We start from the raw sequence: 288,358 nt of genomic DNA, 5'->3' as shown, positions 1-288,358 counted from the left end.
GCCAGAAGGATTGTCCGTGGAAGCCAGGTCGGTAACCAGAAGCAGCAGCACAATCTCAGGAGCATGTGTATACAAGAGGACCAAGCAGGGAAATGAAGCAACAGACCTCCTATATATATGCAAGGCATCCAGCTCCTCCCAGTGGGAAGGAGGAGCCGCAGGGTGTGGTAAGTTATAAGAAGCCCAGAAACCAATATGGCCGCCAGCACATGTCAGAAGAAAGAAGCCAGCAAGAGGTAAGACCATGACATTGGGCTCACATTACTGCCTTCCTCTAGCTGTGTACCATCATCGGAGCCTTCAAAACACTGCGCATCCTCCTGCAGCATGTACCCAACACTGTGGTCAAACAGTTCGGGGGACTCCTCAGGAGGACATGGTAGGGCTAGGGAAGGAGTGACTGATACCATTAGGCAGAGGGAAGAGGCCGCAATGGCAGCTGCTTTGCCAGACAAAGTACCCTGAGCCTGGGTGAGAGAGGATGAGGATGAGGACGGCTTGGTCATCCACCCTACCAAGTCTTCGGCATGTTGCGGCTCAACGCGGCCAGCTGCCAAAAAAAAGAGCGAGCGTGTCCCACGGCCACGTGCTGATGAGGATGCACCGTGTCCATGACCAGCAGCACTGTTGCCTCTAGATGCAGAGCCTGCTTGCCCTCTTTTATCGGCTTGTGATTCTCTGCCTATCCTTGTTGTCCTTCCAGACATACTAATGGCCTGCAGGGAGATGTAGCTGCACAAATACTGACAATACCTGCTGATCCCTGCCTGTGGTATTAATATGAGCAGATCCCTGCCTCTAATATGAGAAATACTAGCTTTACGTAGCTTTAGGTGCACACTGTACAGAGGACACAGACAGTACACCACGTGAAAGTACTTGCAGAATGATCCCCTGCCTGTGGTATTAATATGAGCAGATCCCTGCCACTAATATGAGAAACACCAGCTTTACATAGCTTTAGGTGCACACTGTGCCAGTACACCACGTGAAAGTACTTGCAGAATGATCCCCTGCTTGCCTGTCAGTAATACAGTATATTAGGAAGAGCGGATCTAGCTAAACTCAATACAGTGTATAAATATATATACACCTGGGATGCATATATATCCTCTCAGGTCACCTGTGGCCAGGTGACAAGTGAATGAATGAATGAATGAAAAACTTATAGAGCGCGGCGCATGCGAACTGAATCGCTTATGGGCGCTAGTTGTTTGTGTCTCATGACATCAAAAGAGCAGAGTTTTGATCTGTCTTCTGAAAGTCAGGTGGTTTTCCTCCAACCGAATGCTGGTTGGTAAAGCGTTCCATAGTCTAGGACCCTGAAAAGCAAACCTTCTTTCTCCTTTGGACTTGTATTTGGTTTTTGGTACCCTGACCAGATTTTACCCTGACCCATTAGGGTCAGGGATGCACCACAGGGTAGTGAATCCTATATCCGACTCCTACGAACAGAGAGGAAGCGTGAGCCCAAGATTCCCCAGGGCGTGGAGTCTAAGACCCAGCTTGGTGTTCACCAAAAACCTCTGGTGTTGAGGATGGTCTTCGCTGCAGCTGGATCCAGGTCATGACCCCTGGCGTCCCCTAGGTCACGCTCCGTAGGGAGAGAGGGGAAGCAGCCACTGAGAAGACAAGGGATAGTGATGGGTAAGCCAAGGTCAGGGCAACAGGCAGACTAGGGTAACCAAGGGACAGGCCAAAAGGTCAGAGTCACAGGCAAACAAGAGTAGTCAGGGACAAGCCAAAAACGGTACACAGAAAGGTAAACGTATCACACGGCAGACAGAAACTCAAGCTACAAACAAAGGTTAAACAGCAAAGCAGACTAGCAGTGCAGTGGTTAATATATGCTTCCTGGGATGGCCTGGGGTGGAGCCATACAGGGAGAAAGGTGATAAAAAACAGCCAGGAAGAGAGTCAGGCCTCTAATGAACACATGGAGACAGGTAAGCTGCCTGACTTTATTGCATATCCATGACATGTCCTCTACACACTGACTAGCCTGCCCGCTCTATCTAACTGCAAAAAACTACACTCTCTCTCTCTCTGGTCTCTGTAAACCACCGCAACACACTACACAAGGCAGCCAGGGAGGCGGCCTTATATAGTGTGGGGCGTGTACTAAACCCCCTGAGCCGTAATTGGCCAATTATGGCTCTCCGTTTTTTGCAAGCTGTGATTAGCCAAGCATGCGGGTCATAGTGCATGCTTGGCCAATCATCAACCAGCAATGCACTGCGATGCCGCAGTGAATTATGGGCCATGACACGCCACTCGAATTTGGAGCGAACGGCCCATAACGTTCGTTATTCGACGAACGGTCGAACATACGATGTTCAAGTTGAACATGGGTTCAACTCGAACACGAAGCTCATCCCTATTCAGGAGGTAGGCCTCACCTCTTTACCTGTCATATTTTCTCTGTCCCCTTGGGACCTCAATCTGGTACAATCGGCTATGTAGAAGCTGTTCTTAGAAACATTTAGGGCTATCCCCTTTTTGACCTTACCTAAAAGGTGGCCTTTCTTGTTGCAATCACATCTGTGAGGAGAATCTCTGAATTAGCGGCCTTGTCCTGCAAGGCACCCTTCTGAGTGCTGCAAGGGATAAATATGTCTTCTGGCCTAAGGCCTCTTTTCTCCCTATGTAGTCTTTGCTTTTCACCTTAATTAGGATATTGTACTGTGTTCCTTAAATCCTGGCCAAAGCATCCTAGAGAAATTTCCCTGCATGCACTGTCTGGACATAGTGCATGCTGTGAGTTTACCTCACAGCTAAAGCCCCCATCTCTCTCTCTAGTTATATAAAATTTGGCTCTAGGGTCCCCGAAACCAAAGAGCCAAATGGGGGGAGTAATTGGGCCATTGTTGGACTATCACGGTACTGGTAATAAATGTAGGTAGTGTACAAAAGAAGAGATAAAAGATAATGGAAAACAATTTTATTATATAAAATGTCGATAGCGACACAAGGGGGATACATGGTTCAAAAAACAACACAAAATATATGACCAACAAATCGCCAGTATAGTAGTCCCCAGGAGGAGGAAAAGCATAGTGGGTAGAAGGTCATATCACGACATCTTAACTAGTTTCGTGGCTGTACGCCACTTCATCAGAAGAGTCTAAAGTTAAAAATAACAAAAGTCAGACAATAACATATGTAGCAACAAGACAGTAAATATGCATAGGGGAAGGGTAGACTCTGCTGCTCACCTAAAAACCCCCCCACATAGACCAGCGGGGAGGGCGGTCGCCACCTCAGAGGGTCCCATGTAATGACCATGGGGTACGTGCATGGGCGAATGGACCTACTTCTCATGTACGAAAGATAAAGGATATGGTAAATATCGAAGCCCGGATTGAAAATACGAAGGTAAGTGGATCACACGTGATAGAAATCGGTGGTGCAGTCTCTAGTTAGGCCTTTTTTTAGGGCACAGCTTTTTATCTCTTCTCTTGTCCCGTTAGAATCTCAATCGCAATCTGGTCTGCGAGTGCACACAGGTCTGTGGGTCTGCGAGTGCACGCGGGTCTGTGAGTGCACGCGGGTCTGCGAGTGCACACTGGGCTGTGGGTCTGCGAGTGCACGCGGGTCTGTGGGTCTGCGTGTGCACGCTGGTCTGCAAGTGCACGCCGGTCTGCGAGTGCATGCCGGTCTGTGGGTCTGCGAGTGCACGTGGGTCCACTGGTCTGCAAGTGCACGTAGGTCTGCGAGTACCTGTGTATTGTCTTGTTGAGTACCTGTGTATTGTCTTGTTGAGTAGTAGTGTCAGGAAGCTAGTTGTTAGGTAATTTGGACAGGGTATAATCTCTAATCCTCATTAAATGAATAGGTTCGATGCCTGGCGGGTGTGGCGAGGCGACTTGGTGTACATCTTGTGCAGTGCCGATCCTGACCTCCCTGGGGCCCTAAGCAAGGGGGGGGGCTGCCGACAGTGACATGTCACATTAAAGATGAAATTTGAGAAGTGGGGGGGGGTGTTCCGCTGTCGTAAATGACATCTTACATTAAAGCAGTGTTTCTCAATTCCAGTCCTCAGGCCCCCCCAACAGGTCAGGTTTTCAGGATTTCCCTCAGATGAAAAGGCTGTGGTGATTACTAAGGCAGTGAAACTGATCAAATCACCTGTGCAAAATAATGGAAATCCTGAAAACCTGACCTGTTGGGGGGGCCTGAGGACTGGAATTGAGAAACACTGCATTAAAGTGAGAAGCGGGGGGTGCTGCCTTCTTATTCTTACCTCTTCTCCCATGCAGCCAGCGAGTTGAGAAGGGGGGTGGGGGCCAAAAATTACTTCTCACCAGGCGGGGCCTCTAGTAATTTGGGGGGCCCTCCGCAGCTTTGCGGGGCCCTAAGCGGCTTGCATAGTGAGCCTATAGGGCGGATCGGCCCTGATCTTGCGGCATGTATGCGTTCCTTGATCATCTGATCGAGGGAGATTACTGCTGTGCAAAATGTAAGCACATTGTTTCCCTGGAAGCCCAGGTTCTGAATCTGGGGAAGCAACTGTCATCACTGGGAAGACCCTCCACACTAAAGGAGAGCTGGAAATGTACCCAGCAGATGATGGCAGGGGCCAGCACAGAGGTGGGTGGAGATAAAGAGGTGCAGGCACTAGAAAATAGTAGATGGGTGACAGTCAGGAAGGGTAGAGGGGCAAGTGCCAGGGAGGCCGATCCAGGGCTAGAGCATCCCAATAAGTATGCACCATTGAGTGACATTGGTGAAACCAGTCAGGGACCGGTCCTGCTGGAGCTGAGGGACTCTCCTAGCTGCCAGGGAAGAACTCCTCCAGTGAGAGTTGGGGGGAAGCGAAGGGAAAAGAAAGGCAGATTCTGGTGGTAGGGGACTCAATTCTTAGAAGGACAGAAAGGGCAATCTGTAACAAAGACCTGAAGCACCGAACTATATGTTGTCTACCAGGCGCTCACGGATCTGGTGGACAGATTACTGGGAGGGCCTGGGGAAGACCCAGCTGTCATGATGCACATTGGCACCAATGACAAAGTCAGAGGCAGATGGAGTCTCCTAAAGAACGATTTTAGGGACTTTGAGGACATGGACCTCCAAAGTAGTATTCTCAGGAATACTACCAGTACATCGAGCCACACCAGAAAGGCAGAGGGAGATTAGGGAAGTAAACAAGTGGCTGATGAGCTGGTGTAGTAAAGAGGGGTTTGGGTTCCTGGATGACTAGGCCGACTTCTCAGTCGATAACCAGTACTATAGAAGGGTTGGACTGCACCTAAATGGAGGTGAGTGCAGATCAGCTGGGAATAAAGTATTAGGGGCATTAGTGGTAGGGTAACCAAAGCACATAAACCCAAGGTAAGTAGAGTAGCATGTCCTAATTGCAATCTCGGGACACCCAAGAGGATAGTATGTGACCGGTCAAAATATATTGATGCCGTAAAGTGTTTGTTCACCAATGCCAGAAGTCCGCCAAGCAAAATAGATAAGTTGGAAGTTCTGGTGCATCAGGAGAGCTTTGGTGTAATCGGTATTGCTGAAATTTCGCTTCATTCCTCACATGACTGGGTGATAATAATGGGGCATTTTAACTACTGTGACAGGAAGTCAGGTAAATCTGTGGGTGTTGTCACAGACGGGAGATACATTTCTGCCTTGTTTAAACAATACACCAATTGTTATTAGGCGTCGGCTGCAGAAGTAGCCAGAAAAGGTTTAAGGGCGTTGGAAGACTTCCGCTGTTCAGAATGAGGCAAATAAGGCCTCTATAAGTAATCCAGAGGATTACCACTGATTTGCGGCATCCTGAGGCTTTCTGAGTGAAGGAGAGCAGTAGCTGAAAGTCTTCTGAGGAGGTGAGGTGGTCATTGATTTTTCTGTGTGATAAAAATCAAAAAGAGACTATTGTTTTACTGCTGTATGACCAGCAGTGTCTGCCCAGCACTAGGCTGTGCCAGACTCCATAGATAGGTCCCTGTGTGGAAGGTAGACGCCCAAAGTGGCCAGGGTTTATTTCATGTTTGATTTTGTTTATGCTGTTTGGATGCTTGCACTTGTTTCCAGCAAGATGGAAGAATAAACCAAAATCTTTGTTTTCAACCGTCTTCGACTGCCTGTCTGTATAAAATCAGTGTGTAGTGAACCCATCCAGGGGGTCACACACCCCGCTACCGAGCTAACTCCTTACACTACCCAGAAATTAACTGGAGTACTGGCACTGCTGGGTCAGTTTAAGGGCAACAATTTATAAACCTATTGCAGGACAATTTTATGGTCCAGCTTATTGAGGCCCCAACTAGAAATGATGCTCTGTTGGACCTGGTAATCTCAAACCATGCAGAGCGTATTACTAATGTTCAGATAAAAGAACACCTGGGTAGCAGTGACCATAACATAATTTCATTTGATGTTAGCTGTAAGCAAAAACTACATATGGGAAAGATAAAAACACTTAATTTGAAGAGAGCAAATTTTCCAAGGATGAGGGCTGCTCCCCAGGACTTAGACTGGGAGAGAATATTGGCATCAATGGGCACAGAGCAGAAATGGGAATTCCTCAAAAAGACGGTTTGTGAATTCACAGCAAAGTATATTCCCATGGGCAATAACTTTAAAAGGCTAAAAATAAAACCTTTGTGGCTCACGGCCAAAGTAAAAAAAGCTATAAACTATAAGAAAGAGTGTTTAAAAATATATAATGAAGGAACACTATTGTCGTTTAAATGTTACAAAGAATATAACAGGATATGTAAAAAGAAAATCAAGGATGCAAAAACTCAAAATGAATGACATATGGCAAAAAATAGTAGGACAAACCCCAAGAAATTCTTTAAATATATTAATAGTAAAAAGGTCAAGTCTGAGCATGTAGGCCCATTACAAAATAATCTAGAGTGGGTGACTGGGGACAAAGAGAAGGCTAATTTATTAAATGCTTTCTTCAGCTCTGTGTATACAAAGGAGCATGGGGGAGCTCATGTGCCATAATGGGGGTCGTAGTGCCAAAGCTCCAAGTGATACACAATGGCTCAAAAGTGATATGGTCCAGAAATATTTAGACAGAATAAAGGTGGATAAAGCACCTGGGCCTGATGGCATCCAACCACGGATCCTAAAAGAATTGAGCTCTGTAATTTCAAAGCCATTGTATCTAATTTTTAGGGACTCATTAATGACAGGAATAGTACCACTGGATTGGCGCAGGTCCGATGCAGTGCCCATATTTAAAAAGGGAACAAAGTCTTTACCAAGTAATTATAGACCTGTTAGTTTAACTTCTATAGCTGGGAAGATACTGGAGAGATTAATAAAAGACCACATAGAGGAGTTCTTGCTGGAAAAAAACTATTTAAGCAACAGACAGCATGGATTCATGAAAGACAGAAGTTGTCAGACAAACCTGATTTATTTTTATGAAGAGGTAAGTATAACTTTGGACAGAAGCATGGCTGTGGACGTGGTATACCTGTATTTTGCAAAAGCATTCGATACAGTTCCCCACACACGGCTCATGTGTAAGGTAAAGTCTACAGGATTGGAAATGTCAGTTTGTAAATGGATAGAAAACTGGCTAAAAGACAGAATTCAGAGAGTAGTGGTTAATAATTCATACTCTGAATGTTCTAAGGTTATCAGTGGTGTACCCCAAGGTTCAGTGCTGGGACCCTTACTTTTTAGTATCTTTATAAATGATATTGGGTCTGAGATCAAAAGTAACATTTCTGTCTTTGCAGATGACACCAAGTTTTGCAGTGGAATAACGTCTTTACAGGATGTCGCCAATTTACAAGCCAACCTCAATGCAATGTCTAATTGGGCGACTAAGTGGCAGATGAGGTTTAATGTTGATAAATGTTAAGTTATGCACTTGGGGGCTAAGAATATGCATGCATCATACATACTAGGGGGAGTACAACTGGGGGATCCGTAGTGGAGAAGGACCTGGGGATTGTGGTAAATCATAAGCTCAAAAATAACATGCAATGCCAAGCTGCGGTTTCCAAAGCAAGCAAAATCTTTTCTTGTCGGGCAAAGTGAATCTGATCAAAATTATTCTTATGCCCCAGTTGCTTTACATGCTCCACAACTTCCCGTTGGTGATCCCTCTAAAGACCTTCAGGATAATTAATAAAATTTTTCGAGAGTTGATCTGGAAAAATCGCCCGCCCAGGATAAAATTAGAACATCTGCAGCGCCCCAAGGATGAGGGGGGTCTTGCCTTGCCGAAACCGTGGCTGTACTAGTTGGCATCACAATTGCAGCACCTGATAGGTACCATGGTCTCTGAGGGGGAACAAGCGGGCAGAACCCCCAGCGCCTCTGAGCATATTATGCTCCGGACGGTGGGGGGAGAGTCAATTCCGACAGCGCTTGAGTCCCTGGCTTTTGAAAGGTCCCATAAAAGCTTCCCCACGTATAGCTTAATGCAGAAGATATGGAATAAAATTAAATATTTACAAGGGGCCTCGGGTATCACGAGTTCATCCCCATTTGGGCAAACGACTCCTATCCCGAGCTAGCCAAATTGCAACAGGGGGAGAGATGGAAAAGGTATGGGATCCGCTACTTGACACAGATTCTGGGGAGTGATGTTATATTGCCTTTTGAGACTCTGAGGGAAGTGTATCAATTACCAGCGAGCATGCTCTTCTACTATATGCAGCTTAGACACGCATTTGTTGCCCAATCCAGGGCCTCGGAATGGCATGAGGATTCCCTTCCAATCCTTTAGCAGCTTAAGAGTGCAGAGACTTCTCAGGCCTTGTACACACGACCAGACATGTCCGATGAAAACGGTCCGCGGACCGTTTTCATCGGACATGTCTGCTGGGAGGTTTTGGTCTGATGTGTGTACACACCATCAGACCAAAATCCCCGCGGACAGAGAACGCGGTGACGTATACGACACCGACGTTCTCTGACACGGAAGTACAATGCTTCCACGCATGCGCGGGATTTCGGAATCAATTTGACGCATGCGCGGGATTTCGGGCCGCTGGTTATACGTCATAACCAGCGGACATGTCCGATGAGTCATACTAACCATCGGACATGTCTGACGGACAGCTTTCCAGCGGACAAGTTTCTTAGCATGCTAAGAAAGTTTTGTCTGCTGGAAACTTGTCCGCACGGCCGGAAAACTGTCCGCTAGGCCCTACACACAGTCGGACATGTCCGCGGAAACTGGTCCGCGGACCAGTTTCAGCGGACATGTTCGGTCGTGTGTACGAGGCCTAAGGGTTTTATTTCCCAGAGCTATAGTACACTGCTTCGTAAATATCTCAGGAAACACCCCGACAGTTAGAAGGAAGTGGGAGGTTTATGTAGGGCCCCTGGACGAGGAGCAGTGGGAGGAGGCCCTGCAGTCGGTTACCATTTGTTCCCTGAATGTGACACAGCGCCTGACGCAACTATAAACACTCCTAAGAGTATACTACACGCCCCACAGATTGTTTGTTATGGGATTGCGGCCTACACCGACTTGTGCGAGATGTAAAAGGGACCATGGGGATCTGATACATATGGTCTGGCGCTGCCCTAAGTTGCATGCCTATTGGAAGGGGATGACAGACACACTAAACGCAGTATTCCAGGTTTCGATCCCACTAGATCCTAAACAGTGTCTCCTGAATCTTCTGGATGAGCTGGAATGGGAACCCATGATCAATAAACTTGCTTTTTTGGACAAAAAAAAAAAAGTCCTTTTTTGTATTAAGAGAGGTGTTGACTCCAGAGAGAGAGAGATATAATTTTGCCCCTGTACTATTCATTAGTAAGACCTCATCTGGAATATGCAGTTCAGTTTTGGGCTCCAGTTCTCAAGACGGATATTCGGGAACTGGAGAAAGTGCAGGGAAGGGCAACCAAACTGATAAGAGGCATGGAGGAGCTCAGCTATGAGGAAAGATTAGAGGAACTGAATTTATTCACTCTTGAGAAGAGGAGAATTAGGGGGGATATAATCAACATGTACAAATACATAAGGCATCAATATAGTGAACTTGGTGTCGAATTATTCACTTTACGGTCAACACTGAGGACAAGGGGGCACTCTTTACGTCTAGAGGAAAAGAGATTTCATCTCCAAAGACGCAAAGGTTTCTTCACAGTAACAGCTGTGAAAATGTGGAACAGACTCCCTCCAGAGGTGGTTCTGGCCAGCTCAGTAAAGTGTTTTAAAGCGGATGTGCCATGAAAAAAAAATATTAAAAGTCAGCAGCTACAAATACTGCAGCGCCATCCGCAGCAGAGGACGAGCGATCGCGCGTCACTCTGCTGCTCCCCCCGCCATCAGTGAGGGAAGCAGGAAGTGAAGCACTCCGGCTTCACTTCCCGGTTCCCTACGGCGCATGCGCGAGTTGCGCTGCGCCGCTGATAGCTCCCAGAGCACAGCGGGAGCCAAAGTGTTCCCAGAGCACAACGGGGGGAGGACGGGAGGTGACGTTCTGCCCGCAGTTTACCCGAAACTGTGTGGCTGGAAGTGGGTGCAAATACCTGTCAAATGTGACACCGGAGGGGGGGGGGGGTTCCGATCAACATGAGTTCCACTTTAGGGTAGAGCTCCGCTTTAAGAAAGGCCTGGATACTTTCCTAAATGTTCTAATATAACTGGGTACTAACATTTATAGGTAAAGTTGAGCCGGGGAATATCCGATTGCCTCATGGGGGATCAGGAAGGAATTTTTTCCCATGCTGTAGCAAATTGGATCATGCTTTGCTGGGGGTTTTTGCCTTCCTCTGAATCAACTGTGGGTATAGAATTGGGTATATGTGATTGTATATTATTATTTTATTTCTTATGGTTGAACGTAATGGTCTTTTTTCAACCTTACTAACTATGTAACTATGGTGATCTTGGGGCTGCAGAAGACATACAAATTATATTAGGAATATTCCCTTGCCTGACTTTACTGATAAGGTGTCCTTTCTTTGCCATTATTACAGCCTGTGAATTTGCAACCTTATCCTGGAAGGGATGCTTCTTAGCGCTACTAAGCCTAAGGCCTCCTTTCTCCCTATTTCTCCCTGCTTTACCCCTCAAACAGAATATTGCCCTTTGTTCCTTAAGCGTTGCTCTAAAGCACAGGTGTCAAACACAAGGCCCATGGGCCGAATTCGGCTCTCCAGGCCATTTCAGGTGGCCTCACACCTCTCCTGCAGCTGCAGGAGAGCTCCAGCCCTCCTCCAGACACTTACTTTCTGCTTTCAAGCAATGCATCCAGCTTCTTCCCAGCATCAGCACAAGGAAAGGGGGTGCACTGTGATGTAAGGGAGGGTGGGGAGGTTCTTGACATCTAATGTAAGGGGAGGGGATACGTTGGACATCTAATCTTACAGATACAACCGGCCCTTTTGAGGGCAATCAGAATGCTGATGTAGCCCATGATGAAATTGAGTTTGACACCCCTGCTCTAAAGCATCCTAGAGAAATATCCCCTCACTGTCTAGATGTAGTGCATGCTATGAGAGCTTACCTCTCAGCTATGGCTTCTTTCGAAAATCATAGTTCCTTTTTGAGCCTCTTGAGGGCTCCCCAAAAAAATCTCCACTATGCTATTGGATCAAACTTTTAAATCCTATAGTCGCTAGGATAAGTTTCCTTCCTTTGCTGTTAAGTCACATTCTACCAGAGGTGATCGTGCATCTTGGGCTTTACATCAGACATCTGTATCTCAGCTTTGCTCCTATCTGTGTTTAATTTTACCTACAGGCATAACGTTTTACAAGCTGCTTTCATTGCCGTGCAATTAGAGAAAACTAAAGTTAGAATTACTGGTAACCATTTCTAATAGTTTTAAAGGTCAGCCTATGAAACATAGATCTCCTCCCACCAGGGCAGGGAACATTTTGCCAGGTCAAATGTTAAAGGAAGTCCCCCAGGCCAGCCTTTTTCAACCAGGATGACTCTGCAAAATGTCTAAAAAGTGATCAAAAATTGGATACAAGCCAAGCAGGGTGAAATCAAGCCTGCCTTTTAGTTTCACAAAGCCACATGTTTTCATTAGACACCATTATGACTTTCTAGACACTGGCATCCTAACAACCAATGACATTACCAGTTAATAAGGAGGATGTCTGTTGTCTGCACACCATCCTTGTTTGACCCTCCTGTGCCCCTCTCCCTCAACACTGGGGTGACATTAACTGTCTGATGCGAGATATTGAGGGAGAAGAGAAACATTGGAATACTAGTCAAAACCAGTGTGCAAAAGTGTATTTGCTTTGGAAGAAGAAATGGCATCTAATGTTGATTGTGTAAAGCTATTAGAAAAGATTTTTACATTTTAGCAGGGGGTGCCTCGAGACTGTCTTATAATTTCAAAGGGTATCTCGACTGATAAAAGGTTGAGAAACACTGCTCCAGGCACTCTCCTTAGAGAGTACTGAAGGACAGAACTACAAAAAGAACGAAACATGAAAAACAGAAGGTGGGAACGATGCGGTTTATGAAGACTATTGGAAATGGTTACCAGTAAATCTAACTCCAGTTTTTCCCAGTTGTCTTTCTGACCAGCCTGAGAAAATGGAGTAAGAACTTAAAAGCCTGGGAGAGACCACTGCCTGGATGAAAATAATAAAAGTTTGCAGTGCCACACAATACCTTTCACAGTATATGTGACCTTATATTGTAGAAAATCCATACATAAAAAAAGTTAAAAATATGCCGTTCATGGAAGTAAACTCGATTCATGAAATTTGAGCTGGGCACATATCTGCAGTTTTTTTTTTTTATCTCTGGTCAAAGCACTATATCCCATAGCTGTCTCTTGCTCCATAGCTGTTATCAGCTTGATAACTTCCCACACGTTCTCTGAGATAGAAGTATGTGTCAGGGGAGATTGCTATAAATAGATTAGCAGCCAGTTTGCCTCTAAGAGCAGACCTCTGCACATTTTTTTCTTCCTTTGCTTTTGAGAAGGGGTGTATGCCTCTCTTCCAATCAGCTTTCCTGGCTGTATGCCAATAATCCACTCACAGTGCTAACCAGGAAGGAGAATAACTTTACCAGGACATGCACTTTCTAAAGGATATACAGTAAAACCTTGGTTTGAAAGTAGCTTGGTTTGACAGCATTTTGCAAGACAAGCAACATGTTGCTGGATTATAGTCAGCTGCCATGTGTTCTCTATACGCCTGATTTCTGGATTCCCTGTTACTGACCCGGCTTGGCTTGAACCTGATATCCTGGTATTGACTTCTAACTTTGCTCCTGCTTATCTCCTAGTGTTGACCCCGGCTTGGCTCACCAACTCCACTCTCCAGTGTTTGACCCCAACTTGTTCCAGTACCACTGCCTGACTGATCCACCGTGTATGATCCTTTGGCTTGGTTTTGGTTTCCTTTTAACCCGGCACATCAGAATACCTTCCCTTCTATTGCTTCCAGCCTGCTACAGCCATCTCCTGGTGAGCCACTCATTGGACTACAGCAGCACCTGGCAAACCGTACTTCTTTGAAAACTACACTCCCAGTTCAATCTCCAGGGGTGTGTTGCACTTAGGCATAAGGGGGGTAACTCTCAGAACCTCAGCCTCCAACTTGTACGTAACAAAGTGAGCCAGGGTGCTGGGCTCCTATCAAATTTCTGGCTCAGGCGCCTTCTCTTTAATATTATACAATGTCTTATTTCACTCTGAGTACGTCTTCAGTCCTAGGCGTTTTAAGTTTTTTATTATTATAGGAGATGATCAACAGCATTGTAATTGTCCTTTGCTACCACGCAATGTTAATTATATTTTCTTTTTGTCTTGGAAAATCTTAATAAACACTACTAAAAGAAAAGTCAGCATCTACAACAATTAAATAAAAGGGCATTTAGCTGTTCAGTGCTGTCCTCACCTAGCCTGGTTGTTTGCTGGTCTTCAGGTCCCGGGCGCGGTCTTGTCTACTGTGACAAGTCAGCCTTACAGCTGGCTTCCTGCTGCGCTGCGCTTTGTGAATGGTCCTACAGCATTCTGGGACCTGTGACATGTCCAAGAACGATACAGCCAAGATCAGATTAGACGACCAGCAGAACACTGCAGTTGGTAAGCTGTATTAACTACACTATGAAGTTGAAAGTACTAGATTATGTTACTCATAGACAAATCATTAATTAATTTCACTACATTTAATGAATACACCACTGCTATTAAAAAAAAAAAAAAAAATCCCTGTAATTGAGCAAAAAAAACAGCCAAAAAAAAACACACTACACAGCGCCTCTATAGTGCCACCACCTTGAATTAATTTGTTTTCTAGGTCTACACCAGTGGATCTCAAACCTGTCCTCAAGTTCCCACAACAGGCCATGGTTTGTGAATTTCTCTTAGATAAAATAGCTGTCCAAAATGCCAAGCCATTGACTCTGATTAAAAGCACCTGTGCAAGATAAAGGAAAACCTACAAACATGGCCTGTTGGGGGTACTTGAGGACAGAATTGAGAACCACTGGTCTACAGGACCTGCCAAAACCTTGCAGTGTGTCTGTGCATGCACCAGATAACTTTCACATGCACAGACATGTCATGGACCCTGCCTGTAAACTGGCAAGCATCCTGTTCTCTTTCTGGGTATGCACAAGATCCTGTGATCTGCTTCATGGGGTGAGTGACATAGAAATCCTAGGTGGCAGTGCACAGGACCATGTGGATGAGCAGGAACACGGGAACAGATGCCAAAGTGACCTATGGCATTCCTGAGCATGTGCTGAATTAGGGTGCATCCTTCTCACCCAAGCAAAAATGACAGCCTGGGAAATAAATAAATAAAAATTCATATTTATTTGTGCAACTCTGCTATAGGGCAGAGGAAAGGCGAGTAGATATAAAAAAAAAAAAAAACCCAGATGGCCCGCTTTAAGCAACACTTTAATTTTCTAAAAATAGATTACAAATAAAACAGCTGAAGCACAGTTACATATAAAATGTTTGATTTATAAGGTACTGTTTCCATATTCCACTAGCAATCAAATTTACAAATGATGGCAAATTAAATTGCTAAAGTTTAATCTCATTCCAGTGTGGAGTAAACAAAGACACAGTGGTACACTTCGGGTGGAGAATGTTTTCTAAATACCAAAAAGATTTCTTATCTTATTCAATCAGAATCTGATGCACAGGTTATCTATATGCAGGAATATACAAATGTTTGTCTGGTTTTGTATGCAGCAAAGTAAAAAAAAAAAAAATAATAAAAATAAAAAAAAAATAAAAATAGATTACAGATGTGTGTGTAATATATATATAGAAAAAAATAATCAGGTGTCTCAGCACTTGACTAGTACTTGGAAGTCACTAGTAAGCAGGCATCTTCAACCATTATCACCCACTGATTCCCATGAACTTTGCACATTTCCAGTATGTTAACTCTCCACCGATGGCCTAGAATGAAATACATGTGGACCTACTAAGGCATCTTGTATTGCAAAAACACTTGTAAACAACTGGAATCTCTGTGGGACTGTACTACAATTGTGCTTTGATGAAATGGGATCAATACTTCTTTCTATTCACAATGACTATTTTTTTGGTGGCAACTTTAGATCATGACTACTCTACAAAAGAATTTGTGGGGTTTGTGCAATTGTTGATGTCAGAGAGTCACTCGTGTCTTCTTGCGGTATTAATGGGAATTCTAACTTTTCATAAATTGCTTCCATCACAGGTAAATACTGAGAAATATCATTGGGCTCTGTGAAAAAAGGAGGGGGCACATGACTAAGGTTGCTGATCTTGCTCTCCTTGGATGTGTATTCTCTCAGCATGTACGGTTTGTCACTTTCGTAATAAAGTCGTGTGTCATTCATTCGGATAAGGACACCATCTACTCTCAGGAAGAATCTAAGAAGAAGGAAAAAACTGGAAGGCATGACTCTAATTTTAACACTTAAGCCAGATACACCATGATCATGGAGCTCATCTTCAAACAACAAAACCTCCTCGAAAAACGTGATTTGTTCTCTTGTCTTCAGCTTTTCTGTGTCAATTCGTTCGGTAGTTGTGACAACATTGAATTTCAGGTCATTACCTAGTAATGTTCCTTTATAGTCAGTTGTGTAGGTCCAGTCGTAGGGCTTTACAATTTCTTTGCTATGATCGTTTTCTGACCTGCTCTCTTGCCACTCTTCAGCACAAGCTACCTTTAAAACTCCTTGCTTCTTATTGACTCTTATAAGAGCATCTTTAGCATTAAATTCTATACCAAAGCCAGAGGAGTGTTGAATTCTTAGGACATTGTCTCCAAACATCATCTCAGGAAGACAGGGCATGTGCATTTCTTCAGCCATTTTTTCCACATCAGCTGACTTCATAATATGAGTCTTGATAGCAGTGAGCTTCCATGGTCCAAAGCTAAAGTCTTGATTACTGCTTTTAAAGCCGTGAATCATCATAGCTAGCACCAATACAATTCTGAAAACAAAACAAAAATAAATAAGTCAGTAGTCTACATTTTCAATACAATAAAGTAGATTTAAGAAATATCCAAATATAATTTAATGTCTGTTAATAAAATATACTTTGGGGTGAATTTACTAAAACTGGAGAGTGCAAAATCTGTTGCAGCAGTGCATTAGCTTTTAACTTCAGCTTGTTCAATTAAGCTTTGACAAACAACTGGAAGATTATTGGATTATTGGCAGCGCCAGATTTCGCGCTCTTCAAGTCTAATAAAATTAAAGGGGTTGTAAAGGTTAAACATTTTTCTTTCCCTAAATAGCTTCCTTTACCTTAGTGCAGTCCTCCTTCACTTACCTCATCCTTCGATTTTGCTTTTAAATGTCCTTATTTCTTCTGAGAAATCCTCACTTCCTGTTCTTCTGTCTGTAACTCCACACAGTAATGCAAGGCTTTCTCCCTGGTGTGGAGTGTCATGCTCGACCCATCCCTTAGACAACAGGAGAGTCAGGACACTTTCTATGTTGCAGATAGAGAAATGAGCTGTGTGTTAGTGGGCGTCCTGACTCTCCTGTTGTCCAAGGGAGGGTGCGAGCACGACACTCCACAGCAGGGAGAAAGCCTTGCATTACTCTGTGTTGTTACAGACAGAAGAACAGGAAGTGAGGATTTCTCAGAAGAAATAAGGACATTTAAAAGCAAAATCGAAGGATGAGCTAAGTGAAGGAGGACAGGTAAAGCTATTTAGGAAAAACAAAATTGTACCTTTACAACCCCTTTAACCCATGTCCATAATCGCAAGGTGCACAATAAAAAAAAAAAAAAAAAAGGGCATGACCAAAACATACAATAAAAATTAAATTTCTACTGCTCAAATGTAAGAGTGTTAAACATGTAGTAGAAAGTTTAACTTTGTGTTTATGCTCTCGTTCTCATACTGCAATACACAGAGATTAAACAGAGACAAAAAGGAGAAAATTTAATTTTCCCAAACCCCTCTCTCATCCTAGCTTACAGATCTCATTCTCTCCACCCACATTACACAGAAGTTCTAGGGAGCGCACGCACGCGCACACACACACACACACACACACACACACACACACACACACACCCTGGTGGTTTTTTTTTCGCCCCTGCAAAGTAAAGGCATAATGTATATTTAACTAAAATGTTGTGCAACTTATAAAACATAGCACTACTTGATTCTCCAAGGTGTTGGCTTTCAAAACATTTATAATGTTTGGGGTTTAGGCCTAAAACTATGTTAAACATGGAAGAAACAAAAAAAAAAAAAAAAAAACACAACACACACCACACAAATAAACATGGCTGTGCCAGTGAAAGTGTTGGGCGCCTTTCACACGGGCAGCTGTTTTGCCGCAGATAAAAGCATGTTTATGTTTTGCTGGAATCCAAGACTCCAGGCACAGCGATTAGCTGCATTTGTACACTGCTTTTAGCTGCGGTTGCGTTTAGCCGCAGCACGATATTGAACGGGGATCCGACTTGGATCTCTGCCAATACCAAGCACTGCGTTTGGCATGAATCTTGAGGGGGAACTCCACGCCAAATTTCAAATAAAAAAACGGCATGGGTTCCCCCTACAAGAGCATACCAGGCCATTGGGTCTGCTATAGATTTTAAGGAGACACCCCGTACGCCGAAAAAACGCCCCCCCCCCCCACTCCAAAGCACCTGTCCTCATGTTGATGAGGACAGGGCCTCTTATGACGGGAGGAAGCGACGTGTCAACATCGAAGAAGAAGGCGACAGAAGCCCGGGCACCCACCGCCGAAGATGTCGAAGAAGAAGCCCGGGAGGGGGCCGCTGTAGAAGAGCTAAAGAAGAAAGCGCCCCACCGGCGGAAGAGAACCAGGCGGCGGTGAAGACGGCACATCCCCCGCCAAAAACGTCAAAGAAGCCCAGGAGGGAGGGGGCCGCTGTATAAGAGCTAAAGAAGAAAGCGCCCCCCCGGCGGGAAGAGAACCAGACGGCATGAAGACCCCATACTTATTCATCCTAGGGCGGGGGGCCAGCATCTGGGGGCCCCCTTCTTAAAGGAGGCTCCCGGATTCCGATAAGCTCCCCTCCCGCAGACCCCGACAACCAACGGCCAGGGTTGTCGGAAAGAGGCCCTGTCCTCATCAACATGGGGACAGGTGCTTTGGGGTGGGGGGCCACAGGGCGCCCCCCTGCCCCAAAGCACCTACCTCCCCATGTTGAGGGCATGCGGCCTGGCACGGTTAAGGAGGGGGGGGGGGGCTCGCTCGTGTCCCCCCTTTCCTGACCGGCCGGGCTGCTGCTCGGATACGGGTCTGGTATGGATTTTGGGGGGAACCCCCACGCCGTTTTTTCGGCGTACGGGGTGTCTCCTTTAAATCCATAGCAGACCCAAGGGCCTGGTATGCTCTTGTAAGGGGAACCCATGCCGGTTTTTTATTTGAAATTTGGCGTGGACTTCCCCCTCAAGATTCATACCAAACGCAGATGACACAGTGCACTGCGGTTACATGCCGATAGCTGCGGGATTTCGCAGCTGGACGCATTGAGATCTATTTTTTCTATCCGCACAAAACCGCGGGGAACAAAACCGCAGGTAACCGTAGTGTGCGAATGATGTCATAGGAAATCATTGTGTGCTTCTAGCTGCGCTAAAAGCACCATTCTATCCATCTGTGTGAAAGAGGCCTTAGGGAGTATGGTAATAATAAGGTCCTGAGGGTGCATGGATGGGGCCCACGACCCGGGGTGCATCGATGGAGCCCACGACCCGGGGTGCACCGATGCGGCCGACGACCCGGGGTGCACCAATGTGGCCCACGACCCGGGGGGTGCACAGAACTGGGCTCTGAATCACACCCACATATGGTAACACAGGGAGGGGGGGCAGCTCAAGCCCCCAGCTGTGTACCCCGATATGTACCATCTAGCACAGCAATAACTAACTACAACCAATACAAGTCCTTCCTGCGTACAGTTCTCCGCATTGCCTGCCAATACAATGCATTCTATCCCCTTTTGTCTACCTCAAGGCCTGCACAGCCCCAGCACCATACTCACCAAGCAAGGCGCCGTCCTCCAGTCCTGATACATTATCCACGCCAGACGCAAACCAGCCAAACGCTGGGCTGCGTCGGATGATTGGCTCCTACCTGGTCCAATCACGGAGCAGACGTGATTCCCGTTGCCCCGAGCGTCATCATTTCCTACGCTGAATGAAGAGGTCAAGTCGGGGGGGCTAAGCATTGGCAGCGAATCAGAGTGCGAGAACTTAGGTTGTCCGCCAATCGTAGCCAGCGTTACATAGGAACGCGTGGAGGTGGAAGCTGATCAGGAAGTAAGGTGAAGTAAACAGAGCAGGTAGAGATGAACTCTCTGGAGCAGGCTGAAGGTGCGCTATAGGGGAAGGGGAGGGGTGTTATTATGTGTGGGGGTATCAGCTGTGTTACAATATGATAGTTGTACGGGAGGACATTGTGTACTTTGTTCTGAATAGTCCAGGCTTCCCATTGACTCTGACCTCACGTGTGCGCGCTGAGTATGTGCTCACTGCTCATGGTTGGTCACACTTCTCTTCTTTTACAAGCAGAACTTGGTTTTGTTATTGCTATTATTTTTTGGCTTGAGAAGTTTGTATTGTGAAGAGAGCACACAGGTGTCTTGGTTAGCCAAATAATATTATATTTAAAAAATAACAGAATCAACCAATTGTATTCCATTATTGTTCTAGATTCGAAAACCAAAACTTTTTCTGTTAGCAAAGTCAACAAATAATTCTAAACTGGCAAGTGATGTTGTCTTGTTTTAAAGCATAACTTTACCCATAACAATGCGATGATAATGTTCTTAAAGGGTCACCAAAGGCAAACTTTTTTTTTTTTTTTTTAAACAAACATGTTAAACTTACCTCCACTGTGCAGCTCGTTTTGCAGAGTGTCCCCGAACCCTGTCTTCTGGGGTCCCTCGGCGGCTGTCTCGGCTCCTCCTCGCAAAAGCTTTCTACCTTCATGCGAGCTAGCATGGTGGAAAGCTTTTGCGAGCACGCTCCCGTGATACAGTCGGCGGGCATAGCCGCCGACTGTATCACTCGTCCCCGCCCCCACGGTGCGCTGCATCATCCGTTGTGATTGACAGCAGCGCCAGCCAATGGCTGCGCTGCTATCACTCCGTCCAGCCTAGCCAATCAACGGCCAGGCTGGGAACCGAAAAAGGATCACGTGGACGCGCAGGACTTTCGAGGGGTCAGGTAAGTTAAACGGGGGTTCGGGGGGGGCCGTACCGTTGGGCCCCCTTTAACCACTTGCTTACTGGGCACATAAACCCCCTTTGTGCCCAGGCGAAATTTCAGCTTCCGGCGCTGCGTCGTTTTAACTGACAATTGCGCGGTCGTGCGACGTGGCTCCCAAACAAAATTGACATCCTTTTTTCCCCACAAATAGAGCTTTATTTTGGTGGTATTTGATCACCTCTGCAGTTTTTATTTTTTGCGCTATAAACAAAAAAATAGCGACAATTTAAAAATATATATGTTTTTTACTTGTTGCTATAATAAATATCCCAATTTTTTTTCTCAGTTAAGGCCGATACGTATTTTTCCACATCCTGTCAGGGAGAGGAGACCAATGGTACATAGGGACAACCATTGGTCACCTCCCCCAGTCAGTCCCCTCCCCCACAGTAAGAATCACTCCCAGGGTACATATTTAACATCTTGATGCCCTCTAGTGTTAACCCCTTCCCTGCCAGTCACATTTATACAGTAACTAGTGCATTTTTATACCACTGTTCGCTATATAAATGTGAATGGTCCCTAAAATGTGTCCGCCGTAATATCGCAGTCGTGACAAAAATCGCAGATCGCCGCCATTACTAGTAAAAAATAAAAATAAAAAAAGTAATAATTTGTTTATAGCGCAAAAAATAAAAACCGCAGAGGTGATCAAATACCACCAAAAGAAAGCTCTATTTGTGGGAAAAAAAAGGACGTCAATTTTGTTTGGGAGCCACGGGGCTCAACTGACTGCGCAGTTGTTATTCAAAGCGTGACAGTGCTGAAAGCTGAAATTTCGCCTAGGCAGGAAGGGGGTATATGTGCCCAGTAAGCAAGTGGTTAAATACCACAGAAAGAAAGCTCTATTTGAGTTAAAAAAAATGATAAAAATGTTATTTGGGTACAGTGTTTTGTATGACTGTGACAGCGCTGAAAGTGGAAAATTGGCCTGGGCAGTAAGGGGGTAAAAGTGCCAGGAATTGAAGGGGCTAACTAAAGTGCATTTTGTAGGAAGGTTCTGGACATCTGCTGTGTAGCAGGACTATAAAGATTGTTTTCAGTTAAAACAGTTCAGAAACGTTTAGGACGGATTCACACCTATGCAAATTGGTTGTGGCATAAACCGCATCCAATTCGCATAACATTATAAAATACATTGTTTTCAATGAGGCTGGTTCACATATGTGCGATGCATTCGCACTGCGCATTGCCGAAAAAACGTGTGCCTTTTCTAGGCATTGCGGTGCGGCTCAGGTGTGAATTCAGGCCCATTATCTTCTATGGGAACGCATCTAATTCGCAGATGTGTTCATTTCTCTTCAGGATTTGTCTCATTCACCTCAATACACTTCCCCCTCCCCCTCCCCTCTCCCAGGTCTCCAAATTCGCATTTTAAAACGGAGCTGATCTGCTGAACAGCTCTCATATCTCTGCAGAGATAACAGAGCTGAAATTCGCATTGCACTAGTGTGAACCCGGCCTTATACAGACTTAACAGACTTAAAATTTAGCAAACAACCATATTTTTTTTTTTTTTTTTTTCCCATTAGTTCTTAAAGATTTGTGTAACATAACAGGTTGTGTGCTTCCCTATTTAAGGGGTTAATGTAATATTTATTTTTTTCAGATCTGAAAGCTTTTGAGAGAAGACTTACTGAATATGTTTCATGTTTACAGCCAGCAACTGGACGCTGGAGAAGTAAGCTGCTTTATTTGTTTTTAACCACTTTGTCTACAGGGGCAATTAAAAAAAAAAAAAATTCCCACACACATTAAAATCCTGCATAATTTGCTAGAAATTACTTTAACCACTTGCCCACCGGGTCTATTTTGGCACTTCTCTCCTTCATGTAAAAATCAAAATTTTTTTTTTCCTAGAAAATTAATCAGAACCCCCAAACATTATATATATATATATATATATATATATATATATATATATATATATATATATAATTTTAGCAGTCACCCTAGTGAATAAAATGGCGGTCATTGCAACTTTTTTTCTCACACGGTATTTGCGCAATAATTTTTTCAAACGCCTTTTTTTGGGGGAAAAAATGGTTTCATGAATTAAAAAAATTACAAAACAGTAAAGTTAGCCCAATTTTTTTGTATAATGTGAAAGATGATGTTACACCGGGTAAATAGATACCCAACATGTCACGCTTTAAAATTGTGCACACTCATGGAATGGCGCCAAACTTCGGTACTTAAAAATCTCCATAGGCGATGCTTTAAGTTATCTTTTACAGGTTACTATTTTCGAGTTGCAGAGGAAGTCTAGTGCTAGAATTGTTGCTCTAACGCACGCGACGATACCTCACATGTGGGGTTTGAGCGGCGTTTACATATGTGGGCGGGACTTACATGGGTGTTCGCTTCTGAGCGCGAGATACCAGGACAGGGACGTTTAAAAAAATAAAAAATTGTATTTAATTTTTATTTTACTTTTTACACTTTTTATTTTACATATTTTTTTTTCTTTTGATCACTTTTATGTAAATGTAAACATCCCTTGTAATAGGAATCACTGTGACACGTCCTCTTTATGGAGAGATGTGGGGTCAATAAGACCCCACATCTCTCCTCCAGGCTTACAAGCATGAGATTGTGAAAAATTCACCGATCTCATGACGACAGCCGCGATTGCGGCTTTTTTTTTCTTCCGGTGGTCACCAGTAATTTCTATGCTTCCCAGCCAGCGCCGGCCGATTCATTCTCCGGGCCCCCGATGGCACGGGAGAGCCCAGAGAGGGGGGACGTCCCCTTCCCCTGCCTATTAGAATGATCAAGCGGCGGAACTGCAGATTTGATCATTCTTATCGTGCAGAGAATCGCCGGCTGAAGACGGTGATATCTGAATGATGCTTATAGCTGCAGGTATCATTCAGATATCACTGCACAAATTCAAGGACATCGTATGACGTCCTTGGTTGTCAAGTGGTTAAACCCCCAAACACTCATCTATTTTCTGAAAGCAGAGACCTTGGAGAATAAAATAGTGGCGGTTGCAAATTTTTATATTGCACAATACTTGCGCAACAATTTATTAAACACATATTTTCAGATCAGACTTTTGCTGACACGCCCCCTCTGCACAGCCATTCACTGGGAAATTCAATGTACTGTGTTTTCTCCTCCCCCAGCTCCCTGTTTATCAGCTGCATAAGGAGCTTAGAGGGTATGTGATCATTTAACAAAACAGGGAACAAATATATCTATAATGTGTGTGTGTGTGTGTGTGTGTGTGTGTATGTATATATGGAGGGGAGTGCTCTGGCAGAGGTGCCTCCATGGTTGATCCTTCCGCGGCCTCCAGTCCTTTTTTACAGGCTAGGGCAGCAGGCTATACAGGACATGGGGCGTTCTCTGGCAGAGGTCATGAAACTGCGTTCCAGTGCTTTCTGTCAGAAAAATAGCCCTGTGTGTGTGTGTTTTTTTTTATATAATATAACGTTTGTAAGATATCAGGGTGATTAGGTTCAAGTGGTGCATGCGATTTTTAGGAACACACGTCAGTCCAGACTGAATGTAACAGCACCCCAAATACGAAAGGGGTTAAAGCTGTTAAGGATATTCCCTATCCGAACACAAGGCAACTACCGACACACCGCAGTCAGGCGAGCAAGACCCATAAGAATAATTCTCCCCCAGATATGAGACAACGCTCTGTATGAAGTTCAAGCAGGAATGACCCTTTATTGAGAAATGCAGGCTCTTATATACCATTTAGGATATTGCAGTAACCACAGGAGATATGACCCGGATCCACCCACAACATCACACAATGGTTACATAACGAGCCCCCAATACACACTATTCTGAGTGTCAATACATGACTCCGAGACCTGACCTTTGAGTTCCCTAGACTGGCCGACTACTAACTTACAATACACATTATCATAAATACACCTTCACACAATTGCAGGGTCAATTGGCCCAATCTACAAAGAGAAGATCTTTAGAAGTTAGTCTGGATTCAATTTGCATTACATAGGCAGCCAGGTTGAGTTCAGAATCAACAAACAGTAATTAGTCCTTTACAGATATCCTGGAATATATTGTGGATAATTTCATCCTATGCCCCTAGTGGACATAGGATAATTTTAGACATAAGAGGGTCCAGGGAAGCTGAAGCAAGGGTTTCTCATACTTTCCAAGAGCTTCTGGGTTCCACGGGCCCTCCCGTTACACTGCACTTTAAGATACAAATATAAAGGTCACAAGTCACCTCAGATTCCTTGAGGCTGTCTCCACCTTGCATCCCAGAAAAGCGTGTCTCAGAGACATAGACCCCTGTCACATTGGGGCGTTGGGGGCGCCAGCGGTAAATTGCCACTATTTTTAGCAGCGCTTTACCGTCGTTTTCGTGACACTATACGGCCGCTAGCAGGGGGCTTTTTTTTTTTACCCATGCTAGCAGCCAAGAAAGGGTTAAAAGCTTGTTCGGCGGCACTGCCCATTGATTTCAATAGGCAGGGGTACTTTCGGGAGCGGCATATTCACCACTCCTACCGTGCCTCAAAGATGCTGCTAGCACCTTTTTTACCATCCTGCTAGTGCACCACTCCATTTTGAAAGCCCTCGTGCTTTCACACTGGAGTGAATAGAGACACTTTTTCAGGGCACTTTGCAGGCGCTATTTTTTGCGTTCTAGCGCCTGCAAAGCACCTCAGTGTGAAAGGGGTCTTCGTGAGAATAACTTGGGTAAGGGGATAAATAAGCCCATATGCTCTAATCCAAAAACGCCTCACCTTAGGACACTGCCACCATTTATGATATGCCGTCCCCTCTCGACCACAGCCCTGTAAACACAGTGAACACCCCTGGAACATAGGTAGCTAATTTGGCCAGTACCGTATACCATCTCAATAGCACTTTATATTTTGCCTCAATAATGGAAGTATTAACGACACATGAAAGATTTAAGCGCTATCGAGTGCCTTTCATCTAGCTCAAGAGTTTCCTGGAGATCCTGCTCCCCTTTTTGTTTTGTTAATTTTGGTTTTAGGGTTTTTGTTTGCGTTTGGATGCTGTAGTTTGACAAGGGAATGGCATTGCACCAGTGATTTTTGATGCTTACTAATGTTATGTTGGTTTATATACTATTCTATATACTTTAACGTTCATCTACTTGCCTATTCAGATGGCATAGACATCGCAGATCTGTACTGTCGTGTCTGTTTCGGGAATGGATATTTTGGTATGAATAACTTTTAAACTTTTTTCCCTTTTTTTAGTGATTCTTATTGTGGTTTCCGTTTGTACTGCAACCGGCGCATGGAATTGGTTAATAGACCCAGAAACACAGAAGGTATTTCTGTTTTTTTCTTTTCAAATGCTATTTATATTTCTTTGTACTGGAAATTTACTTTCAAAAATAAAAAATCAGCAGCTACAAACAGGTACTTACCAGGCAATGGAATCCAGACGCTGTCTTCACGCAAGCTGATTCTTCACCAGGCTTTGGACCCCCGGTGAGGCCATTTTGAATGTGAGAGCCAGCTGTGACTTCCTGATGTCTCTCAGCCTACTGCGCATGTGCGAGATTGCGTGGTGCTTTGAGACTGTTCCTGCAACCTTCTGTGACGTGTCCCAGGAGGCTAAAGGCTCAGGGGAGGGAGGGCTAAACTGATGTCATCCTCGCCTAGGCCAGAATTGAGGAAGTGGAAGCAGGTACTTGTTAAACAAAAAATCAAAAATGTGTAATCTTAATCTTTGGCAATCTTATGTTAATGCAAATTTCGCATTTGGGTCACAGGAGTTCACTTATTTTTCCACTACTATGACCCAGAATCAGTCAACAGTGGGCTAAAGCCCACTGGCGGTTGACTTCACATAGCTGATCCAGGGTTTGCAGGCAGCTGGTTCAACCTCTCAGCACACCGCTGAGAGCCTGAGCCAGCTGCTCCCATACCCTCCACAGTTCCCTGTTTAATTCAGCACAATATTAAATACCAGGATTCTAATCTGCAGTTCTGACAGACCAGAAAGTGTTTTCTTAGAGCTTTCGTCCAACACAGTACATTAGTGCAAATAGACATGAGAGCTGTCCCTGCTAACGTCTAGACTTCAGATACTTTAGGAAACGTATTGGAGGACAACATGCCTAATCTCCTATATCCGTCACCCAAACCCCCAATGCATATATATACAAAAGTATACAGTACCTTGACATTAAGTTAAGATGTCTTGTTAAAGCATGTGGGAAGCTTGATATGACTCCATATTCTGACTTTACCAATAGCTTCATACCAGTTGTTTGAATTATATATTATTGTTTCAATATACCAAACATGGTTTTAAATGCCCCATATTTTTACTTGATGTGAGGATTTTTTTTTTTTTTGTATTTTAATATAAATTTCGGTAACTTTTTTTCCCACTAGAATCGATATGTATTCTCTAACTCCTGTCTCTATCTATCTGGCCCAGATTGTTGGCTGTAGTCTATTCAGAAAGCTTATTTGTAGAAATGCACCCCTGGGCAAACCACTATATAATCAACATAGGAGGAGAAATGTCATTGTCTGGAATGTAGTCAAATTTTAGAGTTCTGATACATTTTTAAAAGCATTATTCATAACATTATTTGTAATCTTTCTTATACTGCTGTGTCCTTTTGTTTAACAGGTGTCATTCTTCACATCGCTGTGGAACCACCCCTTCTTTACAATTAGCTGCATAACTTTAATAGGACTCTTTTTTGCTGGGATCCACAAGAGAGTTGTGGCACCGTCAATGTATCCTTTTATTCTGTTTGCCACTGCCATCAAAATATTTTGCTTGGCAAACTGCTATTGCAAGTAATGAAGGTAAATTAAATTCACTAGCATTCTTAAAGAACGACTAAACCCAAACTGACGTTTTCCCATTCTTGGATGTGGTGGATGTGTTAGTTTATATTTTTAGGCTAAGAGCATGTACAGAAAAATACCTGTTAATCTTGCCAGAAATGCAGTGTCTTTTTTATGTCCAGTGAGCTAAGCAGACAGCAAAAATAATATTATTTTTCTTTTCATTATTACGAAGTGAAAATAAAGGGGAGAGGCCTGCAAAAAATATGCCACCTCATTTGAGAACTGCCAGGTTACAATATATTTCATTTGGGGGGGGGGGGGGTTAGATATACGTTAAATTACAGAGGCATGTGTATAGTGATAATTTTTGTGAAACGGCAGCAAAATATACTGCAAGTAATTATTTGACTTGATTTTTCTGTTAAAGGGTCACTAAAGGAAAAAAAATGTTTTTGCTGAAATGACTGTTTACAGGGTATAGAGACATAAAAGTTAACTGCTTCCTTTTAAAAATGATTACAAATAGATAAAAAATCAATCATATAATGTGCCTGTAGGTTAGTTTCACTTTTAAACTGTTTTCATGTTCCTGTGAATTATTGAGACACACAGAACAAAAACAAACAAATCCAGGGCATTGTTTTGTTTTTAAAATGAATCTGATTGGTTCTGTTAAGTTTTAGACACACAGTAATGACCGCTTAGACCTACAGTGAAAAGCTCCCAGTACGATGGTTATAAGGAAAAAGACAACCAGGAAGTGTGGAGATCACAGCAGAATTACAGCTACTTCAGAGCAAAAACGAACAATAAGGACATGAAACCAGTACTGCAGTAAGGTAAAGGAAGCTATTTAGCTAAAAAAAAAAATTCCTTTAGTGACCCTTTAATGGTAAGTAAGCATGTGATGCAACGTTCAAATTTTTTTCGGGGGCTGTGCAAAGCATTTTTTAGGATTCTTTTCACTACATGGAATAAAAATATAAAATCAGAACTTTAAAGAACAGGTGGCCACAGCGTGAACCCCCAACGCAAACTGCTGCAGGATGAAGGAGTAAATAGCAACCATATTGTACGCTGAGCTAGTTTCCAGCTTGTAGTAATTCACACATTCATCAAATTATTTTGTGGTTCATACTTCAGTTATAAAGTTTCTGATAAATTGGTATGCTGGTAATTGTTTGCCTGTTGCATAATGGCTGCCATTCTGGTTTAGCATTGTAACAGGGTTACATCCCTCTCAATATAGGTAAGGATGGTCTCTCCTCTCCTGGCAGGTCATTAGAAAAGTGATCTGTGTATAATAGCGCTGAGCCACTGCCTCTTTTTTTCTTTTTAAGCTATCGATTATTGACCTATGCTAGAAGCAGCCAGGCAATCAAGTTATCAGCAGTTTGCTAACCTCCTTCAGTGCTACCTCCTGAGTTAAAGTGTATGTACAGCATAACAGTAAAGGTTTCTTGCTCCTTTTTGGCCTATTAACCACTTAAGGACCTTGGCTGTTTTTCAGATTTGGCATTTACAAGACTAAAACATTTTTTTTGCTAGAAAATTACTTAAAACCCCCAAACATTATATATATTTTTTTCTAACACCCTAGAGAATAAAATGGCTGTCATTGCAATACTTTTTGTCACACCGTATTTGCGCAGCGGTCTTACAAGCGCACTTTTTTTTGGAAAAAATTCACCTTTTTGAATAAAAAAATAAGACAACAGTAAAGTTAGCCCAATTTTTTTATATAGTGTGAAAGATAATTTTACGCCGAGTAAAATGATACCCAACATGTCACACTTCAAAATTGCGCCCGCTCGTGGAATGGCTTCAAACTTTTACCCTTAAAAATCTCCATAGGCGACGTTTAAAAAATTCTATAGGTTGCATCTTTTAAACTACAGAGGAGGTCTATGGCTAGAATTATTGCTCTCGTTCTTCTTTTTTATTTTTTTTTTTTTTTTTACCACCTCAGCTTTCTTTTACCAAATTCCAGAGACCAGCTCATGATTTGATGCTTCTTACGTCTCAAGTTGTGGTTTGCATCATATGTGGTATTTATTCTGCATTCTTTTTTTTTTTTTTTTTTTTTTTTTTTTTTTTTTTTATTCCTTAATCATAAGTATTACGGTTTCTATATCGGCCATCCAGTAGGGCAGAAAGGCATTAACCCTGCACCCTGCTGGTCGAAGCCCAATGACATTTAACAGAAAAAAGAAATTTTTTACAATTATTAACGCCCCCCCCTCCCCCCCCCCCCCCCCCATGGCTCCCAGGGATCTCGTCCTATTCTCCTCTGAGATATCCCCTAACAAGTTCAGCAAAGGAAACTATTTTTGTATGTCCCTCTGATAATAGTCAATAAAAGAGCGAACAGGAAGTGCATGTGGGTTAATGTCCACCTGCACATTTCCTGTTCCTAACAGACCCTGATTCTTTCAGCGTAGCTCCATGTTTGTTTATATTCCTTCCATTTTGCCCATTTCTCCCGATATTCCCCATTCCTTTCCAGATGACTATCCCTTAGTTCTTCTGCCCTGTACGTTTCCTCTACTTCGTCTATCCAGTTCCAGACATGGGGGCTTTCCTTCTCCTGCCACTTTTTGGGTATGAGTCTCTTCGCTGCATTTAAGAGATGGGGTAGTAAAGACTGCTTATATTTTTTTACCCCTTCAAGACTACCGTGGAAGAGCACGACCCAAGGATCTTTCTTTATCTCCTCCCCCGTTATAACCTTTATTTGGGTCAATATTGTGTCCCAATAGCTTTGAATTTTTGGGCATAGCCACCATAAATGGGCCATCGTGCCTATTTCTGCGCAACCCCGCCAGCACTCAGCGGACTGACTTGCTTTAAATTTATTAGCTTTATCAGGAGTGATGTACCACCCTGAGAGGCACTTGTAATTTGCTTCGGCTGTGCGAACATCTACAGCAGATGAGTGAGTTAGTTGAATGATCCTCTGAAAAGTGTTTGTCCCTCTCGTGATACCTAACTCTCTTTCCCATTTATCTATAAAGGGTGCTTCTCCCCGAGTCCCTATCTTGACCAATATCCCGTAGAGTTTAGTGATAGTGCCCTTTGAATTCTTGGATTTACAAATCCTCTCAAGTGGAGTCAGCTCCGCCTCCGTCCGTAGTGGGCGGGGGAGGTGCCGCACAAAGTGATGCAGCTGGGAGTAATGCCACCTATCGAGATTCCAATAGTCCGTTTTGGATTTCAAATCTCCGTAGGTCATTATCTCTCCGTCATTTATGATATCTCCTAAGTGCACTGTGTCTTTCCTAATCCAGTTCCCTCCAATTTTGTTTTCCCCAGGTGCAAAACATAGTTTATTTTATACATCTTCTGTACTGTATTTGCAAGTTTAATACCTAAGTACTTTAGTTTTTTAGTCCAGGGGAAGGCACAGACTTCTTTTACTAATCCTACCTCACTTTTATTTAAATTAATATTCAAAATTTCTGATTTATTTATATTTATTTTAAAGTTAGAAATATTCCCGTATTGTTTCAATACTTTGGTGAGCTTTAAAATGGATTTGATCGGGTTGGTTACATAAAATAAAATATCATCGGCGAAGGCCGATAATTTATGTTCCTCCCCGTCTACTCCTACTCCATTGATATCGGGGTCCTTACGGATAGTAGCCAACAGTGGCTCCAATGATAGTATGAAGAGAAGGGGTGACAGGGGGCACCCCTGCCTTGTTCCATTTTTCATTTCGAATGGTTCCGATAGCGTTCCGTTTATTTTAATTTTTGCGGTAGGATGGAGGTACAGTGTTTTAATCCAACGGGTCATCCTATATCCTATTCCCATGGTAGTAAGGGTCTCCATCATGAGCCCCCAGTCTACCCTGTCAAAAGCTTTCTCAGCATCAACTGACAGGAGTAGACCGGGGGATTTATTCTGCCTAATGGTCTGAAGCAGGAGAATTGCCCTTAGGCTATTGTCTTTGCCCTCTCTGTTGGGTACAAATCCTACCTGGTCGGGGTGCACCAAGAAGTGCATAACCCCCTTCAGGCGACCTGCGAGGATTTTGGCAAACAGCTTGATGTCTGCATTTAACAGCGAAATAGGCCTGTATCCCGAACAGAGAGTGCTGTCTTTCCCTTCTTTCAAAATTAGCGCGATCACGGCCGCTGTTGCTTCACTGCTGGCTTCGAATTCGGAGCCTAGCCCATTAAAGTATTTGCACAGCCTTGGAATCAGTATATTGCTAAATCTCTTATAGTACATGGTTGAGAACCCGTCCGGGCCCGGGCTTTTTCCGCCCGTAGTGGTATTTAATGCTATTTTAATTTCTACCTCGGTTATGGGGCGATCCATATCCAAACTCTCCATCTCCTCCAATCTAGGAAGTCCTGCCTTTACAAGAAAGTCTCTAGTCTTTTCTTCCCTTTCCCCTTCCTGCAAACCTGGGTGTTTTATTGTGTATAATTCCTCATAATAGTTTTTGAAACTGTCTGCGATTTCGGGAGTTGCATGAACCAAGTTCCCATTTTTCCCCTTAATTTTTTCAATGTAGTTCCTAGTTTTCTTTTTTTGGGCCATTTTGGCTAACAGCTTACTTGGTTTATTACCCCATATGTACCTCTCCTTGGAGATGCAGTTTAGTTTGTGCCTTGCTTCCTGTTCCATGATTTCCTTAAGTGCATCTCTTTTCAGGGTTAGATTAAGGTAGGTCTCTTTTAATCTTTGATCTTTGTGTTTACTTTCTAGGGATTCTATCTCTTTCCTCAGGGAGTTGGCTTTATTTGTCCTTTCTTTTTTTTTTTTTAGCGGCCTCGGCAATTAAAATTCCTCTAATATACGCTTTGTGCGTCTCCCAAAGGGTTGCGCTGGAAATCCCCGCTGTTTCGTTGATATGAAAGAATTGTTTTAATTCGGCCTCCACTCTTCTAGCCCCTCCTTCATCTCGGATCAGGCTATCATCTAGGCGCCACACCGGCCGCTGCCTCATTTGTGTAGATAATACAATTTTCATTGTTATTGGAGCATGGTCTGACACCGTCATGATTCCAATTTCAGTCTCTGTGATAGAGTCCAGCAGCCCGTGATCCGCCAAGATGTAGTCTATTCTAGAGTACGTTCCGTGAGGAGGGGAGAAAAATGTGTAGTCATGTTTTTTTGGATGAAAAATCCGCCAAACGTCCACTAATTGGCGTTCGTGTAACTTATGTTTGATTCTCTGCAAATGCTCATTTTTTGTCGCCTTCCCTCGGAACGTACTATCTTCTGTCGGATTAAATACAAAGTTTAAATCCCCCATCAGTATTATGTATCCCTCAGCAAAATTGTTCAGTTTGCCCAAAATTTTACCTAAGTATTGGATTGGGTGTACATTTGGTGCATATATATTTGCTAGAGTATAGATTACATTTTCGAACTTTATTTTGAGAAATAAAAATCTCCCTTCGGGGTCCGTCAGCCTCGCCTCAAGCGTGAAACCAAAGCCTCTTGTGAACCCGATAGCCACGCCCCTTGCTCGTTTGGAGATGGAGTCACCATAAAACCAAACGGGATACGCCGGGGAGTATAATTTAATGTTTGCGTCAATGGTCAAGTGAGATTCTTGAATAAATACCACATCCGCTCTGAGTTGCTCAAGCTCGGCCAGAACTTTTAATCTTTTGACAGCTGAATTTAGACCCTTTACATTGTAGGATAAAAATTTCACTTCTGTCATTTCCTATTACTGGATCGTTTCCTTATACGTGCTGAACTTTCTAAGAGATCCCTTGAGAGCCATAACCCCTTTTCCCTCCCTATTTTGGAGGGGGGGAATGTTCTCTCCCCCTCCAAACCCTCCCCTCCATCTCCCCCCCCCCCCCCCCTTGCCTAGGCCAGTACATCGCCTCTGAACCGTGGGGATCCTCGGTAGCCCCTACCCGTCGGTTCTTTTGGATGAGGTGTGGCCCCCAGCGCCCCTCCCACACATTGTCCCTCGGAATTCCCCGGGGGATCGATCTTGTATGTGTGGGGATACAGATCCGCACCACCTTGTTCCCCTCTCTAGTCGCCCGCCCTACATCCCTCCCGCCTCTCCCGCCCCTCAATACCCATCCCTAAAGGCCACCCCTGGGGGCAGCTATTTTCTAATCGCTATTCAACCCATTCGGGTAACTCAATTACCGGGATATCCAGTTTACGGCAAAACCCCCCCAGGTCCTCCGGAAATGTTAGTTTAGCTGACACTCCCTCTTTATAGCCTATCAGACAGGCCGGGAAACCCCATTGGTAGTTTATGTTAGATTTCCGCATCTGTTCCAATAAGGGTTTTAAATGTCTTCTTCTAGACAGGGTTTCCCAGGCCAAATCCGTGTAGATCTGGATCTCCATCCCCTCATATGATAAGGGAGGCTTTCTTCTCAGTTTCTGCCAGATTTCCTCTTTGTCTTCGAAGTGCCTGAACCTGACTATTATGTCCCTGTACCAATTGCCTCTTCCCTCCCTAGACTTTCCCACTCGGTGTACTCGTTCTATTTTTAGGGGACCTTCCATCCCGTTGTCTAGGAGGGGGAGGAACAGATCGTTGAGAATTTTCCTAAGGTCTTCCCCCTTCTCCTCCTTGACCGATCTTAGCCTTAGGTTTTGCCTTCTGTTACGGTTCTCGTAATCTTCCAATCGGTATTGCAGCAGCCTCTGATTTTGTTTCATATTTAGATGTTGGGTGTTTAATTCCTTTATTTCAAGATCCTGCTTTTCTATCTTTTTCTCAGCTTCCTCAACCCGTTCTAGCGTGTGAAATAAGTCCGTTCTTAGTGTGCTGATTTCCTGTCTTATTACATCCTCCAATCTCCTTAGCATAGTGTCCATTTCCCCCTTAGTGGGAATATGAGAATCCGAGCTGTGGTCTTCCATTTGGCTGACCACATGTTCGAGTTCAGCTGACGTATCCGCACTTGGGGTTGCCGCCCCCCCTATTCCCTTTTTATTTGTCCCAGTTTTTTCTGTTTTTTTTGCCAGTCCTGGGCTCTTGGCACTGCCTTCAGGCGTCATGTAGTGTCTAATCGTACTGGTGGTGGCGATATCTTTAGGGATTTTAGGGGCAGCCCCCCTTGTTGATCTATTCATGTTGTGTTTCTTTATCGCTCTAGTGCGTTTACCCAGTTTGAACGGAGGATGGAGAGCTGGGCTCCCCCCCCCTCCTTTTTAAGGGGGTTTTTAAACCTCCCTAGGGGGCACTTTAATGAAATTTCGGGGGTATTAATTATTTCTTGCGAAGAATTTAACACCAGATATGTCCAGGTATGTCCCGAGGTTGAGGAAGGATCTGAGGATTCATCCGTTTGTACTCTGATTGGTTTATACCCAATGGGTTGCTCGCCCACTGGTAAAAGGGTGAAACAGCCCCTGAGTGGATTAGAGGCTTTTCTAAAGATTTTACCGTTGCAGAGAGTCTTGCGTCCTACGGGAAGCAGCGAACCTATGGGGCGGGCCGTATTTAAAACCCCCCACTTATTATTTTTTTTTTTTTTTTTGTAGATTGGTCTATGCTTTAAGTATAGTGGGGCTTTGTTAAAGACTAACCGCTAGTGCTGTACTCCCAGCCCCCCCGAAAATTTGCTGAGATACGCTGCGTTTGCTGAGGTTTTTTTATAGATGCCGGATCTAAAGTCTTTCAGGTCACAGACACCGCCCCTCTAAATTTGCAGAATGTGTAGGCTGAGGACTTGGGGTCCTGCTAAAATTGGGTCGTTATTTAGGAAAATAAAATATTATCCTATTTTGGGTTCGTATCCCACCTAACTTAAAAAAAAAAATGGGATAAGTTGCCTGCCGTCCCCTCTGGTAACCCCCAGGGCTTTGGGGCTTTTCCCTTCTTGGGTTTAGCTATGGTTTGTAGGGTCAGGAGCAGAATCTGGTACTTTTCTACTTGTCCGCCAAGGTAAGTGTCCGCAGTATGTAAAACTGTCAACTCATGGGTGCATTAATTCCATTGCAGGTAAGTGTACATAAAGTTGTATAAAGCAGGTGCGGACAGCATTAAAAACAGGTGCCCCTCCGATGTTTCACGAGATTACCAGGTAGCACAAAGTCTCCTTTTAAATAGTTCCCTCCATACACTTATTGAAACCATCCCAAGGGGATCTGAGAATACATCCCATGCAGCAGTTCTCCTACCCTGTCTCCACTAATGGGAGGCAGGTCACAGGTTTACTCCCCTTGCTATAATACCGTTCATATGAAAGGGAGCCAAAAAAGAGAAGGAGAGAGACAATAAAAAAAAAAAAAAGGAAGGCTAGGTATTACCAGTTTGCCGTGTGCTGTTGATTTCACTCCTTCATTTCCTGAGCAGGTAAATTGTGGTCGCTGTGTGCAGGGGAGCGGGGGGGACTGCCCACCACCACGCCACGAGGGGGGGCTTCCCTGCTCTTCCTCCGTGCCTTACCTTGCCTCCAGTCTCATGGGGAAGTGCGGGGTGCGACGGAAGGTGAGTGACTACCGGAGAGCGGCGGTCGCAGATGTAATCCGCGGGATGGGTGGACTATCCGCTCGGTGGGCTCCCTCTATGCGGCGTGTCCATTGCCGCAGGGCCACCTCCGGGTCTCTGTCCTCCCATCTCCCGTTGCTCTGTCGGATCCGTAGCGCGGGCGGCTCGTCCCTCAGACGTGCGTGTGTCACGTACACCACGTCATCATGCAGGGGGAGCCTCTATGACTCTGTTATCACATGCTCCTATTGCTCTCGTTCTAACGATCGCGGTGATATCTCACTTGTGTGGTTTGAACACCGTTCTCATATACGGGCGCTACTCACGTATGCGTTCGCTTCTGCACGCGAGCTTGTCGGGATGGGGCGCTTTAAAAAATATATTTTTTTTGTTTATTTTTATAAATTTTTACACTGGAAAAAAAAAATGTATCACTTTTATTCCTATTACAAGGAATGTAAACATCCCTTAATAGAAAAAAAAGCATGACAGGGCCTCTTAAATATGAGATTTGGGGTCAAAAAGACCTCAGATCTCATATTTAGACTTAAATGCAAAAAACTAAAAAAAAATTGACATTTGAAAAAATGACAACTAGAAAATATTGCTTTAAGAAGCATGGGCGGAAGTGACGTTTTGACGTCACTTACGCTATGCTATGGGGACGGTTGGGGGCCATCTTGCCCTCACTCGTTACCCAGGGGACAGGACCCGATCGCTACCGACGGCTCCGGTAAGCGGCGGAGGGCGCGGGAGGGGGCCCTCTCCCGCCGCCGATAACGGTGATCTTGCGTCGAATCCGCCGCAAAGACCACCGTTCTCGTTTTACAGGACCGCTCACAGTAAAGATGGATATGTCGGTTGTGGCAGCAGCTGCTGCCGTTACTGAGATATCCATCTTTAAAAACAGGACGTATATAGTCGTGAGCAGGTCCTTAAGTGGTTAAATAGACCTGAAAGTGTTATGTTACATCTGTTTGATAGTTTCAAAAAATAACTGTTGGTCCTGCCAAAAATCAAGTGCTGTCCTGGGCATTCTGTAGTGCCCTCTCAAGCAATGTTGTCGTCCTTCCCAGTTTACCGCTGTTCACTACAAAACATTAAAAGAAGGGGAGGTATTCTGTTGGGCAAACACTACCTGTGCTAGGGTGACAATGCCGCTCCCCCTTGGGTGCAGTTCAGTGAGTAAGCATTGTCACTCCAGGAAACTAAATGTGCTACTGGCTGGATTTTCTCAGGTTGAACGGCCATCTGAAATGAGACCCTCACACTGTTCTTTTTTTCCCCCCAAAAAATGCAGCTATGATAAGCTATGTAAATAGATTATTTTTTTTCTTTCCCATGAGAAAAGCTTGGGTTGTGTATGGCCATTATCTAATGATAAGGAAGCCTAAGATTCATACAAGTCACAGTCTAGGCTTTGAGAGATCCCAAAATGCCATATTAAAAAGTTTTATTTTTTATTTTTTTATTTACATTTCAATTTTCGATTTTGTTCTTTAACCTAGTGGTTCAGAATAGCAGCAAGATGTCGTACTGTGCTAGCAGAGTATAACATGTCATGTGATGATGTAAGTATTACATGCTCTGCCTATTATTTTAGTTGGTGGTATTTTATTTACCCTTGAAGTGTTTTGTCTCTACAAGAAACTGTTGCCTTTTAGATGCTTGTACTTTATACCGGCATGTTTAACCACTTCAGCCTCGGGAAGGATTTACCCCCTTAATAACCAGAGCACTTTTTACAATTTGGCAATTGCGCAGTCATGCAATGATGTACCCAAGAAAAATGTGTGTGCTTTTTTCCCCGCAAATAGAGCTTTCTTTTGGTGGTTTTTGATTTTAATTTTTTGCTACATAAACAAAACAAGACAGAAAAAAATATTAAAATAAAATGGCAGGGCAGTACAAAACCCATCCAAACCCCTTTTTAAAAATTAGACACCTCAAGGAATTTGCTGAGAGGGATGTTGAGTCCATTGAAAACATTACAAAATAAAAAGCCTCGTACAGGACCCCCAAAACCAATCGCTGCCTTCAGGATTTCTAAGGGTGTAAATTTTTGATTTCACTCCTCCACTACCTATCACAGTTTTAGAGGCCATGAAATGCCAAGATGGCACAACTCACCCCCCCCCCCAAAATGACCCCATTTTGAAGAGTAGTCACCCCAAGCTATTTGCCTCTCGTGCAGCCAGCTTCACTGTATTTGCATTGGGTAGTTGGGCCACAGCACTGTCTGGAAACAGATAGGCTGTGATGATCTCCGAACGCTTTGTGCTCAACCTGTGGCTCTCCAGCTGTTGCGGAACTACAATTCCCATGAGGCATTGCAAGCCGCTGACAGGTACAAGCATGTCTCCCAAAGGCTGAGGCATTATGGGAATTGTAGTTTTGCAACAGCTGGAGAGCCACAGGTTGAGCACCCATGGACTATAGCACATAGGCGTTCATTGGAGCCAATTGGAATAAGTATACAGACACTTTTTTTATACCAGTGTCTGGCCTTACAGGCAAATACGTATGATGCCATCATCTGGTCGTTGAAGTCCACCCCTCCCATGTTAAAAAGGGGGGTTCTCCCTCTTTTTTTTTTTCCTAGAGTTTGAATGCACAAGCACTTTAGATTGGGGCACAGTGGTGTGTATGGGGCGGTAAACCCAGCCCCTCTAAATTAAAGCCCCATAGTGGGCAGTCTAATACTCCCTTTTAACAATGTTTTTTTTTTCCTATCACACACGGGTATATATAGCATACACGGTATATTTGGAGAGGTGTAAAACTTGGCACTATACTAATTACACATTAATCACATGAAATAATTTGGGGATATAAATACGGGATGGGGTTAACATAAAAAGTACTTTTTACAATTTTTTTTTTCCTTTTATAGGCATTATTTAGCACCTTAGAGACAGGGACACGGCAGGGGGTACGGAGTTGTAGGTTCAGCCCCATCCTAATGGGGGCCCTAAATTGGGCTAATTTATAAGACACCCTTTGAATACCAGGGAATTTCCCACCTTTTTTTTTCTCTTTTTTTTTTTTTTTTTCTTCTTCCCCTCCTATTCCCCTAGGGGTCCTCCTTTCCAACTTTGCATATTAAGTTAACCCTGAGGTCGAGATAAAAGAACAAAAATGGTCAAACTATAAGCCAAGAAAGGAGGATAGCGGGATAAAAGCAAAATAGAGCAGGATAGGAGCTTGGGAAAAGGGGGCCTCTTACACACTTTCAATTATAAGTGGATAAAGGAAATATGTTGAGACTGGATCTTAATTGGGGTAGGGAGATTAAATGTATGTAATAGAAGGGATATAATATATGTATTTAAGAAGAATATTATGTAACAGATTGAAAACAAATTAATAAAGAGAATTTGAAAAAAAAAAAAAATGCATGAACCGCAAGATTTGCTTGAATGGATTTCTGGTCATGAAAACAGAACACGGCATATGGTGAATTGGGTCAGTGGACCAAAATATGACCGCAACTCAACCTTTTTAGTAATGCTCATGAGGAGGGATAGGCCCAGAAAGGTTTTAAATTCGGGAACCGTGATAGGTTTCCAGGCAAATTCTCTGGCAAGGGTCAAATTTGGATTTGTGGTGACAAATTGACCAGTGTATAAATAGTTTTGGTCCACAATAGATCTGTACAGATCTTCCGTGAAAAATAGCTCATAATAGTCAAAGGTACTAAAATTCACTGTTTCCACCTGATTTCTGGGTTGGCCAGTGAATGGTGGAAGTACGGGCGCTGCAGAAGTGGGGAGCTGCCAATCGGAATTTGCAAACTCATCAGGAAGGGCACTAGGGCCTTTATGTGCCTGTCTTTGCATTCTTGGTGGCTGTGGGGTACTACCATGCGGCGGTTACACCTCGGCAACAGAAGAACGGGGTCGGGTGTGCCTGACCTTAGCAGGGACCACTACTCCATCGTCAGAGCTGTCAGGGTGCCGCTGCTTTCCGGGTTTGTATACTGAGCCTGAATATGATGGTGAGGTATTCCCTTTGCTCTTATGTGTCATGCTCAGCAATGTGTAGACCTCTTCACTAGTGTACCTCTGTTTGGATATTTTGGCCACTAAATTTATAGGTGCAGCTAGTGCTGATCAGAGGTAAAGGTGCACCTGGTTGTCAGCGACTGCTTGAATCGCTACAAAAAAAATAACTGTTAGTGCTAGCAGGGATCAGTTCAATGACTCTGCTAATGCTGCAGTTTTGTGTGCTGTGTTTTGTAAGTGACAGTGATCTATTGATACTGCACTTGGGTGGGCTGGGCTGGGCAGAGGGGCTAAAGGCAGGTTTCTGGGCTGATCCTTCTAACTCCGCGTAAGAGGGGAATTGATGAAATTGATGAATTGGGAGCGCTGTGCATGGCTTCTGTCTTTCAACCAGCCAACTAACTGCCTTCTATCTTTTGCTTGTTCAGTTATGAAAGCTAGAAGGGCTCTGATCCTTCAGCTTTTCTCAGCTATATCTTGTATACAAGTAAGTGATGTGAGAACCCCCTCTGACTGTGCTGCTTTCAACTCCTCCATATAAAATAGTAAAACAGAAGACAATTTCCATTGATACAGACAGTGTGGCTCCCCCCTCCTACTACTACCCTACATTCACTATATCTGGTCTCCCATAGTACACAAAACATGGAAATGCAATTATTTTAATAAATATAAACTGCTAAATATCTTTTCTCATCATCGGTATTATGACTTATATCAGTGTCCAGCAAAGGTACTGGTAAAAGCTGACCCTCTGTCTTGACAGTGCTGAGATTACATGCACCCTCCCAAATAAAAATAATACACACCAAACTGAGCATGTGCGGAGTGCCCTCCAAGGCCCTGTTCTATAAGCAGATGGCTTGGGGACAGTAAAATAAGAGGAGAATCAGAGAAGATAGGATAAAACAGCCTTTTTACACAATGTGGATTAAACCCTTAGGTTCCACACAAGCATGCTCTACTGCACATTAGAGCTGCGCGATTCTGGGAAAATATGAGAATCGCAATTCTTTTGCATAAAATGAAGATCATGATTCTCAAAAAAAAAATGTATTTAAAGTTATTTTCAACACAAAACGGAGCTTATATGCTTGGATACAGTATATGTAAATCTGACTGACTGTTTACATGTTAAATTTTAAAAGCCGCAGCAAACCTGCTGACCTTGCATGGTTGCCAATGTGAAAGCACAGCTCTGATTTTCACATAACTAAATGTGAAAATCTGAGGAGTTCTGTCACATTAGCAAGCATGTAAGGTTTGCTACTTTTAAAATGTAACATGTAAACAGTCGGTCAGATTTACATATACTGTATTTAACCACTTAAGATCTGGACCATTATGCAGGTTAAGGACCTTGCCCCTTTTTGCGATTCGGCACTGCGTCGCTTTAACTGACAATTGTGCGATGTGGCTCCCAAACAAAATTGTCGTCTTTTTTTTTTTTTTTTTCACAAATAGAGCTTTCTTTTGGTGGTATTTGATCACCTCTGCAGTTTTTATTTTTTGCGCTATAAACAAAAATAGAGCCACAATTTTGAAAAAAAATCGATATTTTTTGCTTTAATAAATATCCCCCAAAAATATATATAAAAAAGTTTTCCTCAGTTTAGGCCGATACGTATTCTTCTACCTATTTTTGGTAAAAAAAATCGCAATAAGCCTTTATCGATTGGTTTGCGCAAAATTCATAGCTTTACAAAATAGAAGATAGTTTTATTGTATTTTTATTAATATTTTTTTTTTTTTTTGCTACTGATGGGGGCGATCAGCGATTTACACACACCTGTCCCCGTTCTTCAGCTCCTGTGACCGATCGCGGGACACTGGCGGCGATCGGGTCCACGGTCACGGAGCTTCGGGTTGCGAGCGTGCCGGCGGCGCGCTCGCGACCCCACAGCTGGACTTAAAGAGACACGTACAGGTACGTGATTGTGCCCAGCCGTGCCATTCTGCTGACGTATATCGTGTGAATGGGTCCTTAAGTGGTTAAGCACATAAGCTCCGTTTTTTGTGTTGAAAATAACTGTGAAATTTAAAACTCTGTTGGGTGTAACAAGATGTCTGCTTGCCCCTTCTCACTAACATTACTGTGCAGGAGTGTGGGGTGGAGCAAGATGGCGGCGACAAAACGTCACTTCCTGACAAGACAGCCGCCGCCGGGTGTACCAAGATGGCCGGAGCTAGGCCGAAGCCAGGGACTTTACTATGGCCACACCCGAAAATCGCGGGTCATCCAGCCTGGAGATTGCGGGGGAGGGTGAATTGAGATTGCGATCTTTTCGTGATTAATCGTGCAGCTCTACTGCACATACAGACTGATTTTTACTGTTGTGGGTTTAGTAACACTTTAATGCATAGAATGAGGCTTTAGAACCACTTTAACACATTTCACACTTGTACTAATATTTTATTTTTGTTTTGTCTTTGCAGACGGGGAAATTAATTCTTAAACCAAGACCGCATGTCCAGTGACCTTTTTCTTGCATTATCTGAAGGTAGTAGTGGATTGGACAATATCTTCAGTTTCTCTTTAATCAGGTCTTGTGTAAGACGCGTTACTGCCAAAAAGGAACATCGAGACATGAAAACAGAAACCCTTGAAAAATTTACCGCGAAGATGTTGAATGTTTTTTTACTTAAAGACTGCAATTAGAGTTCATAATTTTCACGTAATCATTTCACTTTTTTTTTTTACAACGTCCTAAAACGAAGCAAAAAAGGATTCATTCATATACAGTATTGTACAAAGTAGCTTTTTCAGGGCCATTTTTTTTTCTTTTTATTACACTTTAACCAAATAGAGCATATGGCAAAAAGTGCTGAAAATAAATAAGTTAAATGAAGCCTATGCTATTTTATTTTCTCTGGTTATTTTGCAACAGGGAAAATGGTTGCATGTTACTAGATCAATAAATAGGGGTTGGTGCCTTTTAATGCTGCGTACACACGATCGGATTTCCGATGGAATAAAATCCGATGGAATTTTTCATTGGAACTCAGATGAAGCTGACTTTCCTCAGTCTTGCATACACACTATCAGACTAAATTCAGATCGTACAAAACGTGGTGATGTAAAACACTACGACGAGCCAAGAGCGTGGATTTTTCTCCGATGGAATTCCACACAGATGATCGGAACTTCCTATCGTTTTTTTTTCCATTAGAAAAATGTAAAACCTGTTGTATTTTTTTACACTGATGGGGAAAAAAGTCAGATGGAGCCCACACAGGATCGTTTTTTCCGATGAAAAAAGTCCGTCTGAAAAAACGATCCTGTGTACACGGCATTAGTGTCTGCAGTTCACCTTTTCCTCTTCAGTTTTTGCCTGTGTTTTATTCTGGATCTGGTCTGAGCATCTAATCTAATCGATTTCATTGAACCATGCCAGAGGCTTTGCCATGGTATACAATTGCACTGCCCAAACTTATCCTTCAAACAGTGTAAGAGGAATTGTTTTTGAAGGATATAGAATATAGTAAGCTTTCTGCAGCTATTTTCTTACCAGGTCACTGTTTTTAGCTAATCTGCTTCAGAAAGGTTTATGTTTACCCTTTGACAAATATACCCATGATTCATTTGTTAGAATTCCAAAGAAACCTTAATTTATTTAACCAATAAGCTAAATACTGTACATTACAGATGCTTAATAATGAAGAGTGTTCAAAACCTTAGTTAATTTTCTTTCTAAAGGCCTGTCACCAGCAGCAGCAGAGATGGGCCCTCGTTCTCTGTGGAAGCAACAATCTTATTGCAGAGGTCTGATATGAACTCTGTTGAGTCAGAACCAGAGCTCTTCAGTCGGTTTAGAGTATGAGCATTGTTGATTGGATAGCCATAGGTTTGACTCTGTAGGGGGGGCATGTTGGGCCTCTGCAGGTAGAACAATGCTTTCACGCAGAGTCACAATCTGCAGCTGCTGGCAGGACACAAGCTTTTCTACATGGTTGAAGCTGCTTTAGAGATAAAGCTAGCTGTAAAGCTGGCCATAGATGGATCAAAATGTAGCTAGTTCTGCAGTGACTGACTTCTATCAAGCGAGAGTCCATAGATGGATAAAAATTTCTTCAAATGGTGTAACAGGAATTGTCCAATGGGAATGTTGGAAAACTTTCATTTGATCAGCTGCTGCAGCACTAATCAGTGTTTCTGACAGTGGAAGAGTCCCTGCTGTCAGAATACAAAATAAACAGCAGGAAGGTGTCCGCCATCCGCCTCTCCTGCGTGGATCGGGAATCTGTTTATATTTGGGGTTTTTTCAGTCCGCTAGCTGATCCAAAAAAAATCGCCCATCTATAGACAGCCTAAGACACTGATTTTTTTTTTTTTTCATGTACCTGGTTTTTATTTAGCTGAAGGCTTCATTAGAATTTTTAAGATTTTGCAGTTGGCACTCCTATCTATGTGTCGTGGTAAGCTGGAGAGGATGTGTGACATCTTCACAAGGAAAATGGATGTCAGCTGAATTAATGATAAACTTTTGGTAGTGAAAGGTAAGGTAGAGCTCTTGAAAACACTAACTTTGTATAGTTGGTTAAAGAACTCCTCCTATTCTTTAAAGAGAACATTTAGCATTTTTCTTACCATGCCATTAGTCATTCTTACTCCCAGTTTTAAAATGACCCTGTCTGTAGGCAAAAACAACTATAAACACCCTGAAGATCAGTAATATCTACCAGTCTGGCTCACATGTTTGCTTTCTTGCAGAGCTATGGTGGCTGAAGAATTTTACACCTACAATATGACAATCCTGTGCTTTGTGATTCTACCCACCAGACACTATGTCCATGTCCTGTAGTGAGTTTAGAAACACGGTGTACAGCAGAGGAAAGCGTTGGCTGTCAGCAGCAGCTGGAGATTTGGAGTACCCATCCACCAGACTGGTATTTATTACTAAATGTCTTGTGTAGGGTTCTTTAGTAATTTACAAGGTTAGTTTATTAACCAATAACATAATGTATTCATAGCTGTACATAAATGTGTGTGTTTACATTATTCTTAGGTCTGTTGCAATGTGACTTTTTTTTAATTCTCACTATTACCATATTATACTGTCAACTGTACTAGGCTTCATACACCTCACACGAATACAGTATGTCCAGACAGTCAGATATGTTTGTAGTTCATTTTGTTGTAAGATAGTTTTTTTTATCATTTTATTTTTTCATACATTTTACTTTTAATGGACCTTTTTAAATACAAATAAAAGTATATTTCTGCTCAGCAGGTTTCATATTTTTATGAATTGGTTATGTATTTGTCCTTGCAAACATTTACTGCCAGAATATTTTAATAGCGTTGTCAGATTCTTGAGCCTAAATAAACCGTTTTATTTATCTCCAGTCCTCAAATACAAAATGTTCAATTCTATTTAGAATTTTAATTTTTTTTTTTGTGTGTTTTTTTTTGTGTTTTTTTTTTTTCCTTGTTAAAGTAACTTATAGTAATTGAGTAAAAGGTGTGAGAAACATCAGATTATTTAAAGCCAAAAATGAAACATGATTTTTGTACTTCTTAGACAAAAAACAAATAGTATATTGAAAACCTAAAGCATTTGTATACTTTCTCAGTGGAACCGATATGAACTGCTGGTTCTCCATATACTGACACATACTTGTGACGTTTTTGTGAGAGTAACTACCTTCTTAACCAAAGACATATTGTTATTTTGATTACAAGGCTAATGCAGATATATCAACAGCAAATTTCTGTTCACTTGTTCACGCTTTTTACATGTTCGAATAATTAAAGTGAATATTCACAGAATTTCTTGGGTGACAAATTTTATCTCCTTTTTGAAGATCAGCCCAGTGATCTAAGGCTGCATTCGCACATGATTGCGGGCTGAATCGCCCCACTATTTCAAATGGCTGAAAAACGTGGACACAATCACTCCACGATTTTCGTATAATCGTGCTGCAATCACAACAAAAAGGCACATGAGCTTCTTTTGTGCAACCACGGTGCGATTTTCTGCGATTGAAACACGACAAAATCGCAGTGCGATTGGGGTGCTATTAGAAGTAATAGCATTGCAAAACGTGCCTCGCATTTTGCAACCATTTGAAATTGCAGCGATTCCGCCTGCGATCGTGTGTGAAGTAAAATTTGAGAACTAAAATCAAAAAATACATTTCTCTTCATTTATTGATGGACACAGCTCTCTGTATTCGTAATGACTGCAGGAGTCCTGTATGTAGCAATCGTAAAATACTACAGAGTTTTGTATAGCAATCAGCTCTGAGAGAAGGATCTTGTTGTGGGTACAAAATTTGTGTTTGTTTTTTTGTTGCTGTTTGTTTTATTTTTTCTAATCTTCCAAATAAATGTGCATGTGTTTTTTTTGTTGTTTTTTTATGTCACAAAATGTGCACTGATTCACGCATAATCGCAGTATTACAGTGACATATTTTCCAATAAGGAAAAAGGAAAATGATTGGAAATACAATGACAGACTTGGTGTAGGCAAAAAGATCGACACCATAGTTTGTGAGATGTAAAATAAAGATAAAGCATTTTATGTGTTTTATCTGATTTCATTACAACCTAGAAAGAAAGGTTGGCCATAGATGGATCAAAATGTGCCTTGTTCAGAAGGGACCAGCTGAATTTCGATCCATCTATGGCCAGTCCTGTTCAAAAGTATTAATTTTATTGATCGACTGCTGAAGAACAGGCTTGCTCAAAATCTTAAGTTTGATCAGCGCTGCAGCGCTGATGAGTGTATTCTGATAGCGGAGAAGAAAGCTGGACGCCTGCTATCGGGATACAGTGACACAGCGAGAATGGTTCCTGCATCCACCTCGAATGTCAGTTTAGTGCTGTGATATTGTCCTAATTTGTTAGATGGCCTGAATACATTGACGTGTATATATTTTGTTTTTGTAAAAAAAAAATATCCTCCAATTTCATTTTATTTTTTCCCATTTTGTAATATCAAATCAAATTGTGGCAAGAAAGTGCTATAGACCTGCATAAACTTCATGTGATTTTTATTCATTAAATTAACCTGGGGATAATTTAAATGTGCTAAACCAACAACAGCTATTGAAATTGCTTGAATATTTAATGTAACTTATTCAACAGCCTAGAAGGCCTGAAAATTGGAGTACTGTGTTAAACAAATCTCAACCAGTTCCTATGATCAAGTGCACAGGGCCTGAGTTATCAAGAACAGGAACTTATTAATATTGCATAACAGATTTGGGGTGCTATACGAGGTATGTAAACATTCATGCAGTTAAAAGTTTTTTGTTTATTTTTCCAATCAAGGCCTTCTCTAATTTTGGGGGGTAATTGAAAGAAGCAAGGAATAATTTTAGTCATATTTATTGGTATTACATGCATATGGTTTTTCGATTTTGCTCAAAGGTGAAGTGCATGAATGTAAAAAAAATAAACACATATACTGTACTTAGAGAACCTACTTGCTGCAACATTGTGCCAATGCTGCAAACTGTCTCCTGCCAGCTTCAAGCTTTAGAACCGAGTGATCATGTGACTGCTGATGGCTCTGTTCTCAGTCTTCACTTAACAGAGAGCAGTGACTGTTAGTCACTGGCTCTCTGCGCTGCCTCTCCAGTTCCCACTGCAGCGTTGGGCAGAAGTGGTTGGCTTGGTCCGCTGAGAGGCTGAGACATTATTGTCTTGATATCCCCCCCCCCCCAGAATCTGGAGTGGCTCTGTGACATCAGCCCACAGCAGGCTTTAGTCTGCTGTGGGCTGATTCTGGGTCACAGGAGAGCACACGTAAATGCACTCCTGTGACTCCCATGAAAATTATGGCCAAAAGAGCTTGGGCCATACTCCTACTGTAAAGTAGGCTAGTGATGCTGGAGCTGACAGTGGTGACATGTAGCCAGGTAAATGTTTAGGGACAGGAGGGTAAGACAGGCAGTGTGGTGTTATTTTACATTAATGCAGGGAAGGCATTAAGGTAAAAAAAAAAAATGAATTTGAATTTAGTACTACCCTAATGTGCTCATTGGATATAAGCGATATCTAGAGAATAAAAGATCATTTTAAATATGTGTTTTTATATATACACACATACTGGGCAGGTAAATCCCTACCCCCCCCCCTCCCATAATGGTCCGGGTCTTAAGTGGTTAATGTAAAAAAAAAAAATACTGAAAATTATCTTTAATTTGCAGAACATGGCAGTTAATATACTCTGCTCCAGTGACACCATGGACAGCCAAAATCTTTTTTCAGCTTCTGTACTGTAGAACTCTGTTAAAGAAACTATGGAAATGTGAATGCCTAAATCCAATGCATTTATTTCTTTCCTTCTGAGCCAAGAGAATTGATTTCCACAATTCTCCAGAGTGAACTGTTCTATATGGGATTGGCACCTCAATTGTCAAAGCATTCGCTAAAGCTTCCTCTGGCTCACACCTCAATGAAATGTGGTAGAACCTTCGACCATGTGTATCCCACAATAAAACACACGGTCAAACGAGAAGGGAGCCTGAATTATCTTGGGAAAGAACTAGTGTCAGCTGTTTACTCAGTGGAGCTGGAAGAATTCACAAAAGTGATAGGCCGTGAGAATTGAATACTGACTACAGTTGCAAGTTTATGGAAATTGTCTGAAGTGCCTCGATTTTGCTCATCTGTGTTTTAATAACATAATGTCTTTATAATTATTTTGTTCTTTATTATATTTAGATGAATAAGTATTCATACAGGAACAATAGATTAACAATAAACATCTGCAAGTTCAGGCTATAAGACAATAGGCTGCACTAAGTATTTATAGCAAGTTTTATTGCAGTTTCAAATATTATATGCAATGAGCCTACATTTTGCAAACTTATTCATTAACTAGTGCAAGGAAAAAACTGTGGTAACCCATAACTACTAATCAAATTGCACTCCCCTGATGCCAGACTTTCACCTACGATAGTATTATTGCAGTTTATTATTACATGCTACTTACATATTTACTTATATTATTTTAATAAATAAGACGGAATTATCTGTAAAAGACAAAGGTAAAGAAGGTAGTAATTTTTTAACTGCCATCTTCCTGTTAAAATAAAACCAACTGTAGTATGTGTAGGCAACTTAGCTATAGGCGGGTTGCCTACACAGCGAATGTTTTCTTATAGCAAGTGTCTCTGCAGTTCCTGGTCTTTTTGAGCCCTGCCCTCTCCTCTGTGCTGTAAATAAAAGGGGCAAGGCCTCTGCACACAGAGAGCTGCCTGCATGGAAAGAACAGAGAGGCCAAGATACAGCATGTAATCTCCAGCTCGTTCACACCACCCCATTCTGGCTCTTGGTTGGTTCATTTTGAGCTCTCGGCTCATGGTACTGGAACTGCTGCACCTTGCAGTCCGTCAAAGGCACCAAGGTTTCTGGAGGACATGGAGAATACCAAGTTGAACTATCACCTCATGAAGGTATGCTTGGTCAGCCACACAATTGTAGTTAGAATAGGGATTAGGCCATTCATATTGAACTGTATGCTGCAATTTGTTTAGTTACATTAATTATTCCAAGCCCGGTTTGAAGTTATTCAAAGGGGTTCATGTGGGTTCTGGTTTATCTAAAAGAACCAGTATCTGAAAGGCACAACAGAGTATTAAGCTCAGCTACTACAGAAGGTTTATCTTGGCAACACAAGAAGAATGTAGTTGGTTTTGGTAACCAAATGAAGGAACAAGCTACAAGAAACCGGTCATTAGGTGGGGTACCTAGTAAAGGTGACAGGTCCTCCGGGAGTGAGGGGGTCGATGTTTGGCTCCCTCCCAAGCGGCCAAATTCAAAAATGGCTGGATGTGAACCCATGTTACGGAGATCTATGGCCTGGTCATAGGAAGGAAGGAGTTAATGAGCATGCATGAGGTACACGCTACTGTATGTGCTCAGTGGTACCCCATGTTACTGGCAGTGAAGTAACAGAGTTACGCTGAACTGGTGGAGTGGGCACAGATTCAGCACATCCCTCCTAATGCAACATCTACCAAGTTACAATGTGTACTGACGTAGGATAGCACTTTTCAGAAGAACTCTAACATTTTCTGCACACTAAGAAGGCTCATCTCTAAGTCGAGGAACTGCCTTAAAGTTAGATTTTTCATATGACCACAGTCTCTGCCTGGTCCCGGGCATTGATAAGCGCATGCACAGCAAAAGGTAAACCCACGTGCGGGGCAAAGATGACCCTGCCAACGTGCCAAAGTATGGCATACACCCTCGTCATCAGTCAGTCTCAGTATGGCACAAGGAACTTCCTATGGATGAACAGACAATGACAACGTATGCAACCAAAACAACTTCTAGCATTCTTCCAAATCATTATCTCCAAAATCCAGAACTTCATTGTCACGTACCTGGTGGAGATCAAGCTGTAGAGAGGGCTTCTCTTGCACCACCTGTCCAACGCCCCTGATAGAGATGACAGGGAGTGTAGGACATAGAGTTGGGCAAGGGCCGGTATAGCAGGTGGCATCAGCTAAAGGTTGACAGGAACCCGATGGCCATAGATCACCGGACAGACACTGGGAACTGGAACCCTGTGTCGCTGGCTCAGGAGGCAGAGATGTAGCCGGAACATAAGCCAGGGGGTCATCAACAGCCGGGCATAGCAGGTATAGGAATGTGAGACTGGAGCCAAGACATGATACAAGCCAGGTTTGGTACACAATCGGGCAGCAAGGTACAGGAGCATATGACAGGAGCAGAGTCAAACACAGGCCAAGGTCACAAGTAGGCAGGCGGAACTCCAGAGGAAGGTACAGGTGAAGCCGGGTCAAACACAGGAAAACTGAAACAGATCAAGGCACAGGTTAACGGGAACAAGCTGAAAGACCACTCAGCAATGTGTATGTGTCATTGCCCAGTTTAAATCGGCTATCTGGTGCCAGTATGTGTGCACCTGCTTGCGCATGCGCCAATAAGTGTCTTTCTTTGTGCACACGCTGGTGTGCCTGCACGCCAATGTGCATTTGTTGACCGGACTTCTCTTACATTGATACACTTTGTAAAAGATACAATACCACTCCTGTGTAACCAATGAACACGCACATAGCTTTATCCCTAATCACTCCATTCTCTTACAATTCTCTATTAAAGATAAGCTTGGACACTCTGGCCCGGATTCACGTAGAAGCGCGTATCTTTGTGCGGGCGTAACGTATCCTATTTATGTTACGCCTCTGCAACTTTGACAGGCAAGTGCAGTATTCTCAAACCAAAGTTGCGGCGGCGTAGCGTAAATAGGCCAGCGTAAGCCCGCCTAATTCAAATGTGGAACATGTGGGCGTGTGTTATGTAAATTTAATGTGACCCCACGTAAATGACGCTTTTTACGAACGGCGTATGCGCCGTCCGTGAAAGTATCCCAGTGCGCATGCTCCAAATTAACCCGCAAGAAGCCAATGCTTTCAACGTGAACGTAAATGACACACAGACCTATTCGTGAACGACTTACGCAAACGACGTAAAACGTGAAAAATTCTACGCTGTTCCGACGTCCATACTTAACATTGGTACGCCTCATATAGCAGGGGTAACTTTACGCTGGGAAAAGCCTAACGTAAACCACGTATCTGTAATGCGATGGCCGGGCGTACGTTCGTGAATTGGCGTATCTAACTGATTTACATATTTCTAGGCGTAAATCAGCGTACACGCCCCTAGCGGCCAGCGTAAATATGCAGTTAAGATACGACGGCGTAGGAGACATACGCTGGTCGTATCTTATACAAATTCTGGCGTATCTGATTCTTTGAATCAGGCACCAAGATACGACGGCTCAGACTCACAGATACTATGGCGTATCTGGAGATATGCCGTCGTATCTCCTACGAGAATCTGGGCCTTTCTCTCTAACTTGAGCTCTGAGCTTCAATCAGCTTCCGCCTGCATCATTTCTCTCACATTTTAAAAAACACAGGACTTCAGAGTTCGAATAAGAGATGAGTTTGGAGGACATCTAAGCTCATCTCTCTCAGCAAAAACTCTGTTTCTAAAAACAAACAAGCTTTTAAGGCTTTATTGGTTATACTTATTTTCTGGGTAACAAGAGTCCACTTACTTTTGCTCTCCTGTGACCCAGAGTCAGCCGACAGCAGGCTAAAGGGGTGGACCTTTCAATCATTCTTATGCCCTCCATTCATAGGTCCTGTTTATTCATAGAAAATGTAATACTGCTTCTACGAATGGACTACATAGGCGGCATATTCGGACAAGAGAGCCTGTGACAGTCTGTTAGTTCGATTAATCCCTCCACCAGAAGATTACAGTGGTGGATGTGGGGCATGGATGGAGGTGGAACAGAAAAGGTATCAGCACAAGGGACACATTGTCAGGTCACCTGTGGCCAGATGACAAGTGCACCCCGTTGGAGTCAGAGGTGCACCACAAGGTAGTGAACCCTATAGCAGACTGCTGCGGATGGACCACAGAGTGGATATGGAGGAGAGGTTCACTGAGGCACAAACAGGGACCCTACAGGAAGCTTGAGCCCAAGATTCCCCAGGGCGCGGAGTCCAAGATCCAGCTGGTATTCACCAGAGCCTCTAGTGGTGAGGATGGCTATCGCTGCAACTGGATCCAGGTCGCGGCCCCCGGAATCCCCTAGGTGAAGCTCCATAGGAAGAGAGGGGAAGCAGCCACTCAGGACACAAGAGAAGGGAAATATCTCAGAATGATTAAACATAAACTGTATCAGATGCAATTAGTGGAGGCATGGAGAATTTTCCACCCAAGATATAAGGATTTCACATATTTTTCATCGGTACATGGGTCATATTCAAGAATTGACCATGTCCTGCTGGATCATCGGCTGCTCGAGGGACGGAAAAGGATAGAAATAAAATCAATAACGTTGTCTGACCATGCCCCAGTGGTGATGTCCCTGGATTCAGGGTAGATCCCGGCTGGACAGACATTATGGAGATTAGATGAGTCCCATAAACAACATTAAGACAGCCGATGATCTAGAGAAGGATATGGGCATATTCTTATTCGTTTTTAAAGAAAACGATATTGAAAATATCGCCCCATCTACGCTCTGGGAAACGCACAAGGCATATATGAGAGGGAGGCTGATAGCAGAAAAAGCTAAGAGGAAGAAGATCAGGCAGGTACGGAAACAAACATTATTAGATGAAATCCAGACCCTTGAACGGAAACATAAAGAATTACAGGGAGAGCAGGTCCTCAGGGTACTAACTAGAAAGAGAGAAGATCTTTGTGACCTACTGGAACAGGAAACGAAATGGATATTCAATAACATGAACAACAAATTGTATGCCTTGGGTAATAAACCGGGAAGACTTTTAGCAAGGACCATAAAACCGAGAAACACACAGAACTCTATCTTGAAACTAAAAGACAAAAATGGAGATATGAGACACTCCACTAGTGAGATAACCAAAATATTTCAGGAATATTATCAAAACTTATATAATGTTAACAAAGGGCAAGGGGCAATAGAAGCTCAGAATAAAAGGGAGAAAATTAAACAATACCTAGAAAAGGTTAAGACTCCGGACTTGGCAGAGGAAGTAATAAGTAATTTAGAGAAAGAAATAACAAAAGAAGAAAAAAGTCAAACGATCAGGAACATCAAAATGGGAAAGAGTCCTGGCCCTGATGGGTATACGTCACTATATTATAAAATATTTGGGGAGATATTAATACCATTTTTCCAGAAATATATGAATTCCATAGGGGGGGGGGCCTTGGCAATGCGTAAAGAGGCCCTGAATGCCCACATAACTCTGATAGGGAAGGAGGACAAGGATTCCTCCCTGTGTGCCAGCTATAGGCCCATATCTTTGATAAACGTGGACATAAAAATTTACTGCAAAATCCTTGCTGAGAGAATAAGACTGCTCCTGGCAGATTTGATAGAAAACGACCAGGCTGGGTTCATACCCGGGAGAGAAACAAGAGAAAATATCCTAAGAGTTTTATTCTTGATACAGAAGGCTAAAAAGAATAAAGAACCCGTGTTATTCCTGTCCTTAGATGCCGAAAAGGCGTTTGACAGGATGGACTGGGAATTTATGTTAGCAGATCTGTCCCATATAGCAGTGGTCATCAACCTTGTCCTCAGGACCCACTAACAGGCCAGGTTTGCAAGATAACTGAAATAAATCACAGGTGATCTCATTTGCTTTTCAGTGATTGCAGTATTCTAGTCTGTATCTCTCCAAGGTAATACATAAAACCTGGCCTGTTGGTGGGCCCTGAGGACAGGGTTGATGACCACTGCCATATAGGATTAGGCCCGAGTATGCTTAGGTGGATAGGGGCACTGTATTCAAATCCCTCGGCCCAGGTGAGGGTAAATGGCACCATGTCGGACAGTTTTCCACTCTTTAACGGAACCCGGCAAGGTTTCCCGTTATCTCCCCTCTTATTCGTCCTCTCATTAGAGCCGTTATTGGAAACAATACGGATGAATCAGGAAATAGAAGGGATAAAACTGGATAGTAGGGAGCATAAGATATCTGCGTTCGCGGAGGACATGATGCTCTTTGTATCTAATCCTAGGTTGACATTGCCAAAGATAATGTCTGAATATGAACAATATGGTGAGATCTCGAATCTTAAAATTAACAAAGAAAAAACTGAGAAACTGAGCATGTCATTTAGTCCACAGGAACGCAGGGACCTTGAGACCCTATATCCATTTAAATGGAAGCAGAGGAGGATGAAATATCTTGGTATATTTCTTTCCAGTACAGAAAGATATCTTTATGAAGATAACTATATATTATTATTGAATAAAGTAAAATCAGAACTAAAAGGATATAGTATAGATAGAGTCTCATGGTGGGGAATGATTAATACCATAAAGATGATGATATTGCCCAAAGTTTTATACATATTCCAAACACTCCCGATAAAAATTCCAGAAGTCTATTTTAAAATTCTAGAAAGGATAATAAGAAGTTTTATATGGAAGGGGAAAAAACCTTGCATAGCGTTAGAGACCCTGACTAGATCTAAAGAGGAAGGAGGAATACAGTTGCCGGACTTTAAAAGGTACTATGAGGCGGCGGTATTAGGGAGGATTATAGACTGGGCCCAGGATGAGGATGGAAGGAAAAAAAAGTGGGTGGAAGTTGAAGAAAGCTTAAGTAAAAAAGGGTTGGGAAACGTAATATGGGTACAGACTTCTTCTTCTTCCCACCGGGCAAGGGAGGAGGGATGTACCTGAAGTGGGCAACCTCGGACACTCTGAAATTGAGGGATTTAATAAGGGGTAATGAACTATGCTCTGTGTTAGAAATCCAAGGAAAATATGGATCGTCCCCAGGGGACAGATGGAGGCATAGACAAGTCCAACATTTTGTAAGCACTTTGCCAAAACCTTTGCGAGCTATGAATTAATTAAATCAATGGGAAAAATACATGTACCAAGGAGGAATAAGAAGACAGGGAATATCAAGTGTCTATAAAATGTTGACAACCACGATAGAACCTGCAGGGGTGAAAATAGTAGAAAATTGGGAAATAGAACTGAATCAAACAATATCTAATGAAAAAAAGAGACAGGTATTAGAGTATGTCCACTCTACATCGATGGATGCAAAAATAAAAGAAACCAACTATAAGCTACTTACTAAATGGTATTACGTCCCGATGAAATTGCATAGAATGAATAGTGAGGTTTCACCCCTATGTTGGAGAGAGTGTGGGATGGAGGGTACCCATGCCCATATATGGTGGCAATGCCCCAGGATACAGGCTTACTGGAGAGAGATATTGGAGTTAGTAAAAAAAATAAGTGGACATGAGATAAAATATGACCCTTGGAGTGCCTGTTTCACACTACGAGTGTATCCAGGAAAAAGTATAGAGGTTCCGTGGTCCCGTTCCTATTGAATGGAGCCAAGGAACTTTTGATGCGATCTGGAGGGGATGGAGGGAGTATAGGGATCTAGGGGTCCACAGGGGGGTGAGATGGGAGGGAATGGAGGGGAATAGAGGGGGTGGGGGACGTTTGGCTGCCCAGCCCTTTCCCCTCCCCTTCCTCCTTTATTTCATTTTTTTTTCTCACTATCAGAGTGTGTATGTTTTTTATATATTTTTATAATAGGGGAAACATTTCCCCCTTAAAATAGAGTGTTTTTTTTTTTTCTTCTTCTTCTTTTTATTATTGTGTTTTTGCCTTTTATATATTTTCATAATAGGGGAAAATTATCCCCCCCTAAAATAGAGTGGGTTTTCCTCTTTTTTTTTTCTTCACATTTTATCACAATATAGGGGAACTATCTTTTTTTTTCACTTACCACAATATAGGGGAACTCGAACTTGATTCCCCTTCTAAATATGTCTTTTTATTTTTATTTTTTTTGCACCTTTGGAAATACACAATATGGGGAAATTATTCCCCCGATTTAATAAATTTTCTTTTTTCACACTTTATCATAATATTGGGGAACTAGATCCTCCTTCTAATATTTTCTTAAAATTTTTTTTTTTATAGTTGTTAGGTTTTTTTTTTTCTCTTCTTTACACCTTAGGATATACACAAAATGGGGAAACTATCCCCCCGATAAATACATTTTCTCTTCTCACACTTTTCCAAAATATATATTTTTTTTTTCTCTCTCATCTCCCTTCTCTCCCCCTCTTCCCCCCCCCCCCTATTACGGGTATCTCTGCCGTGTGCTGGGATCCCCCCCTTGAGAATAAGTGGGAAGACTAGGCCTGGGGTAGAAACAGGAGTAAGAAAATTTAGAAGTAATAATAGTAGAAGATGTCTCCCTCTTATTCGTATTTTTGTAAGGGATACCTTTCGAGACCATAAATGTTGTATGTTTTGTTTGTATGGGTTTATGTATGCTGTTTTTTTATTGTACTGTTGTAAAAAAATTATAAAAGAATTTACAATAGGACACAAGAGATAATGATGGGTAAGCCGAGGTCGGGGCAACAAGCAGATGAGGATAACCAAGGGACAGGCCAAGGGTCAGGGTCACAGGCAAACAGGAGTAGTCGGGGACAAGCCAAAATCAGTACACAGAGATTAACGTAGCACACGGCATGCAGAAAACTGGGCATCTAGCACAGGAACATCAGACTGGGCAGAGGACAGTGGAACCCTGAGGTCAGGTTGGTTAGAAGGTGACAAGTGACAGGAGTCAAGCTGGATAGCTGAAAGACAAGCAGAATGAGGATGGATTGAACCCCCTAGAGAGGTTTGAATGGACGTAACAGTATTAGGGTGAGATGAGGTTGCCGAAGGTCCTGAATAAGAAAAAGTAGGAGGCTCACTGGGCATGGGCTGGAATGGCATAACTAGTTCAGAGACCGAGTGAATAGCAAGGTCAGGTGTAGCGACTACCTGAATCGCATTGCAAGGCGTAGCGACTGCAGAAGTTGCAGACAAGCTAGCCTGGCTGTGCGTCCAAGGGTATTTAGGGACAGACAAAGGTAAATGGTTATGCAAACTGGAGGGAATGATCGAATCAGGTTCACAGATGGGCTACTCATCCAGAGTGACTTAGAGCGTACATCAGCCTGACTATTGCAGGACGCATCCCAGAAACCACTATATGCAGTAGGAAGAGCAAAAGATACTGGGATGGTGGCAGCAGGAAGTTTCTCTTTTGGGGCAAGCTTGGGTAGGCAGGACGAGGAACAGGAGGAACCCCAAGCCAGGATCTGTCCAGTAGTCCAGTCAACGTGTGGAGAATGGAGCCGTAACCAATGGAGTCCCAAAACGATAGGAGTTGAGGCCTTAGGTAAGATAAGGAAGGATATCCACTCCTGGTGAAGTGTCCCTACTGACATCTTAACAGGGAGTGTCTGGAAGTGGATAGGACCCCCTGGGAGAACAGTGCCGTCAATCGCCAAGACCACCAATGGCGTGGTGAGGGGCAAAAGGGTAAGTCTCATGAACAATGCGATTTCCCAGTCCATGAAATTGCCAGCAGCTCCGGAATCCAGATATGCCGAGACCAAATGAGAAGAAGCACCTACATGAAGGAACACAGAAAGAAGAAGACGCAGCTAGGGGTTCGGATCCCGGTTTCGGCTACATGTGAATTGAGTTTGGTGGTCTCAGCCCGGCTCCCGGTGGGTGTGCTATGCGAGGTAAGCCTGCGTTTAGTACGCCCACCCCCCTCTCACAAAAACCACCACACTTACACGCACTCAAAATTGGGTTAACATGCACGCACTTTGACCATGCGGTCTCTAAAAAGAGAGGCGAAGGACTAACGGGGCTGGTTGAGCGGGCTAGATCCTCTCACTCCCTTATAGGGAGTCCCTCTGCCCCGTTGGGCTTCAAAGCGGAGCAGGTAGGGTGGGCTGTGTGGGAGGACCCCCTCACACACCCGCCATTGCCACCCGGGGCATGGAGAAAGGTGGCAGATTGCCTCTGGGGGAGGCCTGCCTACTCCCAACTCCTGCAGTCCGGCTCCTCTCTCGAGTACACGCACAAAAATACGTCCGAAAGAAGAAGACGAGAAGGTGAAGGTGATATTTCTGGGTCCAATACTCCATTTTCCAGATGTATTGGACCTGAACGTTTTTCTGGGCAAAGAGAGCAAGTGTCACGAAAATGATCTTTGCCCCCACAGTAAAGACACAGGCCTAGATTTCTGCGCCTAGCACGTTCCTCGGGGGATAGCCTGGTCCGAGCCAGCTGCATGGGTTCCTCAGCTGGCAGGGGATGCTCCATGGTCGAAAAGAGGGGAGCACAGGCTGACTAAGAACAAAGGAATGCTGGCATCTCTTTTCTAGGGTCCTTTCTAGGGTCCTTTCCTGAAAGCGAATATCAATCTGGTTACACAAGGAGATAACTTCGTCCAGATCAGTGGGGATTCATCCTTCACTCAAAAAGGCCATGCAAAAAGGTTGCGACTAAGGCCTCATTGTTCCAGCTCAATTCACCTGAGAAGAATACGGAACTGAAGAGCATATTGTGCCACAGAACGAGATTCTTGGCAAAGACGTAAAAGAGCACTAGCCGCTGAAGAAACCCGCGCCAGCTCCTCGAAGATATTACGAAAGAGCTTCAGGAAGTCGGACAGGCTGGAAACCACCGGATCATTCTTCTCCCACAGGGGGGAAGCCCAGGCTAAAGCTTCACCAGAAAGAAGGGAAATGATATCGGTTACCTTTGCCCGATCAGACAGGACGTTTTGAGGCTGAAGCTCAAAATGAATGGTGAATTGGCTAAGAAACCCCCTGCAGGCCTTGGAGTCCCCAGAAAAACGGAATGGGGGTGGTAGTTTTAGTGAATGCGACTCTGCGATAGGCACAGCCGCTGGTTGTACTTGAGTTTGCTGATTGGGGGTTCCCAAAAAGGTCTGGAGATGCTTGAAGCGGGAAGCCAGATCCTAAAGGAATCGCATCACTTGAGTCTGATTTGATTCTTGAGTCTCAAGTCTGCGGACTATGCCCTGCAATGGATCGTCCGGGGGAAGCGGCACGTCGGCCAGGTTCATAGCTGATCAAACTGTCTCTCCATAGGGAGAGAGGGGAAGCAGCTACTCAGGACACAAGAGATAGTGATGGGTAAGCCGAGGTAGGGGAAACAAGCAGACGATGATAACCAAGGGACAGGCCAAGGGTCAGGGTGACAGGCAAACAGGAGTAGTCGGGGACAAGCCAAAATCAGTACACAGAGATTAACGTAGCACACGGCAAGCAGAAACACAAATCTAACAAACCACATTGATCAGCAAAGCAGACCAGCAGTGCAGTGGTTAATATAGAGTTCCTGGGATGGCCTGGGTGGAGCCATACAGGGAGGAGAGATGATAAAGGCAGCCAGATAAGAGAGTCTGGCCTCTAATGAACACATGGAGAGACAGGTAAGCTGCCAGACATTATTGCATATCCATGACACACATCCTACCGACTATAAGTAAAATCCATTGTGAAGATTTTTCTGTCTTTTATTTTGGTGGCACTTAGGCATAGCCTCACCTCATTACAGCTGCCTTGCGCAGGAAGAGACTAGGTCCAGAGCTTCCGGGTACATATGTGAGCGCTAACCCATATTAGACTCTGAAGAGAACTGCTTACACAATGGGGGTTATTTACTAAAGGTAAATCCATTTGCACTGCCAGTGCACTTGGAAGTGCAATCACTGTAGATCTGAAGGAGACATGCAAGGAAAATAAAAAACAGCATTTTAGCCTGCACATGATTGAATGATAAAATCGGCAGAGCTTCCCCTCATTTCAGATCTTCCCCTCAGATCTACAGCGACTGCACTTCCAAGTGCACTTGTAATGCATTATGTAAATGACCCCCAATGACTTGCAGGACATGGCTGTTATGCAAGATTGCGAATCACTGCTATCAGGCTGCAATAGGGAACATCTTAAACAATATTAACAGATATACAGGAGCCTGTCTAAGTAGATTTCTGTAAAAGAGTACCTCTAAACCACCAATAAATAATAGAAGAACAATTTCTATAATTCCTTGCATTTACCCACCTCAGCTCCGGAAGGTTTTACCCCCTTCATGACCAGGGCATTTTTGCTATTCAGCACTTCACTACTTTAACTGGCAATTGCGCGGTCAAATGCAATACTGAACGCAAATTACATTTTTATAATTTTTTTCACACAAATAGAGCTTTCTTTTGGTGGTATACCACATCCACTGGGCTTTTATTTTTTTGCAATTTAAACGAAAAAGACTGAATATTTAGAAAAGAAAATTGTTTCTACTCTGTTATAAACCATATCCAATAAAATCTAATTTCTTCAATACATTTGGGCCAAAATGTATTCTGCTATGTGTCTTTAATAAAAAAAAAAATGTATACCGTATTTATCGGGGTATTGCGCGCTCCGGCGTATAGCGCGCATCCCTAAAGTGGACCCGACATTCCTGTAAAAAAACATTTTAGTACATACAGTTTTGGTGTCTTGCGTGGCGTCCATCGGCGGCCTCGTCGGGTCCGGCGCCCGTCTGCGGCTTCGGGTGTCCTCTTCGTCGGGTCCGGCGCCCGTCTGCGGCTTCAGGTGTCCTCTTCGTCGGGTCCGGCGTCCGTCTGCGGCTTCGGGTGTCCTCTTCGTCGGGTCCGGCGTCCTCCCCGCTCCGAGTTTGAATACTGCGCCGCCATATACCGAGCGCAGTACACTCGTGTATAGTCCTGCAGGCTTGGCTACTCTCACACTCACGTTCTGTCCAGGACGTGAGCGCGAGAGGAGTCGAGCCTGCCCGACTATACACGAGTGTACTGCGCTCGGTATATGCCGGCACAGTATTCAAACTCGGTGCGGGAAAGCGGGTATCGGCGTATATCGCGCACCCACGATTTTGCCCTGATTTTCAGGGCAAAAAAGTGCGCGGTATACGCCGATAAATACGGTAAGTGTATATTAATTGGTTTGTGTGAAATGTGTGGTATATATATTTTTGAAAATTTATCAATTCTGATTTACTGACGGCCTCATCTCATTTCTTGAGGCTCTAAAATGCCAGGACAGTACAAATATCCCCAAAATTACCCATTTTTGTAGTCTGAGGCATTTAGTAAAAGCTTTTTTAAGTTAATTTAAGTAATTTTTAGCACAATTTTTTTAAAATTAAGAATTTTAAGAAAATGTGTTTTGATTTACAATTTTTTTTTTTTTACATACTGTCACCAATACAGTACAGTGTCATCATATGATCGCGGTGATCAGGGATACTGACTGGTGACAGTATATTAAAATAAATAAATATTTTTTCAAAACCTTCTCTTTTTAAAGTGGTTGTAAACCCTCCTGGGGAAAAAAGAAAAAAACACCCTGCAAGATAAAGGCACAATGAGCTAGTATGCTTAGCATACTAGCTCATTATGAATTACTTTGCCAAGAATGAAGCCCCCCCCCGCTGCCGTCCTCGTCTCCCCCTCTGGCGGCGACATCTATCTCGGAGGTTATTTCAGGGTATTGCGGCTCCAGCTCTGTGATTGGCCAGAGCCGCGATGATGTCAGAGCCGCCGGGAACAGCACAGTACAACTGAAGAAACGGCACATACATGCCATTGCTTCAGTTGGCTTAAGTGCGCATGTGCCACATGACGTCGGCACATGCAAATACAGGGATATCTCTTAAACCGTGCAGGTTTAGGAGATATCCAGTGCAGCTAATTATAGACTTGCCTGTAGTTTAAAGTGGTTGTAAAGGGTTTACAGCCACTTTAAGTCCAAACAGAGCTCCTCTCTCTCAGATTCCTTTCTGAGTCCCAGGCCAGAGCATCTGGCCTGTGCTCTCTTCCTGCTCATTTAAAGTCCACCTGAGGATGGACTCAAGTGGACCACAACCTTCAGACCACAACCAAGCCTGCCACAGAGGCTGGAAAAACCCGGGCCGGATTCCGGTCCAGTTTCTTTTTTTTTTTTAACAGAAAGGACCGGTCCAGTTTCTTACTACAGAACGTATGCGAGGTGAAATATACCGATTATCCACTACCTTACCTCGCATACCGTCACATAACACTTTTTTAATTTTTGACTATATATATATATATATATATATATATATATATACACACACAGTTGAACCTCGGATTGCAAGCATAATCTGTTCCAGGAGTATGCTCGTAATCCAAAGTACTTGCATATCAAAGCGAGTTTGCCCATTGAAGTCAATGGAAAGGAAAATTATTTGTTCCGCATTGACTTCAATGGGATGCAATACCGAATGCGGCCAGAGGTGGGGGGGCGACAGAGAGCGCCAAAAACGGACGAACAGGCCCAAGGACACTTTGGCTTGTTTCATGCGCCCCTGTACCTCAGGCCAAATTAGGTACTGCAGGCCAATCTTCGGCTTTTCTCAGCTCCTGTGCCCCCGTATCACAGGCCAAATTAGGTACTGCAGGCCTATTTTCGGTTCTGCTCAGCTTCGGCACCCACATACCTCAGGCCAAATGAGGTACTGCAGGCCTTTTTAGCTTGAATTCTGCTTGTCTTGCGAGTCAACACTCGCAAACCAAGTCAGAATTTAAAAAAAAAAGTTGCTGGCAAATCAAAACGCTCTCAAACCAAGTTACTCTTAAACCGAGGTTCCACTGTATATAATTTATTTTTTACATACTTTCATCGGAGTAGTTCAGTATCACCATATTAACACTTTACTACTCTGGGAGGGTGATCAGGGATTTTTTTTTTACACTTTGTTTGCAGTTACAGTGAAGATCATAGTAACAGAAAAGTTTTCAACTGTCATGAATGGGTTATATTCATGACAGATGTACATAATACAGGGTGCTGTGATTGGCCAGGTACCATGTGATAGCTGTGGGCCAATCACACAATTTGAAACATAGCTGTCATGAATGAATTAATTCATAACAGCGTTGTTGACATTGTAATCATGATCACTGGGCCCCGAGAACCCCTAAGCCCCTAAACCGGATTAGGCAAAATTATGTACATGTATGTGATTTTGCCTGCACGTGCCACCCCGCTGCAGTATTAGTACTGTGGCGAGTTGGCAAGTGGTTAAAGTAAAATTTGCATTCCTAATCCAAAAAAGTACCTTCTACATACCTCCCAACTTTTTGAGATGGAAACAAAGGGCAGCTATTAGCAAAAGTATGTAGGCATAGGACACACCCCTACCATGCCCCCTTAAAGGAGAATTATACAAAAAAAATGTTAAACCCACAAGTGCTTTCTTTTACCACTACTATTCCTTTATACTGGCTTTAGAAATGTATAGATGCAGTAATTTAGTTTGGATAAAAGGTTTAGCGTTGTGAAACATTTAAAAAAATATATATAAATAGTGCATTTTATATACACCTATATACAGCAGGTCAGACCAAAATGAGGAAAAATGAGGAAGAAAGAGGGACTTTGTTACATATTAGGGACAGTCCCTGGAAATCAGGGACAGTTGGGAGCTATGCCTTCTATTGCTTTCAGCCTCCTCCGGGGTCCTTTTTTTATTTGCTGCTGTGATCTGTCTTGTTGTTAAGACCCCTTTCACACTGAGGAGTTTTTCAGACGGTACAGTGCTAAAAATAGCACTGCTATACCGCCTGAAAAACGCCTGTCCAGCAACCTCAATGTGAAAGCCGGAGGGCTTTCACACTGAGGTGATGCGCTGGCAGGAGAGAAAAACATTTCCTGCTAGCAGCATCTTTGGAGCAATGAGAGGAGCGGTATGTATAACGCTCCTTCACCGCTCCTTCCCATTCAAAGCAATGGGAAACCACGGCAATACCGGGCGGTATTAACCCTTTATCGGCCGCTAGCGGGGGTTAATACCACACCGCTAGCGGTCGAATCCCGCGGCAAATCAGACGGTATAGCGCCGCTATACCGCCACCGCGGCTCCCGCCCCAGTGTGAAAAGGGGCCTAAAGGGTGGCTACATTCCTTCTTCATGGTCCCACTGTATGGAGCAACCTATTCACCCTTCCTTGCTCACTCCCAAGATGGACTAGGGACGATGAACCATGGGATTTGTAGTGTGCATAGAGCAGTGTACATAACCGCAACTACTGTGCTCTGCCCATTTAAAATAAAATGAAAAAAGGGGAAAAGGAGAGGTACAGGAGCTCACAGGAGCTCACAGAGGACATTACAAGAGGCCAGAAAAACACAGTAAGAAACTATTTTCTGAAAAGTAAATTACAAAGACATTACAGTGTTAATAAACAGTACAATCAGTATGCATATGCAGTAAAGCATGCTTGTTATACTCACTGTGGAACCTAAGGGGTTAATCTTTTGCATTGTGTACAAAAAACTGTTTAAACCCGTTTTCTCTGATTCCTCTTCTTCTTCCATTGCCCACCCCCCCCCCCCCCCCATCCATATCCTAATTAAGGGGGAAAGCAAGGAGATTGGGACTTTAATTGAAGCACATGTTTGCAAGAACGTAGATTGGGTGAACCATAAGAGTTTTATTAAAATATATTGCACATATCTATAGTAGTAATATCAAATTACATGGTAATAATTATAACAGCAGTAGACATAGTAGCACAAAGTAACCACTGCTGAGAAGATAGACAATAAACACGTTTGTAACAATAATACATGATGATATGATGACATGATTGTCAAAAAATAGAACATGAACAAATTCCAATGGATCACCACGGATAGGAGAGTATAAAATCATAATAGAGAATAAAGCCTGTGAGACCTATGGCCTGTAAAGATTAGGGTAACTTCGTAGCAGAAATTCGGAGTATGTAATTGGAGGACACGGCATCGGATAGCTCAACGCGTTTAGCGGCTTCAAGGCCGCTCATCAGGAGCATGCGTGTGATAGCTCTAAAATAAGAATGGAAAATAAAGAATAAGTACAATGGTAGAAGTATTAGATGACGTCACTCTTGTGCATGCGTGAAAACACGGCATTAACCCAGTATATGCCATTCACAAAAACTGCACCACTCAGTGCACCTGGGCCGCCTGTTTCTGTGAAAATATCTCCTTAACCGTGTAGGTTAAGGAGATATTTCTTGCACCTACAGGTAAGCCTTAATCTAGTCTTACCTGTAGGTGCAAGTTGCAAGAGTGGGTTTACAACCACTTTCAGCGGCTATGTATTGGGAACTGTCTGACCTTCTTCTGTGATTGTTTGAGACTCCTGAGGGGGCGTGGCCAGCTGAGAAGTGAGATCACGCCAGCCCAGTCAGTTGCAGGAGGAGGCTGAATTGATTACTATAGAGCAGACCCAACAGGACACACAGCAGTGGCAGGGGCACAGGAGGGCACAGTCCAGTGAGCGGACCTGACCAAAGGACTTAGGAGGAGGTGTGGACAACCCAATCAGAGGAGTCAGCCAGGTAATTGCTGACTGACTGTGTCACGTACCTGGACGGAGTCTGAAGTGATAAGGTCAGCTTCTCTTGTATCTCCGGCCCTGGTCCCGCTGAGAGTGGAGACAGGAGAAACCAAGGGACCGGAGGCACACGAGTGCCTGCAGATGAAGCTCTGGAAGCCTGAAGCAGATGATGCGATTCTTGGAAGGCAGCAAGTCACAGTAAGTCGCAGGCTAGCCAGGTTCAGTAACAGACGGGCAGCAAGGTGCAAAGGCAGGAACAAGGTCAGAGTAGGGAGCCGAGTTCAGGAACCGATAATCAGAAGTGTAGCGAAATCCAGCAGCAGGGTCAGGGAAAGCCAAAGGTTCAGTAACAGGTGACAGGCAGGTAAACACAGGATGCAGGTACCGGAACAGCTGAGATCCATCAGCACTAGACTGGGATCAGTGCACCCCTTAAATAGGCCGTCTGGCGCCAAGGAAACGTGTGGACAAGCTCGGCGGGCGTGCACACTCCTCCGCGCATGCGCATTGGCGCATCTTCGGTCCACTGAGTTCCTTGTACGCATACGCATGTGTGTGCGCGAGTAAGCCGGAGCACGCTGACAGTTCTCTTACAGACTGGCTGCATTGTTTAGAAACTTCTAGTTATGACTTCCTCACTTAGCTCAGTACCAGTATCTTCAATTCCATTGCACAGCCAGTTTAGTGTTGAACTGTTGTGTTCCCAGATCTACAGATGACTTGCTTTTTGACTGATATCCTATTTAACAATTTCCTGTAGGACTTCTCTTGTGCTCAGTGGGAAGCTATTTTCCCCTGTATCAAACTGTCCAATAATACTGAATACAGGCATCGCTCCCTAAAAACACACTGGCCTATCATATTTCTCAGTCATCCTGCACACAAACAGTCATCTCCATCCTGCACACACACACAGTCATCTGCATCCTCCCTCGTTCTGCACTGTACATTCCCTATGTAACAATACCACTTTCTGCACTATGCATGTCATCTCAAACTCTAACCACACCCTCTTTAAGCCGCATACAATATTTAGCGTAATTCAAACTACGCCCACTTTTCACCGCAGCGCCCTTGCCGCATTTTTGTTTGTCTTCCATCTTCTTGAGCCACCCTCATAATGCTCCACTAATGTATCTCTCTCCAAAAAGGTGTCCCTAAAAACTTTTTGGAAATGTTGGCAACTATGCATACTCACTTGTCTTGCTTCATTAAAATTGGGGATGACATAATTTTCTTGGAAATCCACACCATAGGGGTATTTCTCCCACACATGTGCTTAAAACTGATATTGTCACCACTATCAGATTCTCTATTGTCATTCTTGTTGTTAACTATTATTGGTAGCATTATTGTCAATACCTCATATTGTCACAATTTCCCATTTATTGTCAGCATATCATTGTGATTGGCCATTTGTTGATCTCATTATGCCGCCCCAATGGGGCATAGAATTTGTTATATAGATTGTTTCTCTGAACTATTTTCTAGGGACGTTATGTTTAGTTCACATGCTGTCATCTAGTGACCTTTTGTGGTAATGCACCTATTTTCCATGTTTCTTTCTCCGATCTATGACACGTTTCCTTTGTGTGTAATGCTCTGCCCTTCTTCCTGAGTTTTGTACTTCCTCTGTCATAGCTGAAGCTACAGGCCACATGTAGCGGGGCACATGTATTCTGCATAAGTAAGCTACAGACAGTATCATCTTAAGTACCACAACCTATTCATCTGTTGTAACCCTGATGTTTCGGATTAAAGCACCTCTGCAAATTGAATCGGTACTTGGTGAGTTCAACCCAGAGCTGCATGATTCTGGTCAAAATGAGAATCACGATTCTTTTGCTTAGACTAAAGATCACGATTCTCAAAAACTGAATGCCAGGAACCCCCCCCCCCCCCAAATAAATAAATAAATAAATAAACCTGTAATTTATCTGAAAATATGAATATATAAAAAACAGACCAGTGATATGTCTATAATGATAAAGACCATATAACTCCTATGAAAAAAGCAGAATGAAACTTTGATTCTGCTTTTTTCATAGGAGTTATATGGTCTTTAACATTATAGACATATCACTGGTCTCTTTTTTATACATCAGAAGCAGTACCGCCAGCAACCATTGGGTGGCGCATGGATACACACAGTTGTACAGAACTGTGAGAAAGATTAATACATCAGAAGCAGTAGCGCCGTCATCCACTGGGTGGCGCATGGATACACACTACAGTTGTACAGATCTGCAAGAGAAGCCCAGGCATCCATCCAGCGGCGCAGGTTGCTGACGTCGGTTCCGATATCGGCGCCATTTGGAACCGGCCGTGAAACAGAAGAATCGCGGGTCATTCAGCAGGGAGATCGCGGGCGGGGAGAATGGAGATCGCGATTCTCTCCGCGATTAATCATGCAGCTCTAGTTCAAGCTATCTAATGAGAATTGTCCTCAGTGATATCTGCTTATACAGGCCAGGCATAGAGGTCTCACAAGGGATAGATCGCTTTACAATAATCGGAGTCAGAATACTCATATTCTCACAATTGTAACTCTGTTGCTCTCATATTGTCATGGCTGCCTGTTTGATGCTCACATACTGTAATCACTGACAATTTTTTGCCCATGTATTGTCATGATTGCCTGTTTGTGGCCCACATATATCATGATTCCTTGTTTGTTGCAGGCAAATTATATGATTGCCCCTTTATTGCTTTTATGTTGACCCAATTGCTTTTATTTTGGCACTATTGTAATTTTCTTGCTCTCATATTGTCACAATTGCCTATTTGTTGTCTGCATATTGTCACCACTGCCAATTTGTTGTCATGATTGCCCATGTGTTGCCCTTGTATTTGAAAATTGTTTGTTTGTAGCTCATGTATAATCAGCAATACTATTTTTTTTGCTTCCATATTCCCAAGTCAACACTGTTTAGAGGATTGTATTACTAGATAATTGAAATTATTATATATTCCTGTGTAACTGAATCCCCTGCAGGCACTGGTAGCCCCATATTTGGCTGTGGCGTACTGTCACAACTCTTAAAGATTAATTCCAACATTTTTTACATAGTTATATTGGTCCAGCTTGGACCAATGTAACTATGAATATACCATACCTCTAGAAACTGGAAATCACTGTTGTAGATACCGCTACTCCAGCAAACTCCACTAGCCTCCAGGTCTTGTGCAAAGTGGCTGCCCTGCTGCACTGTGAACACAGGAGGTTGGCTGCTGGACAGAGGCACCATTCAGAGAATGCTTTACTTCTTCGGAAAAAATGCAAAGCATTCTCTGATTGGTACAGGTGGAGAGTATCACATTACTTACACCCCAGATTCTCTTCCTCATCCAATCAGAAAACACTTTACAGTCACTGAGACAAAGCATTCTCTAAATGGTGCCTGTGCCCTCCTGTGTTCACAATGCAGCAGGGCAGCCGCTTGACACAAGACCTGGAGGCTAGTGGAAATTGCTGGAGTAGCGGTGTCAACTACAGTGATTTCCAGTTGGCACGGGACACAGAAGCTAATGGAGATCAGTGGAGTAGTGGTGTCAATTACATGAATGTCTAGCTTCCAGAAGGATTCCACAAGTATGGTATTTTCGTAGTTTTGGGAAAAGAGAAGAACGAGTGCCACACTCATAGTATAAAATCCTCAGGGGTATTTTATTCAAGTTAAAAATGCCAGTATAGCAGTGCACATCAATTGGTAACAGGCAACTACAATACCCAGAATGCTGTTCAACTTGCACGCATGCGTGGTGACTTCTGGTCACGCCCTACATGTTTCATAAGATATGACATAATAGGGGGCTCTTCTTCAGAGCTCCCAATGACAACATATCTGACGAAATATGTAGGACGTGACTGGAAGTCCAAAATAAATAAAAAGAATACTGCGCAGATCTCTAATAGTAAATATATAAATTGTGTGAATCACGCTGCTGCAACTAAAAAATATCAGTGCCCCTGGAAGAAGTCAGATTTGTGACGAAACGGCGTAGGGAGGAGTGGCGTGCTGACGCCACCATTGTTTACCTGCTGCTATTCGGAAGGAATGAGTGGATAGTAAGAGCCGGCCGGCTGCAGCTAACATACACGCAATTTTTTACCTAACAGCATGTGAGTGCAATGTTTTGTTTTTACAATAAATGCTTGTAGTGACGATATCACACTAAATGCTATATTTCCTTAATTTGGGTCACTACCACTGGGAGCCTTTGATTGAGAGAACTTAGGAGGATCGCTTAGAGAGACAACATACAGGAGATTCCAGGAACCGTTATTGGGCTGTTTAGTCACATGCATTTACGATCTCTTTTAGGGATCCATTACAGCTGGTAAGCAGATGTGAGATTAGAGGTGGAGGTTTCATCTATCTTTCCCCTTGGCGCGGTCTTCTCCTGGATCTATCTGTCACTGCTGTTTAAAGCAGGAGTTCCCCCAAATTTTTTTTTTTAACATTAGATTGATGCTCATTTTGTCAAGGGGAATCGGGTAGTTTTTTAAAAAACGAAGCAGTACTTACCGTTTTAGAGAGCGATCTTCTCCGCCGCTTCCGGGTATGGTCTTCGGGACTGGGCGTTCCTATTTGATTGACAGTCTTCCGACAGGCTTCCGACGGTCGCATACATCGCGTCACGAGTAGCCGAAAGAAGCCGAACGTCGGTGCGGCTCTATACGGCGCCTGCGCACCGACGTTTGGCTACTTTCGGAAAATCGTGACGCGATAGATGCGACCGTCGGAAGCCTGTCGGAAGACTGTCAATCAAATAGGAACGCCCAGCCCTGCAGCCCATACCCGGAAGCGGCGGAGAAGATGTATCTCTAAAACGGTAAGTACGGCTTTGATTTTTAAAAAACGACCCGATTCCCCTTGACAAAATGAGCATCAATCTAATGTTAAAAATTAACATTTCCGGGTGAACCTCCACTTTAAGACTTTTTGGAATTTCACCGAACTGGACTTTATGGACTAATTTGTATATTTAATTTATTTATGATTATCCACAGTCAGTCTTTTTTGTTGCATGGTGCACTATATGCACATTTTATATGCACCAATTTCTATGTGTACAAAGATTATGTCACATAATCATATAATTAATCACGCAGCGCAGCTTAATTTTTATTTTTGTGACTGGAAGTCGTGACAGTTTCTTATCTTTTCCCTGAGCATCTGAACATGATGGGCAATCATGACAAGATGCTGGCAAAAAAAGGGCAATCATTACAGTTTGGAGCAGTATGAGCTACTATTGGGCCCCCACTGCCCCAATCTCATTGACTTTGGAAACGTCTGTAGGCGTGACATGTTTTACAATTGTTGATAAAGTTCTTTGAAAAAAAAAAAAAAAGCGTCAGGCTGCCATGACGTTGTACGGTGTTGTAGGAGCCGCCCCTTTTTCAGTGATCATGGGGAAGAGCCGGGCTCGTAGGTTTAAGGCAGCGGGCTATGCTCCCACTCCCACTGTCAAAGAAGAAGCAGAGCCCGAGGATCCGGTGGAGGGGGAGTCCATGCATACTGAGGATCTTCTACAGAAAGTGAGTGATCCGTATACATCGCATGCCTGGGTGTTATGTCCGCGCTCTACTGAGTCCATGTGTGTGGGGGAGGGGCATTGTCCGGGAGGGGGTGCTATGTCTGTCCGAGTCAGGATCACTTACATGTTGTGGATGACGTACTACAGATCGCTACATTAACGACTCGGAACAACAACACATGTGATTGCTCTGTTATCGCTGAATAACCAATAAAGCTTGATTTTATAGAAAAAAAGTGGGCGGAGCTCTACGTTAACTGTGTGTTGGTGGCATCTGCATGTTATCAGAGATGAGGGTCCGCCCCCTTCTCTCTGGATTGGCTGCGTTCCCTTCTGATTAGTATAGTGACGCCAGAAATAGACATTCCATTGGATGAAAGTAGAACTGATGGCAAAACTTTTATCATTTTGGACAGAGTAAGAAAGGGTGTGTTTTTTTTTTTTTTTTATTGGTCTCCCATTGGATAGTTTTCCCATCACTTTCTGTCCAAAGTTCTAACAGGAAGTGAGAGGAAATCCATTCAAAGAGGGAGTCCATGCTGGGGTTCTGTCAGATGTGGTGACTCGTCAGAATTGGTAACAGAAGTGATGTTTAAAATTCAAGTTGTAAACAGTCTGTGGGATTTCCAAATACTGTAAGCATATAAGCTCCATTTTGTGTTAAAAATAACTGTGAAATGCAAAACTCCGGTGGGTGTAACAAGGATGGCTGACATGTTTCACATCGTAAGATGCTTACTCGTAGCTAGTGAGGAGTAAGCCATTTTGCAAAAAATTGTGGGGGAAAAAAATGCACCATGCCTCATGGCTATTTGGGGGGTATTTGTACTTTTTTGGCATGTTAAGGTCTCAAGAAATGAAATAGGCCGTCAGTGCTTCAAATGTGATACATTTTCAGAGATGTCATTTATGTGAAGAAAAAAGGACCAACATTTCATATGGATACAGTGTTGCATGACTGAGTAATTGTCATTCATAATATGAGGGCACCGGAATCTGAAAATTGGTTTGGTTAGGAAGGGGGTTTAAGTGCCCAGTGGTTAAAGAGAAATGGAGCGTTACAAGTGGGACAGAATGAAAGGCTAAGCAACTGCAGGTTGATTCGTTCTATTTCAGTAACTCCCTGAATCTTTGACTAGAGCCCAGCCAGTGAGCATGGAGTAAATCATGAGGTAGTAAAAGCTGCTCCACCAAAGAGGCCCTGAACCTTCTAGGTGCCGGTGTTCTGACGAGCTGGTTCCTACCATCGATATGGTTCCCGAGCCGACGGAAACCCTCACAGCGGGAACAGCTATTCATCAACTGTAGACGCGCTCGCTCCTGATGGCTGATTATCTACTTGCCGACCGCCCACCGCCGTTATACGTCCTCACTTTAGAGATGAATATCTTGGTAACGGTAGCAGCTGCTGCCACAATCGAGATATTCATCTCTTCTGTGGGCGGCCGTGTTAACGATAATGGCGAATCCGCCGCGAGATCGCCGTTATCGGTGGCGGGAGAGGGCCTCCCGCCGCTGTTCCGCGCCCTCCGCCGCTTACCGGAGCCGTCGGTAGCGGCGGAGGAGATCGCGACCATCCGGCAGCTGAGCGGGGACGAGACTGAAGGAAAAATCTCCTTCGCCCGTCCCCATAGCTCCGCTGGGCGGAAGTGACGTCAAAACGTCAGTCCCGCCCAGCGTCTTAGGCCCCATACTCACGAGCAAACATGTCTGCTGAAACTGGCCCGCAGGCCAGTTTCAGCAGACATGTTTGGTCGTGTGTGGGCGCGAGCGGGCCGAATTCCAGCAAACATTTGCCCGCCGGGCCTTTTCCCAGCAGACAAATATTCCTGGACTTGTTTTAAAACAGCCCGCTGGAATTCAGCCCGCTCGGACATGTACGGTCGTCAGTACAGACCTACCGTACATGTCCAGGCGCCCGCCGTCCCTCGCATGCGTCGAATGACTTCGACGCATGCGTGGAAGCATTTTAAAGGCGGGCCGCGCACGTCGCCGCGTCATTGTCGCGGCGACACCGCGTCATCGACGCGGCGACACCGCGGACACGCCCCGCGTATTGTTTACGCGCGGACTTCTGTACGATGGTGTGTACAACCATCGTACAGAAGCCCTCTGGCAGACATGTATGGTGAAAACGGTCCGACGGACCGCTTTCACCATACATGTTTGTCCGTGTGTACCCGGCCTTAAAGAAACATTTTTTTTTTTTTGTCATTTGAAAAAATGACATTTCCAATTTTTTTTTTTTTTTTTTTTTTTTGCATTTAAGCCCAAATATGAGATCTGAGGTCTTTTTGACCCCAGATCTCATATTTAAGAGGACCTGTCATGCTTTTTTCTATTACAAGGGATGTTTACATTCCTTGTAATAGGAATAAAAGTGATAATTTTTTTTTTTTTTTTTTTTTTAGTGTTAAAAATTCTAAAATAAATAAAAATAAATGCGAAAAGCAAAAAAATTTTTTTTAAAGCGCCCCGTCCCGACGAGCTCGCGCGTAGAAGCGAACGTATACGCGAGTAGCGCCGACATATGAAAACGGTATTCAAACCACACAAGTGAGGTATCGCCGCGATCGTTAGAGCGAGTGCATTAATTTTAGCCCTAGGCCTACTCTGTAACTCAAAAAATGCAACCTGTAGAATTTTTCAAACGTCGCCTATCAAGATTTTTAAGGGTAAAAGTTTGACGCCATGCCACGAGCGGGCGCAATTTTTAAGCGTGACATGTTGGGTATCATTTTACTCGGCGTAACATTATCTTTCACAATATATAAAAAAATTGGGCCAAATTTATTGTTGTCTTATTTTTTCATTTAAAAAAGTGAATTTTTTCCAAAAAAAGTGCGCTTGTAAGACCGCTGCGCAAATACGGTGTGACAAAAAGTATTGCAATGACTTCCATTTATTCTCTAGGGTGTTAGAAAAAAAAATATATAATGTTTGGGGGTTTTAAGTAATTTTCTAGCAAAAAAAAATGGTTTTGTCTCGTAAACACCGACTCTGAAAAACAGGCCCGGGGCTAAAGTGGTTATACACGCCGCTCTACACAGCAAGGGTCAGCGAGGGGCGGATATGGTATTGACCAGTGTTTTTTTGATTGGTTATCCATGCCGCTCTTTACAGCAAGGGGTGGATGTTGAGGCGCAGAGATTTCCGTGGCCTCCTACTGCGCCTGCGCTGTCGAGGCAGGAATCATATCAATGGAGGAACCAGCTCGACAAGACACCGGCACTGTACGATTTTGTCCACACGATCGTACACTCTAATCAAATTCACATTTCCTGATATTATTTTTATTGCCATGTTCACCCTGCAGGAAGTTCTGATTTGTCTGTTTTCTTTCAGTTGCAGAGCCCTTGTCCTGAAGTCAGAGAATTTGCATGTGCCAACATCTCCAAGCTTGTCCAGCAAAAACAAGTCATCCCTTCTTTTCTACAGAAAGATGCCGTTCGATGCCTTGGACCATTGCTACTTGATAGGTCTATGGCTGTGCGTGAAACAGCAGCTGGTGCCCTTCGGTAAGAACGTTGGCTTGCTAGATTTTATGTAAGAGAGGTCGGTCACATTTTAAGCTTAAAGAGTAACTCAATTGTTTTAAGCTAATCGAGGGAAACAAATTATATAGCGTATACAATTGCAGCACAAGTCATATTCTAATTAAATGTTTAAAAAAAAAAAAATTACCTTTCCTTTTCAATCTGCAGCTCTGTAATTTTCCGTAAAATGCAATATGGCAACCTGAAGGTGTTCTATACTGTACACACAATGTGTACAGAACGCCTCCCAGAAACATAATTTCCTGCTTGTTTAATTGGCTCATTGATTTTCCCAGAAGTCTGCACTAAGATAAAAGGCAGATATCGGGCATTTCCTGCAACAAAAAATGTCATTTTTGGTGAGACACTCCCAATAGGAAATCTTGTCTAAAGGGATGCAGACCCTGCAAGTTTTCTCATTAGAACCATGCAGGTGCAGCAGCTGATAATTAAGAAACCACTCCTATTAGATTTAATTACCACATTGACACAGACAAACGCACATGGATTTCTGCAGAATAACACATTTTTTTCGTGACTGCGACATGACGGACAATTTTGACACATTTTTGGGACCATTGTCATTTTCACAGCAAAAAATGCATTTAAAATGCATTGTTTATTGTGAAAATGACAATTGCAGTTTGGGAGTTAACCACAGGGGGCGCTGATGGGGTTATGTGTGACCTCATGTGTGTTTACAACTGTAGGGGGGTGTGGCTGTAGGTGTGACATCATCGATTGTGTCCCCCTATAAAAGGGATCACACGATCGATGACGCCGCCACAGTGAAGAACGGGGAAGCCGTGTTTGCACACGGCTCTCCCCGTTCTTCAGCTCCGGGGACCGATCGCGGGACTCCAGCGGCGATCGGGTCCGCGAGTCCCGCGGTCACGGAGCTTCGGACCGGGTCGCGGGAGTGTGCCCGCGACCCCACGGCTTGGCTTAAAGGACAACGTACCTATACGTTGATGTGCCATTCTGCCGACGTATATCGGAGTGAAGGGGTCGTTAAGTGGTTTAACACACATACAGGCGTATAACGCGCACCTTCATTTTAAGAGAGCAGTTTCAGAAAAAAAAATGTACGTTTTAAATCCATAACTTTGAAGCAAAATAAGGGCCATTGCCCATCAATGGTAGGAGCCATCCGGGAGGCGGGACTGGGCGTGATTGCGAGCTGAACCTGAGCTGAGCCACGTATACATGAGATCTGGCTCTGTCTAATCTGGCGGCCCTCACCCCCATCTTCCTCTCTGAGGCAGCCCTATATTGGCGTAGAACACGCACCCACGATTTTCCCCCTATTTTCAGGGGAGGAAGTGCGTGTTATATGCCAATAACTACGGTATGTAAAATCTTTTTTCCAAAAGGAAAAACTGATTACGTGCCTCATGCACACTATTTTTCTGTAAATGCTGTTTATCCTGACAGGAGAAAATCAACGTTGTACTCTCACCTAAGTTTTTCAAAACCGTCTAGGTGAGTTTATCAGCGTTTGGAGTTTGGGAGTTTATTTCATTGGCCAGAATTATTATTTATTTTGGCCATTGAAATAAGTTGAAGTGCTAAATGTGCCTAGCGTTTATGAACATTTAATGGTGTTTGTGGTCAGAGTTCCCATTCCTGAATGCAAATTTTAGGGCTTTCAGGAAACCGCCTATAAACTTAACTGCTGATAAACTGCTAAACTTTCATGTGTGCATGGACACATAGGATTACATAGAGGGGAGTTTAAGGGCAGCCAAAAAAAACATCAAACTCACAAAAACTTGAGTTTAACAGCAGCAGTGTGCATGAAGACTTAAATATTGGTTGAAATTCAGCTTCAGTTCGTTGGTGTATTTTAAATCTGCTAGTACATCTAACGTTCCCCTCCCCCAGACTGACATTGCTGTTGTCCCAAAGTTGCCCCTGTGCTCCTTCATCCAGAGTGTGCAGTGTGTTACTGGCCAGATCACCAGGTAAAGTGGGGGAAAGGCTAAAAGAAAAGAAAACAAATTCAGCCACCACACCTAATGATCGATATGCTGCAATATATTGTATTTGGGGTTTGGGTTTAATACCACTTTAGTTTGCTGTAGAAAATTGTAACTGCATTTTCTTTCTTTAATTTTTTTTTTTTAAAGGAACTTGAGCACATGTGGAGGTTTTGAAGTATGCGATGACATGGTGACCAGAGATATCATGACCCCGTTGGTTGCCCTTTTGAGAGAGGTTTGTAGCTGAGCATTGCAATAGCAGGCTTATTAGTTAATTTTCAATATGAATAGGGGAAAAGTAACTGCTGAGGGGCAGTGACAGGGCGGACTTTAAAGGCAAGACGGGAACAAAGGATTTAGAAAAATATAATTTTAATTACAAAAAGTACAATAAGATACATAAAAACCATATAGAGTGTACATTTGATTGCAAAATAGCCTCTCGTCTACGCGTTTCGCCTTTTGGCTTCCTCAGGACGAGGTAGGGGAATTTTGACAGTAGGACATTAAGTATTTCATTTATCAGAATGATTGTCAGCCATCCATTGCACCGAGGACGCTTAAAATCGCAGGTGTGCCATCAATCATTTATACGCAGCTTATAAAAAAAGCTTGTACAACCAGGCGTAGAGGGGGGTTCCTCTAAATGACACCAGAATCACGTCTAATCCGTTGATGAAAATTAGATCTAGCTAATAGCCAGAGCATCAAAAAAAGCCGGGACCACAGGAGCGGGGGGCAAAGCCACAGTGGGAATTATATCCAGGTTGGGCAGCCACAATACACCGTCCGTTATGGGAAAACCATAAGGTTTAGGGCCTCACGGATGAAGAGATGTCGCACGTCCTGGGGGATAGCCTGTGCTATACGCTATCCCCCGGGACGTGTGACATTTCTTCATCCGTGATAAATGAAATACTTAATGTCGTCCTGTCAAAATTCCCCTACCTTGTCCTGAGGAAGCCAAAAGGCGAAACACGTAGACGAGGGGATATTTTGCAATCGAATGTATACTCTATATGGTTTTTATGTATCTTATTGTACTTTTTGTAATTAAAATTATATTTTTCTAAATCCTTTGTTCCCGTCTTGCCTTTAAAGTCCGCCCTGTCACTGCCCCTCAGCAGTTACTTTTCCCCTATTCATTATTACGGATGTTGGCAAATGTGAGTGCTTTTTTGTTCCCCTTCCCTCCCTTATGATTTAATTTTCAATATCTTTAATTTTTTGCCGGGTTTGCATCTTAAACACTTACAGACCGCCTGCCTCAGGAATACCGTTATGGGAGCAACTAGCTACCATAACCCCGGTATCCTCTTTTTCAGATAAAAGTGGTCTCTGTGGCAGATACGCTGCAAGATCACTTTTATTGGTGGCGGGAGAGAGCCCTCCCATCTGCCACTCTACGTTGTCCGCCGCCTGCCGGAGCCGTCGGCAGCGGCGGAGGCCACCCGGTCCTGTCCCTGCCTAGGTCTGGAGACGAGTGAGGGGAAGATGGGCCCCCACCCATCTCCATATCACTGCAGGGCGGAAGCGACGTCAAAATGTCACTTCCGCCAATGCTGTAAAAGAGACAATTTTTTATTTATTTTTATTTTTTTATCCTGACATTGCGGCAGACAGATCGAACACTTTTGACACTATTTTGGGACCATTGACAATTGTACAGTGACCGTTGCTATACATATTGTATAAATATAAGGGGTTAACTGTCCTAGGGAGTGATTCTAACTGTGGGGGGAGGGGTCTGACTTGGGTAGGAGACCGATCAGTGTTCCTATATAATAAAAACACATGCTCTGTTACCTCTCCCCTGACAGGACATGGATCTGTTTGTTTACACAGATCCACATCCCTGCTCTGTGATGAGCAATCGCGGATGCTCGGCGGACATCGCAGCGCGCTGGGCACACGCATCGGCTCCCGAGTGACACAGTGGGCGCGTGCCCCTTATCCCGCCGAGAAGTCGTGGACATCATATGACATCCGCCCAGGATGGGAGATCCCACGTCATATGACAAGGGGCGGGTAGGGAAGTGGTTGAAGTTCAGCCTGAGCTCGTTTGGCTGGGCTTCTCCTATGGGTCTCAGGAGTGCAATTCGTTTTGCACTCCTGTGGCCCATTTTCAGTGGACAGCGGTCTGAAGTCCGCTCTCCGCTGATGTCGCTGCCATCAGTCGGGGCAGCGCGTCATCATGACTTCCAAGTTGGGATCCACCAGCTGCCCTGATTGATTGCAGTGTCAGCAAGCCCCCGAGACGGCCGCTCTCCGCACCTCCATGGCTCATTTGGCTGGGCTTCTCCTATGGGTCACAGGAGTGCAATTCGTTTTACACTCCTGTGACCCGTTTTCAGCAGAGAGCAGGCTGAATTGAGCCATAAAATGTGGGCTGCAGTGTGTGTGTGTGTGTGTGTGTGTGTGTACCCCAGTAGAATGTAATGGAAATCAGGTAGCAATAGCTGCTCTCCGTTTTATAAATTGGCATCTGTTTGTTGGTTGATTGCTTGTGCATTAAGGCAGCCAATCTTATTGCATGATAATGTAACAAATGCTGCACTGTAGATGCATTGATATAATGTGTGTTAAAGTACATATTTTGGTCACATGTGACTACAGTGCATCATTTTGATTTGTCCCTTTAGGGATATAGGTGTTTATTTACTGAAGCTAGAGAGTGCAAAATCAGTCTCACTTCTGCATAGAAACCGATCGGTTTCTAACCTCAGCTTATTCAATTAAGCTTTGACAATAAAACCGGGAAGCTGATTGGTTTCTATGCAGAAGTGAGCCTGGTTTTGCACTCTCTAGCGTTAGTAAATAAACCCTATAGTTTAGGTAACTTTTATGTGTCATAAAGCAAGTACCTGGCTTCCTATGGGGCATGAGGGGCAAAGTGAAGCCACGGTGATAAATCTAGTTTTTAGTGAGTCGATGGATGGCTTTCTTGTAAATATTTTGTCCAGAGTATAGATAAATTGTTGACTGTTATTTTTGAAGTGGCTCAATCCACTCATCTCTCAAATAAAAAGGAAAAAACACCAACTTATGTTGTGTAATTTTGTTTCACTCTACAGTGTTCCACTGGTTTAGATTCCAACCTGGTGCCGTCAATGAATAGCAAAGACTTGCCAAAGAACTATGTTGAAGATATTGCGAACCAGGCTATTAATGTCCTGTGGAATATGTGGTAAGCTTGTATCTTTATTCATTTCATTGCACAGAAATGTTTGAAAATAAACCATGGTACATAGTTCATAGGCTTCTTTCACACTATGGATTGTATGTCCGTTTTATAATATCCGTATTACACCTATTAACGGACGTTTATTAACGGATTTAATAACGGATACATACGGATAAATATTTTACCATTCTTCCTTTATTGAAAACAGATAATGTTTATCCGTATACATCCGTTATATCATTCCTTTCTAACGTCCGTTAATAAAAACCATTTCACCCTTTCTTGAAGTCCAGCTCCAGAAGTCTTTACTGAGCATGCTCAGTAAAATTAACGTCCGTTAACATAACGGACATTTACGGAGACATTTACTAACGTCCGTGCGCCATAGACTTCAATGTTAAAATATAACGGACGTTAATATATCCGTTACTTGCAACGGACAAATAATGGACAAAAAATAGTGCAAGACCCGTCACATATTCCGTTATAACTAACGTCCGTACGTTATAACGGACTATTACGGATCTTTACGGAACATAAAAAAATCCCATAGACTTTAATGATATTTTATAAAGGACGTATAACTTCCGTTTTTTTAACATTATCTGACGGATTTTAATACGGATTATTAAAACGGATTTATTTTGTAGTGTGAAAAGGGCCATAGATCAATGTATCAAAACCCTGCACTAAAATATTTTGTGATACCAAATTTCTTAGAACAAATTAACAAAAAGTGTAGTACTATAAATATCCCAATACATATTAACAATAAAATGCTGGATTTACACTGAATTATAGTTGCAAAAAAGTGCTAAACCTGGAAAAAATAAAAATAAATTGTATATAATAAAGTATTCACAGCGCTTCACTTTTTTCCATTTTTTTTTTTTTTTTTTTTTTTTAGTTTACAACCTTATTCCAAAATTGATTAAATTCATTATTTTGCTCAAAATTCTACAAAAAAAATTCCTATAATGACAACGTGAAAAGTCTGTTTGAAATCTTTGCAGATTTATTAAAAATTAAAAAACGAGAAAAATCCCCTGTACACTTTGCTCAATATTTTGTTAAAGCACTAATTGCAGTCTCAAGTATTTTTAAATATGATGCTACAAGCTTGGCACACCTATTTTTGGGCAGTTTCTTCCATTCTTCTTTGGAGGACTTCTCAAGCTCCATCGGGTTGGATGGGGCACATCGGTGCACAGCCATTTTCAGATCTTTCCCAAAATGTTCAATCGGGTTGAAGTCTTTGCTCTGGCTGGGCCACTCAAGGTCATTCGCAGAGTTGTCCCGTAGCCACTCCTTTGTTATCTTGGCTGGGTGCATAGGGTCGTTGTCCTGTTAAAATGAACCTTCGCTTAAATCTGAGGTCCAGAGCGCGTGTCACCCCCCCCCCTTACCTTACCCCAGTTAACCATTTCACTCTTTGTCGGTGATCATTGTACTGGTGTCACTTGTGGCACTAATCGGCGTTGGGGCATTTAGTAGGCCCAGGTAGGTGTAGGGTACTCCCATTTTTTATTTGCTGTTTTTCTTTTTTTTCATTCAAATTTATGTTTATTTTCAATAAAAGTACATACATTTGTACTAAAACAGCAGTATACAATTTAGTTATACACAGTAAATAATAAATCCAATGTATTGTTTTACATAGAAGATGTTCTTGTCATAGAGACTGACTATCATATACAGCCATATCATATGCTAACACCATACGGTGAGAGGATAACAGATTGTAATAGATAATAGAAAAGCTAGGTATAACCAATAATTTATAATTAAATAAATAAAAGGATATTTCCATATATTATATAATTCCTTAAACTTATTGTCGTCACACAATAAAAAAAAAAAAAAAACCCCATGTGTGTACTGGATTTAATTTCATAGAACGAACAAAGGGCAGGACTTCTGTATAACCAAGACCTCTCTGACACCCCCACTGGGAACAGTCTGTGTCCAAGAGGATAAGCAAACCCTTAAATCCCCCTTTCCTCCCTCCAATAACTATCACCAATACCCACCAGTAACTGTAGAAATATATTTTCAATACCCTTAACATACCTAACATCCCCTAAAATTTGGTGGAATCTTTAGATAACTCAAACATATGCTAATACAAATGTTTATATATATCTTTTTTTTTTTTTTTTTTTTTTCCTAAACATATCACTCTGAGAGGGAGAAATAACAAGGATGTTATCCTCGTGTAAAAAACAAAATTATCAAATCAAATAACAATCAATGAAAAGAGAAAAAGAGAAGAAAAATAAAAATAAAAAGAAAGTCAGGGGAAAGTAAAAGGAAAAAGAGATGGCAGCCTGCCTGCCAATGAACAACATCGTCTTATGGATATAAATATCACCACAGCCTTTATGGGATATAAGATATTCCCATAAATTTCATCCATGGTTCCCATATTTCATGGAAAAGAGTAGACATATCCAACATGGAACAGACCCTCTTTTCTTGTTCCATAATCCATGTAACCTTTTGTTTCATATACCGGATGGAGACAGTAGATTTTTTCCACGCAGCTGCAATTGTGATCCTGGCACCTGTCAGAATGTATAGGATGAGTTTTCTAGTAACCTTGGAGGTTTGGGGTAACATCCCGTGAAGTAAAGCGATAGTGGGAGATTGATGCAAATTACATCCTGTGACACGTCTTATTATGTTGAACACCTTATTCCAGTATCCACGTATTTTGGGACATTCCCACCATATATGTATCATAGACCCCAATCCCTGACAACCTCTGAAGCAAAGGGGCGAAGTTGACGGATACATGGAAGCCAGTTTAACGGGAACCAGATACCACCTAGTGTAAATTTTAACATTAGCCTCTACAAGGGATATATTCACATATCCTTTAATGGATCTAGAATAATTACTGCACCAATCAGATAAATCCCAGTTGATATTAAGTTCCCTTTCCCAGGCCAGCATATGAGGTAATTTGGTGTAGTTATTAGCAAGCGATTGATATATGATTGAAATATTCCCCTTCCTGATTAAACCCTGATCACAGTTACTTTCATAAGGTGTTAATAGTCCAGATATCGAGCCACTATCCCATAGACTTTGTGCATATTCATGTATTTGAGAAAATCTTAATTTTTCTGAGACAGGAAGACCTAGCTTGTCAATGAAGTGTTGTTCAGGAAGTGGACCCGAGCGCGAAAAAAAACGGCCTATACGATACAACCCTTTGTCATGCCACCATTTGAACGAGTCTACTTCAATTTTAGAAATAAAGAGTGGGTCTAGAAAAATACTCGATAAAGGTCTGCCTTTAGAAATTAGAGAAGGGTTTTTTTTTAGTGAGTCCCATAAAACAAAAGTTTGAGAAAGAGTCGGAGATAAAATAGAAGGTCTATTCTTGGTAGGACTCCACATTAACTCCTCTATCGTTAGATTCGGGGTCACCTGCTTTTCTATATCTAACCAGTCAGGGCGTTCATGTTTAAGAAAAGTTTCCGATAACTGTGCCAATCTTGCTGATTGATAGTACCATAATAAGTTGGGTACCCCCAGACCCCCCTGTTCAGGTAAGTTATAGAGAGTGCGAGATGAAAGACGTGGACCCTTATTGTTCCAAATAAACTTGATGATCTTTCCTTGAAAGGATTTTAGATGACTTTTAATTATCGGTATGGGTAATGATCTAAAAAGATACAAAAGCCTAGGGAGAAGAGTCATCTTAACCGAATTAATTCTACCAATCCAACCTATATTCTGAGTCCCCCAATCTCTCAAATCTTTCTCAAGTTTTCTATACATAGGTGGATAATTGGCCAAATACAAGTTTTGGATGTTGGGGGTCAAATATATACCTAGGTATTTGATATAAGAGGTGTCCCATTTGAATCCATAATTTTCCTTCAGTAGAGAAACCGTGGATTCAGAGAGAGAAACATTGAGGGCCCTAGACTTGGCCATATTTACAGTTAGACCTGAAACCAAAGAAAATTTGTCCAAAAGAGAATATAATTCCGGAAGGGATGTAACTGGTGTGGTCAAAAACAATAAAAGGTCATCTGCAAACAAGGCACATTTATGCTCCATTTTGGCACATCTAACTCCCCTGATGTTTGTGTTTTCACGAATGGCTATAGCCAAAGATTCCATAACTATTGCAAACACCAGGGGAGACAGAGGACAACCCTGCCTAGTACCCCTATGAATCTCAATAGGTTCCGAAAAAATACCCTGAAAGCGTATATTAGCTTTAGGGTGAGAGTAAAGTGCAGATAAGACTCCAAGAAATTTCGTGCCAAACCCCCAACGTTTCATCACTTCTAACATGAATGGCCATGATACTGAGTCAAATGCTTTCTGTAGATCAATAGAAAGAAGCATTCCCCTTTGATTAGAATCACCAGTCCAACCCGAGTTCAAAATAGAGATCAGATCCACAGCCCTCCTAACCTGATCAGGACCTTGCCTTCCAGCTATGAAGCCTACTTGATCTTTACTAACATATTGGCCAATGAAAGAGGACATTCTATTGGCCATTACCTTAGTGAGTATCTTAAGATCGTTGTTTATGAGGGATATAGGTCTATAGTTTTCCACCAGGCTATGGTCTTTTTCTGGCTTTGGGATAACCGAAATATAAGCTAAATTAAGTTGCCTGCCTATGGGAACTCCATCGGTCATGTGATTGAAAAATTTAACCATATAGGGTGTTAAAATGCTCGAATATGTTTTATAATAAGCACTTGAAAACCCATCAGGTCCCGGGGCTTTATCTAATTTCAGGTTTTTAATTACTAACAACACTTCTTCAGCTGATATGGGAGATTCCATTATTTCTCTATGTATTTCAGTCAATTGAGGTAGGTTCAAATTGTCTAGAAAATCATCCATTCCCTCTGAAGAAGAATCATCAGTGGATGCATAAAGCTTAGAAAAAAAATCATGAAAGGCCTCCATTATCTTCCTAGGATTCAGGGTAAGAGAACCATCAGTCATCCTTATTTTAGGGAGAGATCGTGATTGAAATCTGGGAGAGAGTTTATGAGCTAGCATCGGGCCTATTTTATCTTTAAATTTATAGAAATTAGCTCCAGTCCATTTCATATCTTCCCCAGCTTTAGTGGTAAGTATCAAGTTTAGGGCTGATCTAGCTGCATCAAGTGCCTGAGTAGGAAAGTTAAGAGGATCAGATTTATGTTTTTTACGGAGCTCTATATAGTTGTTTTCCAGCTTCCTTATGTCTATGTTTCTTTGTTTCTTAAGGCCAGCGGCTACTTGTATGATTTTGCCTCTGATAGAAGCCTTGTGGGCAGCCCACAGAGTTTCAGGGGACACATCTCCTGTATCATTATGCTTAAAATATTCTAGAAGAGATTGCTCAATATCCTTCAGTAGGACAGGGTCCTTCAAAATAGACTTATTTAGTGTCCAATGAGACATTTTAGGAGAAGTGTCCTCTCTCCTCAGTGACAATAGAACCATCGAGTGATCTGACCAAGAAACATCAACTATGTGAGACTTAATGGCAGCAGGGACGTGATGGTTAGAGATTAATATATGATCTATACGTGAATAAGAATGGTGAGGGCTAGAATAGTGGGTATAGTCCTTAATTTTGGGGTTCAACTCCCTCCAGATGTCAGTTAATCTAGACTGATGTAGAATGCGTGCTACTTGTAAACTAAGTTTAGTCGGTCTGACGATTCCATTGGCAGAAGGTTTGGATTTATCCAATCCCGTGTCAAAAGCTAGATTAGAGTCTCCACCCATAAGAATGATCCCCTCCATAAATGGTCGGAGGTATTTGCTGTTTTTCACAGACAATCTCTATAGATCTATTGTGGAGTAAAGCAATTTGTATGCTGGTCAAATCATCGCTGCTAATCCCCATTTGACCCTTGCCAGGGAATGAAAACCTGTTAGGCCCAGAAAGGTCTTAAATTCAGAAACTATCTCTCCTCATGGGCATTGATAAAAAGAGTGGGTTGCGGTCATATTGGTCTACTGACCCAATTCATCATATGCCTGTGTTCTCTGATTCTATGGCCAGGACTATATACAGATCTTGCGGTTCATGCATTTTAATGACAATGAACTCTGTCGTCCTCGGGGTGACCCTGCATATGATCGGCTCCACAAAATTCAGCCCCTCGTAAACTGCTTCAGTTTACTTTTGAACTAATTGATGCTTGGCATCATTTCCATCCCTCTGAAAGGGCATATACTTGTCACTCTCTCCCGCATCGACCTGGGATTCTTTACACGAGCGTTGCTGCAGAGGGTGTCCAAGGTACAGATCCTCCCCAGAGGCATCTCAGATCACGCCCCCCTCCATTTTACTATGCTCTTGGGACCCCCTCTGGGGCGGAAGTTGTGGAGGCTGTCTGGGTACTGGATAGCGGACCCTACGGTCCAGGAAGATCTACCCGAGGCGCTCACTTACTATTGGCTTGAAAGTGCTGAGTCGACGGACCCCTTGGTTACTTGAGATACCTTTTTAGGGTATGGTTGCGGAGGGAATATATTTCCCGCATTGCCAACAGCCGGAAGCGGTCTGTGCAGTCGCTGGAGGAACTTGAGAGGGAACTTAATACTAAGAAGGCTAGTTATGTCGCTGACCCTACCCCCCTCAACTATAGGGATTGGCAATATGCACTCAGAGCGGTTGAACTTCACAGATTGGACATGACCAAGAAATCAATGCTTGCTATAGCGCAACAAGTTTTCGAATATGGGGATAAAAATGGGAAACTTTTGTCATGGTTACCCCCCCGGGCAATCCTCTGGTACTCATGTTGGGAGGATCCGAGATGAGGGAGGTGTCCCCCTTGCAGGCCCTGATGAAATTCTGGACAGATTTAGGCGTTACTATTGCTCCCTCTACTCCACTAGGGGTAACTATGGGGTGTTAGAGCTCCGGGCCCTATCTGGATGAGGTGGATTTCCCCACCCTCTCTCGGGATGCCAGGGAGAAACTAGAGCAGGCTATTACCCTTGAGGTGGTGCAGATCGCCATAGCCCAATTGCAGCCGGGTAAGACTCCTGGAGCAGATAAAATTCCAGTGGAATTCTACTCCACTTATCAAGACTTGCTTGCTACTAGACTTACTAAACTATTTGCTCAGTTTGCACAGTTGGGGTCGTTGCTAGAGACTGTCTGAGGCGGTGATTGTCTTGGTTCCCAAGCCGGGTACGGATCCCGAGGACTGCGCATCGTAACGCCCGATTTTGTTAATTAATGTTGATGCAAAGTTGTTGGCCAAGGTACTGGCTAATCACCTGACGCAGGTTCTAGATGAACTTATTCATGTGGACCAGACGGGGTTCATGCCCTGTAAGGGAACAGACATCAATTTGAGAGAACTCCATCTCAACCTTTCTATTGCTCATGACAACGGCGCAACTAGAGTCATCGCCTCATTGGATGCCAAAAAGGCGTTCGACTCCGTTGAGTGGGGTTACCTTTGGAAGGTTTTAAAGCAGGTTTGGCCCTCTGTTCTTGCACTGGTTGCGACTTCTTTACCAAAGCTCCTCCTCCTGCATACGGGTTAATGGTAGGGTCTCCAAAAGATTTCCACTGCATCGTGGTACGCGTCAGGGGTGCCCCCTATCCCCTTCCCTTTTTGCTCTGGCGTTGGAGCCCCTGGCCATTCTACTGAGGGCATCCCAGCGGGTGGAGGGACTGAAGGTTGGCCCCTTGGAGGCTAAGGTGTCGTATGCTGATGACGTCCTGCTGTATTTACACGATGCAGACTCCTCCTTGCAGGCTGCCCTGGGGATCTTTGATGAGTTTGGTCGCTTTTCAGGGCTCCGAATTAATTGGTCGAAATCTGTGTTTTTACCCTTAGACCCCCCTGTCCCGAGCCACTGCGGCTGATCCTCAGCTGCAATGGGTTGATGGCTTTAAATACCTGAGCATTCAAATAAGTTGTGATCCCGCTGAGTTCTATGGCCTTAACCTACATCCTGTGCTCCTAAAGTTGAAAGCTAGGTGTGCCTCCTGAGGGTCTTTGCCACTGAACCTGTTGGGGTGCATTAATCTAAAAATGGTGTTTCTTCCCAAATTCAATTACTATTTCGGAACTCCCCGGTGTAGATTCCGGGTACATTTTTTAGGGACTTGGACAGCTGCATTGGAGCCTTTATTTGGGGGGGAGCCACTCCCCATCTGGAGAGATTCACCCTGTGTCTTCCTGTGAGATACGGGGGATTGGCGCTACCCAAATTCCAGGTATACTACTGGGCCGCCTTACTTGTTTTGGTTCGCTGGTGGTTTGTACGCTCCAGGACTAATGCAGCGGTGTGGCTTGAGGCGGCCATACTGGGCTCGCTTGGTGACCTGGGGAACTTGGTATATAGGGGTGGTGGGGCTTCCAATGCACTTCCACAGCCGACTAGGTCAACTCTTAGAGTGTGGGCGGTCGCTAGGAGGAGATTTCTCAGGCCAAACACCTGGTCGCCCTTTCACCCATTATGGGGCAATCCTACACTCCCGCATTTTAGCTCTATTCCGGATCCACAGATCTGGGCGTAACACAGGGTTAAAACTCTTCAGGATATTATGCCGACGGGGACACTGTTGACCTATAACGATCTCTCAACCAAATTTAACTTGCCCAGATGGATGCATTTCCGTTACTGTTTTTTGCGTCATGCGACTAGGGCCCAGTTCCCGGAGCCCATCACTTTGTCTATGGACCCCATAGAGGAGCTTTTAGCTCAGGACTCCTTGTCCAGGCCCCTCTCTTCCCTCTACCTGTCGCTGCTAAGCCTGGACTCTCCCGGGCTGGACAGGCTCTGGGAAGCATGGAAAGCTGATATCCCCGCGTTGGAGAGGGAGGATTGGAATGATTGTTTTGAGGATAGTTTGGGGCTAGTTGTATCTTCTAGAGATAAGCTGATACAAACTAAGTTTCTACATAGTGTACTACACTCCGCAGCGGCTGCACAGACTGCTTCTACAGAGGGACACCCTGTGTACTCGATGTCGATTGGACACGGGGACATATTACCATATGTTTTGGAGTTGTCCTAATGTGGCACAGTTTTGGGATGCGGTATTTGAAGTCATTAATGAGCGCCTTGGGCTATCTCTGACTCAGTCTCCAATTGGCACTGCTTGGGATACAGGACGACGACCAGAGGCCCAGATACACCAAACTTTATTTCCTACCTGCTATATTATGCCAAAAAAAAAAAATTCTCTTCCGTTCATGGAACACAGCAGCAATTGACCTTAGGGTATTATCCTCCCTTTTAGGAGATTGACTAGGCAGAAAAAACAGCATGTTAAATGTTAAACTCCACATAGTACAGTGCCTCCCAGGGGGCGGATCCCCCGGGTACACCCCCCCCCCCCCCCCCATTCTCAGTCTAGCAAGGAGATGACATGGCTCTTCTGGGCCCATGTGCTCTGAAGATTTTTTTATTTATTTTTTTGCGATTTTCTTGCTTTTCTTTTAGTTTTTCCTATATTTTTGGATCCTGAGATCTACAATCAACTGCCAACTGGGTGACAGGATGGATCCTCGATCCTTGTAGTCCCCCCCATGTTCGGCCATCGAGCGTGTACCGGCCTTTAGGTACACGCTGGCCGTCCACGACATGCCCCGTTGCTCCAGGGGTGGCCGGTGAGCTATACGCTCCAGGGCACACATATGACTGGGCTCTATGTCCGAGTCACAGTGTGCCGGGCCAACAGCCATGCCGTAACTGCGCGGACGTTGGTTCTGTCCGGGATGCCTCCAGCCGGTGGTCGCAGGACGGGTAAGTAGCAGTCCCCTTGCTTTGGCATGGTGGTGCGGCTGGTGCATTCCTGGGGAGGTCGATCGGGGGTCCGCCCTGCTTTCCTCTCTCCCTTCCTCTCCCTCCTTCCCCGCATTCTGGGTGGTCGGCCGTGAGGTGGTCGGTCCGCCTGGGGGGGCTCCATCCTGTGTCTGGGGGCTGTGGCTGCTGTCGGGGGCGCTGTGTTGATTTTATTGCTGCCGTGTGTGGGGGGGGGGGGCCTGCCCAGGGGTCCCGGGTGTTTACTGTGTGTTTAACTGTGTATTCTGCACTTTCGCGGCCGCCATTTTGCCGGCGCCGGGCGCCTTTATTAACGATTGGCAGCCATTTTCTTGTAGCCCGCATGCTGTTTTTGCATGTCGCAGCCATTTTGGATGGGGTTTTTGCCTCTAGTGCCTAGAAAATCGTCGCAAACGGCTCCAGCACACTTCCTAAAGGGACGGCACAGCACGGACAGCGCTCTGGGGCAGTCGGCAGCAGTACAGCCTGATCGGGTGGTGAGTCCTCTGGGGGGTCCCCTGTTCTCTGCTGTAAAGAAAACTAGCATTTGGGACTTTAAATGAGGCATATGAAAAACATACGCCTCCATCCCTGTTGGATACAAAAAAGAGGGGAGATTTTGGGACTTTAGATGAGATGCGTTTTTAAGCAAACAGTAAGTATAATTAAAGTTGTAAACGTTTTTATAGTCCCAAATGCTAGTTTTCTTTATACCATACAGGGATGGAGATGCGTTTTATACCCTTATACATTTATGCGTTTTTTTTCCAGTGCTCCTTACTACTATACCAAGCATAGGTGGAGGCGGGGACACACCCCTAGTCACCTGCCCTCTATCTACCCATCAGTATTTATATGCCTCTATTGAGGAGACTTTAAAAGTTTCGTTAGGACTGCAGAACGCAGAGAGCCTTGGCGATGGCTCTGCAGCTTAATCATGTACTTGCAAATGCGTGCAACCAATCCTCTGCTTTTAACGTACACACGGCTTGCTGTTTGGGTGGTGAGTGTGAGCCTGATTAAAAACATTTACAACTTTATTTATACTTACTGTTTGCTTAAAAACACATCTCATCTAAAGTCCCAAAATCTCCCCTATTTCCTGTTCTCTGCTGCGACCAGGAGGGTGGCCTGTGGATCTTGCCCTGCAGTCCAGGGATGGCTATTGGGTGGGTCAGCATGGCGTCCGAACCGGATGCTTCTCCCCTAGACATGCCGGAGTTAACCCTTAGTGCCCCTGTTCCTGCGGCCTCTGTGGATGCTATGACGGCAGTCCTTGAGGCGTTTGTTGCCAGGATTGAAGCTGCGCGTGGCCAGAGGGGGGGTAAAAAGTGCCCCCTCCCCCTGCCTTCTTCTGGGGATGCATCTGATGCAGAATAGGGCCCTGCTACTGCTTCCGGCCCTTGTTCCGTGGTGTTGGATGCAGGCCTAGTCCACACGGACAGTGAGGATGACTCTGCATCGGGGTCAGCGCATGATAGGGCGTAATTGGTAGTAATTGAGCCTCTTTTTTTGTGTCAGTGGATGAAATCGTGCCCGACGGGTCAGATAAAAGCAAGTAAAAGGCCACAGTTTTGGAGACCACTGGCCTGGGGTAAAGATAGGTACACGTGGGACCAGCTTCAGGTCTTGTGACTACTGTGACAGTGGTCATATGATCTCCAATCTTTCTCGCCCCCCGGGTGTTCAGAATAATTTAAAGGAATGCCGGGTGGATGGCTAGGGATTTATCCTAGCCACTTTGTATTGCAAATAGGCTGAAAGATGGCCATATATGGATCGAAATTCCAATCCTTGTATGGCTGTGCCCATTCATGGGAAGTCAATCTAGACTTCTCATTAAACGGCTTGTTGTAAAATTTTGCTTCAAACAGCACATGCAGCCATTTGTTGGGGAGGGTAAGGGAAGGGAAGATGTGTGGATGGGGAAGTCGGGGTGTTTTTTTTTTTTTTCTACTGCCTGGCTGAATAATAAAACCTGAACCCTGTATGGCCAGCCTAAGTGTTTTAGGAAAGTCGGCCTACAAGTATTGTTCCAATTAATATATTTACTTGATGATCAGAAATGTATGATTTGAGAATCCTATTTGATACACATTAACTGGTTTCTCACTCTTGCATCCCTACAGTGAAAGCAATAGTAAAGCTTTATCAGTCTTTGACAAGGAAAACTGTGTGGACATTGTTATCCAGTGCCTAAGCAAGTTCCCGACTAACATGGAACTAGCAATCTCTGCAGGTAACACCCTTTGTTTTCATTTTTATAGTTAAAGGCCATCATCTAAAAAGGAATAATTGCACAGCATTTTGTTTTGTGTCCACAGCTTACTGTCTACAGACAGTCACCGAAGACAACTCCGAATTGTTGGCCTCCTTGGATGCTGCCTCCCTGCGGACATTGGAATCTGTTCTTGGCATCACTGCAACTACAATGGAGATGCAACTTTTAAAAAGTTTGGTTGCAGGTAAACGGATGATCACTTCAGGTTCTAATAACTGCTCAATTGAGCCTCACTGTGCCCATGACTAGACTGAAGTTTTAACATGGGAGTTTTTGGAAGGGGTACCCAGCTATAGGTCCCCCAGACCACAAACTTTGCACACTTGTAGAGGAGAAATTGGGCTACCTGCGTGCCAAGGTCCAGGGGACCTACAACTGGCCGGTACCATGTCCCCACAATCGACAGAGATATGACAGTTTAACATGGGAGTCTATGGAAGGGGTGCCTGGATTTGAAAAATCGGTTCTCCCTGGCCGTAGGTCCTCTGGACAACAAACTTTGCACACTTGTAGAGAAAAGTGAGGCTACATGTGTGCCAAGTTTGGGATCCAGGTCACCTACGGCCGGCCGGTACCGGGTCCCCGAATTCCGGAGAGATCAGGCGCAAAAAGGTGACTCGAGTATAAGCCGAGGGGGGCATTTTCAGCACAAAAAAAGTGCTGAAAAACTTGGCTATATATATATATATATATATATATATATATATATATATATATATATATATATATATATATAATATATATATATATATATACACATACACACACTCTAGAGAGATGGACATATATCTAATTATACGCGCACCCACTTGTGTGCACCCCCCCCCATACCATACCCTGATGGTAATAAGGCAAGTCTTGTGAATGAAGCACACTGCATGCTACACTGAATAAATTATTAGAGCAGTAGCTTTTCCGTGTGGAAGGGACTTTTCTTTTTGTACATGGATGTTTCATCACATATGCATTTTACTGTGATTTAATGGTTACAGCACTTTGTTTTATAGATGTTATTTGCTGTAATAAATATCTTAAATTGGACGTAAACCCTCCATACACCCAGCCTCAGATGATACAGAGATGAAACCAATCTCCCTACATAGGTTTTACATCCATATGTGCGGTCTTCACATTTATATCCTGTTTAGAAAGTTCAGATCGTGTTAGATTTTCTCTCTGTTTAACACAGAGTGTGATGCCTGGGCATACAGCCAAGATGGGTAACATTGCTGATTGGAGGAAAGGCACACACCCCCTCTCATCATATGAAGAGGCTCTGAGGTGTTTTGTAAAAGGACCTGCTCTCTGCTAATCTATTTATAGCAACCCCCCCCCCCCCCACAAAAGATTCAGGCTGCTTTTGTCTAAAAAGTCTGTCAGGCGTTATCAGGCTGATAACAGGAACAGTTCAGGAGAGAGCTATGGGACTTGGCTCATTAAAGAGAGAGAGAAAAAAAAATACTGCCGATATATGTGCCCAGCTCAAATTTCATAAATCGGGTTAACATCCACTTTAAGGTGTGCTTGCTGCTATTCTGCTGTATTTGTTCTTCACATGCAATACACAAGCGTTATTTTTTTTATTTTTTTGTGGGTGGGGGGGAGGGGGGCTGGCTATGCCAGGAACAGATCTTCAGACTTCGTCCCTCCAGCTGTTGTGGAACTACACTTCCCATGAGGCATTGTAAAACTGTTGACATTCACAGACATGGCTAGGCATGGTGGGAATTTTAGTTCCTAAACAACTGGAGTTCCATAGGTTGAAGACCCCTGCTTTGGAATAAACATGTGTATAGTTTACTGACATAGGCATGTGCCAGGTATGCCTGGGCACACCCTTATCCTACTGCCCTGGCTTTCCCCTGTGTTGCGCTCCCATGTAATTTTCTGACCCCCTTCCTTTTCTAAATGAACACACTCGCTCACTGTGTACATTCACAAAATGAAGCATCGTAAACACTTTTTACGATGCTTCAGTGTGCTTGAGCTTTGGAGTGCACACCCTAATGCAATAGGCTGTGCACACCTATGGTTACTGAATCACTTTCTATGGATTCGCTTTTTGTGCTCGTGGCATTTTTATTACTCTTTCTTTCATAAATGTCTTCCACAGGTACTGTTTGGAACTTGAAAGAAAGGATTCCTCCACATAGCCAGGCTGACACTATAAATGCTATAATGAGGATACTGTCCGAAGTCCTCTCTCTGGATGCTGGGAAATTCATTGTGGAGATGAAGGAAGTTGAAAATCTGCGTTTCAAGATGGCCGAGGCACAAGAAGCTGCAGCAAGCCCTGAAGAAAGCGCCTTGACTGAAGATGATGGCATTGCAGATGGTGTGATTAAAGGCTCGAGACCGCTAGATTTCTCGGATTTGAATCCAGTAGGTTAAACAAAATACGTTTTTTTTATTTTTTTTTATTTTTTAATTGCCATCATCACATTCCAGATTAAATCCAGGTACATGACCTATTTAGACTCGCTTTAGAAACTGGCCTTTCTCTCTGGATTCCACATTTTATAAGGACTTGTGCAGCATTTCTTCTTTTCATCTACTAGCCTCGCTTTACAGGTTCTAAATCTAATGGGCTTTGCATTGACAAAATACAGGTGTAATAGCTGTTTGAAATCAAGTCAGCATTGTGACTGCAGCTAAAATGGAAGATAGAAATGTGGTAATGAGGGGAAAAAAGGGGATATGTGAAATGTAATGAACTTTTTTAGCTAAATTGGAACAGCAGGTCCTTTTTTTTTTTTTTTTTTTTAATGTTCTCGGTTTGTTTAAAAAGTTTGAATCTGTATCACAAGACAGTTTCTTTCTGTTCATTTTAGGTAAATTGCTTAGCTGAACTATAGTCAAACTGCTAAATACGCACATGAAGTAGAAAAAAGGGGAGAGTATCGCCTCTTTTAAAATAGGGGTACAAGAAGTGAAGGGGGTGCCTACATCCCATTGAATATAGAAAATGATAAGACCACAATAATTTGACAACTTTTGGCTGCTTGGGGCCAATGAAAGTCAGTATTTAGGTCAGGGGTTAGGGGAGGGGGATTTTGGAAGGGACTTTTCGCGGCACTGATACAGACAATCTGATAAAAGGTATCGATATTTATTTAACAAAGAAAATACAGGTATAATACAAAAGACAATTTAAGAACAAACCCCACATTATACATCAGAAAGTAAATAACAGACTGTGTCTTAGTGGAATCGATGACCTCGACCGGTTTCGCGGTTTTACCGCTTCTTCAGGAGGAGATTATATTCTAAAAGGTATGTATAAACAGATAAATAAACAAGCAAGATATACAATATATGGAATATATTATATATATATATATATCTTGTATATCTTGCTTGTTTATTTATCTGTTTATACATACCTTTTAGAACATAATCTCCTCCTGAAGAAGCGGTGAAACCGGTCGAGGTCATCGATTCCATTAAGACACAGTCTGTTATTTACTTTCTGATGTATAATGTGGGGTTTGTTCTTAAATTGTCTTTTGTATTATACCTGTATTTTCTTTGTTAAATAAATATTGATACCTTTTATCAGATTGTCTGTATCAGTGCCGCGAAAAGTCCCTTCCAAAATCCCCCTCCCCCTAACCCCTGACCTAAATACTGACTTTCATTGGCCCCAAGCAGCCAAAAGTTGTCAAATTATTGTGGTCTTATCATTTTCTACGCACATGAAGTACATATGGGAGTTGTTTTCAGTTTGACACTGCAGCTCACCTTACTGGCTTCCTGTGCTCCTTCTCCCTCTATGTCTGAGCTCTGCTGCACAGTCCATGGCATAAGGCAGATACCAAGCCAGTTTACCTTGCACTGCTTGTGGTAAAAAAAGCACATTCAATGATGTATTAATCAGGGTGGATTTAAATTTAATCGCTTGCAAAAAAGCTAAATTTAAATCATAATTTTTAAAGAACAACTGTCATTTCTGTCCTGCAGCAGATCCTCCTCTGACCTGCTGTAGACTCAGACAATCCCATTCAATGGGACAGCTGGTGATGCGTCCGTGACACACAACAAGGTGAGGGACGTGGTGGCAGTAGGTGAGTGGATGCCTGCTAACAGGCACTGCCATGATAGATCTGAAATGACAGGTGCTCTATAAATATAAGGACTTTCCTATTTAGAATAATAAGCTGTCAGGTTAGTAAAACAGCGATATCAGAACCGATTCAATGATACAGTTTGTAGTGTACATAGATTTGCAAAATAGGATAAAGGAATATTCCTGACCTTTGGTTTATCTCATTGTTTGAATGCAGTGCATTATCTCAGATTGCAGAGCTTGGATTAATTGAATAAGTTTGCCAAAAATGTGAATAATACAGAATATACAGCTTCATGCTACATAACAAAGCTCCTTCTTCTTTTTTTTTTTTTTTTAAAACTAAATGATTAATGTATCTTAAATAAGCTATCTTTAGATGGTCTTTTACTCCAAAGGCAGGTGATTTAAAAAAAAATTATGAAAATCCATGAAATCGTTTTTTAAATGAAAAAACATTTTATTTTTTTTAACATTGATTTATATCCACCCTGGTATTAATAAATACAGAAAGGAATCCATTTGTGTATTTTAAATCTAACTGGAGTTAAAGCTGGTGGGCCCTCGGCATCCTCATTTACAGTGCAGGACTGATGGTCCCTTGTGACATCACAGCTGAGGCCACCGGCCAGAGCCCTGATGAGAAAAGACTAATTCCGACAGATAATGTCCGATGGGGCCTACACACGGTCGGAATTTCTGACCAAAAGCTCACATTGAACTTTTCTTGTCGGAAATTGTGATTGCGTGTACGCGGCATAAAAGGAAATGCAAGGAAGAGCCTACCAGAGCGAGAGGAGGTAAATGTGCCTTGGGCAGAAAAAACGAGAATTTAACATTTGCAGTGCAGAATTTTATTGGGGTTCAGCTTTAAGAGGTAGACAAAAATGTCTTGTAATGAGGAAAAAACGACAAAACCTACCAAAGCTGCCGTGTGGAAGTGTAACATTAAGGCTCGGTTCTGTGCGGGTGTCAATGTAAAATGAATGACCCCTCCAGATCGGTTCGCAGATTGCAGTGCGTACTGTTAAATGGTCCAGGAATCGAATCGCATGGATGAGATAACTGATGTGATCCGATTTCAGTGCGGACCAAAATAAGGGTCCTGCACCATTGCAGTTCGATTGCGATGCAAATTCAGCTATACAAACTGGCTGAAATCGCATCCAGCAGACATTGCATGTAATCTTCACAGCAATGTGGTGCGAACCGCATGCAATGTCTGTGTTCATACTAGCCCAGCCTATATCTTGGAAAGTCTTAAATTGGCTTTCTTGCACAATTGTAGTACTAGTGTAGTATATGGCAACAGAGGTGTGTGTGTGTGTGTGTGTGTGTGTGTGTGTGTATGTATTCAGAATCGGTAGAGGCGCACATAACAATGCTCATTGGACGGGGAAAATATACTCCACTGCACTGTCACCATCATGGCAACAATATGACCATTTGTGTTACTCTTGTTCTAGGTGTCAAATGAAGAACTAAAGCAAGCATCCTGCTTATTGGTGGCTCAGAAATCTGCACTGGAAATGATTGTCAACATGTGCTGCAGTAATGGTTTGTATTTTTCTAAACAAACAATACATTTTTCAGTTTTTCAAATGATTGGTTTATACCGCCCTGATATCGGCTGCAGCACGTTACTAATTAAGGCACACGGTTACTTTGGTCTTATACACAAACCCATCAGATAGCGGGAAGGGAAACCATTTCATAACTGCTTGATGTCTAAAATGATTTCACTTTTACTTTTCTACCGTGTACATATCTAAATGTCAACTGACTTATAGGACCCTACCAACCTTTACCAGGTTAGGGTCTGGGGGGAAAATATCACTCCCCAGGTATGGCACCCAGCTTTTACTTTTATGTATGAATCCTCTATTTCCTGCTATGCCCAGGAGAAAAATTAAAAATTGCTATTGTGATGGTATAGGGACCCTGTCGCCATGTCTTTCCCTCAGCCCCGGAGAGTTGCTGACATTGCATATCTGGTGGGAGTGCCCCGGATTCATATCTATTCCTGGGTTAAACCTTCTACTTTATGGTATATCTGAGTACATTTTTCTGCCGCCTTTTGATTCAAAAACTGGCTCTTATAATGGACATCCGGATGTTCTGGGCTCCTTTTAGTTCTCTCCTCTGCAGACAAGCTTATGACACTTTCTAATCTATGGGGCACAGATGAGCTTTTGGGAAACCCTGGTTGGGGTTCCCTTGATTTCCATCCTTTTATGTCTTTGCATGCATTTTACTCCCCAAAGTTAAGGTTTCACAAGCCTTGGTTTGAGACATGATGATCCGATCCTCTCCCTCTCTCCCCTTATTTTTGTTAAAGGTTTGTTTTTTATTTTCTAAATAGGTTACATTTCGAAGGAAAAGGTAAGTGAACCAACAATGCACTAGCTTAAAGGAACCTATTTAGAAACTAAAAAAACAAACCTTTACAACCCCTTTAATGCATAGAATGCATTACGGTGAAGAACCATGAGGGTTTACAACCCCTTTAAGCAGTTGTGATTGGCACATTATTCATGGACCATAGTACAATTATGTTGGCATATAGCTGTTTTTTTTTATTTTTATTTTTTTTTATTTTTCCTTTTTTGCCCATTATTTCAGTAAATCGATTAACTTTTTTTTTTTTTTTTTCCCCAGAACCATCTGATGACGAGTGGGAGGAGCTCTCCAGCAGCGATGAGAGTGAATTTAGCTTGGAGAAATCTCTGGCTGATGGAGGCCAGCTTCTTACTCCACTATGCTTGTCTGCTGAAGTTCACTCGGCTCTCCTTGATCACTTTATCCCGAAAAAGGTAATACCTTTTTTATCTGTGGTCACACAATGTAATATGCTGTGGGGCAAAAAAAATAAATGTATTTCCTTCCTTCTCCTCCGATTTACAAGGTTCCCCTTATTGTGGCATAAAATATACCAATGAAGAGATTGAAGTAATACTGCTTGGTTGATTGGAAAAGTTTAAAAACAAATGCACTTACAGCACCGGGCATGTAAATGTTTTCTGTTGTAAATTTTCCAGTCGTCAAATAATAATTTCTATCTCAACGTGTTTCACCCCTCCCACTGGGCTGATTATCTGTCACTGCCCATGTAGCCGGTGCAGCGGTCTAGGGATCTGAAAGACGTATTCATGCCCTTTCTTCTTTCCTGCTAGGACAGGACTGTCACAGTGGGGGACCAGATGGATGCAGGCTGGTGCTCTTTGGTAACATGTTACTTCGTGGGTACGGGTGCAACATGTTACCAAATGTTAACTTCTCCTTCAAGTGACAAGCATGCACTAATGGCACAACATTTTAAATTCCTTAAGAAAAGTGTGTTTAGAGTACCATTTAGATTAGAAACAAGGAATGGGAGCTAAAGTTTGCTAGAATACTATATTGTACTCTTAGAAGAGATGAAGGGGGTGGGTACAAAGTTGGAGCTTCACTTCTTAGATTTGTTGCAGTTTTTTTTATGTTCTTTATTTTCTTTTTCTTTAGGTTTTCGAAAAGACTTGGTTTCCTGATGACAATGCACTGCAGATTTGTAAACAGAATGCAACGTGGAAGCCATTAATTACAAAGTATTTACTTTTTTTGTCATTGTTTATTGCTTGTTTCTGGTTTTGTCTAAGATTGATAGACTAAGAGTGATTACAACTGGTGCTAACAGTGTTATTTTGTTGCTGTGTTGCAGGGTTTACAATGTGCAGTGCAGGGCACTGACGTGCTTGCATAACATTTTGTCAGTGCTGGACATCGAGAACCTGGGTGGAGCCCCTGCATTACAGGAACTTTCTAAACACTTGTCACAATTAGTCTTCACACAGTTAGGTAGGTATTTTGAATTGGGGTGTAAAGCGCCTGCATTTTTGTCCCTGCCCATAAACAATCTAATTTAGAACAGTCTTTTCCAAACAGGGTACCAAGTGACCCTGTTGTGCCTTTGGGATTCTTCAGAGGTGCCTAAAAATTGCCTAGAAATTGTATACAACCCAGCGGGTGGATCAAGCCTGCCTTTTTAGTTACACAAAGACACAGGTTTTCATCGCGCACCGATACAACCTTCCAGCCACCGGTGTCCTAACAACCAATGACCTCATCGGTTGATGAGGAGGGTGTTGAATGCCTGCGCAGCATCCTTTGTTTGACCCTCCTGTGCCTCCCTCTGTTAGGACTGGGGGTCACATTAGATGAGCAAGGGAGAGTAACTGTAATACTAGTCAGTACCAGTATGCAAAGGTGTATTTGCTTTGGGGGTAGAAATCGCCTCTAATGTTGGGTGTCCTACATGTGCGGATGTTGTTGCATTAAGTTAAAAACACTTGTTAAGCCCTGTACACACTCTCGGTTGTCTCGGTGGTAAAACTGCGGGGAGAGCTTTGGCAGTGTTTCCCCATAGGAAAACTGCCGGGGTTTAAAACCGGTGGGAAAAGAGAGCAGGTTCTCCATTTTCCCATCGGGAATACTGCGAGGGAGCATACACACGGCCGGGATTCCTGGCCAAAAGCTCTCCCCGCAGTTTTCCCAACAGGGAAACCCGGCCGTGTGTACGGGGCTTAACATTTTTTTTCCATTTTTAGAATGCAGTGCCTCAGTATTATGCAGAATTTTAAAAGGTGCTATGACCGAAAAAAGGTTAAACGGGTTAGAATCTTGCTCATCTCAAATGTCTGGAATTTACTTTTAAACCCATCAAAAAAAGCCACTCATTTCACAAATTAAAAAAATTGACATATTTCAACTTGCTGATCCTTAAATGTGGTGGCTGCATTTTTTAGGCATTTTTCTTTTGTTTTCACCTGGTAATCTGGCCTGTAACTCTTTATGGAGCTTGTTTTGTGCACAGTCATGTTGAAACAGGAAGAGGCCATCCCCAAATTTTTCCCACAAAGTTGGGAGCGTGAATTTGTCCAAAATGTCTTTGTATGCTGATGCCTTTTAAGTTCCCCTTCACTGGAACTAAGGGGGCATCCCAACCCCTGAAAAACAACCTCACTTCCACCAAATGATTTGGACCAGTGCACAAAGCAAGGTCCACAAAGACATGGATGAATGAGTTTGGGGTGGAGGAACTTGACTGGCCTGCACAGAGTCCTAACCTCAACCTGATAGAACACCTTTTGGATAATTTAGGGCAGAGACTGCGAGCCAGGCCTTTTCATCCAACATCAGTGCCTGATCTTACAAATGTGCCTCTGAAAGAATGGTCAAAGGGTAGGCCAACTCAATATTGAATACTACGTATTAAGACTGGCATGCCATTAAAGTTCATCTGCGTGTAAAGACAGATGTCCCAAAACTTTTGGTAATATAGTGTATCTAATTATCCAACAGATATGTGTGGATAACACCTTGCTCCCACCGCCATAAGCCTTTTAAAGGGGGTTAATGGCATGGTCGTCGAAGCTGGTTCTCTATTTAGTTCAGAAGCTACCTTTGAATCCATCAGGGAAATTTCTCTTTCTACTCTTACCAATGACTGAATTTCTTTGTTTCAGTCAAATATAAGAGGTGGGTATCTCAACAAGCTGCCTTATCCTGTATGGCGCTTGGTCCATCTTTTGTAGGTGGCTCAGGCAGACCCTCATACAAGCCTATGGTCTCATAGATGAAGTTTAAATGGTAACTCCCGTGGGGGGGGGGGGGGGAGGAATAAAGAACACATCGTATAGCGTATACAATTGCAACATCAGTCTTGTAATTGCATTTTATAAAAAATTACCTTTTTTCTTTTCGGTCTGCAGCTCTGTAATTTTCTGAAAATGCAATATGGCTACCGGGGGGGTTTTCTGTACACAATATGCTCAACAATTTTCCCAGAAGTCTGCACTAAAATACAGGTCCGATATCGGGTATCCCCTGCAATAAAAATGTCATTTTTGGTGAGGTACATTCAAAAGGAAATCACGTCTAAAGGGATGCAGGCCCAGCAGCTTTCCTCATTAGTGCCCTGCAGGTGCTGCAGCTGATTGATAATTATGAAACCACTTTCATTAGACTCGCTTTCCCACATGGATACAAACAGTGATTTCTTCAAAATAACAAATGGTAGGAATCTGCAACAAAGTTTGTTAAAATCCTTGTACATGGATCAACCAGAGGGAAATGTTTTCTTTCTCAACAAAAATGGAGTTGCACTTTAAGCCTTTCCTGTCGAGGCTCACTATGCTAGGTACTCTGAATCGATCTTTGGGCTTTTCCACATAAACCGTTTCTCAGATGTGCAGGAATGCCACCTTGTCCTTTTTTGTTCACACATTTTACAAGGTGGAAATGAAGGCCTCAGCTGATTCTAACCTTGTATACAAAGTCCTTTGGGTGATTCTTTGCACTACTTTTTCAAGTGGCCTGCTGTTGGAGATTCTGAAGGTTAAAGATGTCCTGTTGCCTCAATGGACAAGGACGAAAATAGGATTTTTGTACTCCTCGTAAATCCCTTTTAATATATTTAGGTTTCTCATATTTCTGTTTTGTTTCTCAGATATTCCAAAGCAGGATGAATTTTTAGAAGCTGCAAGCAGTGCTGTGCGAGCGTTGCTACAGACAATGGCTTCTAAAGGAATACCACAGGTATCTATGCAGCATGGTATTAAAAATATCAAATATATATATATATATATATATATATATATAATTTTTTTTATTATATTATTTATTTAATACTGGAAGATTAATCATTCTGTTAATTATTTCTGTTTTCCGCTGTCTGCTTTTTTTTTACAGTGTATGACCGCAGAACAAGTTATGAAATTTGGCGAGGGTTGTGTCTCTAGCGATAACACTAGCACAAGGGTGAATGCTGTCAGTATTATTGGGATCACAGGCAGTGTGCTGGCGAAGAGTGAAAACACAGCAGAAACACTAAAGGTACAATCTTTGATTTATTACAGTTACCACAAAACTTTATCCAAGCGCTAGACTACTACCTGGGTAGGTGTTTACCTGTAGGTCTGAATCGTGTACAAAATCTGGTTATCTTTTAAAGGGAAGCTACAGTATATTTGCGTTTTGGTTTTATTTCTGTTTTGTGTATTAAGTGTATTGATTTTAGGCATTGTTCACACTATTGTCTGTGCGGGAATCGCAACCACCCATTTAAATGATTGGGCTGCCGTGCCTGAGCAAACGTGAGCTGCAAACCATGCACTAGTGTGAACCAGGCCTTAAAGAGGTCGTAAACCTTCCTGTTGTTTTTTTTTTTTTTTACCTTAATGCATCCTAGCCCCCCGGTTTACTTACCTGAGCCCTCGAAAGTCCTGCATCGAATGCGCTGGCTTCTCGGCTCTTCATTGGATATATTGATAGCAGCACTGCCATTGGCTCACGCTGCTGTCGATCAAATTTAATGATGCGGGTTGAGTTGGGCATTCGTGTCTATGGACTCGAGTGTGCCCGCGAGGTAACCCTCTTGGAAAAGCCCTTCCCATAGGGGGTTATCTGATGTAGGAAGGAGCCGAGACAGCCACCGAGGGACCCCAGAAGATTTGGATCGGGGCCACTCTGTGCAAAACGATCTGCACAGCAGAGGCAAGTATGACATGTTTGTTATTTAAACAAAAAAAAAGTTCAAACTTTTATTATAACTTTAAGGCCTGTACAAACTATCAGAAAATTGTACAAACAAATTACGCTTTCTTAGGGATTGTATGATAATCTGATCCTTGATACACCGCTTCCTAGAGAAGATTATGACGGTTCATGTGAAATTATCAGATGGGACAAGCATGAATTTTTTTTTTTTCTCTCATATGATACCAGATCATACGATTTTCCCTTAATCCGTATACACTATAGTTTGTTTAATCATAAGTCAATCGCGAGTTGGCAGTATGGCTCCCCTGCGCGAATCGCTGTAGCTGTAAGGCCGCACTTTAAGGGGTATAGGGGGACACACACAATCCCGTTCTGGCAGGGGAGAGGAGACGGATCATGTGTTCCTAGTATATAGCAACAACTGTCAGTCTTCTACCCCAGACAGTCCCACATCCCCCCGTACAGTTAGAACACGCTGAGGGAACATATTTAACCCCTTGATCGTTTCCTAATTTAAACTTCTTCCAGGGACATTTATACAGTAATCCGTGGCTATTTTTATCTCTGATCTCTGTATGAAGGTCAGTGGTCCCAAAAAGTGTCCGATCTGTCCGCCGCATTGTGGCAGTCCCAATAAAACGCGGATCGGAGTCATTACTCAGTCTTCTTTTTTTTTTTTTTTTTTTTTTTTTGGGGGGGGGGGTGGATATTTTTTAGAATGGCAAAAAGTACTATCCATCTATCTATTATTATTTTTTTATATATATATATATATATATATATATATATATATATATATATATATATATATATATATATATATATATAATTTATCATTTTTTATTTTTTTCAAAATTGTCGGTCTTTTATGTTTATAGCACAAAAAATAAAAATCGCATAGGTGATCACATAAGAGCAAAAAAAAAAGTTTCCCCAAAAATAGGACATAAATTTTGTTTGAGTACTGCTTCGCAATTGTCCGTTAAAGCGGTGCAGTTCCGTATCGCAAAAAATGGCCTGTCAGGAAGGGAGTAAATTCTAAACACATAGTGGGGTTTTGTCAAATTTGACAGCAAAATTGGTAATACCCTTTAAAATATCATCATTATAATTCTATTAAATACAGCTCTCGCTTAAATACATCTTATGGACCAGAACGGCTTTCAATTAAACTGTTAAAAAAATATGTAAATGATGTCCCACCAAGTAAATGCAGTGTCATCATTAGATTAACCACTTCCATACAGGGCGTTTTCACCCGCTTCCTGCCCAGACCAATTTTTAGTTTTCAGCGCTGTTGCACTTTGAATGACAATTGCGCAGACAATTGGTGGTATTTGATCATCTTTGCAGTTTTTATATTTTGCGCTATAAACAAAGAAGAGCAACAATTTTGAAAAAAGCACCATATTTTTTACTTTTTGATTTAATAAATATCAACTTCTTTTTTTTTTTAAAAAAAACTTTTTTTCCTCAGTTTAGGCCGATACGTATTCTTTTACATATTTTTGGTAAAAAAAAAATTGCAATAGGCGTATATTGATTGGTTTGGCAAAAGTTATATCGTCTACAAAATAGGGGATAGATTTATGTTTTTTTTTTTTTATTGTGACATTGCGGCGGACATATCGGACACTTTTGACACGTTTTTGGTACTATTCACATTTTATACAGCGATTAGTGCTATAAAACTGCACTGATTACTGTGTAAACGTGACTGTCAGGGAAGGGGTTAACACCGGGTCACGAGCTTTGCCACGGGTGCGCGCGTCCACTCTGAAGGACAGACCGTTCCCGCGGATGTCATATTATTATGGCTCTGTTGGGAACTGGTTAATACGCTTGTTACCATTAATAACCTCTTAACAGAATTGGGAGAAGTACATTTTATATAGTGGGTTTAGGGTTAATGGGGGATGAGGAGAGCTATGGTAATGTCGCACATTATATGGCGCTCCTGGAGAAGCGGTTCGGTGACGAATCCATGGAGTGGATTGGCGCGCACCTTACCAGCAGTAAACAAGCTCTTGTCCCCCCACTGATGGTTCTCCCACTGTGTGATGTCACAAACTAGAAGCATCAATTTTCCCACTTCCCGTTTCGGTCTCGTTTATAAAAACAAGCTGTTACCGGATTGAACAAGTATCTGATATAACCAACCTTGGTTTGATCAGAAGCTTTGGAGGGCAGATCTCAACATAAAGAGGACCTGTCATGGCCCATGCTACAACAGGGGATATTGTTCATCCCTTCTGATGGCAATATGAGATAAAAAAAAAAAAATTAAAGCCTTCCCGTGCTCCTGAGCAAAGGCGAACACGTACATAGGTTGCACACGCATATGTAAATGGTGTTCACACCATATGTGTGAGGTTTTGCTGTAAATGTTATAGTGATGGCAATAATTCTAGCACCAGACCTCCTGTGTAACTCTAAACTGGTGACCGTTGAAGGCTTATAACGCGTTGCCTATGGAGATTTTTTATGTATCATAGTTTTTGGCGCCATTCCACGAATGTGCAATTTTTACACGTGAAGAAGGAAAATCACCGCTCAAGGTGGGTCTGCTATAGGGTCATACACAGGTGTAGGATTCCAAGGGTGCTGGCAGTGCACTAGGCAAGCATTGGCGTAAAATGAAGGATGGATGGCCGCACTCCAAACCAAACAGGTTGTCTTTATTTAAACGAACAGCAAAAACATACCGGATCACAGCGAAACGTCGGTTATCCTCCTGTTTCTGTTGCTGTGATCCGGTATGTTTTTGCTGTTCATTTAAATAAAGACAACCTGTTTGGTTTGGAGTGCGGCCATCCATCCTTCATTTTACGCCAATTTTTACACATGATTGGTATCTATTTACTCTGTGTAACATCATTCTTTTTATATTTTAGCAAACAATTGGGTGTTCCATTTTATTTTTGTGCATTCAAATTCTGTATTCCCACTTCCCCCCAAAAAACTGCACAAATACTGTGTTACAAAAAGAATAAAAAAATCTATTTTATTCTCTAGGGCCTCTGCTTAAAAATTTTATAATGTAATATTTGGGTCTTCTAAGTAATTTTCTAGCAAAAAATTAAGGTTTTTACAAATCTGTGAGAAGTGTCAGAATTGCTCCGGTGTTGAAGTGGTTAAAATGGCTATGCACACCTGTTCTGGTGGTCTCCAATAAGATGCGGACACAGGGTTAGAGGATTTATATCTTCCTAGAATCTTTAAAAGCCTCAAGAACCCAAACCAGGAGTTAAAAATCCTGGAGAAAAATGTTAACCCAGTTCTCTCCACTCAATATAGCCATCCTGGAGCTCCCCAACCTACATCATTGTGGCATCATGGCAAGGTGTAGCACTGTCAGACTCTTAATAGCACAACCACTCATTTGCATAAATTATTGCATGCAGTAAAATAAAGTAAATTCACAAAAAAATAAATAAAGATGATGCATTATTTACTGCAAAATGTAAAGGTAAATATCACCTAAATACCATGCTATAAGCTCTTAAAGCAGAGTTCGTCCGAAAAAATAAATGAATTTGACAGCTACAAATGCTGCAACTGCTGACTTTTAATATTGGGACACGTACCTGTCCAGGACACCCGCAATGTCATCACCCGAAGCCAATCTTGCCAATCTCTGTACCTTGGGTGCAGGCGCCAGCATCTTCAGTAAGGGAATCAAAGTGAAGCCTTGCACGTGCTCCGAGTCCTTACTGGTCTCTGCTGTCTTCTGGCACCTGTGTGTCTCCCAGAAGACAGAGGAGGAGTCAGACATGGCGTAGATCTATTTCCGGAAGTGGGAGCCCTCCACCGTAAGGTACCAAATGTGACACCGGAGGGGGGGACCGGAAAAAGGTGCCATTTTTTTGGGTGGAACTCCACTTTAAGTCCAGTTCACGGAACAGAGTTAAAAAACATAATATTTATCACCATTTTTTTGCTGGCGGTTTAGCGTGCGGTATTTGTCAAACAATGTGGCGTTCTGATCTTAATATTTAGTTGCTAAGGAGCGGGCCTGGGAAGCTGGCTGCTAAGTGCTTAAAGTGATAAAGTCTCAAATTGTTTACAAAAAAAAAAAAAAAACATGTTATTCTTGCCTGCTGGAAGACTCCCTTCCAGATTTCAATAATCTCCCGCCCTGCAGTCCACAACCCCACAGGCCAGGTTAGTGGGGAAGAAGCCCTTGTCCCCATCAACATGGGGACATGGTGCATTGGGGGGTGGGCAGAATTCTTTTCATATTGAGGGTAGGCCGATATATTTTTTAATTGCTGGCATGTTTCCTTTACAGCTGTCAGCGGGGGATCCCGCTCCTTAGAAACCAGCTCAATGTGATTACCGCATGAAAATATGCGGTAATTACTGCATTATCTAATCTTTACCGCACAATTCTCAGTGAATTCCACGTTCAAAACTGATTTTAATGTAAGAGCTATTTTGCGGCATTTTATTTGCCGTTTTTTAACTCTTGGTGAATTGACCCCTTTGTCTGATATATATTAAGTGAATTTATGTACAGTTAATCTGGACTCCTATTACTTTTAATGTTAAAAGTATGGATTAGGTCTACAATGCTTTTCTACGACTGTTTGTTTTTTCTTTTACCTACACAGGTATGGCTGATGGCAGGATGCACATTTTGAGTGCTCTGGTAAAGGCTTAAAGCAGTGGTCATCAACCTGTCCTCAGGGCCCACTAACAGGCCAGGTTTTATGTATTACCTTGGAGAATTCAGACTAGAATACAGTTGAACCTCGGATTATAAACATAATCCATTCCAGGAGTATGCTCGTAATCCAAATAATTTGTTCCGCATTGACTTCAATGGGATGCAATACCAAATGCAGCCAGAGGTGGGGGGCTGCCAGACAGTGTCAAAGGCCCAAAGACGCTTTGGCTCGTTTCCTGCGGCCCTGTACCTCAGGCTAAATGAAGTACTGCAGGCAAATGTTTGGTTTTTCTCGGCTCCTGCGCCCCCGTACCTCAGACCAAATGAGGTACTGCAGGCCTATTTAGCTTGAATTCTGCTCGTCTTACGAGTCAACACTCGCAAATCAAGTCAGAATAAAAAAAAAAAAGTTGCTTGCAGGTCAAAATGCTCTAAAACCAAGTTAATCTTAAACCGAGGTTCCACTATACTGCAATCACTGAGCAGCAAATGATATCACCTGTGTTGTGTTTCAGTTATCTTGCAAACCTGGCCTGTTGGTGTGCCCTGAGGACAGGGTTGATGACCACTTGCTTAAAGGGTTCCTAAATGAAAAAATGTATTAAATATGAAAGTGCTGGTTATATATAATACAAAAAGATGTATCAAAAATTTAAGTGTGTGTTTCTAGTTTAACTAGAATTCGTTTTAAAACTAGTGTTCAGAAAATGTTATTCTGCGACTTGCCTCTCTTTATAATGGAGTACAGGGGTGGGTGAGCAGCCCTGAATGCAGACAGTATGCATTCCCCTGCATGCATGTCATGTTAAGACAAGTGGTTCTGCACACAACTTCAGGGAACTCTTGCCACATAAGCACTATATGGGCCACAGCGCCTATGTAAAAAAAATAAAAGGGATAGTGTGTGTGTGTGTGTTATTATTGTTATTATTAGTAGTATTATTATTAGTAGTAGTATGTTGAAACAAAAAAAGCTAATATTTTTTTTTCTTTTTCTCTGAGCTTTAGAGGCGGTTCACACTGGGGCGACTTGCGATCCGACTTCATGTCGCCTCAAGTCGTCTCAAATCGCGCTGTAGAGAAAAACAATGGAAGTGAATGGGAGCAGTGTTAATACACACGACTCAAGGCGATCCGACTTCAGTAAAGGTTCCTGTACTACTTCAATCCGACTTGTAGGCGATTTGTACCCATTGATTTCAATGGAAGTCGCCTCAGAAGTCGGATCACTGTCTTAACTGAAGCTACTTTCCAGGAAGATAACATACATTTCTCAGGCAAACCTCCCCTCCCCCTCCCAGAGCTGATTGTTGTTTTATTGGCCACTGGAAAGTCTCCTGTCCTGGAGACGACTTCAAGTTGTGTTGTAAATCGCCCCAGATCGCCCTGTGGTTCATGTTCAAGTCGTGTCGGAGTCACGCTGGAAGTCGTGTCGCCCTAGTGTGAACCGACTCTTACTGTGTGACTTTTAGGCCTCTTTCACATGGGCTTGTCCATGTACGGACTCCGCTTTGCTCAGCAGAGAACGACTTATCAATCCACGCTGAGCTGGCAGGTCCGTCTCTGCTCACTGTGCAGGGACGGATCTGTCAGAGCTTCGCTCTCCTCTATGGGGGATCGGATGACCTGTCCGTTTTTCATCCGATTTACCATATGGATGGAAAATTGGGTTTCCATCCATCTGAATTTAGCGGATCAGGTGACAACGGTCCGCATGTGTTAAAAGGGCCTAAAAAAGTTGACATACTGCAGCACAGTGATAATGTATCATCTTTACAAAAAAATGTACATCATAGATTTGTACTTTGTGTATAAAGTTTAAAAAATGGGATTTACACTTTCATCAGGACAGTAGATTACCCTTAACCTCGTTCCCTTATGTGGACCCAGTGAGAACTTTTCCTGCTTGAAACTATTGATGGCCAGCATCTTTGGCCACCCCTTTATGAGAATGGGGTAAATTCTACCCCTACTCATTCACTAAAAAAAGTTCCAAAAATAAATAAAAACACACACCCAGTTATTGACAATTTCCTTTTATTAAAAAAATGGCCCGAGAAGTAGATCCAACATATTCATTCACATAAAGGGTTGGCCGAAGATGCTGGCCATCAACAGTTTCATTACAAAGAGTTCACTGGGTCCATTTAAGGGAACAAGGTTAAGAGGAAGCTATTGCATTTGCAGAATTTTTGGGTTTGTTCTTCAGGAGCAGCAGCTGCTGTGAAACCTGCATTAAGAGACGGGTGGAAAGGTTTTCCAAATGGGTAAAGTGTAACAAAACCGTTTTTGTTCTGTTCTAAAGTTTCTCTCCTCATTCAGTTAATAGGAAGCTTTCTTCTTGGAGTTGCGAGTCAAGATTCTTCCCTGGTGGTTTCCGGGGGAGCACTGGATGCCATTTTTGATGTATTTGCTGATGGTGATGAAGCGGAGAAGGCTGCTGTGGAACTAAAGTTACATCAAGCCCTAAAGAAAATTCAGCCAGCTTTCAAATCAAAGGTAAAGGCTCATCTAGTTTAATTATACAATTCTAGCCATATATGCTTGTTCAATTAATTATAGCAGTCAGGATTAAAAAAAAATCTGTCTTTATTGATGTCTCACTCCATGCCTTCCCATTGATGTCTCACTCCTTGCCATTACGGAGTACTGATAGTTTCTATTTTACAGCCCAACTCTGAGCAAATAAAGTATACTTCTACAGTGGGGCTCTGCCCACGCTGTAAGTGTTAAAGTGGTATTAACACAAAATTAAACATTTTGTATATTTTGGCTTACCATTTCTTCGATGTGAGTGATCAAGCCAGTAAGTCTGGTTTTGAAAAAAACAAGCTCTCCAGCAGAATGTATCAGTTGCAGAGAAGGCACAAACCATTTAGCACTAGCAGGAATGCTTACTGTTAATATCGAGATTAATAATTGATATTCAATAATTCATATTGATGAGGAAAGTTCCAAGAAAATCAGTTTAGTTCTCGTGTAAAAACTCAAATGTATTTAATAATAAAATGTTACAAGAACAATATCAAAATGTAGAATATGAATCATCAATAAGTTTCTTCTTCTTCTTGAAATGAAGATTGTATAAATGTATCTTTGTGTGTGTGTGTGTGTCTTGTGCGAGGTGGTTTGTCTGCCTCCTTCAAAGTTTCCAAGTGTGTCTGCATTTGTCCAACTGTCTTTCTGTGTCTAGCTTTTACTTCACAACCCAAACCCATCCCACCTTTCTAAAGAGGCTGCTTTAACATTTTGCTGACTCTTATGCCGTGTACAGATGATCAGACATTCCGACAACAAAACTGTGAATACATTTCCAACGGATATTGGCTCAAACTTGTCTTGCATACACACGGTCACACAAATGTTGTCGGAAATTCCGAACGTCAAGAACGCGGTGACGTACGACGGCACTAGAAAAGGGAAGTTCAATACCAGTGGTGTTAGTAGAAGTTTGAGAGACGATTTGCGCTTGTCCGATGGTGCCTACACACGTTCGGAATTTCTGCCCAAAAGCTCCCATCGAGCATTACAGTTCCAAAGAAAGCCCGCAAATTTCAAACCTCTCCTTTTATACATGGGTAGGAGTTGGTCAGACTCTTATGCATTAACATTCCTGAGGAATGGCATGTAAGAAGCTGTGACAAGAATCATTTAACGTATACAATATAAGATTCTTTTAACATCTAAATTGTGTGTGTGTGTGTGTGTGTGTGTGTGTGTGTGTATATATATATATATGTGTGTGTGTGTGTGTGTGTGTGTATGTATATGTATATGTATATGTATATGTATATGTATATGTATATATATATATATATATATATATATATATATATATATATATATATATATATATAATTTTCATTGAAAACCAAATTTTCTTAATATCCTATTGAAGAAACAGAACTCATAATCTTAACTAAAACAAATCCTTATATCTTAAGAATGTAACCCTATCTATTTCATTTGCCATGGTGGAAGGTGAGACTAATGCTGGCCATATAGAGGTCGAATTTCGAAAGAACTTTCTTTTGAAAATCTTATCTAAGAATTTTCATTCATATTTCGCACTGTTAGTGGGCTGCAGCAACAGCCAATTTTCATGCGGCCATCGAATTTTAATCCAACATGTTGGATATTTTTTTTAAACAAATGATTTTCTAATCAATGATGGGAGAATCGTGCGAAAAAAGTAATCGAAAAAGAAATATGCAAGAAAAGAAAATTTCCCGAAAAGAAGGTTCCGAGACACAAATTCTTTTCTGCAGGAACAGGAGGTGAAATTGAAGGTTTGGTCGGTCGAATTTCAAAATCCATGGTGGCACCATCAGATCGCAAATTGCACAAATTTTCTGATTTTCAAAAGAAAGTTCTTTCGAAATTTGACACGTGTATGGCCAGCATTAAGCAGGCCATACACGGTCGAATTTTGAACGAATTTTCTTTTCAAAATCAGAAAGTTCGTTTTTAGTGATCCGATGATGCCACCATTGTTTTTCGAAATTCGGCGGACAAAATATTCATGTTGCCGGGAATATTCTTTTCTCTCCTGGAATATTCTTTTCTCTCCGGGAATATTCTTTTCTTGCACATGCGCGTTTTTTTTTCTATTACATTTCTCGCACGATACTCCCATCATTGATCAGAAAATCGTTAGTTTTTCAAAAAATTTCCAACATCTCGGATTTCTCAAATTTGTTAGCCGCACGAAAATCGGCTGTTGTTGCAGCCCACTAACGGTGCGAAATGCGTACGAAAATTCTTTGATACGATTTTCAAAAGAAAATTCTTTCGAAATTCGAACCGTGTATGGCTGCCTTAACTCAAGTTTCCTAATTGCTAACACATGTTTGAGCTCTTTAGAAAAGCATTTGAAGCTTATAACAAAATTGTATATACATTTACAAGTGTAATAATCTATATATTTCACTGTGTGTGTGTCAATTATTCTCAGAGACCCAATCCATTCATTCATTTGCTAATATTTGTTACTTGTAATCTAATCTAATATTCATCAATTATCAGATTTTATTTCTGTAAAACAAACCATTTCTGCAAAACCTTTTTTGGTTTATGTAAAACCTTTATTGCAAAAGGGGGGGAAAAAGCGTGGCTTTAACTGCCTATAAAGATTTGGCTGCAGTTTTGCTTCAATTTGTTTGTATTTAACCATTTCCATACAGGGCTTTTATACACACCTCCATACCGGGCCTATTCTGGCACTTCTCTCCTACATGTACAAGTCATAATTTTTTTGCTAGAAAATTACGCAGTACCCCCCAAACATTATATATGTTTTTTTAGCAGACACCCTAGGGAATAAAACGACGGTCATTGCAACGTTTTATCTTGTACGTTATTTGCGCAATAATTTTTCAAACGCCTTTTTTGGGGAAAAAAATTGTTTCATGAATTCAAAAAATAACAAAACAGTAAAGTTAGCCAAATTTTTTTGTAACATATGAAAGATTAGGTTACACCGAGTAAATGGATACCTAACATGTCACGCTTTAAAATTGCGCACACTCATGGAATGGCGCCAAACTTTGGTACTTAAAAATCTCCATAGGCAAGCCTTTGAAAATGTTTATAGGTTACCAGTTTAGATTTACAGAGGAGATCTAGTGCTAGAATTGTTGCTGGCACTCTAACGCACGCGGCGATACCTCACATATGTGGTTTAAATGGCGTTTACATATGTCGGCGGGACTTGCGTGTGCGTTGGCTTCTGCGCGCGAGCTACCGGGGACAGGGGCGTTTTAATATTTTTTTTATTTATTTTACATATTTATTTTTTTACACTTTTTTTTTTATTTTTTTATTTCTTTTATTCCTATTACAAGGAATGTAAACATCCCTTGTAATAGGAATGTGTGTGACAGGTCCTCTTTATGGAGAGATGCGGGGTCAATAAGACCGCACATCTCTCCTCCAGGCTGGAAACATGAGATCGGTGAAAAAAATTAATTGCCTACTCTTCTTTGCAAAAACACTTTAATCTGCAAGGGCATCTCTCGTGCACAGGTCGTTGTCATGGGGAAAGAACAAGTTCTTCATGTTCAGCTTTCTAGCAGAAGCTGAAGGTTTTGTGCCAAAGTTGTCTGGTGTTTGGAACTGTTCATAATTCCCTCCACTTTGAGTAAAGCCCCTGTTCCAGCTGAAGAAAAACAGCCCCGACGCATGATGCTGCCACCACCATGCTTCACTGGGTATGGTGTTTTTAGTGATGTGCAATGTTTTTGTGGCAAACCTATCTTTTGGAATTATGGCCAAAATTCAACCTTGGTTTCATCAGACCATAAAACGTTTTCCCACATGCTTTTGGGATACTTCAGATGTATTTTTGCAAAATTTAGCCAGGCTTGGCTGTTTTTCTTAAGAAAAAGCTTCCATCTTGCCATTCTACCCCATAGCCCAGACATATGAAGAATACGGTTGTCACATGTACCACACAGCCAGTACTTGCCAGATATTCCTGCAGCTCCTTTAATGTTGCTGTAGGCCTCTTGGCAACCTCGTTTTCTTCTGGTGTTTTTATACATTTTGGAGGGACGTCCAGTTCTTGGTAATGTCACTGTTGTGCCATATTTTCTCCACCTGATGATGACCGTCTTCACTGTGTTCCATGGTGTATCTAATGCCTTGGAAATTCCTTTGTACCCTTCTGACTGATACCTTTTTAACAATGAGATCCCTCTGATACTTTGGAAGCTCTCGGCGGACCATGGCTTTTGCTGTAGGATGCGGCTATTAAAATGTCAGGAAAGCTACAACAGCTGAACTTTTTATTTGGGGTTAATCAGAGGCACTTTTAATTGATGGCAGGTGTGTACTGACTCCTATTTAACATGAGTTTGAATGTGATTGCTTAACCACTTGACCACTGGGCACTTAAACCCCCTTCCTAACCAGACCAATTTTCAGCTTTCGGTGCTCTCACAATTTGAATGACAATTACTCAGTCATACAACATTGTGCCCATCTGAAATTTTTGTCCTTTTTTTTCCCCACAAATAGAGATTTCTTTTGGTGGTATTTGATCACCTCCTGGGTTTTTTATTTTTTGTGCTATAAAAGAAAAAACACAGAAAATTCTGTAAAAATAAAAATTCTCGTTTCGGTCACATTGGCAGGTATTGCAGAGTATGGGGGGTATTGCAGAGTATGGGGGGTATTGCGGAGGGAGGGATGGCTGGATCTGTGACTGCATTTGTCACAGATCCAGCCCACAGCAGCTGCTGCTGCTTCCGTTCTCCCCCCTCTCCTCTCACACTGTACCGATCGGTACAGGGAGGAGAGGGAGGAACCGGCGTCATCACATGACGCCGGTTTGTTTACAAGTGATCGCTCCGTCATTTGACGGAGCGATCACGTGGTAAACGGCTGCTATCAGCGGCAATTTACCGCGATCTGTGATGCGCCGGGTCTTCTAGACCCGGCGCTCACGGATGATTCCGGGAGTGCGCCCCAGGGGGCGCGCTAGAGGAGGATTCTGGGAGGACGTCCTCCCAGAACAACTCGACCGAGCGGTAGATGTCTTTGGTCTATGGCGCGGTGGTTAAGAGGTTAATTCTGAAAACGGACACATCCCCAGTTATGTTATGTGCAACCACATGATTTTAGTTTTACTCTCCCCCCCCCCCCCCCCCCCCCAAAAAAGATTTAATTTTGTTTTTCAATTGAGTTGTACAGTTTATAGGTCACATTAAAGGTGGAAAAAGTTCTGAAATTATTTATCTTTGTCCAATTTTTTATTTTTATATCACAAAAACCTGACATTTTAACAGGGGTGATTTTTTTTTTTTTTTTATTATATATATCCACTGTATTGCACATTCACATCAGTCTCTGCCTTCAAGGAGCTTACATTCTAAGGTCCCTAACTCATGTTCATTCACATATAAAGTGTGGGAGGAAACCAGAGTACCTGGGAGAAACCCACACAGGCACAGGGAGAACATGCAAACTCCAGGTAGAGATTGTTGTGGTTGGGCATTAATCTCAGTTTTCAAAGGACAAGCCTGGTGCATGGGTTTGTTCAGACCTCTGTGCTAAAGACCACTTCTTTTTTATTTATTTTTTTATATGCAGCTTTAGTGTGGCTAAATAGTCAGTACTTTGAAAGATGTAATTTATTACACAACACTCGATATTGAGATGTGTATAGGTTATAAAGAATAAAAGTCTGGCGTTAACTCAAATATAAATCAGTAAAGATTAATATATAACTGTTCATTCAGTCCAAAAATAATCCACAGTAAAGAACATCCTCAAACTAACTGCAATCACCGTGATAGAAGAAGATATGCGCAGCAGGAAATAATTGTTTTAACTGTGCTCCATCATCACTCGTATGTGAGAAATACACACTCAATAGATAACTAATTACACAAGCCTTGTAAGAATCAGATTCCTTGGGTATCTCTGTGTATCTGAAGAGTATATCACCTTAATTGTATGTACCAAAGAAGCTCGGGAGAAGCAAAGTAAATATAGCGCAACCAAGTTTATTGCAACAAAAGTCCCAGTATAAAAATAGCAAATGTGCACTTGCATTTTAAGTAGAATGAGTCGGCACCAACATGTACAGCCAGCCTGGTACAAAAAACGACGTCTCTCCAGTGTGTTGCAGTGTGTGTTCCAGAGCACTGGAGGTCGAAACCACGAAAACCGGAAGTGACGTAGATACGGGTTGGCGCGCAGCCTTAATGCATTTCGTGATAAACACAGTTTTATGTGTAATAAAATGGAATGACACAGGGAATCCTTTGTTGGTAATATGGGGGGGGGGGGGGGGATGGAACTTCTGATTTATACGGTTCCTTCCACTGTCACATTTGGCACCTTTCAGGGGGGAGGTGGGGAGCAGATACCTGTCTAATACAGGTATTTGCTCCCACTTCCGGCAATAGATTGCCGCATTATCTGCGACGATCTATGCCATGTCGGACCCCTCCTCCGCTCCCTCTGCTGTCTCCTGGGGGGGACACAGGTCCCAGAAGACAGCAGGGACCAATTGGGATGTGTGACTTGCGCATGCACAGTAGGTAACCAGGCTGTGAAGCCGCAAGGCTTCAATTCCTGATTCCCTTACTGAAGATGCTGGTGCCTCCACCCGGGAGCCGGGGGTGGGTCCGCTTAGGGTGAGGACATCACAGGCACCCTCAACAGGTAAGTGTCCTTATTTTAAAAGTCTGCAGCATTTGTAGCTGCTGACTTTAAATTTAGGTTTTTGGGGGAACTCCTTTTTAAGGTTCCGTGGGCCTCTTCTATGAACTCTAATCTTTTTAGTACTTGTCCATTGATTTTCTATTGGATTTAAGCCAGGTGATTGGCTGGGCCATTCTAGCAGCTTTATTTTTTTTCTTTGATGAAACCAATTGAGAGTTTCCTTGGCTTTGTGTTTGGGATCATTGTCTTGCTGAAATGTCAACCCTCATTTCATCTTCATCATTCTGGTCAGATGGCAGCAGATTTTTTAATCAAGAATGTCTTTGTGCACTTTTTCCATTCATGTTTCCTAAAATGACATTAAGTTTCTTATTACTGTATGCTGATAAGCAGCCCCACACCATGATGTTTTCACCTCCAAACTTCACTGTTGGTATGGTGATTTTGGGGTGAGTGCCATTTGACCTCCAAAAATGGTGTGTATTATGGCATCCAAAGAGTTCAATTTTGGTCTCATCTGACCAGACTATATCCCCCCCCCCCCCAGTATGTCACAGGCTTGTCTCAATGTTGTGCAGCAAACTTTAAATGTGCTTCAACATGCTTTTTCTTCAGCAATGGAGTCTTGTTTGTGCGTGCATACAGGCCATGTCTTTCTGAAGCTCTCCACAAGTGGTCATTGGCTCTTGGATAACTCTTCTGATAATAATTTGAACTCCTTTGTCAGAAATCTAGCGAGGAGCAACTGGTCGTGGCGGATTTTTAGTGAAATGATGTTCTTTTCACTTCTGAATTATGGCCCTAACAGTGCTCACTAGAACATTCAGAAGTTTGGAAATCCTTCTCTAACCAATACCATTGGTATGTTTTGAAACAATAAGATTACGAAGGTCTTGAGAGAGCTCTTTGCTTTTACCCATCATGAGATGTTTCTTGTGACACCTTGTTAATGACATCTTTTTATTTTTATAGGCCATCAGTTGAGACTGAACAAGTTGATATTAATTTGCACTGACAAGGGGCAGGAATGTTTTTTTTTTTTTTTTTTTAAATTACTGATGGATAGCTTTCAGCTGGTGTCTTGGCTTTCCATGCCTTTTTCACCTCCCTTTCTTCATGTGTTCAATACTTTTTTCCTTGTGTCATTCCATTTTATTATACATAACTTAATTTCTGAACTTGTTTGATTTAGTTTCTTTGTATGTATGAATTGCATGGGTTGTTACCGACATGGTGAACATTTTGAAATGTCGATAGTACCTATTTTAGAAATATACCTAGAAAAATTGGTAAAGGTGACATGTTCAATACTTATTTTACCCGCTGTATATTATAGATAGCTGTGTACTCTAATCTCCCAGAAATTTGTAAGAAGCTAACAGATAAAACCCTCTGGCACTCAAAACTGAAATTACAGTATGTATGGACGCCCCTTTTTAGAAGTAAAGCAAAGTACCATATTTATCGGGGTATTGCGTGCACGGCATATAGCGTGCACCCCTAATTTTGACTTTAAAATCCTGTAAAAAAACATTTATTACATTTTACTACAGTTTTGGTGTCTTGCCCGGCAGCCTCGTCCGGTCCGGCTGCGGCCTCGGTGGTGTCCTCCCGGCTTCTCCCGTGCTGTCTTCATGTCGAATCCTTGCTTCCCGCGCTCAGTTTGAAGCCTCCGCCGACGTATACCGAGCGCAGTACACTCGGGTATATTCGGCCAGGTCTGGCTTCTCGCGCATAAACATTACAGAGCGTGACTACGAGCGAAGCCGAGCCTGCCCGAGTGTACTGCGCTCGGTATATGTCGGCGCAGGCATTCAAACATGGCGCGTATATTGCGCACCCACGATTTTGCCCTGATTTTCAGGGCAAAAAAGTGCATGGTATACGCCGATAAATACGGTATTTTAATTTCAACAGGCGCATCAAATGTAAACTTTTTTTAGCTATTGTGCAACGTTTGCTAATTTTAATCCTCCTTTTTTTTCTTTTTCTTTTTTTTTTTTAAACAGATTAGGAAAGAAGGCAAAGAGAAATATAGCACAGACCAGTTGTGTGTCCTGGACAATGTCAGAACAAATCTTAGACGTTTCATTTTCTACCTACAAACTGTGGAGAAAAAAATTAAAGGCTAATTGAAAACAAGCTGTATTTTCATACAAAAAGGTTACTCGTACATTTGGGACTATAGAGAAGTGCATTTCTCCCTTTTGTAAAGCCCATGAAAGCTTAATAAATTATTCCCTGACTTGACAAAATGACATATTTTCAAATGTCCTGCAGCATTGGCCGCCATTTTTATATAAGGTTTATTTGGTATAAGTATTTTTGATAATCTCTGATATATTTGGTTCAAAATACTGTAAATCGCATAATCTTTAATTGTTATGTCATATGGTTCAGCTTGTAGAACCGAAACCAAATTACCTTTTAATCGCAACATTTAAGTCGTAAAAAAGAAACCTTGTTGTACCTTTTTAAAAATTTTATAATGGTCACTGTCTGCCTATAAAATCCTCATGTCTCTGTGGAGCCAACCCTTGGTTAATCCATATCTCCCTATACCAGTGAAAAGCAAGCAGTGTTTTTCAGCTCTTGTGGAACTACAAGATCCAGAATGGTTTGCCAGCCAAATAGTATGTAAGGTCTTCCTGACCTGGCAAGGTATGCTGGGACTTGTATTGCCTTTTCACACAGCAACAGAAGTCCTGGTTGTTTAGTTCCACTTCAAATTTGAATTTCATGCAAAACATTTTGATCCAGTGCTTTTACATACCTTTCAAAGTCATTTCCTGTCTCATGAGACACAAATACTGGGGTTCTCCTTTTTTTTTATTAATTTTGACATTTGCTGGAGTGTCGAGGCCTGACCCAGGCCGCCTTGCCTTCTGCATCTTCTTACTGGATAGTAAGCATGCTCATAACAATGATAAGCCAATAGGAGAAAGAAGGTAGGAAGAGGTAAGTCTTTCATTCTGCAGGTAAGTGGTAAAAGTTGCTTATCAGAGCGAGCCTGATTTTAGGGCTCCTGGTAAATAAACAAAGGCTTTGAAAGCTATGTGCAGACACCACTAACTGCTTTTTTTTTTTTTTTTTTTTATTGTAGACCTGTGACCAGTTTGAGGGTTATTTAAATATTTAAATGTGCACCCACCTTCTTAATTGAACAGCATACTGGACCCATAGTCATAACCATGGATTATAGCCAGCTACCTTCAGGTGATTGGACACTGGCTAAAAAAAACTCCAGGGTATTTTTTCTTTTTAATCCTTCCCCCCTTGCTGCACCAAGTTTGCTGCAGGCTGTTATTCGAGTCCAGGGCTCTAGACCATCAGTAGGTGGAGCCATGTCTCTGAAGACTCGTCCATGGTCAGGATGTGGACTTGTCCTCTTAATCCTTCTCCATATGTTGGCAGTAACTGGTGCTAAGCCACCTTAAAGCTGGTCCCCAGTGTGCCAGTTTTGATCCCCATGGGTTTAAGGGTGCAGAGGCTGTGACACTTTAAATGTTGTGCAAATGCCAGTCTAGACAAATTTAGTGCCATTTTTGTTCCCCTATCTGTATATTGCGGGGCTTCCTCTGGGCGTGCGTTTTCCTGGTCGGCATCGCTATCCCCTGGCACCCACAGAGCTTAGGATTCTTTGGATGCCACCTGGGTTATTGCTTGACACAAGGCTTTTCCTCTGCTCTGCTATCATGAGTGCCCCATTTGGAGACACGGAGTACTGCAAATGACAGGTTGCAGGGGTAGAGAAAAGAGGTCAGAGGCCCTTACCACTCAGACACGGCTAACAACTTGGTTGGGGGTTATAGTCTCTCTCCACAGGCTTCTAATCTTCCTTGTTCTGATTTCTGCCCTCCTCTGGAGTTTATCTGTCCCTTCAGGCAAACACCCACCCTCCTTTTAGTACTAGAGAAGAATACTCTGTTACCATGTCTGACTTTATGAAATTTTAAGTATAGCCTATAAAGCAAGAAATTTAGACGTATAAAGATCTGAATTTGGATTGTGGGTCACGAAAAGCATCTCAACTAGTTTTGAGGTTTATTGCCACTTTGTCAGGACAATATCTAAAACCCCTGCCAGAGAGCAAGGGTCGCCAAAATTAAGGTCCCCCGTGGCAACTAAGGGGGACATGCAGATAAATGAAAAAATACAGATCTAGGGGGTCTCAGGAGGTAGGATCCAGCTAAAGACTGGTGCTTCCAAAACGCAGCAATTATTCATGTGGAGAAAAAACACACACTATTTCTGTGTTTGGGTGAAGCACTGCGTTCCGAAGGCCCGGCGTCCATTGCAAAATCAGAGCATTGTCCTACCTTCTCTAAGCATCCCCGCATTTCCCTTGAGTGTTTGGTAGCACACATGTAACATCACTCCCACATGGATTACCCCTGCAGGAAGTAACTGATAAGAATCATGGGAGATGTTGTTTTTATAAAAACTATATCATTTACAAAAATGTGCATGAAATTAATTAGTTCTGCAGGATGCTCTGCAGACACATTTTCTGTATAATGTAGCTGGCTGTACTTTTACTTATCCATCAATAACTGAAGTTTTGATGCATTTCAGAAATATATATATTTTTTATTTTATTTTTGTGTTTTGGGGTCGTTGCAATACAGAAATGTTTAATAATGGAAACCTTTAAAAAAAATAAAAATGTATTTGTCCCTTTATCCTTGTTTTATGTTTTTCTATCATGTAACATTACAAAAAAAAAGTGCTGTTGATGTCGTAAAAAATGGAGCAAACAAATGAACATTTGTAGTCATGTTAAAGTTTTTACAGTCATACAAAAGGAACGTAGAATGCAGATAGTTCACAATTATGTCAATCTGACAGCCAAGGATTCATCAAGTTTAGGCAAATTTTCAATGAAAAATAACAGTATATAAAAGTTATAAATCATGGGAACACTGCCGGGGATTCTGGAACCTGCGAGTAATGTGAAGCTATCCTATGAGGAACTGATCTGCAAAAGTGTCCTTGGCGCTGATTTGTGCCCACGGTAGGCTAGACAAAAATCAATGAACTGCTATTTGCTGTTATTGAAAATTGCAAACCATCTAGTGCAATAGTGAGCGCAAGAGAATGGGTGGTTCAAAGACAACAAAGATCGTGAGTAAGAAGACCTAGAAGAGAGAACTGTGAAAGACTAGGTGAAGAGAGACATGGAAAAAGGAGGAAAAAAAATATACATATATGTGCCTATAGGTACACAAACATACTGTATAGACACGTAGAGATAGGGGACCTCTAAAGCCCAATACACACTATTGGATTTACTGCAGATTGTTGTCTTCTGATTTAACAAAACCATGTAGTGCAAGGGCCTGCCTGATTGCTTACAAATTGAAACTCTTAAGGTTTGACCTCATATTATATGGTTTTGGTAAATCTCAAGACAAAAATCTTCAGAAATGCTAATCGTGTGTATGGATTCTAAAGAAAAACTTAGTCTTGGGATGGAGTAGAGCCAAGTGATTGATTTTAGTCATTTATTTGGAGACCCATTTTGACAAAATCAATTTGCAGCAAAATGATAATTTCTCCAGTCATCTTCTAGGACGGCACACCTGACAGGAAACACAAACATCAACAGAGTTTAAAAGGCCCCACCCTTCCCTCTGTCCCTCAGTTATTGATTGTGTTTCCCACAGGATGGCAGTGAAACACTTTGTTTTAGTCTATTTTAGTCATTTATTTTATTTTTAGATGGACCAAAGTCTGGGACTAAGGTCTTCCCCCCCCCCCCCCCCCCCCCCCCCCCAAGGTGCCTAGTTTTCAAGCAGCCAGTGGTGGATGCTGAGCTGGCAGGACTCTTGAGTCCTTAAAGGAACACTGCCCTGGATTTGTTTTTGTTCTGTGTGTCTCTAGTTCACAGGACCATGAAAACAGTTTAAAAGTGAAACTAACCTACAGGCATGCCGGACATTACAGTCTGAAATGCTCGCCGCCCTGCAGTCATTTAAAACCACAGTAGGGAAGAGGGAGGCGGCCCTAATAGGTAGGGAAAGTTCCCCCTCTCAGACCGGTACCCCGGCTAGTGTTGCGGATTCTCAGCCGACTCTGGGCGATTCTGATGAACAGCTAGAAGCCTCTGACCAAAGTTCTCCAGAGGAAGGAGAGGAGTCAGACCAGGATAGTCTCTATGAGGCCAGACCTGGGGGACACCTCTTTGCAGTGGAGAACATGGGGGATCTCCTCTGGGCTATTTATTCCTCAGAGAATATTCAGCCACCACCTACCCAGGTCTCAGCGCAGGACAGACTATACAGGGGACTGGCAAAGGCGCAGGCTAAGTCCTTTCCAGTGCACCAATCTCTTAAGGATATCATTTTAAAAGAATGGAAGGAACCCGAGCGCAAGGTTCTAAAACTTAAAACCTGGAAGCGTAGGTGTCCCTTTTAAAATGGAGGAAGAAGACACATTTTTTTAAAGTTCCACGTCTCGATGCCTCATTAGCCCAGGTATCCAAACATTCGGATTTGTCCTTCGAAGATTCCGGGATCCGATGGATAAAAAATCCATAACTTTACTTCGTAGGGCCTGGGACGGCAATGCTGCTGCCATGAGCCCAGCTTTGGCCTCCGCCTGTGTCGCAAGAAATGCGGACTCATGGGTCCGTAGATAGACCATGTGGCACAAAAGAGTAAATCTAATGAGGTGTTCGATTCTCTGGAACTGGTCGGTAAGGCAGTGTCTTTTTTGGCAGATGCTGCAGTGGGAACATCTGCCAAATCAGCAGCCCTTCTAAATTCGGCAAGAAGAGCTATTTGGGTTAAAGACGTGGGATGGGGATTTCACATCCAAGTCTTGTCTTTGCGGAATTTCCTTTGAGGGATCCCTGCTCTTTGATTCTGATTTAGAGCAAGTTCTAGCTCGCTCCACAGAAAAAGGCAAAAAGTTCCCTGCAAAATCAAAAAAAGATAAAGGCAATTTTTTTTTCGAGGTCCCCCTTTTAAAAAACATTTCAAGGGAAAGAAGGAGCATAAGAAAAAGTGGGGATTTGATAGAGGCAAGGAAAAAGGAGGGATCCTTTTTTTCCAGACCTGCTACTTCCAACAAAGAAGCCAAATGATGCCAGCATAAAGGTTGGTGGAAGGCTCAGGTGGTTTCTCCCACAGTGGGAATAGATCACTCAGAGCCCCCCTACATTCTCAGTTTAATAAGGGAGGGATACAAGTTGGAATTCCTGTCTCCCCCGCCTCCCAACTTTATCCTGACTCATCTCCCCAAAGATCCATTAAAAGCAGTGGGCCTTTTAGAGAGTGTCCAGCAACTAGCGGAACAGCAGGTCATCATTCCTGTCTCAGTACATCAAATGGGCCAGGGGTTTTATTCCCACATATTTGTGGTACCAAAACCATCCGGAAAATTCGGGCTGATTATAAATCTACAGAAACTAAACCAACATCTGGTTTACAAAAAGTTCAGGATGGAGAGCATCTACACCAGAGATATGCAATTAGCGGACCTCCAGCTGTTGCAAAACTACAAGTCCCATCATGCCTTTTCCTCTGGGTGTCAAGCTTTGTGGCTGTCAGAGTCTTGCGATGCCTCATGGGACTTGTGGTTCTGCAACAGCTGGAGGTCCGCTAATTGCATATCCCTGATCTACACAGTCAGACACCTCCAAGAAGGGGTCTTTATGATTACTTTTGATCTAAAGGATGCTTACGTGCATGTTCCCATTTCCCAGAAACCTCAGAAGTTCCTGAGGTTTGCAGTGCAGACGAGGCAGGGCGTCTAACACTGGCAGTTCAAGGCTCTCCCCTTCGGCCTGGCGGCCAGACCAAGAATTTTTACCAAAGTTCTAGCCGAGGTGGTGTCATTCCTACACCTCCAGGGGATAGCCTTGATCCCATATTTGGACGACATGCTGATTTTCAGTCCGGTCTTGGAACAGCTCGAGACAGACCGAGACAAGGTGGTGTCCACACTAGAATATCTAGGGTGGAAGAAAAATCTTCCCTAGATCCCGCACAGTCCAAGGTGTTCCTAGGGTACCGGGTGGACTCGGTGAACCAAAGGATCTTTCTACCCCAAGAAAAGATCTCCAAAGTACAAAGAGCAGTTTCCGCTCTACTTGGTACCAGAGAGGCCTCTCTAAGGACCATGATGAGAGTGCTGGGGCTCATGTCATCCTGCATCCCAGCGGTTCACTGGGCCCAGTTCCATTCCTGGAGACTCCAGGGATTCTATCTCTCCTCCTGGGACGAGAAAAGAGAATCCCTGGACATATCAGTGTCCCTTTCAGAAGAGGCAAGGAACTCCCTAGACTGATGGCTCAATGCAGACAACCTGTCAGTAGGTCGGTCCTGGTCCCAACAGAATCCATTGATTCTGACTACAGACGCAAGCGCCTGGGGCTGGGGTTCTCATATAAGAGATCTCTTTGCCCAGGGCTCTTGGGACCGGGAGCAGAGCAAAGCCTCCTCCAATTTCAGGGAGCTTTTAGCGGTCGGAAAAGCTCTAAGGACCAGGTCCAAGGAAGGGAAGTACAGATCTTCTCGGACAATACAGTAGCTGTGTCCTACTTAAATAATCAGGGGGGAACAAGGTCCAGCAGGCTGATGAAACTGACCCAGGAGATCCTGGAGGACGTGGAGAAAAACATTCTCAGTTTTGGCAGTACATGTAAGAGGGTCCCTCAACATTCAGGCAGACTTCCTCAGCAGACAGCCCATTTATCAGGGAGAGTGGGAGCTGAACAAGGAGGTTTTCTCTGTGGTAAGCCAACACTTTGGCAAACCAGAAATAGACTTATTTGCCTGCAAGAAAAACAGGAAAGTCCACAAGTACTTCTCTCTCACCAGAGAGCAGGACGCCTATGGGATAGATGCCCTGGCACAGAAATGGGAGTTCACCCTAGCATATGCATTCCCTCCCCTGTCACTCATTCCCCGAGTACTGCAGAAGCTGTACTGATCAAAAGGATTCTTTATTCTGATCGCTCCCTGGTGGCCGAAGCGAGCATGGTTCCTCACCCTGAAGAGGTGGTTGATGGCTCCTCCGCTGCATCTCCCCTCCAGACGCAATCTCCTCTCCCAGGGACCGGTGTTACACCCCGATCCGGACTTTCTTTCCCTGACGGCATGGTGTTTGAGAGGGAGATTCTCAGGCGTAGGGGATGCTTGGAAAAAGTGATTGACACACTCCTGCAGAGTAGGAAGCCAGTCACAAGGAAAATATACTCTAAGGTGTGGAAGGTCTTCTCTCGCTGGGCTCAGTCTAGAGAAGGTTCTCCCCAAATAATCCCAATGGTCCTGGATTTCCTCCAAGATGGGGTTGACCAGGGCCTAGCAGTAAGTACGCTAAGGGTCCAGGTTGCAGCCTTGTCAGTATTCTTTGACCAGAGGCTGGCCCTGAACCCACTGGTAAAAAGGTTTTTGACAGCCAGGGAAAGGGTAACCCCAGTAAAGACAATCAGGTTCCCGCCTTGGGATTTATCCCTGGTACTAGATGCTTTAACCAAGGAACCTTTTGAGCCGGTGGCTCAAATTTCCGTTAAATTTCTTTTACTTAAGATGGCTTTCCTTCTGGCAATCAGCACAGCCAGAAAAGTTAGTGACTTGCAAGCTCTGACTATAAAAGAGCCTTTTTTGTTGCTCCTAGAGGATAGGGTAATCCTCAGACAGGATCCGTTATATCTACCAAAAGTGACCTGAGTTTCATAGGTCACAGGAGATTGTTCTTCCCTCCTTTTGTCAGAACCCTAAAAATGACAAGGAGGCAAGGTTTCATTTACTAGACGTTAGAAGGTGTCTTCTAGCCTATTTAGATAGTGAGTGTTTTCAGGCGATCAAATCATTTGTTAATTAATTTCTCCGGTCAAAAGTAAGGGCTTCAAGCTTCTAAACCTACGATAGCCAGGTGGATTAAACAGACTATCACAGTAGCTTATAAACAGTCAGGAAAACCTGTTCCAGCTCATATTAAAGCTCACTCAACCAGATCTCTGGCGACCTGGGCAGAGAGGGCAGGCGCTTTGATCGATCAAATCTGCAGAGCAGCAACTTGGACGAGCCAAAATACTTTCCTGAGGCACTACAGAGTGGAGCTGTTGTCATCTCAGGACTTGGGATTCGGCAGGAAGGTCCTACAGGCGGTGATCCCACCCTAAGGTAGGCCTGAACTTCTTGCTCATCGTCTCAGGTGTGCCGTCCTGGAAGATGACTGGAGAAAAGTACCAGTTACACTTACCGGTAACGGATTTTCTAGGAAGTGTTCCAGGACGGCAGGCCTACTTCCCACCCTTAAATGTTGGTGATGTTTGTGTTCACAGAAGGTACCCTCTGACACCGGTGTGGGTCTATACTTTGTCATAACTGAGGGACAGAGGGAAGGGTGGGGCCTCTTAAACTCTGTTGTTGATTGTGTTTCCTGTCAGGTGGGACCGTCATCTCAGGTGTGCCATCCTGGAAGACTTCCTAGAAAATCTGTTACCGGTAAGTGTAACTGGTACTTTTTCTCCTTGGGCCTCACGCACACAGGATTTTATAAAAATGGCAGTAGTGTTAGCTGTAGAATGAGTTTTGCAGTAGCGTTTTTATTTATTTTTCTATACGCCCTCGAAAATGCTGATGAATGCAGAATAGCAGTGTTTTTCAGCTTATATCAGTGTTTTTACAGCTATAAAATCTCTTAAAACCCACTAGTTCTGAGGGGTGTTTTTTTCTTTCCAAGCCAGAAAACGCCCTTGACAAAAAACACTGATAACAGCCTATGTGTGCATGAACACATGGGATAATATGCTGGGGAGTTTACTGTCTGCAGAAAAAAAAAACTGAAGCCCAAAACAGCAGCTGTAATAACGTCCAGTGTGCATGAGGCCTTAAAGTGGCAATAACCCTTTCGCTGCCAGAGCCATTTTTGCGCCTATATTTAAATAAAGTGGGTTGTTTGGTCACCAGAGATGAGTGGATACTGGCACAACCTAAGCTCTACTAAAGAGGCCCTTTGTGGGTAAAAGAGCTACACTTTCGTAGACCTGTTGGCTTCCAGGCTCAACAGAAAGTTGGACAACTTTGTGACCAGGACGAGAGATCCGCTGACCTATGGAACGGATGCTCTTGATAAATCCTTGGAACCAATTCTCATTTATCTATGCATTCCATCACCAGACTTTCTGGTCACGACTTTGCCGGATCAAGAAGGAGGGAATACCAGTACTCCTAGTGGCCCCAAATTGGCCCAGAAGGCCCTGGTACGCCGAGATCATAAAGATGGCAGTAGGAAGACTTTGGGTGCTTCCACTACGTCATGACCTACTGTCACAGGGTCTAGCGTTCCATCCTTCCTCACAAAGGCTAAATTTGATGGATCTACATTTTGAAGAAACAAGGGCTCTCCGGTCCAGTTCTTTCTTCACTCATTAATGCTAGAAAGCCAGCCTCCAGGCTAATCTACTACAGAGTCTGGAAGGCGTATGTTTCCTGGTGTGAATCCAGAGGTTGGAATCCTCAAAAGTATGCTATAAGTAGGATTCTCGCCTGTTGCCAATTAGGAGTGGATATGAAATTAGCCCTGAGTACGATCAAGGGTCAAATATCGGCTCTATCAGTCTTTTTTCAGAGATGGTTGGCATCTCATTCCCTAGTTCGGGAATTCATTCAGGAAATACTGTGGATAAATCCGCCAGTCAAGTCTCCCTTATGTCCCTGGGATTTGAACTTAGTTTTGTCAGTCTTGCAAAAGCAACTTTTTGAACCTATCCTCCATATTCCTTTTGATTCTTTTGAGCAGGAAATTGGCCTTTTTGATTGCTATCTCTTCCACTAGAAGAGCCTCAGAGTTGGCAGCTCTTTCTTGTAAAGAGCCTTAGTACAATTTTTGTCTCTGTGACAAATTAAATATGTCCCCATCCTACCTTTTTACCAAAGGAGATGTCGGCATTTCATTTAAATCGGGACATTGTTTTGTCTTCCTTTTTTTTCCTGATCCGCAGACAGCGGGGGAAAAGTTATTACACTCTCTAGATGTAGTAAGAGCAGTGAAAGTTTATCTGCAGGCAACTGCTCAGATACGTAAAACAGATGTTTTGTTTATTTTGACAGATGGTCCCAGGAAGGGCCAAGCGGCATCAAAATCCACCATCTAGGTGGATTCGACAAGTAATTATTCAAGCTTATGGCTTAAGGAACAAGAGTTCTCCTTTTTCTGTTAAGGCGCACTCTACCAGGGCAATAAGTGCTTCATGGGCAGTGCATCACTATTCTTCCATGGCTCAGATCTGTAAAGCTGCGACTTGGTCTTCAGTCCATGCGTTTACCAAATTCTATCAAATCGATGTAAAAGGAAATGAGGATTCCGCTTTTGGGCGTAGCGTGCTGCAGGTAGCAGTATAGGGCTTCATGTCTGTTAGCGGCCTGCTTGATCTGTGTCTCCCACCTTTCATTGAGCAATGCTCTGGGACGTCCCACTATGTAATGAATAAAGGTTCTGTGGCGTACGATAAAAAAAATAGTTTTTTTTAATAACAGCTTACCTGTAAAATCCTTTTTGTGGAGTACACCATGGGACACAGAGGTCCCCCTTCTATGGGAACCTTACTGCTTTGCTAAACTTCCCTTATGGGAGGGGTTATATGGAGGGGAACTTGTCTTTATTGGTTGTGCCAGTGTCCAATCACCTCTGGTGACCATACAACCCACTATGTAATGAATAGAGGCTCTGTGTCCCATGGTGTACTCCAAGAAAATAATTTTACAGGTAAGCTGTTATTAAAAATCCTATATTTCTAAAAGCGGACACCCTAGAAAATAAAATAGTGGTAGTTGCAATTTATTTATAGCATACAGAGAGACTGGTCCATAAGCGCCGCAACAACAGATTAATTCCACATACAGTAATACAGGCAATGGTACAGAGATGAGTAGGCATATACATTTTCCCATTAAAGTGAAGCATTTCACGTGTCTTCCATATATGGGCCTCCTTACATATGGGATGGTGTGAGGTTTGGGTATGGTGATAGGATTCCTGCCTATGTCTAGTGGAGTTTGGTATGTCTAAAACATAAAGGCAGTAGTATCGCTCACTGGTCCCGTTGAGTCAGCCTCTCCTCCATTTTTTCGGTTAAACAGGGTAGAGTATAGTGAGCGGGTCAGCGACCCAGAATAAGAAAGTCGAGGCGACGCCCGGTTTAAGGAAAATAGGTAGAGAAAGAGAAGGAGTGTTGAGAGTCAGGGAGCACAGGCGTGAGAAGGGGTTAGGTGGGGGGTCTGGTAAGGCAAGTGTACGAGAGCACGGATTAAAGTAGCCGCCCTACTGTGGCAGCACGACCTTAGCGCGGCACCCCAGCAGCCAAAGGTCCCGATCTATAGCCTCGGTATGGGCGAGGGAGGGAAAGCCATCAAGCACCTGGATCGCCTCCTCTGAGGGACTGTCCCTCATCTGAGTACTTAAAAACTGTGCACAGCTTCCATGTCTTGGTGTATGTCTCTAGCCTATGTTGGTTAGTGAGGATCAGGTCCTCAAAACGGCCAATTTCGTGGGCAGCGGTCGGTGGGTGTGGGGATTTCCAATTAAATGGGATGCAGGCCCTGGCCGCGTCCAAAAGGTGACGCACTACCGAGCTCTTATACACCTTATTGGGTGTGTCCGACGCGTGCAATAGAAAGTATGCCGGATCCTCCGGTACTGTACGGTCCGTGAATTTTTGAGTGACGCGGCGAACCTCCACCCAAAAGCTCCGCAGTCGGGGGCAAGACCGGAAGATGTGCAGGAGGGTACCCTTTTCCTCCTGGCATCGCCAGCAGCGGTTTGAGGTCGTTGGGAATAATTTGTGTAGTAGGTCAGGGGTTCTGTACCAACGTGTGAGGATCATATAGTTTGTTTCCTGGGTTCTAGCGCTGAGGAAAGACTTGTGAGCAAACTTGAGTATGTGTTTTTTCCTGCTCTTAGGGAAGTGGCAATTTAGATCCCTTTCCCACTTGGCAAGGCACGGGATCTGGTAAGTTTCTGGTGGTTCTATCAGCATGGCGTAAGTCAAAGAGAGTGTGTGCGGTATCGCTCCCGACTCCGTGCACAACTCCTCCAGTGTCGTGAGGGGCTGCTGTGATTTATTAGGGGGAGGAGGGAGGCCACCAAGAAAGTGGCTGAGTTGCAGGGCTCTCAGGAAGTTTAGTTTGTACAGACCATTAGGGTCCATTAGTTCGGCATGTGTCCTCCATCTCCCCTGGGTACCATAGTGGGATGCCTGGTAGAGCCCCAGCTCTCTCAGCTCGTGGAACCTCCTGTCATTTAAGCCCAGTTCAAATTGGGGGTGGTCCATCACCGGCCTCAGAGGGGAGTTGCTGGATGAGAGGGTGTGGATGGGTATGTCACACTGATTCTGCTCCAGGTGCGTCCACAGTTTGATGTCCCTGTGTCTGTACCAGTCTAGAAGTCTACTCAGGTGGGTCTCATGATAGTATGTATGGAGATCCGGCAGTGCCAAACCCCCACGTAGCTTTGGGAGAGAAAGCAGTTTCCTGTTCAGGCGCGGGTGTTTCCCCGCCCAGAGGAACGGGGTCATAGCGGCATGGGCCTGTTTGAAGTAGCTCCCAGGAATAAATATCGGGAGGGCCTGAAGGAGGTAGAGGAATTTAGTCATCTTGTGGATGTTACAGTGGCCCAGCCACAAGTGGAGGCCGCTGTCCCAGCCCTCTAGCAGCTTCTGGACATCTCTCAAGAGGGGCGGGAAATTTAGTCTAAACAATTGGGACATTGACATGGGGACGTAAATCCCCAGATATTTCAGGGCCGTGTCAGTCCATTTTAGTTTAAAGCCTTTTATTAAGTTGCGTGAGCTGGTAGGGTGGTATCCCTATGCCCATCGCTTCTGACTTGGTAAAATTGATCTTCAGATTAGATAAACGGCCGTACAAATCAAACTCTTTCAGTAGGTTCGGTATGAAGATCGTGGGGTTCGTGAGGGTAAATAGTAGGTCACGTCGTAAGCAGACACCTTGTATTGTGTCCCTTTGACACCCACACCCGTGATGTCTGGGTTTTGTCGGACGTGGCAGAGAAAGGGTTTCAGGGTCAGAGCGAAGAGCAGGGGCGAGAGGGGGCACCCCTGCCTTATCTCATTTGTAATCGGGAATGTTTCCGACATCACCCCATTCGCCCTCACCGTCGGTGTCGCATACGTGGCTGCCACCCAATTCAACATCGTGCCTCCTAGACCTACAGTGAGGAAAATAAGTATTTGAACACCCTGCTATTTTGCAAGTTCTCCCACTTGGAAATCATGGAGGGGTCTGAAATTGTTATCGTAGGTGCATGTCCACTGTGAGAGACATAATCCAAAAAAAAAAATCCAGAAATCACAATGTATGATTTTTTTAACTATTTATTTGTATGATACAGCTGCAAATAAGTATTTGAACACCTGAGAAAATCAATGTTAATATTTGGTACAGTAGCCTTTGTTTGCAATTACAGAGGTCAAACGTTTCTTGTAGTTTTTCACCAGGTTTGCACACACTGGAGGAGGGATTTTGGCCCACTCCTCCACACAGATCTTCTCTAGATCAGTCAGGTTTCTGGGTTGTCGCTGAGAAACACGGAGTTTGAGCTCCCTCCAAAGATTCTCTATTGGGTTTAGGTCTGGAGACTGGCTAGGCCACGCCAGAACCTTGATATGCTTCTTACAGAGCCACTCCTTGGTTATCCTGGCTGTGTGCTTCGGGTCATTGTCATGTTGGAAGACCCAGCCTCGACCCATCTTCAAAGCTCTAACTGAGGGAAGGAGGTTGTTGCCCAAAATCTCGCAATACATGGCCCCGGTCATCCTCTCCTTAATACAGTGCAGTCGCCCTGTCCCATGTGCAGAAAAACACCCCCAAAGCATGATGCTACAACCCCCATGCTTCACAGTAGGGATGGTGTTCTTGGGATGGTACTCATCATTCTTCTTCCTCCAAACACGGTTAGTGGAATTATGACCAAAAAGTTATATTTTGGTCTCATCTGACCACATGACTTTCTCCCATGACTCCTCTGGATCATCCAAATGGTCATTGGCAAACTTAAGACGGGCCTTGACATGTGCTGGTTTAAGCAGGGGAACCTTCCGTGCCATGCATGATTTCAAACCATGACGTCTTAGTGTATTACCAACAGTAACCTTGGAAACGGTGGTCCCAGCTCTTTTCAGGTCATTGACCAGCTCCTCCCGTGTAGTCCTGGGCTGATTTCTCACCTTTATTAGGATCATTGAGACCCCACGAGGCAAGATTTTGCATGGAGCCCCAGTCCGAGGGAGATTGACAGTCATGTTTAGCTTCTTCCATTTTCTAATGATTGCTCCAACAGTGGACCTTTTTTCACCAAGCTGCTTGGCAATTTCCCCATAGCCCTTTCCAGCCTTGTGGAGGTGTACAATTTTGTCTCTAGTGTCTTTGGACAGCTCTTTGGTCTTGGCCATGTTAGTAGTTGGATTCTTACTGATTGTATGGGGTGGACAGGTGTCTTTATGCAGCTAATGACCTCAAACAGGTGCATCTAATTTAGGATAATAAATGGAGTGGAGGTGGACATTTTAAAGGCAGACTAACAGGTCTTTGAGGGTCAGAATTCTAGCTGATAGACAGGTGTTCAAATACTTATTTGCAGCTGTATCATACAAATAAATAGTTAAAAAATCATAAATTGTGATTTCTGGAATTTTTTTTTTGATTATGTCTCTCACAGTGGACATGCACCTACGATGACAATTTCAGACCCCTTCATGATTTCCAAGTGGGAGAACTTGCAAAATAGCAGGGTGTTCAAATACTTATTTTCCTCACTGTATGTGTTGAAGTGTTGCGAACATAAACCCCCAGTTTACCTGGTCAAACGCCTTCTCCGCATCTGTACCATGAAAAATACTTGGCGTTTTGCTCTGCCCCACCACGTGGAGCAGGTTGAGAACTTTGGTGGTATTGTCTCTAGCCTCTCTGGTCGGGACAAAGCCCACCTAGTCCAAATGGACCAGGTGAGGGAGATGTTGTTGTAGTCTGGAGACTAAGATGTTTGGTGAAAATTTTTAGGTCAGTATTTCGGAGGGAAATTGGGCGGTAGCTGCCACACTGGCTGGGATCTTTGCCCTCTTTTGGTATAACTGAAATTTGGGCTAGGAATGTGGATTCATGGAAGCGTTCCCCCGATCTGAGGCTGTTGTACCAATCGGCCCTATGTTGGCCTAGGGAGGGGAGTAGGGCTTTATAATATGAGATGTTCAGTCTATCAGGTCCCGGAGCCTTGCCTGTTTTAGTGTTTTTCAGGGCTAAGTGAATTTCAGGGAGTGTAATGGGTTCCTCCAGGAGGTCCGGGGCATCGGCTGTCAGCGAGGGCAGTAAGGACCGGTTTAGGTAGTCCGTCATCCCATCCCGAGTGGTCGGTGTCTCAGGCAGATTGTATAGGGAGCTTTAAAAAGTTCTGAACTCCCGGATGATCTGCTGGGGCAGGAATATCCTCTGCCCAGTGGTTGACTGGATGTGTGTGTGTGTACGATGCTGTGCGTTGTGCTTACAGGGAACGCGCTAGGAGTCTGCCGCATTTATTGCCTGATTCGTAGTATTTCCTTCGGGCAGATTTGGAGCGCCGCTTTAGCTTTGAATTGCAGGAGGTCAGTCAACTGCAAATGGACCGTGTAAAGTTCTACCCCACGCTGCCTGTTCGGGGCTGCCTTATGGGCTGCCTCCAAGGTCCGCAGCATGGTCAGGAGCGTGTCCATTTGTGCTGTTCTTTCCCGCTTCAATCTGGAGCCGTGCTTGATCAGCACCCCTCTAATCATGGCTTTGTGAGCCTCCCAGACCACCCTGGGATTGCTGTCAGGGGTGCGGTTTATGTCAAAATAGTGACCTACCTCCCTGGTCACATCCGCCAGAACGTCCGAGTCCTGTAGGAGGCTTTCATTAAGTATCCATGGCGGCCACTGCCCCCCGCATGCGTCGGACAGGGAGTAGCGTATACCTATCTGCGTGTGGTCCGACCCAATGGACGTGTCTTTGATCGGGGTGCAATTGGCTGTGAAGTATAAAAAAATTGTCGATGCGTGAGTTTTTTTCATGATCGTGTGTAGGCAAGGCCATTTAAACGATCGGGTTGAAAAAAAATTGTTTTTTTCTAGACCATTAAAAATGTCATTTTTTACAACCCAAAAAACGGTCGTGTTTACGCGGCATCATAGTGCACTAATTATAAAAAAAATGTATTGTACTTGCACGTAGAAGAAAAGAAGCAAGCAGTTAAAATAATCCAGACTGCATGTCCGCGGGTCCTATTGGCATGCCGCTGCAAGATGATGTAACAGTTATAGCTTAGCCCAACGCGTTTCTATGCAATAGGCATCCTTTGAGATAGGAGACTAAACCAACCTATGGGCTTCAACCTGAGCAGATTCAGGTACAGAGGGTCAATGTGATTGTGTCCAAAAGTAGTTTTTGTATTTAAGGTTTATGTTTTTATGAGGATGATTGAGGAATAGATCATTCTCATACCACTGTTTCAGATTACTCAAGAATGTCTTGGAACATGTAAATTCTTTTGAGATAGGATTGCACATTCAGAGCTGCTTTCCTGGAGTGGCTCCGACAACACCCTTGATAAGGCATCAGCTTTAACATTCCTTGACCCAGGTCAATATAAGAGTGACACATACCTTGGGAATTAGCCTGACTTGCAGAGGGAGACCTCTCGTACTGCCCTGGTTTTGGGATCACTGGGGTTGAGACAGTGACCGTAGGAGCACAGTGAGCTATGGGTGCCTGCAGAGTTCTCTGAGATTGGAGATGAAGGCTAATGAGAAAGGCTGGAGCACTGTAGGTGCAGTTCAGCTGGATGCAGGTGCGCCTGAGAGCAACAGGAGCACGCAAGTGCAGACAACAGCAGGAGAGGAGTCAGACAAGCCAGGTCATACATGGAGGATCAGTTCAGACAAAAAGCAGCAGGCAAGGAATGATCAGAGTTCAGGCTGGATTCGACAAAAGAGGATCTGGCAGACAGGTAAACAGAGAAGGGTCAAGGAAGCCAAAGGTCAGGGCTGGAGATGGCAGCGGAGTCAGAAAGCCAGATCAGTATGATGCAGGTTCAGGATCAGGTCTCAGCATAAGTTGCAGATCAGACAGCAAAGACACAGTGCTGCTGAGGGGTTTAAATAAGGCAGCCTGTTGCCAATCACTGAAATCAGTCTGCATTATTAACCCTTAGGTGGCAGATCCCTGACATTGCCCCCCCCCCCTTATGGGCAACCTCCGGGTGCCCAAAAGAGCTATTTTTTGAGGGTGGCTGCGGAAGAAGACCTGGATCAGCTCTTGGGCATGCACATTCTGCTTGGGTTCCCAGGAGTTCTCCTCTGGTCCATACCCCCTCCACTTGACCAAGTATTGTAGTTGATTACCTATTCTCCTGCAGTCTACTATAGCCTCCACCTCATATTCCTCGTCTCCATCAACCATCATGGGTTCAGGTGGCCCCGGGCCTCTGTCTCGGAAGGGGTCAGGTACTGTGGGCTTCAGCAGGGACACATGGAACACTGGATGGATCTTAAGTGAATCAGGTAAGATAAGTTCATAAGACACAAGTTTTTTCTTGACTGGAAAAGGGCCAATAAACTTTGGTAAACGCGGCAAAAACGTGGGAAAACGCACCAGTGTGAAAGGCCCCTTATACTGTGATCGCGCCATACCCCTGGAGGGTAAGAAGCATCTGGTGAGTGCATTTTTGTAAAGAGCACGGGTTGTCACGCACAGAGCAAGAACTGAAAATTTCAGCCAGCAACGTTGAAGTTTTAAGCACAAAAGTCACCTATTACTTCTTTTATTCCTTTTTTATTACTATTTTTGGTATTTCTATGGACTTTATATGGACTCGATTTATGTCTTTTTTATGTTTCCTTCACATTTAAATTACAAGTTTTTTTCACTCATTTAACACCCGCTGTTTTTGCTGTCAGACTCTGCTCACTAAGGTTAATGGTTCACCTTTTACTAGCACCTCTCACTTTAACCCGGTTGAGGGCATTTTAGATTAGCAAACACCCGGCCGAGGGTGTTTCTGCAACAGCAAACACCCAGCCGAGGGACCAATACATTTTAAGTCATCTCACGCTTCACATATCTCATTGATTAACACAGGCTCTCACAGCCTATACCCAGCTGGGGGTAACACCATTTTTTGTTTGCAGCCTTTTTTTACTTTGTTGCACTGTCAGCATCAGGCTGACTCCACTTCCACTAGAACAGCGCCATACCTACACCTCCTTCTCCTTTCATCCATTTACTCCACCTAGTGGTAGTAATCAGTAGGGGCAGCAGTTCTTCTTTCACCAGCATCTTTTATTTTATTTTCACTCTCTGTCTTGTGTTTGAACTCCGCTGCGCGGATCCACCCCACACCTTCTTTTCACAATTTGTCTTACGGTCCGCCAGATCGGCTTAAATTCTCTTTTGCTGTAAGACAGGACAGGACTTAAAGCGGAGGTTCACCCAAAAATCCACTTTTTGACATTAGCTCCAGCATACTGCCAACATCTGCAGTATGCTGTTTTTTTTGTTTGTTTTTTGTACTTATCGTTATATGAGCCCTTGTTTTCCGGCTCTGAGTGGGGAATCCTGCAGGGAATGGGCGTTTCTAAGCGAAGAGGAGTTGATTGACGGCTGCTAAGGCACGTCAAGCTTTCCGAAAATACACAAAGTCACACTCGGGCGTTTACGCCGCCTGCGCCTGCCGCGTAGAGCTGACTGCGCAGGCGCCGTAAACACCCGAGTGTGACTTTGGGTATTTTCGGAAGGCGTGACACGCTTTTGCAGCCCGTCAATCAACTCCTCTTTGCTTAGGAACGCCTATACCCGGAAGTAATCCCCCGCTCGGAGCCGGGTAACAAGGGCTCGTATAACGATAAGTACAAAAAAAAAAAAACAGCATACTGCAGATGTTAGCAGTATGCTGGAGGGATGTAGCTAATGTAAAAAAGTTTATTTTTGGGTGAACCCCCGCTTTAAACCTGTGGCAGAGGATTCCTGGCTATCCATCTTTTGTTCTCAGACGGTCTGTGGCAGAGACTGTTTCTAAAGGAAAGAGGGGGGGTTTTCCTCGCGCTAGGAGAATGAATATAAATGAATTTCAAATGGATAAGTGAATAAATAAATAGTGAGTAATTCCAGCAGCAACGCTAAACATGTGATATACACGCAAAAAGTAAAAAGAAAAAAGATGAGTTGCGCTAGGAGTCGCAACTTAATGCGAAAACAATATAAATAAATAAATGCATAAATGAATAAATGAATAAAGTGCTAGTGCAAAAAATAGCAAAAAAAAGGGATGATGCCCAAACAGTCATGGGAAAAACCTTTCGGGGTAATTACAACAATCTGCTATTTGGGACCAAACGCTTAAAAAACTTTGTTAGTCCATTAGAATTGCATACTAATCAATTGTTAGGCAGTCCAAAATGAGAGGGGAAATCAACAGCAGAACCCCAAAACATATGAATGTCCAAATAGATGGGCAAAAAACAGTTGCAGAGTAATAAAATGATCCAAATATTGAACAGCCTCTGGTCTCTGGTCAGAAGAAACATATATTCCCACCGAGAGGTAAGTAAGGGTGTGCTCTTACCAGATCCACGATCATAAAAAGCGTGTCGATCCACTCAGGTCATGGAGAAAACTCGGTCACAGCTGACAGGCAGAATATCCTCTCCAATGTGTTTAACGGCTCCACGTCCATCCGGCGAACCAGGGGAAGAAATAGGCTCAGAATGTGAAGTACCGTCAAATATTTATTAAAAATTGTGCAACATATACACAGCGGTACATATAATTTAAAATTGCCGGCTAAAACAAGCAAACAGATACAAATAAAAAACGTGCGCCCGTGCATCCGGGGTCACGTAAAACGCAATGACGTTCAGTGCGTGGCTCCGCCCTGATCGATTTCACCACAGATGGCGTTGTCAAAGGGCACGGGCGACGCACTGAACGTCAGCCTTATATGCCTACAGAGCAGGCAATCAAGCCTCTCTCTCAGCTAGCAGCCTCCAATCAGGAACGGCCGCAGGATCAATGAACCCGGAAGGGGAGGATCTGAATGACCCGGAACTTCCTACCAGTAAGACCGCCCTTGACATAGATAGGACTATCCTATGTCAGCAGGGTAAGGTCCTACCTCATGAGGATATTCTCAATGGTCAGCAGACATCCCACCATTCATTTCATATAAATGTTTTAGTTAAAGAGTCACTGTCTGTCACATCGTATGTTCTTACTATACATAAACAGATAACGCCATATTAACCTAAAAACGGGTAAATTCATGTCACCACTTTATAGCATCTATTAAAAACGCCAGAAAGATAGCAGCATGAACATTATACCCAAATTAATATCATATCAGCCAAAACAGGGATTTTAATATCTGAAAGAGAAATCGCAGTTGGCTGACATCTGTATTCTCCCTATACATTAAAATCATAAAGGTCAAAACATAAAAAATCTAAAAATTAATAAATCTAATATATCACATTGAGAGCCCTCTAGTGGTTGATAAAAAAATTACATTGCCATTTAACCAGCATCTGTGAGTATTACAGGTAGGTAAATCCCTATTGGAGACAAGAACAATCCCCAGAAGGGTAACCTACCTCCCCAAGGGGTCCCACACGGATCTTAAAGGCAAAAAATTAAACCGATAATCGTATACTATCCTCATCTTTAGTATCAAATTTCAATAGTATACAATCCTCAGATGGACCCAGAAAATTGGAGTGGCAAGAAAGGGGGGAAGAAAATGAATAGTTCAGCAAGAGATCACTAAGAATTGTCTAAAAAGGCATTGACCTCTATGTCCACATTCAAACCCTGCGGTTTAAGACATTTCATGCGATATATCCAACTCATCTCGAGTTTTGATATCGCTATCCTTTTTGATCCACCTCTCCAGTGGGGTTTGAGGATGTCAATGGCAATAAAGGAAGTGCCACTAGGATCCCTGGCATGCACCTCCCTATAATGCCGAGAAACAGAATGTTCTCTAAATCCTCTCCTTATGTTCCCAATGTGTTCATTGACCCTTACCTGGAACTTTCTTACAGTACGTCCAACGTACTGTAACCCACATGGGCAGATAAGTAAATAAACTACATGGGTCATAGAGCATGTAATAAAAGATTTGATGTTAAACACTTGTGAGGTGCTATTTGAAATGAAATTCAAGGTCTTGCGTTCTTTAATGGCATTGATTTTACATACCGCACATTTTTGGCATTTATGGTAGCCAATTATATTTTGAAAGAACATGGGTTTATTCAATGGTGGATCCACGACTCCTGGAGCCAGAGAATCCCTTAATGAGGGGACCCCTCTAAAGACTACCCGAGGTTGTTCTGGTAACGCAGGGCCAAGGATAGCATCCTCTTTGATGAGATGCCAATGTTTCTTAACCAGTTTTTTAATTAGATAGTGCTGATTTGAATAACTAGTGATGAAAGGAGATATGTATTGATTATTTTCCTCACTAGAAACGCATTTATCCTGCAACAACACATTTCTATCGATAATTTTAGCTTCTCGCGTTTGTTTAAAGAGGTCTGTTTCCTGATACCCTTTATTTAAAAATCTTGCAGTTAACATTTTGGCTTGTTCATCGAAGTCTTCCATCTTGCTGCAATTGCGTCTAAGCCTCAAGTATTGGCTCTTAGGAACCGAATCCAGCCAAGCCTTATGGTGACAGCTGTCACGGGGAATAAAGGAGTTGCGATCTGTTGATTTAAAGTATGTGGACGTCACAAATTGACCGTCCTCCACCCTTATTTCCAGATCTAAAAAATTGATCTTCTCCTGATCTGCCTCATACTTAAATTCAATCCCCCTATTGTTGGTATTGAGACAATCCATAAAGTCAACCAGAGACTCCCTGGATCCTCTCCATAGGAGGAGGACGTCGTCTATGTATCTAGCCCACAAGACCAATTCTGGTCTGCGGTCAGCATAGACGACATCCTCCTCCCATTTCCCCATAAAGAGGTTGGCCAGGCTAGGGGCAAATTTAGCCCCCATAGCGACCCCCCTCTTTTGTAGGAAGTATTTGCCACCGAACCAAAAAAAATTGTGAGTGGTTGCAAACTGTAAAAGATCCATAATGAATCTTTGCTGGATCTCCAGCAGAGCAGAATCCCTTTCCAAAAAATATTTCACAGATGAAATTCCCCAATCGTGGGGTATGATGGTGTACAGAGACGTGACGTCTGCTGTAACCAACCATAAACCTTCCTCATGTGGGATGTTGTTCATTATATTAATCACATGTTTACTGTCGCGGATAAAGGCCGGTAAGGCCCTAACCAACGGCTGAAGGAACCCATCGATATACTTACCTGCCCTAGAAGAGATGGAATCTATTCCACTAATTATCGGCCTCCCGGGAGGGTGGACCGGATCTTTATGGATCTTGGGCAGGTAGTATATCACTGGGATCCTTGAAGAAGCTGGAACCAAAAAAGCTTTTTCTTTTTTATTGAGAACTCCAGAAGTATAACCTTTCTTTACTATTCCAGTCAAGACTTTCCTATACGATGGTCTGGGGTCCTTGGGGAGTGGTAAATAGGTATCCCTATCTCCAACTATATTACCAAGTACCTCGAGGTAATCAGACTTATTAAGTATCACAATTCCGCCCCCTTTATCAGCGGGGCGGATCACAATACTTTTTTCTTCGCAAAGTTGGTCAAAACCAGCCTGCAGGGGTTTATTGAGTTTGGTTTTCCTAACATCAATTTTTTCGAGATCCCTCAAAAGTACATCCCTAAAAACCTTGATGTTAGGTGCCATACCTCCAGGGGGGTTGAACAAGGAGGCATTCGAAAGATTGGAATGCTGAATTTCCACATCTGTATTGATGTTAGTGGACGCTATGGCAGGTTTAGAAAGAAAAAACCTTTTCATACTTAATTTCCTAGAAAATTTATGTACGTCCATATGCGTCTCAAATTTATTTAGTGTTTTAGGTGGGGCAAACTTCAATCCTTTATCGAGGAGAGTAACCTCCTCTGAGGTCAGCGTGACAGTGCTGAGATTGAAGATCCCCTGACCTATTGTGTTCTCTTTCTTTTTATTCTTTGCTTTTTTCCCCCCTCTACTTCCTCTTTTCTGTCTACCCTTCTTAGTTGGTCTTGATTGGACCTGGGAAAATCCTGATATTGATTCGGTTCTCGATCTCTCCATTGGTCTTGTTGGTAATAAGGGTCATATTGGTTAACAGGTCTAGAGGGGTAGAAGGAGGTAGGAGGCATTGAAGGATAGTAATAAGAAGATGACCTATCATCTCTATTCCATCCACCGGAGGCACCCAACTGTTGATAGGGTCCCCCGAAGGATCGAAATTCCTGTAAAGGTTGGAAACGGTTACTCACTGGAATAGGATAATCATATCTGGCTCCTTCCTGGGGTCTCCAAGAAGGTCTCCCAAAATCTCTTACTTCCCGACGAGGGGTTTCTGGTTTCCGTACTTTAATTTTATTTCTCCAACCTGGAGATTTAGCAAAAGGACCTTTATTCTGTACATCCCTGGGTTTTGGAGGTTGAGATAACTGAGACGATCTCTCCCTCCCCGGTGATTTATAGGAGACCCTTCTTGGGCGAAGGATAGGTCTATTAGGTGTATGAGGAGTTGAGCCGGAAGCAGCTACAGCACCCATATTTTGATTGGGTGGAGGAGCTGTATCCATGTCCAGTGGATTACTCTCGTTTTCTTGGATTTTGCTCTGCCAGTCAAAAACCAAACCTGATTTATAATCTGCTATATCTCTGTTAAACTTTTTTCTTTTCTTATTCTTTTGTTCAGTTTCCTCCTTTTCCAACAGTTTTTTAAGAACTAAGGATCGCTCCTTATACTCCACACTATCAGTCAGGGGCCCAAGTTTAACCTTAATGAGTTTAATTTCATCATCCAAGCGTGTTAATTTGCACTTCTTGCGCTGAGCCAAAAACTGCAAAAATTTTACGCCCGCCTCATTAAAATATTGGAACCATTCAGCCAATTCCAATTCACCTTTTTGGGGGCTGACCTCCCATCTTAAGCTCCTTGGAACCATGGAGTCAGCTACATATTGGTCTAACATAGCAATATCCCACTGAGTATGCAATTCAGCAACCATAAGATTCTTTAATCTCATGAATAGGCCACCAAGATCATTATCTGGTTCTTTGTTGATCTCAAACACGCCATCTTTGACAATGGTGCGTGAGGACCGATATTCGAACACATCCATGTTTGCACACAGTGAACAAAAAAACCAAGCAGCAAGGAAAAAATATATCAAAAAGACAAGTAAAGGAAAGAGGGGGGGTTTTCCTCGCGCTAGGAGAATGAATATAAATGAATTTCAAATGGATAAGTGAATAAATAAATAGTGAGTAATTCCAGCAGCAACGCTAAACATGTGATATACACGCAAAAAGTAAAAAGAAAAAAGATGAGTTGCGCTAGGAGTCGCAACTTAATGCGAAAACAATATAAATAAATAAATGCATAAATGAATAAATGAATAAAGTGCTAGTGCAAAAAATAGCAAAAAAAAGGGATGATGCCCAAACAGTCATGGGAAAAACCTTTCGGGGTAATTACAACAATCTGCTATTTGGGACCAAACGCTTAAAAAACTTTGTTAGTCCATTAGAATTGCATACTAATCAATTGTTAGGCAGTCCAAAATGAGAGGGGAAATCAACAGCAGAACCCCAAAACATATGAATGTCCAAATAGATGGGCAAAAAAACAGTTGCAGAGTAATAAAATGATCCAAATATTGAACAGCCTCTGGTCTCTGGTCAGAAGAAACATATATTCCCACCGAGAGGTAAGTAAGGGTGTGCTCTTACCAGATCCACGATCATAAAAAGCGTGTCGATCCACTCAGGTCATGGAGAAAACTCGGTCACAGCTGACAGGCAGAATATCCTCTCCAATGTGTTTAACGGCTCCACGTCCATCCGGCGAACCAGGGGAAGAAATAGGCTCAGAATGTGAAGTACCGTCAAATATTTATTAAAAATTGTGCAACATATACACAGCGGTACATATAATTTAAAATTGCCGGCTAAAACAAGCAAACAGATACAAATAAAAAACGTGCGCCCGTGCATCCGGGGTCACGTAAAACGCAATGACGTTCAGTGCGTGGCTCCGCCCTGATCGATTTCACCACAGATGGCGTTGTCAAAGGGCACGGGCGACGCACTGAACGTCAGCCTTATATGCCTACAGAGCAGGCAATCAAGCCTCTCTCTCAGCTAGCAGCCTCCAATCAGGAACGGCCGCAGGATCAATGAACCCGGAAGGGGAGGATCTGAATGACCCGGAACTTCCTACCAGTAAGACCGCCCTTGACATAGATAGGACTATCCTATGTCAGCAGGGTAAGGTCCTACCTCATGAGGATATTCTCAATGGTCAGCAGACATCCCACCATTCATTTCATATAAATGTTTTAGTTAAAGAGTCACTGTCTGTCACATCGTATGTTCTTACTATACATAAACAGATAACGCCATATTAACCTAAAAACGGGTAAATTCATGTCACCACTTTATAGCATCTATTAAAAACGCCAGAAAGATAGCAGCATGAACATTATACCCAAATTAATATCATATCAGCCAAAACAGGGATTTTAATATCTGAAAGAGAAATCGCAGTTGGCTGACATCTGTATTCTCCCTATACATTAAAATCATAAAGGTCAAAACATAAAAAATCTAAAAATTAATAAATCTAATATATCACATTGAGAGCCCTCTAGTGGTTGATAAAAAAATTACATTGCCATTTAACCAGCATCTGTGAGTATTACAGGTAGGTAAATCCCTATTGGAGACAAGAACAATCCCCAGAAGGGTAACCTACCTCCCCAAGGGGTCCCACACGGATCTTAAAGGCAAAAAATTAAACCGATAATCGTATACTATCCTCATCTTTAGTATCAAATTTCAATAGTATACAATCCTCAGATGGACCCAGAAAATTGGAGTGGCAAGAAAGGGGGGAAGAAAATGAATAGTTCAGCAAGAGATCACTAAGAATTGTCTAAAAAGGCATTGACCTCTATGTCCACATTCAAACCCTGCGGTTTAAGACATTTCATGCGATATATCCAACTCATCTCGAGTTTTGATATCGCTATCCTTTTTGATCCACCTCTCCAGTGGGGTTTGAGGATGTCAATGGCAATAAAGGAAGTGCCACTAGGATCCCTGGCATGCACCTCCCTATAATGCCGAGAAACAGAATGTTCTCTAAATCCTCTCCTTATGTTCCCAATGTGTTCATTGACCCTTACCTGGAACTTTCTTACAGTACGTCCAACGTACTGTAACCCACATGGGCAGATAAGTAAATAAACTACATGGGTCATAGAGCATGTAATAAAAGATTTGATGTTAAACACTTGTGAGGTGCTATTTGAAATGAAATTCAAGGTCTTGCGTTCTTTAATGGCATTGATTTTACATACCGCACATTTTTGGCATTTATGGTAGCCAATTATATTTTGAAAGAACATGGGTTTATTCAATGGTGGATCCACGACTCCTGGAGCCAGAGAATCCCTTAATGAGGGGACCCCTCTAAAGACTACCCGAGGTTGTTCTGGTAACGCAGGGCCAAGGATAGCATCCTCTTTGATGAGATGCCAATGTTTCTTAACCAGTTTTTTAATTAGATAGTGCTGATTTGAATAACTAGTGATGAAAGGAGATATGTATTGATTATTTTCCTCACTAGAAACGCATTTATCCTGCAACAACACATTTCTATCGATAATTTTAGCTTCTCGCGTTTGTTTAAAGAGGTCTGTTTCCTGATACCCTTTATTTAAAAATCTTGCAGTTAACATTTTGGCTTGTTCATCGAAGTCTTCCATCTTGCTGCAATTGCGTCTAAGCCTCAAGTATTGGCTCTTAGGAACCGAATCCAGCCAAGCCTTATGGTGACAGCTGTCACGGGGAATAAAGGAGTTGCGATCTGTTGATTTAAAGTATGTGGACGTCACAAATTGACCGTCCTCCACCCTTATTTCCAGATCTAAAAAATTGATCTTCTCCTGATCTGCCTCATACTTAAATTCAATCCCCCTATTGTTGGTATTGAGACAATCCATAAAGTCAACCAGAGACTCCCTGGATCCTCTCCATAGGAGGAGGACGTCGTCTATGTATCTAGCCCACAAGACCAATTCTGGTCTGCGGTCAGCATAGACGACATCCTCCTCCCATTTCCCCATAAAGAGGTTGGCCAGGCTAGGGGCAAATTTAGCCCCCATAGCGACCCCCCTCTTTTGTAGGAAGTATTTGCCACCGAACCAAAAAAAATTGTGAGTGGTTGCAAACTGTAAAAGATCCATAATGAATCTTTGCTGGATCTCCAGCAGAGCAGAATCCCTTTCCAAAAAATATTTCACAGATGAAATTCCCCAATCGTGGGGTATGATGGTGTACAGAGACGTGACGTCTGCTGTAACCAACCATAAACCTTCCTCATGTGGGATGTTGTTCATTATATTAATCACATGTTTACTGTCGCGGATAAAGGCCGGTAAGGCCCTAACCAACGGCTGAAGGAACCCATCGATATACTTACCTGCCCTAGAAGAGATGGAATCTATTCCACTAATTATCGGCCTCCCGGGAGGGTGGACCGGATCTTTATGGATCTTGGGCAGGTAGTATATCACTGGGATCCTTGAAGAAGCTGGAACCAAAAAAGCTTTTTCTTTTTTATTGAGAACTCCAGAAGTATAACCTTTCTTTACTATTCCAGTCAAGACTTTCCTATACGATGGTCTGGGGTCCTTGGGGAGTGGTAAATAGGTATCCCTATCTCCAACTATATTACCAAGTACCTCGAGGTAATAAGACTTATTAAGTATCACAATTCCGCCCCCTTTATCAGCGGGGCGGATCACAATACTTTTTTCTTCGCAAAGTTGGTCAAAACCAGCCTGCAGGGGTTTATTGAGTTTGGTTTTCCTAACATCAATTTTTTCGAGATCCCTCAAAAGTACATCCCTAAAAACCTTGATGTTAGGTGCCATACCTCCAGGGGGGTTGAACAAGGAGGCATTCGAAAGATTGGAATGCTGAATTTCCACATCTGTATTGATGTTAGTGGACGCTATGGCAGGTTTAGAAAGAAAAAAACCTTTTCATACTTAATTTCCTAGAAAATTTATGTACGTCCATATGCGTCTCAAATTTATTTAGTGTTTTAGGTGGGGCAAACTTCAATCCTTTATCGAGGAGAGTAACCTCCTCTGAGGTCAGCGTGACAGTGCTGAGATTGAAGATCCCCTGACCTATTGTGTTCTCTTTCTTTTTATTCTTTGCTTTTTTCCCCCCTCTACTTCCTCTTTTCTGTCTACCCTTCTTAGTTGGTCTTGATTGGACCTGGGAAAATCCTGATATTGATTCGGTTCTCGATCTCTCCATTGGTCTTGTTGGTAATAAGGGTCATATTGGTTAACAGGTCTAGAGGGGTAGAAGGAGGTAGGAGGCATTGAAGGATAGTAATAAGAAGATGACCTATCATCTCTATTCCATCCACCGGAGGCACCCAACTGTTGATAGGGTCCCCCGAAGGATCGAAATTCCTGTAAAGGTTGGAAACGGTTACTCACTGGAATAGGATAATCATATCTGGCTCCTTCCTGGGGTCTCCAAGAAGGTCTCCCAAAATCTCTTACTTCCCGACGAGGGGTTTCTGGTTTCCGTACTTTAATTTTATTTCTCCAACCTGGAGATTTAGCAAAAGGACCTTTATTCTGTACATCCCTGGGTTTTGGAGGTTGAGATAACTGAGACGATCTCTCCCTCCCCGGTGATTTATAGGAGACCCTTCTTGGGCGAAGGATAGGTCTATTAGGTGTATGAGGAGTTGAGCCGGAAGCAGCTACAGCACCCATATTTTGATTGGGTGGAGGAGCTGTATCCATGTCCAGTGGATTACTCTCGTTTTCTTGGATTTTGCTCTGCCAGTCAAAAACCAAACCTGATTTATAATCTGCTATATCTCTGTTAAACTTTTTTCTTTTCTTATTCTTTTGTTCAGTTTCCTCCTTTTCCAACAGTTTTTTAAGAACTAAGGATCGCTCCTTATACTCCACACTATCAGTCAGGGGCCCAAGTTTAACCTTAATGAGTTTAATTTCATCATCCAAGCGTGTTAATTTGCACTTCTTGCGCTGAGCCAAAAACTGCAAAAATTTTACGCCCGCCTCATTAAAATATTGGAACCATTCAGCCAATTCCAATTCACCTTTTTGGGGGCTGACCTCCCATCTTAAGCTCCTTGGAACCATGGAGTCAGCTACATATTGGTCTAACATAGCAATATCCCACTGAGTATGCAATTCAGCAACCATAAGATTCTTTAATCTCATGAATAGGCCACCAAGATCATTATCTGGTTCTTTGTTGATCTCAAACACGCCATCTTTGACAATGGTGCGTGAGGACCGATATTCGAACACATCCATGTTTGCACACAGTGAACAAAAAAACCAAGCAGCAAGGAAAAAATATATCAAAAAGACAAGTAAAGGAAAGAGGGGGGGTTTTCCTCGCGCTAGGAGAATGAATATAAATGAATTTCAAATGGATAAGTGAATAAATAAATAGTGAGTAATTCCAGCAGCAACGCTAAACATGTGATATACACGCAAAAAGTAAAAAGAAAAAAGATGAGTTGCGCTAGGAGTCGCAACTTAATGCGAAAACAATATAAATAAATAAATGCATAAATGAATAAATGAATAAAGTGCTAGTGCAAAAAATAGCAAAAAAAAGGGATGATGCCCAAACAGTCATGGGAAAAACCTTTCGGGGTAATTACAACAATCTGCTATTTGGGACCAAACGCTTAAAAAACTTTGTTAGTCCATTAGAATTGCATACTAATCAATTGTTAGGCAGTCCAAAATGAGAGGGGAAATCAACAGCAGAACCCCAAAACATATGAATGTCCAAATAGATGGGCAAAAAACAGTTGCAGAGTAATAAAATGATCCAAATATTGAACAGCCTCTGGTCTCTGGTCAGAAGAAACATATATTCCCACCGAGAGGTAAGTAAGGGTGTGCTCTTACCAGATCCACGATCATAAAAAGCGTGTCGATCCACTCAGGTCATGGAGAAAACTCGGTCACAGCTGACAGGCAGAATATCCTCTCCAATGTGTTTAACGGCTCCACGTCCATCCGGCGAACCAGGGGAAGAAATAGGCTCAGAATGTGAAGTACCGTCAAATATTTATTAAAAATTGTGCAACATATACACAGCGGTACATATAATTTAAAATTGCCGGCTAAAACAAGCAAACAGATACAAATAAAAAACGTGCGCCCGTGCATCCGGGGTCACGTAAAACGCAATGACGTTCAGTGCGTGGCTCCGCCCTGATCGATTTCACCACAGATGGCGTTGTCAAAGGGCACGGGCGACGCACTGAACGTCAGCCTTATATGCCTACAGAGCAGGCAATCAAGCCTCTCTCTCAGCTAGCAGCCTCCAATCAGGAACGGCCGCAGGATCAATGAACCCGGAAGGGGAGGATCTGAATGACCCGGAACTTCCTACCAGTAAGACCGCCCTTGACATAGATAGGACTATCCTATGTCAGCAGGGTAAGGTCCTACCTCATGAGGATATTCTCAATGGTCAGCAGACATCCCACCATTCATTTCATATAAATGTTTTAGTTAAAGAGTCACTGTCTGTCACATCGTATGTTCTTACTATACATAAACAGATAACGCCATATTAACCTAAAAACGGGTAAATTCATGTCACCACTTTATAGCATCTATTAAAAACGCCAGAAAGATAGCAGCATGAACATTATACCCAAATTAATATCATATCAGCCAAAACAGGGATTTTAATATCTGAAAGAGAAATCGCAGTTGGCTGACATCTGTATTCTCCCTATACATTAAAATCATAAAGGTCAAAACATAAAAAATCTAAAAATTAATAAATCTAATATATCACATTGAGAGCCCTCTAGTGGTTGATAAAAAAATTACATTGCCATTTAACCAGCATCTGTGAGTATTACAGGTAGGTAAATCCCTATTGGAGACAAGAACAATCCCCAGAAGGGTAACCTACCTCCCCAAGGGGTCCCACACGGATCTTAAAGGCAAAAAATTAAACCGATAATCGTATACTATCCTCATCTTTAGTATCAAATTTCAATAGTATACAATCCTCAGATGGACCCAGAAAATTGGAGTGGCAAGAAAGGGGGGAAGAAAATGAATAGTTCAGCAAGAGATCACTAAGAATTGTCTAAAAAGGCATTGACCTCTATGTCCACATTCAAACCCTGCGGTTTAAGACATTTCATGCGATATATCCAACTCATCTCGAGTTTTGATATCGCTATCCTTTTTGATCCACCTCTCCAGTGGGGTTTGAGGATGTCAATGGCAATAAAGGAAGTGCCACTAGGATCCCTGGCATGCACCTCCCTATAATGCCGAGAAACAGAATGTTCTCTAAATCCTCTCCTTATGTTCCCAATGTGTTCATTGACCCTTACCTGGAACTTTCTTACAGTACGTCCAACGTACTGTAACCCACATGGGCAGATAAGTAAATAAACTACATGGGTCATAGAGCATGTAATAAAAGATTTGATGTTAAACACTTGTGAGGTGCTATTTGAAATGAAATTCAAGGTCTTGCGTTCTTTAATGGCATTGATTTTACATACCGCACATTTTTGGCATTTATGGTAGCCAATTATATTTTGAAAGAACATGGGTTTATTCAATGGTGGATCCACGACTCCTGGAGCCAGAGAATCCCTTAATGAGGGGACCCCTCTAAAGACTACCCGAGGTTGTTCTGGTAACGCAGGGCCAAGGATAGCATCCTCTTTGATGAGATGCCAATGTTTCTTAACCAGTTTTTTAATTAGATAGTGCTGATTTGAATAACTAGTGATGAAAGGAGATATGTATTGATTATTTTCCTCACTAGAAACGCATTTATCCTGCAACAACACATTTCTATCGATAATTTTAGCTTCTCGCGTTTGTTTAAAGAGGTCTGTTTCCTGATACCCTTTATTTAAAAATCTTGCAGTTAACATTTTGGCTTGTTCATCGAAGTCTTCCATCTTGCTGCAATTGCGTCTAAGCCTCAAGTATTGGCTCTTAGGAACCGAATCCAGCCAAGCCTTATGGTGACAGCTGTCACGGGGAATAAAGGAGTTGCGATCTGTTGATTTAAAGTATGTGGACGTCACAAATTGACCGTCCTCCACCCTTATTTCCAGATCTAAAAAATTGATCTTCTCCTGATCTGCCTCATACTTAAATTCAATCCCCCTATTGTTGGTATTGAGACAATCCATAAAGTCAACCAGAGACTCCCTGGATCCTCTCCATAGGAGGAGGACGTCGTCTATGTATCTAGCCCACAAGACCAATTCTGGTCTGCGGTCAGCATAGACGACATCCTCCTCCCATTTCCCCATAAAGAGGTTGGCCAGGCTAGGGGCAAATTTAGCCCCCATAGCGACCCCCCTCTTTTGTAGGAAGTATTTGCCACCGAACCAAAAAAAATTGTGAGTGGTTGCAAACTGTAAAAGATCCATAATGAATCTTTGCTGGATCTCCAGCAGAGCAGAATCCCTTTCCAAAAAATATTTCACAGATGAAATTCCCCAATCGTGGGGTATGATGGTGTACAGAGACGTGACGTCTGCTGTAACCAACCATAAACCTTCCTCATGTGGGATGTTGTTCATTATATTAATCACATGTTTACTGTCGCGGATAAAGGCCGGTAAGGCCCTAACCAACGGCTGAAGGAACCCATCGATATACTTACCTGCCCTAGAAGAGATGGAATCTATTCCACTAATTATCGGCCTCCCGGGAGGGTGGACCGGATCTTTATGGATCTTGGGCAGGTAGTATATCACTGGGATCCTTGAAGAAGCTGGAACCAAAAAAGCTTTTTCTTTTTTATTGAGAACTCCAGAAGTATAACCTTTCTTTACTATTCCAGTCAAGACTTTCCTATACGATGGTCTGGGGTCCTTGGGGAGTGGTAAATAGGTATCCCTATCTCCAACTATATTACCAAGTACCTCGAGGTAATCAGACTTATTAAGTATCACAATTCCGCCCCCTTTATCAGCGGGGCGGATCACAATACTTTTTTCTTCGCAAAGTTGGTCAAAACCAGCCTGCAGGGGTTTATTGAGTTTGGTTTTCCTAACATCAATTTTTTCGAGATCCCTCAAAAGTACATCCCTAAAAACCTTGATGTTAGGTGCCATACCTCCAGGGGGGTTGAACAAGGAGGCATTCGAAAGATTGGAATGCTGAATTTCCACATCTGTATTGATGTTAGTGGACGCTATGGCAGGTTTAGAAAGAAAAAACCTTTTCATACTTAATTTCCTAGAAAATTTATGTACGTCCATATGCGTCTCAAATTTATTTAGTGTTTTAGGTGGGGCAAACTTCAATCCTTTATCGAGGAGAGTAAACTCCTCTGAGGTCAGCGTGACAGTGCTGAGATTGAAGATCCCCTGACCTATTGTGTTCTCTTTCTTTTTATTCTTTGCTTTTTTCCCCCCTCTACTTCCTCTTTTCTGTCTACCCTTCTTAGTTGGTCTTGATTGGACCTGGGAAAATCCTGATATTGATTCGGTTCTCGATCTCTCCATTGGTCTTGTTGGTAATAAGGGTCATATTGGTTAACAGGTCTAGAGGGGTAGAAGGAGGTAGGAGGCATTGAAGGATAGTAATAAGAAGATGACCTATCATCTCTATTCCATCCACCGGAGGCACCCAACTGTTGATAGGGTCCCCCGAAGGATCGAAATTCCTGTAAAGGTTGGAAACGGTTACTCACTGGAATAGGATAATCATATCTGGCTCCTTCCTGGGGTCTCCAAGAAGGTCTCCCAAAATCTCTTACTTCCCGACGAGGGGTTTCTGGTTTCCGTACTTTAATTTTATTTCTCCAACCTGGAGATTTAGCAAAAGGACCTTTATTCTGTACATCCCTGGGTTTTGGAGGTTGAGATAACTGAGACGATCTCTCCCTCCCCGGTGATTTATAGGAGACCCTTCTTGGGCGAAGGATAGGTCTATTAGGTGTATGAGGAGTTGAGCCGGAAGCAGCTACAGCACCCATATTTTGATTGGGTGGAGGAGCTGTATCCATGTCCAGTGGATTACTCTCGTTTTCTTGGATTTTGCTCTGCCAGTCAAAAACCAAACCTGATTTATAATCTGCTATATCTCTGTTAAACTTTTTTCTTTTCTTATTCTTTTGTTCAGTTTCCTCCTTTTCCAACAGTTTTTTAAGAACTAAGGATCGCTCCTTATACTCCACACTATCAGTCAGGGGCCCAAGTTTAACCTTAATGAGTTTAATTTCATCATCCAAGCGTGTTAATTTGCACTTCTTGCGCTGAGCCAAAAACTGCAAAAATTTTACGCCCGCCTCATTAAAATATTGGAACCATTCAGCCAATTCCAATTCACCTTTTTGGGGGCTGACCTCCCATCTTAAGCTCCTTGGAACCATGGAGTCAGCTACATATTGGTCTAACATAGCAATATCCCACTGAGTATGCAATTCAGCAACCATAAGATTCTTTAATCTCATGAATAGGCCACCAAGATCATTATCTGGTTCTTTGTTGATCTCAAACACGCCATCTTTGACAATGGTGCGTGAGGACCGATATTCGAACACATCCATGTTTGCACACAGTGAACAAAAAAACCAAGCAGCAAGGAAAAAATATATCAAAAAGACAAGTAAAGGAAAGAGGGGGGGTTTTCCTCGCGCTAGGAGAATGAATATAAATGAATTTCAAATGGATAAGTGAATAAATAAATAGTGAGTAATTCCAGCAGCAACGCTAAACATGTGATATACACGCAAAAAGTAAAAAGAAAAAAGATGAGTTGCGCTAGGAGTCGCAACTTAATGCGAAAACAATATAAATAAATAAATGCATAAATGAATAAATGAATAAAGTGCTAGTGCAAAAAATAGCAAAAAAAAGGGATGATGCCCAAACAGTCATGGGAAAAACCTTTCGGGGTAATTACAACAATCTGCTATTTGGGACCAAACGCTTAAAAAACTTTGTTAGTCCATTAGAATTGCATACTAATCAATTGTTAGGCAGTCCAAAATGAGAGGGGAAATCAACAGCAGAACCCCAAAACATATGAATGTCCAAATAGATGGGCAAAAAACAGTTGCAGAGTAATAAAATGATCCAAATATTGAACAGCCTCTGGTCTCTGGTCAGAAGAAACATATATTCCCACCGAGAGGTAAGTAAGGGTGTGCTCTTACCAGATCCACGATCATAAAAAGCGTGTCGATCCACTCAGGTCATGGAGAAAACTCGGTCACAGCTGACAGGCAGAATATCCTCTCCAATGTGTTTAACGGCTCCACGTCCATCCGGCGAACCAGGGGAAGAAATAGGCTCAGAATGTGAAGTACCGTCAAATATTTATTAAAAATTGTGCAACATATACACAGCGGTACATATAATTTAAAATTGCCGGCTAAAACAAGCAAACAGATACAAATAAAAAACGTGCGCCCGTGCATCCGGGGTCACGTAAAACGCAATGACGTTCAGTGCGTGGCTCCGCCCTGATCGATTTCACCACAGATGGCGTTGTCAAAGGGCCATCTGTTTTGACCTTTATGATTTTAATGTATAGGGAGAATACAGATGTCAGCCAACTGCGATTTCTCTTTCAGATATTAAAATCCCTGTTTTGGCTGATATGATATTAATTTGGGTATAATGTTCATGCTGCTATCTTTCTGGCGTTTTTAATAGATGCTATAAAGTGGTGACATGAATTTACCCGTTTTTAGGTTAATATGGCGTTATCTGTTTATGTATAGTAAGAACATATGATGTGACAGACAGTGACTCTTTAACTAAAACATTTATATGAAATGAATGGTGGGATGTCTGCTGACCATTGAGAATATCCTCATGAGGTAGGACCTTACCCTGCTGACATAGGATAGTCCTATCTATGTCAAGGGCGGTCTTACTGGTAGGAAGTTCCGGGTCATTCAGATCCTCCCCTTCCGGGTTCATTGATCCTGCGGCCGTTCCTGATTGGAGGCTGCTAGCTGAGAGAGAGGCTTGATTGCCTGCTCTGTAGGCATATAAGGCTGACGTTCAGTGCGTCGCCCGTGCCCTTTGACAACGCCATCTGTGGTGAAATCGATCAGGGCGGAGCCACGCACTGAACGTCATTGCGTTTTACGTGACCCCGGATGCACGGGCGCACGTTTTTTATTTGTATCTGTTTGCTTGTTTTAGCCGGCAATTTTAAATTATATGTACCGCTGTGTATATGTTGCACAATTTTTAATAAATATTTGACGGTACTTCACATTCTGAGCCTATTTCTTCCCCTGGTTCGCCGGATGGACGTGGAGCCGTTAAACACATTGGAGAGGATATTCTGCCTGTCAGCTGTGACCGAGTTTTCTCCATGACCTGAGTGGATCGACACGCTTTTTATGATCGTGGATCTGGTAAGAGCACACCCTTACTTACCTCTCGGTGGGAATATATGTTTCTTCTGACCAGAGACCAGAGGCTGTTCAATATTTGGATCATTTTATTACTCTGCAACTGTTTTTTGCCCATCTATTTGGACATTCATATGTTTTGGGGTTCTGCTGTTGATTTCCCCTCTCATTTTGGACTGCCTAACAATTGATTAGTATGCAATTCTAATGGACTAACAAAGTTTTTTAAGCGTTTGGTCCCAAATAGCAGATTGTTGTAATTACCCCGAAAGGTTTTTCCCATGACTGTTTGGGCATCATCCCTTTTTTTTGCTATTTTTTGCACTAGCACTTTATTCATTTATTCATTTATGCATTTATTTATTTATATTGTTTTCGCATTAAGTTGCGACTCCTAGCGCAACTCATCTTTTTTCCAGAGACTGTTTCTATACTGTCCGTGCATCATTCCGGAGGGGTCTATCCGAGTGAGCAATACCCACTCAGGAGTGAATGGCGAACATTGGAACTTTGAATACTTTTTTGTGCATTCTGTACCGCGTCCCTTCTCTCTATACTCTCTACTTCTTGACAAGTTTTATGCAGCAAAAATAAAACCCAACAGTTGAAGGTTTTACATCTTGTGTGGACATTGCAATTTCTACAGACTTTCTCCCCTGGACAACGAACTTGGAGGTACCGTGCAAAACCCAAAATCTAAACCAGCAGCTCCTTTAGGGGTAGTGCTACACATACGTCACACTTCACCTCACACAGAGGTTCATATTGATACATAGGTCACCCTTCACCTCACGTAGAGGTTCATATTGATACATAAGTGACCTTCCACGGCATACAGAGGTTCACATTGATACATACGTCACACTTCACCTCATAATTGTAGAAAGAAATGTTTGGACAGCCACACTCTGGAAAAACCTTCTCGGTTGCCTTTTATTGATAAAAGTTATCAAACACCACACATCACAGCAAAGACAGGGGCATACAGCTGATGTTTCGCACTACAATCAGTGCTTACTCATAGCTAGCATGTAAGAAAATGCACAAAAAATATATAGTATCAAACAAAACACCATGTGAGCAACATCGACCAATAATACAGACTTCCCAATTGAATGAGAATCCATTGTGTGTATTTGTTGATTGGATACCACTTATGGGTGTGGACACACTTGAAAAACATACTACACCAGCTTAACCTTTTGTGACAAAGGACTGTGAACTAGATATGAAAAAGGAAGGAAAACTTCACCTCATACAGAGGTTCATATTGATACGTAAGTGTCCTTCCACAGCACACAGAGGTTCACATTGATACATACGTCACACTTCACCTCATACAGATGTTCATATTGATACGTAAGTGACCTTCCACCTCATACAGAGGTTGATATTAATACATAGGTCACCCCTCATCTCACACAGAGGTTCATATTGATACGTAAGTGTCCTTCCATGGCACACAGAGGTTCATATTGATACATAGGTCACCCTTCACCTCACACAGAGGTTCATATTGATACGTAAGTGTCCTTCCACGGCACACAGAGGTTCACATTGATACATACGTCACCCCTCATCTCACACAGAGGTTCATATTGATACATAGGTCACCCTTCACCTCACACAGAGGTTCATATTGATACATAAGTGACCTTCCACCGCATACAGAGGTTCACATTGATACATACATCCAGGGCCAGCCGTGGGTGTTCAGGAGCTCTGTGCGAGCTAATCCTGTGGCGCCCCCTGGTCACCTAAACATACACAAAGAGGAAAAAAATATCTCTGGACCCCTTTACATTACACAGCCCCCTGCACCCCTTTACATTACACAGCACCCTGCATCTCTGGACCCCTTTACATTACACAGCCCCCTGCACCCCTTTACATTACACAGCACCCTGCATCTCTGGACCCCTTTACATTACACAGCACCCTGCATCACTGGACCCCTTTACATTACACAGCACCCTGCATCTCTGGACCCCTTTACATTACACAGAACCCTGCAGCCGTAGCCCCCCCATTCAGTGTCGCCTCCCCTCGTTCAGTGTAGCCCCCCTCGTTCAGTGCAGCGCCCCCCTCGTTAAGTGCAGTTCCCCCTTCAGTGTAGCCCCCCGTTCAGTGCAGCCCCCCCTTCAGTACCTCAGATCAGCACGGCGGTACATGCACAGCAGGTCTCCTCCTCCTGTTTACACATATACAGAGAGGAGGAGGAGGCGGCTTCACTCGGCTGTGCCTGTGTGACATCCGGGTCCAGGATCGCACAGACAGGCAGCCCGTGGCCGCAGGAGGAGGGGATGGTAGTCACCCTACACACCTCTGCACACCCCTCCCCCTCGTAGCTAGCTCGCCCCTCGCTGCAACTGCGGGTGTAATACGATCGTGGAGGGGGGGTGCCGGTCTGACACCCACCCAGTTTGTGGAACCCGGGGGCGGCCCGCCCCCCCTTAGTACGCCTCTGGATGGCCTTTTGCCCATGGTGCCCTGTGTAGCCGCACAGCTCGCACTCACCAAAGGCCGGCCCTGCATACATCACACTTCACCTCATACAGAGGTTCATATTGATACGTAAGTGACATTCCACCTCACGCAGAGGTTCATACTGATACACAGGTCACCCTTCACCTCACGCAGAGGTTCATACTGATACACAGGTCACCCTTCACCACACACAGAGGTTCATATTGATAAATAGGTCACCCTACATTTAATAAAGAGGTTTATATTGATACATAGGTGACCCTTCACCACATACAGAGGTTAATATTAAAGTGATTGTAAAGTCTTGTTTTTTTTTTTTTTATTACAAACATGTTATACTTACCTGTTCTGTGTAGTGGTTTTGCAGAGCAGCCTAGATCCTCCTCTTCTTGGGTCCCTCTTCGCTGCTCTTGGCCCCTCTCTCCTGTTGAGTGCCCCCACAGTAAGCAGCTTGCTAAGGGGGCACCCGGGCTGAGCTCTCAGCCCCACCCCCTTCACCCCTCGATTGGCTTACTGACTTTGATTGACAGCCGCGGGAGCCAATGGCATCATAGCTGCGCATGGCCAGTGCACTGTGTCCCTGATTGGTAGTTTGGAAATGTGGTCACCCTAACCGCGCTGCGCTAATCACAGGCTGAGATTGGGAAATGTCTCCCTGCCTGTGATTAGCGTGGGCCGACTTCCTGGCGGGCTGTACACATGGTCTGTGCGAACACACCGGAGCTCATTCTTACGCGTGGACATTGCTGGAGAGAGGTAAGTATTAGGGGGTGCTACACACAGAACGTTTTTTATCATGAAGATAAAAAGAAATTGCCTTTACAACTCCTTTAATAGTCACCTAGGTCACCTTTCACCTCACACCGAACATTTTTTTCTCTAGTTTCATTTCTTTAAATCTCGTTTGCACCTTGGCCACGTGACATCACTGAAAACACGCCCACCACGCAGCGCTATTGGCTTAGCACAGAGAGGGAGAAGACCGCAATGTCTAGGCTCTCTACAGTTCAACTCTTACAGGGTGGGCGGAGTCGAGTGCTGTAGAACGGAGCATGCGCCCTGAAGCAACGAAGGAGGGAGGTGGCGCCATTGCTGTGGCCGATGTGACAGCGGACTGAGAGCACACGGGTGAACATGGGACCTCCATACGTTCAGCGGCCTTGAAGCTCCAGGGCCTGGGAAACCGGGCAGAGGCGCCTTTGGGACGCAGAGCAGCAGCCGCCTTGTTCGTTACTTAGTTTTTTTTTTTTTTTTTAATCGGTGTGTGGTGTGGCGACACCCGGAGCACCTAGTAGGGGGCGGATAGTGGATGATAGAGGTGTCCGGCCGGGAGGAGAAGAAGGGACGTTATTAGGGAGGGGGGAGGGCGGTGACGTTAGATTACGGACCGTTGTTCGGAGCCGTAGAAGCACGTTATACAAGAGGAGGGAGAGGTGCAGGCGTTATCCGGGGCAGCCCCGGCGGGAGGCGGATCAGGGGGCCCCAGGCTCCGTTTGATGGATCCTCGGATCGCCTGGTTCCAGCCAGAGCAGCTCGGTCCCTCCAATAGCCTGTGGATGCAGATCTGGGAGACCACGCAAGGCCTGAGGAACCTTTACTTCAACCATAACAGCCCGGCCTCCCCCGCACACAGCGGATCTTCCTCCGCCAGCTCCTCGGCCAGTGAGGCCAACATGTACCGGGACAGCGCGGCTCAGGCCTCCACCATGCCGGCCACCACAGTGCTAAGCGAGCAGGGGGACTTTCTACCACTGGAGACCTCCAATAATAATAACCAGAACCAGAGTCCACCCGGGGGATGGAGGAACGATCACACCAACAGCAACAAGAGGAAGAGGGACAACAAAGCCAGCACCTTCGGCCTCAACTACAGCCTGCTAAACTCTACACCCGGCAATACCACCGGGGGGGCCTACACCGGCACTCCATGGAAGAGCCGCAACTACAGCGACGAGGTCATAGGGTGAGTCATCCCAGCTGACATCTATTACACCCCCCCCCCCCACAGACCACCACAGCCAGATCAGCATGGCAGCCACCATACTCGGGGAGACCTGCTGAGCTGACAGTTGGGATGTGGTGGGGACTGAGTGATCACTGCTGCCAACTGACATATAGTAATGCATGTCCCCCCACATATCAGGTTATGTCTTTACCTTGTATGTGACAAGGTCATAGGGTGAGTTCCTTTGAAGACATGACATGCATCACATCTGTCATATCATCAGAGTATGAGGACCGACCACTTCACGCTCCTGGGAAAACTTGCTGATCTGTCAGATGGGATCTGCTGGTGTGTGACATTAAACTGACATTCCTTAAAGGGGAGGTTCACCCGAAAACGTAATTTTTTAACATTAGATTGAGGCTCATTTTGTCAAGGGGAATCGGGTATTTTTTTTTAAAATCGAAGCAGTACTTACCGTTTTAGAGATAAATCTTCTCCGCCGCTTCCGGGTATGGTCCGCGGGACTGGGCATTCCTATTTGATTGACAGGCTTCCGACGGTCGCATACATTGTGTCACGATTTTCCGAAAGTCGGTGCGCAGGCGCCGTATACAGCCGCACCAACGTTCGGCTACTCGTGACGCCATGTATGCGACCGTCAGAAGCCTGTCAATCAAATAGGAACGCCTAGTCCCGAAGACCATACCCGGAAGCGCGGAGAAGATCGCTCTCTAAAACGGTAAGTACTGCTTCGATTTAAAAAAAAAAAAAAAACACTGATTCCTCTTGACAAAATGAGCATCAATCTAATGTTACATTTTTTTTTTTTTTTTGGGTGAACTCCCGCTTTAAAGGGGAATTAAACCCATCGATTAGAAGGTTTCATTCCAAGCATGCTGTATATAATTGCCACCGTTGCTTGTGCACTTATCAAAGCTGTCAAGCCATCACATGTCTGGTGCTATAGGGGCTCATCCACACCTGAGTTTTCAGCGCATAAAACTCATCTCAAAAGTTCCAAAATGCCCAACCAGCAAAATCCTATTCATTTACATGGCCCTGCCCTGTTCATGTCGGAGTGTTCTGTTGCCTGAAGCTCAAAAAAAAAAGTACATGAGCTTCTTTTTAGGCAGACTGGTTTTCTGCTTTTTACATTGGTGACCGTCGTTTGACCTGTACAAAATTGCACGACTTTCCGCCTGAAAATGATACACAGGTGTGGATGCAGCCTAAAGCCCCATACACGCTATTCTTTTTTCTGCAGATTTGCCAAAACCATATATTGAGGTCAAACGAGTTTCAATTTGTATGCAATCAGACAGGCCCCTGCACTACATGGTTTTGGTAAATCTTTAGACAAAAAGTCTGGAGAAAATCTAATGGTGTGTGTATGGGGCTAAAGGGATAACACAAAGATCTTTACGTAGGGGCCTACAGACCCCATCACACTATATCACTCCTGGGGAGACCTGCTGAAATGACAGATGGCATCTGGTGGTGGTTTCTCATTCAATAATTGTTTTATTGAAGAAAGATCAACAAAAATACATTATACATGGCAAGACCATGGAGGGGATCTGGTGGTGTTTTCAGCTGACCATGTATTCGTGTGTTGTATATTTAGCTTGTGCAGAAATCCAGTACTGTCTTCCATTACAGTGACATTGTCATATGGTGAGTTCCCATGAAGACCTGACATAGTTATACAGCTGATCACATCTGTCAGATTATCTCAGTCTAGCATGAGGACTCCATTCATTCTTCACATCACTCCTGGGAAATGTGCTGATTGGACAGATAGGATCTGCTGATGCATGATCACTGTTATCCTCTGACATTTTATTAAAGTCTTTAAGTATTGTCTGAAATTATAATACAGTGAGGAGATGATAGGGTGAGTCCTCCTGAAGACGTGACACATCTGTCAGATCATCTGAATGTAACCTGAGGGCCTACCAATTCATTCATGATGCACCATTTCTGGGGAAAGTTCAGTTTGAAAATGGAATTATCCCAGCAATCTGTAGACCTCATCTGTCAGACCACATCTCTTTCTCTTTAACCTAGGGGTCTGCCTACACCATCCATTCAGCATTTAAGTAGTTCCCTGTAAGACATGCCATGTGCCTAGACCACACAATCAGAAAATTGGACTAAAAATGCCTCTTTCGTAGCAATCGTACAATAATACTCCAGACGGGTTGTCATGTGGCTTCTGTCTGGCCACTCTACCATACAGGCGTGTTTGGAGTGCTGTGTTGATGGTTGTTCTGGAATTCTCCTCTCGCCACAGAGAAATGCTGGAGCTCTATCGGAGTGACCATCAGGTTCTTGACCACCTCCCTGACTGAGGCCCTTCTCCCCCGATCACTTAGTTTGGCTGGGCGGCCCACTCTAGGAAGAGTTCTGGTGGTTCCAAACTTCCATTTATGGGCGATGGAGGCCACTGTGCTCATTGGGGCCTTCAATGCTGTAAACATTTTTCCCAAGATGTGTGTCTCGATAAAATCCCATCTGTGAGGTATACAGGCAATTCCTTGGACTTCATGGCTTGGTTTGTGCTCTGACATTCACTGTTAACTGTGTGCCCTTGTATAGACAGCTGTTTGCCTTTCCAAATCATGTACAATCAACTGAATTTCCCACGGGTGGACTCAAGTTGTAGAAACATGTCGATGATCAGTGGAAACAGGATGCACCCAAGCTTAATTTTGAATGCCACGGCAAAGGCTATGAATACTTATGTCAGGGCTTGACATATTTGCTTGAAATCTAGGAGCCAGCTAGAAAAGTCAGGAGCCAGTTTTTTTTTTTTTTTTTTTTTTTTTTTTTCCAGCATGCCGAATAGCTGGCTTCTGTCGGACCGGCTGCAATACACACGGGCCGAATGGCAGCCAGTTTTTATTGAACCGACCAATGTCGCCCGGCATTCGGCCCATGTGTACAAGGCTTGATGGTGTGATGGGCAGCAGCTCACAGTACAGCTAGCTGGGGATGATAGGAGATCCAGTAACTCATGCCACCCTAGGCCCCTTGCACACGGGCGCCTCTGCTAAGCGGAATCTGCTTGCTCAGCGAAGATTTCTCTGCTAATCCCCGCTGAGCAGGTGGATGACAGGTCCTTGGTATACAGCTGGTTGTGTTATAATTGTATACAGAGCTCCGTATACAGCTGGCTATGTCTGGACTTTTAGTCTCCCACAACCCCAGGCTGTGTATTGCAGTGAATGCTGGGACTTGTATTCCCCATCCCAGGCTGTGTATTGTGGTGAATTCTGGGACTTGTAGTCCCTATCCCAGGCTGTGTATTGCGGTGAAAGCTGGGACTTGTAGTCCCCAGCCCAGGCTGTGTATTGTGGTGAATGCTGGGACTTGTTTGAACTCCAAATCCCAGAATGCCACAGAGTGTGGCCGAACATGACCCTGGTCGGCCAATCACAGGGTGCTTGAGTAGGACGGCCTGGGGGGACATTGCCACCTTGCATCCCGGCCCCTGGTGTGTCTGGTAATGGAGGGGGTGCAGTGTTGGGGTTGCTCCCGTGCCTTGTACGCTGTGGACGATGGAAGGTTTGAATGTCGGGACTCCACTGTAGCGTCGCGTATCGGCAGGAAATAGCTAGGGGCGTGTCTTGCTTGTCGCAGCCCTGGCCACCACAAGACGCCGCATAGTAGCGGCTTCAATTACCGGCCAGTGCCGCTGACGTGATCGCGGGGGGGCGCACACACAGGATTCATTTAGCTGTGCTGACTCAGGCGCCAGGTCGCTAATTCTAGGCGCAACCTGGCGCCCGGAATTTGTCGAACCCTGCTTATGTACATGTATTAAAAAAAAAAAAATCAACTTTTCAAAGATATTTTAGGCCAACTTTGTTGTCATTATGGAGTATTGTGGAATTTTGAGGAAAATAATGAATTGAATGCATTTTGGAATAATGCTGTAACATAACAAAATGTGGAAAAAGTGAAGCGTTGTGAATTCTTTCCAGATGCACTGTACCTATACCTTCCACTCATCCTTCACACTACACCTCCTGGGAAATTCAGAACGTTGGGTTTGAAAATTGAATGATTCCAGATATCTGCTAACCATGGCTCATCGCATCTATCAGATCGTCTTATTTTCTGTAATGTGAGGATCTGTCTATACAATCCATCCTATTGCCGTCCAGTTCTGGGCACCAGTCCTCAGGAGGGATGTGCTGGAACTCGAGAGTCTAGAGAAGGGCAACAAAGCTAATAAGTGGACTGGAGGAAAGATTGCGAGCACTGAACTTATTCTCTTTGGAGAAAAGACGCTTGAGAGGCGATTTAAATTCACAAATGCCGCACTGATGACCCCACAAAAGGGATAAAACTTGTGGCCATTCACTAAAATTAGAAGAGAAGCGACTTAACCTTAAACTACGTAGAGGGTTCTTTACTGTAAAAGCGGTAAGAATGTGGAATTCTCTTCCATAAGCAGTGGTTTCAGCAAGGAGCTATTATTTTTTTTTTATATATATATATATATATATATATATATATATTGCACCTAAACAACCCTAACATACAGGGATATGATTTAATACTGACATAAAAGCACACATATAGGATGGACACCCCCCCCCCCCCAAACTATGTAACTGTATACGCAGTTGTTCAGACCTCAAAAATGATTTTTGGGCACAAGTTCACAAAAAGGATATTTGCGCTCTAAAAGTGCAGAGAAGGGCAACCAAACTGATAAGAGGCATGGAGGAGCTCCGCTATGAGGAAAGATTAGAGGAACTGAATTCTCTCTTGAGAAAAGGAGATTAAGGGGGTATATGATCACCATCTTTAAATACATACGTGGTCCATATGGTGGTGTTGAGTTAGTCACTTTAGGGTTATCGCAAATGACAAAGGGGGCGCTATTTATCTCTGCAGGAAAAGGGATTTAATCTCCAAATACAGCAAGGCTTCTTCACAGTACAAGCTGTGTGGAATAGACTCCCTCAAGAACTGCTTCTGGCCAGCTCAGTAGATTGGTTTAAAAAAAGAACTGGATGCATTCCTAAATGCACATAACTGGATACTAAAATTTAGGGGTAATGACACCAGGGGTAATTGATCTAAGAAGTTTCTGATTGCTTTCCGAGGGATCAGGAACAGGGCTGTGGAGTCGGTAGATAAATGTTCCGATTCCGACTCCTCAGTTTTATGTACCTCCGACTCCTCTGTATTAATATGCGAATGTATTTTATACATTCCTTGAGGGAAAGAAATGCAACCTACCACAGGACTACTGGCTGGGAAGCCAACAGTCTACTGTATTGTACAGTTGAATCCAAGAAGCTGTTCCACCAAGTTCTTCTAAGCTCTTCTAGCAGAGAGGTAGTTGGGCTGCTGCTTTCTCCTTTGTGTGCTTATCTGCTGCTGAAGATAGGGCAGTGGGAGGATCCAGGAAGGGGCATTTATTCTAAAACATGATTTTCCTAGGAGAATCCCATAGTCATGTATAAAGTTTAAGCTAACAATCGGAGTTTACAAGTTTTTATAGCCTTGGCTAAATGACAGCAGTTTTTCCAATGGTTTACAGCTTCAGACTTGAACTATTGGCCCTCCATTCCCTTCACTTATACAAGTGTCTCACTCTCTAGTCCTGCAAAAAACATATTTATTTAATCCCTTATCAGTGAGAGGCTAGGTTACACATGGACGCTGCGTTCCCTGTAAAAGCAGAACACAACACTATGGAAAGTATAAGTGTTGCAGCTCCTAATTGTGCGTTGCGTGCCATATAGTGAAGCACATGAAAAGCATGCTTCTTCACGGTCACTTAACGTGTTCGTTTTGCGGTTACGTGAGGCACTGCATGCATTGGTCTTTATTCTTACAGTAGAGAAGTCATTAATTATAACTTTTTGTGAATTGGGACATTGCTTTTTTTTTTTTTTTTAATTCCAATCTAAATTTAGTAGGAGTCGGTGCATTGTTTTCCGACTCCAGGTACCCAAAATTTCCCCCGACTCCACAGCCCTGATCAGGAAGGAATTGTTTTCCCCCACTGGAGCAAATTTGCTCATGCTTTAGTTTCTAAAATGGGATCTGGTGGTGTTTGATATTAACAGACCTCTATAAAAGCGGAAGCCAACGCTCCAGTACTTTGTCAGTGGCTTTTTATTTTTACAATTCTACTTTGTAATATATATATATATATATTCTCATCAAGTAGACCTCTGACATCTCCACTATTGAGACAAGGAAAGGGACTGAGGACATGGATTCACCAGTCTCTTTCTCTGCAGCCTAAGCTGCACTGAAAATGAATGGAAAGGAGACAAACTCCCCTCTATTGATAAACTGAAGCATTGTAAACACAATTTATGATGTTCAGTTCTGAATGGACAGTCGGTGATCACTGTGCATTCAAAAAAAGGAGCCGGTAAATGACATATTTTCCCGATTCTTCCTCTGCTCTCCATCCTGACATCTGGGACAGGGGGAAGCAGAGGACAGGGACACGGGACAGTCGGGGGGTAATCGGTGCGGCGGTTAAAAGCACTGATCTCCCAGTATAGATATCAGTAAAGCAGCTAAAAGTCATGGGAGGGAGAAGCGACTGTCGGCTGCTTTATTGAAATCTATGCAGGGAGATCAGTGCCTGTAACTGTCCCCACCGCTGCACCGATCATCCCCCAACTTGCTAGGTATTGGTTTGGGCATCGGAGCATTTGCACGAGTACAAGTATTTGTGCAAATGCTCGGTATCGGTGCAACTCTAATGGCTCCAAGCAAGTTAAAGGGGTTGTAAAGGAAAACCTTTTTTTTCATAATAAGCATCCTTTACCTGCAGACATTCCTCTTTTCACTTCCTCATTGTTCGTTTTTTCTCAGAAGTTGCTCTATTTCTTCTCTGTTCACTTTCTGCTTGTCTGATTTTACTGACCACCGTGATGGGAGGCTTTACTGTGGTGGTCAGTAACATGCTCACCCCCTCCTGGGAACTACATCTGTGTGGCAGGACGCTCTCTACATGTTAGAGACTTCAAGGAGGTGTGAATTACTGGGCGTGCCGCAATTCATACTGGGAAATGTAGTTCTTACATGAACGAGCGCCGCAAACCAGGAAGTGAATAAGAGAAGAGAAACTAGAATGCCGGAGGTGATATAGATGAAGGAATTTAATAGGTATTTACTTGTTTTTTAACAGAATAATTACACTATTCTGTCTGTCTACCTTGCAGACATTAATTTTAGGCAACATTTTTTTTTTCCTTTACAACTCTAAGTCTCGAGGGGGGAAGGTTTTACAGACATTTGATCCTCCTTTGACCACAGGATAGGTATCTTCCAATGTAGAAAGAGGTGATGCCTCACATGTCAATCTTAAATTTTAATTGCTTTTTATAACTTTGATTTTCATGGTTTTATTACTTCTGTGGCTTCAATAAATGATTTGAGTATGAAGCTCTTGGGGTTTTATCACAGTGTACCTTATAGTGGAACTTTGAACTAATATTGCATTAGGGCCCTTTCACACTGGGGCATTTTTCAAGCGCTTTAGCGTTAAAAAAAGCGCCTGTAAAACGCCTGAAAGAAGCTGCATCTGCAATCCCAATGTGAAAGCTCGAGTGCTTTCACACTAAAGCGCCTGAAAAACACCCCAGTGTGAAAATGGTCTTAGCGTTAAAAAAAAGCGCCTGAAAGAAGCTGCATCTGCAATCCCAATGTGAAAGCCTGAGTGCTTTCACACTGAGGCGCTGAGCTGGCAGGGCGTCAAAAAAAGTCCTGCATGCAGCTTCTTTGTAGCGCTTTAGGAGCGGTTAATACACCACTCCTAAAGCCCCCTTCCCATTGAGGAAGCTTTTTTTAACGCCAAAGCGCCTGAAAAGCGCCTCAGTGTGAAAGGGGTCTTAGCAGCGCTTTACCAGCGTTTTTCGGGCGCTGGCAGTGTGAAAGGCCTCTGAAAGCACTTGGGCTTTCACATTGGGATTGCAGATGAGGCTTCTTTCAGGCGCTTTACAGGCTTTTTTTAAACGCCAAAGCGCCTAAAAAACGCCCGAAAAACGCCCCAGTGTGAAAGGGGTCTTAGTTACAGCAGTGTTTCTCAACTCCTTGTCCTCAAGGCCCAACAACAATTCATGTTTTCAGGCTTTCCATTATTTTGCACTGGTGATATGACTGCTTTAGTAATTGCCACAGCTGTTTCATACGAGGGAAATCCTGAAGACATGACCTGCTGGGGCGCCTTGAGGACTGGAGTTGAGAAACGCTGATTTTTCTAGTGGTTTTATTAGATGTTAAAGTGTACTTAGCATCAAAATGCAAGGATCTGCTACTTTAAAAAGCAAAGAAAAAGTTATTTATGCTTGGTCTTCCCAGGCTGTCACATACGTGTTGTGTTTTTTTGTTTGTTTTTTTTTCATAGGAAGCAGGACAAGTTCACGTTAAAACTGGTCCCTGATGAAGCTTCCCCCCCCCCCAAAATCCTCCTCCATTTGCCACTGGGAGGGATAATCTCTGGTCAGCAGACTTGGAGCTGAAACTAGACTAAGAACTTTCCAGAACTCTTGAGTTGGCAAGCTACCAGTTTTGCTTTGTCCTGTAACATTGGCTATGAGCCCCCATTCACACTATGTAGCATGTGCTTTACGCATAGGGCAGCCGTTGCTAAAGTGGCAAACCAGCTCATGCACCTTTTTATGAGCGTTGCTCTGTGTTTTTCAACCACTTTTTTTCTTGCCACATTTGGGGTGCCATTAACGGCACTGCAATCTTGACATTGGTGTTTTTCTTTACCGGGTTTGTGAACGTGCGCGGAATGAATCAAGCTTGTGCTGGTTTACGGGTTACACCTGTGTGAATGCACAGCTGGTCAGTTAAAGTCAAACGCTATTCAAATTGTTAGGGGTGATGCAGCATCAGTCAAATTTAGCTGTTATGAAGAGAATTTAATGTCCGGCTGGGTGCTGTTTAATGTAGAAATCCTGCCTTCAGTGATAATAAACAGTGGTGATCTGGTGGTGCTGCAGGGTTGAGCTGCTGTGACAGTGAAGAGGTCCAGTTATTTTGCCCTTCCTTTTATTCTTTCTCTGACCATTCACAAAAAAGATTTTGTGGATGGAGGAGGGGCAAATGCATGTTAGGATTTCCCCCTTGTCCGATCAATGAATGCCCTGCCTTCTATGTGAATGTGTGTTTTGTGAATTAAGTAGGGTAGAGGAGCGAGTGTGAAGGATTAAATGCACGGAAGAAACGTCCGCTGTGCGTCATGCCGCGGCCGCTGGCTCCCACAGGAGTGTCGTCATAGCGCCTTAGGCCAATCACAGCACCCCAAACCCAGAAGTAACTTTGGAAGATGTACGTGCTGTACTCGGAGGGCTGACTCCGATCCAGGGCATCGTTCTAAGGTAAGTATTTCATAATTGGCTAGTAGTAGTTTACAAGCTCTTTTAATGGTTGCATCTGCACCTCCATCCCTGCAACAATGGTAGATCACTGCTCAATTATCCAGTATTGCATGAAGAGAGGATCGGTACAGTAAATTAAAGCCAGCAGGGATTTGGATACTTTTCATCAGAGGTGAATTATTTGACCGATGCTGTATCCAAAAAAATGTTCAGCTTCAACAGAAGCAAAAATATTCACTGAGGTAATCCCTGAAATAAAGGTCTTGGTCTATTTATTTTTTATATATTTTTTTTCCATGCATGAGAACAAAATGCTGTTATGTAACAATATCCTGAATCATTGTATTTGGTCCAGTGTGTCATTTACAACAATTTTGCCTCCTTTTGGCATGGTTGCTGGATTATGGCTAGGCCCTGTTGCAGGAACATGTGTACAGTAAAACCTTGGTTTGAGAGCATTTTGCAAGACAAGCAACACTTTTTAATACATTTTGCCTTGATATACAAGCAAAGTATATCTAGTAGCATCATGTCACAACTGAGTATAAAAAAGGAGAGGAGCCTCTAAGTGTAGCAATATGGTTACATTTAATGAAGGCACAACATTTGGCAACTTATTGCTACACTTAGATGTGACTCTTTTCTCCCCTGTATATCAAAGAATTTTTTTTTTTTTTTTTTTTTTTTTTTTTTTAGAAGTGCTTTTGGATTACAAGCGTGTTTCTGGAACGAATTATGCTCGCAAACCAAAGTTTTACTCTATGGTGTGTGTTTTTTTTTTTTTGGGTGCATGAACCTGCAATCAAATGGGCCACTGTGCCTATGCAAACTCTACATGCACAAAACACAGTAGTGTGCATCTAACCTTATTATACACTGAGAAATTAACTTTTTAGTATGATGTTCATTATTCCTAGTAAATGTATCTACTGATAGCACCAAGTTTTCTAGATTTTATTTTATGTTTTGGCTTCAGTATTGGTAATTCTGTAGCTTATTTACCTGAATCGCATGGTTCTTCTTCCTGTAGGCTTCTGTGTAAAGGAGAAGTGCGCAAGATCAAAGTAACAAACTGCAAAAGTTTTGTTGCAGGGGACCTTCAATATGATTAAAGGGGTTGTAAAGGTACAATTCTCCCCCCCCCCTCCTTAAATGGCTTCCCTTACCTTAGTGCAGTCCTCCTTCACTTACCTCATCCTTCGATTTCGCTTTTAAATGTCCTTATTTCTTCTGAGAAATCCTCACTTCCTGTTCTTCTGTCTGTAACTACACACCGTAATGCAAGGCTTTCTCCCTGGTGTGGAGAAAGCCTTTTGAGGGGGCGAGCAGGAGGGTCAGGACGCCATCTACTTTGCAGATAGAGAAAGGAGCTGTGTGTTAGTGGGCGTCCTGACACTCCTGCTCGCCCCCTCATGAGGCTTTCTCCACACCAGGAAGAAAACCTTGCATTATGGTGTTGAGTTACAGACAGAACAGGAAGTGAGGATTTCTCAGAAGAAATAAGGACATTTAAAAGCAAAATGGAAGGATGAGGTAAGTGAAGGAGGACTGCACTAAGGTAAAGGAAGCTATTAAAGGAGTTCTCTAAGCTAAAACTTTTAACCCCCGCTGTGCCCGGGCTGTAAAACTATACAAAATAAACTTTCACTTACCTGCCTACGATCCCCCGTTCTTCCGATATCGCCGTCCTGTTCTCCGGTCCCGGTCTGTTCCACTTCCTGCGGGTCAGTGACTCAGCCTATCAGCGGCCGCAGCAATGTCCCGTCGCGGCCGCTGATAGGCTGAGCGCACTGTGAGTCACCGACCCGCAGGAAGTGGAAGAGACCGGGACCGGACAACGGGATGGCGATATCGGAACAACGGGGGATCGTAGGCAGGTAAGTGAAAGTTTATTTTGTATAGTTTTACAGCCCGGGCACAGCGGGGGTTAAAAGTTTTAGCTTAGGGAACTCCTTTAAGGAAAAAAAATTGTATCTTTACAACTCCTTTAATCATAGTGAATCTCCCTTGCAACAATACTTTTTTTTTATTTTTTTTTAAATCTATATAGATTGTTCTTGATGAGAAATATATCAAAATAAAGTCCAGACTTTATGAAAATAAATGGATACATATTCCGCTCATAAGTGGCACCTTACCCTTTTTGCTTCTGAGACACAAATGATTCACAAGATTGAATATGGTCCTTTGTCATTTTTAGTCATGATATTTCTTCCTCCCTGTACTGAGCATGGAGACTTATAATAAAGTTGAACTTAAATAAGTAAACAATGGAGAACACAACTGTTATTTACTCTGGAAATGTCAGTAGTTGGCAAGCACGTTTATTTATCTGAAGCTAGTAAAACATTTTATGATGCAGAACACAATGTTTAGAGTATATTTTATTTTTTCTAGAGATTCATTGTGCTTCTAACTTTGCTGCATTGAGATCCTGGCTGGACTACAGAACTCCTTTTCCTTCACCTCGGTGTCTCATTCCATGTGCACACATTTGTTTGTCTCCAAAAACAATTTTTCTGCCTTGCCTCCCAAGAGGTTGCTCATGCCCTGTGTGTAGGAAAAGGGGCTCCTGAGAGGTAATTCTGGGAGTTCTGTACCAATAGGAACTGAGCTCCCAGCAACTGTCCCTGCAAGACTTTTACCAGCCTGGTAATGATTTTATAAGAATAAAACCTTTTTCTTAGAACATTAATAAAGTGTAAGTACTTATGGGGCATGCTCTAGAGGCATGCATGTATGTCTTCACAATGTTCCGTTGCATTTCTGTTCTGGTGTTAAATATCCTGCTGGCTGCATTTTTGGTCGGTTAAAAAAACGCAAGTCCCCGTTGAAAATGCAACAAGAACACATCAATGTTTTTGATACTTTTTATTTTTTATTTTTTTTGGTCACATGATCCTTACGGGATCCGTACATGTAAAGGGGGGCTTAGACAGGTATCTGCACCCCTCCTCCCCCCTGAAAGGTGCCAAATGTGACACTGGAGGGGGTGGAGGGTTCCAAAAAGTGAAAGTTCCATATTTGGGTGGAACTACGCTTTAAGGAAATCGTCAAGGGTATACTCCTAAGGCCCCTTTCACACTGGGGCATTTTTACAGCGTTTTAGCATTAAAAATAGCGCTATTAAAACGCTATCCATGCATCTCAATGGACCCTTTCACACTGAGTCCTGCAAGCAGCAGCTTTTGGGCGCTGAAAAAATCTAAAAATGCCCCTCTCCATTGAAATGAATTGAAAGCGCTGTAAAAACGCCTTACCTTTTCACACTGAGGCACTGCAAAAACGCCCTAAAACGTTAGGGTCTTAGCGGTGCTTCACCAGCACATTGGGATTGCAGATGAGGCTTCACTCGAAAAACGCCCCAGTGTGAAAGGGGCCTTACTGAGGTAAGAGTCCAGAGAGCATTGAGTGGTAGTCATGAAGATTCCCTATAGAAGACACTGTTTTTGACTATGTTCATCAGTCACTTGAGCACTTTATTTGTTTTACATAAGATGTTGTGGGTGTTACTTCAGCACTTTTCTTATCAGTTATTTTGGACTTTTTATTGCTTATTTGCACAGTCATTTTGGCATTTTTGTTTATTTTGCACAGTTTGATATATTGCTTATTTTGCATGGTATGATTATTGCTAATTTTTCACAGTAGATATTTGTATGTTATTTATTAGTCAGTTTAGCACATACGTGTGTGTGTGTGTGTTCTTACTATTAGAAAGTTGCACTGATCACTTTTTTATTTATATATATATATATATATATATATATATATAATATATGCTTTTCACAGACTAGCAGGTTCACGCTGAGCAGATGTGAAAGCCGCGGAGAACGTTATGCTGCCTGTCATGTTTACAAAATAGGGGATAGTTTTATTGCATTTTTATTAATTGTTTTTTTTACTACTAATGGCGGCGATCAGCGTGTGTGTGGTTTTTTTTTTTTTTTATTTTTTTTTTAACTGCGACATTATGGCGGACACTTCGCAAAATTGACACATTTTTGGGACCGTTGGCATTTTCACAGCAAAAAATACATGTAAATTGCATTGTTTGTTGTGAAAATTATAGTTTCCGTTTGGGAGTTAACAATAATCGGCCAACTAATCGATTCTGAAAATAATCGTTAGTTGCAGCCCTAGTTAAATGTATATTCCTTTTTAACCACTTCAGGCCCAAACCATTTGGCTGCCAAATGACCGGGACACTTTTTGTGACTAGAGCTTTTTTTTGGTGGTATTTGATCACCTCCTGTGGTTTTTTATTTTTTGCGCTATAAACAAAAATAGTCGACCATTCTAAAAAAAAACAATATTTTGTACTTTTTTTCTTGCTATAAATCTTTTTGCTTTAAAAAAATTTAAGGCAGATTTTATGTAAAATACGTATTTTTGGTAAAAAATAAACGCATTAAGCGTATATTGGGTTGTGCAAAAGTTATAGCGTCTACAAAATAGGGGGTAGTTTTTATGGCTTTTTTTTTTTTTTTATTTTTTTTTTGGGACTGTGACATGGTGGACACTTTTGACACTATTTTGGGACCATTCGCATTTTATACAGTGATTAATGCTATAAAAATACACTGATTACTGTATAAATGTGGCTGGCAGTGAAGGAGTTAACCACTAGGAGGCGGGAAGGGGTTAAGTGTCTTGGGAGTGATTCTGTTTGGTGGCGTGGCTTACTGTGACACGTCACTGATCGCTGCTCCCGATGAGGGGAAGTAGCAGATCGGTGCTGGTTCACCAGGCAGAACAGGGAGATGCCTTGTTTACAAAGACATCCCCCCCCCCTCCGTACTGCCGTTCCGTGATCCGATCGTGAGACTGCAGCCGGCATTGCATGTGCCTGCTAGGTATCAGGATTTAAAGCTGTGTGTGTGTGTTTCTTTGCCTGCCGGTACCATTCTGCCGATGTATATCTGCGTGAGGCAGTCGGCAAGCGGTTAAAACAATGTTAAAAGCAATTGAAATGTTCAAACTATGTTCTTTCGTTCAGCGAATGCACAAAAATTGATAAGCGTATGGCTAACAAAGCTCTGTACACACCTATGCAGTTTGCTTTTGATCCGTTTAAGCAGCGCTTTTTGGCAGATTAAAAAATGCAAATCGCGCCAACAACACACTACATGCTTTTCTGTATTAGTCTATTGAACCAAAAATGCTAAAGTACAGTTTCCCATCTTGCAAAAAACTTTTTGACCCTTTCCAAATAACGCAGCGACTAACGTTGGGTACCTAAAAAAAAATAGGAGCTCCAGGAACACCACAACTGACTGGAAAAATGCATAGTACACACAATGCAGGGCATATAGGTGAACACATAGACAACATAAAAGGTATACAAGTAATGAGCCTACTAAAAATGACACATATTGCAGGGCGTATAGGTAAACGCATTTGCAACATATAAGGTGTACAAATAATAAGCCTACTAACATTATATATGCACCAACTTCTTAGCTGTCCCTCTCTCGATTTAGTGCCTCCGTTTCCACCTTTTATGCTCTCTCTTTAAGAGTTATTTTTAGTAGGCTTATTATTTGTACACCTTTATATGTTGCATATGTGTTTACCTATACGCCCTGCAATATGTGTGTTCTATGCATTTTTCCAGTCAGTTGTGGTGTCCCTGGAGCTCCTTTATAGGTACCCCCCCCCCATACTATCCATATGCACTTGGCTTATTGGTCATCGTTTTTTATACATATGTATTAATAATTTTTTTATTATTTTAGTCCAGGTAGGACAGTTCCCCCATTTTACCTTATTTCATTATATTTTTGCCTATTCATTGCCACCATCACCCATGTCCTGGTAGCCTTTCCGGCACCTATCATGTTTTAATTTTACTTTGCCCCCCTTTTATATATGTCAGCTCGATTTCACTATCTGTGTGGGCGGTTATCATATTCTGTCTTTGTCCGCACTGCTTGCTTGTAGCATTCAATGTTCCACGCGCTTACAAGCCCCGGGACCCAGGCAAAATGGCGGACGGCAAACGGCTAGAGCGGGCTTCAACAAAATGGCAGACGAGTGTTCAATTTTGAGGACTAATTAAGCCTATGAATCTTACCTAGTGACATCCCTTGATGAAGTCATGTGACGACACATGTCGGGATTGGAGCATTAGGTATACCAACATTCTGACGGTAGGAAGACTAGCTCGGCGCTCGTGGTTGCTTTACATCTCATTTTCTGCTAAATGAGAGTTTTTATTCCTTTTGGTTTTAATAAATGTTTGCCAAACGGAATTATGCTTTTTTTTTGCCTTCCTTTTTATTCTTTATAACCCCCATTGAGTACATATCTTGCTGATGGCACACACACTGAGGGCTTACAAACCCCGTGTTCGTGGAGTGTTGCCTACGCTCCTTTTATATAAAAAAAAAAGTGAGTGCAATATTGTGTGATTGGCATTTGTCCCATTGTGATTTCCTGTCTGAAGTACGCTATGATTGCTCTCCTTGTCTTCATATCCCCATGTATGGCCTTTACCTGTTACTGAGAGGATTTCAGCAATATAAAGGAGACTACCATACCACTGCAACCATCATCCTTATTTACACTCTGCGTTCTGCTGATGCTGTTTGCTCAACAGCAGTGAGGTGTGAGCTGTTTGCAGACACAGAGGCGTATCACTGAAGAATCCTCCAGCACTGCGTGCTTGTTTGGTGGTGGGATCGATTATCACACTTAAAGACTTTTATATATTTTTCAGCTCTTTATTGTTGGGCTATTAATCCATTGGACTTATAGTATTTCTCTTGGATATTGTAGACCAGGGATATGCAATAAGCGGACCTCCAGCTGTTGCGAAACTACAAGTCCCATCATGCCTCTGCCCCTGGGTGTCATGCTTGTGGCTGTCAGAGTCTTGCTATGCCTGATGGGACTTGTAGTTCTGCAACAGCTGGAGGTCTGCTAATTGCATATCCCTGTTGTAGACTGTGTTTTTTCTTGTTGAGTGTTTTTCACATGTTTCACAGTTCTATTTGTAGTGCCCTGATCACTTACCTCATTGTTTCAACATATTTTCCCACTGGCTGTGTCTACAGTGGCTTCCCTTTCACTTCCCTTGCCCCATCACAGCGCTGATACCACTCCCCTCTTTTTATCACCTTGCGTTTCTTTTGAACTGAACTCGCAGGTGTCTTGAAGCAGTGCCCCCTAGAGTAGATTGCTAGACAGCGCGGGAATTCCCTTCCTTTACCAAGAGCAGATGATCGCTACTAGGGCTGCAACTAACGATTATTTTCATAATCGATTAGTTGGCCGATTTTATTGTTTCGATTAATCGGATAATAGCCTTTAAATTTTTTATTTTTTTTTTTGGCCCAATTTGTTGGGCAGATTACAAAACACAAATTGCCACAAAAACACATTACATGCTTTTCTGTAGTTTCTCCATTGAAGTATATTGAACCAAAAAAACAAACAAAATGGCACTGTTTTGCGTTAAAAAGTCCTTGCCCTTTCCAAATACGCAGCAGCTGAAGAAAAATCATGGATGTGAACGTGTCCCATAGGAAACCATGTAAATGAACTGTAGTCTGTTTCTGCAAAAAGCACCAAAAAAAAGGTGTGACCCTGGCCTGAGATGTTTAGTAACATAATGGGGTTAAAAAATATAAGTACAAAAAGAGCAAATCACTACTGTAAGGGGTTCATTTTTTTACTGTGGGACAGCGAAAGTAGTTTTTACAGTAGCAAGTTGCTTTTTTGTACTATAAAGGGCTAATTTTTGTTTTTTTAACCCCATTATGTTACTGGCCGATTTAATCGATTATGAAAATTGTAATCGATTTAATTTCATAATCTATTAGTTGTCGATTAATCAATTAGTTGTTTCGGCCCTAATCGCTACTATAAAAGGTCCTTTTTATACTGTAAAAGTGAAAGTAATACTAATATATTATAAAACGCGCGCACACACGTGATATATGGGCATTTTAACTAGGAGTCAGACATGAAGGATGGAAGGTAGATATTAATCTTTTATATTAAAGTAGTAGTTCTAACAGCTTGAGTTGTGTGTGTGTATGTGTGTATATGTGTGTGTATATGTATATATATATATATATATATATATATATATATATATATTCGTAAAATCATTCTAAACCCTCATTAAATGCGAATTACTAGACGGTAATGATGCTGGACACCGACATGTTTCACATTCTAGCGTCATCAAGGGCGCCGCATCCGTCTATCTTTTCATCTGGTCATATACAAAACAAGACAGAATATATGTTGTTAGTATAAAACTACATTCAAGGGTATTGTTTAACATCATCTTCAGTCATAACATTCTTAGTAGTCAATTTTATACATTATGCTCACCTAGTATGAGGGGCCTTGAGGAGGCTGCTTATAACGCACCAAACAGTACTGATCAATTCTCTGGGGTTATACAGCCGGTGGGAGCCAGACCCATCCGGTTGCTGTGGAGCTATCGGACCTTGCTAACAGGTATGGAACGTGTTGGGGTCAGGATCTATAAAAATTCTATATGGTCTTTAAATATGGTAATAATGTAGAGTTAATCTAAATACAAAAAAACTTAAATATATATAATTTAATATCAGGTTACCTACTGTTTTTAATAAATATGATCCCACATAGTTATTTCCACATGTGTGAACCTATGGCTGTCAGGCAGATGGAAACATAGAACCAGTGAGCATGCCGCTAAACTGGCGCTGGAAAGAATATAAAATCTATTATATTGGAACTAGATTACACGGGGGAGTGGCCAAGTAATGTATAGTATACTGATAATGGTAATGATTTTGCTATTTTAATGTAGCACCCCTTATAAGGGATGAACTCTATGTAAAGAAAGCAACTATAGTTAATTTAATTTAAGTATGGATATTGGCCACTATAGTATTCTTAGGATATCCCAGTGATTAGCCGCCATTTACCTGATGTGGTCGAGCGCTGCTGAAAGTTTCCTGCTATGGTCCTGTTCCTAGTGCCTGCTTGTATGTGGCCCAGAAGACGCATATGTCGCCTGATCGTCAGCGTCTTGATATAGCAGAGTCTACCCGGAAGTGAAGGGTCATTACTGACCCCTGACATCACTTCCGGGCCGGGTGTCCCTGATCGACGCATGCGCAGAAGGGCCAGAGAGAGCAGCCGCATCCCGTCTGCGTTCCATCCTGCATAGGGTGTGCAGATTGGGTTAGAGCATGGGTCTTGAAACAACTACTGCCCTCCAGTTGTTCAGGAACTACAATTCCCATCATGCCTAGTCATGTCTGTGAATGTCAGAGTGTTACAATGCCTCATGGGATGTGTAGTTCCGCAACAGCTGGAGGGCCGTAGTTTGAGGATCCCTGGGTTAGAGGAAGGAGTTCCCCCCCCCCCCTCCCATCTATAGGGACAGCCGAACAGCTCCATCTAGCAGTAACACCCCAGAGTTTCATCAGCTGTGAGGAAAATCCTACACACGGCGCCATATCTTCCCCTCATTAGGTCAACACAAATACTAGAATACATTTAATAATACATTTAAAGAGATTTTGTTCAGCATATATTCAAAACTTTTGTGTAGATCTCAGTATTGAGTGCATAATTTAACAAATAAACATATGGAAAACCAAAATATTTAAAGTGCACAATACTTCATAGTTTAGTCTTTATCCATTATTCAACATAAAAGTGACCTCTATGTAGAACGATATTGCACAGAGAGGTTCCCCCTTCTCTGGCAGTACCCACTGGCACTGTCGGCTACTCCCCACCCTGGCTGCCTCTTTAACCACTTAAGCCCCGGACCAATATGCAGCCTAAAGACCCAAGGTGTTTTTACAGTTCGGGACTGCGTCGCTTTAACAGACAATTGCGCGGTCGTGCGACGTGGCTCCCAAACAAAATTGGCGTCCTTTTTTCCCCACAAATAGAGCTTTCTTTTGGTGGTATTTGATCACATCTGCGGTTTTTAGTTTTTGCGCTATAAACAAAAATAGAGCGACAATTTGAAAAAAAAGCAATATTTTTTACTTTTTGCTGTAATAAATATCCCCCAAAAACATATATAAAAACATTTTTTTTCCTCAGTTTAGGCCGATACGTATTCTTCTACCTATTTTTAGTAAAAAAAATCGCAATAAGCGTTTATCGATTGGTTTGCGCAAAATTTATAGTGTTTACAAAATAGGGGATAGTTTTATTGCATTTTTATTTTATTTTATTTTTTTTACTACTAATGGCGGCGATCAGCAATTTTTTTCGTGACTGCGACATTATGGCGGACACTTCGGACAATTTTGACACATTTTTGGGACCATTGTCATTTTCACAGCAAAAAATGCATTTAAATTGCATTCTTTATTGTGAAAATGACAGTTGCAGTTTGGGAGTTAACCACAGGTGGCGCTGTAGGAGTTAGGGTGCACCTAGTATGTGTTTACAACTGTTTGGGGGTGTGGCTGTAGGAATGACGTCATCGATCGTGTCTTCCCTATAAAGGGAATGACGCGATCGATGCGCCGCCATAGTGAAGGACGGGGAAGCCGTGTTTACACACGGCTCTCCTCGTTCTTCAGCTCCGGGGAGCGATCGCGACGGAGCGGCTATAAACAAATAGCCGCGCCGTGGTCCCGGATCGCTCCCCGAGCGGACCCGACCACCGCATGTAGCGGGGGGGGGTTCCCGATCGGACCCCCCACCCGCTAATAGGCGAGGACGTACCTATACGCCCATGTGCCTGTACGTGCCATATTGTGGACGTATATGTACATGCGGTGGTCCTTAAGTGGTTAACAAACTTGGCACTTAAGAGCCCCCCTTGCATGTGTGCTTACAAGCCTGGCTATGTGTGTCCATAGATGTGCACAGCATCTGAGAGCTGTGGCCTGGCAGGAGTTTCACTGACCGTAGCGGTAGCCTATGCCTCCGTTGCCCTTAGTGTCTCCTATGAAAGCAGGACATGCTAGAGACCGCATCTGGATTTCAGAAGTCTGTTAAGCGCTTGGCAACAGGGGGGCTAGGATGTCTTTCTTATCTTTAATGTAGAGAATGCATTAAGGTTAAAATTGAAACAAAAATATTTTAGGGTGGGTTCACACTGGAAAATGCTGCAGCGACTCACAGCAGGAGTCCTGTGCGTCTCACCATTTCAGGTCTAATTTCTGACTGAACTCAGACCTGAAACGGACCAAAAGACGCACAGGACTCCTGTGCAATTCGCAACGGAGCCGCTGTGGAGATGTGTGAACCAGCTCCATAGAGAGTCGGTCACAATATCCTGCTATGCGAATTGGATGTGAAGAAAACTGCATTCAATTTGCTTTTTTTTTTTTTTTTTTTTTTTTTTTTTACTAAAGTTGGGTGAATCTTAGAAATTCTCCACGTAATTGCGAAGTGATCAAAAGTCCTGTATATGGAAAGGTATTTGTCCCGTATACTGGCAATGCAGTTATTTAGCTATTCACAAAGCTTCTATTTTATAAGAAACAAAAGAATGTTTCCAAGCAGTTTATCCTGCTGGATTAAACTTTGACAAGCCTCAGGCTCCAAATGAGCTGTTTTGGCCTTTTTAACCTTTCGTGAAGTAAAATAGGGAAACATTTTACACTTCAGGCATTTTAAAGGGGTTGTAAACCCTTGTTTTTTCACCTTTTAATGCATTAAGGTGAAAAACCTCCTGTAATGCAACAGCACCCCAGAGCCCCCCCTTTACCTGCCTGAACCCAGTCTTTCCAGCGCCTGGGACGAGCACACCAGCTCCAACCAGTCTCTCGGGTCCTGATTGGAAAGACTGCAGCGCAGCCATTGGTTCCTGCTGCTGTCAATCAAATCCAATGATTCTGGTCAGAGTCCTGCTCTCTGTGTAAGGGGAAACTCGTAGTGGAGGAGCCAGGAGCGCTGCTAAGGGACCCCAGAAGAGGAAGATTGGGGCCACTTTGTGCAAAATTAACTGCACAGAGGAGGGAAGTATGACATGGATTTTTTGCAAAATCGGTATTTGTTTGAATACAAAACAAAGAAAAACAACGATAATACAACAGTACATGTAGTAGCCGTACAGAGTTGCATGGTGAGCATAATAGCTCGATCTCAGACCTAAAACAGTCCACTGTAGCAATTGTCCCAAGGATTTTTTTTTTTTTTTTTAAGCAGACCTTTACATCGGAGCTTGACAAATTTGCTTGGAATCTAGGAGCCAGCTAAAAAAAAGTTAAAAGCCAAGAACGCATCCCGTCCCGCCGAGCTCGTGCGCAGAAGCCAACGCATACTTAAGTAGCGCCCGCATATGAAAGCTGTGTTCAAACTACACGTGAGGTATCGCCAGAATTGGTAGAGTAAAAGCAATAATTCTAGCCCTAGACCTCTTCTGTAACTCAAACCATGCAACCTGTAGAATTTTTTTAAAAGTCGCCTATGTAGATTTTAAAGGGTAAAAGTTTGTCGCCATTCCACAAGTGGACGCAATTTTGAATAGTGACATGTTGGGTATCAATTTACTCTGCGTAAGATTATCTTTCACAATATAAAAAAAATATTAGGCTAACTTTTTACTGGTGTCTTTATTTGCTGATTAAAAAAGGTGTTTATTTTTTCCTAAGAAAAATAAAAAAGTGCGCTTGTAAGACCGTTGCACAAATACGGTGTGACCAAGTATTGCAACGACCGCCATTTTATTCTTTAGGGTGTTAAAATAAAAAATATATATAATGTTTGGGGGTTTTCATTGGAGGGAAGGCGATGGCAGTGAAAACAGACAGGGAAAGCACCATTAGAATTGCTGGTTGTCTTGTCATACCAACGGCTACCACAATATGGTGCCAGATCACAGAAATAAAGCATAGGCCTGCAGAAGGCTGCAAAGCCACGGCCTCAATTATCAGTAGCCGGTGCGGCCCGACATGATCACGCACCGGGGGTGCACGGAGACACAGGATGCCCCAGGTCGCAAATTCTAGTCGCAATTGCGACCTTGCATCCGTTAACATATCCTTTAACCACTTCCCTACCAGCCTATAGTCATGACACCCGCAGGGAACGCTCTCCCATCCTGAGCCAGCATCATATGACGTCCTCTGTTATTCGCCACTCCTGGGGGGGCCCGCATTGGCGATGGGGAATGAGGCATGTCCCTCGGACACGGCCTATCCCAGGTGTCCAATCACAGCCAGTCATATGCACGCCCCTAGGGGCACATAGAGTGGCGATCGGGGACGAGGCTTGTCACCCTCAATGAAATTGGCTCTTTACCATGTGACCAGCTGTTTCCAATCACAGCAAGTCACAGAATATATTATGGAATACTTGTGGGGAAAAAAAATTAACTGTTCAAAAGACTCATTATGCCTCATAGAATATATTTTGGGGTGTTGGCTTTCCAAAATGGGGTCATTTTTTGGGTAATTCAATTGTCTTGGTGCTCCAGGGCCTTCAAAAGTGTGATAGGTCGGTGGTTTTCTTTGTGCAATTTATGCTCCTAGAATGCCTGACGGTGCTCCCTCCATGTTGGACCTCTTTGTGGCCAGGCTGTGAAAGTCTTACACATGGTATCGCCATACTTTTTTTTTTTTTTTTTTTTTTTTTTTTTAGGCAGAACTTGTTTGCGCTTCAGGCGTTTTGGAGCTTCTGGCTTCAGGTGTTATTTGGAGTGGAGACGTGAACCATCTCCATAGAGAATAATTGATTTTTTTCCCCCTCCAGCGTTTTTGTGGCTTAAAGCTACAAAACGCTCAGTTGTGAATGGGGTCTAAATTGAAGAGCTTTAAAGCAAAAATAAGGGTAGCTCAGTTTTATTTTTTGTTTTTTTTCTAATTAACATTTATACCACGTAAATATTTTAATGACATAATATGAAAGTAAAAGCAACTGATTTTAACAAAGAAATTTGGATATTGCAGTATACGCTTTTACTGGGAAACCAAGAAACTACTATTTTTTTTTTTTTTTCCCTCCTTTTTTTTTTTTAAATTTATAACTTATTTTTTTATTGTAAAACAAAATAGCAGTACATAATACATACATATAATACCACTCAACATACAATTGGCGTAATATTGTACATTTCCTATTACCTTATAGTCAAGATCAAACATGTGTCCCTTTTAAACCTCTCTTCTTCCCCCCTATTATCCCAGGGACATCATGAATAGTCAAAACCTTGCCAAGAAGAAAAGGAAAGAGAAAAAAAAAAATAACACACAGAAATTCCCTCACCCCTCTCTCTGTTCTTCTTCATATATACCTATTCGCACCCCCTTCAGATCTCTAGGCTTCGTATAAAAACTTTCCCCCTTAGGCCCCATTCACACCTAGGCGTTTTTACGCCTGAAGCGCTCTTCTCACAAACGCCAGAGGGGAGAATTAACATTATTCCCTATGGTGACGGTTCACACCTGAACGCCCAAACGCCTGTCGCGCGAAGCTCAAACAAGTCCCGGACCTTTTTTTGTCGCGCGTATTTGAGCGGTTTCCCCCCCCCCCCCATAGAAAGTAATGGGAAACGCGCGAATTGAGCGACAACGGGCGTTTGCTACGGGCGTTTCGTCGCTTTAATAAATAGAACTTGTCGCCCATGCAGAAGATTAAAAAAATCTACCAACATAGCAACAAGTGATGGAAAGATGATCATTTTTCCTATTGGCTAAAATAAAAAACGCCGAAGTACAAAAACGTTGCACGACGCTGTATGCAAACGCGCAAATGCGCGCAAAAAAACGACCGAACGACCGACGCTCAGGTGTGAATGCTGCCTTACCCTCTTAAAACCTCTACTCTGGAGTCCAAGAAGGATTTCCAGGAAGTCCACATTCTTAAATACCTTTCCTGGTGGTGTTGTGCTATCCATACTAATTCTTCCAGTTTGCTAATTTCCTTTACTTTACATATCCACATCTCTATGGTTGGTGTGAATGATGACTTCCACATCTTCGTTATACAAGCCTTTGCGGCATCTAGGAGGTGGCATATGCTTGTTTCCCTATATGCTTTCTGATATTTGGTTCATATGTAAAAGGTAGAATTCTGGGTCATCGGGTATCTAATATTCTGAACAAATCTGGAGGACCCTTTTAATCTCTCGCCAGAAACTCCTTAGCATGGGACAATCCCAGAATATATGCAGCATTGTCCCTTTACTTCCCTGGCACCTCCAACTTTTATCCGATACCTCTGAAAAAATGTGGTTTAGCCTTTCAGGTGTCCTGTACCATCTCGCAAAGATCTTATAATTTTGTCTCTTGTATCCTTGCACAAATTGATGTTTCGTGTGCTCGTTTGTATATGCGTTGTCGCTGTTCACTACTAAATGTTTTTTTTTTAAATTCCTGTTCCCTTTCTTGAATGCACTTCAGAGGGCAACTCCCCAACTGTGCTAGTAGTTCGCAACTTATTGAAAGAGTGTGTGATAGTGCGCCTTTTTCAATAGACATTTTCTCGAATCTTATTAGTGGTCTTTCGAAACCCCCCGGATTCAGTAAAGTATTCAGGAAGTGGACCATCTGAAGTGCGTTCCAAAATTTTAGACAGAATCCATTCTCTTGTACCATCAAGTCAGCTATTGTCACCCATCTTCCCATTCGGATATAATTAACTTGCTGTTTACAATCTCTGTCCCTTAAGTCAGGGGTTGACAAATTTGCTTGGAATCTAGGAGCCAGCTAAAAAAGTTAGGAGCCAGAAAACGCACCCCGTCCCGACGAGCTTGCGCGCAGAAGCTAACACATACGTGAGCAGCGCCCGCATATGTAAACTGTGTTCAAACCACACATGTGAGGTATTGCCGCGATTGGTAGAGCGAGAGCAATAATTCTAGCCCTAGACCTTCTCTGTAACTTAAAACATGCAACCTGTAGATTTTTTTTTTTTTTAAACGTTGCCTATGGAGATTTTAAAGGGTAAAAGTTTGTCGGCATTCCACGCAATTTTGAAGCGTGACATTTTGGGTATGAATTTACTCGGCGTAACATTATCTTTCATAATATTAAAAAAAAATGGGGGTAACTTTACTGTTGTCTTATTTTTTAATTAAAAAAAAAGCTATTTTTTCCCAAAAGTGCGCTTGTAAGACCGCTGCGCAAATACGGCGTGACAGAAAGTATTGCAACGATCGCCATTTTATTCTCTAGAGTGTTAGGATAAAAAATATATATAATGATTGTGGGTTCCAATTAGAGGGAAGAAGATGGCAGTGAAAATAGTGAAAAATGACATAAGCATTACAAGTTAAACAGCAATTCTAAACTTGTAATACCAACAGCCACCACCAGATGGCGCCAGCTCCCCCAAAAAAATTTTTTTTTTTGCCCACCTTCCAAGCCAAGTCGCCAGGACACTATTTCTAGTCGCCATGGCGCCCGGGATTTGTCGATCCCTGCCTTGAGTGCCGAAAAGCGCTCCTCATCTTAAGTACAAAGTTATCTCGTGCAACATTCAAATATCGAACCGTAATATAAAATGTGCAGAAGTGTGATAAACCACTCAAAGTAGATAATGTAAACCAGTGAACTGACTATATGGTCAATAATAAAAATTAATACGTGCATATATAGAGGAATGAATATGAAGTCACGTGACATGACGTAACGCGTAGGGAGTGGCCGGTGGCAGACTTACACCGCAAGTAACATGAGGAGGCACTCAGAACATTGTGTTTTTATTCCTTTTGCTTGTTATCTTTTTATATGTAAGACTCAATTCATATGTATGCGGTTTAATAAATATATACATTTGATTATTCATACTTCCTACACTATTGGAGGCTTCTTTCCTATTTTTTTTTTTCACTTTAACGTGAGTTTGAGAGGAATCCTCTCTGGAGCATAGATATGGTGCTAGGACGATTGTAGGCTATCCCAAATAGCTGGTATTGAGTGGGAGAAGTGCCAATAGATGTTGGAAACTATTTTCCATGAAGGTGGAATGAATCCTGTGTTTTTTTTTTTTTATGTTAATTACTTCAGTGGTTGAGGTGAGAGTTTTGAGAGCCTGGTCTCTCGGATATCAAGATTTTACATGCAAAGCGTCAACTGTGGAATGATTTAAAGACTTGTTTATCATACAGTGGGGATCGAAAGTTTGGGCACCCCAGGTAAAAATGTGTATTAATGTGCATAACGAAGCCAAGGAAAGATGGAAAAATCTCCAAAAGGCATCAAATTACACATTAGACATTCTTATTCTATGTCAAAAAAAAGTTAGATTTTATTTCAATCATTTACACTTTCAAAATTACAGAAAACAAAAAATGGCGTCTGCAAAAGTTTGGGAACCCTGCAGAATTTATAGCATTCACTGCCCCCTTTGCAAAGCTGAGACCTGCCAGTGTCATGGATTGTTCTCAATCATCGTCTGGGAAGACCAGGTGATGTCAATCTCAAAGGTTTTCAATGCCCAGACTCATCTGACCTTGCCCCAACAATCAGCACCATGGGTTCTTCTAAGCAGTTGTCTAGAAAACTAAAACTGAAAATAGTTGACGCTCACAAAGCTGGAGAAGGCTATAAGATTGCAAAGCGTTTTCAGATGTCAATATCCTCTGTTCGGAATGTAATTAAGAAATGGCAGTCATCAGGAACAGTGAAAGTTAAAGCAAGATCTGGAAGACCAAGAAAAATATCACACAGAACAGCTCGCAGGATTGTGAAAAAAGCAATTCAAAACCCACGTTTGACTGCACGATCCCTCCAGAAAGACCTGGCAGACACTGGAGTTGTGGTACACTATTCTACTATAAAGAGATACGTGAACAAATTTGGTCTTCATGGAAGAGTCATCAGAAGAAAACCTCTTCTACGTCCTCACCACAAAAATCAGCGTTTGAACTTTGCAAATGAACATATAGACAAGCCTGATGCATTTTGGAAACAAGTTCTGTGGACCGATGAGGTTAAAATATAACTTTTTGGTTGGAATGAGCAAAGGTACATTTGGAGAAGAAAGGGCACAGAATTTAATGAAAAGAACCTCTGTCCAAATGTTAGGCATGGGGGTGGATCAATCATGCTTTGGGGTTGTATTGCAGCCAGTGGCACAGGGAACATTTTTCACGAGTAGAAGGAAAAACAGATTCAATAACATTTCAGCAAATTTTGGATGGTAACTTGATGCCATCTGTAAAAAAGCTGAAGTTAGAGGATGGCTTCTACAAATGGATAATGATCATAAACATACCTCAAAATCCACGGGGGATTACATCAAGAGGCGTAAACTGAAGGTTTTGCCATGGCCTTCACAATCTCCTGACCTCAACATAATTGAAAATCTATGGATAGACCTTAAAAGAGCAGTGCGTGACAGACAGCCCAGAAATCTCAAAGAACTGGAAGACTTTTGTAAGGAAGAATGGGCAAAGATACCTCAAACAAAAATTGAGACTCTTGGCTGGCTACAAAAAGCGTTTACAAGCTGTGATCCTTGCCAAAGGGGACAGTACAAGATATTAACTCTGCAGGGTGCCCAAACTTTTGCAGATGCCATTTTTTTGTTTTCTGTAATTTTGAAAGTGTAAATGATGGAAATAAAATCTAACTTTTTTTTGACATATAAGAATGTCTTATCTGTAATTTGATGACTTTTGGAGATTTTTCCATCTTTCCTTGGATTCGTTATGCACATTAATACACATTTTTACCTGGGGTGCCCAAACTTTCGATCCCCACTGTATCTACGCTATCAACGATTCCTTTTCTGTGTATCTATTTAGAGACATTCGTTTTTTGCACATGTGGAACGAAATTTATTGGATATTTCAAACTTTTTGAACAAACTGAAAAATTGGGCGTGCAAAATTATTCAGCCCCTTTACTTTAAGTGCAGCAAACTCTCTCCAGAAGTTCAGTGAGGATCTCTGAATGATCCAATGTTGACCTAAATGACTAATGATGATAAATAGAATCCACCTGTGTGTAACCAAGTCTCTGTATAAATGCACCTGCACTGTGATAGTCTCAGAGGTCCATTTAAAGCACAGAGAGCATCATGAAGAACAAGGAACACACCAGGCAGGTCCGAGATACTGTTGTGGAGAAGTTTAAAGCCGGATTTGGATACAAAAAGATTTCCCAAGCTTTAAACATCCCAAGGAGCACTGTGCAAGCGATAATATTGAAATGGAAGGAGTATCAGACCACTGCAAATCTACGAAGACCTGGCCGTCCCTCTAAACTTTCAGCTCATACAAGGAGAAGACTGATCAGAGATGCAGCAAAGAGGCCCATGATCACTCTGGATGAACTGCAGAGATCTACAGCTGAGGTGGGAGACTCTGTCCATAGGACAACAATCAGTCGTATACTGCAGAAATCTGGCCTTTTATGGAAGAGTGGCAAGAAGAAAGCAATTTCTTAATGATATCCATAAAACGTGTTGTATAAAGTTTGCCACAAGCCACCTGGGAGACGCACCAAACATGTGGAAGAAGGTGCTCTGGTCAGATGAAACCAAAATCTAACTTTTTGGCAACAATGCAAAACGTTATGTTTGGCGTAAAAGCAACACGGCTCATCACCCTGAACACACCATTCCCACTGTCAAACATGGTGGTGGCAGCATCATGGTTTGGGCCTGCTTTTCTTCAGCAGGGACAGGGAAGATGGTTAAATTTGATGGGAAGATGGATGGAGCCAAATACAGGACCATTCTGGAAGAAAACCTGATGGAGTCTGCAAAAGACCTGAGACTGGGACGGAGATTTGTCTTCCAACAAGACAATGATCCAAAACATAAAGCAACATCTACAATGGAATGGTTCACAAATAAACATATCCAGGTGTTAGAATGGCCAAGTCAAAGTCCAGACCTGAATCCAATCGAGAATCTGTGGGAAGAACTAAAAACTGCTGTTCACAAACGCTGTCCATCCAACCTCCACTGAGCTTGAGCGGTTTTGCAAGGAGGAATGGGCAAAAAATTCTCTCGATGTGCAAAACTGATAGACATACCCCAAGCGACTTACAGCTGTAATCGAAGCAAAAGGTGGCGCTACAAAGTATTAAGGGGGCTGAATAATTTTACACGCCCAATTTTTCCGTTTTTTATTTGTTAAAGTTTGAAATATCCAATAAATTTCGTTCCACTTCATGATTGTGTCCCACTTGTTGATTCTTCAAAAAAATTACAGTTTTATATCTTTTATGTTTGAAGCCTGAAATGTGGCAAAAGGTCGCAAAGTTCAAGGGGGCCGAATACTTTTGCAAGGCTGTATGGTATGTGTGTGTGTGTGTGTGTGTGTGTAATTTTTATGGGTGTATGTACGTACATACATGATGTACTTTCTTATTCATTTTTAATAGACTTTTCAGTTCACTGGTTTACATTATCGACTTGAGTGGTTTATCACACTTCTGCACATTTTTTATATTACTGTGTTTGATGATTTTTGAATATTGCGTGAGATCAATTTGTACTTGTGCTTCTAATTTGTGTTTTGTAAACACTATTGGGTTTTTCTGCACATTTTCACTTCAGTAATTATTTCTGACACCTAGGGACATTTTATTTCTTTATAGTAGCACAAAGGACACTTTTTTTTTTTTTTTTTTTTTGGTAATGTATACATTTCTTCTCATCTTCCCTGCCATCTTCAAAATCGAACTGAACACTGCTTTCACTGGTACTGTCTTCATATATCGGCTCGTCTTAAGCATTTTTTATGCCACATTTCTTAAGAGATTTGATAACGATATCTTTAACTGCATCCCATGAAGTCTTTATCCACTGACACACTTTTGAAATGCCAGGTCTCTTCATTCGTCCAAAATGTGTTACTTCATGTTGGTTTTCATCAAACATGTATTCCATTCTTGAAGCATGAAGAATTCAAAGGGCTTGTTAAAGTGGCTGTAATCCCCCCCCCCCCCCCCCCCCCCATACTAGCTCATTATGAATTGCTTACCTTAGATCTAAGCCGTCCTCGCGTCCCCCTCCGGCCGCAGACATGTTTACTTCCGGGTATCGCCACTCCGGCGCTGTGATTGGCTGCAGCGGCGATGACATCACTGTGCGCGGGAGCCGTCAAAGCCGTCATTTTCATTCTAAAAAACAGAATTCTCAGTGTGCCTGCGCTGTAGACATCGGTGCATTTTTCTCTGCAAATATCTCCTTAACCGTGTAGGACAGGGATATGCAATTAGCGGACCTCCAGCTGTTGCAGGACTTCAAGTTCCATGAGGCATAGCAAGACTGACAGCCACAAGCATGACACCTAGAGGCAGAGCATGATGGGACTTGTAGTTTTGCAACAGCTGGAGATCCGCTAATTGCATATCCCTGGTGTAAAAGCTATTTCTTGCACCTAGAGGTAAGCCTTTATGGGGCTGTAAAGATTCGGTTTTTATTTTCTAAATGGGTTACTTTAAGCTAGTGCATTGTTGGTTCACTTGCCTTTTCCTTCAATGTCCCTTATAAATGTTTTTTTCTTTGTTTTCTTTGTCTGAATTTCTCACGTCCTGTTCCTCCTCAGTAAGGTTTTCAGTAAGCTGTTCAAAATGACTTTCCACCGCTCGGATGATGGTGGAAAGCTTACTGAGGAGAAACAGGAAGTGAGAAATTCAAACAAAGGAAAAGTCAAGTTAACCAACAATGCACTAGTTTAAAGGAACCAATTGAGAAACTAAGACGAACCTTTACAACCCCTTTAATCTAGGCTTCCCTGTAGGTGCCCGTGATCAGAGAGGGTTTACAACCACTTTAATGGAAACATCTAATGGCTGTAATTGGGATGCAAGTCCTCCTGGAATGACTGTCATTTCTGTTTTGCACATTTTAAACTGTTTTTGTTGGTTCTGTAAGATGAGATCTGAGTCCAGTACTAACAAGGACAACATCTTTAACAAATCACCCGGGTGCTTCTCCCTCACATTTTGTGTCCAAAGCCTCATTCCTGCTTTGTCCATATAACCTTTAGGATGAACATGCACCTTTATACCACTTTTTTTCTCCTTTGGAAAAGTGTTTCTTTTAAAAATAACTAATGATGGCAGCTTGTTTCCATTGGCGGTACAGGCAAGAATCGCAGTATAATGATTTTTTTCATGCCATGACGTTTTGATCATTACTGTTTTGGCACCCTTTGCCTCAACAGTTTTTTTTTTTTTTTTTTTTTTTTTAAAGGAACTTCGAAGTGAGGGGTACTTTCGTCCATGTTGACTATTTGACCAATTTCAAAATTGTGCCTTTTCCTTGGTTTGATAATATAAACCTATGGAAATGTATTATCTCCTCTTCATAATCATCTGGCATATGCCGGGCAATCCTAGTTCTTGTTCGCATCCAAAGCTCATGCCTCTTCATAAATCTTTGGCACCATGATGCTTTCCCATTGAAAACATGTACCGGTATTTGCAACTCGTTGATTTTCACTGCTTGAATAATGATCATTTTTGTTGATAAAGCAATGGCAGCTTTTCTATGATTTGGTACAAATTCCTTCACCGGTTCTTCTAATGTTGGCCATTTTACAATACCGCTGCGATAATCGCATTTTGTTTTTTGATGTTTTCAGTCCCCCCCCCCCCCCAACCACTCGTGTTGTGCTTTCTGTTGGTGGCTCTCCAAAATGCCTTGCTGCAGCCCTATTTCTAGGTTTATTGGTATATTCTACGACCTTTAGCTTGAAACCAGCTGTGTGTGCTCCACGCTTTTGTTTTAATTTCGTTAGGGATACTGGTAGTCGTGAAATAACGTAAGTATGGTAGTGAATGCAGTTTAACTTGGGGCATGCTGCACATATGATGGTACAGAGTGCATTTTTGAATGTCACACTGATGTGGTTTTCTTTTTGCCCAAGTTTAAATAAAAGTAAGGTAGTATCAGTGGTGTGTACGTTTACCAGTACTCTGTTGTGTTGTAGGGTGGCTGTGTGTAGTATGGTAATGTGCTTGTATGGTAATACTGGTGTTCTACGTTAAGTTGGTGGACTAGTAGGGGCTAAAAACCTCAGCCCCCCTGTCTTTCTGTCCAAGCTGCGGGTATGGCAGCCGCTGGCCACTGTGATTGTTTGGAGGAATGGTGGGCTGCCTATGTTAACAAGGCAGACTGTTGTTCTCTCACAGAGGAAGAGCTGCGATTCCTACTAATCAAGAACACGGATGTCTTTGTCTAGTGTCAGCATTCCCCACACAGAAAGCACACAGGGAAAGGTGGGGGGGAAGGATATCCATCTCATTTGGGATACAGCATCGCATGACCGCACAATTGTCAGTTAAAGTAGCACAGTGCAGTATCAAAAAAAAATGGCCTGGTCAGGAAGTGGATAAATCCTTCTGGGGCTGAAGTGGTTAAGACCAGTGCACATACTGATGCCCGACAAGGGAGAGCAAGAAGACACAAACTCTGCTTTGCTGGGAGGGGGGGCCTGTTAGCCTTGTGTGTCTCTTAGCTCCCCCTCCCACCCTGTCAGGCAGTGTCATTCATAATGCCTGCTGGCATTATAATTTATTGCTCTCCCCCCTGGGCAGACTTTTTTTTTTTTTTTTCACTTCGCTTTTTCAAACAATCTTTTTAACTGCCGGGTACAAGCTCTGTCATTCACCACGTAAGATTCCTGTCAGCCTCAACTCCTGCGAGCATGCAGAACATTACCCGTGATTACGCTCTGACGAGAGTGAGAGTTGGGCTTTTGCTTCTGTGTGCAGTGCAGCAGGAGGATGTCTGCCGGAGGCCTGCAGCGCCGCGTCTGACTCCCAGGTCCACTGGGTTGTCTCTGATCGTGTCTGCCCGCCTGAGATCCTACCCCAAGGCGCTATGCAGTATGTATGTACCATGGCGTTTTTAACTATATCTGCGTATATCACGCACATGCTAATTTTTCACTCTGATTTCAGGGTGAAAAAGTGCATGTTCTACGCCAATAAATGTGGTATTTGCAAAACTTTATCATGGAGACTAAAAACAATTTTTTTTTTTTTTTTTTTTTTTTTTTTATGCCAACATTTTCAAAAAAAATTTCTTTTTATTTTTTCCACTTATGTTGCAAAAAAAATTTAAACCCAGTGGTGATTAAATGCTACAAAAAGAAGTCTCTATTTGTGTGGGGAAAAAAAATGCTAAAAATGTTTTGGGTACAGTGTTGCATGACTAATTGGCATTTAAAGTGCGAGAACGCTGAAAGATGAAAATTGGTCTGGGCAGGAAGGGTGTATGACACTAAAGGGCCATACACACCGAATATCGGGTGGCACCGGCCGGTTCCTATTGAATTTGACCTGTGAACGACAGCTGGTCCAACAGACGCTGGCCATTTGGCCATGTCAAAACGCTTCACGTAGTTTAACACTCTAAGTTAATGGTTACAAGCATTTAAAATGTACACATAAAATAACATGAAAACAGGGGCTGCTTAAAAAAACACCCAACTGCTCCTAAACGTCCGTGTACATGAAGCCTAAGCTGAGAACCTTTTTAAGGCTCCATTCACACCTAGGCGTATTTACGCCCGACGCTCGATACGCTGGAGGGGAGAAATACCATTGCCCTCTATGGAGATGGTTCACATCTCCACGCCGAACGCCTGAAGCTCAAAACAAGTCCCGGACCCTTTTTTCAGGCGGCTTCAGCCGTTCGGCATAGGAGATGTGGGACCTGGGGGTTAAGATCGCGGTACAAAAACGCTGCAATTTGTCGCCGCAATTCGCGGGACAAAACGCCGCGATTAGGTGTGAATGCAGCCTTAGTGCTTCTGCAACTGTTCTTTGTACAGCACATATGAAATAATATTTGTTGTGGTATTTCGCTGGTCTTGTGAATACGTCATAGTAACCTTCTGTGTGCTGTGCTCCCTGGTTTATATCATTTTGCTTTGTGATGAGGTCCCCTCTGTTGTACTTATCCTCAGAGTTTATCCAGCTATTGTTTTCACTCTGCTTAGGACATTTCACAATCTGTCACTGTGAATTTTTGGCCTGGCAGCACTTTGTGTAGCCCACATTGTGTGCTCTTTCAACTTGACATTGCATGCATAGACTGCAAAGAATACAGAGAAACTTGTTCAAAAATATGACCCATATAATCGCATACATTACATCAAAAAGGTTACGCTTTTCATGCATGTGTACATTTTTATTTTTAGGTTTTGATGGTGGGGCGGGATTTGAACCATTTTGTTATTTTTTTTTTAAAACCCCCCTCCTCTATTTGTCTTGGTAATGTGCTTTTATAGATGGTTGCCACAGCCATAAGCCTAGTGTGTGTTTTTGTTATGCACGCTAGTCTCATTGAAAAAGCGAAGAGTTTAGGGTAATGAAATCTCATGACGTGAGGTGGTATGAAAAGTTTCCCAGACTAGTTTGGAATGCACCAACAGGTGGCAGCACCAGCCTGCATGCACAATCACAGGGAGCGCCAACCTTTAAAGTTTGTGTGCCAAAAGACAGACCTGTGTACATCAGGAGCTGTATAACTGGTGCTATTCTGATCACATGCATTGTCACATCATGGACAGCAAGGTAGAACAAAGAGCATATGTGAAATTTACCAAATCTGCCAGAGACATTTGACATGATTCGGCAAGTTTACGGCCATGCTGCAGTAAGTCGTTGGCGTTGTCCCCAGGCTGCTGTCCCAGGAGCAGGAGCTACACACGCCAAAGTCTGACAAGAACTCAGTCGGCATGCCGCGGCAACGAACTTGGTAGCAACAATACACATGTTCAAATCACATGTGAGGATTGCCTGGACTGTTTCACCATGACAGACAGACAATGGCAGCAATGTTGTGGATTGTTTTCCTCAACAATCCTCATGCGTAGGTTGTCAAATGGTTCTGACGTTTTTTTGGGGTTTGAGCTTGTGAGGATTTCCAGTGATTTTCCGGTTTTTGAAGCGTGCGTGCCACTCAAAACTCCAACTTAATTGCAAGCATGGCCGTAGACTTCCCGAATCGTGTTAAATGTCTCTGTGGCAGATTTGCCAGGTTTCAACGCAGAGCTTCACATTTTGCTCTTTGTTCAAACTTGCTGTCCATGATGAAATGGCAGATTTATCAGTCGTTGTCAATGTCACCAGTTGCATAGTTCCCAATGTACACAGGACGATGTCTTTTAGCACACTGACTTATGAAGGTCTGTGCTCCCTGCGACTGCATGCAGCATTGTGCTGCCTAGTTCTCATCCTTCCTTGGAAGATATGACTGTGTGTGCGTTTAACCCCCAAAAAATTATTCAGATCCTGGTCCCTTAAAGCAGATTCAACAGTGCTTGTGCTTTGTAATCTGCTGCCTAAACCTGCCACTTCCTGTATCCCCCAAACTGTTTTGCAAAAAAAAAAAAAAAAGTTACACGCTTGAGCTCAAAGGCACATAAGCTACTTGAGAACATTTGTCATTTTATAAATGGCCCATTAACCTGAATGAGCTGCCCTATTTTTGTATAGCATGACAACTTGCAAAAATGCAAATACCAAAAAAAGCTTTGGGTGGGATTTAGATGTATAGTCCTAATTCTTATTTTTTTCTCTTTACCTCTGCTGTGCTTGTGCATGCGCACCTCAAGTGATTTTATTATTATAATTTTGAATTCACTTGTAATTCTTTTTTACTTCGATCAGCATACTTATATTTTTTTTATTTTTTTTAAAGCAAACCATTTAAAAATGCAAATGTAGTATTTGTGAATGTATGCAAATCTTTTAGATCTGTTATGCGTTATCCATACTTCATAGTATTCATATCCCTTCTTGCCTAGTCTGTTCCTTTAGAATTAGTGGGGTGCGATAGTTGGTGCTGCTGTCTGAAAAAAGTTTTCTCTCAGGAAGCTCTCTGTAGAAATCCTTTTCATTCATTGGCAGGAACCAGGCATGTAACCTTGCAAGTATGCATATTTTTTAGCTTTCCTGGAATTGGGCTTTAAATGTGGTGGCTGTATTTAGTATTTTTTTTTTTTCCCTGATATAATTTCACCTGAAGATCAGGTGGGTAGGTGTACAATGTACCCCATACTTGTTCACATGGGGCTTCCGGGATCTAGGGGCCTTCAGATTCCAATAAGCCCCCTGCCTGCAGACCCCCACAACCACCACCCAGGGTTGTCTGGAAAAGGCCTTTGTCCCCATCAACTAGGGGACTGGGTGCTGTGGGGTGGAGAGCACCCCACTGCGCCTCTGCCCCCCCAATCGAGGTGGCTAAAAATCAGTTAAAAAAAAAAAAAAAAAAAATATATATATATATATATATATATATATATATATATATATATATATATATATATATATATATATATATATATATATATATATATATATATATATATATATATATATATATATAATCAAAATTGATTGTTTTTTTTTTTTTTTTTCCATCCAATTTATTTTTATAAAATTACTTTTGGACTAAAAATCTATCTAAATATAGTTTTTCTTTTTAAGATGCACTAATTTTAGTTTATTCAGCATGAAAAATGGCGCTTAGTTATGTAGCACAAGGCTGAATATTCTGCAATATTTTCATTTTTGGTAAACTCATTCAACCAATCCAAACTTTGCAAGCTGAGAACACTAGCAATTGTTTTTGTTTTATTTAAATAAAAGTGAGTAGTTCTCCAACTATGCGTTATTAACCAATAACCTCTAGTTTTGATATCGATGTTATTACTAATCTGACAGCTTTCTATTCTAAAATAGCAAACCTTCATTTAGTTTGCAAATATTTTAACTACCAGCAGAGAATATATGGGTATTGACGTCACCGCCCGGGCTCCCTCCTCCTTCCCCAGCCATCGGGCCAGTAGGCCAGTCGCTCGTCGCTCCCTTTTCTTGACCGGCCAGGCTGCATGCCCGTGAGAGAGAAACTCTGCTAAAAACTAATGTGGCTAACGTGCATTAGCGCCAATGCAAAAGCATACTAAAAGTGCGCTTTTACAGACTGCTTTTTTCTGGTGTTGGTAGTGCTTTAAGCAGCTCGTTTTTTCGAATGCCCCATGTGCATGAGGCCTAAGTCATGCTAGAACCTTTTTTTGTGTTACTCAAGCATAGAGCAGCCGATTTTTAAATGCAGTGATCGTAAATGTGCACGCTTGAAGGCACCTTCTGGTGTGACCGAGCCCCTAGACCCCTTTCACACTGAGGCACTTTGCAGGTGCTATAACGCTAAAAATATCGCATGCAAAGCGCCCTGAAAGAGCCGCTCATTTCATTTCAGTGCGCTGGCATGACGGTAAAAGTCCTGCTAGCCGCATCTTTGAGGTGCTGTAGGAGCAGTGTATACACCGCTCCTACAGCGCCCCTGCCCATTGACATCAATAGGCAGCACTTTGCAGGCGGTTTTATCCCTTTTTTGGCCTCTAGCAAGGGTTCAAAGCGCCCCTGTAGTGGCCATATAGCACAGCAAAAATGATGATAAAGAGCCCTTAAAAATAGTGGCGCTTTAACGCCGACGCCCCTACCGCCCCAGTGTGAAAGGACCGGTGTTCCCTGGGATTGTGCACAATTCTAAAAGGTGCCTTGACTGAATTTTTTTTTATTTTTTATATTAAATACTTGATCTAGTGTAAAACCGCAGATCATCGCACATATTGTGAACAAGTTTAAAAATACTTACTGGCCTTGACAAAAGCCTAAGAAAATTAAAAGTAATACAGCCACCACATGTAAGAATTGGTAACCTGCAACGGATCTGTTCATGGCTTTGTTACCATTTTAATTGGATTGTACAACCAGGTTGTAACATATGCCAACAGATTGGGAAAGGGTTTTAAAAAATATTTAACTGAGCTGAAAATGAGTGTTTAGCCAGATTTCAGTTTATGGAATAAACTTTTGTAGTGTGTGTGTGTGTGTGTGTGTGTGTGTGTGTGTGTGTGTGTTTTTTATCCCTAAAAATCTTTAAATAATAAAAAAAATTGAATAGGGCGGTTGCTATGCAGAAGTGGATCTTCTGGCTCGTTCTACGTCGCAGTGTCTTCTAAAGCGGTACTAAATGTCAAAAGACAAAAAATGCTAACAAATTGGCATGGTTGTGCGGGCCTACAGCCATGTCATTCATTCAGGGATCTATGAATGAATGGACTACAAGTCCCACTTTGGTCGACGGACTTATCAGCGGACCATGAGTGCAGTAATCTGTGCACTCTTAGTACCCTGACACTTTTTTTTCTTTTAATGGAGAACTTTGCGGCGTTTCCAGGCAGCAAAGACTTTAGCATTTCACTTTTCTAGGAATGTCAATGCCTGCATCTCCCTCTAGTCGCTGTGGTTCTATCCTCCAACCTTACATCACCACTGAACCTGGCAGCATTGTACGCGCTGGGGGATGGAACCATTTTGCATAGTGGGGATGTGTGGAAAGTTGTGCTATTGTACTTTGTGACAAGTTTTTATTTTTCCCAGCTTTCCCCTGCTTAGACCAGCCTGGAAATCAACACGGTTAAAATCTCTATCTGTTGTCTAGACATGTTCATACGCAATTTTTTATTTATATTTGGTTGATTCAAAATTTTTAAATTTGGTTCCTTTTAAAAAAAAAATCCTAAACCAAATATCACACTTTTATAAAAAAAAACTCATTGGTTTTAATACTGTTTGATTTTGACTTCTTATTGAAAGTGCTTTTATTTTTGCAGTCTTCATGAAGAAATCCTCGACTTCTACAAATACATGTCCCCTAGGCCAGAAGAGGAAAGAATGCGGATGGAAGTTGTTAATAGGATTGAAAATGTCATTAAGGAGCTTTGGCCAAGTGCAGATGTGAGTATAATGCTTGTCTTGGCATCTGTAGCGAGTTAATAGGATATGTCCTTTTTATTTTTCTCCATTACATTTTTGTGCAAGTCTATACATACACTGAGGGGGAATAACACCAACTAGACACACAGAAAAATGTCCAATTTCTGTATGCCTGATTAGGATTTGCTGCACAGTGTGGTGGTTTACCAGATTTGAACATGCTTTCTCTGGCATGATTGGGTGTTTATAGAAACTGTTGCATAGCACTTTTAATGCAATTTTTGCGTCCTTGGTGCAACACCACGTAGTCTCGTAACATTTATTTGGTGCACAGAAAAGGTATTCTTTACACCACAAAACTGACTTATTTCCTTTTAATTGCCTCTAATATTTTAAATATGTTAGAACAGGGTTTGACAAATTTGCTTGGAATCTAGGAGCCAGCTAAAAAAAGTTAAAAGCCAGAAAACGCGCCTCGTCCCGACGAGCTTGCGCGCATAATCGAACACATACATGAGTAGCGCAGGCATTTGTAAACTGTATTCAAACCACACATGTGAGGTATTGCCGCGATCGTTGGAGTGAGAGCAATAATTCTAGCTCTAGACCTCCTCTATTACTCAAAACATGCAACCTGTAGAATGTTTTAAACGTCGCCTATGGAGATTTTAAAGGGTAAAAGTTTGTCAGCATTCCACGAGCGGACGCAATTTTGAAGCAAGACATGTTGGGTATCAATTTACTTGGCGTAACATTATCTTTCACAATTAAAAAAAAAAAAATTGGGATAACTTTACTGTTTTATTTTTTTATTTAAAAAAGTGTAATTTTTCCTAAAAAAAAAGTGCGCTTGTAAGACCGCTGCGCAAATACGGCGTGACAAAGTATTGCAATGATCGCCATTTTATTCTCTAGGGTGTTAGAATAAAAAATATATATAATGTTTGGGGGTTCTAATTAGAGGGAAGGAGATGGCAGTGAAAATGGTGAAAAATTACATTAGAATTGCTGTTTATCTTGTAATGCCAACGGTCACCACCAGCTCACAAAAGGAAGAGCTTGGGACTTCACAAGGCCGCAAAGCCGCGGCCTCAATTACCGGCCGTCGCAGGCCCGCCGCGATTGCGTGGTGGGGGCGCACGGAGATGCAGGATCCTGTGCCTCCGTGCGCCCCCACCGCGCAATCACGGTGGGCCCACAGCAGCCGGTAATTTGGGCCGCAAAGCCGTGGCCTCAATTACCGGCGGGAGCGGGCGCCAGGTCACAATTTTTAGAATATATTTTATCTTAAGTTTTTGCTGTGGCTACCTGTTAATCATTATCTGTGCCGCTCCAAACTCTAATTACTTTTAGAAGTCCATTTCCCTGACCGCAGTTCTACACCAGTGGTGAAGGGCTTGAAAATGTAATCATCTATGGGCTGCCTTACTCTGACATACCAAAGGCTTGCAGGTATACAATGAGACATTATTTTAGTTAAATCACTCTTTAGCAGGAAGGAATCGTGGTTTAAATAGGCTGTAGGCCAGGGGTGCCCAACCTTTTGAAGAGCAAGGGCCACTTAAGCGACTTGGTAACCGGTCGTGGGCCACAATGAGCGAAGCGGATGGATGGCAGCCCACTTGGCTCTATAGAGCTCACTCTACTCTCAGCACACCAAACTGGCAGGTAATGGAAGTCTATGGCTCAGTGCAGGTAACCCACAGCTGCACGTCTCTGCAACTGTGGATCAGTTTGAAAGCAGCCCAGTAACCACTGCCTATTTCTGACATTTGGTGTTTACAAGTTAAAATCCATATTTTTTTGCTAGAAAATTACTTGGAACCCCAAACATTATATATATATTTTTAGCAGAGACTCTAGAAAATAAAATGGCGATTGTTGCAATATTTTGTCGGATGGTATTTGTGCGGCGGTGTTATAAACGCAACTTTTTGGAAAAATTTACTTTCATGAATTTAAAAAAAATGAAAGTAAAGTTAGCCCAATTTTTTTATGTAATGTGAAAGATTGTTTACGGCCGAGTAAATGGATACCAAACGTGTCACCTTTATAATTGCACGCACTTGTGGAATGGCGACAAAGTACGGTACCTAAAAATCTCCATAGGCGACGCTTTAAACTTTTTTTACGGTTACCAGGTTAGAGTTAAAGAAGGAGGTCTAGTGCTAGAATTATTTCTCTCGCTCGGACGATCGCGGCCATACCTCACATTTGTGATTTGAACACTGATTTCATATGCGGTTTTTCTTTGTTGCGCGAACTCGCGGGGAGGGAAGCGCTTTAAAAAAAATGTTTTCTTATTTATTTTTATATTAAAATTGTGTGTGGGTTTTTTTTTTTTTTTTTTTTACATTTTGATCACTTTTATTGCTGTCACAAGGAATGTAAACATCCCTTGTGACAGTAATAGGTGGTGACAGGTACTTTTTTATGAAGGGATCGGGGGTCTAAAACGGCAATTGTGAATACTGTTTTTTTTTTTTTTTTTTTTTTAAAATCCGGCGCCACTGGCAGCCGAGAAACCCGGAAATGACGTCGCTTTCGTATTTACATTGCGGAGACTGAATCAAAGCCGTTAACGGCTTTGTTTCAGTCTGTGCCTGGACACTGGAGGTGCCGGATCGAGGATCGGGTCTTTTCCCGGTTCCGAGGATCATAACATTTGGCCATCGCAACTAACCCTGGCATTTGTAAAGAATACAGCTTTCCTGACTATACAATATTCATTTTTCAGGTTCAAATATTTGGAAGTTTCAAAACAGGACTTTATTTGCCTACCAGGTATGTTGTATAGTTTGTGTGTTCAGTTCACCTTTTGCAAGTATTTAATATAGAAGAAATGTCGTACCAGTGTCAAGATGGTCTCTGTAAAGCCCAAGTAGTTTATGTAATGTTAGCTTATTTTTGTTTTTTTTGTTTTTGTAAAAAACTAATTTTTCTGATGTTTTTTGAGGGGTGTTTTTTTTCTATATGAAAAAATGTTTGTTTAGAGCCGGTTCACACTGGGGCGACTTGCGATCCGACTTCATGTCGCCTCAAGTCGCCTCAAGTCGTCCCAAGTCGCGCTGTAGAGAAAAACAATGGAAGTGAATGGGAGCGGTGTTGGTTAATACACACGACTCAAGGCGTTCCGACTTCAGAAAAGGTTCCTGTACTACTTCAATCCGACTTGTAGGCGATTTGTACCCATTGATTTCAATGGAAGTCGCCTCAGAAGTCGGATCACTGTCTTAACTGAAGCGACTTTCCAGGAAGATAACATACATTTCTCAGGCAAACATCTCCTGCACCCCTCCCTCCCCCTCCCTCTCCCAGAGCTGATTGTTGTTTTATTGGCCACTGGAATGTCTCCTGTCCTGGAGACGACTTCAAGTTGTGTTGTAAATCGCCCCAGATCGCCCTGTGGTTCATGTTCAAGTCGTGTAGGAGTCGCCTCTGAAAGTCGCGGTGGAAGTCGTGTCGCCCTAGTGTGAACCGACTCTAAGCCATCCTCTTTTAGGTACTCAATATTTTGTTTTGGACTTTCTCCCTGTTTCTGCAGTTGTCAGGTTGACTTGTATTTTGCCTGATCTCTGTACTATTAGTACATCGTAATGATTTTCTTTTTTTTTCAAAATAAACTTACAATGCACTGTTCCAAATTATTATGCACAGTCATTTTCAAAACACTTTATAGGTTGGAAAGAACTGAAAATTGACATTTTGTTGTGTTTGTAGCTTATTTATTGAAATCAAAAGTCTTGCATCTATTTGAACTTGTGAGTTTTTGGACCGTTTCTGCTTAAATTTGTTTGCAAGATGTCAGCAAAGCCTCCCAGAGCTGCTGTTTGGATGTAAACTGCCTCCCACCATCATAGATCTTTTGCTTGAGGATGCTCCAAAGTTTCTCATAGGATTGAGGTCGGGTAGGATGGAGCAACAACCATGACTTTCTCTCCTTTTTATTATCCCATAGCAGCCATTGATTGCAGAGGTATTCTTTGCAGCATGAGATGGTGCATTGTCATGCATGAAGATGACTTTTTTACGAAAGCATAGTTCTTCTTTCTGTACCAGGAAGGAAGTGTGTCAGTCATGACTAAGCACTAGTGTTAGTGCGAAACGCGTCAGAAGTTGGGTTTTTATTTATTTCACTTTGCTGTGACTTGTAGTGCTGTCCATTTTTTTAATAAAGGCTACAATTTGTTTCAGTGTGGCCGCTGTCCAGAGACAATCTTTGTTCCTGCTCAATCAGGATCTCCACATTCTGGCAGAGGTCATCTTTACACCTTCGGGGACCCTAAAGGGGCCAACCAGCTCTATTCCCTGGTTCCGGCCCAAAACATGACTCCACCACCCGCCTTGCTGACGTTGCAGCCTTGCTGAAAAAGGGTGGCCGTCCAACCATCCACTACTCCATCCATCGGACTATCCAGGGTTGCATGGCACTCATCAGTGAACAGGACTGTTTGAAAATTTGTCTTCATGTATTTTTCTGCCCAATGCAGTCGTTTCTACTTGTGAGCATTGGTTAGTGGTGGCCGAATGGAAGGTTTATGCACAGTGCAAGACTCTCGAGGACTCTACAGAGGCACCAGCAGCTTCAAATATCTGTTTGCTGCTATGTAATGGTGTTTTTTAGCAGCTGCTCTCCTGATCCGATGGCATGGATCTGGCAGAAATCTTCCTCAATGTGCTTTTATCTGCATGAAACCCGTCTGTGCTCTGAATCAGCCACACATCTCTTAATAGTGCGATGATCACGCTTAAGTTTTTGTGAAATATCTAATGTTTTCATACCTCCTCCAAGGCATTGAACTATTTCACTCTTTTCGGCAGCAGAGAGATCCCCTTTCTTCCTCACATTGCTTGAAAATAGGCGCTTCTGCTTAATAATGTGGAACGCCCTCCATTAGTAGTTTTTCCTGTAATTGGACTCACCTGGCAATCTAATTCTCACAGGTGTCCGAGATTGTTTTCAGTGATCAAAAGAGCCCTGAGACACCATGCCATCCCATATTTTACACTGAAAAACAGAATATTTAATCTTTGTGACACTGAAATAGAATTTGCATAATAATTTGGAACAGGGTGTAGTGGTCAAACTCTAGTTCTTTGTGGACTGCTCCGTTACGATTTTTTCACACTGCTCACTGCTGTAAAAGGGCGAGTAGGGGTGAAAATGAAGGGTAGCAGTGACAATATGTATTTGACTTCTGTTGGCTGGTCAGTGACTCCAGATACACTCCTAAATGAGTTAAAAATGCGTACAACTATGGCAGGGATCCCTTCAAAGCGTCCATGCTCCACTCCATTGGGCTCTTCTGTCTTACTCCATCTTCCAGGGGTTCAGATGCTTCAGCCATCTTGATTGGCTGGAATGGCAGAAATCCCTCAAGGGGGGGGGGGGGGGGGGCATTTACATGGAAGTGGTGTGTTGTTTCCAGCCCAGAATCCTGCTGAGACTAAGCTGGAGCATGAGTGGCTCACTTCAGCCACTCGGTGAAGGGAGTGCGAACGGCAATTGGAAAGATCTATGACACATTAAAAAAAAGTGCTTTACTTAAACCACTTCCATACCAGGTAATTACGCAGCTTCCCGCCCAAGCCAATTTTCAGCTTTCAGCACTGTCGCACTTTGGCAATTGCGCGGTCATGCTACACTGTACCCAAACAAAATTGGCGTCCTTTTTTTCCCCACAAATAGAGCTTTCTTTTGGTGGTATTTGATCACCTCTGCGATTTTTTTTTTTTTGCGCAACAACTAAAAAAAGGCTGAAAATTTGGAAAAAAAATTACGTTTTTATTTTTTTCTGTTATTTTTTTTGTAAATAAGTTTTCTCTTTCAATTACGGGCACTGATATGGCGGCACTAATGGGCACCGATGAGATGGCACTGATGGACATCGATGAGGTAGTACTGACGGGCACAGATGAGGTGGCACTGATTGGCGGCGCTGGTATGCGACACTGATGGGCACACATAGGCGGCACTGATGGGCACACATAGGCGGCACTGATGGGCACACATAGGCGGCACTGATGGGCACACATAGGCGGCACTGATGGGCACTCATGGGCGGCACAGATGGGCACTCATGGGTGGCACAGATGGGGCACTGCTAGGTGGGCACTGGGCATGGATGGGCACTGTGGGGTGGCGCTGATTGGACACTGGGGTGGCGCTGATGGACACTGGGGGGGGGGGCAGCACTGATTGTTGCCAGTCAGTGCCCATTTGTGGGCACTGACTGGCATCTTTTTTCTTTTATTTTTTCTTTTTTTTTTTTAGGACTTTTTTTTTTTTAGCTTTTTTTTTGTTGCCCACCCTGGTGCTCCAGGGTGGGCATCCCTGGTGGTCCAGTGTGGCGATCCGAGGGGGGGGCTGCGCTGATAAACAATCAGCGCTAACCCCCCCTGTCAGGAGAGCCGCCGCTCGGCATTATCCTCTACTCGCGTCGGTCAGACGCGAGTGAGGAAGAGCCATCGGCGGCTCTTCCTGTTTACATCGTGATCAGCCGTGGTTTGGACACGGCTGATCACTGGTAAAGAGTCTCCGCCGAGGCTCTTTACCGAGATCGGAGATGCAGGGTGTCAGACTGACACCCCGCATCACCGATCGCGCGATGCGCGCCCCCACGGGCGCGCGCGGCATGAAATCCTGCAGGACGTTCTAGAACGTCCTGTCAGGATTTCATAACCACTTCCCGGACGTAAATCGGCCATAGGCCGGGCGGGAAGTGGTTAAGCATGCGTCTTTTAACACTTGTTACCAAAGCAACTTTACATCCGCTTTAATATACAAACCAGCTGCAGTTGTTATCTCTCTGGCCTTGCCCTGAAATCCAGTACCAGTTGTCCTTTTTTTTTTTTTTTTTTCTCTCAGATTTAATGACATCCAGCACCATAAAACTCAATTACTGTTCTTTAAGGTACCACTTCCTGGGGGCACATCATTAAGCCTCTTTGGGCTAACAGGTTAAAGTGCCACATTGATTGGCTCTCTGTAAAGTGAAACTGGCCAGACTACGAAAGTTAAACTGCTACTTACCCCAAATTGCTTCTTTACGTAATTGTTTACCTTACTAGCTGTTGGGGAGTTGGTATGGGTTACTACTTTATTGTTACCTAGGTGGATGCAGCATCTGTCCCCCGGTGCTCCTGCACTGAAAACCGAGTGATCGAACGCTGATCGCTCGGTTTTCACAGCTCTGAGCAGAGAGCTTGTAGACTGTCAGTCAATGCTCTGCTCTTCTCCCTCATCGATTATTGGCGCGCTGAGCTGTGAAGAGGGTGGAGCAGGCCGTCTCAGGCTCTCGGCGACCTGCTGAGAGGTTGAGCGGGTTGTCTGTCCTGATATCCGTGACGTCTGCTTAAAAACTAAAACAAAAAAAAAAAAACACTAATTGGACTGCTGTGATCCATAGGAGATGCCCAGCCAAACGAGCTCAGACTGGACTTTTCCTTTTTACGACTTGCAGCCGGTCAATATTACTATACAAATTAAGAGCCTTCACTAGTAAGGACAATCTGATTGTGCAGTGGAATGGCTTTTGGTGCAGCTTAGTCAGGCACCCAGTAAGAAAGTGAAAAGGTACACAGAGTTTGTGTGTGTGTGTGTGTGTGTGTTTTTTATTTTATTTATTTTTTACTATCAAAGGTAGGTATTTTTGTTATTTATAGCCATTGAAATTACTAATCTGTTTTGCTTTAAAATTAAAGTAAACCTTTATAGCAGTATTTTTAAAATTAAACTTTTCAAAGGAAAAAATCAAGGGGGGCCCAGATATTAAATTAACCACTTAACCCCCGGACCATATTGCTGGTCAAAGACTAGGCCACTTTTGCGGATTCGGCACTGCATCGCTTTAACTGACAATTGCGCGGTTGTGCGACGTGACTCCCAAACAAAATTGGTGTCCCCCCCCCCCCCCCCCCCCACAAATAAAGCTTTTCTTTTGGCGGTATTCAAATCACCTCTGCGGTTTTTAGTTTTTGCGCTATAAACAAAAATAAAGCAACAATTTAAAAAAAATATATATTTTTTGCTATAAATAATAAGCGTTTGGTTTGCGCAAATGTTATATCGATTGCAAAATAGGGGGTAGTTTTATGGCATTTTTCTTACTATTTTTTTTTTTTTATACTAGTATGGCGGCGATCAGCGACCTTTTTTTTTTTTTTTTTATCGGTACTGCGACATTATGGTGGACACTTTTGACGCATTTTTGGTACCATTGGCATTTTTATAGAGTTCAGTGCTATGCATTGATTACTATAAAAATGGCAGTGAAGGGGTTTAACTCTAGGGGGCGCTGAAGGGGTTAACATGTTCCCTGGGTGTGTTCTAACTGAAGGGGGGGGGGGGTGTGGACTGACATGGGAAAATTACAAATCGCTGTTCATACATTGTATTGAACAGACGATGGGTCATTTTCCCTCGCTGACAGGACCGGGAGCTGTTTGTTTACACCAGTGATCGTGATCGCCGGGCACGCGCGTCGGCGGGGGCGCACCCGTGCGCATGTATTGGCTGCTCGGCTAGGTGGCGTATAGCTACGTGATCTCGCCCAGCAGAGCCGAACCTGCCGCCGTAATAACTTGTACAGTTTATACGGCGGCTGGTCGGCAAAGCAGTTTAGCTTTGTAAAATGTTAATTTATTTTATTGTCATAACCTGTAGGCCATGTTTCAGTCCCTCTTGGAAGCCTGACTGAAAGTCTTCCAGTTGGCAATCCCCACATCCTTGCTTTGTTGGTTGTTTTGGTGTAGCCCAGCTTTCTCCCTAGGTTAAAGCTTTAATAAACCCAAAACCAAAAAATGTAATAGATTGCAGCTGACCAATCATTGGACGTCATGGCTGCATCCATTTAGAATCGGTTACAGCAAATGTTTTTTTTTCCTTTTTTGGGATAAAGGTTTTGCATGAATAAATATAAGCTGATGATTTTATTCCCCCCTGCCAGTGTAAGTGTTTTTTGCTGGAAAACACAGTTCTCAGTCGTGATTGAGCCACCAGCTCCCTGCTCTGCCCCTTCAGCACTCACTGGAGCGCTGGGCTGTGGAGGGGACAGGAGCAGCTGGCTCAGTCTCCCAGCAGCTTGCTGAGAGCTTTAGCCAGCTTGCCAGTCCAGGCAAGTGGATGGATCTTTCCTTAGTTGGAACCGACTGAGTGACGTTGGCCGACAGTGGGCTTTAGCCTGCTGTTGGCTAAAAACGGGTCACAGTAGTGCTGAATGGACTGCGCACGCCTGTGATCCCCAGAAGTACCGCCAAAAATAAAGCTTTGGCTATACTTCTTCTTTTTAGGGTGTTGCATGTCCTTCTTCTTTTTTTATATGCCACTTATTCTACGGCTTTATGGATTTAAATTGTTGAGCTGCACAGACTCAAGACTTGTGTGACGCTCCGTTTGTCAGCAACTTGGGTATATACAGCTATATACAGTGTGTGTGTTTTGTTGATATTTTTAGAAATTGAAACTATTGCATGTATTTGTAAGTGACAACTGTTAATAATGTCTATGGATGTGCTTTGCTTGCAGTGACATTGACCTAGTTGTTTTTGGAAAATGGGAGAACTTACCACTTTGGACACTTGAAGAGGCATTGCGGAAGCACAAAGTGGCCGACGAAAACTCTGTTAAGGTTCTTGACAAGGCTACGGTTAGTTGCACTTTTTTGTTTATGTAGCCATACATAATATTACTACTGGGGTTGTGCAGGATTTTGTATATTCATTTTTAGAGAGAAACACGGTTTTCATCCTAACAGTTTCAGATAAAAACGCAGTAAAATAAAGTATTGCCCTTTCCTCGCAATGACCATTTATTTTGTAAAACCATTTAGGTTTAACTTGTCCCTTCATCAAACCAGGACTCGCACCTAGTGTATACAAACATCTTGTGTAGTGCAAGACCTCTAATTAGTTTTACATTGCCCAACACAAGGTTTCTTTTTTTCTTCCCCATATTGGGCTGTATCTAGTTGGAAATCCACCGCTTTCTTTCTGAATATATAAAATATCACTAATCTAATAGAAGAAGAAACTTAAATGGGTGGAAATTGGATGCACACTTTATTACCTCAGAATTGATTATGAAATTACCCAGATCCCATATTTATTCTCATTTGCCATTTTTTTTACCCTGGCCCCAGCTGTATCCATGGTTTTGCCTCTTTTACTGTGCGCCAGTCCACTACCCGTGCTAAGTGCGATGCTTCATAATAGCTCACCGGGTCCGGAAGCCCCACTCCTCCTCGTTCTTTAGGTAGAGTCAGAATGGCTCTGCGTACCCTCGGGGGTTTTCCTGCCCAGATAAATCTTACGAATCTTGCCCTCAACTCTTTTTTAAAAAGCCCGCTGATAACTTCACGGGTAGGGTCTGGAACAGATACAATATTCTCGGCATTATGTTCATTTTAATAATATTAATTTTACCAAACCAGGTGAGGATTTCTTTCTCCCATCTCTGAAAGTCCAATTTAATTTGCCTAATCAATGGTGCATAATTCAGTTCAAATACACGATTAAGCCTGTTTGGTATTTTGGTCCCTAAATAGCTTATATGTGAGTCTGTCCATTTGAAACTAAAGTTGTCTGCCAGCTGTTGCTTTAACATTCCATTCATTTCCACTCCCATTGCTTCGGACTTACTGTAATTTATTTTGAAATTAGATATCTCAACATACCTCCGTAACTCCACCAATAATGGCGGTAGGGATATCACTGGTGTAGTTATAAAAAACAGTAAGTCGTCGGCATAAGCTGCCACCTTGTGTTCACTCACTTTTGTTCGAATTCCCCTAATGTCTGTATTTGCCCTTATTGTTCTTAAAAAGGGTTCTACTGTAAGGATGAATATGATGGGTGAGAGTGGGCATCCCTGACGCGTTCCATTGCCTATCGGGAACAATTCAGACATGACATCATTTACCTTCACTCTCGCACTTGGACATGAATATAAACTTGTTTACATTCCTTGTGACAGCAATAAAAGCGATCAATTTATTAAAAAAAAATTTACGTGACAATGTAAAAAAAAAATATTTAAAGAAAAATAGAGAAAACTTGAAGTGCCCCTGCGAGCTCGTGCAGCAAAGAAAACACATATCTAAGTTGCGCCTGCATATGTTAACGTTGTTTAAATCGCACAGGTGAGGTATTGTTGCGACCGTCAGAGCGAGAGCAATAATTCTAGCACTAGACCTCCGCTGTAACTGCAACCTAATCGTATACCATGGGTTATTATAGGCCATTTACCTTCAGTCAATTGGACACTGAAAAATGAAGGACATGATCCCTGGGGTGCCTCCCCTATAACCCTACCCCACGCCATGAATCCAATTTTTTTATTTTTTTTGTACTGTCTGAAGGTGACGAACCTCTTGTAGAGAAAAACTGCTTCACTAATTCATTTTCTTTCTTTAAAGAATTCAAAGAAGGTAATCAACTCCTCGTCTTCTGATGCTTTTTCAGTAGCTGTGTAGTCAGACCAGTGCAACCTCAGTAAAACCTTGGGAGCCATAACCAGGCCCCACGCTGTGGGCATGGCCTGTAATTTTTGCTTCAGGCACTGGATCCTGCATTGGTGCTTATCTTGGCACTTGGTGCAACATATTGATTCAGCTGCAGGGTGCACTACAGGTCCAGGGCTGTAGTTCATCACTATGAAACCAAGTCCCTGAAAACCACTTTTCGGGGGTATGCCCACTGTGACGGGCATAGCCTGGGCTTTTATATTCAGTCCAGTGTCATGGACAGGTAAGTCTTCATTGCTGTATAAATGGGACTATGTCTTGTAATATGTTCACTTATCTATTCCCCAGTCACATGTGCAGAATCTAATGGATTAAAGTTTGGACAGCAGGAGCTGCCTGCAAAAGGTGCTTTACATGAATACCTTTCCAAGGAAAAAAACATCTAGTGAGGCAGTGGACCATTTATTTAAAGAGGTCACATGTAGGAAGGTTTAAAAAAAAAAAAAATACTTTCTCGCACTCCTAACTCTTGAAACTGAAATGTCTGCTCCAATCGGGCTTTAACCCGACTTCAGCCATTCCTTTCGGCCCAAAACTTGGCTTACAAAGGCCACCAAGCCTTCCCCAAAGCTCTCTTCACAATGATGGGGCACCCACACTTCTAATTGTTGATGACTGTTTGCTTCTCTCTGAATCACAGATGTTCCAGGCCAGTGGGTTGAATCGGTTTCAACAGGGTACAAGATGGAGGTTAAGACTCTACCACCTCACCGCTTTCTTCTTTCAACCCAGCCAAAAACTACCCAAGAACCGTTTGGTCCTAGGAAGTGGTTGCACCAGTACTGCCCCAAGACAGGTTCTAATGGTTCTACTCGAACCCATTCATGGTATCCAAAGTCCAATGAAGGAATTCTTCCTTTTTCGAACATAAACTCAACAAACTCCTTCAAATTGCAAAGTTTTTCATATGGAATCTGCAAGGTCAGCAATTGCCTCTTTGAGCCAAGGAGAATTCATGGCATCTGTGTAAAATCAAAGATGCTGATCCACAAGTTCCCATTTACTCACCTTATCAGCAGTTATATGCTTCATAGTGGCAGAAAAAAACTTCCAGTTACTCCCTGCTTCCTGGGACTATGGTATTCATTTCAAAGATCTTTGCACCTTGCTTGCTATCTGGACAAATGTCTTCTAAAGCGGTGATATGCAATTAGTGGACCTCCAGCTGTTGCAGAACTACAAATCCCATGAGGCATAGCAAGACCCTGACAGCCACGAGCATGACACCCAGAGGCAGAGGCATGATGGGACTTGTAGTTTTGCAACAGCTGGAGGTCCGCTAATTGCATATCCCTGTTCTAAAGGATTCAATTCCCTTGCAGCTTTAAAAAAATGTCCAATACGATTCAGCTTGCTGGAAGCCTTTGCCCGAGTGATAAACTTAGTCTTCTCTTCAGCCTTCCATTCACCAAGAATACTTGTCTGGTCCCAGACATATTGAAAATAAGTCTTTCTTCTAGAAAATATTTTTTTTTTTTCTCCAAGAGCTCTTAAACGATGACTGAGATCCAAGAGCAACACCCCCCCCCCCCCCTAAGATTTGCCATGAGAGTTCTGGGCCTAATGGTAGCCTCCTATTTAAGGCAATACCTTTTTAGCCAATTCCATTCAAGAATTCTCCCACAATGTTTTGGCATGAAAAGGCAGGCACTTTCCATTGACTTACTCATGCTTGTATCCAGCCAAGCAAAAACGTCCTTGTCTAGTGAAGGGACACGCCACCTGGGTGCGATCAGACGATGTCACAATGGTGATATATATAAACATCAAGGAGGCATGTGGAGCCTGGCTGCCTTGAAGGAAGCAAACCAGATTCTCTCATGGACAGTCCTATGTCCAATCCCACTGTGTCTCGATTTCTGTGGTCCATGTCTCTAATAACTGGCAGGTGGACTATCTTAAGTGACCGCATGCACCAAGAGGATTTTTCTTTTTATCCAGTCTAATATGCCAAAAATGAGAGATACCAGATGTGACCATCGTGGCCCTCAGATTAAATGGCAAGCAGCCTCTGTTGCCAGAATCGGGGATCCTCTATCCTTGGCTGCGGATGCTCTGATAATCCTGGTCTGAGATCAAGATGAATTGTACCTTCCCTCCAGTGTGAATTCTGCCTCCTCTGCTCCACAAAATAGATGGAGAGGTGAGAAGTAGTTCCAATTGGCCCATTAAAACCTGGTACACAGATCTAAGATATGGGCTTTTGAAACCCAGGTCTTTAAAGGATAGTGGGATTGCGGAAGTCAGATTTCCCTGGTAGAGGCTTTTCTTTCTTTCAGCAGGGTAGGAATCAATTATCGCACCTAGAAGTAATATTTTTACCAAATTACTCTGTGCCTCGACTTCTGGCTTTCCTTCAAACAGGCCTTGACTAGAACTTGTCGCTAAACACCCTTAAAAGAGTTGTAAAGGCAGAAGGTTTTTTATCTTGATGCGTTCTATGCACTGGGGACAGGTGGCTGCACTGGGGACACGGGCAGTTTGCATTTTTGGGCACGGATAAAGTTGTTAATATTTTTATAACTTAATTCTGCATAAAACATTTAAGTGTCATTTCATGAGATTATTTATGAGGGTCGTGTCTGGGGGCGGGACATGGTAGGGGTTGGGCAACTGGTGGCGAGTACGCCTTGAGGCCTGGCTAGTAGCTCAGGACTTAAAATTTTGAGCTATGATCTAGCCCATTAAAGCAAAAATCGCTATACATACCTTTTCTGCAGCCGATGTGGTCTTGTTCCACACTGAGCTGTCAATAGCAGTTTCTCTGTGTAGGCATGTGCAGGAAAGGTAGCCGACAACAGAAGCCCCATAGTCCTTCCAAGCATTTCCCAGCCGATGTCGGCGGTCTCTTGGACACGGCATCCGTCGCTGGAGACCATATTGCCGTCAGAAAGGTATGCATAGCAATTTTCTTTTTTCTTTTTTTTCTTCACAGGGATAAATTGGTTTTAGAATGTGGCTGCCAGTAGATGTAGAGTTTGTTTTTGGCTGAACTTCCGCTTTAAGGAAACCCACTTGCTTACTCTGAAGCAAAAACCTCCTCTTACATGCACACTAAACCAGATCTATAGGAGTTTCATGGGTTTTTGGCAACAGTCCTCTGTAGCCTAACGGTGTAAGGCTGCCACCAACGGTGTAAGGTCTTCTGTTCAAACTTTCTGGAAGTTTAACACCAGGTGGACGTCCAATTTTCTGCAAATGCAGCTAGCATTTGGCTGCAAGATTTTTATGTAGTTGCACTCTGTTTTTTTTTTTTTTTTTTTTTTTTAATTTACACCCGTTTGGACCTTTGAGCACAGTTTGTTTGCATAGTTACGCACTTTTCTTATTCGTTTCTTAGATGTCCCATGGTTTAGAAGTATGTCGTCTGTGTCCTGTAATGTATGAATAAGGAAGGAGGAATTTTGGTTTGCTTCTACACTTCTATTTTGGAGCAAAGTACTGCATCTGTAGTTACTTTACTGACCTTTAACCACTTGCCATCCCGGCCATTGTAGAATGGCGGCCACAAGGTTGCTCTATTGACGTCCTCGGCCCCTCCTGACCACTGGGGGCGCGAGCGCTGGCTGTGTCAATCAGGTGCCGATGTGCGTGCCTGGCAGCCGTGTTGTCCACCAGGTACCCGCGATCGGCAGTTACAGAGTCGGGGACGTGGGTCTCTGCGTCTCAGGGAGAGGAGACCGATGGCGTGTCCCTTGTACATAGGGACAAGCATCAGTCCCCCCCACCCCCACACAGTAGGAATCACACCCAGGGAACGCATTAACCCCTTGATCGCCCCCTAGTGTTAACCCCTTCCCTGCCAGTCACATACAGTAATCTGTGCATATTTGTAGCACTGTTCGCTGTATAAATGTGAATGGTCCCAAAAGTGTCCGCTGTGATATCGCAGTCTTGACAAAAAAATCGCAGATAACCACCATTACTAGAAAAAAAGTCATAATTCTATCCCCTATTTTGTAAGCGCTATAACTTTTGCGCAAACCAATCACTATACGCTTATAGTGTGTGTGTGTGTGTGTGTGTATATATATATATATATATATATATATATATATATATATATATATATATATGTGTGTGTGTGTGTGTGTGTGTGTGTGTGTGTGTGTGTATGTGTGTAATATATCTATCTATCTATCTATCTATCTATCTATCTATCTATCTATCTATCTATCTCTCTCTCTATATATATATATCTCTATATCTCTCAATCTCCGCAGAGATGATCAAATACCACCAAAAGAAAGCTCTATTTGTGGGGAAAAAGACGTAAATTTTGTTTGGGAGCCACTTTGCACGACCACGCAATTGTCATTCAAAGCGTGACAGTGCAGAAATTTTGCCAGGGCAGGAAGGGGGTATATGTGCCCAGTAAGCAAGTGGTTAATGAATGTCCCACAATGTGCAGAATGCTAGATTCTAGAAAAATTGAAAGAGATCCCATTTAAAACAAAACCTAAAAGGACACCTTGAGCCCATAGGTGAAACATCATGGCTTACATAGTGATGGCTGGGCCCTGTGTATCAATATAGCTGTAGTTTCGCCTAGTTTGATACATAGATCACATCCATGTATTGCATCAATCCCCATGTTTGAAGGTTTATCGACGTAAGTGAGCAGAGTTCTTTTGACCAAGACATAATTGAGGAGATGCAGTATCTTACATATTGTGTTATATGAATTCTCTAAGGCTGGGTTCACGTTTAAGTGAATTGGATGCAGGTTTTCCCACGTTCAATTTGCATAACAGGACCACACATCTGGGTGGCCGCAGCCTGTCTTTGCCTCCTTGGGTGCGAATTAAGGCAGAACAGGGACATACCTGCAAGCCATGGCCGCAGCATGTGTCAACACAGCCTAATCCTTTAGTAAATGAAGCATCAATAGTTGCACATGTGGGAGACTGTCGTGCTTTGTCTGCAAGATGGCGACTTGCATTTAGAGAAATACAGTGGCTTGGCTCGAGAACAAGCATATTGTGCTCAAACATTTAAAACAAGGACAATATGTCTTTGTAAAGATAGTGGACATCTGCACATGTAAGATTTGTTTGCATGAGGCTACAGAATACAAATTTTCTTATGCCCAAATTCCTTGTATGCCATGCAGTAAAGTCGAATTATGATTTTCACCACACATGTTCAGTGTTTTAAACTGCTGACCAAAGCCTAACAATATATTCAGGGAATGCTTCATGTTGCATGCACCAGCTGGTGGGCATTCTAGAAGGCCAGTGAAATAAGTTCCGTGCATTGCTCGGGTTGTATGTTTTTTGTTTTTCAAAAATTCTTTAATTGTATACACCACAGCATGTTGACATGTGGTTATGTGCATTATGCTTTTGTAAAAATGCAGATCTTCTAACCTAGCAGAGTGTGTTGTATGCAAGTTTATAGTCCTGTATATAAGGCTTCACAAATATGGAGAGATGGCTGCCATAACCTATTGACTGTCTTTGATGAACTGGGTGCCAATGTCGCCATGTTAAGAGTTTATATGTTAATTGCGATATGATATTTTCTCTTATCGTCCATGGACGGACACAGCTCCTTAAATCTTGACAAGTGGGTTATGTTCCCTGTTTACAGGAGAGGACTAGGCAGAAACATGTTAAATAGTTAAATACATGTTACATTAACAGAGTTGAACAGCCCCGCCCAGGGGGCGGTCCCTCCAGACATAACCCTCCTCACTGCAGCTTGCAGCCTCAGTTTCGTTCTGCCTAGCAAAGGAGAAGGACGTATGGCTCCCTTTGGGCCCAGCGCCCTGAGGAGAAATTTTATTTTATTTTACTTTACTTTTTCTTGAAGAATCTTCTTTCAACTGTTGGCTGAGAGACAGGCTGGATATTATAGATCCTTGTAGTCTACTCAGTCCGACCAGCAAGCGTGGCACACCTTTGCAAAGAGGCTTGGTCTGCCACGCCATACCTCATGACTCCTGGGGTGGCCGGTGAGCTTTGCTCCGAGGTCCACATATGACTGAGCTGTGGTGTTGTCTCAATCACAGTGGACCGGGCCGACAGCTACCTCCATTGCGGTTGTAGGTCTGTCAGGAATGCGTCAGCGAGTCCTCGCTCGGACGGGTAAGTACAGTCCTTCCTGCTTCGGTGGGTTGGTACAGCTGGGCATTCCTGGGGTTCGGGGGTCCCTTCCCCTTACTTCCCTGCTCCTTTCCCTTGCTGCATTGCTAACATTGCCGCTGTCAGGGGGGAGGGGCCTTCCTGAGGGGACTGTTATCTGGCCTGTGTTTTTTCTTTTTTGTATTGGGCTTTCCTGTGAGGTAAAAAGCCCTGTGATGAGCACAGATGTTTATGATTATACTTCAGCAGACGCTGACTGATTGGTGACACCTGTAATGGTTTTGCTTTTTATGCTGTATCTGTGACTTGTCCTTAAATAAAACAGCCCTATGAGGCTTTTCCTGTTTAAACACAGGTCCCTGCAAAAGTTACCTCACGGTTCTTTTCCTCACAGGCAGCGCTGTGCAGTCTCCTCCTGAGGGAGTCCCCTGGTTACCCCTGGTCAGCGCAGCAAGTGGGTGAGAGGCCCTGAATAGGGCTCTAGGAACTTTTGTCTATTTGTATGGACAGATGTGCATATTATAATACACACTATATGTAAATATTGGAGTCAGTATCTGGGTCCTTCCCCACATGCTGGTGGTGGCAGCAGGTGTTAGCACCTGGGATTCCCACAGAGTTTTTATTGTTAGTCCTGGACACAGTTTGTGCCAGGGTGGGGGTGGACTGCGGGCGGGCGGTAAAAGAGTGCCCCCTTCCCCCGTTATCCCCTGGGGAATGCTCTGTTATGGAGCCATGGACTAGGTACCTAGTTGAAAAAAAAAAAAAAAAAAAAAAGGCAGAATAAGGCATTTATGGGTGCGCTTTTTACTGCTGCAAGGGACTCTCCTAAGCTGCATAGTGCAGCTGGGTTTCCGCTGAGGGCTCGGTCTTTTTTGGATCACACAAATCAGACCGCTGTGTAGGTTTTTTCCTTCTGTGCCCTTCTTTGATAATTTCTGAGATGCGGAATGAGAAAAGCCACTGAGGGCTTTTGTAGTCCCTCACCGCCGGGCGGGAACCCCTACTTGTATGGATCTGACTGATAGAAGATCCGAAGTACTGACCCGTTCCATGTTTACCATGCTGGGGTCTGGCTTGCGGCCTATTGTGGCCACTACACTGGGGTCTCAGTGGTCGCTGGCGCTATTTTTTTGGGAGATTTTTCAATTACATTGAAAACTCCCATTGGCGCCCATTTTGTCGTAGCCACGCTATGGCGCAGCTTACATTGTGCTGGCCTTTTTCCTGTGGCCGCGTTCTGAACGCTCGGCGGCCATCTTGGAGTAGTCCTGACCCCTAGTGCTGTATACAACTCACAGAGTGAGCATTTTGCACCAGACAGTGGAGGAGCACCGACTCTCTCCTGAGGTTATTAGCCTAGCGGACCAGCTGGTCCAGGGCCTCATATAGGTCTGTGATGCTTCATTGAATGCTGCGCCCTTGTTATCCAGGGCGTCTGTTTCAGAATGGTTTTATGCACACGGTAGTGTAGTGCTTAACTCCATTACTTGGCAGCAAAAGAGTCATTGGTTCGAATCTGCACACTGACGCCAATCTGCACACTGACGCCAATCTGCCTGGAGCTTGCATTGTCGCTCCCTGTGTCTGTGTGGGTTTCCTCCGGGTACTCCGGTTTCCTCCAAAGACATGTGTGCATACACCTACATAATATACATACACACTATGTGTGTGTATTATTTAGGGGCAACCCTCCCAGGCCGTCAAAGGCCCAGCTGGGGGACTAATCTGTCCCTGGGTGCATAAGCCGATCACGCCGGCACCCAAATCCTGCCAATGTATATAGCCTTCCCTCCCTGTCTCTAGGTGGGAGGGGCGGCTTGCAGGTTCACAATTCAGTGAAACCTCCCTGCTCTCCGACTAGTGGGTCTGCGAGGTGGTCTCTTCGGAGTACTAGATAGGGTTTCCTCCTATCCACAGAACAAAGTTCTGTCCTTGTGTCTTCCCCTCCCGGCACGTCGGTCTGCCTTGGGCAGTGTGGGATTTGCTAAGCTGCAAGGTAATTTTACCTTTCCTGCAGGACGAGAGTTTTGGGGTTTTCTATGGGCCTCAGGCCCTAAATACCTTTGTGAACGTCGGGTAGTTCCGCATGGAATCCATTTGTTCGGTGGTGTCCTGACGTCCTCGGACATCAGGGACGCATACATGCATGTCCCGTTTTGCACATGTCACAGTGTTTTTTTCTGTGCTTCGTGATGAGAGAAGGGTCTCTGTCAGCCTGTGGCCCTCCCTTTTGATCTGGCGTCAGCACCATGGGTTTTCAGCTAGGAGCTCGCACTTATTTGAATTTTGTTGGGACAGCGAGGCTTTGCCTCATTGGCTACTTTGACGACTTTCTTCTGAGAGCAGCTTCTGTCTCCGACCTAGTGGATGGGTTATTCCCATTCAGACCCTCCGAAGATTCGGGTGGATGTTAAACGTTTAGGCCAGAAAGTGTAGCTCAGTGGCAGCAAGCCTGCCCTACATGTGTGCGACCCAGGGTTCAAATTATGGCATGCTAGGTTCCGACTCAGCGTTGGAGTATCTAGTGTTGATCCAGACTCCTCAGTGGCAAAGGTCCTTCTTCCCCTGGAGAAATTGCAGACTCTTCAGTCTGCGGAGAAGGTATTGGCATCACGCAATCGGTCTTCTCTCCGGGCGCCTGCTGGTTCAGGGTCTGTGGGTAGCCTCCTTCAAGGTGGTACTGTATGCCCAGTTCCACACCCTGGTTTTCCAGTGGAACTACTGTCCAGGTGGTAAAAATCTCTTGTCTCTGAAATCATTAGATTCCTGTGCGCCACCTAGTCAGAGTCTCTCTGAGTTGGTGACAGAGATTCCCGACTCTTCGGTCCGGGAAGTTGTTCCTTCCTTCCAGTGGTCGGTGTTTACGACGAATGCCAGCTCACGGGTTGTGAACCTGGAGGTTCACAAAACTGGGGGGTCCAGTCGGCCCTGAGTCGCTGGACTTGCGTGGACCTATGACCACACCTCCTTGAATGTGTCTGGTCTCGGTAGCTACCCAGGGTCGGGCCTGGCTAGTGCCTGGTGGAAGACCGCCTGGGAATACCAGGTGCTGTCTACTGTTCATTGTCCTACTATTTTAGGCGATCAGGCTATGCTTCTCCTTGTGGTCGACCAATCTGGTTTCAGCCGGACAACGCCACGGCCGTGGCTTCAGTCTACCATCAGGTATGCCAGCAGGCAGACTACTGGAGTCGCCAGATGCTGGACCAGGGCGACTGGTCTTTGTGCTTGGGGTGTTTCGGCTCCCTTGCAGGAGGTGAGCCTCACATGGCATGGATCTCCTGGCAGCTTGTCTCCGCCGCAAGGGTGTCAGTTAGTGGCCAGGTCTAGTGATCTTGTACAGACGCGTCAGTCGCGCTGGTGGCCCTGTGTTGTCTGTATCGGTGATTTTTTGCCATTCCTCCATGGTAGTTGCTTCCTCGGCCGCTCCACAGAGTGGATGCTGAGGAGATCCCGATGATTCTAATCGCTCCAGATTAATCTCGGCGTCCTTGGTACGCTGATATCGGGCGCCTGGTAGCGGAGGCACCCTGGCGATTGCCAGGGCAGGAGGTTCCTGTCTCAAGGTCCCATACTTCCTCCTGTTGTACAGTCACTGACTTGCTTAACATGGTTATTGGAAGCCAGACTTTAGGTGACCAGGGTCTGTCTGACTCGGTCATCTCAACAGGGCACCGTAGTCTTCTTCCGGAGGATCTACCGTCGCACCTCTCTTGGTGCGAAGGGATGGAGTGACGTCCACGGGCGTACTTTCAATGTCCAGGGTCCTGCTGTTTTTAAAGCTTGGATTGGATCTAAAAATTGCTTAAAGCACCGTTTGAGGGCAGATTTCAGCCTTGGCTGTGTTCTTTTAGTGGCCTTTTTGCGGCCCGTTCCCTGGTGGGTCCCCTTTTTTTGTGTGCAAGGGTTTGTCATATACTTTCCCCTCTTGGCCCATCTCTTCCCCCATGAGTTTTGACTCTGGTGCTCTCGGTTCTTCAGGAACCTTCCTTTTGGAAACATCAGAGAGATTTTCTCTTGACACTATCTCAGAAGGTGGCCCCTTTAGTGGCCTTTACCTCTGTTAGAGGGGTTTCTGAGTTGGCGGTCTTGTCTTGCAAGCCGCCATGCTTGATCCCCCATAAGGATTAGGTGATGGTGCGCCCGCGACCTTCCCTTCTTCCGAAGGAGGTTTCGGCCTTTCATACTTTAGGCGTGGTACGCGCTTTGCGGGTATACCAGCCTACTACGGCTCCATTTCGGAGCTTCTGACTCTCTTTTGTGTCGGTGTCTGGTCCACAAAAGGGCCTGGCGGTCTCGTCGACCACCATTTCTCGGTGGATCGGGCAGGCCGTCATACAGGCCTATGCTCCTAAGGGCGGGCCCCCCCTTTCCGGTCACGGCACTTTCGACCAGGGAAATTGGTGCTTCCTGGGTTTTTTTTTTTTTTTTTTTTTTTCCCGACATCATGCGTCGGTCTCACAGGTGTGCGAGGCGGCGATTTGCTCGTCCGTTCACGCTTTTTCCAGAATGGTTGCTGTGAGTGCATCTTATGTTTTTTTCAGCCGCTAGTTTTTGCCGGCGACTGTTTAAAGTTGCACCTCCTCCGTTGAGGAGCTCTGCTTGTTTTGGGGTGAAGTTAAAATTGTTTTTACTGATATATTTCCCACCCCTCGTTTTTTGACACTGCTTGGGGACGTCCCACTTGTCAAGATTTAAGGAGCTGTGTCCGTCCATGGACGATAAGAGAAAATAGGATTTTTTGTACTCACCGTAAAATCCTTTTCTCTGAAGTCCATGGACGGACACAGCTCCCACCCCTCCTTTTTAGGTTTGTACTGCTTGTTACGAACTGAGGCTGCAAGCTGCAGTGAGGAGGGTTATGTCTGGAGGGACCGCCCCCTGGGCGGGGCTGTTCAACTCTGTTAATGTAACATGTATTTAACTATTTAACATGTTTCTGCCTAGTCCTCTCCTGTAAACAGGGAACATAACCCACTTGTCAAGATTTAAGGAGCTGTGTCCGTCCATGGACTTCAGAGAAAAGGATTTTACGGTGAGTACAAAAAATCCTATTTTTTTGGTGTGTAAGCAAACATCAAGGTTTGCGAAGTCCATGTTGTGCAAAGCTCTGTCACACTGGTTCTGCCATCCTGTTACTAAAGCCTTGCTAAAATAGTTTACACCAAGTTATTCTGAAACTACTGTACTGTAAGCTACATAACACTTATAAGTTCACCATTCTGATTTGTGCGTAGGAAAGTCTGTCAATTGCCTGCACCTGGCTGCAAGCAGTGTTGTGATGCCCAGCACATGTCATCAATGTGGGGAGACAGTTGTGCTCTTGGTTGCACTACTAAAGGAACTTTCGTCCCCTAAACTGAGCCAGTGTCAGACTGCTTACATGAGAAATGATTATGTGCAAAGTGCAGTGTCCCATAGAAACCTACTATACTACTTTACTTTAAGGACAAGTAAAATACTGCACCATATTTATTTATTTTTTTAAGTTTTTCACTTCTGTGCTAGTCTAGATATGGTAATGAAATGCTAATTACGTATGTGCTTCATTAGTTTGTCTTTTACACCCTTCTTCCTGTAATTTGTATTTTTTTCTTCTTTTTTTTCCCCCTCAAGGTACCGATTATTAAACTGACAGATTCCTATACTGAAGTAAAAGTAGACATAAGTTTTAACGTGCAGAATGGGGTAAAAGCAGCTCAGCTTATCAGGGATTTTATTAAGGTTTGTATAGTGTTTACAAATGTTGATATGCTCAAGTAATATGTGGAAAAAAATTGTGACAACACTGAAGAATTTACACTTTGCTACAATGTAAAGTAGTGAGTGTACAGCTTGTATTTTGTCTCCACAAAATGACCCAACAGTCAGTCATTAATGTCCAAACTGCTGGCAACAAAAGTGAGTACACCCTTAAGTGAAAATGTCCAAATTGGGCCCAATTGGCCATTTTCCATTCCTGGCGTTGTGACTCGTTGGTGTTACAAGGTGTGAATGTGGAGCAGGTGTGTTTAAATTTGGTGTTATCGCCAGGGTGGATTTGATTTAAAGCAAGTCTAATCGATGATAAAAAGGCTTGATTAAAATCAACTCAATTTTTAAATCATACATTTTAAAGAGCAACTGTCATCTCTGTCCCACAGCAGCTCCTCCTCTGACCTGCTGTTGACTCGCCAACAGTCTCATTCACTTTAATGGAATGGCTGATGATGTGACGGTGACACAACAAGGTGAAGGACGTGGCGGCAGCAGGTGAGTTGATGCCTAACAGGTGCTGCCATGATGGATCTGAAATTAAAGGTGCTCTTTAAATGTAAGGCCTTATTCTTGCTAGTAGTTAAAATCTTAAATATTTGCAAACAAAATGAAGGTTTCCTATTTAGATTAATAAGCTGTCAGGTTAGTAAAACAGCGTTGTCAGAACCGATTCAATCATACAGTTTGTAGTGTACATATATTTGCAAAACAATGGGATAAAGGAATATTCCTGACCTTGAGTTTATCTCATGGTTACTGTGAAATGGTGTGACTGCATCAATGCAGTGCTTTTTATCTCGGCTTGCAGAGCTTGGATTCATTGAAGGAGTTAAGCAAAAATGTAACTGTTGCAGAATATACAACCTCATGCTACATGATTAAGCTCCATTTCATGCTGCAGAAACGAAATTATTAATGTATTTTAAATCGAAAACCATCTTTGGATAGATTTTTACTCTAAGCATTTTAATAACACACATTTGATTAAAAAAATCAAATCGATTTAAATAATAAAAAAAGTATTGATTTTTATATCCATCCTGGTTCTCGCTCACGCGTGCGCTCTCTCTTGCGCATGTCAATGAAAGTAAAACATGGTACCTTATTGCCTGGAGCTCTCTGAGGATCTGAAAAAAAAGAATTGTTGCTCTACATAAAGATGGCCTAAGCTATCAGAAGATTGCCAAGACCCTGAAACTTAAGCATCAGCATGGTGGCCAGGACATACAGTGGTTTAACATGACAGGTTCCACTCAGAACCGGCCTCACTATGGTCGACCAATTTCCTTTGGGAAAGAGATGTATGAGTGCTGCCAGCATTGCTGCAGAGGTTGAAGGGGTGCGGGGGGAGGGGGGGGGGTCTGCCTTTCTCAGTGCTCAGACCATACGCCGCACACTGCATCAAATTGGTCTGCATTGCTGTCATCCCAGAAAGAAGCCTCTTCTAAAGATGATGCAAAAGCCTGCAAACAGTTTGCTGAAGACAAGCAGACTAAGGACATGCATTATTGGAACCATGTCCTGTGGTCTGAGACCAAGATAAACTTATTTGGTTCAGTTGGTGTCAAGGGTGTGTGGCGGCAACCAGGTGAGGAGTACAAAGACATGTGTGTATTGCCTACGGTCAAGCATGCTGGTGGGAGGGTCATAAGTGCTGCTGGCACTGGGGAGCTACAGTTCATGTTCATTGAGGGACCCATGAATGCCAACATGTACTGTGACATACTGAAGCAGAGCAGAATCTCCTCCCTTCTGATAACGACCCCAAACACACCTCCAAGATGACCACTGCCTTGCTCAAAAATATGAGAGTAAAGGTGATGGACTGGCCAAGCATGTCTCCAGTAGGGATGAGCCGAACACAAACCCCCAAACCCCACCCCCCCACCCCCCGGGTTCGCATCGCAGCAGAATATGCGAACGGCAAAAAAATTAATGCGAACACTGTTAGTCTATGGGACACGAACATCAAAAAGCTAAAGTGAGAATTTTAAAGGCTGATATGGAAGTTATTGTCGTAAAAAGTGTTTGGGGACCTGGGTCCTGCCCCAGGGGACATGTATCAATGCAAAAAAAAAAAAAGGTTTTTAAAAACGGCAGTTTTTTCGGTTATTTTAATAATGCTTTAAGTGAAACAATTTTCCAGGCCCTTTGGGTCTGGTATGAATATTAAGGGAAACCCTGAACCAAATATCTGGCCTTTCAGGTCTGGTATGGATGTTAAGGGGAACCCTGCGCCATTTTTTTTAAATGGCGTTGGGTTCCCCCAAAAGATCCATACCACAACCTGGCAGGCCCCAGGAAAGGGACTATAGCGCCTCCATAGGAGACGCTTGTGACGGTATCGGTATGATATCCCCGTCAAAGATTCACTTCTTCCATAAGAACATCACCCAATATTCCACTATGAGGAATATTCCTGAGATCGCCCATTAAGCCACACATTAGTCCAGGCTTACTGCTAGAACAAGACAGAGTTTAATGTTATAACACACACAGCTTATATGTCATTTCCAAAACTGTTACAATGACAAATCTCTGCCCCCCTTACACAGTGTGGGGTCTTCAATACAGCTCCCTTGAAATAAAGATATTTCTTTGAACTAATCAGTATCTAGCCGGTTCGGCTCCGCATATAGAGAGATAATTACCACAATGAAGCAATCAGCATAATTAACATGAGCCACTTATCTAATCACAGTAACCAGTAAACACAGGGCTAGAACAATTAACATTTGAAACAGGGCTGGCTGCAGAAGGGTAAATACAATTAACAGCCTTAAACAAGCAGGGAGGATTAAACTGAAGAATATAGGTAAAAAGTCCTTCACAATGGCCCCCCTTCTTCTCCCTGCTCCGGAAAACCCGGTTGGACCTTTCCTGGTCCAGTAGGGTTGACGGGTTCAGAGCTTTTAGTCCGAGGTTAACTCCGTTTGGCGTGACTGACCTCCCTTGGCAACTGCTTCAGACTCAGGTATGCCACCGGGTCGTCGGATCACACGCCGGTCAGTCCCCAAGTCTTTGTGCGATCTGCAAAGTCACCAGAAGTCAGTGTGAAGACGGCGAATGGGTCTTTGCGCCGCCATCTAGGTGTCCCGCTATGGGAGGGGCAGGTTATGGCTCTGAAGTGACAGTCACAGGAGATTCATAAAAAGAAAAAGTTATATTTGTTGAAATGCTGTAGCACTGGTGCTCAGAGTCCGGGGGGGGCGGGGACTCGGAGCCCCATAAGGTCAGCCACCCCCTGCTCCTTCCGCAGCCGCCGGTTCTCCTCTTTGAGCTTCTCCAGCTCCATCTCCAGTTCATGGAGCCTGGGGGGGTCAGCCCGCTGTGACCTCAGGTGGTTGTTCTCCTCCTCCATGCGGCTTATGCACTCCTCCAGCTCTATGTACTCACGGATCAGCTCCTGCTTGCTCATGTCCTGCAGGCTTTCCACGTGGTCCTTCATCATCAGGAACTGGGTGGTGGTGTAAGGGGCCACCGGTGGGCCCTTGGCGAACATCTCGGCCCGGATCTGGGGCGCCCGCTGCGATTTCATCTCCTCCAGTCGCTTCTTCTCCTCCCAGGTCCGCTGGTTATATGACTTCCAGGACCTCTTCTTCTTGGAGGGTAGCTGGCGGTGCCTCTTTCTGCCCAGCTCCCTCCAAGGCCCCTCCGGCTCATGGCTGTCGCCCATGACCAGCTGACAATGGTGTTCCCTGTTGTCCGTAATAACAGATTGTACCATGAGGGCTTCGTAAGGGGTGCCCAATGGTTCTTCCTGACCCAGCTCCTGAGAATCCCAAGCCGAGTCTACACAATGGGCTGCTGCTGGTGGGCGGTACCCAGGTTGAGACCAATTTGACCTGGTGTTGTCATTCATGGGGCAATTCTGCTTGAAGTGACCCAACTGTTTGCACCGGAAGCAGCGTTGTTCGTTGTCCTCCTGGCGTGGGTAGCGAGGGCTAGATGTCATCGGTCTGTTAGGCGGTTGGTATCTAGCGGCTGGTGGGTGTGAGGGCGCCGTTGGTTGTGGAGGTTGTACCCGTGGTGTGACCTGGTTTGTCTTGCGAGTATCCGCATATTCATCCGCCAACTTCGCGGCCTCTGGTAGAGTCATGGGCCTGCGATCTCTCACCCAATCCTTGACGTCCGTCTGGATGTGATTGTAAAATTGCTCCAGGAGCATTAGTTGCAAAATGTCCTCTGCGGTGGTGGCCTGGCTGCTGTTAACCCAGTTAGAGGCCGACAGGGACAACTGGCATGCCCATTCCGCGTAAGAGTCTTTCGTGGTTTTGCGTGAGTCCCTGAACTTCTGTCGGTGGGACTCTGGGGTTACTGCATAACGAGCCAGGAGCACTTCTTTAACCCTGGCGTAGCTATGGATATCCTGATCTGGCACGGTCCGGAAAGCATCAGAAGCTTTGCCTGACAGTTTGCCCGACAATATTGCAACCCACTCTCTTCTAGCTATTCGGTGCAGGTTACATTGTTGCTCAAAATCCGCCAGGTAGTTATCAATTTCAGTCCTTTTCATCAAAAGCTTTAAAAGCGCTAAACGGAATCTTCCTCGTGTCTGCTGTGCTGTACTCACTGTTTGGAGGATGTGCGGCTGCTTGTTGGACTGCTGCCAGTTTTAACTGTAGCTCGGCGTCTCTTATTTGTTTATCCTTCTGTAGTTCTGCGTCTCTTATTTGTTTATCCTTCTGTAGTTCTGCGTCTCTTATTTGTTTATTTTCCTCCGCTAACAGGTCCATCACTTTCAGCACCACATCCGGCGTTGGGTTCGGGCCGAACCACGCTAGCTTCTCTCTCATTAGCTTGTTGGCTGGCGATTCCTCCTCCTGAATCACTGGTGTCTCCATCTCTTGTACTGCTGGCGTTGCTGCAATCCCGTCCTCCTGGTCTATCTCCATTGATTCTGCTATGATGACCCGCTTGGTTTTGTTGCTAGCAATCCTTCCACAAACTTCCAGTAGTTCTTCCAGTGTCTGCTTGGAATCCCGGGTGTGAAGGGGAATAGAAGGGAAAATCCCACTGCTACCAACCAATTGTGACGGTATCGGTATGATATCCCCGTCAAAGATTCCCTTCTTCCATAAGAACATCACCCAATATTCCACTATGAGGAATATTCCTGAGATCGCCCATTAAGCCACACATTCGTCCAGGCTTACTGCTAGAACAAGACAGAGTTTAATGTTATAACACACACAGCTTATATGTCATTTCCAAAACTGTTACAATGACAAATCTCCACCCCCCCTTACACAGTGGGGGGTCTTCAATACAGCTCCCTTGAAATAAAGATATTTCTTTGAACTAATCAGTATCTAGCCGGTTCGGCTCCGCATATAGAGAGATAATTACCACAATGAAGCAATCAGAATAATTAACATGAGCCACTTATCTAATCACAGTAACCAGTAAACACAGGGCTAGAACAATTAACATTTGAAACAGGGCTGGCTGCAGAAGGGTAAATACAATTAACAGCCTTAAACAAGCAGGGAGGATTAAACTGAAGCATATAGGTAAAAAGTCCTTCAACGCTCTTCCGGTGTGACAGTTTTTTTTTTAGCTTAGGGCGGGGCCACCAGTCGCATGCGCAGGCTGACCCCGCCCCCTCTGATGCATGGAGAAAGGCTGGGGTTACCCATTGACGTGTATGGGCTTCACGGGAAACCCGCGGTGCGCAAGAGGGGGCAGTGTTCCCGTATACGTCATTGGGTAACCCAGGCCTTTCTCCTTGAGTCAGAGGGGGATGGGGTCACCCGCGCATGTGACGGGCGGCCCCGCCCTCAGCTATAGAAGAGCTGTCACACCGGGAGAGCGTCAGTCGGGCAGGTGGTATCGTTCGTAGCGGCTTTTATTTTTTTTGGTATCGCTCGAGACTGGATTGCGTCGTTTGGAACCTTTTTTTATTTTTTTTTATTTTTTTTATTTTAATAACGTACTTGTCCCAAACTGTCTCCTGTGGTTTTTAATGTTTTGACACTTTTTTCTTTTTTTGTGAAATGGTAGGAGTACAATGTACCCCGTTACCAATTCACATGGGAGGGGGGGAGCAGGATCTGGAGTTCCCCTTTGTTAAAGGGGGCTTCAGATTCCGATAAGCCCCCCGCTCGCAGACCCCCACAACCACCGGGCAAGAGGCTCTTTCGTCCCCCCCCTTTCCTCTTTTCCTTTTCCTTTTTCCTCTTCTGACCTTTATCTGTATTGCCGGGACCCGACAATTCATTATAGTTGCGAGTAGTTTTAAATGACTTTTTTTTTTTTCCTTTCCTTTTCTAAGCACGGGAAACATGCACTACTTTACAGGCATACTATGTACACCCCCAGGTACGAAATTTAAAGGAATATTTCACTTTTATTGTTTCACTTTAAGCATTATTAAAATCACTGCTCCCGAAAAAGTGTTTTTTAAAACTTTTTTTTTTTTTTTTGCATTGATACACGACCCCTGGGGCAGGACCCAGGTCCCCAAACACTTTATTGGACATTAACTTGCATATTAACCTTTAAAATTTGCACTTTTGATTTCTCTCATAGACTTTTAAAGGGTGTTTCGCGGCTTTTCGAATTTGCCGTAAACACCCCAAATTGTTGGGCGAACAGCAAATGTTTGAGTCTAACTTATGTTCGACTCTAACATAAAGCTCATCCCTAGTCACCTGACCTAAAGCCTATTGAGCATCTGTGGGGGCATCCTCAAACGGAAGGGGGAGGAACGCAAGGTCTCTAACATCCACCAGCTCTGTGATGTCGTCATGGGGGAGTGGAAGAGGACTCCAGTGGCAACCTGTGAAGCTCTGGTGAACTCCATGCCCAAGAGGGTGACAGTGCTGGAAAATAATGGTGGCCACACAAAATATTGACACTTTGCGCCCAATTTGTACTTTTTCACTTGGTGTACTTGCTTTTGTTGCTAGTGGTTTAGACAATGGCTGTGTTGAGTTATTTTAAAGGGGGGGCAGCAAATTTAAACTGTTTATACAAGCTGTATATAAAAACGAGGGGTGTACTCACTTTTGTGAGAGTATGTATGTGTATATAGATAGTCATATAAACATGTGAATGAATGCGATTTTCACCCTGTTATTCAAAGTTAATGTCATGTCTTTTTCCTCTAAAGGACCGCAAAGACCACGACAACCTAAATATCTTCTTTAGGAGACGCCTTCTTTTAATCCCTTCATCCCCATCTGTACATAAATGTACTTCTAGCTAGGAGTACTTTTTATCTACTTGCCGACCGCCCACCGTCGTTATACGTCCTCACTTTAGAGATGAATATCTCGGTAACGGCAGCAGCTGCTGCCACAATCGAGATATTCATCTCTTCTGTGGGCGGCCGTGTTAACGATAATGGCGGTCTCCGCGGCGAATTCGCCGCGAGATCGCCGTTATCGGTGGCGGGAGAGGGCCCCCCCCTCCCGCCGCTGTCCTGCGCCCTCCGCCGCTTACCGTAGCCGTCGGTAGCGGCGGAGGAGTTCGCGACCATCCGGCAGCTGAGCGGGGACGAGACTGAAGGAAAAATCTCCTTCGCCCGTCCCCATAGCTCCGCTGGGCGGAAGTGACGTCAAAACGTCCGTCCCGCCCAGCGTCTTAAAGAAACATTTTTTTTTTTTGTCATTTGAAAAAATGACATTTCCAAATTTTTTTTTTTTTTTTGCATTTAAGCCCAAATATGAGATCTGAGGTCTTTTTGACCCCAGATCTCATATTTAAGAGGACCTGTCATGCTTTTTTCTATTACAAGGGATGTTTACATTCCTTGTAATAGGCATAAAAGTGATAATTTTTTTTTTTTTTTTTTTTTTCAGTGTTAAAAATTCTAAAATAAATAAAAATAAATGCGAAAAGCAAAAAAAAATTTTTTTTAAAGCGCCCCGTCGAGCTCGCGCGTAGAAGCGAACGTATACGCGAGTAGCGCCGACATATGAAAACGGTATTCAAACCACACAAGTGAGGTATCGCCGCGATCGTTAGAGCGAGTGCATTAATTTTAGCCTTAGGCCTACTCTGTAACTCAAAAATGCAACCTGTAGAATTTTTTAAACGTCGCCTATCAAGATTTTTAAGGGTAAAAGTTTGACGCCATGCCACGAGCGGGCGCAATTTTTAAGCGTGACATGTTGGGTATCATTTTACTCGGCGTAACATTATCTTTCACAATATATAAAAAAATTGGGCCAAATTTATTGTCTTATTTTTTCATTTTAAAAAGTGTTTTTTTTTTTCAAAAAAAGTGCGCTTGTAAGACCGCTGCGCAAATACGGTGTGACAAAAAGTATTGCAATGACTTCCATTTTATTCTCTAGGGTGTTAGAAAAAAAAAATATATAATGTTTGGGGGTTTTAAGTAATTTTCTAGCAAAAAAAAATGGTTTTGTATCGTAAACACCGACTCTGAAAAACAGGCCCGGGGCTAAAGTGGTTATACTCGCCCAGTGATTGCAGCTGCAGCACCCTTCGTAGATCTGATTGCCATGTGGGAGCTGCAGATTGGACAGGGGAGCCTGAAATCCTGAGCATGATGACCTTTGTACTGCCTGCTTTGTTAAAATGGCAGTAAGGTTTGTTTTCTTCTAACTGTGCCATTGTGTTTTCTACTGTAGAAGGCACATGGCCACCTCACACTGTCAGTGACGCTTAAGCCTAATACACTTTGAGAAAATCAGACGGACGACAAATGCTGCTTTAGAAGCGATCGTACAATAATCCAATCTTCTCATACACAGCTTTTGACAGCTGATCATGACAGTTCATCCAAAATTATCTGAAATGCAAAAATGTTTTGTACAATACCAGATTGTATGCTTTTCGTATGATTTAATCAATACAGTATTCTCCCCAAAAAAGTCAGAAGAGCAAGACCACGCAGGCTTGGGAACCAAAGAAAACAATACAACACATTACATCACTTTTATAGCTGTATTCTGTCGTACAAGAATTCCAAGTTCGATAACCTATTCATTTTTAATATGAGACTAGCATGCAAAAACAATCGGGCGATCATTCGTCTGATTTCTTGCGTATAAGGCTTTAGTGTTTTTAGGAGAATGAATGTCTGCTTCCTCTTCTAGATATTTTTTTTACTTAAAATGGAAAAATGCTGGAATTCTCTCTATTAGCCCTTGAGCATAGAATTTCTCAGTTTGTATACTGCGGTTTCCGCTGTATCAGTCCTGTGGTCATGACCTTCCTTCTGTGCTCCAAGGGCACAAGACTTCACTCAGGTCAGGCCAGTTTTTTTTTTTTGCTGAGGGTCAGGACCTGAGCAATGACAGTTCTCCTGAACCCTCTCTGAAGATTCCATTTGGTGAGTGTGTACAGTTGGCTGTGCTGGGACGTTCTGGCTGCAATGAATCTAGTGTCATCGGCAGTGACACTTCTGTTTTTCAGTTAGCACTGGACTCTGCTATTCAGGTCATGCCAGTTTAGCGTGACCAGAGCTGTGGCAGTTCTTTGTTCCCATCGCTGAAGACTTGCTCTATGTGAGTGATCAATGAAGGTTTTGCGTTATTGGGGGGGGGGGGGGCCCCCCCCCCTCTTAGGTCCCTGAGTTAGTGTGTTTTTTTTACCACATATGTACTGTAGGTTGTGTGCTGTGAGAGGACATAAACTCCTTAAGGTTTATCTGTTTTACTTTTTTTTATTTAAAGCGGTTGTATACTCGCGATTTAAATTAAAAAAAAAAATTTCACCGGAAAGACAAAAGCCATAATGAGCTAGTATGCACTGCATACTAGCTTATTATGAAATACCTCGGAACGAGGTGAAGAGAACTTACCTGGTCCACGCCGAGCGAGATGTCATCTTGACTCGGCGTGTCTTCCGGGCATCGCCGATCCAGCGCTGTGATTGGCTGGAGCGGCGATGTCACTCCCGCACATGCGCGTGGGAGACTTCAAACTGGCAAGGTCCGGCGGCTGCCGGCCCTTTAGCCGAGTATCACCGCTGTGTATGTGGCGCTGCAATCAGCGGCGGATTGCGGGTGGAATATCTCCTAAACCGTACAGATTTAGGAGATATTCTTTATACCTACAGGTAAGCCTTATTATAGGCTTACCTGTAGGTAAGTTACAAAAACACCTATACAACCACTTTAAGGTTTGGCAATGTTTTTTGCCCTTTTTTTATTTTTTCTGTGCTGGGTTTGTGTTTTATCCTGAGGGAATCTGTTGCAGTTCGTTTTTTCCAGTGGTGTCTTGCATAAAACAGGCGGCCATCAGGACGCTCTATCGGACAATTGTCTGAATTTCCAACAACAAATGTGGGATAGCATGCTTTAACATTTTACAACAACAAATGTCTTGTCGGATTTTCTTATCGTTTTTGAAAAAAATCCAAAGTACAAACGCATGCTCAGAAGCAATGCTAACCATAACACAACAATAGCAGAAGTTGCCCAAATCATGGCGCTAAAGAGCAGAAAAACCCACGTAGTTTGTCTGTTGGTCAGCAAAGTTTTGCCGTTTGTATGCAGAAGTTGTTTACGGCCAACACCCTTCCGACAAAATTCCATGGCTTTGTCCGATGGAAATCCAATCGTGTGTACGAGGCATAAATCTGGTCCTGGGCAGAACATCCTGTTCCATAGTACGCATTCCCGGGTTTAAAGAAACTGACACATTTTGGCAGCTGTGGGAATTCTCTGCATTTGGTGGTGTTCCAGGATATGTCTCCTTTGTAAGGATATGCCCGTAGTTACCACCTCAAGTGTGGTCTGGAGACTGGTGTTCTGTGGTCTCTACCAGATTAGCTAGATCTGTTATCCCAAGGACACATTTTTTTTATTTATTTTTTCATTCTGCTGCTCATTTGCTAGCTTGACATTCTGGATATTGAAACCCAAGTTCTGTGAGATGAGCATTTCAGATTCTTTAATCTGACCACGTTGAACGCTCATAAATCTTACCACAAGGTTATCGTTAAGCATGGAAAACTTTTCACTGGTGGGATCCTTGGTCACAAACCAACCTTGTCTTTATGCAAGAACAGCCCAAGAACTTGAGGATATTGTGATGCCTTCCCTCTGTTTGGCATAGTTCACTCCAAGGAGATTTTTCTCAAGTGCCTGCTTGTGGAGGAAGCCATTGGCATATACATTTCTGTCAATGCTTCCCTAGCAGACAAATTCCTTTTTGTTGCTAAACCCCCGGACCATATTGCTGGTTAAAGACCAGAGCACTTTTTGCGATTCGGCACTGCGTCGCTTTAACTTACAATTGCGTGGTCCCAAACAAAATTGGTGTCCTTTTTTTTTTATTCCTCACAAATGGAGCTTTCTTTTGGTGGTGTTTGATCACCTCTGTGGTTTTTAGTTTTTGCGCTATAAACAAAAATAGAGAGACAATTTAAAAAAAAAAATGAATATTTTTTACTTTTTGCTATAATAAATATCCCCCAACAATATATTAAAAAAAAAAAAAAAAAAAAAATGCTCCTCAGTTTAGGCCGATACGTATTCTTCTACATATTTTTCGCTAAAAAAAATTCGCAATAAACGTTTGATTGGTTTGCGCAAAAGTTATAGCGTTTACAAAATAGGGTTTTTTTTAATGGCATTTTTTTTATTAATAATGGCGGCGATCAGCGTTTTTTTTTATTTATTGTACTGCGACATTATGGCGGACACTTGACACATTTTTGGGACCATTTGCATTTTTATAGCGATCAGTGCTATAAAAATGCATTGGATTACTATAAAAATGCCACTGGCAGTGAAGGGGTTAACACTACGGGGCGGGGAAGGGGTTAAGTATGTTCCCTGGGTGTGTTCTAACTGTAAAGGGGGGTGGCCTCACTAGGGGAAATTACGGATCTTCTGTTAATACATTGTATGAACAGAGGATCAGCATTTCTCTCCCTGACAGGACCGGGAGCTGTGTGTTTACACACACAGCTCCCGGTACTTGCTCTGTAACAAGCAATCGCGCACGGGGTCGGGGGCGAGCGTGCGCCCCTAGTGGCCTGCGTGAGAGCCGACGTTATTACGTGCTCTCGCGCAGGGGAGCCGACCTGCCGCCGTAAAATGTCGGCGGCTGGTCGGTAAGTGGTTAAAGACCAAAACAGGTCTTTGGCTTCCAGAGCCACTATTGAAAATTTGATTGGTTATTGTGCAAGACTGTGAGTTGAAAGATGACGTGCCTTCTTTACCTGCTATAGCCCATTCTACGATGGTTGTGAGTGTTTTAGACGTTGGCATTTATTTTTTACAGGTTCAGTGTGTTTTTCTCTGCAGATGCCCATTTCACTTGAAAGGTTCTGCAAATGGCTGTTTAATGCTTTTGGATTTTCTTTTGTGTTAGGCTGGTTCATCTGTGTTGATGTGCCCGCCCCTCAGTTTGTACTGTTCGTGGATGTCCCTAGGTTTCTTACTATCCAGCTGCGTGTCTCAATGGATGATAAAGAAAACAGTTTTGTACTTAATGTAAAAATCTTTCTCTTTGTGTCCTTGGACGGACACGGCTCCTTAAATCTTGACAGTTGGGTTATGTTCTTGTTCATAGGAGAGAAAACATAACCCAAATGTCAAGATTTAAGGAGCTGTGTCTGTCCATGGACGACAGAGAAGAGGATTTTACGGTGAGTACAAAAAATCCTATTTTTTTTTTTTTACCATTGCAGTACAGGTTTACCCTCACTGTAGGGGTAGTTATTTTAATTTTCTCTTCAGCTTTAACAGTGACACACCCTGCAGCCCTTTATTTCACCATGAGCTGCTATATTTCAGATTTAACTTTTACAGGTGTTATTCTGTCACTCTGCGCAGCAGACCCAAGTGTGCAGTTGAGCAGTGTACTTCCTTTACTTAGACATAAGGTGGCGACAAAGTAGTGGACTTCCATTGAAAGTTTTTTACGAAGAACTGTTCGTGATATAAGTCTTTATTCAGGACAACATTTTCTACACCTTTAGGGAAGCATTGGTCTGTTTATCTCTATTTGTTTTTTTTTATAACACATGACTATATTCTATATGACCAGAAATTACTTTTGCATATTGATGGGAGAAGTACCTTACTTTATATATAAACAAAAAAAATGAATTTTATTAGAGTTGTCCCAGACTGACTGCTCTAGATTTTGAGTTGTAAGGTATTCACTGAATTGATGTAACTTGTCTGGCTGCAGGGAGTTCTAGCTTGTGGAGATACTGTTATTTGTGGTAGAAGTGGTTCAGGTTGCTGTAAAGTCACTCAATCACTTTTACACAGGGTGGATAAAAATCAATGTTTTATTTACTTAGATTTTTTTTAATCAAATTTATTATAAAATGCTTTTGGAGTAAAAATGTATCTAAATATATATTTTTCTATTTTAAAGTGTTACTTGACTCAGTAAAATCTGTGTATGCAGAATAGCATGCTTGCACTGTGGAACTTAAGGGGCTAATCCTCTGTATTGTGTAAAAAGGCTCTTTGAGCCTGTGTGGACAGATCCTCCTCTTCCCCCCCCCCCCTCCTCCCCTCCTGCAGGGTCTCTTGGCAAGTCCAGGTGAGACAGAGTAGTCCTGCTGCACATGCTCAGTTTGGTCTCTATTGCTGGAGAGAACATTTCCTTGTTGAGCTGAGCTTTTCAGGTCACATGGTATTGACATAAAAAAAAAGGGCTTATCATAAACAAAAATTGCAGCTGCAACAATCAAGTGAGATGATATCACAAAAATAAAATGGGTGAAGTGTGTTGTGCTTAAATGAAATGAGCAGTTAATAATAAAAACAAGCGAGGCCAAGAGTCACAAACGTGACATGGTGAAAGTTTAAATGTTGTGTCACCAACTTCCACTACCTTGTGCGACCGCCTCCAAAAACAATAGGATGTGCCCTTACCGAAAAGTGTTGACCACCTATTCCGTGAGGGGGTCAACATAGGCTTGTATGTTGGGGGGAAAAACTCCATCTGTGAAGAGGTCCGCTCAGCAGAAACTTTAAGCCACCACTGATGGGGAACATCGGGTTTCTTTTACTTTTACCGTGGCATCAGCTCATATACCCCAAATGAGAGACAAACGCCACAATAGTGTAAAACCTTTTTTACCAGGATTTAATGAAGGCACTTGCACGAAAATATGATTAAAACGGCATGTACTGGACACAATAGTTTCAGAGGAAGATTCACCTAACGCGATGACAAGAAATTACGCTATCGCTTGACCAGTTTCGTCGCTAATCGGACTTTTTCCGGAGCTCCAGAAGTGTCATTCCCTGGTGGTGGCTTGAAGTTTCTTTTGAGCTGTACAGATGTGGAGTTTTTCCAGACATACATGCCTATGTTGACCGTAATAGGTGGCCAACGCTCTTCGGTAAGGGCACATCCTATTTTTTTTTGGTGGTGGTCACACAAGGTGGAGGAATTTGACACAACATTCAAACTTTCACTTTCATGTTTGAACTCTCCTGTTTTTTATTATTTATTTACTGTTTATTTCATTTAGGCGCAACATACCATACTTGTTCACATAGTATTGAAATTACACATTTTTGGGTTGTGTATGCAGATCCTAAATGACAGCCCAGTACCTCCCTTCTCCATACCCAGTAACTAAAGAGCACAGTGGGTGGGATGTCGCATCTGGATTCATGGATAATCCGCCTCCCATAACAGCACGAGAACACAGGCTGTAGTGGAAATCTCCTAACTGAACACTCAGCACTCGGACAAACCCTGCAGTTTATCACATGATCATGGTATACAGATCAGCCAAAAGGTATATAGTGACAGTATTTTAATGTAAAAAGATTTATAAGCTGTGTGTGGATTAATTTATTTTGTTCAGCATGAAATGGAGCTTAGTAAGTGGCATGGGGCTGTATAGTCTGCAATATTTTACATTTTTGGTAAACTCATTCAATGAATCCAAGCTTTGCAAGCTGAGATGACATGCATTCACACAATTTTACCATAACCGTGAAATAAAACAACTTTACGGAATATCCCATTGTTTTGAAAATCTATTTAAACTACAAACTGTATGATTTGAATCAGTTCTGATGGCAATGTTTTACTAACCTGACAGTTTATTCTAAATAGGAAACCTTCATTTTGTTTGCAAATATAGAAATAAGCAAGAATAAGTCCTTATATTTAAAGACCTGTCATTTCAGATCCATCATGGCGGTGCCTGTTAACGGGCATCTGCTACTGCCACATCCCTCACCTTGTGTCACTGCCACATAACCAGCTGTCCCATTAAAGTGAATGGGACTGTCGGTGAGTCTACAGCAGGTTAGAGGAGGAGCTGTTGTGTGACAGAGATGACAGTTGCTCTATAGAAACTGTTTTTCAATTGAGTTGATTTAATCTAGTGATTTAATACACATCTACTCTGCTTTTACATGTAGTGTTAGGTACCCGATCAACTCCCTTTTTTTTCTATAGCAAAACTAGATCTGAGTGTTGCCTTTGAACATTGTGGTACCTACAGGAGAAGACCTGCAGGGAATATTTCTTTCCAACTTTTAAATGGTTGAGAGGTTTGTTTATAAGGGTGTGTAAGAACATACAAGAACTGATTCTAAGTGATATTTGATGTTTCTTCTGAGGTCACAGCCCAATATTTTTCTCTTTTGTGGGCCAAGACAAGGCTTACCAGAAAGATTCTGCTATGCTTGTGATTTGTAGCTATTATCTTCTGTAATGACATTGAATACGTTATTAAACTATCACACTTAAATGTTTCTTTCTTTTTCCTTTTTGTGTTTTAGAAATATCCAGTCCTTCCATACTTAGTGCTGGTTTTAAAGCAGTTTCTGTTACAGAGAGACCTTAATGAAGTGTTTACAGGGGGAATCGGCTCCTACAGTCTCTTTTTAATGGCTGTTAGTTTTCTGCAGGTAAGATATCCCAATAGGTGTTAATGTGATGTATTGGTGTGTTTAGCTTTTTTGTGCACTAGGATTTTAGAGCTATTTAGTACCTGTAACTTAAAGCGGTGGTTCCCCCTTAAAAACAACTTTTTTTTATTCCACTGGCCCCCCACATTACAATCGAATTAAGGCTATTATTTTTTTTTGTCTGCTGTACATACCTTGATACAGCATCTTCACCCGTGCATCCGGGTTGCGAGTCCCGCGGGAGTGGGCGTTCCTCACATGTGTTTGATTGACGTTTTTCGGAAAAACGAGCTCCCCCCTGTCGCGTAAGCCGCGTCACGATTGGCGAAAGGAGCCGAACGGCGATGCGCATGCGCAGTATAGCGCCGACTCGCCGTTCGGCTCCTTTCGCCAACCGTGACGCGGCTTACGCGACAGGGGGGAGCTTGTTTTTCCGAAAAACGTCAATCAAACACATGTGAGGAACGCCCACTCCCGCGGGACTCGCAACCCGGATGCACGGGTGAAGATGCTGTATCAAGGTATGTACAGCAGACAAAAAAAAATAATAGCCTTAATTCGATTGTAATGTGGGGGGCCAGTGGAATAAAAAAAAGTTGTTTTTAAGGGGGAACCACCGCTTTAAGAAAAGCTATTCTGTGTTTTTTGTAATGTTATCCTGACTTGAATCATTTACTAGGAACGTTTGTAATCCTTGGGTCTCTCTAAAGCTTTTCTCTTTTCTTTCTAGTTGCATCCAAGAGAAGATGCCTGCAGCCCGAACGCCAACTATGGTGTTTTGTTAATAGAGTTTTTTGAGCTCTATGGGAGGCATTTTAACTACATAAAAACTGGAATACGCATAAAAGATGGTGGCTCATATGTAGCTAAAGACGAGGTACAAAAAAGTATGTTGGATGGATACAGGCCATCCATGCTGTACATTGAAGATCCATTGCAGGCTGGTAGGTGCACAGCTTTTAACACTGCACTTAACCAAATTTTGCTTTTTTTTTTTTTTCTCTCTGCATTTTCTTCAACAAAAGCTTGTGGCAGTATTTTGAAAAGCTGATCCCCCCCCCCCCCCTTTCTCCTAGGAAATGATGTGGGCCGTAGTTCATATGGAGCCATGCAGGTGAAACAGGCCTTTGATTATGCATATGTTGTCTTAAGCCACGCAGTGTCACCTATAGCCAAGTATTACCCCAACAATGAATCTGAAAGGTAAGTGTCTTGTATATAGATAATTGTTTTGTTCTATATTTAGTGGATGATAAGCAGAAAAAAGGTTCCCTAATTGTTTGCACATTACATAATCTGAGGTAAATTGTCCTTGCAAATTGGGGTTCTCAGACTCCTGGAACATCAGAGTGGCTTGCTCTTTGCTACTATGTTCCTACCTTATCTACCTTCATGTGATTGAACACCCAGAGCACACCATATAACACTACCCACGCCATTAGACTCCAGCTTTTGCTTGGGTGTCCTTTGGTGATGGAGCTTCTATTTTTTTCTTTTTAACATTCAATTTTCTCTCTGAAAATTATATCAAGATCTAACTTCCTTCTTCCCTGAGCTATATAGCAGTTTTCTGGATTGATTGTCTGTGTTAAGTACCTTGAGGAACATACTTGGACCCCACTGTGAGGTCAGCCTGTAATGATTGCAGTGTGTGGAGTTAGCCATGGGATGCTATGCATGTCTAGGGCAATGGTCCAACTTTAAGCCTGAAGATCCTTTAGGGGGGGGGGGGGGGTTGGTTTGCCCACTGGGGTGGGTGAAACCTGATCCTCCAATCCGTCAATTTTGTTGTGGAAAAGTTTAAGAGGGTTTCCTGTACATCTACACTCGTTTCTGGTTTTTACTAGTACAATCCACAGTATGTAGCACACTGCAGGTCTACAGGCAGAAGATTTGGGTGTTGATCACCCATACCATTTTTGTCTTGTCAAAAGCATTTTTTTTCTTCCCATACTTGGTCTCAGGAGGATGAGGTAAGTGTGTCATGCCTCCTGGATGTCGTCTTCCAGCTTGCCTTTTCTGCCAAGGATGCAAACTGCATGTTGCTGTACACCTGCTGCCATCTTCTATAGAAACACAGCCACAGCGGCTCCTATTTCTGAGTACAGCCCAATCCGTTCTGCACTCCATAACCATGAGTACCCCACTGGGGATCCCTTCATTTGGCAGTGGTGGATCATAGGCGCAAGGGTCTTAAGGGACAAATGGCAAGTTTTCTGCAGACGGCCTATGGGAAACTTTAACCACCACTGGGGATGATGTTCCCTTGCCCGAAGCATTTTTTCTTTTTATGATCTCCCTCTCTTATTTGTCTTTGGCCTTTCCTCATGCACTCAACATGTTGCCTGTCCGAAAAAAGCACTATTCTCCACCACTGTCTGAATTATATGGAAAATTCTCAGCACTTCTAGAACCTTCGGTTTCCAGAGACCAAAAATGCTTAACATTCTCTATTACCCCTGGATCCTTGAGTATATTTTGGAGCAATCTGTTTTGAGGTATGAGCTGTGGACATATTGACTCTACCTAGCAGCACTCACCACAGCCTAAACAAGGACCTATGGGCACTATGACTGGCAATGTCAAGAATGACACGTATAGCTCAATTGTCCACTTTGTTAGGACTGGCTTAACCCAGAGAAGGGTATACATCGCTCAAAAGCGTTTTGCTGACATTTATCGTATGGAAAATAATTTTAAGAAGAAATCGACTATTCCAGTAGTGGCTCCTGCCGTTTCAGTTCTCATTAAACACTTTTTTTACGTAAGCATTGAGCATTTTTCAAACAGAAGTAACAATGAAGTGACAAACATCGCACAGCAAAACAAAAAAAAAGAAAACGAGGTATAAACAGTAAGAAATCGTAGCAGGTCACACAGAGAAAGTCAATGTTCAACCTCGGCAGCAAGGCCACACTTGTTGCAATAAATGGGGGGAGAAAAAATTGAAGCGCAAATATGTTCCACCAGATACCTGGACTCTCACCTCTAACAAGTGTGTGAAAGTACATATTGTATACCTTTTTGGATGATCTGTATACCATGGTTGCATGATACACAGCACAATTTATCCAGTGCTGAGATTTGTGATGTCAATATCATGTGACCTGACTATCGCTGAGAACAGGCAAATGTTCTCTTCAGCATAAGAAACGACTGAGCATGTGCAGCTTGGCTACCCTGCCTGTGTTAGCTGGCTTTCCCCAGATAGACAGTGCAGAAGGGAAGGATCTATGCATACAGGATAGAACAGCCTTTTTACACAATGCAGAGTATTAACTCCTTAAGTTCCTCAGTGAGTATAACAAGCATGCTATGCTGCATATACAGACACATTTTTACGGTTGTGGGATTAGTAAAATTTTATTGCTAGAAAATTACTGTGTGTGTGTGTGTGTGTGTATATACCCACACACTACGACTTTGATAAAGGGGGCAGGCTACATTCCTTACTGTGGCCAACTATCAACACAAATTTTACAGTGTATGGTATGTTTTTTTTTCTTTAGTGGCCTGATTATCTTGGCTGCTAACTTGGGCGTATGACATGGACCCAAAATGTTTTGTAATAAAACAGCCACTGCAGATAAATGGACAGCAGCAGATTCCTATGCAAAAGCAGTTATTAGATGTAATTCTTGTTATACGGCCAGCTATGTAGTAAAAACTTGGTACTCTCAAATGGTTCAGGCATAAGTCTGTATCCACAGAGGGGCCTTAATCTACCAATGAAGTGTTCGCCCTGAATGTCCAACATCCAATGTCTGCTCAAATCATGGGTGGAATCAGGGCACTGTGTCCCTGTATGTCTTGTCTGTGGGCCATTGAAGAGGGCATCCTGTTTCCCATTCCACCATTGAAAAGTGGATCAGGCAACTCCTTTCCAGGGAAAATGCCCTTTTCTATAAGAGCCTGTTCTATAGGAGCTGTTGGTGTCTCATGGGGTTTTCAGCATCACGCACCTGATTCCCGAAAGTTATACCAGGTGGATGTTCAGGCCTCGGCTGATGCGAGCTTCGGCCTCAATGTTCTTCAGATTGTCATCTGATCACCATTGTTCAGGTTCTTATCCTGGTTTCTTGTGGCCTGTTTGCAGTTCTGTTTTTTTTTTTTTTTTTTTAGAATACAATGCAAGAATACAAGACCTGCACTGTGATTAAGATTTTGGACTTGCCCAAAAACTACTTATTTTGGCGTAAAGTGGCGTTTGTGTCTTGATAATTATTTGATCCCACGCTGATTTTGTAAGTTTGCCCACTTACAAAGAAATAAAGGGTCTAATTGTTATCGTAGGTGTATTTTAAATGGGCCAGAATATCAACCAAGAATCCAGAAAAAAACACATGATACAAATGTTATAAACTGAGTTGCAGTTCACCAAGCAAAAAAAAATTGATACTTGGTGGAGAAACCCTTGTTGGCAAGCACAGAGATAAGACGTTTCTTCTAGTTTGTGACTAGGTTTACACACATCTCAGGAGGGATTTTGTTCCACTCTTCACATATCTTCTCTAAATCCTTGACGTTTCTTGGCTGTTGCTTGGCAACTCGAAGTTTCAGCTTCCTCCATACAATTTTTGTAGGATTATGGTCTGGAGACTGTCTAGGCCAGGGATATGCAATTAGCGGACCCCCAGCTGTTGCAGAACTACAAGTCCCGTACGAGGCAGAGGCATGATGGGACTTGTAGTTTTGCAACAGCTGGAGGTCCGCTAATTGCATATCCCTGGTCTAGGCCATTCCATGACCTTAATGTGCTTCTTGATTCACTCCTTTTTTACCTTGCTGGTCTGTTTTGGGTCATTGTCATCCTGAAAGACCCATCTTCAGTGTTCTGGCTGAGGGAAGAAGGTTCTCGACCAGGATTTTACAATACATGGCCCCTCAATGTGGCTAAGTCAGCCTGTACCTTTAGCAATGAAACCGCCCCAAAGCATAATATTTCCACCTCTGTAATTGACTGTAGGGATGGTGTTCTTGGGGTCATAGTTGGCATTTTTCTTCCTCCAAACACGGCGAGTCGCGTTAATGCCAAATAACTCCATTTTGGTCTGACCTGATCATGGCACTTTTTCCCAAAACTTCTCTAAATCATTTAGCTGTAATCCTGTGGGTGCTGCAGGATTTGTCCATGGCGGTGTATTGTGTTACCAATGGTTTGTTTGTGGACTGTGGTCCCCAACTGCCTTGAGATCATTCACAAGCTCCTCCCCGTGTAGTTCTGGACTGATCCCTCACTTTTCTCATGATCATCCTTGCCCCATGAACGGGATATTTTGCATGGAGCTGCAGACTGAGAGCCGGTTCACACTGGGGCGACTTGGGATCCGACTTGAAGTCGCCTCAAGTCACGCTGTCGAGAAAAACAATGCAAGTGAATGGGAGCGGTGTTAATACACACGACTCGAGTCGCTCTGACTTCAAAAGAAGTTCCTGTACGACTTCAATCCGACTTGTAGGCGATTTGTACCCATTGATTTCAATGGAAGTCGCCTCCAAGTCTGATCACTGTCTTAACTGAAGCGACTTTCCAGGAAGATAACATACATTTCTCAGGCAAACCTCTCCCTCCCCCTCCCTCCCCTAGAGCTGATTGTTGTTTGATTGGCCACTGGAAAGTCTCTTGTCCTGGAGACGACTTCAAGTCGTGTTGTAAATCGCCCCAGATCGCCCTGTGGTTCATGCTCAAGTCGTGTCGGAGTCGCCTCTGAAAGTCGCGCTGGAAGTCGTGTCGCCCTAGTGTGAACCGACTCTGAGTGTGATTTGATGTGTGTGTGTGTGTGTGTGTGTGTGTGTGTGTGTGTTTTTTTTGTTTTTGTTTTTTTCTTCCATTTATGAATGTTTTTGCTTCAACAGTTTTCTTTCTCACCAAGCTTCTTGCTGATGGGCTTGTAGCGCATTCCAGCCTTGTGCAGGACTACAGTCATGTCCCCGATGTCCTTTTGACAGATCTTTGGTCTTTCCCATGATCATGCGGTTTGAGCCCGAGTTCACACTGGGCTGCGGGAATGAAGCCGTGAGAGTTCAGCTTAACGCGCACACATTTTCTCCTGCTTGTCTGTCCCCATTTCAGCCGCGATTTCAGAGACAGGTTTCAGGTTTCTGCACAGATGTCAATGTAAATTGCAGTTTGAAATTGCAAAAACTAGTACAGGATGCAGCGTCACACCGGTTAGGTCGGTGCCATTGCCATCAAATGGTACCTGTGTGAACCAGGGCTTAATGTAAGAGATTCTGTGGACACAGGTTTTTTATGCACATGAGTTGTCGTTGGGAGCACCTTCTTAAATTGACAGGACTAACCTGTGTACCACATACTGTAGCCAGTCTGTGGGAGCCAGAATCTGTTTGATTATTGCTGTTTTTGGTTAGAAGGGAGTATAACCTGCACACCATATAATGACCATCCCATGAAAATGTTATAATTTAAAGCTGTGTTAGAACCTAAACCAAAATGTATTGTATTGGAGCTTACCAATCAGATGTGGTGGCTGCATTATTATAATTTTTTTGTGTGTGGCTTATTTTTTGGGTTAAGAGTTTTTCCTAAATAAAAGCTGATCATCGTAAGCACCCTTGTCGGTTGAAAAATGGTTGGTCTTATTACTACAATTTCTGCAAGAGAGCTTGCAGAAATTACTGACAGGATCACTAGGTGAAAAAGACTAAGAAAGAAAACTAAAGCATCCAAAAATTGGTCAGCTGCAATGTTTGCTTTTAGATTTAATACCACTTTAAAGTTTGAGTATGAGTCCTTTGAAAGTTTATTATGTACTGTAACACTCAAAAGTTGGTATTGCATAGAAATGCTCAAGTTTTTGGAAGCTATTGATAACTTCATCCTTCCAGACAGCATTGACTTGATCGATATGTTAACGCCCTGCTCAAGCATAGCATTTTTTGTGATTGGAAAGGCTTTGGGATGCTGTGTGTGTGTGTGTGTGTGTGTGTGTGTGTGTGTGTCTGTGTGTGTGTGTGTTTAATCACTTTATTGCTATCTGGTTTCCTTACTTCCTGTCTGCACGCACGGGTGTTGATGACGGAGATGTCTCCTCAGTTGGATCACAGACAAAGTAAAAACTGGACAATATGTTAGAGCCATGTTTTAAAAAGACAGAGGACTGTATCATTAAATCAATTTACCTTGATTTTACCTTGATAAAAAGACATTTTGAGCATAAAAAAATCTTACTTGTTTCAAACTTTTGAATGCAAGAACATGTAGAAACGTTTCTGTAGGAATACGGTCAGTCAAGTCCGATGATTGATGGCCTTCCCTTAGAAATGAATAGGGAGTCTATTGCGCATGCACAGCTAGATCAGGAAATGTTCAGCAAAGAGGCCAAAGATCTCTTTGGATCATGGACAGGTGGGTGGCAGGCTTACAGGGCTTGTTTTGGGAAGGGGAGCTGCTGCATGTTAAAGCGGGGGTTCACCCGAAATTTTTTTTTTTTTAAACATTAGATTGAGGCTAATTACGGGAAGCAGAATCGGGTGTTTTTTTTTTTTTTTTTTTTTAAATCAATGCAGTACTTACCGTTTTAGAGATAGATGTTCTCCGCCGCTTCCGGGTATGGTCTTCGGGACTGGGCGTTCCTATTTGATTGACAGCTTTCCGACGGTCGCATACAGCGCGTCACGAGTTGCCAAACGGTGCGGCTCTATACGGCGCCTGCGCACCGACGTTGGCTACTTTCGGAAACTCGTGACGTGCTGTATGCGACGGTCGGAAGGCTGTCAATCAAATAGGAACGCCCAGTCCCGTAGCCCATACCCGGAAGCCACGGAGAACATCTATCTCTAAAACGGTAAGTACTGCATTGATTTAAAAAAAAACACCAGATTCTGCTTCCCGTAATTAGCCTCAATCTAATGTTAAAAATGTATTTTTTGGGTGAACCTCCACTTTAAGGACAACCTTACTGAAAGTATGGTTATTCTTGAAAATTGCAACCCAATCCTTAAACTCTTATTGACTGGCACACAATTACAATTTGATATGTACAATGTTTGAAGAAATGTCTTTTGTGCAGACTAGTTTAATTATGCATTACACAATTAAGCAGTGTATACATCTTTTACAGCATTTTAGGGCGTATTATTCGAGTAACTGAAGAAGTGGTGGCTTACAGAGACTGGATATCGAAGAAGTGGGGGCAGAAAAATAGATCTGAACCAGTATACAATGGTAATACATCTTTCTTTTCTTTTAGTTTATCCAATTTTAGACTTTTTCCTCATACCATCCGTGTGATGTAATTTTTTTATTTTCCTGTTTTGCCTAAATAAAAAGCATGACATTTGTTTTAAAAGGAGGTGCATTTGAAAATCGCAACCGGAGTAAAACCTTTCACATTTTCATTGCAGTGATGTACCAGATATGTGGCTTAGACCCGACAAGCTAGCCATACACCTATTCCTGCTGAATCAGCCAAAATGTCAGCAGCTGCGGGTGCTGTGGTTGGCTGAATAAAATTGCCAGCAGTGGGGATTTTTCTATCCATGCGGTGTGGATGGGAAATCTGTGATTTTCTCCTATTCAGCCTGCGGACTGACAGCTGAAATCTCTGTGTGCATAGTTGGCTTAAGGCTACTTTCACACTGAGGCATTTTTCAGGTGCTAAATGGCTAAAAATTGCGCCTGAAAAACTCCTCCCCTGCATCCCCAGTATGAAAGCCTGTGTGCTTTAGCACTGGAGTGCTGCTCTTGCAGGACGTTAGAAAAAGTCCTGCAAGCCGCAACTGTTGGGCGGTGCAGGAGAGGTGAATACACCGCTCCGCCCCGCCATTGGAATCAATGGGTACCTCTGCCAAAGCACTTTGACAGTGATGCTTTGAGGGGACTATTACCCATTTTTTTTTTTTTTGTATCCAATTGTATAACATCCAAGTTAAAAAAAAAAAAAAAATATAACACCAACATGTCAGAATAAAATAATAAAATAAAAATACCTGAGTTGGGGGAAAAAAAATCACCCCCTTGTTAGAGTTTTTTGGTGAACCACCTTTTGATTTAATTGCAGCCTTTAGTCTGTTGGCATACGTCTCTACTACTTTGCACATCTAGACTTTTCATCATTTGTCCACTCTTTGCAGAACTGCTCAAATTCAGCTAAATTTGATGGTGACTGTTTGGCAGTATTCAAGTCATTCCATAGATTTGCAATGGGTTTCAAGTCTGTGCTCTGACTAGGCCATGCAAGGACTTTAACATTTTTCTCCTTCAGCCACTGTGTGGTCATTTTTGCTGTGCTTAGAAACATTGTCATGTGGGAAGGTAAACATTTGATGTTTTTTTGCCCCATCCAATTTTCTTCTATAAGGATAAGTGCTCCAGTCCCTGCTGTAGAGAAATACCCCATAACAGGATAGTACCACATCCATGCTTTACTGTAGGTAATGGTGTTCTTTGGGTGGTATTGGATTTCTGACAGACATATTGGGTGTTGAAGCCAAATTAAATTTTAGTCTCCTCTCACCATAACACATTTTCCCACATGGCTTCAGAATCTTCAAGGAGAGTTTTTTTTTTTTTTTTTTTTCAAATATAAGTTTTATTTTATTTTTCAAGAATAAAAACATACATAAAAGAACCACAATACAGTCCAGAAAAAGTGTAACATAAGAAATACACGCACATTTTGTCTCAGACAAGGCCGGATGTTCGTCTGGTGTAGGAAGCACAACATGGGAGAATATTGACTTGTGACTACCTGTTCATCATCCTCCTCAGATGATTAACATTGCTCTAGGATCGATGGTTAAGTAATATCACCACAACAAAACCATCACGAATTCAATTGACCTGTCCACTTCTCGTATATCATCTATAAGAGAGAGAAGGAAAAAAGGTGGAGGGGGAGCAAAGGGCGAAAGAGTGGAAGAGGGCGAGGGGAAGAGATCAAGGAGAGTTTTAAGGTAGTCAGATGACACTAAGATTGAATTATTTGGCCTCAACACAAAACCATTCATCTTCCCATCATCCTTTATGGGGCCAGTATGCCCTGACCTTACTTTTTTTTTTAAACATATTTTTCACTGTGTATATATATATATATATATATATATATATATATATATATATATATATATATATATATATATATATATATATATATATATATATATATATATATATAATTTGTTTGTGTGTGTATATTATAAAACAAATCTTGGGATTTTTTTACTCTCCTCCACTATGTGCCATTTGTGGTCTATTTTAGCTGTTCTGATTGAATTATTACATTTCTTATTGCATTCCTTGTAGTGTTGGAATGCTGACAATGACTCCTGCCTTTTTTCCTTTTTCCACTTTTAATATGTCTTTTTACATTGAAATTTAACCACTCTGGTTTAACCTTCACGTTTTTATATTTATTACCCATTGGAATACACTGGATGATACCTTTTTTATTTTTTATTTAATATGTTCCCAAAGTATTCCCATTTTTCCTCAGTGTTCAATGTTCTGCAGTGTTTCTAGGATTTGGTCCCATTTTTTTAATATCTTGTAGTAATGAGTGCAGTTTAGAAAAGTTGGCTCTTTTTACAGTTTTTAGTGTTTTTCGTTCTACCCTTGTGCCTTCTTTTCCTAAGATTTTTGCAGAATGTAATTATCCTGTATTTTTGGTTGCAATGTTGTCCCGTATCTCCAGATCTGTTCTATCTGTAATTTAATAGCTCTAGCAATGCATTCTTTATAGTTTGGGTACCACCAATTGGGACATGAAGTTGTCCTGTAAGATTTTTTTAGGAAATGATGGAAGTTGGCTTTCCTCTCCACCCAGTTAATATCTGGATAGTTGAAAACCCCCATTATGATGATGCTGCCCTGCCTTGCTGCCTGAGATCCAACTCCTCCTCATCCTTCAGATTAGTGGGCCTGTTGCATACCCCCACTATATTTCCCGCTTATCTTGTTTTCCTTTTGAAGCTCCACTCACATTGATCTTGTCTTGTACTGATTCTAAAAATGTGTAAATATCTTTATCTTGTAGTTGAGTTGATAGGACATGTAGTTTGTGAATCTTATGTCTTTTTTTCTTTTTCTTTAACTATGTCCAGGCAATGATGTTACCTTAATAGTGGATGTGCATCATTTAGACAAGTGTAACAACAACGTGTCTGGTCAGAATACTCCTCCTGGACAAGTCAAGAATAAAACTTCTGAAGCTCTTGGCAAACACTCCTCCAATTCATCTGGTCCTTTGTCTTCCTCTTCTTCCACACTATCTAGCTCCAGCGATGTGGTAAGTCATGCAATGTTTCGTCTTGGCAATCCATGTTATGTACTTGCATGATGGTGGAGCAAAATATAAGTTGGTACCTTACTGTTCAGTTGGTTCTCTGCAACTAAGCGTGATTTATCCATTGAACTAAAGCCTTTACTGAGAGCATGAAGCATTCGTCTTTGTTAGAACTTTGAAATATATTTTTTCTTATCAGACCCATGCTTCCTTTAAAAGGGGTTTCCACTTTCAAATAGGTTTATCCTGACCAAAGAGGGTAGAATTTTAGATCCCTCTACCAAACCATTGTTTTGTCCTTTTTAGAAAGCTGTGGATTACAGTGACAATTAGTAAGGTTTGCTTTACAACTCTGTCAGTCATTTTTCATTTTTTTTAGTTTTTTTTTTTTTTTTTGGTAAGCTGGCCATAGATATCATTGCCCATTGACATCTGGTAGCTTCACTCCTTGCCTCCACGAAATGTAAACCCGTGCTTTTGAGCTGAGCATGGCATGCGTGTATACGTGATAGCTGGATAGACAAGCCTCAATGTAGCCAGATCCTACTTCTATGTTTGACCGCCATCTAGTAAACGGGGAAACGTGGTTTGTCATCTGATTCAAAAATGGGTAATTCATGTAAATCTTGCAGAGAATAGACAATGAGAAATCTATCATGACCCCAGAACCTACCATTACCACCTCCTTGCAGTTGGAGATGGATAGTTTGTCTTGTGAGACCTGTTCCTTCCTTTCATGAAAATGGAACAAGTGAGACCTGCCAATGCAGATAGTTTTGGGAAAGTTTATATGTAGTAGCAAGGTTTCAGACAATTAGAATGGTCTGTTCTCACTCCTCGTTGCTTTCTGCATTTTTTTTTCTGCTTCTTGACAGACTCCACAGATTACCAATGGTGTATAAATATGGATCCTTAAAAGAGTATTTAAGGCAAAAAATGTAATATATTGCAGCTTACAAATCATTAGGTTTCTTTTTGTAGGCTTTCCCCCTCCGTTTCACCTTGTAATCTTGCCAGTGACACGCCACCAGAGTTATACAGACCCCTCTGGATGAAGGAACACAGGAGGCAGATTTTTCCACAGCATTGCCAGTCTGTGGGGAGGGGACCTGTTGCCTGTACTAGTAGATGTAAATGCACTAATAAATTTAAGCCAAATTCCAGCCAATACTTTATAATCATTTACCCCCTCGGGGTAAAGGTTTTACATACTGTAAATAAGTAAAAGCTGATTGGTTAAAGCGGGAGTTAACCCAAAAAATTTTTTTTACATTAGATTGAGGCTAATTTTACTAAGCAGAATCGGGTGTTTTTTTTTTTTAAATGAATGCAGTACTTACCGTTTTAGAGATCAATGTTCTCCGTGACTTCCGGGTATGATCTTCGGGACTGGGCGTTCCTTTTTGATTGTCAGCCTTCCAACGGTCGCATACAGCGCGTCACCAGTTGCCGAAAGAAGCCGAACGGCGCCTGCACACCGACTTTCGGGAACTCGTGACGCGCTGTATGTGACCGTTGGAAGTCTGTCAATCAAATAGGAACGCCCAGTCCCGCAGCCCATACCCGGAAACGGCGGGAGAACATCGATCTCTAAAACGGTAAGTACTGCATTCATTTTAAAAAAAAAAAACACCCTTTTCTGCTTGGTAAAATTAGCCTCAATCTAATGTTAAAAATTGATTTTTTTTTGGGTGAACCTCCTCTTTAAGTACCTTTTTGTTCGTGTTAAATGATTTCTCATCCCTGTAATTGCTTGAGTGCTTTTCTGTTGAAAAACAGCTTCAATATTTTAGTTAAAGCGGTCCTCCACCCTAAAGTGGAGTCCCGCTGATCGGAACCCTCCCCCCCTCCGGTGTCACATTTGACACCTTTCAGGGGGGAGGGGGGTGCAGACACCTGTCTAAAGACAGGTATTTGCACCCACTTCCGGCCACACGATACGGGCGAAAGACGGGCATTCCGTCACATCCCGTCTGTCGCCCGTTGTGTGCTGGGAACACTCGGCTCCCAGCACACAGCGTGTGAGCCAATCGGCGGGCGCAGCGCGACTCGCGCATGCGCCGTAGGGAACCGGGCAGTGAAGCCGCAGCGCTTCACTTCCTGGTTCCCTGAGCGTGGATGGCGGGGGGAGCAGCAGAGTGACGAGCGATCGCTCGTGCTCTGCTGCGATCGGCGCTGGACTCCAGGACAGGTAAGTGTCCTAATATTAAAAGTCAGCAGCTGCAGTATTTGTAGCTGCTGACTTTTAATATTTTGTTCCCATGGCACATCCGCTTTAATCAAAATCTGCTATTCCACCTAACACTTCCCTTCCCCAAGATTAAAAATACTGCTATCCAAAGGTGCCCCATGTGCTCCTTTATCCAGAGTGGAGGCACTCTAATACAGGGGGTGTGTTACTGACCAGATCATCATATAGCACAAAAAAATTGCCTAAAAAAATACTAATGCAGCCACCACATTTCATGATCCATCAGCTGCAATTGTTACATTTTTGGTTTGGGGTTTAATATTGCTGTGAATAACATTTATTTTGAAGGAAGGTCTGTGGCAACAGATTCCGGACTGCTTCACTAATCTGTAATTAAATATTAGCACCAAGGAACCATTGTTGTTTTTTCCAAATTTTAGAAATACGTTTTTTTTTTTTTTATAGACCATCTGTTTCAAATTTGCTTAGTTATCAGTCTTAGCCGGACTGGTTTCTGATTACCAGAAAACTGGTAACTTCCTCAGATCTGGAAGCATTATTGGCTTGGTGTTTAAAAAGGGCAAGAAAAAAATAAATGTTAGAACAAAAACTTAAGCGGACCATACAAAGATCAAATTTCAGCCAGTTAAGCAGTGTGGGGCTGTCCTAGATGCCTTATTTTGGTGGATGGGTAATACAATCAAACCCGCTGTCAAATAATTTCTCTACGTAGAACCTCAATTTCAGTTTGTTTTCAGAAGGACAATAATTCTGTGGGCGGTAAAAGCCCAGTTAGAACATCCACAAAGAAAAGTTCAAAGGGACTGTGAATGCACTCCACCTTTTTTGTCAAACATAATTGTCTCCTGAGCTGAGAAAGTTCTTGCTTCTGACAAGTTTTAGAGAGCTATTGCACGGTTGGTTTTAAAATCTTTGCTAAATAATAGAGTCTACAAAGATCCTGCATTATGGGGTTTAAAGGGCAAGTTTACCTTTAATCTATATGGTGAACACTGGACCCCCTCCCCATCCTTCCTGGTCTCACTGACCTGGAGTCCGGTGACCACCCGCTCTGACACATCAGATGGCTGCTTCACCGGTCCAGGCATAGAAATCCCTTCGGCTTAATCTCCTAAAATGTACCTTGTAAAAGTATTTGGATTCAACTTGTCAGGTATACCTAATGGAATACACAGAAGTCCAGGTCAAATTTTTTTTTAAATCAATTATAAGTGTAAACTAAACAATGAAAGACCCATTTTGAAGGTTAACCCCTTTTTAAGGTTTTGCAAATTTTTAAATGGGCAAGCAGCATATTGCATGTTATGTACTATGAGGACTGCTGCATTACCAGCAGTGTCCAATTTCCTTGCATGACACACCACGTGTCTCCCGTAGAAGAAAGTCATTAAACGTCTATGCATTCAGGACTCAGACGGAACCCCGTTCAAGACTTCAAAGCAACCAAGTTGTCGTCAATCAAGCGACAGTCGGATGGGCCCTCAGGAATCCTGCACCAGCTCAACACAACCCATCAGCAAATTGCAACCTAATCAGAGCATTAGTTCTTCAAACGGCAACAACAAATCTCAGGTATGTTGAATAACTTGTATCAAATGGAGAACAATCAGCGCAATCAAAAGCAACAACATCAACAAAGAGGTATTGCCAGCTAAACACTTAAAGTGAATTCCACAGCATCCAAATGTAAAATGTCCTATCTTAAAGTGCAGCACGATAATCGTTCATAAGCAGTCCCCAGCTAAATAAATTTATCCAGCTGAGATACAGACTCGGTGATAAGTCAGTTGTCCTAAAATATATCAAAGTGCAGAATGGTGTACACTCACTCCCACCATCAAAGACTATCATGGCCACTCGCCTTTACCTTCATGGCTGTTCTGTTAACTCAGGGGTCATGTGAACATTCACCTAATGGGGGGTCACAATCCTGATGAGACCAGCACTGGTCCAAGATGCCAAATCCTCAGAAGATTTGCAGTAAGATATGTAAAATCATAATGCAACAAATCGTGCCCTCTACCTAATGGTTTACTCAGTGATACAAAATGAAGCGATGAGAGGTGACGCAAGTGACATTAAAAGGCGTGTCTCCTCCCCAATACACGTTACGCCCTGGCCCATCTATTCCCACTGATGCAGTCCCGCCCAGGGCGTGAGGAGAATTTTTTTTATGTAATCTATTAGGCAGAGAGCACTAGTTATAATTTTACATATCTGTCAGTAAAACCTCTGAGAATTTGGTGTTTCGGACCAGTGCCCATCTCATCAGGATTGTGACCACCATTGTTCTTCATGACTGTCCTGTTAATTCAGGTGTCATGTGGTTAAGGTGAGTGACCACAATTGTCTTTGGTGGGAGTGTACATCATTCTGCACTTGGATTTATTTTAGGACGACTTTCTGAATAATCACTGGGTCCGTATCTCTGCTGGATGAATTTCTTTAGCTGGGGACTTTTTACGAATTAATGATTATTTATTGAGCTGCGCTTGAAGATTGGACATGTTAAATTGGCAAGAAACCTTTCTTTCAGTTGTATTAAACTGAAATATTCAACATAATGCCCTAGTTTTAAATGAAATTCTTGGGGCCTTTCCAAATTTTAAAGAGTAAATTTGGAAAGGCCCCACATTTACAAAGAAAAAACGTGAATTGCAGTGTACACTTCTTTAGATGTGGTGGCTGCAATAGTCCCCCCCCCCCCCCCCCCCCCCCGCCCGATAATGGTACCAGTAAACATTTGTTCTAGGGTGACTTCCTCACAATACTTTTATCTACGGAGCAGTGGCCTTATCACTCTAGAACAAGGGTCTCCAAAGTTTTCAGTGCTAGAGATGGTAGACGCACAAATAGAAACAAGTCGTTACTAGACCTACTGATTACCAACAATACAGACCTGATTACAGATGTGGAAACACAGGGAAATTTAAGAAAATGCGATCACGGGTCAATTGGTATCAGTATAAATCACACAAATGGGAAACGTAGGGGGATTACAATCTGCAGTGTTTGTCCTCATGGCTAACGGAGGACAGAATTAGAATTGGATTTGAAAAACATAACATTAGTAAGTCACCGGGACCAGATGGCTTGCACTTGAGGGTCCTTGGGGAACTCAGTCAAGTAATTGCCAGACCATTGTTCCTAATTTTTCACGGACAGTCTACTGACTGGAATGGTACCAGCTGATTGGAGAAAAGCCAATGTAGCACCTATATTTAAAAAGGGCTAAAATACATGCCTGGGTATTAGACCAGTTAGCCTAACGGTAATGAAAACGGTATCATAAGCAGTAATCAGCATGGATTTATGAAGAATGGTTTGACCAGAACAAATCTATTAACCTTCTATGAGGAGTTGAGTTGCCATCTAGATAAAGGAGGCCCGTAGAGGTGGTTTATCTGAATTTTGCAAAAGCATTTGATACATTTCCCCATAAACATTTACTGTACAAAGTAAGGTCCATTGGCATGGACCATAGGGCGAGTACATGGATTGAAAACTGGCTACAGGGGCAAGTTCAGAGGGTAGTGATGGTGGAGTCCATGGAATGGTCAGGGGTGTAAAGTGGGGTCCCCCAGGGTTTTGTCCTAGGCCCAATCCTATTTATATTGTTTATAACCGACCTGGAGGATGGGGTTAACAGTTTAATCTCTGTATTTGCGGCTGATGCTAAGCATAGCAATAGCTTCTCCTGTGGAAACCTTGCAAGTAGCTCTGAACAAATTAATGGGGTGGGCCACTACATGGCAAATGAGCTTTACTGAGGAAAAATGTAAAATGATGAATTTGGGTGGCAAAAATATGAATGTAATCTACTCACTGGGGGGGGAGAACCTCTGGGGTTATCAAGGATGGAAAAGGACCGGGGGTCCTAGTAGATGACAGGCTCAGCAATGGCATGCAATGCCAAGCTGCTGCTAACAAAGCAAACAGAATATTGGCGTGCATTAAAAGGGGATTATCTCAAGAGATAAAGCAATAATTCTCCCACTTAGGACTCTGGTCCGGCCTTACCTGGAGTATGCTGTCCAGTTCTGGGCACCAGTCCTCGGGAAGCATGTGCTGGAACTGGCGCGAGTACAGAGAAGGGCAACAAAACTAATAAAGGGACTGGAGGAGATTGGTTATGAAAGGTTACGAGCACTGAACCTATTTTCTGGAGAAGAGACTTGAGGGGGATACAATTTCAATTTGCAAATGCCATACTGGTGACTCCACAATAGAGAGAAAACTTTTCTGTGAAAGGCAGTTTAATAAGACATGCGGCCACTCATTAAAATTAGAAGAAAAGAGGTTTAACCTTAAACTGTGCAGAGGGTTATTTACTGTAAGAGTGGCTAGGATGTGGAATTCCCTTCCACAGGTGGTGGTTTTAGTGGGGGGGCATCAATGGTTTCAAGTAACTATTAGATAAGCACCTGAACGACCATCAATCAAGGCAGCTGGCAGATGGCAGATCCAGACTTGGGATGATGTGCTGCCTCAGAGCCCTCTCCGCTTAAAACGGGTCACAGGAGTGCAAAACAAATGGCACTCCTGTGACCTAAAGAAAGGAGCCCAGCCTAACAAGCTCTGGCTGGACTTCTCCTTTCCTCTTCCGTTCATGGACTGACACAGCAGCCTTTGACCTTAGGGTTATATCGCTTCCTTCCAGGAGATTTAGGCAGAAAAAAAGCACTTTAAGTGTTAACACTTTCCTCAGTGCAGCTCCTCCCAAGGGGCGTGGTTCCCCGGGTATAACCCACACCCTGCTCTAGCAACTCCAGTTTTTTTTCCTGCCTAACGTCAGGAGAGGACAGGCACTCTGGAGTCCTGTACTCTGCGATTTTTTTTTTTTTTGCTTTTTATTATTTTGTTCCTGCATTTTTGGATCCTGAGATTCTCTATCAACTGCCGACTGGGTGACAGGCTGGGTCTTGACTCTTGTTGTCCCCCCATGTTCGGCCAGCGAGCGTGTGCCGGCCCTCAGCTCGGCTCTGGGTCGTCCACGACAGGCCCCTTTGCTCCAGCGGCGGTCGGGGAACATCTTGTTCTAGGGCACACATATGACCGGTCTTTATGGCTTTGTCACAGTGTGTCTGGCCGACAGCCATGCCGTTTAGCGGACGTTGGTTCTGTCTGGGATACCTCCAGCCGGTGGTCGCAGAATGGGTAAGTAGTGGCCCCTTGCTCAGGTAAGGTGGTATGGCTGGAATTTTCCCCTGGGAGGTCGACTGAGGGTTTGCCCTGCTTTCCTCTCTCCCTTAATTCCTCTCCCTCCTTTCCCTTTGGGGGTAGCGGCTGTGAGGGGGGGCTTTCTGGGGTCTCTTTATTACACCAGGGCCTGTGTATAGCGGGGGCTGTGTGTGTTCACTGCATGGTCTTTTGTGTGCTGTGCTGTGTAATCTGTGCTGCGCTGAGGTGCTGTCACTCTGGGTGTTTTTAAATGCGCAACGGCCGCCATTTTGCCGTGGTCATGCTTTATATGGCTCGGCGGCCATTTTCCTGTGGTCCTATGGTGCTTTTTTTCCACATACGGCGGCCATCTTGAATTTCGTTTGGCCTCAGGCGGCCGTTTTAGCGCTGCAAAAAGACCGCAAATCTCCCTGATGTGACAGACGCAGCCGGCTTCTCAGCACAGTTGGTCTATCGCATAAAAATACATTTCATTTTTTTTGGTTGTAACATGACAAAATGTGGAATATTTCAAGGGGTATGAATACTTTTTCGCCCCCTCAAAAAAAACTGTAAAACCAATGACAACACACTGGACTAGATCTTAGAAGAAGCTCCACTCGGAACTCTTCAAAACTACATTGGGGAACAAAATAAAAACAATCCAACTGCATCAAACGGCCACAGAAACTCTTGATGCATTAAACAAGGCTCTGCTACAGTCAGCCGACTTAGTAGCGCCAAAACGCACAACGTGCATCTGGAAAAACAACTCCAGCTGGTTTAATGACCAGCTGTCGTTGCTAAAGCTAGAGCGCAGAAGTGCTGAAGCAGCCTGGAAAAGAACCACTTCAGAGGAAAACCATACCATTTATAAGATAATAACCAAAAATGCCATAAAGAAATCTTTATTGCCAAAATAAAAAACATTTTTCCAATATCACCAATGCCCTAAACCGCCCCGTGAACTCTTCAATCTAGTTACCAAGACCATGAACCCAGTCTGTCTAGAAGCCCCAAATTCTGATTCGCAAGAATTTTGCAACGAATTATCGGATTATTTCATCAACAAAATTGAAAGAATCCGTGAAAGCATTAAGCAAAATACAACCTCCATCTACCCCCTCCCTAAATCACAAACCTAATACCCACATAATTCCGCCACAATCGCCTAACTTCACTCTAAAACCCATTTCCATCGATGCCACTAAAAATATCATCAGGACTCTTCAAAATTGCACAGCGCCCAATGATATCATCCCCCAACAAACTGCTGAAAGAATGTGCCGATATTTTGGCTCCAGCTATCATGCAGCTCATAAACCAGTCATTCAAGGAGGGCGTGGTGCCACCCTTGCTGAAACAAGGTATAATCAAACTAATTCGAAAAAAAAACCACCCTCGACCCCAAAGACCCTAACCATTGTCACCCCATAACAGGCCTGAATGTCTTCTCCAAGGTAATGGAGAAAGAAGTTGTACAACATCACTTAGACACTGATAAATGACATGACCCATTCCAGTCCGGTTTCTGTCCGGGTCACGGGACCGAAACAGCACTGCTCAAAATATGGGATGACGCTCTAGAGGCCGCAGACGAAGGAGAATCTTGTCTTCTAGTACTGTTGGACTTAATCGCAGCTTTTGATACAGTAGACTACAAATTATTGCTGACACGGCTAGTCGAAGTAGCCGGAGTTGCGGAATGTGATTTATCGTGGTTCTCCTTCTTGGAAAACCGATCGCAAATAGTGAAATTGGGCCCTTTCACTTCTGAAAAACGCACGGTGTCATGCGGAGTCCCCCAGGGATCCCCTCTGTCGCCTGTTCTTTTCAATATCTATCTCCGCCCTCTTTTTAAAATCATCAGCAACCAGAAGTTACTCTACTACGCTTATGCAGATGACACACAACTATATTTTCGCATCTGCAACAAAAAGGATCATTATCTCGGACTAGAGAAATGCCTTTCTTTGATAGAAAAGTGGATGACAGAGTTACCTTAAACTCAAACTTCTCCTGTTTCAGGCCAATCGAAAGATTCATCCAGCAACAACATGGACGCCCCCGCCCATTCTGGGTCAATCCATCACCCCCAGCACCAAAGTCAAAGTCTGAGTCATTTTCGACACCTACATGACAATGGATGCACAAATAGGGTCAGTAGTCAGCCGATCGCACCATCTGCTGCGCCTTCTACGCAGACTCACTCTCTTCATCCCAAAAGAAGACATGGCAGTCATGGTGGGGACACTTATCAACTCCAGACTTGACTATATGCAAATGCCCTCTATCTTGGACTCTCAAAATACCAAATCACTCGTCTGCAAGTCACTCAAAATACGGCCGCTCGACTTGTGACTGGGAAAAAAACATCGAAATCAATCTCGCCTTCGCTGAGATCCCTTCATTGGTTGCCTGTAAAAAAGACAAATCACTTTTAAAGCACTCTGTCTAACGCATAAGTGTATTCTGGGAAATGCCCCACAATATCTATGCGAGAAACTAAAAGCTTACAACACCAATCGCATTCTGCGATCCACCAACCAAAATCTACTCCGAGATACCCAAAGCCAGATACAAGTCCAAAGGAGAACGAAGATTTGCGGTCCAAGGACCCAGACTATGGAAAGCTCTACCAACTACCATCTGACTGGAGGTAAACCACCTGTCCTTCAGGAGAAAGATCAAGACCCATCTCTTTTGAGGGCCCAGGGAATGGATACCAAGCGCCCAGAGGCGATTCAGTTCGCATGTGTTGCGCTATATAAGTTTCTCACTCACACTGTATATACAGGTTACCGTCAGGTGACTGGATACTTACAGATAAGGATGAGTTCCGGCGTGTTTGCACACTCCACGCACAGAGCCCGCCAGGAAGTTGGCACTGCGCTAATCACAGGTAGTGGGACATTGTCCCCGATGCACGGCTGCAGAGATCGGGAAATGTCTCGCTGCCTGTGATTAGTGCAGCGCAGTGCCGACTTTCTGGCGGGCTCTGCACGTGGGGTGTGCATACACGCCGGAGCTCATCCTTGTAGATATATGAGCATACAGCAGGAGCTGCTCTAGGAGCTGCTCTAGCAAAGATAACACCACCCACTCTGCAAGACTGGGTTTTTGTAAACATGTTTTTTTTTTTTTTTTTTAATTTTTAAAAAAAAAATTTCTTCTGACACGTCTATCAACATCTGACTGCTTATTACTTTAGGCTGTCTAGCAGTTTCCAGATCGGAACCCATTGGCTTTTTAACCTTGTGGGTCTGTACCTGAACCCCACTGTGTGAGGCTGACCTGTAGTGTTTGCTTAAGCCATTGGATCCTTAATACTCACATTGGCTTTAAGAGACAGTTATGTAGTTAGTAGCAGGGGAGCTATACAAGCCAACGGCCATGGTCAATTACTATAGTTCCCATGCCTTAAAGACCCCCTTTTGGAGGTATGCCCACTGTAATGGGCTAAGCCCAGACCACTGATGAGCCCAGCAATGTGTGTAAGGTACCGTATTAATCATCGTATACCGCACACTTTTTTGCCCTGAAATTCAAGGCAAAATCGTGGGTGCGCAATATACGTACAGGACGTGACTGAGAGAAGCAGAGCCTGCCCGACTATACATGAGTGTACATCGCTCGGTATATGCCGGCGCAGTAGTTCAAACTCAGTGCGGGAAGCGGGGATCGAGCGGGGAGGACACCGCAGAAGGACGCCGGACACGACGAGGACGACACCAGCCGCAGACGGACCTGACGAGGACGCCGTTGGACGCCGCGCAAGACACCAAAACTGTAAGTTCTAAAATCTTTTTTTTTTTTTACAGGAATGCGGGTCCACTTTAGGGGTGCGCGCTATACGCCGGAGCGCGCAATACCCCGATAAATACGATAAGTCATGTTCTCCATGTTTTTTTTTGACTGTTTTTTGGCTCTTGACCTCCCTGGCGGTAATCCAGAGTGTGGCTTGGGGTGAATTTTCATTACCAAAAGTGGTAACCCTAAGCCACACAAGATTGCATCGCAGTATCCTGGGAAAGTAACTTACCTTGTCCCCAGGATCCTGCGATGTCTGCCTGATGTACTGTGTGCCTGACTGTGTTCCCTGCAAGCGTTGCGACGCACGGGGACAGAGCCCAGCGCCAAATTCAAAACATTTAACGCATACAGTACACTGTAATCTTACAGATTACATTACTGTATCAAATCATTCCACATTCCTTTTGTCCAGTGCCCCTCTTTGTCCCTAATGCTTTGTCCGGTACACTTCCTCTTCCCCATCTGATCCTGTTCATGAACTAGAGATGGGCTACCAACCCTTTTTAAGGATGTCATGGAAGAAAGCATATTTGAGCCACAAGCTTTGTGTTTTTTTTTTCTCCTTTTAACAGATGCTCTCTTCTGTGGATACACTGATTTAATGTAGTGCGCAGTCTGCAAAGCCTAAACAAGCCCCTGGGCACTGAGAGGTTGGCAAAATTAAAAAAAAAAAACTTTAATCCATCTATGAACTGATTGAAAGTGCCCTACAAGAGTATTGGCCGAATCCTGAAAGGATAAGCACTGCCAAGCTTTTTTGCTCAAGTTTATTTAATGGAAAAGGAATTTAATAAAAAATGGGCTGTCCCTGATGTAGATCTTGTCCATATGAGTCCTCCATGAACATCCTGCAGTTCCTAATGAGGATGTCCTAATGAGAGATTCTGTTGAGGTGTTCTGAAGACCTCCGTTGCTCTTGCAGGTTTAGCACTGCAGCAGGCAACTGCTGTCTATTTGCCAGATTATTGCCAACTGGACAAGACTGAGAGAACATAAACCTGTATTTGATGCTTCCAGTCTTGTTATTTTGTGTTGATGCTCTGGAGAATGTACTTTTCCAAGTCTTTAGAATGTCCCTTAACTCTGTGCATATGTGCATGATTTTTGCTCTCCCCAGGCATAAGCCTCCAAAACGAGCTAGCTTTGGTCACCTAACCAAGCCTGCCCAGAGGCCCTCCTCACCATCAAGGGGCTGCCCCCCACTCCCGGGAGTATGAGGTAGTTTGTTGGCATTTGCATCACTTTGTTTCTGAGACAACCCTGACCTGTTGGTCTAATCTGTCAATTCAAAGAGGTATAAAGTGTTTTTCTAATGGCCCCCTCATGCTAACTTTAGTCAGTGTGATTGTACCAGTCTCTCTAATGTAAAGCCTCCAATGTTTTTATTCAAACCTATTCACAGTCCTCAAACCAAATGGTGGAATCTGCCCCATTTTGGACCTAAAATCTCTAAATGTTTTTTGAGAGTATTAACTATCCATATAGAATCTGCAAAATCTGTCCTTGCTTTTCTCAGACAGGCATTTTTGTCATCAGTAGACATTCAAGACAATACAGGTGTGCATCTTCACTGGTCTCGCAACTCAATTACAATTCTCCTGTCAATTATTTGCTTCTGCTATGCATCAATTACTGCCCATGGTTTTCATGAAAAAAAATTCAAGCAAGAACTCCTTTCTTTTTTTTTTTTTATTTATTTTAATTTTTTTATCTGCGCAAAAAAAAAAAAACATCCCTGCATGTAGCAAAGTATGAAAACCCGCAAACCTCTGCATATTACACAGCCCCCCTGCACTCCCAGTAGACCCCTTTGAGTGTAATCTAAAGTAATCTAGAGTAAAAAAAAAGACTGCCATTCCCTCTCTTTGAATCCATTCTACACCATTGATGTAAACTGATGCCTCTAAATAAATATATATATATATATATATATATATATGTATATATATGTGTATATATATGTATGTATATATATATATATATATATATATATATATATATATATATATATATATATATATATATATATATAATATTTATATGTTACATTGTAGGATGGATTCATAGAACAGAGGGGCTAGCAGTGATTTTTTTTTTCTTTTCACTTTAGAGTATGCTGGCAGGGCTTTCCCAGGAGAGGCAGCGCATGCCAGGATTACGTCATTTGTGCAATTGCGATGCAGAATCGTTCAATACTGCATCACATTGGTGATTAATTTAAACACTCCTACAAGCCCATTCCCATCTTCTCCTTGCATAGTTTTCTGTGTTTTTTTTTTTTTTACCTTGGGAGACCAACCCTTCTAATTAGTAGCAATACCATTTAAGCTCTCCTCCCTGAGTGTTTGACCCGCTTCTTGCTCTTCTGCAGTCCCAGGGCATTCATGTCATAAGGTATTTGGACGATTTGTCTGCTAAAGGGCTTTTTTAGCCACAACCCTGTCTGACAATGTCTAAAGGACAATTTTTGTTACTTTTAAGCCCTGGTTCACACTGGGCTGCGGGAGTGAAGCCGTGCGAGTTCAGCTGAACTCGCACGATTTCACTCCCGCCGGCAGTCCCGATTTCGGCCGCGATTTAAGAGACATCTGTGCAGGTTTCTGCACAGATGTCTATGTAAATCGCGGCCCGAAATCGCAAAAAGTAGTACAAGAACTACTTTTTAAAATCGGTGCAGCGCCGCAAATGCAGCGTCGCACCGATTAGGACGGCGCCATTGCCGACAATTGGAGGCATTTGAGATGCGATTTCACATGTGAAATCGCATCTCAAATCGAATGAAATCGCACCCAGTGTGAACCTGGGCTCAACCTTCATCTGGTTAATGGGCTTTCTAAAGTCTGCCTTTCAGCCTTCCCACTGTCTGGAGGACCAAGTTCTAATTCTGGACACGACCCAAGACAATTTTACTTCCTCCAGAAAAATACACATGGACTCTTCAGATCCAAAAGCAACCCCCTCAGCTTGCTTCTGCATGATTTTTCTGGGCGTAATGGTAGCCTCCATCAAGACATCTCCCTTTTACCCACTTTCACTACAGGTTGCCTCAACGCAACATCCTTGTGTCATCGCTCTCGCTCTCTCTCTTGCTCTCTCTCAGCGTTTCCAGCTCTGCCCTGGAGTCTGAAAAGTCATTCCTTCCCATGCCCTGGATGTTTGTCAGAACCAGGAATCCTTGTGCCTTCCTGCTAAGCAAGATGGAGAAAAAAAACATTTGTGATTTTCACAGACATACCCAAGGCACCTGGTGGGCAAGCCTTAATATGTTACACACCAGGCCCTTTATTTTTACACTGCTTCTCAGTCACTGGCTTTAACAGCAAGGCTGTTGAAACATACAGTGCTGTGAAAAACGTTTTTGCCCCTTCGTGATTTTCTTTTTTGCATAATTGCTGTCACCTGATTACTGCCAGACCAGTTCAATCAATACATTTTAAAGAGGAACTGCAGTCTGCAACAATTTGTAATGAAAACATCTTTGCCATTCTGAAGCTTGTTATTTAATCTATACTGTGGTTCTGTACTTGCAAAATATGCTGCAGAAATTTCCCTCCACTTAGTCTGGCTGCAATCATTTTAACTGTGGACAGCTGAAACTGCGGCCTGTTTACTTTTTAGATTTACAGACCTACAGCTCTCATTGGCTCTTATGATTCACCCCCCCGCCTCCCTTCCTGGCAAACTCACGAGAGAGAGAGCTGTGCATGATGTCATAAGCCTATGCTTTTTTCCCTGGACAAGAAACAGGAAGTGGGCTGTATAAGGTATTTACTGGCAGAAAAAAAAGTTTTGCTATCCAAAGTTTTTTTTCACAGTAAACGGTTTTTTATTTTGAAGACAAAACATACACACAAACCAATGACAGTACAAAAGACGAGTCAATTGCATAGTTTCACAAGTGTACATAAAAAAATCCATACAGCAATGATGATGTAACAACCCAGCGATACATAGTTTAAACAAAACCATAAGAGACATTCGCTAATCAGGGGAGAACACTAAACGGGTTCCATGCAAGTGTCTTCAGCGCATCACCATCCCCCCACCCCCAATTGGGGGGCGAGGGGGTAGAGCAAGAGGGGGGGAGGAAGTATGTGTACTATCCAAAGTTAAAACCAGGGCAAAAGATGAAAAAAATAACTGAAGTTCCACTTTAAAAAGAAGCTGTCCAATAAAGTGAGGTAGTCCAATAGATCTCGGTCAAAATCTCTTGCAAAACAATCCAAGAACAGATGAGAAACACAATATTTTACATTTATCAATCTGGAAGGGGTTGCAAAGCCATTTCTAAGGCTTTGGGACTCCAGCGAACCACAGTGAGTGCTATTATCCACAAATGGAGAAAACTTGGAACAGGCCGGCTTAGCGTAATTACTCAGAGTACAACGACTCCTCCAGTAGGTCAAAAAAAGAATCAAGAACAACATCTAAAGAACTGCAGGTCTTGCCTCAGTTTAGGTCAGTGTTCATGATTCAACGATAAAGACACTGGGCAAAAATGGCATCCATGGGAGAGTTCCAAGGTGAAACCCACTGCTTACCAAAGGAAACACAAAGACTTGTCTCACATTTGCCATAAAAAATTCTTTATCCTCAAGACTTTTGTACAAATATTCTGTGGGTTGATGAGACAAAAGTTTAACTTTTTGGAAAGGTGAGCATTCAGTTACATCTGGGGTAAACAAACACAAAGATGGTGGTGTGGGGCTGCTTGGCAGCTTCAGGACTTGGACAACTTGCCATAATTTTTTTTAATCCAATATTTATTTTCCTTTTTTACAACATGATAAAACCGTACAGTCATTTTCTTTTTTTTTTGTGCAACAATTCATTTATCAAATATCCAAAAAGTAGAAAATTCCACATTTATTAATAAAAATGGCATAAAACTATCCCGTATTTTTTAAACGCTATAACTTTTGCGCAAACCAAACGCTTAATTTTTTTTTTTTAACCAAAAATATGTAGAAGAAGAAAACGTGTTTTTTTTATATATTAATTTTGGGGATATTTATTATAGCAAAAAGTAAAAAATATTGCATTTGTTTTCAAAATTGTCGCTCTATTTTTGTTTATAGTGCAAAAAATAAATACCGCAGAGGTGATCAAATGCCACCAAAAGAAAGCTCTATTTGTGGGGGAAAAAGACGCCAATTTTGTTTGGGTGCCACGTCGCACGACCGCGCAATTGTCAGTTAAAGCGACGCAGTGCCGAATTGCAAAAAGGGGCCAGGTCTTTTACCTGCATAATGGTCCGGGTCTTAAGTGGTTAAATAAAGGTGGTACACCATTTGGGAGGGGGACACTGATGCTCTAGCTCCCACTACTAATATAGACAACTTGCCATAATTGATGGAACCATGAATTCTGCACACTACCAGGAAATCCTGAAGGAGAATGTCCAGCCACCTGAAGTGCACTTGGGTTATGCAGCAGGACAATGAATCCCATACACGTCCACCTCTAGCTCAAAAAAAGTTTAAGGTTTTGGAGTGCCCATTAATGCTCAAACCCTCAAATGTGGCTGAGTTAAAACAATTCTGCAAGGAGTGGACCAAAATTCCTCCACAGTGATGTGAAACTCCATTACCAGTTTGACACTTGATTACGGTTGTGGGTGGCACAACCAGTAGTTAGGTTTAGGGGCAATTCCTTTTTCACATAGGGCCAGGCAGATTTGGGCAGCATTTTTTTCCCCCCCTTATACATAAAAACATAATTAAAAAAAAACAACACATTTTGTATTTAATCGCGTTATCTATGTCTAATAATTTTTTATCCAAATACTTTAGGTGGGACAAATATGCAAAAAATAAAATAAAAATACTAGCGCTATCTAGACTCAATCTCTATCTTATATTCTGCAAGATCTACTTTTACACATAGGCTTTGCCTGATGTGAGTACAGGAAGCTGACTCCTAGAATTTTGACCTTTCTGCATTCTCGTCTTGACTAGTGTCTGGCCCAGAGTACCCTCAAGGGATAGGTTTCAGACCTATCCATTCTCTTTCAGATACCTCTTTCTTCGCAAAACTGTACTCTCACTACTTTACATTGTAGCAAAGTGTCATTTCTTCAGTGTTGTCACACGAAAAGATATAATATATTTACCAAAATGTGAGGGGTGTACTCACTTTTGTGATATACTGTATGCAAGCCACCGATCTTATGCTTATTGATTGGACTCTCTTGAATGCACACACCCCCACCACTTTTGTGATATACTGTGTGTGTACACACACACACACACACACACACACCTTGTAAGAAAACTGGGCAAATATGGTATGACAAAGTATTGCAACAACCGCCATTTTATTCTCTAGGGTGTCTGGGGGAAACAAATATATACTAGCAAAAAAAATATTTTACCTTTTTATAAACATTAAGTCTGAAAGTGGTTAATGGAAAAAAAATATATTAAAGACCTAAAACTGTTTTGCAGATTTTCCCGACAGGATTATAATAGAATATGCATGACAGACTCCCTTGTCATAGGCAGGTAGCTTAATACAAGCTACCTGCGCCTACTATCACTTTTGCTGACCTTACACAATTTATTATTATTTTTTCGAAATATTGACTTTCCTAATCATTTGTGGGGTCAAATCTACCTTTTTTTTTTTTTTTTTTCATCCCCAGTGACGGGAAAATTTAGAGGGAGCAGAACCGAAAACTTCTTGACGAAGTTTCGGACAATATTTGGGGTTTTTGTTTGGAAATTACATTTATTTTCAGATTGATTGTTAAAAATAGAAGTGGCAATTTCAAGGGTCATTTGTTCATTCATTGAATATACAAAGAATTTTCTTACAAATATTCTCATCTGAAAATCTACGTGTATGGCCAGCATAAGACATTTGAGTAGCGGTAGCATGTTTTCTTTTTATTTTTTTATTTTTTTATCACCGGTCATGATGGGGTTAAGAAATTGTCCCTTTATAGTACAAAAACAGAAGATAATGACTACTATTAAGTGTTAATTTATTCTGTGAATCAGGGAAAGTATAAATGTATAGAATACAAATTAGGACATAGGGGTATTTTAACTGGGAGTCAGACATGAAGCAACATGAAGGTGGAGGGGGAGATATATATCTTTTCTATTAAAGTAGTACTAAAGTACTTATTCTGCATGGCTATAATTATACAGTCCTTGGTTAACGAGTAACGTGGTTAATCAGTGGATTCCTGTCACTGCCATTCACACCGTGGCAAAATGCCCATGCCAATGTAGCCACCTGGTGTGCATACACCCAGGCAGCAAAAAAGCAAACTATCTAAGATGTTATTAGAAAGCCAAGTGATTTAATAAATGAGTCAACATGCAGCAAGGGACGCTGTGTGATTCCAGAAAGAAACCATCCACCTCATAAAATTACTGCTTGCCAGCTCCTTATAACCTCCTATTAGGGAAGGTCTTTCTCGCTTGTGGCTATTTTACTCGGCCAAGGCCTTTAGTCCTCCAGAAGTATCCTGCTGGAGAGCAGCCACCACTCAAGGGAGAGTTCGATCATATAGGGACCCCAAAAAAGGCAAGGCTTCCATAGTGTAAAATCCTCAGTCTGGTGTCGGCAGAAAGAAATCTCTACTCCGGGTGTCCCTTCCAAGTCGACCGGTTAGCAAAAAAACTTCATACTAGTCAAGATCTTGGATTTTCTGTGTTTAGTCAAACTACGCATCCCTGGCACCCCTGTAGGCGAGCCTACGCTTTCCTCATCTGCTACAGCTGCTCGTGTTTTTTGTTTTTTTATTACCAAAAATATGTAGCAGAATACATATTGGCCTAAATTGAAGAAATTCATTTTTTTTTTTACCTCGTCCGTTAAAGTAACGGAGTGCCGTATCGCAAAAAATGGCCTGGTCATTAAGAGGGTAAATCCTTCTGGGGTGACGTGGTTAACTGATTGCGCGGTCATGCATCGCTGTACATAAATTTTGTAAACCCCCCCCCCCCCCCCCACAAATGGAGTTTTCTTTTGGTGGTATCAATATAAAACCTATCCAATAAAAAATTTTTTATAAATCAAATTTCTTCTCAAAAGTAGGCCAATATGTATTCTGCTACATATTTTTGTAAACCAAAGTCCCAATAAGCGTATATTGATTTGCGCAAAGGTTATGGCATCTACAAACTACTGTGAATATACTGGAATTTTTTATATATTAGTAATGGCAATCAGCGACTCATAGTGGGACTGCGGTATTGCAGCATACAATCTAATACTGATACTTTTGACACTACAGTGGTCGGTGCTAAATTTATGCACTGTTACTGTCTGGAAAGAGGTTAACATCTAGGGTGATCAAAGGGGTTACCTGTGTGCCTAGCCAGGGTTTGTGTAAACTGTGTGCTGCTTTTACTAGGGGAAATTATGGATTTTGGATTTTATTCCCTTTGCAGGGGCACAATCCATCACTTTTCCCCTGTCAGGACGCAGCTCTACCTTGTTTTCTTAGGCAGAGCTCTGTCCTGTGTCTCTGGCGGATGATTAGTGGGTGCCAGCAGACATCCATTGACCTGCACCCGCAGATAAGCTTCTGCTGTGAGTAATCACAGCAGAAGCAGCACGCCCCTTAGGCGAAAGTTCAGAATCGCGTATATAGTCATGGCCAGAAATATTTGCACCCCCTGCATTTGTCAGATAATGCACCACTTCACAAGAAAATTGTTGCAGTTACAAATGAGTAGGCATTCTCATGTTTATTTTGTTTGTATTGGTATGACACAAAAAAGGTGGAGAAACAAAAAGCCAAATCTGCCACATTCCAGGTCCAAGGACTGGACATAATTATTGGAACCTTTTCAAAATTGTAAGAAATAATTGCATTCCAAGCTTGTGATGCTTCTGTATTTTGTAATTAAACTATCCTGTATTAACTAACAGGTGCTGGCAATATAGAAATCACATCGGCAACCAGTTAAAATGGTCAAATATGCACTTTATTTCTGTGTTGTGTCTGTGCCACACAGAGCATGAAGAAGAGAAAGAACAGGACAGAATTGAGAACAAAAGTTGTGTTTTATAGCATGGACCATCTCAAGGCTACAAGTTCATCTCCAGAGATCTTAATGTTCCTGTGTCTACTGTGTGTAACATTGTCAAGACGTTTAGAGTCCATGGCACTGTAGCTAATCTCCCTGAACGTGGACGAAAGAAAAATGTATCAAAGATTACAACAAAGCATTATTTGAGAACCCATCAACTTCCAGACAAATTCAAACTGACCTTCAAGCGCGCAGAGTACAACTGTGTCAGCTTGCACTATACATTGCCATCTGAATGAAAAGGGATGCTATTGTAGGAGACCCAGGAGGACCCCACTGCTGACACACAAACCTAATAAAGCCAGATTGGCATTTGTCAAAACTTATCTGAGGAAGCCAAAATCCTTTTGGGAGAATGTAAAAATAACAGCTTTTTGGTAAGGCCCATCATTCTTCTGTTTTCAGAAAAATAAATGAGGCCTTTTAAAGAGAATACAGTCAAACCTGCTGGAGGTTCACTGATGTTTTAGTGTTGCTCTGCTGCTTCAGGCACTAAATGTTAACCTTTTAAAATCTAATTTTAAGATTTAATATCTCAAATATGATGTGGGTTAAATTAGTTATTTTGACCAGAAGCAAAAGAGTTAACACAATAAAATGTATTATGTATTGTTAAAGGGGTGGTTCCCCCTAAAACAAATTTCTAACAATACATTCGTAAGACCCGTTACACTGCGGGTAGGCTGGCTTTTGTTTTGTTTTTTTAGTACATACCTCGATCTCTGCGTTTCGTCCCTTGGCGGTGGGCGTTCCTAGTTGATTGACGTTCCTCCGACGGGCACATACGTGACGTCATGACTTTCCGAAAGAAGCCGAACGTCGCTGCGCAGGCGCCGTATAGAGCCGACTCTATACGGCGCCTGCGCAATGACGTTCGGCTTCTGTCGGAAAGTCGTGACGCGCAGTATGCGCCCGTCGGAGGAACGTCAATCAACTAGGAACGCCCACCGCCAAGGGACGAAACCCCCGAGATCGAGGTATGTACTAAAAAAACAAAACAAAAGCCAGCCTACCCGCAGTGTAACGGGTCTTACGAATGTATTGTTAGAAATTTGTTTTAGGGGGAACCACCGCTTTAAGTCTATCTAATACCCAGAAAATATCTATAGTCTTAAACAAGAAGGAAATGGTAGGTTAAAATACAATATTTACATGGAGGAATCTAGAGCATATTCCTCTAAAACAGTGGTTCTCAACCTTCTTGTGCCGTGACCCCTTGATAAAATTTCCCAACAGTAAAATTATTTTCGTAGTGTAGGTTGTCAGCACCCAAGGCAAGACAAGAAATGTGCACCCCCAAACCCAAGGACATTTAGTGCTCCCTGAGTCCCTTCCACTCGTACAGTATTAAAACCCCTTATGGTACATTTTGGGATGTACCACTCTTCCTCTTTGATCTTCTTTCTTTCCCTTTTATCTCTCTCTCTATCCTAATTTCAGTTTTTTCCCCCCATCCCTCTTTAACTGTTTTTATTGTTCTTCCTCTCCCTTTTTTTTTTGTTCTTCCCCCTCTTTTCCTCTCCCTTCCGTGTATTCTCTATTTTTATTCCTTCTCTTACTCCTTGGTGGGGGGAATGGGATGAGTGGCAATGCTGGGGGGAGTTCTGATCAGCCAACTTGGGTGCTCTTGATCAATGTCATCTGCTGATCTGAGAACTGTAGTGGGGACTTTTAATGGCAACTATAAATCACAGGGAGTGTTACTCCCTGTGTCTCTGACTTTGTGGTGTCTCTTGGCAGTGATACCTATGCTGAAATCAGGAGATAGGGTCTCCTCCAGCCCCTCCCACTTCACATACCTCACCAGTCAGCTGATCTCTAGTCTCTGCTCCCCAGCCATGCCGTGAACTGAATGGGCGGCTGCAATGAGGCTGAGTGGGCGGCCACAGGCTCCACAAACAGCCCTGCTGGGTCGCCGCAAAAAGGCTGGGAGAGTGGTGTGGGCTTCAGGAACAGCCCAGGATTCAGTGACCCCTGGCAAATCATCATTTGACCCCCGAGGGGGTCCCGACCCCCAGGTTGAGAACCACTGCTCTAAAACATTAATGTACAAACATTTTCAGTTATAATGAAAACAGACCTTTTCCCATAAATACCCTTTAGTTCCATCCTCCTCGCTGCCATTCCATCAAGAGAGCTTTTCCTCCCATCTCCACTGTGTATGTCCCTGGCTGCTGATGTCCCAGTGGTTGGCCTAGCTGGGCTCATGATTGGGGGGTTACTACATAAGTCAGCCCCCTTTCATGCAAATCCTGGTGACTAATCAGGGCAAGTGATTTAATTGAATTTTCCCAGGAAGTTAGGTTTTGGCCTCCCTTTATTGCATATCCCAGCATGGGATCTTATGAAGGGAGTGGGTGTCACACGATGTAATTGTCTCTCCATGGTTTGTATATACAATTCTCGGCTCCGCAATGTCTACTGCCATTTTTTTAGATTGGACGGGAAAACCGGTTGTGTATGCTCCATAGCAGTTTTGCCGGCAAGAAAACTGCCCACAAAAAAATTTGAACCTACTCTATTTTTCCCATCATGTATCCCGTCTGTCTTTTTCCCGCCACGAAAACCACTCGTGTGTATGCTTTTCCAAGGGGGAAAAATGCGCATGCTCAGAATCAAGTATGAGATGGGAGCACTCGTTCTGGTAAAACTAGCGTTCGTAATGGAGATATCACATTCGTCACGCTGTAACGTACTGAAAAGCGCAAATTGTCTCTCCAAACTTTTACTAACACTAGGATCAGCAAAAGCAGCCCATAGGGTGGCTTAAGAGGGAAAAACGATGGGTTTTGACATGTCAGGAAAACCGGTCGTGTGTACAGGGCAACAAATGGAAGTTTTGGCGCTACAGATTGGTAACACCTGGGTAGAAAAAGGGTCCGCTGAATGGGTGATGAATCCTTGTTACAAAAAATATTATAAAAAATAATAAGTAGTAAGAAAAAGAAAAAAAAATTAAATCAATGGAACTTGGGAATGGTTGGTGTTGAGATGGGTCATGAAGAGAGAGACACTGTCCTGTAATGAGCTGATTGTCCCAAAAACGCTGTCCAAGGGCAAGCCTTCCAGAGCAGGGGAGACCAGAGCAGGGACTCCAAAACATGTATACAAAAAGAGAAAGACAGAGGGCGCCTCCAGGTTAGACGTTTAAGAAGCTTTTAATTATATACAGAAAACAGTGTAGACTTACATTTTAAAATCCGGTAGGAAATTAGCTTGATAAATGCTGAGTGGGGGGGGGGGGGGTGTTAGGACGTCTTGCCGGGCTGGTTGTTGTGCTGATCATGCTCTCGGGTGACTCCTATGTTGGTCCGTCCTTTTGCTGAGGGAACAGCTGGTCCGGAGGGATAGTGAAAACGAGGCCCGGAGCGCAGCATAAGCCGCCAGGTGCGACGACGTTTCAAAGCAGGCGCCGTCGGATGACAAAGCGCGCTTCTTTCTCAAGCATGATGCTTGAGAAAGAAGCGTGCTTTGTCATCCGACGGCGCCTGCTTTGAAACGTCGTCGCACCTGGTGACGTCACCGTGGCACTTAACCAGCTGTACAGTTGAACCCCAGACAAAACCCACAGATCAAACATAACTACTAAAGGATTAAAATGTTTGTCCAGTTATGAGATTTACACAGCTCAGTCCTGTCTGGCAAGAAACCTAGACTGGATTTTTCATTGCTCCATTTAAGAATGCAATTCAGCTCTTGTCCCTTCCTCAGCGTGTGACTGCTCTGTGGAAGGAGAAGTATACTGCACATTGATGAGTTCCTTTCTCTGTTATCTTGCTTTCTCCTATTTTGCACTGCAAGCACAGCTGATTGACACCTGAGCTTTTTCATGTGTTAGTATTCTGAAATCACTGTGTAATGTACATATTTTCTAGTCTGATCACATTAAGATGATAAACCTTGTTATAGTTTAATTGAGCCGCAACTAAACAATATATGTTCCGTTTCCTTTTCAGCATGGCACTACTAGACTTTTCCGTTCAACCTCGTCCAGCAAAAGTTTCCAGACACCACCACACACAAGCCAAGGCACATCTGTGCCAAGCCGGCACATACAAAGTGGCAAAGCACAGCACCAGCACTACCACAGCAAGAAACGCAAGCACAAGCGAGAAACAGACCTGTGCAGATAGCTACTGTGGCCGGACTTAAAACTTGAATGTGCCGCAACAGAATTAAAGATCAACAAACTTGTTCATATCCCTCCCAGAAACTTATAAACATTTAAACTGACTTGTTTCCTTTTTATTTTGTTAATTTTTTTTTTCAAGCTAGCCACGGAAATGGATCATGAAGTTTTCCAACACGAAAAAAAAAAATTCTCAAAAAGAAAACAAAATCTTAAAAAAAGATAAAAATGGCTGCTCGTTTGTTAAAATACATGGAGGTTATAAAAAAAATATTTGCACTTCTCTATCGGCACCATGGTGCTGAATTCTATGACTGAAATCAAGGGTTTTGGGTAGAAATGTACAAAAAATAACAAAAACATAAAAAAACAAACTATTTCGAAAGGGGTGCAATTTGCAAAACACCTCATTTCTGGGAACTTTATTCCTGCATGTTTTTTTTTTAATTATTTTCAATATTGTACTGTTTTATTGTACATACAACAGTATCTGATATTGCACTTTTGTATCGGTGCATTTGCTTTTTACATAAAACTTATAAGGAAAATCGGACTGGTTTGGGGTGATCTCTCCATGTCTACGTGTTTATAACTTGCATTGTGATTTAAGTTGGTTTTGACCCCCCCCCCCCCCAAAAAAAAATTGTATTGTCCCGTGGTTTCCTTGTTCCTTTATCATTAATTTATTAACTTTTATCCTTAAAATGGCAAATCGCTTGAAGGCAGATAGATGCCCTCTGGCAGGTGATTAGGCACTTATGCACCTCTCCAGGCTTGATCAGTTTTCATTGGTTGATTAGTAGCTTTCGATCCAGACTGTTAAATGCAGCTTGTGTTTATCATACTATTCATCCCACATGTTTCTAGGGATTAAGTTGGTATCCAGTGAAAGCATAATGGGCGTGATACACCGCAGGTGGCTATAAAACCATTACCTTCAAAGCTTTTGCAATCTAGTATTGCAGATTCATTACATTTCACAATAGCTGCGGTATTTCAATGATTCCTCTCACCCATGATAACTTTTTTTTATTTTATTTTTTTTTGTTTAGTTTATGCAGTAAATCTATGTCATCAAGCTTTCTTCAACCATTTACAAATAATAAAAAAAAAAATCTTAACTTTTTGAAACATTTCCCATGTGTAGATCGTGTCTTCAGTTTTTCAGTGTTTGAAAAACTGCTGTTACAGCAGGCAAATTCCCACTTGTGCATATTCTTTAAATGTAATTGTTTATTTTTCTTACTGTCATCCCACAATCGGATTGTTTAGCTACTCAAACTAAACACAAGGACAGCTAACTGCATGTAGGAATAGATGTATACATTTTTTATTCTGGCATGAAATATTGTTCAAGACCTACCAGGCCAGCCCTGCATACACACTATAGCTCTAATAGATAATGTTATATTCATTAGTAGATACTAGTAGTTTAACATGCAACCCAAACCACTAAATTGAGCTTCCAGCATTGAAAAGTTGACCTGATTCAAAAGTGAAATACAAAAAATGGGAGCTGCCATTTCTGACTTGTTTTTGAAGATTAACACTCTAAGGCTGTCATTTTTATTATGTGTTTTTGGTATTAAATATTTTAGTCTCTGATAAAGGGATTGTAAGAATGGCCTGAGACCGCAGCACTAAAAGATGGGAAACATGGCCCTCGGAGGGGGAAGTATCGGAGTTCTTCTATTGCAGGGTCCTAGCTTTGTTAGTCTTCATAGGGTCATCTTAAAGTTGAGCTACAGATTTACATTTTAGGTTTGGCTTAAGAGGTTACTTTTATTGTGTGGCAGAATTAAAGCAGAATTAAACTCTACTACGTATGCATTATATGCTCTGCATATTTGCTCATCGGTTTACCTGCCAAAGTTCCTAATTTTAGCTATAGAACAGCAAAAACGTCCCATGTCCCTCTGTCCCTGCTGCTGACATATTTGCCTAGTTGCCTTCTGGGTTCGGCATCTTCAATTATCTTAAATGGCTGACCCAGGATAATGCAACTCCCTATGCATATCCTGGCTCTCGGCAGCCACAGGATCGTGTGGCTTTTTGTACATTCAGGAACGCTTTGTTGAAAGTTGGGTAAGATTTGTGCTTGCCATAAAAGTTTTTTTTTTTTGTTTTTTGTTTTATAACAGAAGTTCAATTCCACTTCAAGGTGTTAACTTGGTGTTAGGTTAAGATTATTATTATTATTCTTTTTGATGGATCATTCTGAAAAGGTAAATAAGTCAATGGCTAATTTTAGGTTTTTGGGAATGTAACTTTTTATTATTTTATTGTCAAACCATTGTATCATGTGGCCTAATGATTCAGTGACAGTATGCTTGTTTCAGGCCGGTGGATCACCATTTAAGGAAGCAAGGGTAAGAAGACTAATTTACAAAACAAGTCGGCAATGCTGTCCCAATATTTCTATTGTGTCAGGTTATCTTTAACAGTTTTGTTAGTTTGATACAATGATGCAGTTTTGACCTTATGGTATCTTTGTAGAACATGAGGGATAGGTAAGGTTGGAAGGCATACCAAATGATGTAATTGTTCTATTCTGTAATTCATTGAATATACTTGTCGGACAGGGAGAGCTCTAAGCAGTGTACAACAGATTTGCATTAAACATGGCTCCCAAAATTAAAACCTAAAAAGAGAATATTAAAACTGATGTTTACAATTTTTAGGGATACTGTAAACATTGGGCATGTGCAGTGTTGTGTATCATATTACCTGCAGGTGGCGGTGTCTGCTAAAAATGATCTGTGCGGTGTGTCCTTCACAGGTATTGGATATTGCCTTGAGTGGCTGTTCTCCAGTGCTGTAAAAGGTAATGGCAGTTGCTCTGCCCTTTCTGCCACTCTTATTGCTTGTATTACTACAATCCCACAATGCATTGTATCCTGTCATTCAGATGCTATTTCTTTATTTGCAGATCATGATGCATTGAGCATGCGTAATAATGCGTGTTCTGTGAATGGTGAAGGCAGAAAGGAGGCTGGTGGTCCAACTTTTCATCATAGCTCTCATTGCTGTTAACTTTCACCAGAAAACAGCCATACATACAAACGCTAAGCTTGAAGCTGGGGTACTCGCTGTCTGGAAATTGTCCGCTTTGGCATGAACCAGCCAACTTTCAGTCAGTGTGTACAGTAGTCTGTTTGACAAGAGACATGCTGGAAAACCAACATCCAATCAGAGCTCACAGCTGATCAGTATATTCTAAATGGGGGGGGGGGGGGTCAGGGGGCACAGCCGGGGAGATCACTGCACCAACATCACTTGTGTTGGTACAGCGATCCATCATTTTTTTTCTTGAACAAATAACTTGACGTTTTTGTACCAGGTTATAGCTTTAGACTGTATCGCATGAATATGTGTTTACTAAGTGCAAATGTTTTTGATTGTGAGATCAATCACTGTTACTGCAAGAAGTAATTGTGTTGTCTCTTTAGAGTTCACATGAATTATTCATGATTATATGGCCTTTTAAAGGATGGTAACACTAGTAATATAGGCTTAGTTTTCTAAAGTCAGTTTTGTCATGTAACGCTTTCCTATAAATGCAAAAATCAATGAAACAGGGCTTCTTTCCTAGTGTGCTGAACCTTAGTCACTTGCCTTATGTTGTGCTCTTTGCATTTTATATAAAATATAGATTTAATATTTTAACCTATTTGATTTAGGGAACACACCAATTAATCCCAGTACACATTGGCTGAAAACTGGTAGGTTCAGCAGGAAACGACTGACATTTGGTCTGTGTGTACTATACTGTACTATAGAAGCCGGTCTAACTGGCTTCTGTTGAATGGTAATATTGGAAATTCAGCGTTCGGTTTGCGCTCACTGCCAATGGCTGATCAGTGTATCCTGGCGGCAGGTGTCAAGCTGCCCCATCAGAATATTCTCAGTGGGAGTGCTCACTGTATCAACATCAATTGCGTTTGATGCAGCCATGTCCTTTTTTTTTTTTTTTTCTCAACCTACTGCTTGCCTGAAAGTGTGTACGCTCAGCTTGCAATACGTTATTCATCGGTGGTCATTCTTAAATTGCTATATTACCAAGAAAGTTGATCTACAAAATGGCTACTTATGTATAGCTACTTATTTATATGTATGCCCCAAGCAAATCAATTTTTTGCAGCACTCTACTTGTAAAATGGTTATTCTTTTGCAGTAATAAGATATAATTGCTTTGGGAAAACCCTTGTTTTCTTAGAACATGTCCTGCACAAGGAAGATGTTTAATTTTTTGTTTGTTTTAGTTTCTTTAAAATATGCCCTGCATGTGATGGAAAATTTGAAGAAAAATTTTAATTGTGATCATATTTGCGCTTAATAATATATCCAGAGGTACTTGACAACTTTGTAAATATAACCCTTTTCCTTCTTTTCTGTGCACTATACAGGCCCAATTTATGTCCTCGTCAGCCCTGTACACTGTAGTAGGCAGCATTGCGAAAGACTAGTCTCGATATCAAAATGGCAAGCTATCTGTTCCTCATACTTGTTTTGATTCAGTGTCCTGAATTGAAAGAAAAGGCCAAGTCAAAATATTCTCCATCGGAACTAAACACTTCCATCCTTCACCGCCAAGGAAGCTGATAAATCTCTGCATGATCTGCAGTTGCTATGGTGCTGCGCATGTGGAAACCCCCCCCCCCCTCCCCCCAAAATCCTATCCTACTTACCCTGACCTATTTTAGTCTTGTCATGTGATCAGCATCTCCTGCTCTCCCCTGTGTCAGTAAGAGGTTGCTGCAGGGCAGAGGCGGGAGTGCTCCCTTACTCAAAGGTGCAGCTGAATCATGTGACCAGACCCAATTTAAAAATAAGTACACAGATCCTTGTATACAGGGTTGGTAGTTGGCCTTTTTTATCATTTGAATTGCTAACAGCCTCAAGGGGCCTGACCACACCAATACGTTTAAAGCAAGGAAGGCAATAGCCTGTTATTTTAAGCCTAGGTTCATACTGCTGCGAATTCAAAATCACGGTAAAATGCACAATTTTACCGCGATTTCGCGGCTGCGATTTTGCCACGATTTCGGCCGCAATTTAATGTAAATCGCGGCCCGAAATCGCAAAAAGTAGTACATGAACTACTTTTTTAAATCGCAGATGCGGCGTTGCACTGATTAGGACAGTGCCATTGCCGACAATTGCCGCAGATTTGAGATGCGATTTGACATGTCAAATCGCATCTCAAATCGTTCCAAATCGTACCCAGTGTGAACCAGGGCTTAAGGTTTGTTCAAACTTGGGCAGTGCGTTGATGCTTGTTCTGAAAAGGTTGGAGGTCTGTTGACTTCTGTGAAAGCATATGTCAAATTGCATGTCACATCAATGTGTTTTTTACAAATGCATGAAAAATCCCACGGATTGGTGTGAACAGGTTCTGAATGATTTCTTTACTCCAGTCTTACTGCGTTTTACAGATTGCAGGAGCTGTCCTTATTTCTGCAGTTTGCAAATGGTTATGTAAGCCATAAATTGCCTCTTTGTGACATTTTGGAAATATGCAATTTTTTTTTCTTTTACTTTTTCCCTGTACCCAAAGGATTCGGTTTCATTTCTACATACTTGTGAGTATTACCAAATTTTTAAACGGGGGTCATATTCTATAATGAGATGTAATTTTCAGCATTAGAAGTGTTTCAAGCCAATTGTAAAAATTAAAATCTTTGTTTTCTGTGTTTTCTAAGCATCCATACTGTTAATATTACTGAGTTGCTTTTTTAAATCTGTTTAGTTACCGGTATGTCTGTTAACATGTTTTGTTTTCTGTAGTTAAGCATAGCTCAATAGGTATCCCCCCCTTTCTGTTGCTTGTTTATCTTACATGGAGCAATAATGAAACCATACCAACAATTTACCACCTATAATTTCTGTTTGTTGCCCGAAATTCAAAATCTATGGTAAAGTACATTTTACAGTAAATATTGCCTTTTTAGAACTACTAAAGTTTAATTCTGTAAAACAACTTTGTGAGATCAGTATAGTTTAAAAAAAAATGGCAGCAGACTCCTATTGCCTATATAGATTTGTTGTTATCCATTAGCCCTAACTGTACCATGTTCTCCAGGTTTTCTACAAATTAAATATTGTACAGCTTTTTCAAGAGAGGCTTCAGTAACATTGTACTTCTGTAAAGTGTGTTTTGCTCTTCACTGTAATTGCACGCACTATCGAAACATTGCTTGTCTCCTTGGATATTTGTTTCAAATCCAGATTTGTTTTGTACTTGGTTTAATGACTTGGTGACATACTTTTGTTCCATTGCATTTAGTTGTGTTCAAGGAACTAGAAAAATGTGATCACAAAAAATGCTAACAACTCTTGGAAATGTCAAAATTTTTATTCAAGTGTTATGTTGGTAAACCCCTCCTTATGTTTCTGTAGCTTACATATCTTTTAGATGACATGTATGAAAGGGCATTTTTCAATCTCCTAAGAAATGTTGGAAGTTTCATTTGGACAGCAACTCGTTTTCCTTAAGCAAATGTCCACAGTAATGCATTTTCTTTCACTTATGTTGTCTTGGATCTAGGTCAGTGGTTCTCAACCTTTTAGAGGCGTGACCCCTTGATAAAATTTCCCAAGTTGTGGGGACCCCTAACAGTAAAATTATTTTTGCAGCGTGGGTATTATTTTCGCAGGCAAGACAAGTAATCCTAACCCACCGACATTTAGCTCTTCCTGAGTCCCTTCCACTCATCCTAAAATGTTCCATAGGGGTTTTAATACTGTATGAGTGTCAGTGCTGGTGGGGGAGTCGGTATGATTGTCAGTGCTGGTGGGGAGTCGGTATGAGTGTCAGTGCTGGTGGGGGGTGGGATCAGTGTCAGTGCTGGGGGAGTTCTGATCAGCCAACTTAGGTGCTCTTGATCAAGGTCATCTGCTGATCTTAGAACTGTAGTGGGGACTTCTTATGGCAACTATAGTCACAGGTAGTGTCTCCGGCTTCACTGTGTCTCCGGCTTCACGGTATCTCACAGCAGTGACACCTATGTCGAAAACAGGAGATGGGGTTTCCAGCCCCTCCCACTTCACATTCCTCACCAGTCAGCTGACTTCTAGTCTCTGCCCCACAGCCTTGCCTTGAACTGAATGGGCGGCTGTGAAGAGGCTGAGTGGGCGGCCGCGGGCTCCAGGGACAGCCCTGCTGAGTGGCCGTGAAAAGGCTGGGAGAGCGGTGTGGGCTTCAGGAACAGCCCAGGATTTGGTGACCCCTGGCAAATCGTCATTCGACCCCCAGGTTGAGAGCCACTGATCTAGATGATTGACTGATTGTGACGCCTGAGGGCTTGGTTTAATCCTGCATTTTTACTGAAAGAGGGATTTCTGTTCTGAAACTGTTCCCATTTATCTATGCGCTTAGTACATTAGAAACCTTAACCTACAAATCTGCTGTATGACACCTTTTATATCTAGCCAAAGTTTTTTAAGAGACAACCTGTTTCCCAGGCGAATCAGTGCCTGCATTGTTCTAGATCAGGGGTTTTCAAATTTTCTCAGCAAAGGACCAGGTCACTGTCTTTCAGGCTTTAGTGGGGGCAGACTGTGACCAGTGGGAGGAGAAAATGCCTTTGCATCGGTGCCTAATCATTTTTAATGGAAGGAATGGTTTCACATTGTTGGTATTAATGGGAAGGATGGAACCACATTGGTGGCGTTCCATCATTGGTGTTGGTTGGTGGAATGGTGCCCCAAGGGACAGATAAAGGGAGGCAAAGGGCCACAACCAACCCCCGGCTGCAGTTTTGTGACCACTATTATAGATGTTTGTGCTATTCATTGCAGACAGACAGGCTGTTTGATGCATAGAATGCTGGAAAATACATCCGCTTCTTGAAACACTGAGCTATAACTGATGTAACATTTCTCTTTTGTAAATGATGTCTAAAATTTGTGCTGCCTTAGACTGTTGGGTTTCGTTTTTTTTTACAAGAAAAAGGGCAGACTGAGAGCCTTATGTAGTTAAAATGAACTTGTGCCTAGACTATGGACAATAAAGTTTTTTTTTTTTATTTTTTTTTTTATTATATATACTTAAGCAGTAAAAAGCTTTAAACAAGCATTTACTGACCTTTCTAGCTGCATGCACTGTGAAGTAATTCCTCAAACTTCACAACAGACTCTAAAGTCGTTTTTTTTTTTTCCAATGCCTCTGTTGTAGTTTTTGAAGATTAATTTCTCCACAATGCCTAGAGACAATGCCAATGCCTAGACTCTCCAAAGTTAAATGGGACCATTTTAAAGTGCTTTTACTTAGAATATGCAAACGCTTATATGCGTATGGTTTGGCCACAGGTTCACTTTAAGCTCGGTTTTATTTTTTCATTTTAGTAACCAGTATGAGACAGATAAAAAAATAAATAAAAATCCAAACTTTTAATACAAGTTTTAACTATATATTCTGTTATTTTCATTATTAAACCCAGTTCATTCTGTTCTAGTGCTCCTCACCTATTGCCTATATTCTGCTTAAATTAACCCAAGACTGTACAAAGTAGTAGCAGGAGTTCGCTGCCTGTGTATATATCACTGCCAATTTTACACCTTCACGGGCTCTGTGGGCTTATTTTTGGTTTTCATGAGCGTTTGTTTTAAAATATGCATCTAGTTGCTTTTGCCAAGTATCTGCATAAGGTAGAGGTATTGATTCACTGTGAGAATTGTAGCCCTTTCCACCAAGTCTTAAAAATCTGTTCTCTATATCAGATATTAAAATACAGAAAAGCTGCTGCTCCGAAGTTTTTTTTTTTTTTTTTTTTTTTTTTTTTAAGGGCTTGTTCATAGTAGCTATTGAGGGGCGGTAAAACCCCACTGTGTAGCCATGTTTTTATGGCGGGTTGTACACATGCTGTGATGGCAATGCTTTGCAGCTGTGACAAGAATTCTACCCCTTGTCACTTTCAGTCGGTTCAAGGGGTTAAAGCAGGCAGTGAGGAGGCAATACAACCTCTCCACTGCATTTTGAAATGCTCCCTGAGCGACCCAAACTCAAATTGCTCTTCACAGACAGAAGCAAGTGGGAACAAGCTCCTACAGCCCTAACTTGCCTATTTGTGGCTGAATAAGGGTCAGTTGTCCCTAGCTAAGAAGGAGCATCAGGGAAAAGTTACGTTTATTTCTGTCTTTCATTTACTCCAGCATCTGACTTGCCAGGTGCTTAGTGTATATATTGTTAACTAGAGGTCCCAAACGTATGCTCTTTTCATGGAACAGGTTAAAAGTTATACGTATGTGAAAAAAACACCCTGAAACCGGTTTGATAAAAAATAGATAAACTGTGTAGATACGCACATAAGTGTGTGTTTTTTCAACTGTTTTTTTTTTTTTTTAAGACTTAACCACCATGATCAATACCCTGTATATAATAAAAATCACTATGAAATCATTTTGTCAACTGGACCAAGCATGCAACAAATGAAGTCAGCAGAGGGTCAAAACAGATATGCAATGTGTTTGCTGGTATTAGACTCAAATATTGATCGGTTTGAATAGGCCAGATAACAAGCATTTTTAAAAGGAGAAATCTGCAATGGTAGCCTACATATTATTTATTGCAGGTTCCTACAGCATTTGAAATTAAGAGGGTAGTACAAAAAAGTCTGCACTTCTTCTTTTTTTTTTTTTTTTTTTTTTATATTTGACTTCTATAATAAAAATCTTTTTACTGCATTCTCATAGTTAACCATATATTACGTTTGCTACCAAAAATATTTTTTTTTTATGGGTTTTACAGCAATCTCGCAAGTAAATATTGGAAGATTGTGGATTTACAAATTTATAACGTTACAAGACAATTTTTTTATGGTAGCTTTTCTAAAGGTACATAAGTGTGCATTGTAGATATTTTATTTGTTAAATGTCTGAGCTTTTATTTAAAAAAAAAACAAGTGTTAAAGGGTTCCTTGTGTGCCAACACGTACATAATGTACAGATGAGGGTCTTGGGGCACCATTGGTAGATGGCAGTAGGGTAAATTTCTAACCTAGCTAATATACTTGTCATCTGATTTTAGTGTCCCCAGGCTATTCGTAGTAGGGCATTCTGTCACATAATCAAGGAATATGTTGAAATCTCAAATCTGTTTCCTTTGCATTAAGTGACTCGTAAAAGGGTGTAGTTAAATGAAGTTCAATCCTAATATAAAATAGTTTATACTTATGGTAGTAGCAATGGCTTGCTCAGTTACAGGTCTGCAAAGTTTTTCTAAGACTATACTGAAATATGTTGCATCTAAAACCTAGGGGGTGTTTTGGCATGGCTACTAAGAATATGAAGGGCAGTTTACAGCTTGTAGTATATGTTCAGTGTAAAAGGTGGGAAGATATCTGTAGGAGAATCACAATATTTAACTACGAGTCATGTGATTTAGTTTTGGGAGCATATACAGGTGATCCCCTAGTTGCAAATACCTGACTTACAAACGACTCCTACTTGCAAACGGGGGAGACAACAGAAATAGGGAGGAAACCTACCCCTAGGAAGGGAAATTCACTCCTGTAAGAGTTATTATAGCAAGAACGGTGTCTCCACTGATGCTTTATCGCCAAGGCTTGTTTCCACAACAACCCAAAATTTTCAAAATCCAATTGTCATTGGGACAGAAAGTGAGGTGAAATTTTCTGAACAAGGACAAAGACACCAAAACAAATGTTACCTGGGTGTTACTCCTTCCCAATGCTATCCCAAAAAAATTTAAATAGTAGTTTTTTGCCTGGAGCTACACTCAAAAACGTTACCTTTTCCGACTTACAAACAAGTTCAACTTAAGAACAAACCTACAGACCCCATCTTGTTTGTAACCAGGGGACCGCCTGTATCTGCATTTTCTCAGATACATGGGTAAAAAATATATATATTTTGCCTTGAAGCACAACTGGATTCCCATCCTAAGTTATTTATTTTTTAATGGATATGACACCATGCAGGTGCATTCAAATGCTTTCTCCAGCTCCCAAGATGCCCCAAATCTTTGGGCCCTTGCATGTGCACAATTTGATACTTGCCTTTGTAAAAAGGCAGGCACTCTCCACAGGGAGAAAAGTTCTCCACTACAGGGAAATGTCGGTTTGAAAGAACACACCAAGATTCAGGATTTTCAGGGAGCTGGGAATGGCCTTGCAAGTGTATGCAGGCACCACTAAATGTCAAATGAAACATTCTATTTTTTACTCAACGACAAACTGAGTTTTACTCTTCTGACATGCAACTATACTAGATAATCTTAAAGTGGAACTATACTCACTTTTTTTTTTGTCTGCGCTGTGATCCTTTCGGAGCGCCCCAATCTAAAGCATGGTATCTTCTGGGTATCTAGTTCCAGCCATTTTAATTGGCCAGCCCAAGATGTCATACCCTCACATGCACCGAAGTTTAGTTATTTGACATTGCAGAGTTTCTATACTGTGCATAATACTTTACCAGCTTTGCGCACTGTTCTGAAATGATTTTGGTCCATATTGTCAGGCATATTTTTTCAGTTTAGATTTAAAGGATACTACCATGGGTTTTCAGTTGGATTGAGATAAGGGCTTCAGTAGGCCATTGTAGAATATGAATGCGTTCGTGAACTTTGCCAGTGTTTACACAGAAAGTAAAGGTAATATTTTAGAAGAACAAACACACAGCCAAATTTCGTGTTTTTTTTTTTTTGTTTTGTGGGAAATCTTTTTGAATGACATATTTTGAATGAATATTTAAATATATTTTTTATTTTTTTGCTTGGTATTACTAGAAATCGCTACTTTCATACAGTTTGTAGTATGATTAACAGTGATTTTTAAGATGTGTCCCCTCAGCAGTAGTTTTACACACGGTAAAATCAATTTCTTTGTGTACAGAAATTTTAATTTCTCAATGAAAGGCTTCATATATCTAGGAACTAAAAATGACACCATTAGTTAACATCCAGTGAAGGCAACATCAAGGACCGGTAAATATAGGATATATAGTGTTTACAATATTTAGTATACACATTCCAATATTGATAGGATTGAACCGGTGATTCGATGAGAAGACGCCTCATACAGGAAATATTTTGCATCAAAGCTTCAATAGTAGTTGGGTGAGAAATGTGTCACTCAGTTGTGTTCAAATAGAAATCCCAAAAACACGTGTCCAGAGTTTGATGCAGGCGCCCCACAATGTGGCTCATGGCGTTCTAGGGGAAACCAACCAGCAATTGGGATGAGAGAGATGACGGCAGCATGATACTGCTGGTATCTTGGTGACCAGCTGGATTGGAGGCAGGCACCTGCATCATTTCAGACCTCTGGACATGTGCGTTTTTTTAGTATTTCTATTTGGCCACTGTTGAGTGACACATTTTTCAACCAACTCCTGATAAAGCTTTCATGCGGAACACGTTGTGTATGAGGCGTCCTCTTGTTTTTTACTTGCGCTCTTTTGTGTGTGAACCTGCTGCGAATGGGACGTGCCTTTTTTTTTTTTTTTAAATCAGATTTCCGCGTCTACTTTTTCGGGTTACTTTCATAATTCCCTCTTTTTTTCTGTATTTTTCTTTTATCATAATTGTCGGCCTTTCTGTGGATGCTTTTCATGTTTCTTCTCTTATTTGTACAGGGAACCTTGACGAATAGGCCTTTCTAAGACATGTTTGGGTTTGTAGCTTACAGTTCTGATCATTGAGACAGCAGTGCTCACTGAATCATCTTGTGTTTTTGTATCCCTTAAACATTTGCCTTTGTATTATGTTAACTTCTTTTAATTGCTTTTAGTCTGTTTCACAGCTGTCTATAAAGGGATCTTGTTGCTAATAACTTCAAAGTAAACCTGTTGCTTGAAAATAATATAAATTCTTACCCCTCATGCTGCCTGCAATGCCACTCCATTGCTGAGGAACTGGCCCACAAACCCAGCTGGAAACTGACACTTCCAGAATTCACTGTGTTTTCCTGATGACTTACACATTCATATGGGACATGGTGGTAACAGACATCTGTAGGGGACACAGAATATCGACACTTCCAGAAGTGTTGGTTTTTCATCAGATTTGAAGACCGCTCATCAGCAATGGAACTATGTTCAGTGTTGCCAGCCGCAGAAACGGTAAGTAATTACAGGATTCAGCTATACCAGGTTACTGGCCACTGATTGGTGAACTGTGTAAAACATTAGGCAATTGTAAAATTTATTTATGCTTTGCTGTTTTCATTAAATACTTTTTATATCACTAATGCAAATTTGTAGTGTAATAAAGATTAAACCTAGTTTCATTGCTTTGAAATAAAATATCAGAGAACAAGAACCGTGGTAATTGGCCAAGGATCTAAATACTATTGTAAGACGATGTAAATGCTTCATAGAATTTAAAAAAAAAACTTATTTTTTTAGATTTTATTTTGCCAGCAGTGCTACAATCCGAGATAACTTTAGTTCAGTATACTTTAAAATGGGCAGGTTTTTACATAGCCAAATGCTAGGGGGGTGGTATGTAATACCCATTAAAGGTAACCTAAATAGAATTTTCTTTTAAAATTCATCTGTAAAGCTTGATAATGGTTGGTCCGTGGTTATCAAGATAACTGATGGGGTAAAACCACTACCTACCCCTATTTAATAACGAAGGAAGTAATGACAAAATTGCACCAATGTTGATTTTAATTTTAATGTAAAAAAAAATTTAAATACATTGGTGCTTAATTACAAGTTTGTTTCTACCTTTCCCTTTTACTAAGATTCCACCAGTCTGCTTTCTTTCTTTAAATCCAGAAGCTTGAACCAGTTGGTAAACAATTTATAGTATTTAAAGACAAGCTAGCTGCTTTTTTAATAAATAACCATAGTTGTTCTTGCAAGTAGTCTAAACCCTGAAATGTAAAATTCCTCCCGTATGTTTGTATGAACTTCTAACAAAACTACGGTTGAATTCACATGACAAAAATGTTTTGTATTCCATGCCAGAAGAGAACGTTTATTTTTGAGATGCCTTTTAATTACAAAGCTATATGCCTATTTTTATCTTCTTAGGGTAGCACCTTATCAAATTATATTGTTTTTATGTTACAAAACCATCAAAAATCTCACCGAAACAAGTGCAGCCATCTTATTTTTTATGAAAATGGTGGTGTTGGCGGGAAGATAATATTGATTCCTTTGGAATCTCAAGTTTGCCTCACTTTTATGGTTTTCATAAATTTAGCAGGAAAGAATAGTTTTTT

At 42.7% G+C, this 288,358-nt stretch overlaps 4 protein-coding genes across 6 annotated transcripts; 3 read left to right on the top strand and 1 right to left on the bottom strand.

Annotated features, from left to right (window-relative positions):
• Positions 1 to 14,803: 14,803 nt before the first annotated feature.
• Positions 14,804 to 19,555, bottom strand: TIPRL (TOR signaling pathway regulator). Its single transcript, XM_040328719.1, has 2 exons — positions 19,413 to 19,555; positions 14,804 to 16,364 (listed from the first exon to the last, which is right to left on the bottom strand). The coding sequence occupies exon 2, from the start codon at positions 16,343 to 16,345 to the stop codon at positions 15,509 to 15,511; it is 837 nt and encodes a 278-aa protein (XP_040184653.1). The 5' UTR covers positions 16,346 to 16,364; positions 19,413 to 19,555; the 3' UTR covers positions 14,804 to 15,508.
• A 76-nt stretch (positions 19,556 to 19,631) lies between these two features.
• On the top strand, positions 19,632 to 42,712 carry CNEP1R1 (CTD nuclear envelope phosphatase 1 regulatory subunit 1). Its single transcript, XM_040328720.1, has 6 exons — positions 19,632 to 19,743; positions 22,250 to 22,321; positions 25,866 to 25,939; positions 27,259 to 27,368; positions 37,376 to 37,430; positions 42,300 to 42,712. The coding sequence occupies exons 1-6, from the start codon at positions 19,719 to 19,721 to the stop codon at positions 42,339 to 42,341; spliced, it is 378 nt and encodes a 125-aa protein (XP_040184654.1). The 5' UTR covers positions 19,632 to 19,718; the 3' UTR covers positions 42,342 to 42,712.
• Positions 42,713 to 70,965: 28,253 nt separating this feature from the next.
• On the top strand, positions 70,966 to 122,023 carry HEATR3 (HEAT repeat containing 3). The gene is made up of 15 exons (XM_040328718.1): positions 70,966 to 71,146; positions 74,491 to 74,663; positions 76,811 to 76,898; positions 79,738 to 79,850; positions 91,748 to 91,857; positions 91,943 to 92,083; positions 94,013 to 94,281; positions 97,432 to 97,522; positions 98,624 to 98,778; positions 99,467 to 99,549; positions 99,663 to 99,799; positions 102,450 to 102,538; positions 102,692 to 102,835; positions 110,493 to 110,669; positions 119,351 to 122,023. The coding sequence occupies exons 1-15, from the start codon at positions 70,973 to 70,975 to the stop codon at positions 119,471 to 119,473; spliced, it is 2,067 nt and encodes a 688-aa protein (XP_040184652.1). The 5' UTR covers positions 70,966 to 70,972; the 3' UTR covers positions 119,474 to 122,023.
• A 37,407-nt stretch (positions 122,024 to 159,430) lies between these two features.
• TENT4B (terminal nucleotidyltransferase 4B) lies at positions 159,431 to 274,719 on the top strand. 3 transcript variants are annotated; one of them, XM_040328715.1, is made up of 12 exons: positions 159,433 to 160,379; positions 199,263 to 199,386; positions 202,103 to 202,149; positions 208,892 to 209,012; positions 222,593 to 222,700; positions 238,428 to 238,556; positions 239,287 to 239,500; positions 239,633 to 239,759; positions 246,641 to 246,744; positions 249,621 to 249,805; positions 253,392 to 253,586; positions 273,994 to 274,719. In XM_040328715.1, the coding sequence occupies exons 1-12, from the start codon at positions 159,913 to 159,915 to the stop codon at positions 274,168 to 274,170; spliced, it is 1,998 nt and encodes a 665-aa protein (XP_040184649.1). In that variant the 5' UTR covers positions 159,433 to 159,912; the 3' UTR covers positions 274,171 to 274,719. The 3 variants fall into 3 exon arrangements, with proteins under 3 accessions (XP_040184651.1, XP_040184649.1, XP_040184650.1); XM_040328716.1 differs by having other exon boundaries at positions 159,435 to 160,379; positions 253,422 to 253,586; XM_040328717.1 differs by lacking the exon at positions 253,392 to 253,586 and having other exon boundaries at positions 159,431 to 160,379.
• Positions 274,720 to 288,358: the final 13,639 nt, after the last annotated feature.

This window comes from Rana temporaria, chromosome 11 (genome assembly GCF_905171775.1).
Source record: "Rana temporaria chromosome 11, aRanTem1.1, whole genome shotgun sequence".
NCBI classification, from domain to species: domain Eukaryota; kingdom Metazoa; phylum Chordata; class Amphibia; order Anura; family Ranidae; genus Rana; species Rana temporaria.
The sequence above is the reverse complement of the archived record's forward strand: the minus strand, read 5'-3'. Positions and strand labels throughout refer to the sequence as shown.

Excerpts from the sequence above, each read along its gene's own strand:
- TIPRL (XM_040328719.1), bottom strand. The coding sequence starts at position 16,345 with ATGATGATTCACGGCTTTAAAAGCAGTAATCAAGACTTTAGCTTTGGA.
- CNEP1R1 (XM_040328720.1), top strand. The coding sequence starts at position 19,719 with ATGAACTCTCTGGAGCAGGCTGAAG. Across the intron at positions 22,322-25,865 it reads AGCAACTGGACGCTGGAGAA|TGATTCTTATTGTGGTTTCC; the intron begins GTAAGCTGCTTT and ends CCCTTTTTTTAG. Across the intron at positions 27,369-37,375 it reads AGAGTTGTGGCACCGTCAAT|AATAGCAGCAAGATGTCGTA; the intron begins GTATCCTTTTAT and ends CTAGTGGTTCAG.
- HEATR3 (XM_040328718.1), top strand. The coding sequence starts at position 70,973 with ATGACGTTGTACGGTGTTGTAGGAGCCGCCCCTTTTTCAGTGATCATG. Across the intron at positions 71,147-74,490 it reads CTGAGGATCTTCTACAGAAA|TTGCAGAGCCCTTGTCCTGA; the intron begins GTGAGTGATCCG and ends GTTTTCTTTCAG. Across the intron at positions 102,539-102,691 it reads CTTCTAAAGGAATACCACAG|TGTATGACCGCAGAACAAGT; the intron begins GTATCTATGCAG and ends TTTTTTTTACAG.
- TENT4B (XM_040328715.1), top strand. The coding sequence starts at position 159,913 with ATGGATCCTCGGATCGCCTGGTTCCAGCCAGAGCAGCTCGGTCCCTCC. Across the intron at positions 239,501-239,632 it reads TGAAGATCCATTGCAGGCTG|GAAATGATGTGGGCCGTAGT; the intron begins GTAGGTGCACAG and ends CCTTTCTCCTAG. Across the intron at positions 253,587-273,993 it reads ACGGCAACAACAAATCTCAG|CATGGCACTACTAGACTTTT; the intron begins GTATGTTGAATA and ends TTTCCTTTTCAG.